The sequence below is a fragment of the Trichomycterus rosablanca genome, chromosome 19, assembly GCF_030014385.1.
Source record: "Trichomycterus rosablanca isolate fTriRos1 chromosome 19, fTriRos1.hap1, whole genome shotgun sequence".
NCBI classification, from domain to species: Eukaryota; Metazoa; Chordata; class Actinopteri; order Siluriformes; family Trichomycteridae; genus Trichomycterus; species Trichomycterus rosablanca.
Window position 1 is genome coordinate 19,340,976 of NC_086006.1, and position 288,358 is coordinate 19,629,333.

Genomic DNA, 288,358 nt, shown 5'->3' on the forward strand with positions numbered 1-288,358 from the left:
AGACCCTTGAGTTACGAACGGTTTACCATATGAACATTTCGGGTTACGAACGATCTTTTTCAACTTAAGGTATGAACAAATTTCAGATTACGAACAGAAATTCGTGTAACACGTGACGAACAAGTTGACGTATTGAATGTATTACGGTGTATGGTACAGCACTGTACTGAAATGTGGTGTGTGTTTTATGTACAGCACAGTACTACTGTGTATTGTTTATTATTGTTTATTACAGTATTATCTATTCTATAATTTAAGATTAAGGGAAAATATAGTTGTATTTATAAAAAATAAGACTATTTAAGACATTAGAAAGGTTAGGTAAGGCGGTGGTTTGGGAGGTCTGGCACGGATTAATTCTACTTACATTATTTCTTATGGGAAAAACAGGTTTAACTAACGAACATTTTGACTTAAGAACAGCCCCTTGGAACCAATTAAATTTGTAAATCAATGGTCTGCTGTAGTGTTTTTAGAACCAATTGCTAACTGAATTGCCGTAAGATTGCTAGGACACCTCATAGTGCAAATAGGGCACTTGAATACTATATGAATGAAAAATGTTCAATCGCTAAACACAAACCTTAAATTTTGAATAACAACTAATAATCAGAAATGAATTTTCACACTACATACTACAAACATTAATTTAAAGGAATGCTTTATTGATAAACATTGGCATTAACATAAATGATAAGTATTCCACTTGAAAGAAAACCAAACTTTTTGTCCTGTTAAGCTAGAAGCTCTAACTTAAAGCTGTATGGTGCTCGTTCTCTCTACAACAGCCGGTCCATTTATATATTATCATTTCTCTCTGAGGATGTGCTCAATATGATACATTTCTCTCCTGTATAACAGATATGGCCACCTGTTCTGTAAGTAAAATAAGCTGTATTTCGAAAGCCAACAACTCCTGCGGTGTATTACTGGCAACACAGATATAGTTATTTTATTATATAGTTATCAGACATGACGATTCCCTTACATTTAATTTCAGTCTAAAATAATGCTAGTACTACACTACTGAAATGACACGATGAAAAAGTAGGATGACAACTTCCCAATAAAGAGAAAAGACTAACTGTGCTACCAAAACAAACTACACAGATAACAAAAAGAACTTGACACCACTGGGTTCCTCAGTGTTTTGATGTTGGGGTAGTGCAGGTTAATATAAGAATATAAGAACCATTTTCAATAGTGACTAAAAGTATGGTAGTGTAAGTGTGAGCTGGTGAGATAGCTCTTTGTTTCAACAGCACAAGGTCTTTAACTGGCATCCAATAGCTGGCACAAAGCAAAATAAAGCAAAGCCCACCCTTCTGACACTTGACCTCAAAATAATTACAAGTGAATGGCAATAACAGAAAAAACTTAAGTGACATACTCTGACCAGCGAAATTAAGGGAAAGAAACGTAACGTGAAAGTGTAAGGCAGAGAATTAGACAATCATCGAGTGTACAGGAAAGCATTGCTTTACATTGTACTTTGAGTAAAAAAGGAGTTAAATTAAGGTAGCATAGAAAACTGCAGCAAGTTCCTCTTTCGGGAGCGGTTCTAACAATAACGCCCTCCCGTCTCATGTTTCAGTCGATTTTCTTCACATTTACTCTCACCATCTGATAAATGCTGCCTGGCAGTACAGTTTGAATATAGTTAATCTGTGTTTCTTTAGATTTCTATATTGTTATAAGTTACGTAAAAACATTATGCAAAGCAGTGTAAAATACTTTTGAATACAAAATGGTTTAACATTTTTCTTTTTTTTTTTTGTACAATCCTTCTTGGATGAGTTCATGTCACGAAGCTGTGGAGGGTGCACGCGAGTAGACAGGCGAGACGGGCACATGCAATCTTTGGGTAGCAGAGGGCGGGAGAAAAGAGAACAGAAAGGAGAGGCAGATACAGAGAGAAAAAACAGAACTAATGGCAGATGTAGAGGGTCAGGCATCGTTAAAGGATGAGATGAGTGTCCGATTTGGAGCGTAGGAGCTCAGAATGGAGCGTTGTCCTGCACGGGGTTTGATTCGCTGGGAGACTGAGGGTTCTCACCGTTGGCCTTTTCTCCAACCACCTTGGACTGGAACCAAAGGAAAAAAAACAAAAGGCACACAGGTGGGTTGTGAGGCAATGCACTAGGTACAGTAATCCTTCCCTCTTATTAAAGGGAGTGGTAGCTCAGCAGTTAGGCTTCTGGACTAAGAATTGGTAAATCACTGGTCAAGCACCACTACTGTTTGGTTGCTATTGTGGACCCTTCAGATATCTTCAGATAAATACACTGTTGAGTCCCATTACTATGACCACTAGCTAAAATCCAGAGTAACCGCCTAACCCTGTGGAGCACGTACAGCAGCTAGACAGGCTGGGAGTGACCTAGTCCTAAAGTCCTAGTAGGTTGTCACAGGTATCTGGAGCCATGTTGACTGCAGTGAGGGTTATTGGGGAAGGATCCATAGAGCAAACACGACGATCAAGGTGGTCCCACAGATGCTCAATTGAGTTCAAGTCTGGGGAATTAGGGAGTCAGGGTAGTACTTGGAAGTCTTGGTCATGATCTTTCAGCCAATGTTGGACATTTCTAGTCGTGTGACGTGTCACATTGTCTTTCTGGAAGATCCCATCCGCCCCGGGAAGACAATTTTACCCAAGAAACATGACTTCCTTCATGAGCCACGCACTGTCGCCGTTGTAAGTAGGAAGTAGTCATAATAATGTGACTCAACTGTGTAATAATCTTTTTTTAAATTATTTATTTATGCATTTTCTCCCCTTTGTCTCCCAATTTAGTGTCGTCAATCTGTCCGCTGCTGGGGATCCCTGATTGCATTTGAGGAGGGTATATTGTTGCTCACGCCTCCTCCGAGTGCCCATGCACTCTGCACAGGTGCCTCTATCTGCTAACCAGGGTCCTTACACAGCGTTTGAAGACCCCACCCACTTAATCTGGTCATCCCGCCCAGCAGACACAGCGGCCAATTGTTCCCGCTAGGTGGCGCCAAGATTAGAACCGGGGTGTTCAGAATCTCAGCGCTGGTGTGCTAGCGGAATATCCCGCAACCTGGGCGCCCTATAATTATTTTTTTAATGTTATTTCGTTAATGATTTCTTAATAAGGGACAGTCTTACCTTAATGTTTTCAACTTTGTCTTCAAACGTTTTGAAGGTTGGTGAGTTCCTATCAGGATAAATTATCCAAATGTTAATGCAAGTATAAACAGACATAGCTGAAGGAATAACATGCTTTGTAGTCCTAACTATTACAAATTAACATATATGGTCAACAGACCCTCACATGTCCAACATTTCCTCTTCAAAAATTGAGTTTTATACTGCATTATTAAATGTTGTAATATTGTAAACACGTTCAGCATTTCAGGTATTGATAGAGATAATTGTATTAACATGCACCAATCTATTCAATCTATTATACATCACTAGCACTTGGTACTAGGAAAACCATGAAGGTTTTGGGGGTTTTGGATACTAGAATCATCCTAAAATACTTTACCTCATGACTGGCATACTTATGGAATGACGAATGGAGTAGTTGCTACTTCGAAAGCGTTAAAAGGAAACAAGAGGTGCAAGTGTTAACGAGCGAGAAGGATTTTGTAATACAAAAAAAATGCAAAGCAAAGAATTACAGTTTAACCAGAACCCACATATTAAGTAAAAAGTTTACAGACACTTGTAAGGGACCTGTATGCCATGGCAGACTTGGGATTTGGCCATGTCCCCTCCAGTTGTGTGCAAACCTTTGACTTTAACTGTACTGTTAGTCCACAAAGTTGAATCAGTTCATCTGGACACAAGTTTGTTGTAGAGATATGTTGCAGAGATGTTTCGTCACTCACCCAAGTGACTTCTTCAGTCACTGAGAAACATACCTCTTACATACCTCTACAACAAACTTGTGTCCAAATGAACTGATTCAACTTTGTGTACCTGGATTATTGAGCATGCATCAAGACATGTACTGTGTTAGATGACAAAATTGATTCTTTCTGATCTCAAATGCTAACTTTAAGCAGTCTAATTAGCATAAATATAATCAGCACAGATCATTTACATTAAATCCACCATGCATAAGAGCAACTAAAAGAGTGAACATCAACTAAATAGAAACAAAATCGATTCAAACTAAATTGCCCAGCAATGCCTGTTGTGTGTCATGCTAGGGTATTTTTTTTGTCCGTGGGTTACGTTTTGCATACACTGTATTTATTAAAGCTAAAACATGCAATAGCAGCAAATCTAAGCTTCCTCTTCCTATGGTTAGTTTTTGCTTCCATTTTTCTGAGAGATTAAAGATAAATAAACCTCAGAGCTACTGAACATTTACAAAGCACAGAAAAATCCCACTTTACCCACTTAGCCACCGTGCCGCCCAAACAGTAGATGTTATCACTATTTAGGATGTTGTAAAAATAAGTTACTAGAACCTTGAGCAGGCTCTTTTTGAAGGTCACTGTGTAAATGTACATTTCTGAGCAAGAGGTGGCACAATGGTTGCTGTTTGTTTGATAATCTACTGCACATCCATGGGCTCCTAAGCAAGGCCCCTTAGCAGCTGTCAGCTTATTAAGATGCCTCTATGGATGATATATGTTTTGGCACCAAATGGTTTCATTTGCCATGGCACTTAAATAATCCCTTTAGGTTTAGATATTGGGTTTTAGGTTCATTTTAGACATTTGAATTCATTTGGAAAGAGCTTGAGACACAAGCAATGACGGGTGTAAATAATTAGCTGTCTTAGCTGTTCACTTAGGACTGGATCCCAGAGGAGCCATATTTATATTTACATTAGTGGCATTTAGCAGACGCTTTTTGACTGAATACAGTTCGAGGAATTAAGGGTTAAGGGTTTTGCTCAGGGGCCCAACAGTGGCAACTTGGTGGTGTTGAGGCTTAAACCTGCAATTCTCTGATTATGTTTGTACCACTCATGTTTACACCACGTCTAAATGGTGTACAAGTGATTTGGTAATTGGTGGTATGGTTTGGTGGGATTGTTGAACACCTAGGGTTATGTATGGCAGGAAAGGTTATAGTTTACCTCAGTTATGCGTATTACATTTGCTTTAAAGTCATTTTAAGTTATGCTGATTTAGTAACTGAATCTGATTTTGGAACGTAATGAGTTAGAAGGAGAATCCAAAACAAGCACAACCTATTTTATTGTTACATTTATACACTTTGTAACATCTACTTATTGTAACCATCTGTCTCTTACATTACCAGTTAAAGCTCTAATCTTAGTCTTACCCAAATGAGTTAGAGAAAGGCAGAGCTCTGTGGGCCAATCACACGCAGCAATAAAAAGGGAAAGGGAACACAAAACCAGTCAGGAAGAGCGTTAGGCATCAAGCAAAAAGGAAAACAAAACCAAAACAGCAGGGATATAAATATTGCACACTACTCAATCTCAGCGATAATAATTAAATGGTTTTACAGCAGGTTCATCATCACACATGCCCAAACAGTACAGGTATTATATATGTATTATATAGTAATACAAGACAATGTTGATGGAACATTTCACTGAATCATTTATCATAGCAGCGGATAGCAAAACAAATGTAGTATAACATGACGTGTGATGAGGCTTCACAATATACTGTTAATGGTTACCACTGCAGTACTGATTATTGCTAAAATCTGCAGTATACAAATACGCAGTCAGTTGGCAGCATGTTTTCAAAAGACAACCCCAAGTCGTATTATTACCAAATACACCCATCAGCCATAACATTACTGTACATTTTATCAGCTCCACTTACCATATAGAAGCATTTTGTAGTTCTACAATTACTGACTGTAGTCCATCTGTTTCTCTACATACTTTTTTAGCCTTCTTTCACCCTGTTCTTCAATGGTCAGGACCCCCACAGGACCACCACAGAGCAGGTATTATTTAGGTGGCGGATGATTCTCAGCACTGCAGTGACACTGACATGGTGGTGGTGTGTTAGTGTGTGTTGTGCTGGTATGAGTGGATCAGACACAGCAGCGCTGCTGGAGTTTTTAAATACAGTGTCCACTCACTGTCCACCCTATTAGACACTCCTACCTAGTTGGTCCACCTTGTAGATGTAAAGTCAGAGACGATCGCTCATCTATTGCTGTTGTTTGAGTTGGTCATCTTCTAGACCTTCATCAGTGGTCACAGGACGCTGCCCACATGGCGCTGTTGGCTGGATATTTTTGGTTGGTGGACTATTCTCAGTCCAGCAGTGACAATGAGGTGTTTAAAAACTCATACAGCAGTGCTGCTGTGTCTTATGCACTCATACCAGCACACCACACACTAACACACCACCACCAGTCAGTGTCACTGCAGTGCTAAGAATGATCCACCACCCAAATAATACCTGCTCTGTAGTGGTCCTGACCATTGAAGAACAGCATGAAAGGGGGCTAACAAAGCATGCAGAAAAACAGATGGTATACAGTCAGTAATTGTAGAACTACAAAGTGCTTCTATATGGTAAGTGGAGCTGATAAAATAGCCAGCAAGTGTAGAAACAAGGAGGTGGTTTAATGTTATGGCTGATCGGTGTACATTACCAACATTTGGTCTGTCCATATTTCTAAGGGTTTTATTACCATTATATTACCATTTAATAAACAAACAAAATAATAAATAAATAATTAATATACATCATGCAGGCTTACTTTGAGATTCAATACGGCTGCTATTTTGCCTCTTTCAATACAATTCTCTGTCCTAAAATAATATACTCTGTGCTTTTGATCTGATTATACACTCATTAGATTAGCTGTAGAGTGATGCCCTGAGATTGCCTGTGAGGACAACTGGATTTTCGTGGCTTTAACACTGTCATGTGGTCATGCAGAAATACCACGACCTGGCAACTGAGTGTAAAAGCTTAACAACTTTAAACCAGAGGCTGGTTGGATTTCACCTATCCAACATCCTGCTCTCATGTTGGCCTGTATTTGTATTATGGGTGCAGTTACTTGTGAGTGGGTATTCTAAAGCCTTAGATACATATTACATCTACAGTCAGTGACAGATTTAGGTCAACCATACCAACAACAGTTCAGAGAGCAATAAAATAGTGCTTAAAAACATTAGATTTAGACAACTGATGGTATGAAATCCTCTGAAAACAAATGCCAGTACAGCATAAAACAAAACAAAGCACGGAAGTGCCAAAGCCACAGAGACCTTGGCACTGTGCAGGGAGGAAGGCTGAGCACGTGAAAGAGGAAGCAGTTATGAACTATGGGAACATGCAGGGGTAGTCAGGAGTATTACATTTCTACACAGATAAGAGGAGCAAGACAGAACAAAATGATAAAGTTTTATAAACAGTAATAGGCAATAATAAAATGGAAATGGCTTCAAGACAGAAAATGCACATTACAATATGTAGTGTATGCAGCAGAGTTAATTCTGCAGAGTTATGATTCAGGAGATTAAAACAACACAATAAACCTAATAAAAATGCACATTTGAAAAAGTTTTTGGACATTTGATCATGTAGTCACAATAATAAACCAGTTTTAAACATTTAAATCCTAGGGTCACCATGACTTTTTTTCTTTCTAGAGCAGGGGTTTTCAACCCGTGGGGCTAGGTACAGGTACTGGGGCGCGAGTGCCTGACCAGGGGCCGTGGCATTACGAGATTTTTTTTTACTAAAGCAATTCATTTTTCACGCACAGGAGACACATTTGATTAGTCTTACTGACCACGCACGTTTAATGTTATCCAGTTCAGTCTGAAAAAAACCTTCGCAAACAGCGAAGATAAATGGGTGCCAAAAGCAATGACAGGTGGCATAGGACATGTGTGTGTGTGTGTGTCTTTAAGAGAGCTGCATCGTGGGAGATGCTCTGTTCACAGTATCGATATAAATGATTCAGGAGTCGATTCATAAATAGCAAAGTGTAAGTTTCTTTTCTTAGACATCTCTCCGTTTTTGCTGTTATTAATGATGTTGCAGTTTTAAATAAACACCAGCTACTACAGAACATTGTGTGTGACTCGCTTACCTTAAAAAGCTCAGGCTTCATTAAACTGGCTTTTACCACAGAGCCGTAGCCGAGTCTGTGGGTTCAGTAGGTTGATGATTTTGGTTTTCATCAAAAATTAAATGACCTGATGTCTGATTTAAATGTTCCACAATTTTCCTCAACTGGTCTCAGCAAGACCAAATTATTTAAATGTATTTAAATATTTTATTAGGATTTTATTTTAGCGTCAGGTTTTACAAACATTGGTTCATCAGTTCAAGTTTTCTTAATGTTAAACACAATATTGAACAATTTAGTGTCTCCAATTCACCTCACTAGTATGTTTTTGGACTGTGGGAGGAAACTGGAGCTCCTGAGGGAAACCACACGGACACGGGGAGAACATGCAAACTCCACACAGAAAGGACCCAGACCACTACACTTGGCAATCGAACCCAGGACCTTTTTGCTGTGAGGCGACAGTGCTACCCACCGAGCCACCGTGCTGCCCGTTAGAGCCCTTTCAAACCCATTAATTATTAAAAAAGATGTAAATATTCTCATTAAATGCACTAGAGCAGGTTATTAGTTGTAAGGTGTCTTCTTTTATTATTATTCATGTAAACATGGCTTGTTTAGTGGAGGAACTAATATGACAAATGGATACATGAATGGAATATTCTGTCATGGGTTACCTCATGTCTCCAAATTTCCTACTGATAGCAGAGCCCACGGTGGAGAAGGCTGCCGAGGTCTTCTGTCCTGCCTGAGACAGTGTTTCCTGAGTCTTCTTGTACCTATAAGAGAAGACGTCCACAGAGAAGACAGAGCAAAAAACAAATCAGAGCTTTTCACCCAGCAAAGCATTTTTTTTTTTTAACAAGCATGTAAGTTTGCAGATGCATTTAGCAGCAGGCTCAAATGAATTCGCTTCACAATGAGAAGAATCAACCCAACATTATAAAAGCTTCTACTACAGCTCCCCATCAGTCCGAGTCAGCACTCAACAAATCCCCAAACCTAACACAAAAGCATGACAGCATTACTACCCCTTACCTCAAGCTCCCGAGAGAACAGCATTTAACACAGGACAGCAACAAAGAAAAAGCAAGACAGAAGCATAAAGAAAAGAAAAGCAGATGAAAGGATGAAAACCAAAAACTCACACTTCAGAGTGGGTAATGTCATCCAGAGTGGCGGAGGCTGAAAGATATCTATAAACAGACAGGGGGGAACATGTTCATATCGCCACTCTCTTACATGCACAGATTAATCTGGGCTTACATGATTACACGATAACAGAATTGATGAGACAGATGGGAAACTGAGAGCTGCATGGACAGGGTTCCAAAGACATGCAAACGCAGACACACTCAAGAAGAAGAAGAAACATGTCTTTATTTGTCACATATACACATGTACAGTACAATGAATTCTTTTCCACATATACCAGCTTGTACGTTGATCCTGGAGCAGACAGGGTTAAGGGCCTTGCTCAAGGACCCAACAGTGGCTGCATAGCAGAGCCTGGATTCGAACCGACAAGAGCCCAAAGCTCTACCCACTAGGCTACCACTGTCCTATGTCCTATTTTATCGCCACATTCGAACCTGAACATCAAACGTGACAATAAAATAGGATGACCTGTGAGTGTGTATTGAGTGTAATAATGCAACCCTCCTTACTTCATCAAGGATTGGGACAAGCACTGAGAGCGAACTGACAAGTGCACCACCCAGTGTCTAGGCTGTTTGGCCACCAAGACAAGGCTATCGAATACAAAACAATTGCTGGGTACAAACTAAAATACAGATCTGCTTATCGGCTTCTAAAGATTCAAGAGTTTTACTGTCATGTGCACAGTAGAATCAGCAGTTACCTTGTAGAATGAAATTCTTACTAAAAAAACTACTAAACCTAAACTAAATTATGAGGGATCTTTAAAAATTGTCCACACTTTTTTAAACTCTATTAAACAAAACAAACAAAAACAAATGACATCACTTTATTACATAGTCATCTAAACATTTTACCCTTTGTTTTTACCATTTTGGAATCGAAATAGGGAATCAATAAGAACCGGAATTGATAAGCAGAATGAGAATCGGAATCAGAATTGCAAAAATACAAACGATACCCAACCCTAGTGGTAGTTCAGTTGTTAAGTTAAGCTACTAAATAGTTTGCTGGTTTAAACCCTTGACCTCAATTGCAAGTAACTTTGCATAAAAGCATCTGCTAAATGCCATAAATGTAAATGATTGTATAGCATGCAAGCTACAAAATGTTTACAAAAGAAAAATGTGAATGATAAGTGGCTATAGCTTAAAAGCATCATACGACTCCCAAAAGCTCAGTGTTTATGTTCTATTTCTAGCTTAATTTCTAGTCATGTTGCTATGATTCATGGTCAGACAGCCATGAGTACTGACCTTTATGCTTCTCTGTAATTAACTAAGGTGTCCATGCATTAAAAGAAAACTCATGGCTTACTGCAAACCATCTCTGGTAAACAGCAATGACTGGCTTTAGTTACAGTGTATCACAAAAGTGAGTACACCCCTCACATTTCTGCAGATATTTAAGTATATCTTTTCATGGGACAACACTGACAAAATGACACTTTGACACAATGAAAAGTAGTCTGTGTGCAGCTTATATAACAGTGTAAATTTATTCTTCCCTCAAAATAACTCAATATACAGCCATTAATGTCTAAACCACCGGCAACAAAAGTGAGTACACCCCTAAGTGAAAGTTCCTGAAGTGTCAATATTTTGTGTGACCACCATTATTTCCCAGAACTGCCTTAACTCTCCTGGGCATGGAGTTTACCAGAGCTTCACAGGTTGCCACTGGAATGCTTTTCCACTCCTCCATGACGACATCACGGAGCTGGCGGATATTCGAGACTTTGCGCTCCTCCACCTTCCGCTTGAGGATGCCCCAAAGATGTTCTATTGGGTTTAGGTCTGGAGACATGCTTGGCCAGTCCATCACCTTTACCCTCAGCCTCTTCAATAAAGCAGTGGTCGTCTTAGAGGTGTGTTTGGGGTCATTATCATGCTGGAACACTGCCCTGCGACCCAGTTTCCGGAGGGAGGGGATCATGCTCTGCTTCAGTATTTCACAATACATATTGGAGTTCATGTGTCCCTCAATGAAATGTAACTCCCCAACACCCGCTGCACTCATGCAGCCCCAGACCATGGCATTCCCACCACCATGCTTGACTGTAGGCATGACACACTTATCTTTGTACTCCTCACCTGATTGCCGCCACACATGCTTGAGACCATCTGAACCAAACAAATTAATCTTGGTCTCATCAGACCATAGGACATGGTTCCAGTAATCCATGTCCTTTGTTGACATGTCTTCAGCAAACTGTTTGGGGGCTTTCTTGTGTAGAGACTTCAGAAGAGGCTTCCTTCTGGGGTGACAGCCATGCAGACCAATTTGATGTAGTGTGCGGCGTATGGTCTGAGCACTGACAGGCTGACCCCCCACCTTTTCAATCTCTGCAGCAATGCTGACAGCACTCCTGCGCCTATCTTTCAAAGACAGCAGTTGGATGTGACGCTGAACACGTGCACTCAGCTTCTTTGGACGACCAACGTGAGGTCTGTTCTGAGTGGACCCTGCTCTTTTAAAACGCTGGATGATCTTGGCCACTGTGCTGCAGCTCAGTTTCAGGGTGTTGGCAATCTTCTTGTAGCCTTGGCCATCTTCATGTAGCGCAACAATTCGTCTTTTAAGATCCTCAGAGAGTTCTTTGCCATGAGGTGCCATGTTGGAGCTTTCAGTGACCAGTATGAGAGAGTGTGAGAGCTGTACTACTAAATTGAACACACCTGCTCCCTATGCACACCTGAGACCTAGTAACACTAACAAATCACATGACATTTTGGAGGGAAAATGACAAGCAGTGCTCAATTTGGACATTTAGGGGTGTAGTCTCTTAGGGGTGTACTCACTTTTGTTGCCGGTGGTTTAGACATTAATGGCTGTATATTGAGTTACTTTGAGGGAAGAATAAATTTACACTGTTATATAAGCTGCACACAGACTACTTTTCATTGTGTCAAAGTGTCATTTTGTCAGTGTTGTCCCATGAAAAGATATACTTAAATATCTGCAGAAATGTGAGGGGTGTACTCACTTTTGTGATACACTGTATATACAGATAAGCCAAAACATTAGGACCATCCATCTAATATGTTGTCAAAACAGCTCTGATCCACTGAGGATTAAACTCCATGAGACATGTGAAGTAGTCCTGTGATATTTGGTACCAGAATATTCTAGCAGGACCTTTAAATTCTGTATATTATTATGTTTTTAATAACATTTAATGTGTCCTTTGATTAACACAATAAGGTTTCATGAACCCAGTTAAAAAATTTTTATCTTCATGTCTCCAAATGACAACCACTGCCATAGAATTACTGTTTTAAAAAAGTTGGGACATTTTGTAAATGCAATAAAAAGAAGAATCTGTGATTTGAGAGATAAGATCTTAGTCAGTGTAGGGCAAAGCTAGGAAGCACTGTTGAATGTGCATGACCTTTGAGCTCTCAGACCGCACTGAACGAGATACCGTCATGCTACTTTGATAAACACGCCTCTGTCCAACTTCTTTGGAGTGTATCGCAGGCATCAAAGTCTAAACTTCCCGGTTCGAATCTGCACCATCTAGCAGACACAATTGGCAGACACAGATTGGCCATCGTGTCTGCTGGGTGGGAAAAATGACCGAACTAAGTGGGTGGGGTCTTCAAACGCTGTTTAAGGACCCTGGTTAGCAGACAGAGGCACCTGTGCAGAAATGCGGGCGTAAAAAAGGGGTCCCCTAGGACTGCGAGGAGCAATATACCGTCCTCAAACGCAATCAGGGATCCACAGCAGTGGAACTACGCTAAATCGGAAGAAAAGCGAGAAAATGCATAAATAAATAGGAAAGAAATTCCAAACATCTTCTTTCTAAAAAGTAGAAATATTTTCTCTCTACTTTAAATAAAGATTCAAGAGAATTCACAAATTACAGGTTTTTCTATTTTTTGCGTTTTACAAAACGTCCCAACTTTTCCGGAGATGAAGTTTGTGAAATACATTCCATACAAAACTGCATGTGAATGAACTGCAATACTGTCAGTCAATATAGTGTATCATTTTCAAGCTTGGCATTCAGTGGCACAGCCAGCAGAGAGCAGTTTTGCCTGTATTAGTTTTTTTGTTTATTTTCCACCTACTTTATTCCACATCTGAATATGTAATCTGTATTTTTTTTTAAAAACCCTCCTGTACAGCCTGCAGTTAACTTTTTAGCACAGCGTCAAGCCTGTTCTTGTTTAAGAACATCCGACATTCCACTAGAAACAACTTGTAATTTAAACCAGCAATCCAAAACTGAGCCAAAAAGACAAAGAATGATCTGGTGGCAAAAGACAACAACTGCTTTTTATTGCTGATGTGGCTGTTATTTTGTGTACCACTTACACACACCGATGGACGAGTTTCAAACCATGGAAAATTGTGAGCACACCCAAGTTCATTATTGCTGTGGGTGGCACGGTAGTGCGGCAGATGGTGTGGGTGCTGCACAGCCAGTATCCTGTATCAAAATCAGCAGCTTAAATATTGAAGTTTGTTGCTGATTACATCGCCAAAAGAAAAAATTCCCATGGCATTCTAAAGCCAGCTTGACTTTGGACAGTGCTAGCCATGTTCCACGTTCAAATTATGATTATTTAACACACATTAAACATTAATAATTAGAGTGGTACCTTATTACTTGACTTAACTCGCAATCTTTGAAACTCGATGCATTTCGTGGAGAAATCTGTTCCCCTAAACTCAACATGTTCAGCTTTTTAAAAAAAAAAATTTTTATTCAATGAACAGCCACTTTGTTCAGCGCTCTGCTTGAGCGGTGTGGTAATACGTCATCAAAGTGCGCATATGAGACGAATCTGCATTTATGCGGAATAACAGTCAAATCAAGTGAATACAAATTCAAATCTATCACATACACGTCCAGATGTAACCGCTTACAAATGTACAGCACGTACGAGCCATGAAGCCGTTTTCAAATCCATAACGCTGGAATTGCCCCAGAGCATTTCTAAGCGAGGACAAAAACAAAATTTACAAGGACGTAAATTGTTCGCCGTTTGTAAACCGATCATTTACTTAAATGAAGCAGAGGAGTGAAAGTATTTAAGGCAGGCAGAGTCATATTTCAGACACCCACTTGCAGAGTGACTAGAGCAAAGACGGGCACACTGAGCCTTTGTCTCACAGAAGCGAGCTGGGTTTCGTAATATGTGGCCCGTGCCATCAAGCTGAGAAGCAACTTTGGTTAGTATCCATGCTTACCACACACAAATATATCAAGGCAAGAAAAGAGCAAACAGGTTTTAGTCTACACAGATAAAATCAAAGCAATCCTAATGTAAGCCCTGTTTTTCCAACAGTTTCTATTTATACAATAGACGCTAACCTTGGCAAAAGAGCTAGCTTTTACAGCTGACCCTAACCTGGCCAACAGCGAGATATACAGGGGAATTTGGGCTGTTACAAATGCATCACAGTGGAAAACTACAGTGCAAGTAACCACTTGCCAGCATGCTTTTATTACCGCTGACTATTTCCTGAAAAAACCAAAGCACTAATGGGCTTCCAGCTCCAGATGAACAATCAAAACACCCTTGAGTTTAGTGAACACAGCGAACCAGACATGTCTGTTCCAGCGTGCTGTATCAGTGGTTACCCAGAGTTACCCAGTCACACAGTGCTGAGAGATCCTTGAGCAAACACACAGAAAACATGCCAACTCAGCCAACTCACAGTTCACATCCTGCAATCTTCTCATTCCACTGGCCCAGTTTCTCAGTCGCTGTCATGTAGCTATGAATACACAGAGTTACGAACTGTCTCACATGTACCCGGGAGAAACTGTACAATACAAGACGCTGAGTTTTTTTTTTTGGGTATCTCAAATGCCATGTGGGGACGTTAATAATTAGGGCCCTACTAATTCATGGAAAAATGTGCTTAGTTACATTAATAGTAAACCTAGAAAATCTAGCGACGGTGCAAGGCTTCATGTCTCTAATATGAAAATTCTCGTCCGTGTTTTGACCCCCCACCCCACCCCACATCCACAGAATTGGTTGGTAGTTTTCCCAAATTCAGTTACTTGAGTCATGTTTTTAGCTGCTTTAGACTACATCTTGGACATTATGACTAACCCATTGCTAACTCCTGAATTGCCATCCTGCTGTGCGGCTACATGAACAACGATTGGCTGTTGTTCACACAGGGTGGGAAAGGCGAACCAGGGTTCCGCATAACTGTTGCAATTAAGACCTCTGCTGGCTGTCGGGGGATAATGCTGATCAGGGTGTGGCTCTCCATACACAAAGCTGATCCGCATATGAACTCGTCTCGTGCAGGTGAAAAGATGCAGTCAGTACTGCACACGTGTCGTGTCAGTAGTGGAGGGTAGTATCAGTACAGAGGACGTGCAGTGCAATCAGGGTAATTGGATACAACTACAGTAGATTAGGGAGAAAATTGAGGGGAATTGCAAAAAAACTAATAAACTAATAAATAAAAATAAAAATCGAGGTCTGTAAAATTAAGCACATTTTCCTGTGAATTTAGTAAGACCCTAATCCTACAATAATAGCTACACTAATGTTGTCAGGGGAAGATTTATTAAACTGACTGCATCTTTCTTACCCGATTAGCATGATTATCATGAGTTTCCTTGTTTTAAACTAAATACGTTTCATACAAAACGGCAGTGAAGTGAATGTTAGTCAATACTGTCAGTAGTGTTTATTATTTCAAGCTTGGTGCAGCGGCACAACCAGCAGAAATCGATTTTGTAACGTGATAGGCATAAATGCCGCCGTCAGCCTTGTGGTGAGCGAAGCACAAAGCGCTTATTAGAGGCATTTTATACAATCCAATTTAATGCTAAACCTTTAGTAAAACTAACCCAGGTCAAACAGGCTTAATCCAGGTTTAACTCCTAGTGATTTGTGTCAAAAAGTCACCTGGAAACCTAACCCAGGACCTTCTTGCTGTGAGGCGATAGTGCTACCCTCCGAGCCACCGTACCGCCCGATTAGCTTCTAGAAGACCAAGGAGGATGACTATGCCTGCTGTGAAGTCCTCATCAGATGGCATCACCATCTCTAGACTATTAAACAAAAGCACAGAGAAAGAAAAGCTCTACTCACGCATTTGATGTCTGCACGTCCTGCCAGCCCTTGGTAATGTTCTGCTTGAGTTCAGACAGAGGACTGAGGCCCAGCTTACGCTTCAGTTCAGACGCGTGGCGCTCCTTGGCCACCAACACCTGCCGCAGGGTCTGAATCTCATCTTCTACCTGAGATCAGGATCAGAGAATAAAACCAAACACACACAGGGAATTTGTTTCAGTATTTTCAGTTGGACACCAACGAGCGCTGGTTGGTATGAGTTTAAGTTTTACCTTGATGAGTTCTGTTCTCAGTTCTTCAGCCTCCTCCTCGGTGAGGCCTGGAGGAAGTGTAGCAGGGCTCACAACAGAGGCTCCTTGTTCTGCTGGGATATCTGATACGGAGTCAGAGATCAGGCCTTTGTTTGGAGAGTTCAGATTGATGTCTGCATGAAAGTGAAATATACAGATTTTAATTATTTTATTGCATTAATTGAAAGAAAAATACATGCTTGTAAAATTTCACACAAGAAACTATTTTCATTTTAATATGATTTACTGTACTGCACTGGCAAATCTGTCAGCTACCAATAGCAGAGGAGCTATGCTAACTTCTGAAGCTGCAGTGTTTAAGATTTATACACACGATTCAATAAATATCAAGTGATTTGTTAAGATTAGTGAATGTATTAAAAGCCGTAGTAGTAAAAAGTATTATAAGCTGTAAATGTCTTTTATAGTGGCGCTTTTTTATTATTTATGGGGATAGCGTAAGCTCAGTTTGCTGATATAGCAATTTGGGCAAGCAAAACTGACTTCCGATTTAAAAACTTCCAAACTGCAGGTTAGCTGAAGGTACAGAAATGTGTCACAGCTCAAATCTCTTGACCGCAATGGAAGTGGAAGTTTTTCTGGTTAAGCATGAATTAGCCAATATGACCTCCAGTACCAGTATATATACGCTATCATAAGAAAATAATCAATAATGGGTGATGTAATGCATTCCAAAGCTGATTACACTAATCAGTCATAACATTAAAACCACCTCCTTGTTTCTACACTCACTGTCTATTTTATCAACTCCACTGGCCATACAGAAGCACCTTGTAGCTCTACAATTACTGACTGTAGTCCATCTGTTTCTCTACATACCTTTTTAACCTGCTTTTACCCTGTTCTTCAATGGTCAGGACTCTCCCAGGACCACCACAGAGCAGGTATTATTTGGGTGGTGGCTCATTCTCAGCACTGCAGTGACACTGACATGGTGGTGGTGTGTTAGTGTGTGTTGTGCTGGTATGAGTGGATCAGACACAGCAGCGCTGCTGGAGTTTTTAAATACCGTGTCCACTCGCTGTCCACTCTATTAGACACTCCTACCTAGTTGGTCCACCTCGTAGATGTAAAGTCAAAGACGATCGCTCATCTATTGCTGCTGTTTGAGTTGGTCATCTTCTAGACCCTCATCAGTGGTCACAAAATACTCCCCACGGGGCGCTGCTGGCTGGATATTTTTGGTTGGTGGACTATTCTCAGTCCAGGTGTTTAAAAACTCCATCAGCATTGCTGTGTCTTATCCACTCATACCAGCACAACACACACTAACTACTACTCTGTAGTTGTCCTGGGAGAGTCCTGACCATTGAAGAACAGCATGCAAGAGGGCTAACAAAGCATGCAAAGAAACAGATGGACTACAGTCAGTAATTGTAGAACTACAAAGTGCTTCTATATGGTAAGTGGAGCTGATAAAATGGACAGTGAATGTAGAAACAAGGAGGTGGTTTTAATGTTATGGCTGATCGGTGTATATTCCAATAAAAGTACAGGCAAACATGCTTTACTTCTTTTATACCACTGTGTGGTAGGCGGAGGTGTCTTACAGTGGTCAGTAGGTCAAAAAGAAATAAAAGCAACTGCCTGTATCTAACCTATTCCTAACGTCTCTCTTTCTCCCTGTGTGGTAGATGTTTAGTCTATGTTACAGTTAACAGAGCCATGAGCAACAACACCGGGCTGAAACTGGAAAGCTAAACAAGTGTTGTTTGGATAGCTGCCGATACATGAATCGTCTTCAACCACCAGTGGTGAGCCAAAAAGTAAACATTAAAAAAAGTGTAACGTCCCCTGATCCAACTCTGTCTTCCCTGCTTGAACTTGCTGCACTGCTAATACCCAAAATCAACTGCCATGTCCGCTCAGCCGAGCTGACCACCATGCAGCTATAATGCTAGCAGACTCCATTCTTATCTCCAGAATCACAGAGGCACCACCTTAGGATGTAGCCATCCTTTAGCACTTCTTGTTTCCAGTTTCATCTCAGCAAGAGTATCAGCACGATATCATTAGTATGTCATCAGTTCCAACGTGGTCTCTTTTCAAGATGACAAGACTAAGTCTGTTGTATCTCAAGGTGTCGAGAGACAAAGCCGAACTTAAAACTGGTGGCTTGTCTCTGGGGGAACAACACTGTCAGTGGAAGAGGGAGACTGGCCACTTAAATTAGCCCAAAGACAATAGTTGGTTACAGCAGAACCCCAAGAAATCAGAGAGGGTGGTGGAATAAGTTGCAACAGTGGCAACCTGGCAGTGGTGGGGCTAGAACAGCAACCTTTTTATTACTGGTCTAGTACCTTAACCACTAGGCTACAACTGGCCTAAAAACACAAACATTTCATTGTATTGTTTGTATTTGGCTGGTCACTGGGAAGTTTATATAAACATGTTTAGGTTTTAATGAAAAGGGAAAAAGAAAAAAAAAAACATTTAAACCTCACATTACATCCCACACTAAACCCACTTACTGGCTTCTATGGTAGTTAACGTGTGGTGGTAACTCAATTAGTGGCAGCGTAGGATCTAATGGTGATCTCACTGTATGTAGTTTTAAATACACAAGCCGTAGCCTAGTGGTTAGAGTACTGGACTAGTAATCAGAAGATCACTGTTTCAAGCCCCACCACTGCCAGGTTGCTGCTGTTGGGCCCTTGAGCAAGGCCCTTAACCCTCAATTGCTCAGATTGTATACTGTAACTGTACTGTAAGTCGCTTTGGATAAAGGCGTCTGCTAAATGCTGAAAATGTGAATGTAAATACAGATTAAATTGAATTCACCACTTCACCAGGGCAAATATGGCGTACTTTGACGTCTGTGCTCCATCATGACAAGAAAGCTGGTTTAACCAAAATCTACCACCACAACGTGTTTATTGAATAACACGTGTCTACACTGAATAACACATTTCCCAACAAACACTTGTACTACAGTGCCAAAATGATCTTAGGTTGCAGCTGAACTATAAGTAAATATTTAGTATTAGTAGAACCTAAAATTTAACATTGCCACACAAACTGTGAAAACTATTGCCAAAAAGCAATTGCCAAATCCCAATTCAGGAATTCAGGAATGTAGCATTTTGTCAATTCGCTGCATCTCTGTGTGTACGCAATCACCACAGCAACTCACAAATATTTTGGCAGGACAAATACGCTTCTCAAAGGTCCAATTAATCCCATGCTACTGCTACAAAAATGATACGTTTCAATACTCATTTATACACTACAAATGTGGATGAAAAATGTATTGAAAACAAAAGCATGTGTAATACTAACAAACTGATCATCTTTAAGATTCTAATAAAAAAAACCGCATTTTTAGAAGTACTTAAGGGGGGCAGGGGGATTGTAAGACCAAAAATTTGTATTCTGCCGGTTTCATAGTATATCACTGTATGTTTTTTTTGTTGTATTACTGGGACTTTTTATATGTCTGTGACTGATTTACTGTCATAAGTTAATAATAATTTCATTATGTATATAAAGAAGGTTTTGAGTACTATAAGCTTTGCTTGGTCCTACAAAATGACACAATATATGATGGAATCAGTACGCTTGAAATATATAAAATTTTTATTGTTTATTTAATATTTAAGTATTATACTATTACCCTAAGCTCTCCCTTTAACAAATAAAACGACGTTTGCAAACTCCACTGTACAACTTGACTGTTGGTCTGTTGTAGAAAAGTGGACGACTTTAAATATCTCTGCTTCCAGTTTGCTTATAACGTTGGTTTAGCAACTGACCTGAAGTATTTTCATCCCGTAATTATTGCTCTGAAAGCTTCTTTATCGACTGCCTATAGAGGAATCGTGTCCTTGCATATGTGGATTGTTACTGCATTTGTAATGTCGTTGTTTGCAACAGCAGTGGCTCTACAAACGGTACAGTATATAGTGTTTTAGTCTGCTGACATGCCTCATTTCTTTGGCAGGTTCATCCGGAGCATATTTGGTCGTCTTCTTTTTATCCTTCATCTGTTTTGGTTAATTATTTTTTAACCATATTGAGGAAGCCTCTCTTATCTGTATGTCATGCTAACTCTACCTGGCTAACTCGTAAGCTGTATCTAATCTGCACTGTGCTTTTAGCGGCGAACAATATTATATGATTTGCTGCCTACAGCTGTTGTATTTACTATGCTACGGTATGACGGTATTTGAAAAACCCATACCATATGAATCAAAGATGGTATACTGAATGTACCATCATACCACCCAGCCCTAGTACAATGTTTTTCAAATTTCATTTCAAATCAAGTATCAGTGTAACAATTTGAGTGAGAAGTTAAACTTTAAACAGCCTTGAATTTTACATGAATCTCAGAATTTCCTAGTATTTAGTATGGCCATATTTACAACAGGTAAACCGTGGCTTTTACCAACAACAAGCTTTTGAGAAGTAGATCAAATCCACTTGCTCAGTCATGTGAGCATGAACTTTAACAGAAAAGGAACCTTATACAAATGTAATAGTGAGAAATCCTGAAGTTCATGTTTTTTAGAGACTCAACTTAGTCAAATTGTTAAGATGATTGTAATGCAAAAACACTGTTCAACAAATTCAAGAAAAATGCAAAATAGAAGCATAATCACTAGTGGTCTCAGATATTCGTCCCCCAATTATAATTCATAAAAAAATATATTTGCTTACAGTTACAGTTTGCTACAGTTTATATTTTAAACTGGCTAGACCCATTTTTGCATTTTTTAATGATGAAAAGATTAGGAATCTTTTTAAGTGACGCGTTAATATTTAAACATAAATGATTTCACAGTTCCCCTCAAAAAATGGACCCATGTTCTTCAGCTGTGCACACAATGGTGCCATTCATCCTAACCAGAGCTGTGTACAAGTAAAGAATGGGTTAGTATATTAACAGTACAGTGTTTTTAAGAGTTCTGTGTGTGTCCATTCAGAAGCAGTGGGTGTTTAATGACAGACTTAAAGCTTTATTAAAGGTTTGGATATTCCTTAGCTTGTATGTGTTTCCTACATAAATATAAACACAAGAATCAATATGATCAATTTTCCTTCTATGAATTATTGAGCATTGTTATTGGTTTGTATGTCACTAGTTGTAGATAATTAGATAGAAAACAGTCAATCTTACAACTGAATTTTAATTTCAATTATAAATGAATAAATAAAGAAAGTATCCTCACATAAATAAATTTGATTAAAAAATCCCCTACCTGGCAACTTTGTGAAGTGCCGTCAACTAGGCGAGGTGAATAGCGCCAGTGCCCTCTGCTGTTTAAAATGAATAGCTGATTTGAATCGTGACACATGTGCACCGATTTTTAACTGTCTTGTGGTGCATCGTTACATCCCTACTTGGAAATGATACAAGTACAGCTGATGAATGAATGCCCACCTTTTCAGCAACCTTAGTTCCTAAATTTACATTTTAATTCTATTTCAAAACTTACATTTACACCACAGACTAACCAAGATGTAAAAAAATAAATAAATAAACAAACCAAATGAAGTGTTTAGAGCTCAAAACATCCAATTTTGATCTCTGGCAATTGTATTATGCATCCAAACAAATTCTAAGTGAAATAACTCTCCCTTTACTTTATTGTTTTTTTCTTTAAATACAGCTATTCTGTACATTATGTTTTATAACATTCTTGTTTATGTTCTTCATGTACAATTGGTTTAGCCTATTTAATCAGCTACATTCTCTTGCTAGTTAGCAAGTAGCTTGGTGTCACAGATATCCTTCCAAAACTAAGAATAAAAAGGTGGGAAGCATTATTCAGTTTTGTGTGGAAGACTTCAACTGCTTTAACACTAGCACTTTTGTTTCAGACCTGATCCCCAGGTTCAGTATGTTTGGGTATGTGTGAAAGCAGTTCATAAGCCAGAGTAGTGGCCACAGGAACCGGTCTGAAGATTGCTTCAAGTGAGCACTGTTTGGTAAGGGCGTAATCTGTTACCTAGGCTGTATACCAATCTGATAACATTATTACGTTTTACACATGAGGGTAATTGTTCAGGAAAATGTTTTTGTACATAAACAAGCTGTGACTGACTTACTATCATTTTGGTAGACATGTAGCAGCAGCATTTAATGTACTTCATCTATGTGACTCCCATTATGTCTGGGCATAAAAATGCAAACTAATCAGCCAAAATAAAAAAGTTATATTTGTCAACTGTATGTTTGGACAAAAAGGTGTTTGATTTATATGTGTATATAAGCTCCTTCAGATCATTCACTCCTAGCATGGTCGAATAAACCGTAAAGCCTACATTGGCTCCAGCCAGGGGCGATTCAACATCTGGCCAAGCATTCCACCTGCATTTATCAAATAATTTTGTGATTTATGGGTCTGGTAGGTGCCAGATTTAACATCAGGTTTTTCTGAACACAAAATGCCAAAACCTAAACAGTAAAAAGCTTGACGTATTCCACAAATGTCATATATCAAATGAACTTAACTGATCAATAATGAGTTCCAGTAAAATCACTAGTACATTGTGGCTGTTGGTGCATTGAGTCTAACAAGTTAGAATGTCTGACGCACATATTAAGTCCCGATTTGTTCAATAATCCTTTGTTATATGAAACACTGTTTTTACTAATACAACCAGAGGCAAACATGAAGACACGCTTGTTTTAGTGATTGAGGCAGACCAGTAAGTGACAAAGAAAGCTAATACAATTCATTTTTATTTAAATAATAAAGATCAACTGTATAAAACATTAAAATGATCTACACTCTGTAGGAAAGTGGATTTGTTATATGGCCGAGAGCCAGAAAATGATTTAATCTGATCCTGAAGCCTATATTTAGGCTTATATATTATGTATTTTGTTTATGCATTTTGTCCCCTTTTTCTCCAGACTTTTTAGCGCGTCCAATTTCCCGATTGCGCCATGCTTCCTCTCCACTAATGCCGACCGTGCTCTGATTTGAGAAGAACGAAGCTAACCCACGCCCCCTCTGACACGTGGGCAGCAGCCGTATGCATTTTGTCACACACACTAGGCGAGTGCATATATGCGAATCAGCTTTGTGTATGGAGAGACACACCCTGGTCCGCACTCTTTCCCCGCCTCTGTGCAGGCGCCATCAATCAGCCAGCAGAGGTCGTAGTACATCAGTTACGAGTAGTCCCTATCCGACTTAATACCCCACCCCTATATGAACAACAGGCCAATCGTTGTTCATGTGGCCGCTCAGCCCAGCCGGATGGCAGAGCTGAGATTCGATACGATGTATTCGAGGTCCAGCTCTGGTGTGCTACCGTGCATTCTTACCTGAGCGGCTCTGAAGCCTTATTATTAAGATAATATATCAAAATATACACTGACAAGCCAAAACATTACGATCACCCAACCAATATGCTGTCAAAACAGCTTTGACCAGCTGAGACATGGATTCCACAAGACTGCTATATCTAGTACCACAGACATTATTCCAGAAATTGTAAAGTGGATCATATTATGGTGGATCCTGGTGCCATTTCTTCAGCGGTCAAACAGTGCACACATGCCCAATCACATGATCCTGGAGAAAACTGGATTCATTGGACCGTCTTCCATTGCTCTACTGTGTATTTCCATGCCTGTGTACCCACTGTAAGTGCTTTCAATAACAAATAGAATTTGGCATTCACAGCATTTAGCAAACATTTTTAGCAAAAGCAAATTACACATGTGACGATATAAAATCCAAGAAACTGAAGGTGAAGGGCCTTGCTAAAGGGCCTGACAAAGGCAACCTGGCAAATGTAATACAACCATGTGAATCAGGTACCTTTACTAGTACCTTATCATTTACGTTTACATTTTCGGCATTTAGCAGATGCTCTTATCCAGAGCGACTTACAGAAGTGCTTCCATAGCAAACACCACCCCACTCTAGTCCAAGTAAACAATAGTCCAAGAACACAAATCCGCTAAAAGCCGTTAGAACCAAAGTTGTTGGTTTTGTTTTGTTTTTTTTGCAAGAAATGAACAAGAGCGTAAGTAAGCAAGTAAGTACAAGTGAGCCCAAGTGCTTAATACAGAGGTGGGTTTTTAATCGTTTTTTTAAAGAGACCAAGAGACTCAGATGTTCGGACAGACAGAGGAAGCTCGTTCCACCACTTGGGTGCCAGTACAGAGAAGAGCCTTGATGAGGTTTAATGGCCTTAACCCACCTTTTTACTAAGCACTTAAGCTGATTTGTACTTACTTATTAACACACTTCTCCATTTAAAAAAACAAAACAAAAAAACCCCACTTTGGTTCTAACAGGTTTTAGCAGATGTGTGTTCTTGGACTGTTGTCTACTTAAACTAGAGTAATGAAATGTTTACTATGGAAGCACTACTGTAAGTCGCTCTGGATAAGAGTGTCTGCCAAATGCCGAAAATGTAAATGTATCCCCATACACTGATGTAATATCTGTTGACACACTCACGTCATCACCAATATTAAAATTATCTGCAGACAATCTGCACCAATGAGTACTAGTCAGCCAACAAGCTGCCAGCATTTTGTATTTTGTCCCTTTTTACCCCACTGTTAATGTGTACCTGTGGGCACCCCTTGCTGTTTTGGGGATACATCAACCGAGTCGTCTGGTCATAACATTTTAGCCCTCATCACTCAGGTCTGCCCATATCTGCTGGATTCATCAAGCATATTCTGAGTGACTACCATCAGCCCAGCATCTGATTGACATGCCATGACATGCACGAATTATGAAACAGGCATCGCCTTGCATATTTCTGGGAGATCCTAGTGCTTCGGCTCATCTGGGTACATCATGACAATTAATTTAATGTCATTCAGAATCATTTACCAATATTTTACCAGGAAAATAATGTAGAGATTGGGGAAATTGAACAATTTAAAGGATTACTATGTTCTCAAATAAGTTACTTGTTACAGAGAGGATAGTAAAAGCACAGGTACCAGCTGTTAATACAGTATATCGCAATATCGGTTATATCACCCACCCCTGCTGGCAGGCTATTGATTATTCGCCACACCCTCAACAAATGCGATAAGCAAAGCAAAACAAGGTGGAAAAACCAAGCCACAGCTGAACTGTTACAGTACATAGACTATTGTATTAGATCTAACCAAATTTAACCACCTTGCTTTTAAATACATCAGTGGACATCGTAGGTATATGTCAATCAATATGCATGTTAAACAAACCATAACAGACTAAACAAAACCAATCACATACACATACATGTATTACCAAAGTGTTGCTCAACAGCTGATTCTGATTACTATTATTATTATTAACATTATTGCATGTTACATGCACATCATCTCCATGTTGGCAGGGTTTCACATGAGCCATTTTCCATGTTGTCTATATCTGTAGAGTAACCTGATATAGCTACACTACCCAGATTTCTCCTTCAACATCGGACACTGCATGCAAGAAGACAAAATAAACCCCAATGTAATAAGAAACAATGCTTAAATAAAAAGAAACAGTAAACAGCAGCAGTTCCAGCCTGTGTGACTCACTAACAATGTAGCATTAGCGCACTGACTCTTCTGGTTGTGTTTACCTTGACTAGCGGAATCCATGGCGTCGAACAAAAACACTGGAAATTGCTCTTAAAACGACTTTCACCAATAATTAAAGGTTAAATATGATGTAAAAATAGATTTTAAACTCAGAACACTACTATACGTGGGTGGACAACATCCAAACACAACGTCGCTGGAGAAAGTGAAGAGAAACAGAAGCCAGTACAGCCACCTCAACTCAACTCTCAGCTCTCACTGACGGCTGCTGCACCGAGGCCGCTGAGTGCACCTCTATTCCGGCGCACAGTAATGACGCTCACTGAGCTTTGTTTTGGACCAGAATTACAGTCAAAAATCGCTACAAATTTCTTATTTTCTCATAAAATTCCTTAAATTTATTACAATAAAAACAATCTATGTCTTACGTGTAATATAATTGTCACCTAGCAATTGCTAAATGTCATTTTTGTTGTTATTGTTTATGAATAAATATACTCTTCATTTAAGTGCTTTTTTTTATTTATAGCCCACTAAGTCAACTTTCAAGTCAACTTTATTTATATAGCGCTTTTTACAATAGACATTGTCTCAAAGCAACTTTACAAAATCCAGGACCAACAGATACAAAAAACCCCTGTTGAGCAAGCCGAGGGCGACTGTGGCAAGGAAAAACTCCCTGAAAATTACAGGAAGAAACCTTGAGAGGAACCAGACTCAGCAGGGCCCATCCTTCTTGGGTGGCCAGGAGGATACTTTAAATAAATACACGATTTACACAGAGCATACGAACACAGAATTAAATGATCTAAAAGTTATAACTGGTAATAAATAGATAAATAATAATAGAGTTGTTCTTCGGTGTAGTCTTCAATAATGTCTGTAGTGATTTCTTGTCATTCTTGGTGCAATTACTCCAGACCAGTCACATCCGGCAGGAGCAGCATAGTTGTCACGGCAGTCTCGACTTTAATCCTTAACCTCGGCGGGTGAACAGGTTTCCATCAGAACGCCTTTGGAGTAAAACAACAAAGAATGTAGTTAATAATGTACAATGCTAGTTGAGTAAAACAGTTTTACAGAGAGTTTTAGACTCCGGCAGCCCTAATTATTACAGCATAACTAAAAGGGAGAGCGAGCAGGTAACAAGGTCATGAAGGCTTTCACAGGACATCAGCGCCCACCTCTCCTACCCAAACCGGAGTGATTGGACAAGAGAGGCAGAACGACAGCAACCCAACATCCCACTACAGCACACCTATTTTTATTTCTGACCTAGCTTGCTGTTGTTGTGTGTATAATAGTGTGGATTTTGTCTAGACAATGCAGAGTAAAGTGCATTTTAAATAGCAAAACGGGACTCCAATTATATATCAAATGAAGTCCATGTCAAGTCAAGGTGTCTGAATACTTTCTGAATCCACTGTATATCAGAGAGGAACCATAAAGACCATGCGGTCTCCAACCTTTATTTGCACCAGGACCGGTTTCATATACGATATAATTTCCAAACTGACGGGGGCGGGAAGATTTAAAATTGCAGTGTTTTCTCTAGAATTTTTTTTAGCAGCAGTGGCAGGCATTCTCAACCCCCCACACACCCACCGCCCCCCATCCAGTGCAGCGCAATATTTAATAAAAAGTAAAGAAGAATACATACACTACACAATAAACTTTACACACTATTTATTTTCATATTTTATATACAGGGTTGGGGAGTAAGTGCTTTCATGTAACAGTTATGTGATTAAATACATATAAAATAAATGTAATTGTAATCTGTTACACTTTGAGAAAATCAAAATGTTGGTGATTACAAGGTTTACACTCAATCATATATATATTCCCCTAAAGAAAAAAGCTTAAAGTGTGGCTGTGAATGGATAAAAAAATAACTTAATTGCATAACTTATTGTGATTAATCACACTTTTCTTTCTTAAGACTGAAGCTTTTAAGAAATGGATCTTTAAATTTAAAATAAAAGAATCAATGTAAGAACAACACAATCAACACAACACAAATTATATTTATATTCAATGCTTTTATTAATTGCAACAATATTCTGTGATAAATTACAAGTTAAAATACTAGTAATTCTTTGTATGGGGAGGAATAAAACAAATACACGTGTAGTGTGGTATACATGACAAACTGGATAGAGGAATCTTTTTTCTTTATTATAATTATCTGTGTAGTTTGAAGTGCAGTGTAGTTTTGATGATTTCTGAATTAAAATATCTTAATTTACTAAATAAATGTTGGGGTCAAACTTGGTCATATGATTAATCCATGTTAAAAATGAACACATTAGCCTTGACAGCACTGTTTTAAAGCTTAGAATCTAAACAGGCTCCATTCATTAGGCAGTATGTGCCAAACCGAAAGTAACATTCTAAATGTTTTCAACTGTAAAACCTATCTAACTTAACGTTAGCTAGTTTAAGCTACCTTTCTTTCATTCCTCTCCTCTATTTCTGCCTTTCCTCTTTTTCTCCCTCTCTCGCTTGCTTGTCAGTCGTGTAGTCAATTATCCACTTCCTGTATTCCTCACTCCAAAATAAAAGCCCTCTGCTTTTGTAATTGCTGTTTCATGTAATTAATTATATAAATTCTGATGGAGCGGCAGCAATAATTAAGCAGCGGCGGGCCGCCACCGTAAAGTACGTGTAGCGGAAACACTGAATTGAATAACTATAGAATGGAAAATCGGTGTGAATCCTGAGCTTTTTTTCGCTGCAACGAGACGCTGCTCCCACCTAGTGGTGATAGGAGACAATAACACCCAAAGAGTGTTGGAAATTGAATTGCTCTTGTAGCGATCTCTAATTGTTTGTTTTTTTCTGTGCGACCTGGTAATAAATGACCCACGGACCGGTACCGGTCTGCGGCCCGCTGACTTAACATATTTAAAACAATTATAAAATATATACAATACTATAATGTAAAGACTGATTGGTTCTAATTTTATTTATCTGACCAAACTTGCTGTTATTTTGTGTATCATGGCTTGGATTTTGTCTTGACAATGCAGAGTAAAGTGCCTTTCCAAACAATGTCCTATCAATTCATATTGCAAAACGGGACTCCAATTGACTTCTAGACACTCACTCACTCACTCACTCATTTTCTTAACCGCTTATCCAATTAGGGTTGCAGGGCCTATCCCAGCTTTTCAATGGGTGCAAGGCACACAGTAACACCCTGGACGGGGCGCCGGTCCATCACAGGGCAGACACACACATACACACACACACACATACACACACCCATTCACCTATAGGGCAATTCAGTGTCTCCAGTTAACCTGACTGCATGTTTTTGGACTGTGGGAGGAAACCGGAGCTCCCGGAAGAAAACCCACGCAGACATGGGGAGAACATGCAAACTCCACACAGAAAGGACCCGGACCGCCCATCTGGGGATCGAACCCAGGACCTCCTTGCTGTGAGGCAACAGTGCTACCCACTAAGCCAATAAATAAAGCAAAATAAATAAAGCAAACAAAATGCACCATAATTTAGAGTGTCACAGCAAAAGGTCTGAATATATGTTTTCACTTCATTATTATGCATGATTAAATGAAGATGGCAAAATAGCAATTATATCAAATAAAGTACACGTCAAGGCGTCTGAAGTTTAAGTTTAAGTCACTGTTAATCTCAATTAACATGTAAACAAATACAAATGTAAGCAAATCAATTCTTTTTAGCTGCCTGTTCAATTTGTGTTGGAATGTGAAGGGTTAGATTCAAGAAGCCCTGGTGTCTCTGCTGTCAGAAGAAAAAATGTCGGTCAAGTTCAACTTTCAAATGACAGTTAAACTGACCAATCACATCTTCCCAGCTTTGAACATAGTGAGGTCACACATGGTAATTATGGCTGTTCTTATGTTCAGTGAATAAATATAAGGTAACCAAAGACAATTGCTTTAACCATCCATTCTGTTTATTTAAAAGTAAAATAGTATAAGAGAACAGGGTGAAACAATGTGCACAGTGTACTGTACACAGAACTTGTTTGGTAAAGTGATTATTTGAAAGGATGGTCTGCAATTTGCTTAAGAAAAGAGCTATTAGGCCGCTCAGGTGGCGCAGCGGTAAAACACACTAGCACACCAGAGCTGACATTTCGAACTCTGCCATCCGACTGGGCTGGGTGGCTACATAAACAACAATTGGCTGTTGTTCATACAGGGTGGGGAGCCCGATAGGGACCTCAAAATTGATGCAATTAAGACTTCTGCTGGCTGGTTGATGGCACCCGCACAGAGATAATGCGAGATAAGGGATAATGCGTTGATCAGGGTGTGGCTCTCTGTGCACAAAGCTAATCGGCATATGAACTTGTGCAGGTGAAAAGATTGCAGTCGGCTACTGCACACGTGTCGGAGGGGGTGTGTGTCAGTCTCCTCAATCAGAAGTGGAGATCAGCATCTGTAGAGAGGAAGCGTAATGCAATCCGATAATTGGATACAACTAGATTGGGAGGAGAATTGGGAAAAATGCCAACAAAAAAGAAGAAGAAATGAAGTATTATATTTAGGTGATATAACTTTTGCATCAACTCCATTTTTTGCAGACAACTCCATTGTCTATCGTATCACTACATATAAAACAACATACTGGCTTTTACAGACTGTGAAATGTACTATGAAGCCATCACAGTCACAAATATTCACCTTGGTCTGAGTCTAAACACTAAACACTCTCTAGCTTGAATAAGAATTGCTGTCATTTGACCAAAGTAAGAGCCAAATGCTTAATTCTTGTACTGCGTCTTCTAAGCCCATGGCAATGTAAAGCTAACCTGGTCATGTCACATGTATTCAAGACGCTTCTAATTTTTTATGCCAATTTTTCTGAATTACATTTGACCACATGAACCCATTTGCCATCAACATAAGACGGCAGTCTGTGTTTTTTTTTACTAACCTAGTCAAGGATACAATGTTCCATGTACTTTGTGCTTACATACAGTCATTTGTACAGATGATCTTTGGAGATGAAGTTGCTTAGAAATGGCAACAAGTAACATTGTTTAGATTTAAATGACATTATATAACTTTACTACACTACCAAATAAATCATCCAAGTTGTAGTATGTACATGCTTTATGGCCAAAGGTATGAGTTTATTGGACCATTTTATTGGACACTAACATGAGGTTGCCCTCTATTTTGCAGCTTAAGCATCCTCAGTTTTTCACATTCTGTGGGTTTGTGTCTTTTCAGTCAATAGAGCATATGTAAAGCCAAGTACTGATGTAAGAAAAGGTCCGTCTCGCAATCACCAATCCAATTCTATATCCAGAATTATCCAAGGTATACTGGGTTAAGGCTGTTCACATCACACTATCAAACTGTGTCTTTTATGGACTTTATTTGTGTGCACATGGGTACAGTCATGCTGGAACAGGAAAGGACTCGTCCTTCTCAAACCATTTCCACAATGCTGGAAGTCTTTTTACACATACCTGATCTACACCTATCACATATATAGTGCATTCAGACCTAGTTTAGACTAACATTACACACAACTACAACAGTAGTAGTAGCAGGGGCAGGCAAATGACTTCTGGGCTCGATGGCTTCTCATTGAGTTTGGCTATCAGTTCCTCTTGGTGAGTGGGTTCAGCCAGGAAAAGAATAAGCTGATCCAAGTAGACTGATTTGTTGCAGAAAGAGAGCTGGGTTCCTGCAACAAGCTGTCCGCAGTGGAAGTCTGTAGAGGATGATAAAGCACAGAATGCAGTATGGAATAAAATATATAGATAAAGTAAACAGCTGAGGACTTGGTGGTGATAGCTTTTATGGCTATATATACCTGTAGCTATGGAGTGGACAACAAATCACTACCTTGAATCTCCCCTCTACTTTATGGCTGCCTCTTTTTCCCTACCACAGGGGGGCATGAGAGTGGTTGTGAATATATCAGTGCACTGTTCCATCTCTCTGCTGCCCTGGGCTCCCATTGAGCAGGGTTTACCCTGGAAAACGAGAGAGGGAAGATACACTGATTACCTAAGCTTCCCCCATTAGTTTAAATCAAACAGCTGTACCTTGACTTTAAATATCCAGGTCACAACTTGATTTGGACATGAAATAGTAATTAATTAAACTTGAATTATAATTAAGTGAAAAAAGCATAAAAGACTGCAGTGCCACCCAAGTGCCCAGAGTGTTTCTCTGCAATTTTTATTTTTATTTTTTTAAGATACACAGGCCAAACAAACTGACAACAGTCTAAATCTACCACAAATTTAGAGTAATCAGTCCACCTTCTGCATGTTTTGGACAAGTGGGAGGAAACCATGTGGGCACTGAGAGAACATGCAAAAACTTATCACAGACAATGTCCAGGTAAGGACTGAAACAGGTCTGAAGAGCCTTTAAGCTGTACAGCACTTGAACTACCTGCTGGGGCAATCTGGCAACCAATTATTGGACAGTAAGCATAATTTGGCACAAAGAACCTCACAGATTTTACTCATGTATCATACAGATTCCAAAATTTATGTTGTGCAAATTCAGATTAGAATAACTAAGGTTAGGGAGCTCAGGTAGTGCAGCAGTAAAACACGCTAGCACACCAAAGCTGACATTTCAAACTCGTCGGTTCAAAACTCAGTTCTGCCATCCGGCTGGGCTGAGCGCCTACATGAACAAAAATTGGCTGTTGCTCATACATGGTGGGAGCTGGACAGGGAACTCCTCATAACTGAGGCAATTATGACCTCTGCTGGCTGATTGATGGCCCTGCACAGAGTCGGGGGATAATGCGTTGATCAGGGTGTGGCTCTCCATACACAAAGCTGATCTGTATATGAACTCGCCTCATGTTATTCTTCATATATAAAGAATAACAAGGGTTGAAAAGCAGGTAGCGATGTCTACACGCTTATAAATGGTCTTTAAATAAAGATTCTGTGGTTTTCAAATCAAAAGCAAAACATCCAATATCTACAGTTTGTTAGTACCTTTAGCACCATGCAACTGCTTCAATGTTTACAAATTGCTGCCAAAGATGCAGTAACTTAAATTACTATTGCTGTATTTAACGTAGGTTAATATACAGTATAGACACAAAATGCAGTGCTCCTAGGAGTGTCTAGGTGTTTTAGGCTAATACCTGAAAGCTGTAACTTTTCCAGCAGTGCTATATGCAAAAGAAGCAGTGAATGCTCCCCAACACCTTCTGGAGTATGACAAGAAAAGCCAGAACGTAAAGTATATGGATGATGGCCTGAGAAAAGATTGAGAGGCAGAGGGAGACAGCGATGAAATAATATATTAAAAGGAAGGACCTTTTTTGTTTCCCCATTAAATGTTAATTGTTCAGTGGAATGCTAGTGATAAGTATATACCTGCAAACAAAGAGAATATATTTTAGTTCTACATTATCACTTTTACAGAATTTTGTAAATATATGCTTATAATATAAATAACTCCTATACTGATGCCTGCAACACATGAAAAAGTTGATCGTATAGTGGGAACGCAGAGTATCTATTATTCTGAGCCTGAAGCACTGTTGGTGGCTACTGGAGCTGTGCTGGTGCATAACTTTGTATTAGAACTTGCAAAAATTAGGCATAAAATCACAGAGAAAGGGCGAGAACAAAGCGAGCCTCCTCACAAAATAAAGCCTATCACTTGTGAACAGAAAGACATGCGTCGGCTAGTGGATAGTTACTGAACTACTGGTCTTGGTATGCTTCTCGTGGGAAGTTTAAACAATTGGAATGGACATCTGATTTTCCAAAACCAAAATCCGTTAAAGGGAGGTTCGTTAATTCGAGGTTCCACTGTAGGTTGGCATGGTTCTTATTGACTATAGGTACAAGGCAGTCACTCATCCACATGGACTGGTATGGAGCTTGAACTGCAGGTTCCAACATGAGTTAGGGTGCTTGGCCAGGAACCTCTGAGGTGTCACTAAGTGTATCTTGGTTTTGGTTAAGCATGTGCAAGTTGGGTTTGTACCTGCTTCATCAGGGAAACACTGGCTTCCCAAGTCACTTGCATCATGTCTATCATACCCTAACTCTGTCAGTCCCTTGAAGAGGGTCTAAGGAACCCAATTTCAATAATATCAGCACTTTGTCTTGTTCCAAGAGAAACATGTTCCAAATCTTTAACAACAGAATTAATATAGACGGGACAAGATAGAAACCGCAATACCTGCTGTGTATTTAACCCTCCTTTCTCGCACAGAACTTCTTTCTTTGTTACTGCACACGCCTCTGATTGTGCCCTGGTTTGTATGTCTGCTGGAACATAAACTGGACTCTGCAACACTATGGATTCTGTTTGTGCCCGGGTATCCTCTCTCGTCTCAGAAAAAGCATTTTTTATCTCGCAGTTTGCTGACTTCAGTTCATGGTCTGGTACATGGCTGCCCAGCAGACTGTATGTTTCATCATGTTCAGGCTCAGTTTCAGGTTCTGGCCCCGGGTCTGGCTCAGATTGTGGTTCAGGTTCTGGTTCTAATGAAGTCTCTGCTGAAACTTCCTCTTCAGCTGCAGATTGATACAATATTATTCCTCATGTTTCTATGTGGACAGTTAATAGAATATAAACACTTCAATTCAAGGCTCACTTTTAATGAAATCAAGCTGGCAGAGAGCTCTCTCTTCTGCATTAAAATCAACTTTATAGTGGTCCATGTTTGCATATCCGGGCTGTAAGGTCTCCGTCAGGGTGCAGGTAGTTGCATTGCTGACTCTTTAAGGAAAAAGAAGGAATATTTACTGACATAAATTGCAAGTGTAGTTCAAAGAATTTAAAGTACAATTAAAAAATATCAAAAAATAACACATACTTTTCAATAATGTCTCCTGAGGTCTGAAAAAAGCAGAAATGAATGCTTATAAAGCATCAACCAATAAGGAATGTTATACCTGAAATTCACAGATTTTACACAATCAGAATTAGTGTATCATTACATTTAAATTTTTTTCTCCCTTTTAGTGCATACAATTGCCCGATTGCGTCACACTTCCTCTCCATCAATGCCGATCCCCGCTCTGATTGAGGAGAACAAAGCTAACCCACGCCCCCTCCGACATGTGGGCAGCAGCCGTATGCATTTTGTCACCTACACTTCCTCTCCACCAATGCCGATCCCCGCTCTGATTGAGGAGAACAAAGCTAACCCACGCCCCTTCCGACATGTAGGCAGCAGCCATATGCATTTTGTCACCTACACTTTGACAGGCAGAGCTGAGACTCGATACGATGTATTAGAGATCTCAGCTCTGGTTCCAGCGTGTGTTTTTACCGCTGCGCCACCTGAGCAGTCCTTCTCGGTCAGCAATGAATGCTGTGTATATGTTGTCTATTTTAATTGTTTAAATTTTTGTACACTTTTATTTCTTTTTTTTCTATTTTATTTATGCATTTTCTCCCATTTTACTCCCCAATTTAGTGTAGTCAATCTGTCTTCCGCTGCTGGGGGATCCCTGATTGCAGTTGAGGTGGGTATATTGCTGCTCAAGCCTCCTCCGACCCGCATGCAGCCCTTAGCGGAAACTTTTTTCACAGGCGCCTCTCTATCTGCCAATCAGGGTCCTTAAACAGCTTTTGAAGACCCCACCCACACAGTCCAGGTGGGGTCCCGCAGAGACGAGTCTGCTGCAGGCACTGCCAATTATGCCCGCTAGATGTCGACCAGTGGCAATGCCGAGTTTCGAACCGAGGAGTTCAGGATCTCGGCGCTGGTGTGCTAGCAGAATAACCCGCTTCCCACTTGGGTGCCATCTTTTTTTGCATTTCTAAAAAACATCTATTTTTGAGTCATTTTTTCTTTAATTACTACAGAAATTTGAGGATCCCTACAAAACTGCGTGAACAACAGTACCTGTACAAATGCAGCCATCTCTGGTTCCTCCATGGTGTTTAAAGCTGTTTGCACCAACTTCACGTTTGAATCAACATGCTCACTGTAAGTATGAACCAGATTCTGAACCTGGCTGGTCTTCTCATCCTGCTCACATGTGATTCGCTGTGACATGATCTTACGCCTCTCTTCCAGGATGCCGCACATCCGATCGAACTTCTCACACAGTATCTGCTTCTGGTTTCGGCTGTTCTCCTGCAGGTAGGTACACACATTTTAACATTAGTCTGCAAGTCTCATATAATGCACATTGACCTAATGTGCTGATATTTAAAATTCAGGCAAACCTCAATAGTTCTACAGATCTCCTCCAGGTCATTAATGTAGGCTTGAATGTGCTCATTTTTGGCGATCAGTGATCCAATCTCATCAGTGAGTTCAACCTAAAAATGAAGAAAGCTGCATACAGTGAATAAACAGGTGACTGATGAGTCTACAACTAATGAGGGCAGTTGTAGCCTAGTGGTTAAGGTACTGGACTAGTAATCAGAAGGTCGCTGGTTGAAGCCCCACCAATGCCAGGTTGCTGCTCTTGGGCCCTTGAGCAAGGTCCTTAACCCTCAATTGCTTAGACATTATACTGTCACAGTACTGTCAGTTACTTCAGATAAAAGCATCTGCTAAATGCCAAAAATGTAAATGGACATAAAATATCAGTTCACCAGTACACCATCAGTACATCAGAGCCGAGATTCTAAGCTCCCGGGTTTGAGTCTCAGCTCTGCTACCGGATGGCTGGGCGCCCTCTGGCGGGCACAATTGGCTAACGCCTGCAGCAGACAAAATTGGCTTCCAGTCTGCTGGGTGGGAAAGACCGGACTAAGGGGTTGGGTTATCAACACTGTGTAAGTACACCGAAGTATGGGTGATTAGGAAGGGATTGGTAGACTGCACACACATCCAACCCATGTGAAAAGATCTGGTAATACTGGATTTGTTGTACCTTTTGCTGCTGGCAGACCTCAGTGAGTGGGGCCACTTGGCAGGAGTTATGTGCCCCGAACACTTTACAGAGTGAACAGGTGGGAATCTGACAAGTGATGCAGTAAACATTCAGCTTCTCCCCTTCATGCTCCTCACAGGTAATTTGTGACTGGGGTTTTAGAGGAGGAGGCTTTAAGCTGGAGATACAGAATTCAGAATTATAAAAAAAAGTTTTATCTCCCTAAAAACAGATAGTTTGATTAACCAGCATTATTTAAACCCAGACCACCATAATACCAGTTGACCATAGTAGGAATTTGAATTGAACTCTGACTCATTGCTGACCTTGCAGATGCTTTCTTGTAGGCATCAATGATATTTTCCACCAGTAGGTTTCTCTGGAGCCCATAAACCCCATGGCGGTCCAGAACAACTTCATGCCGGCATGATGGGCAGCGAAAGCGTCCCCCAATTCCAACCTGAAACAGAGATGGCTGCAATCTTTTACTTAGTATGATGTATGATGTGTTATGATAAAAATGTGCTAATGCAATGCAGTGCATTACTGACTCATTCTTTCAGTCACTCTGTTTTTGGAGGAGAGAGGAAACTGGAGAACATAAAGAAACCAATATGGACATGGGAACTTACAGACTGTGATAAGGTTAGGAATTAAACCATAGTGTGCAGCACCCACTGCCTGTAGGGGTTTGCTGTTACAAAAGAAAGGAGGTTTATCCCCATCTGACCTTATTTTGCTCAGACATGGCCAGTTGTATATGTACAATGTAAAGCACCCAACAAATTCATAAGATGCATTTAATAGATAGATAGATAGATAGACGGACAGACAGACAGACAGATAGATAGACAGACGGATAGACAGACAGATAGATAGACTATATTGCCAAAAGTATTCGCTCGTCTACCTTCACACGCATATGAACTTGAGTGACTCCCATTCTTAATCCATAGGGTTTAATATTATGTTGGCCCACCATTTGCAGCTATAACAGCTTCAACTCTTCTGGGAAGGCTTTCCACAAGGTTTAAGAGTGTGTTTATGGGAATTTTGACCATTCTTCCAGAAGCGCTTTTGTGCGGTCAGACACTGATGTTGGACAAGAAGGCCTGGCTCGCAGTCTCCTCTCTAATTCATCCCAAAGGTGTTCTATCAGGTTGAGGTCAGGACTCTGTGCAGGCCAGTCAAGTTCTTTAACACCAAACTCGCTCATCCATGTCTTTATGGACCTTGCTTTGTGCACTGGTGCGCAGTCATGTTGGAACAGGAAGGGGCCATCCCCAAACTGTTCCCACAAAGTTGGGAGCATGAAATTGTCCCTCTCGCTGAAGCATTAAGAGTTCCTTTCACTGGAACTAAGGGGCCGAGCCCAACTCCTGAAAAACAACCCCAGTCAGACAAGTACCGTTCTCATGACAACCGCCAAACCCAGACTCGTCCATCGGATTGCCAGACGGAGAAGCGTGATTCGTCACTCCAGAGAACATGTCTCCACTGCTCTAGAGTCCAGTGGCGGCATGATTTACACCACTGCATCCGACACTTCGCATTGCGCTTGGTGATGTAAGGCTTGGATGCAGCTGCTCGGCCATGGAAACCCATTCCATGAAGCTCTCTACGCACTGTTCCTGAGCTAATCTGAAGGCCACATGAAGTTTGTAGGTCTGTAGCGATTGACTCTGCAGAAAGTTGGCGACCTCTGCGCACTATGCGCCTCAGCATCCGCTGACCCCGCGCTGTCATTTTACGTGGCACTTTGTGGCTGAGTTGCTGTCGTTCCCAATCGCTTCCACTTTGTTATAATACCACTGACAGTCGACTGGTATATTTTGTAGCGAGGAAATTTCACGAATACTTGCACTTGCACAGGTTGCACCTAAATTCAATGATTTGGATGGGTGAGTGAATACTTTTGGCAATATAGTGTAGATAGATAGATAGATAAATAGACAGACAGACAGACAGACAGACAGAAGATAGACAGATAGATAAACAGATAGATTTCAGTAGTATTACCACCTTAGTGAGGATGCATTTGTTATATCTTTGTATTTAAGTTTACTGAACTCATAATAAATAGATCTGGAACATTCTGAGATCCTATCATGGCTTTTACTGCTGCCTTGAGCATGAATCAATGTTAATCCCCCTTGATGCAGTTTACAACTTCATTATCCAGTGTATTGGTTGCCATGACTAATTTTAGCTTGAGCCTGTTTGTGAAAGTCATTTTCTCTTTAGAGAAATGTGGCCTTTGACCCATGACACAGTAATCTTACCCTTGACCACCAGTTGCTTTTGATGTAGACTCTGTTACTAAGCTAAGCACATGCAACCTTGTATAACAAATATGAAAATAAATAGAACCCCCGTGGAAGCAGTTGTGTTTAACTGGTGGCAGTATGAATTCCTGATTAAGGCAAATATCTTACCACTGCCCGATCTTTCCTTTGAGGTAAATGGTAGATGGGGACCATAGTGTGTAGGAAATGAGAGTTAGGAAGTGACATGGACGCAGCGTCGGTCCTGAAATAGTCACAGTCTTTAAAAGGCTTCAGCAGCTGAGACATATGGGTCAAATGGAAATCAGAAGCCCTGCTTTGAGCAGAGGTGCCCAGGGGCAGACCTGGACTAGTACTGCACAGTTTAGTATTCTCCCCAGTGCATGTGAATACTTGTTTACAGTTGTCTAACATTTCCAAGTAATTAGTCAGGGAGTTTAGGAATAGGAATAGTTGCATGGTAGCAACAGATGTGTGCATTATGGCAGTCCTGGGATTTTAATTACTTCTGCAACTACTCTTTTTCTGTGACTAACCATTAAAATGCATACATTTTGTCAAAAAAATTTTCACAAATTTTGGTTTCATTAATTGGTTGTGGATTTTCTAAAAAAAAAAAAAGACAATTATCTCGGACAAGAATATACAGTACACTTCGCATGCATAATATTTGGAGGAGTAAAGGAGTTCATAGATTCTAATTAGTATAGAGGGACAGTTTGGGCCAGGGCCGGCGCTAGGGGGGGGGCTGAGGGGGGCATTGCCCCCCCAAATTGTGTCTTTGCCCCCCCAAGCACAATGCAAGCAACGGCTATTTTTAAAATTATCTCTGAACCAATCACAAAAATGCATTTTGTTTTACAGTGTGAAGATATTTCCTTGCTTATTCCTGATTGGCTCTTTGAGTCATATAAAAATCGGCAGACTGCCCCAAACAGTTCAGTTCGGCAGTATATGTTCTGTTAGTGTGAGCGAGAGGCAGGTATACTGGTAAACACTTTTTTTTTACAGAATTAGTATTCTTTTGTTTTCTTTATATTTTAATTTCCCAATAATATAAATATTCTCACTCATTCCTATTTCCACGTTTGAATATTCTCAGTCTGTGTGTAGGTACATTTGTCAGCTTTGACTTAAATTTGTATTAAAGCCTTTCAAGAAATAGAGTTGTTCTATTAGTAATGGCAATTTAATTAAGGGGGCGTATTAAAATGAAATACAATTAGATGATAATCTTTTTTCTCCATTTACATAATCAACATGTATTTTTTAATCATTGGGTTTTAAGTTTAAGTTCGAAAACATGCATTTTTATTTCTTTACCTCATACATCACTTTAAGCCAGTATCAATAGCTTGGCTGTCATCATTCATGCACAAATCAAGCCTTGAATATATTTCTGGCTTCAAAAACATGACTATCAACATGCCCCCTCATTAGGTTTTACTGCCCCCCCCAAGCAAAGCATTCCAGAACCGGGGCTGGTTTGGGCAATCCTCCTGACCTTTCTTTGATCACTGTTCCATGTACTTTGTACTTATTGACAATTGTTTGTCCAGATGGTCTTGGGATGTTTGTTTGTTTGATTGGGATTTTAACATCATGTTTTACACTCTTTGGTTACATTCATGACAGGAACGGTAATTACTCATTACACAAGGTTTATCAGTTCACAAGGTTATATCGTACACATTCATGGACAATTTTGTATCTCCAATTCACCTCACTTGCATGTCTTTGGACTGTGGGAGGAAACCGGAGCACCCGGAGGAAACCCACGTAGACGGGGAGAACATGCAAACTCCACACAGAAAGGACCCAGACCACCCCATCTGGGGATCGAACCCAGGACCTTCTTGCTGTGAGTGGACAGTGCTACCCACTCAGCCACCGTGCCGCCCGTCTTGGGATGTAGAGTTGCTTAAAAATGGCTTCAAGTGACATTCCTAACTACATGGGTTCTCAACCTTTGGATAGTGGATCGATCTGGACCCATAATTGCTAATAAGGATTTAGAAGGCCATGCCAAAGTTAAATAACATCATAAAACATTCTGCATATAATTTAGATGCTATTGTGGATTGAATTGTCCATTTTCTTTTCACTGTAAAGGACTGTGACAAATACATGAAAATCACAAGTGTATGGTGACTGGAGGACTTTTGCACCCTGCGAACTGTAGTGTGCTCACTGAAGCATCACCATTTCCTGTAGCTTTCTAAAAAACAAAATGTCAAAGGTGACTTCATAATATTAAGATAAAGAGGGCATGAATACAGCAAAGGTCTAATCTCTGTGCCTCAGACAATTAACATTTATTCAATTGTGTCAAAGTCAATAATGGTGTGAGTATATACAGGGCACACACTATATTTATATGTTTATACATAGACACATTTAAACCATGCATAAACTCAGGCCTTTATAGTTCACACACCTACACACAATATATAACATTATATTAAAACAATATATAAGCAGAGAGTGGTAGTTGCTGTTGTGGAAGCAAGGAGGTAAGAGGCTACTAGGATTGTCCATCTAATCATAAACTAGAGGTCTGTATAAATAATCCAATTGTAAGAATAATAAGGAATCCAATGAGTTAATATACTGTATTTCTTTATATAGTTCTTGTCCTGACAATGCTTCCAGGCAGTTTGGAACTCATCTGAGGATGATTTTGGTGCTTCATCTTATTAAGAAGTAGGGTTTATTGTTTCTCAGCAGTTGTTACTCTTGGTTCCACATCAAAAAACAGCACTTGCAGTTCTGAAGCAGGGTTAGGAGGGTAGAAAATGAATAAACTACCTTGTTGAAAAGGTATAAGATACCTTTTTTTTACCACCACTTTATCCTGGTCCTTTCTCCTGAAGCACTGGGCGCAATGCAGTAACACACCCTGGAGAGGACTCCAGTCATCATGGGGCTTTTATCAATCATACGTTACCCCTAAAGGACACCTATTGACTGGATGTTATTTGGTGGGCTACTCTCAGCACCACACTGACACAAATGGTAATAACATAGTAGTGTGTGCTATACTTGTGCAGGTTTAGAAGGTGCATTAGTGTTGTTGGGATTTTTAAAAACCACAATGGTTCACCACTTAAACATCATCTGGTCATCTGGTCGACTAATTAACGGGGTAGATGGTAGACTGGGGTGGCAAAGTCTACAGAGCAACAGATAGGCTACAGTCAGTAATTGTATACTCATGAACATCATCTGTATGGTTGGTGCAGCTTATAAAACAGTCAATGTACTGTATGTACGTACCAGATAGGTGCACCCTTACAAAGTGATTAGTGTGTGCATTTTGTTGATAATTGATTAGTATAAACAATGAAACAATACTGTTTACTTTTTCATTATAACTCACTCTTTGATGGAAGGCTTACCTGGTAAAGTTCATTGGCACATTTACGACAAAGGTTGTGCTGGCATGGCAGAATGACCACAGGTTTGGTGAAGACCTCCAAGCAGATGGGGCAGATAAGCTGCTTCTCCAGAGAACCAAGTGAAGCATCCTTGTGAACAGAGTTGAAATCCATTCTTGGGTCCTATTGCCAATCCCAATCTATGCTATCTAATGAACCTGGCTTCTGTGAGTCCATACACTCTTATACCTACTCAGTGATCTGACCGAGTTTAATCATCTTGAGCTTTTATATATATTGTTGATTTTTGTTTTTCTGTTGCTCGACCCTGTTCCTCCGTTGTGCTGGTACAGATCAGTCCAGCGAGAATCGCTGAGCTCCGTGTATGTATGTGTTGATGTGTGCAGAGGTGTCTGGTTACAGCTTGCCAACCCCCCCTGACCTCCTTGTTGCCCAACCATGTCCAAATCGGGCACATAGAAAGGTGGCAATAAAAAAGATCAACATTATTTTTCTAGTTGTTCTTATTACTAAAGTGTACCTGGAATGTAAACCGGGGGCTCATAACATAAAAAATTTCCCTTGTGTGTTAAAACCGGGTCTAGTTTAGTATGTTTACACCAAGTCAGTGTACTTGAGTAGATACATATAAAAGAATTATGGTCTAGAAATGTCTTTCATCAGAGTATTGTTTTGTTTTTAAATGTAGGTTTAAATACAATGGATTTAGAAAGTATTCAGACCACTTGACCAATTTTTGCACACTTTGTGTTGCAGATTTCATTTTGTATGTATATAATATATAACATCATAACATAATCACCCATACAAGCGATGGCGAGCATCTACTAATTGTAATCTTTAGGTCTCTGGACAAATGTTTGATGTCTGGGCTTCGGCTGAGCCACTCAAAGACATTCATGTAGACTTATCCCAAAAACCGCTTAAGTGTTTTGGCCTTATGCTTTTAACTATCACCCAGTCTATGTTTGCATGTCTTCTTGAAGAGGTTCTTCAAGGATGTTGTTGTATTTGGTTGTAGCCATACATGCCCCAATACTTATCAGTCTTCCTGTCCCTGCTGCTAAAAAGCACTCTAATAGTGCCACTATGGTTGTCCATGAGGATGGTATTAGGCTAGACATAGTTCCAATTTTGTCTTATTATATTGGAGAATCCTATACATGATATTTAGTAAATTATAAGTGGGTTTTATATGGATTTTACTCAACAGCAGCTTCCATCCTGCCACTCTGCCATAATGGTCTGATTAATGGAGTGATACAAAAATTTACATCCATCCAATACAGTGTCTCTGCATTGAAAATTGGGTTTTTGTCTTACCTTCCAGACCATGGTCCTTCTTGTCTGGATGTCAGGTTTGGCCAGACATCCATTTCTTAAAAGGTTAAAGATTTAAGGCTGTGCCAAGTTTCTTCCATTTCAAATTATGCCTTTATTGGGACCACTAAGGTCCTGGGTACAACCAAAGCCTCAGATATTGTTTTAGATCCCTGTCCTGATCTATGCTTAGCAGTTTGTTAGAATTAGGTTGTCTCCTCTAAAGCCTTCATGTATTCTGGCATAAACGAGTCTCAGGTCCAACAACCTGTCAGCGGTTTGTGGCATTTCTATCCTCATAATTTCAAGGGGTATTACGACTTATTAGTCATTCAGGTCTAAATGCCTGATCACATTTGCTACAATAAACACGTTTACTTCAATTAACTCATATAAGCCCAAGTGACATGCACACACAAGTTTGTACATAATCACATGGTTAGACAAATTGACGGTTGTTGACCAGTGGCCGGCATTGAGCCTTGACCTGAACCCCAGGCCTTCTTATCCAACATAAGTACCTGACAGTGTAAACACTCTTGGACCCTGCTATAGCTGCAAGGGGTCTGCTGTTATACTGCTCACGGTGCTGGAATGGGATGTCCATGTACAGGGCAGTTGCAGCCTAGCGGTATATGTACTGGACTAGAAATTTAAAGGTCGCTGATTCAAGCCCCACCACTGCCAGGTTGTTGGGCCCTGGAACAAAACTCTTAACCCTCAACTGCTCAGACAACATACCGTCACAGTACTGTAAGTCGTATTGGATAAAAGCGTCTGCTAAATGCTTTTGGCCAAAATAATTTTGGCCATATAATGTCTCAAGACACACATTTACAGAAAAAAATAATGACAAATCACTTGCTTTTGAAACATTTATTATACAACAGTAAAATAACTGTCGTTTGTCTTGCCTACAGACCTTCATGCTACAACAGAAAAACTGCGACTTGACAAACTACACAGTGCAAACGATTCAGCTGTTCAGCTGAATGACCACATCCACATTACTTTAACTAAAATGTATTAAAAACATAGGAAAATAATTTAAGTAATTATGTCACCTTATCACTGCTGTCCCTATGATCTTTAGTATATCTGAAAGAATTTTGAGGTTATTTACTGATTGCTGTGACAAAGACCTTGGTCTTTTATCTAGTACATAAACCAAAACTAATCATAAAAACTATCTATATCTACAATATATAATAATAAGAAAAAAAGAGTGGGATCTGACCAGTGGGTCATTATATCTACGCTATGGGTGCTCTAGGAGTCGATATTGGTTGGCTTGGGTTTTAGAGACCACAGTAACTAAAATAACATGTTAGTAGAAAAACTAACATACGTTCATTCCCTTCATAGGCAGAAATAAGAAAAACTAGAGCACAAGTAAAAGTACACATGACTAAAATCTAAACATACACATTTGAACCTGCTCAGGTAGGTTCAGACTACAGACAGCAGGTTTTTATTCATTTGTGTATAAGACAGAACATGAGAACACAGACATTCAAGCAAAGGGAAACATTAAATTAACCTTTCATTACTTACGCAAGTAAAATCAACACTTCCACATTGTTGGAAATGTAATTTAGTGTAAAGGACATCTTAAATATGTTAAAAATAAATTTTCCTATCGAATCTCAGCTCTGCCTTCCGACTGGGCTGGGCGGCAGCATGAACAACCATTGGCTGTTGTTCAGGGTTAGGGGTAAAAAAGTCGGATCATAGGTCCTCATAACTGGTGCAACTGCGGCCCCTGCTGGCTGACTGATGGCGCCTGCACAGGGCTGAGGAATAATGCTGACGGGGGTGTGGTCCTCCGTACACAGTGCCCGTCGGTGTATGAACTCGACTCGTGCAGGTGAAAAATGAAGTCTGTACTGACTGTGTATGTGTATGTCTGTTGAGAGGCGTCCTCAGTCAGCGGTGAAGGGTCGAATCAGTATAGCGGACGCAAGCAGGGTAATTGGACACGACTAGATTAGGGAAGAAAATTGGGGGGAAAAATGTGGGAAAAATTTATATATATATAAACTTTTCCGTGGTATTTATAAAAGAGATTCGTCAGAAAGATGTCAGAAAGCACATGGAGTGTGAAATTAGAGTTCTGAAGCATGAAGACCATAGTAATGGAGTCATGATCATGTATCAAGTAGAATGTCTTTTGTCATATATACATATACACGTGTACAGTACAATGAAATTGCTTTTCCGCATATCTCGGCTTGTTTGGTAGCTGGGGTCAGAGCGCAAGATCAGCCATTGTACGGCGTCCCTGGAGCAGACAGTGTTAAGGGCCTTGCTCAAGGGCCCAACAGTGGCTGCATAGCAGAGCCCGGATTTGAATGGTCAATCTTCCGATTGATAGCCCAAAGTACAACCCACTAGGCTACCACTGTACGTATATTACTGAAATGCATTTCCACCAGTGCTCCAATGGGGGTGACTCACTGGTACACTGTATCTGCGCTTCTACTGTTTTCTGTTTGATGTATCATGACTTTTTCTTGCATATCGGCACTTCTCACAAGCCACTGTAGCTTTTTTGCCCTCTCTATAGACGGTTCTGAGCGATTCATAATGACTGAACAATTTCAGTCATGTGACAGAACAATTTATAGATGTCAAAATAATAAATGCCAATAAAACATTCGTCCCAAAACGGTTGGAATAATTCTAATAATCAGGATTTAATTATTAAGCAACATAATTGCACTAATCAGTCTTGCAGTCACATGCATAGATGTTCAAATTTAACGATTTGGAGACTATTCATCATAAATAAATAAACTCTATTAACACAAATACAGAACTAGGGCTGTGTGGGCAACTGTGTGTGATAAAAGTGGTGTAAAGAGATCACATCTACACTAACTTTAAAACTAAACGAGTTAAAAAGGCAAAAAAAAACCTATTTAAAACTTTGCTTCCGAGTCTGACCTTTCTGAACTTTCACATTTCAGAGACAAAGACATACAGAGTCCTGTCCACTCGTTCAGCCCTCGCTCTCTCCTCTTCACGTACTCAGCAGTCTTTGGGCAGAATAGGAGCTGCTCATTCTGCTGGTCAGGTGGTCCCAGAGAAGAGAAAGAGATGGAGCGTCGGACAGAACGCTAATCGGAGCCTGTGTCGGTCCTGTAGCTGGTGTGGCGACCGTCTGCGTTTAGCTGAGTGGTTTCTGTAGCTGAAAAGGGCTGCACTATGATCGGCTCACCGACTGTGGAGACAGGATGGCACAAAAACCACAGTTAACAATTCAAGTGACAGAAGTGCACAAATACCTACTCAGATAAAGTACAAATACTCATCCATATGAAACAGCTTTTAAATAAAGCAACTGTTTATATTTAAAAATAAAGCAATTGTCTATATTTATATATATATAAGGGATGTCCCGATCACGTTTTTTTGTTCCCGATCATTACTTCTGATCCTGATCCGATACCGAGTCTCAAACCGATACTTGTATTTTCTAGATATTGTCTAGATAAGAACTAGATAATACTGTTCACACAGTGCACACTTGAAGTACATTACAGTTATTCAAATTAATCCAATGTATATGTTTATCAACTGAATAGCTCTGCAGTGCTGTAGGAAAAAAATTTGCCTGCATCCAAGCTATTGCTTAATGTTCTTTTATTGTTACAAAATAAAAGTAAACAAACTTAGTGCAGCATTGTAGTACTGTAGTAAAACTGAAACACTCAAAATGTTGTGACAACGGTTTGATGGACGTTTCTACGCGAAGTGAGTGTGTTTTGACCCTTTGGGGCTTCCATAGTGCATGGAATAGCGTGCTTGGCTAACGCGATGACTCTAGCTGTCCGCTATTCGGTACCGTAACAGAAGAAGTTAATAAAGTGTTATGCTCCCGACAATTTATTAAGCAAGTGCATCACTACGTTGTTTTGTAAACCGGAGTGATCCTTGACTCACACACCATATAAATAGTAAAATTCTACAGTAATGAATGCAGCTCTGCTCCTACCGCCTCGTGAAACGCTCACATTGCAGACATTACACGTCGCTGTTGGACTTGTTTCACTTTCCAATTTAAAGTATTTCCACACAGCGGACATGCTGACGTAAAACAAAGGAGCAGATTAGGATCGGCCTTAGTAAAGCCGATACAGATCAGTTAAAAAATGCCTTGATCGGCCCCGAGATCGGATCGGGACATCCCTAATATATATATATATATATATATATATATATATACACAACTTATATATTATATTAACTTATATATATATATATACACACACATATACACACATAAAAATAAAGTAATTTTCCATATTATATAATAAAGCAATTGTCCACATATAAAAAATATATAAAATTTTCTATATATAAAAATTAAGCAATCGTCCATATACACCGATCAGGCATCGAGGTCGAGGCATGGACTCCACTAGACCCCTGAAAGACCCCTGAATGCCTAGTGTGTATATATATATATACATACATACAGTATATATAAGTATCTATATCCAATCTGTCAGTCTGTTTTGCAAAGTGCCTGCATAAAATTCATTCACATGCATTTATGTAAGTGAGCTGTCTATTTTGACAGACTAGCAATAATATTAGCCACCGTTGGATTTTACTGTAAATGTGACTGTAAAGTTTTGTTCTGGGTTTGGACCTTTTTCATCAGCCTGCATCTGAGCCTCCAGATCCTCAGGGGATACGTAAAATTCAGGGTCATGGTCCATAGGGGGTCGAGGTTTACACTTCCCGCAGCAGCAGTTACAGCAGCAGCACAGACAGCAGCAGCAGTAGCAGCCTGTAGCAATGCCGCAGAAGATGAACAGCGCCTGCAATGGAGAAAGTTTCAACAACGACGAAATGTATCATGAACTAATGCAAGGCATGTATGTTGTCTGTGTGTGTACACTTACCTTAGCCCACCAGCTAGACAGAACAAAGTACGTGTTGACGTTCTCCTCTCCGAACTGCTCAGCTACGTAGAGGCCGAGGGAGCCGTACTGGTCGTAGATGTTACGTTTTGTGGCATCGGTGAGGATGGTGTGTGCATTGTTGATCTCCTTAAACTTCTCTGCTGCTTCAGGGTTATCAGGGTTTTTATCCGGGTGGAACTTCAATGCTAGTTTTCTGTGTTCAGACAGGAAGATTGATATTCAGTAAAAGGAGTCAGATTGAACCATTTGGCCTCATCAAGTCACTGTACATCTGCCTTTGTGCTAAAAATCTTTTGATTAAAAGTCCAAAGCTCTACTCACTAGGTTACCACTGTCCCTACTGGACTGTTACAGGGTATGGTAGGTGTATATCAACTGTCTTAATATTCTATACAACACCAACGACTTGACACAGTGAGAAATGACATACCTGTAGCACTTTTTGATGTCCTCTGGCGTGGAGTTTTTTGTAACCCCCAAAACCTGGTACAGTGTTTCTCCTGATGTGGAGAGAGATCTCTGTCTTTGTGGGTCCATTATTTGCACACACACACCAATACACACATATGCACACGCACACTCCCTCACACACCCACGTCTGCCTCTGTTAGTAAAAGAAAGAGCGAGAGAGAGAGAGAGAGAGAGAGGGTGTGTGTTAAAAATGGTTGACCACCACAACAAAAAGTTAAAACTATAGCAAATACAACAGTCAGGTGATGTGCTCATAAGGATTTCATTTCTTCTTCCTGATGCTTCAGAGGAAGTTGCAAAGTGAGAGCAAAGTGAGTCACACTCACAAGGCAGAGAGGGGTGTGAAATTGAAAGTTCAGTTTGTGTTTTGTGTGCGTTTTCACAGTGACAGTAAGATACAATGTTAAACAGAGAAAAATTCACGATCGCGATATGACCAAAAGTATTTGGACACCTGACCATAAGCTTACTGGACATCTCATTTCAAAAACAAATGATATAAAAACATAGAGTGGCCTCTATGTGATCTTTTCAGCTATAACAAAAACCACTCTGTGGGAATTTGTGCCCATTCTGTCAAAAGAGCATTTGTATGGCTGGGTACTGATGTTGGTGAAAAAAGCCTCAGTTGATGTTCCAGTTCATTCCAAATCTCTAAAGTGGGGATGAGGTCAGGGCCCTTCCTAAACTGTTGCTCTAAAGTTGGAAGCATATAATTTCCTTTATATAATTGACTTATTACACCTGTTAGCAATTGTTGTGGCTGAAACACATTAATTCAATAATTATTTTATTATTTTACATACAGTGTATGTATTGTTAGGCCATCTAATAATTAGCCCCTAAAGGGGTGTTACTAACCTACAGTGACACGAGTTTGGACACATCCAAACAGGGTTATACCAAGATCAGTACTGTATATGAATCAGCACATTAGTGGGACTCAAGGGCAGTATCACTACAGGCCAAAGAAAGCACTGATCTCATAAAGTCATTCTTTTCTGTCAAGGTCTCGCGCAAAAATAATCAATAATCTACACTGAGTGGCAGGACTCGGTTTAGCAGTGACATTGCGTGATTTTTTTCCTTCGAAAACTAAAGCAATTAATTTTTCACCCACGGGAGACAGATTGAATTATTCTCACTGACCACGCTCACACACACGTTTAATCTTATTTAGTTCCGTTTGAAAAAAACCCCCTTCAAAATAGAGCTAACAGTGAAGATAACCGGTTACAAAAGCAGCGACCCCTGTTATAGGACGTGTTTGTGTCTTTAATACTCTGTTCACAGTGTCGATACAAGTGATTCAGGAGTCGACTCATTTTAAGCTTCTTTTCTCAGTCATCTCTCCGTGTTTACTGTTATAATAAATGTTGCGGTTGTAAATAAACACCAACTACTACAGAACATTTTGTGTGACTCGCTTACATTATAAAGCTCAGGCTTAATTATACTGGTTATTACCACAGAGCGGGAGCCGACTCAGAGTCGTTTACGATTTACCGAGGTGAACCACGAATGGATGTGCTGATAGAATCGGCTCAGATGGGATCGGACTGTATTATCCTTTTAAAGTAAATATTTCAATCAGCAGAATCGCATCGCATGTATGATGTGCACAACGTTAATTACGTGCGTTTTTTTTTTTTTTTTTACAATTAGTGATGGCAACCCAAGCAACTGTTCCACTGCACTATTTTACACTAAAAACTACACTATTCCATAATGCTCCAGATTGCATCATTCTAAATAGGTATCGGTATCGGCGAGTACAAAAATACATGTACTTGTACTCGGTTGGGAAAAAATGGTATCGATGCATCCCTAATAATAATAATCACTATAATAATAATAAAAGTATAATAATCTTCTCATTAGGATTATACACTGGTGAGTGAAACTGGCAAAATCTTAGTTTACACAACACTGTCCATGATAGATAATTAGGTACTCAAATAAAAAGGAAGTGTAATTGTTAATAATCAAGTAGGTCTGTTATATTTTTATTTGTTTTATTACAAAAAACGTCTGTGGTCCTTGTTTGCATATTGTTTACTCCATCTCGCCCCCAACAAGAAAAGTTTGGACACCCCTGCTCTAAAGAAACACCATCCATATGTTCACCAAGAGTCAGAATCAACTTGCAGGACTTGTAAAAAATGTAAAAAATAGGGATGTAACGATACACTCTACCCACGATGCGATATGATTCACGATACTGGGTTCACGATACGATTTTTTAAACAAAATAAAATTGAAGACAAATTATGAGAAAATTTCTTTTTATAATTCCTCTTAAAAAAATTAAATACTGTATTTCTGCTTATCTTCTTTTTATCTAAATAATGAATGCCCTTTTATTTCTGAGGTACGTACAAACTATGCCAAATAATGCTTATTGTGTAAAAAACTGAAATTAAATAATACAAATAAAGAAAGTATCCTCACATAAAACAAATTTGGCTGGAAAATCCCCTACCTGGCAACTTTGCGAAGTGCCATTAACCAGGCGAGGTGAATAGAACCAGTGCTCTCAGGTGTTTAAAGTAAATATTGATTCATCTTAAATGAATAACCAATTCGAATCTTGGCACATGTGCACCGATTTCTTGCGGTGCATCGTTATATCCCTAGTAAAAAATAATAATACCAACAATAATAAGAATTTCTGACTAAGCACAAACTAAGCTTGAGGTAAAAAAAAAGAAAGCTTATAGCAAAATGTGTTACCATCCACTTTAGATATCAAACATTGAGTAATATTCAATATGAGAAATTATGTAACATCATTAATTTCCTTCATGACATGTGATTATTTTGTGGTCTGTTCTCTACAAAACCAGGCACGTGAATGATACAAGCCTCAGAGTGTCATGCACATAACAATGCAATCATGTGCATTCCAAATATGTATTGCACAATAGGTCCAACAGGAAGTGTCAGGTTGGCTTAATGTCCTGACAACTGACAAGCAAAAAATCATGAGATGCAGATCTTGTTTACTGTTAACATCCTGAACTGTAGGTTGGTCGTATTGACTATTGAACTACAACGGGGATAAAAGCGACAACTGAATATTTACAGTAATCCCTCGCTATATCGCGCTTCGACTTTTGCGGCTTCACTCTATCGCGGATTTTATTTGCAAGCATGTCTAAATATAAACCGCGGATTTCTGCTAGTGATGGGTCGGTCGCGAACGATCCGGCTCTAAGAGTCGGCTCTTTAAAGCGAACGATGGGATTCGGCTCCTGGTTGGGAGCCGATTCGTTTTTGTTTTTTTTCGTTTTTTTTCTGTTAAAGCCGCACGTGATTGGTCAAGATGCATAGTGGCGTGCACAGACAGCGTGCACACGAACAGGAGAGAGAACTTGATAAAGTTCTGCAGACAAGGGGAATGTGTTCGAAAAGCTAGCTCTCTCTCTACATAGACGCATTTTACGTCATCCTGTGCGCGCTCCCGATAAGGAGGCTGTTCAAACATGGCTGACGGTGCGGACAAACGAATGGAGTTCTTTTCAAACGTAAATAAAATATTACTGATTTTTCACTTGTATAAACTTGTACCGAGTGTTTTTATTTGCAAGTTCGGGCTTGTCAGGAAATGTAACCGTTATCGTAACATGAAGGGAAATGTTATATTGACGTTAGCATGCTGTGCTACCTCAATCCATTGGTTTTAATGACAAGATGCTAAATACTAAAGCCGATGGAATCGGGTTATAAAAATAACCATCTAAACACATGGTTTTTACTTCGCGGATTTTCACCTTTCGCGGAGGGTTCTGGAACGCAACCCCCGCGATCGAGGAGGGATTACTGTACTTTCAACTTAGCGAATGAATCGGACCCATGGAGACCCTGACCAGGATAAAGCAGTGGTAAAACAGACAATGAGCAAATGAACGAATGAATGAAATGAATGAATGAAAATCTACACCTTATGGAGATGTTGTAGCCTAGTGGTTAAGGTACTAGACTAGTAATCAGAAGGTTGCTGGTTCAAGCCCCACCACGCCCAGGTTGCTGCTGTTGGGCCCCTGAGAAAGGCCGTTAACCCTCAATTGCTTAGACTGTATTAGGGCTGGGCGATTTTCACGATTAATTCGGTTAATTCGCATGAACGTTTTCACCCGATGTTAGAATGTGACAATCGCGATTGTTCACATACTTCATATCTTAATTAAAATACCAACATGTCACGAGGCAGAAACTGACCAGACGCTCGCGGAATATAAATCAGGGAAAGTTTAATATAAAAAGGGCAAAAACAGTGTACAAAATCAGGTAGAGTCCAAAACCAGAGGATAAACTAAACAGTAAACGGAAGACAGCAAGGATTATACACGGTAACGGTTCGATTCAGTAATAAGGAGCGCAAACATGATCGGCAAAACGAGACACAAACAGAAGAGTTTAATTAAGATTCACTGAATCAAACACAGCCAAACTGAATCAAAACTCCTGAGACGGTGAGCCCGATCAGGATTGGCTGACCGGGACATGTGACAGTCACGTGACAGTCCGTGAGAGCATGGGATTTGTAGTCCATATAGTTAGAAGCAGAACTGGCCCCCTCCATCCACCCCCCAATCACAAGAGGACAAAATCAAAGCTAAGCTGAGTGATTACTTGATGCCCCCCCAGTGTAGATACTGATACAGACTCACTCAGTGGTGGAAACAGTAAACAGGCTCGTGTTCCTTTTAAGAAACCTGTAAAGAACTTTTTGTAAGGTGGTTCTGCTGCACAATATTTAAAACGAGAGTTGTTTGTGAGCTATTCTTATAAAGCATATAGATAATTTAGATTTCTATTTTGTTTTAATTATTGTGATATCGTTATTGTTATAAAGTTTGAGTCCCTTACAAGGATAATTATAGGTGGTGCTGTTACTATTTTTGCACTTCTGCAGTCTTTTAAATTACAATGCAAAAAAAAGAAATTGGAGTCTTATTTCAATTGCATTATACAAAAAAAAAAAAAAAAAATCGAAATCGTAATCGACAATCGGTTATAATTTTTTGGGCAAAATCGCCCAGCCCTAGACTGTATGCTGTCACAGTACCATAAGTCGCTTTGGATAAAGGCGTCTGCTAAATCTGCAATTGGTCACCGATCAAACCTACATGTCTTGATACCCTGGCAACAAAATAACAAAAGAACAACTTCCAACAACTGATTTCCTGCATTATCTGGTCTGGTTAAAATGTTCTGGTCATTTGCATTTGACTATTTGAATGACGATCTGTACTCACTGTTCAGGATTGTCATGGCTGAGCAGCATCTCCAATGCCAAGCATTAAATGATGCGGTCTAAAGCACGTAACCATTGGACTCCAGAGCCAATGAAATCAAACAAAGAGCTACAAAGCCAACAAATGTGATTCCAAGATTAGGAAACTTGATATCTTAAATGCTAAAGTGAAATCAAACAGTTTAGGATTTTGTGATCCAGTGAGAAACACGTTCTCTCTGCCATATTTGTGCTTCGCATCTGTCCACGCCTCATTGGTGGTGCTTTAAAAAGATAAGCAGCAAACTGGGTTAATTATTTTGAACTTTGAGTGCAGCGACAAGCAGTAAAAATGAGCTTCAACACGGTAAGCTCAAAGTAGTGCAGCGACAAGGTTACAGATTAGCCGCGTATCACGTGAAAGCAGCCATTGGTGGAAATATTGGACTCAAGTGCCTTTTTTTCTATTTATTTATGCATTTTCTCCTGATTTAGCGTAGTCAATGTGTCTTCCGCTGCTGGGGATCCCCGATAGTGTTCGAGTAGGGTATATTTCCTGCTCACGCCTCCTCCGTACCCGTGCGCAGTCCTTAGGCCCAGGCACCTCTATCTGCTAATCAGGGTCCACAGTGTTTGAAGACCCCACCCACATAGTCCGGTCACACCGCCCAAGCAGACAAGTTAGCCAATTATAGTCTGCTGCAGGCACTGCCAATTATGCTCGCTAGATGCACCCAGCCGAGGAGTTCAGAATCTCGGCGCTGGTGTGATAGCGGAATATCCCTTTGTGCTTTTTGAGGATTCATAAATTACGAATTCTGGCCGCTCAGGTGGCGCAGCGGTAAAAAGACACGCTGCAACCAGAGCTGGATTCTGAGTACCTCGTATCGATTCCAGCTCCGCCTCACCGGTTCGAGGCCGAGTGGCTGTATGAGCAACGATTGGCCGGTTGCTCAGTTGGGGGGGTGGGACAAAGAACCGGATGTGGGTCTCTCTCTGTCAGAATGCGATTACGACCTCTGCCGGCTGATTCGAGGCGCCTGCACAGAGATGAGGAAGAGCGACCTTAGGGTGTGTCTCTCCGCATGCAACGCTGGGTGGCGCGGAACTCATCAATGTGCGGGTGGCAAAAATGCATCCGGCTGCTGCCCATGTTTCGGAGGGGATATGGGTTAGCTTCGATCTCCTCGGTCAGGGCAGGGTTCGGCATAGACAGAGAGGAAGCACGATGCGAATTGAACAATTGGATGTGCTAAAGGGGGAGAAAAAGGGGAAAAATTATAAAAATAAATAAATAAATTACGAATTCTGATGCTACGTCATACAATGACATTCTAGAGAAGCCAGTAGATGGATGCTCCCTGGTTATTCAGTCAGATTATTGCTTAGAATTAGAGCACCTGAGTAGGCAGCATTTTAAGGTATCTAAGAATTTAGACAGCCTTCTTCTCGAGACCTCATTAGGTTTTCACACAGACCCACACAGTGAGATTATTTAATCTATTTTAAACGGTACTAAATTGTGGGTTTACTTCTCTTTATACTAACCATTCCAATTGTATATAGCTTGTGGCTCTACCCAGTCTGTTTTTAACAAGAGCTTGCTAAGTGATGACGTGATTGCTTTCACCTTTATATTTTCTTGTATGGTGGTGTGAGCTGGTTCCTTGCTCTCTGTGAGGCTAATCAGGACTGTCAAAGAGCATTAGTGGATTAGCTTTAGTGGACAGGGTTATTTCTGTCCCCTTCAAACTCTGCCTGCCTTATTATACTGGGTACTGAGTGACGGAGAGAAAGAGAAAGGATCTGTGTAAAATGATGTGGATAGTGTGTGTCATGCTCCAGTACAATGGTAGAACCCTGCTTATCATCTTATTATAACAGCACTAATGTTGCCAGGAAGCTTTGATATGAGTGCCTCTTCACTCATCTCTCTTGATGACTCCCAGATCAAACCATCTGACAAGGCACAAAACCTGGATAACTAGCTCTCCTCATGTAGCCAACATGACAAGATCGTGCCGGTTCCTCCTGTACAGCATCAAGAACATTCGACCATTTCTCTCTATAAAAGCCAGTCAGGTTCTTGTCCAATCACTTGTAATCTCTCAGCTGGAGTACTGCATCTCCCTCCTGGCAGGCACTCCCAGGTCCACTGTTAAACCCCTGCAACTCATTCAAAATGCAGCTCTGCTGTTCAACCAAGCTAAACGCTGCCACATCACCCCACTGCGGTGTTCTCTTCACTGGCTTCCCGTAGCTGCACACGTTCAGTTTAAAACGACGACGCTCAAATACAAAGCCGAAAATGGACCAGCACCAAGCTACCTTAGAGAACTCATCACACCCTGCTCTGTACTACAAAACCTTCAAGGTCTCGCTCGCCCTGATCCTACACCCAGAACTCAAGGAAGACAAGCGTCAAGGCTCTTCTCTGTACTTGCACTCAAGTGGTGGAACGAACTTCACTTGTCTGTCCGAACATCTGAGTCTCTCGCCGTCTTCAAAAGATTAACATTTAAGCTAAGAACTAACATTTTTTGAAACAAGAGTTTCAGCAGATTTGTATCCTTGTACTTTTTTTTTTTAATGCATTTTCTCCGCATTTTCCTCCCAATTTAGCGCACTCAATTTTGTCTTCCGCTGCTGAGAGATACCAGATTGCATCCGAGGAGAGCACGTCGCTGTAAACGCCTCTTCCGACACGTGCACAGCCCTCCTCTTCTCTGCACAGGCGTCTCTTCCGCCAATCAGTGTCCTTACACAGCGTATGATGACTGACCCACCCACCCACACATAGTCCGGCCCCCACCCTGCAGATACGGTGGCCAATTAGTATCTGCTGCAGGCACTGCCGATTATGCCCGCTGGATGGCGCCCAGCCGACCGGTAACAACACCGAGTTTCGAACCAGGAAATTCAGAAACTCGGTGCTGGTGTGCAAGCGGCGCGAGTAGGGAGATGTTTACTATGGAAGCACTTCTGTAAGTCGGTCTGGATAAGAGCGTCTGCTAAACGCCGAAAATGCAAATAGTAAAAACATGCAACTAAATCAAGTACTGAATCTAACAGGGAGTCAACAACACATTGAGTAATTCACCAAATGACCAGGCAAACCTCAGATAGGGTCAGGATTAATATATGTTTTGTTCAACTCCTGATTAAGCCTAGTTCAAAGCACTGATGGCGGAAGTGTTATTGGCACAACATCAAAAATATAGTCCTAGTAAATGGAGATGGGACGATCGATCGGCTATGAATCGGTATCGGCCGATTTTTAATCAAAATATGCTATCGGCGATCGGCGATATTTCCTAAAAGTAGCCGATCCGATCGTGTGATATATAAAGACCACGTTAAGTTAACAGCTCAGTGGATTGATCCAGACTTTGAGCTACGACGCGCCAACCATCACATCACCATTCATCAACCATCGTACAGAAACCACAGTGAAAGCTCTTCATGACCTAAAATAACATCATTAACGTTGTGCATCATACATACGATGTAATTTTGCTGATTGTAATATTTACTTTAAAAAGATAATTCAACCCGGTCACATCTGAGTCGATTCTATCAGCACGTTATATAAACTCCTGGTTCACTTTGGTAAATCGTAAGCGGTTCTTACTTGTGATGTAGATGAGAACAGAAAACGTTACAGAGCCAATCCGAGGCAAAAGTTTATTCATTACCAAATTCGTTAGTTCAGGATCATCTGCTGAACTTTTAGCTCCTTAGACGGAACGAGTCTGACGGTCGGTTACAGATCTGTGGTAATAGCAGTTTAATAAAGCTTTTTAATGAAGCTTTTTAATGTAAGAGTCACACAAAATGTTCTGTAGTAGCTGGTGTTTATTTAAAACCACGACATTTAATTAATAACAGTAAACACGGAGAGATAACTGAGAAGAGAAACTTACGCTTCGCGAAAAATGACTCGTGAATCAATGAATCACTTATAGCGATACAGTGAACAAAGCGTATCTTCCAAAGGCGCACACACACACACACACGCGCGCGCTGCTCCGGTTTATCTTCACTGTGAGGCTCTTTTTAAGTTTATTTATTTTATTTACTGCTAACCCCCCCCCATCCCCAACCCCCCCCGATCGCAATCGGCTATCGGCCGATGTCCCTGAAAGGAGATCGGAGATCGGAATCGGTGCCAAAAACCCCGATCGTCCCATCTCTACTAGTAAATGAAGCCAAACCTTCATACAGATCACTGAAATATTTTAGGCTTTCCCAGTACACCTGCCAACATCGGTTCCATCAAAACACACACCACCCTCCCCCACTTTGTCCTTTCCGTGTTCTGAAAGATGAGAGCTGTGTGTTCATCTCTGCATTGTGTGTTTACTTTAATATGAGTGAAGCATCAGAGCAAACAATGTTGTTGGACAGTCACTCATCTCAGAACAAGCATGTACTCATGCACTGGAAATGTCATTAAAGACCAGTAGCCTTGCACCTTTTTTTCTTCATCTGAAAGAACAATGTGGTCTGACTTTTAACCACGTGTTTTATGATAGACATATTTAAATATGTTTTTGTTATTTAATATACACCGATCAGCCATAACATTCAAACCACCTCCTTGTTTCTACATTCACTGTCCATTTTATCAGCTCCACTTACCATATAGAAGCACTTTGTAGTTCTACAATTACTGAATGTAGTCCATCTGTTTCTCTGCATGCTTTGTTAGCCCCCGTTCATGCTGTTATTCAGTGGTCAGGACCCCCACAGGACCACCACAGAGCAGGTATTATTTGGGTGGTGGATCATTCTCAGCACTGCAGTGACACTGACGTGGTGATGGTGTGTTAGTGTGTGTTGTGCTGGTATGAGTGACCTCACTGTCACTGCTGGACTGAGAATAGTCCACCAACCAAAAATATCCATCCAACAGCGCCCTGTGACCACTGATGAAGGTCTAGAAAATGACCAACTCAAACAGCACCAATAGATGCGCGATCGTCTCTGACTTTACATCTACAAGGTGAACCGACTAGGTAGGCGTGTCTAATAGAGTGGACAGTGAGTGGACACGGTATTTAAAAACTCCAGCAGCGCTGCTGTGTCTGATCCACTCATACCAGCACAACACACACTAACACACCACCACCATGTCAGTGTCACTGCAGTGCTGAGAATGATCCACCGCCTAAATAATACCTGCTCTGTGGTGGTCCGGTGGTGGTCCTGACCCTTGAAAAACAGGGTGAAAACAGGCTAAAAAGATATGTAGAGAAACAGATGGACTACAGTCAGTAATTGTAGAACTACAAAATGCTTCTATATGGTAAGTGGAGCTGATAAAATGGACAGTGAGTGTAGAAACAAGGAGGTGATTTGAATGTTATGGCTGATCGGTGTAAAACCGCAAGTATTTGCATGTATTTGATATTCTTGGGATTTTTATAAGAAGCTATAAATTAAGCCACAGCTTATAAAATAAAGGCATGGCAAAACTGAATGTGTGTGTGGTGTCCAGCTAGAAATGTATTTAATAAATGTAGCCAGTGTTCATTTTTATAGTTGATTTACTCATGAGTGGCATAAGGGTTAGTCAATGGTAATAATAATAATTGCCTTTATGTGCACATTTGACTAAGTGTAAAAAAACCAACCATATTTAACATTTCTATATTTAGATACATTATTTAAATGACTACAGTAATATTGCTTTAAAAACAAAAATCGACCAAACAGACTGAAAACTAGCGTGCATTTCAAATGAATACTCCCAATCTGCCCCAAGCTTCCAACAGAGACGTTAATTTCCTGATATGCCACTAAATTCTCTTCTACAGAGGGGGATGTGTACCATTTATGATGCTTGTGTTCAGGAGAAAGACTCATGGCTCAGCACCAACACTTCTCCAGCTGTGCCCATGTTTCCTTCCTGAGAGCTTTGCCCTTCTGTGCTAAGCTTAGGAACGTCTGCCTGTCTTGCTCTCTTCTAGGAATGTCAAAAAACTGATTAACAAAGTGCTGTTCTGAGTTACACACCCTCAGTTTTTTGGGGTGGCGCCAGACTCCCTTTCCCTGATGAAGCAGTTAATTGAAATAAAATGTAATGTGATGTAGCCCCCCATATCTCACTTAATTCAATCATTACCAATTCCCCTATTGCAATTCTTCTTAACACAAGTACCACCCCACACTGACCAAGCAGGGCTGAGACTATCACTCGTCTTCTCCAACAGTCAGCAATTGCAACTCACAGAGAACCGTACCACGCACAGAGAGCTACGCTACTGCAGGTGCCACAAACAAGACAGCAGATGTCGCAACTATACAGCAGCAATGAAGTCTGTTTCACCTACCTTTCCCTCAGGGACAGACAACTGTGCCTGTCTGGATACCCAGCCAGGTCAAAATCACTAGCTGAGATTTAAACTCCAGAGCTCAAGATCTCAGTGGTGGTGGATAGGCGTATTAAACCACTCCAACACCCAAACCCACACTGAATTACAAACATGAATTGTATAATCGAGAAGCTTTAAAGGTACAAAATGCAAAATTCATTATGTGTATCCCCATACTTGGCCAATAAATCTGATTCTGATTAACAAGAGAGGTCAATTTAAGCATTTCCACTTCTGAGAGTGTGATTTAGGAGATGTAACGGCCAGCTCAAACATGATGTGGTGTGCGCTTTTAACTGTTTGTCCAGTCCTACAATCGATGATTAATATATGACTATATAACAAACCTAACAACTACAACCCATACACAGTCATAATAAGAAGTTTTAGAAAGACTTGAGAAATAGTAAAAAGCAGATCTAATTATTAGCAGGTTTTTTTCTACTAGGGTTTCCTGCATATATGTTTACTGACTACTCCCATTGCACTTATTAAGCTGTGAGTAAATTCAGAGATTTTTATTACAAAGGAGACGTGTTAAAATTATTGGCCGTGGTCATATGACATACAGTATCAATACCATAAAATGTGATTAGGCTTTCAATGCAATGTCACTTTGACAGATTTTGATTGTATAGATTTGGCATTAAATGATCAGATCGAAACTGAAAATGAAGTGCAAATGAAAGGGAATTAAAACGATTAGAGGTGAAATCAGTATAATTCGCACTATTGCTACACTTAGTTATTGAGTCAATGAAAGGAATAATAAAGTCAGGCCTTCAAACCCTAAATTAAACCATACAAACTGGAAAACACTAATGTACAGAAAATACATTATGTAACGCTTCCCTTTAACAAACAAGAAAATGACACAGTCTTTGTAATGAATAAATACTACTTAAATTACACTGTGTTGGGCTATAATGCTGAAACTCTGTGGAAAATGAATAAAAGAAAAGGTTATTTTATACATGTTTATCAACCAGCTGGATTTAGAAACCTTAAGCTCCCTATTCAACGAGAACATGCCGGCTGAATAACAAACGGCTCCGTGCTTCCTATAAAAGCGCACTTCATACAATACTGTAGAATAGCTTCTATACCCGATGTAGTGCACTACTTGTAAAAAAAACAGGCTCATTCGGATTAACCCGGCTAATGCTGGTTCTCTGGATATAGCAGTTTACTGACAGTGGTAATGCAGTCTAGAGCTATATAACAGGCAAGTCAATTTCTTACCTTTGTAGGGAGGTGTAAACTCGAATACTACAGGTTAGAATCCCGTCAGTAACACTTTTTATTACTTATTTTTAGTTTGTAGTAAATAATATTCGGACACTCAAACGCTACAAAGCCTCTCTGATTAACCTCGTTTGGAAGGACTCGTCCAGTGACGTCAGGGGCGGAGACACGAGCAGACTTTGGGATGCAAATGAGCAAAAGGAATGGGCTGTGTTCGAAATATCATTCTACTGCATACTGCCACAGGATATGGTGCATACTGCCCAAACATATACTGCATATTGCCCTAGGATATACTGCATACTGCCCCAGGATATACTGCATACTGCCCAAACATATACTGCATACTGCCCAAACATATACTGCATATTGCCCAAACATATACTGCATACTGCCCCAGGATATAGTGCATACTGCCCAAACATATACTGCATACTGCCCTAGGATATAGTGCATACTGCCCAAACATATACTGCATATTGCCCTAGGATATACTGCATACTGCCCCAGGATATAGTGCATACTGCCCAAACATATACTGCATGCTGCCCTAGGATATAGTGCATACTGCCCAAACATATACTGCATGCTGCCCTAGGATATAGTGCATACTGCCCAAACATATACTGCATACTGCCCCAGGATATAGTGCATACTGCCCAAACATATACTGCATATTGCCCTAGGATATACTGCATACTGCCCAAGCATATACTGCATACTGCCCCAGGATACAATGCACAGAGCCCCTGTAAATATCAAATCAAAATCAAATCAAATCACTTTATTGTCACGTCATATTAACACAGGTGTGAAAGGTGAGTAAAATGCTTAGGTACTAAGTCCCTCACAGTTGCGAAACACATTAATTACAAAAATATACACATTAACTTACATAAAAACTAGCACCATTTGTTCAATATATACAGGACTCTTTATGTGCAGATGTACACAATTATGAGTCAATGAATATAAATATATAAAATAAAGTTGTAATAATAAGTCCGAGATGTACTGTTATTGTGCAAGATATTAATTACACATGGTAAAGTGCAGAGTGCAGAATGGGTTGTGTGGGTTGTGTATGGTGGGGGTTCCTGTGGAGATCACTGTATTGATTATGAGTGGTGTGCCTGTCCATTGCTGTTCAGCAGTCTGATGGCTCGGGGGAAGAAGCTGTCTTGGACCTGACTGGTTCTGGTCCTGATGCTCCTGTACCTCCTGCCGCTCGGCAGCTGTAAAAACAGGCAGTGGCTCGGGTGGGTGGAGTCTTTTATAATCCTGAATACTGAAATACTGAATACTGATCAGTATATACTATATACTGGTTTTCTTCAAACTTCTTTTCAAGCGACCTACACTTTCTCCATGATTTTTTATGCGACAGAGGCAACAATGTATCTTACTCTCTCTACAAAATGTAACATAAAGCCTCCACTAAAGGCATTCGCGTACAAATTTATTTAATTATTATTATTTTTCTCTGCAACCCACTTTTTCAGCTTGCGACCTTAACCCTGGTATATACTACACACTACCCCATACTAATCATTACTTAATGTAGACTGCTCTAGTATATACTACCCCAGGAAATACTGCATATTGTTCCAATATATACTGCATACTGTTCCAGTATATACTGCATACTGCTCCAGGATACACTGAATACTGCTCAAGGATATACACTACATAATGATAAGTACGATGGTTCTTCAAAATGCTCCAAAAAGCTTCTTTGAGTGGAAATCAGATGGGGCTAAATCAGGACTATAAGCTCTCTCAGACACGACTAATTATTACTCCCGCCCTCACCGTTTCCAACTAAAAAAGTGCGAAAACTTTTTTAAGATCCCTCGTATATACTGAATACTGCCCCAGGACATAAACTACATACTGATCAGTACATACTGAATACTGTTCCAGGAAATACTGCACATTGCCCCAGTACATACACTATACAATAATTAGTTGATACTGTATGCATCAAAAATATACTGCATACAACCCTATGTAATCTCATTTATTTAATTGTTAAGAACATTAGGCAAATAAGCATAATCATTTTTATGCCTTTACCCACCTAAATGGGTTAATGTTAGGTATGAAGTACAGTATTATTGTACTTTGCATCCACAAGTGTCTTTAAGTTATGTGTGTATACGTATGTATGTATCTACACACATGTTATTCAATGTATAGATAATGTAAGGCCTTTAAATGTAATGAAGCAGTCAAATAGGAATATATATTTTTTAAAAATGCATAGCCCCTGTGGTACGGTGCGTTTTTAAATTTCTTATCCCAATTTTATTGTACCATTTTGAACGCAGCTATAAACACATCACGTGACTCGTACTCGTAAGTGCTCCACCCGTCGTTCCCTCGAATTCCTTATGTTGAAAAATACGAGTGGGAATCTGAACTACTTGGCAACACGTGAAATCACGTTTTTAACCAAATCTCGCGTGGTTACTTCATTTGCGGCCCTGCTCGCCTGCACTAGCAGCTGGTGTTTAGCTGTAATTCTATTCAGGTAAAATTTAATAATACACCTCTTATTAATGCATTTAATATGTTACAGGCATGACATTTCGATTAATTATCACTACTCCGGGTTATTAGTAGCTGTTAGTGTGTAATGGTTGGTGTTGCTGGTGAGAGAAGTGGTTTGTTTTGGTGTGCTTGGTGTTCAGGCTTCAATGTTATGGTAAGTTGAAGGCCTGAGTAAACACTGGTTAGCACTATGCTCAGTTTATCACTCATAGTCATAACCTTGTTTATTCTTTATCTCTAATGCATGAAAACTTCTGTTTTTCTGTCATTTATTCGATTTAATAAACTGCCAAAAATATGTCGGTGTAAAAAAAAAAGCATGAAAAAATGCAAATGAAGTCAAAAGTTTACATACACTTTCCATGTGTATGTAATTACCATGGAATAATAATTGATCCTAAATTGTGTGTGTATACAGTGGGGTTAAAAAAAACACTAGTAAAAATGCATCCCAAATTGATTACATGTTTGCACATCATCTAATCAGAGTAATTTAAATGACAAGTTAATTTAAAAAAATGGATATGAATATCAGACTTTTAAGTATTTGTTATGGCCATATTTACAGTAGGTGATTAATGACTGTAATGTATTAATTTAAACAAGTCTCTAACAAGTAGATCAAATCCACTTGCTCAAAGTATTTTGATTATGTGCTTCAAAGGAAAGATCTAATAAAAGCTGACCCTTTGCACAAAGTAATTGACATGATCACTTTAAATAAGCACTACCAAAAACTCAGACGTTTTATGGATTTAACTTGAATTGTTTGGCAGGTTATATGATTTGTAATGAAAAACATTACATTTAAAAGTAGATGCATGCTCACCTGTGGTCTCACTATATATACAGTGGGGTCAAAAAGTATTTAGTCAGCCACTGATTGTGCAAGTTCTCCTACTTAGAAAGTTGAGAGAGGTCTGTAATTTTCATCATAGGTACACTTCAACTATGAGAGACAAAATGAGAAAAAAATCCAGGAAATCACATTGTAGGATTTTTAAAGAATTTATTCGTAAATGATGGTGGAAAATAAGTATTTGGTCAATAACAAACAAGCAAGATTTCTGGCTCTCACAGACCTGTAACTTCTTCTTTAAGAAGCTCTTCTGTCCTCCACTCATTACCTGTATTAATGGCACCTGTTTGACCTCGTTATCTGTATAAAAGACACCTGTCCACAGCCTCAAACAGTCAGACTCAAAACTCAACCATGGCCAAGACCAAAGAGCTGTCGAAGGACACCAGGAAGAAAATTGTAGACCTGCACCAGGCTGGGAGGAGTGAATCTACAATAGGCAAGCAGGTTGGTGTGAATAAATCAACTGTAGGAGCAATTGTAAGAAAATGGAAGACATACAAGACCATTGATAATCCCCCTTGGGGTCAAGATCTCATCCTGTGGGGTCAAAATGATCATGAGAACGGTGAGCAAAAATCCCAGAACTACACGGAGGGACCTGATGAATGACCTGCAGAGAGCTGGGACCAAAGTAACAAAGGCTACCATCAGTATACACACTACGCCGAGAGGGACTCAAATCCTGCAGTGCCAGGCGTGTCCCCCTGCTTAAGCCAGTACATGTCCAGGCCCGTCTGAAGTTTGCCAGAGAGCATATGGATGATCCAGAAGAGGATTGGGAGAATATCATGTGGTCAGATGAAACCAAAATGGAACTTTTTGGTAAAAACTCAACTCGTCGTGTTTGGAGGAAGAAGAAAAACCCAAGAACACCATACCTACTGTGAAGCATGGGGGTGGAAACATCATGCTTTGGGGCTGTTTTTCTGCAAAGGGGACAGGACGACTGATCCGTGTTAAGGGAAGAATGAACGGGGCCATGTATCGTGAGATTTTAAGCCAAAACCGCCTTCCATCAGTGAGAGCATTGAAGATGGAACGTGGCTGGGTCTTCCAGCATGACAATGATCCCAAACACACCGCTCGGGCAACGAAGGAGTGGCTCCGTAAAAAGCATTTCAAGGTCCTGGAGTGGCCTAGCCAGTCTCCAGACCTCAACCCCATAGAAAATTTACATGGAGCCTAGTGTGGTTATCAGGTGATAAGAAGCGGACACAGACTTGACACATGTCGGATGACACGAATAGTAATCAGATCTGAGTCATAGCTGGGAATTGGAAATCATTACATCTGTAAACATAACTGGTACATGCACAGTTGGGTGGGTAAGCATGAGTCCTCCTGCATCTTGTACCACTTACAGATCTGTAGCTACGCTCTTCAGTAGCGCCAATCAAATACTGACTTCTTTGTCAGTCATCATTAGCATCCCTAATTTTATCATTAGTTTTTTTTTTTGTTGCAGTGACCAAGTTTAATCTAATATAGAAAATGGATGGTTGCTCCAACTAAAATAAATGGCTCAAATGGAATTTGCTTTAATATAGTGAAACTTCGATCACATCCAGTGTTATTATGTAAACATAGTAGTACATTATAAAAAAAAAACCAATAAACTGGCATGCAGATGGATTTGATATGCATTTATTTGTTTAGATCCTCCATGATGAGTTATGCTGAAAAGCCAGAGGACATAACTCGAGAGGAATGGATGGAGAAGCTCAACAACGTCCACATTCAGCGAGCAGACATGAACCGGCTCATCATGAACTATCTGGTGACAGGTACGCAGGTATCTATTAGCCAGTTGTCATGCCTTTCCAATAAAGAGTAAACTGGTCGTGCTAAAGTGCATTCTGAATGTTTTTTTCTGCAGAGGGGTTTAAAGAGGCAGCAGAGAAATTTAAGCAGGAATCAGGCATTGAGCCAAACGTGGACCTGGATTCACTGGACGAGAGGATAAAGATCAGAGAGATGATTCTGAAAGGCCAGATTCAGGAGGCTATTGCACTTATTAACAGTCTCCATCCTGAACTGCTGGATACTAATCGCTACCTCTACTTCCATCTACAGGTAGAAGCACATACAACCACTGGAATCACCACATTTAAAGGATTAGCTGTTGTACACTCACTCACTATCTTAACTACTTATCCAATTAGGGTCGCGGGTGGGGTACTGGAGCCTATCCCAGCTTTTCAATGCTGGGCAGACACACATACACACAAACACACATACACACACCCATTCACCTATAGGGCAATTCAGTGTCTCCAATTAACCTGACTGCATGGTTTTGGGCTGGGGGAGGAAACCAGAGCTCCTGGAGAAAACCCACGCAGACACGGGGAGAACATGCAAACTCTGCACAGAAAGGACCTGGTTCGAGCCCCGCCTGGGGATCGAACTCAGGACCTTCTTGCTGTGAGGCGACAGTGCTAGCCACCGTGCCACCCAGAGCTGTTGTACATTTTTTGCAAATAAACGAATCACTGAAATGACTCAAAACATTTTTAAAACATACCTTAAATTATTGAAATTATTTGAATTAATGGCACTGTGTGAAACTATAGAATCGCACAGTGCTAGGCTCGTTACCCAGCAATTTGCATTTCTAACACACATACCAACCCAAGTCTGAAAATGCAAATCTGTCTGCAGCTAAAGGCGAGTACAAGCTTACAGACCATAACAAGCTGTTGGACTTGGCTTATTAAATACGAGGGATCTTTAAAAAGTATCCACACTTTTTTATATTTTGGTTGGAAACTGTGAGGGTGTGAGGAGTAGTTACTGGCTGTGCCTGAGAGACTGAGAGAGAGCTTATAGTCAGGATTTACAGTGTATCACAAAAGTGAGTACACCCCTCACATTTCTGCAAATATTTCATTATATCTTTTCATGGGACAACACTATAGACATGAAACTTGGATATAACTTAGAGTAGTCAGTGTACAGCTTGTATAGCAGTGTAGATTTACTGTCTTCTGAAAATAACTCAACACACAGCCATTAATGTCTAAATAGCTGGCAAAATAAGTGAGTACACCCCACAGTGAACATGTCCAAATTGTGCCCAAATGTGTCGTTGTCCCTCCCTGGTGTCATGTGTCAAGGTCCCAAGTGTAAATGGGGAGCAGGGCTGTTAAATTTGGTGTTTTGGGTACAATTCTCTCATACTGGCCACTGGATATTCAACATGGCACCTCATGGCAAAGAACTCTCTGAGGATGTGAGAAATAGAATTGTTGCTCTCCACAAAGATGGCCTGGGCTATAAGAAGATTGCTAACACCCTGAAACTGAGCTACAGCATGGTGGCCAAGGTCATACAGCGGTTTTCCAGGACAGGTTCCACTCGGAACAGGCTTCGCCAGGGTCGACCAAAGAAGTTGAGTCCACGTGTTCGGCGTCATATCCAGAGGTTGGCTTTAAAAAATAGACACATGACTGCTGCCAGCATTGCTGCAGAGGCTGAAGACGTGGGAGGTCAGCCTGTCAGTGCTCAGACCATACACCGCACACTGCATCAACTCGGTCTGCATGGTCGTCATCCCAGAAGGAAGCTCGCAAACAGTTTGCTGAAGACAAGCAGTCCAAGAACATGGATTACTGGAATGCCCTGTGGTCTGAAGAGACCAAGATAAACTTGTTTGGCTCAGATGGTGTCCAGCATGTGTGGCGGCGCCCTGGTGAGAAGTACCAAGACAACTGTATCTTGCCTACAGTCAAGCATGGTGGTGGTAGCATCATGGTCTTGGGCTGCATGAGTGTTGCTGGCACTGGGGAGCTGCAGTTCATTGAGGGAAACATGAATTCCAACATGTACTGTGACATTCTGAAACAGAGCATGATTGTAAATGTAATACAGGCTTTTACTGCCAAACCAAAGTTTGAGTAATTCAAAGTAGTCAATTTACCTACTGACATGTTTTCAGAAGTTAAAAGAAACCTGAGAAAGCTCATGTAGAGATTTAGAGAAGATACCCAATCCCTCACAAACATTAATCATGAATAAATCAAGGTTGCCAGAGATTTGGTACTGTATGAAGAACGAATGCTGTTTTCCTTGAGCAGCAGCAGCACCTGATCGAGTTGATTCGTCTGCGGGAGACGGAAGCGGCACTGGATTTCGCGCAGACGCAGCTGGCCGAACAGGGTGAGGAAAGCAGAGAGTGTTTGACCGAGATGGAGCGCACACTGGCATTACTGGCCTTCGATAATCCAGAGGAGTCTCCTTTTGGAGATCTGCTGAACATGATGCAGAGACAGAAGGTGACTAAACATTTCAGCATTAGACTAAATGACATTGTTTACTTGAATGTTAGTCAGTGTCACTACTCACATTTACCATCTGCCCGTGTACTGATCACACGTCACACCAAGGTCTCATTGGGGTCAGACTTCTTAAAATGTATTTCATTTTTTACTACTGCTTTATCGTGGTCAGTTCGGTTTCTCCTAAATTGCTGGGCACAATGCATTAACACACTGGGCAGGATGCCAATTCATCATGGGTCCTCTCATCCTCTCCCTTAGACATAGCCAATCATGTCTGTATATAAACGCCCCACTAGCCAATAATATCACTGGGGACTCGAACACTGGATTCCAGGGTTAGTGGGTTCAGACAATCCATCGCTGTAGCACCAAAGCGCCCTGGGACAAGACATGCTCTCTAATAAGTCTAATGAAACTTGTGAACAGTTTGACTTTAAAGGTGGATTGGAACAAAGCCTTATTAAGAAGGAGCACACATTTTATCAATCTTTGCCTATTGAAGTTGTATAAGTAAGTCAAATGAGTGTATTATCAGTGGAATAGTTAAACACTGTTGCACATAGGCTGGTATTTGGGATGTGTGCTTTGTAAACAATGGCTAAAACCATTTTTGTGTGTCATTTTTAGTGCACAGAAAACACACTAAAGTTTATGCTAGTAAATAACTTAGGTCAACAGTAGTTAAGAATGTAAAGTAAAAAGGTACTCAAGTGCACTCAAAACAGCTGGAAGAACTGAATCAAACAATAAGCCTAACATTTAACAAATTTGGGTTGTTTATCAGAGTTTGAGATGTTTTGGTTGTAAACAGTGGGTGTGGGTGGGGTTGAAAAGCAGGTTGGTTTAGCAGTGCTACCTTTTATTTAAATGAATATCCAGATAAAATCTCTAGATCACATACTTGTGTGTTTTCAGGTATGGAGTGAAGTAAACCAAGCTGTGTTGGACTACGAGAACCGCGAGTCGACGCCCAAATTGGCAAAGCTCCTGAAACTTCTGCTCTGGGCTCAGAACGAACTGGACCAAAAGAAGGTCAAGTATCCTAAAATGACCGATCTCAGCAAGGGCACCATCGAGGATCCCAAGTAAAGAGGAACACGAGACGAGAGCTGCTCAGTGAAGACGTTCTGTGGGGAATGAGGACGATATCTTTTCTTAATTACTATTTATACTCTGACTGACTAATATTCTGTCCTGTACATTGTTTTGCTTATTGAAGAGGAGAAGTGCAAAGAGAAATGATCAGATTTTGCAGCTTGTGGTCAGAATGAAAACTCTTTTTAACACAGACGATTTTATCATTTTATTATCACTTTATTTCACTTGGTGAATTGAATTGAGTCTGGTTTGTTTTGCAGAGAATTACTGTTCTGTCTCTGCAGTCTCTGTCTCTGCATGTCGGCAAATGTTTTGCGACTGTATATTGGTGACAGGTTTGGATATGTTGCGCCATTTATACCAAGGGCGAAGTGGTCTTTTCAGGTTTTCCTAATGGACGAACCGTGTCTGAGGGTGAACGATTGTTTTCCTGATTATTTGCAGTGCAAAGGAACTGATTTTTTTATGTACCCGAGAGTGTTATGGAGGATCATCTTTATGCTTTGTGAATATTTGTTGCATGGTAATGTTTTGTTTTGTACTGTTGCCACTTTCCTTGCAAAACTGATGTAATTTATATAAATGATTTAGTAAGATTTCAAAGCCAGATGTTTAACAGAGGTATTAAATACTTTTTTCGAAGTTTTTGAACATTTCTCTTTATTACTATACATGCAGGATATAAGATCTGGAGGTTAATTATTGTCCTCAAGTGTTGTTCAATTGCTCTCATAACCTGGAAAATACCATTTGTCTGAACAGAACACTGCAATTCCATTGCAAATTTAATTGTAATTATCATTGGTGTATTACTTTTCACTTAAGTACCAATATACAGTAGTGTTCAAAAAAATAGCAGTGATTTTAAAAAAGCGAATAAAGCACAATCATTATAATAACTTTTATTTCCATAAATGCAAATGCACTGAAAATACTACACTTTCAATTCTAAATCAAAACATTAACAAAATTTAGCCAGTTTGTGTTCATCCTTTACAGAAAGTTAAGAAAAATGAATATTAGGCTGTTAAAAAATAGCAGTGCTAGCATTTTTCTTTAAAAACTCAAAAAAAGTATCTATAAACTGAAAAAAATGTTTGAGGTTTCACTTTACTTTAAATTACTGAACTAATATTTAGTGGCATAACGATTGTTTCCGAGATCTGTGTTGCATGGAGTCGACCAACTTCTGGCACCTCTGAACAGGTATTCCAGTCCAGGATGATTACACTACATTCCACAGTTCTTCTGCAATTTGGGGTTTTGCCTAAAAAAAAATGTGCTTCAGATATCAGCCCACAAGTTCTCTATGAGATTGAAGTCAGGGGATTGGGCTGGTCACTCTATTACCTCAATCTTGTTTGTCTGTAACCAAGATGTTTTGGGTCATTGTCATGTTAAAACACCCATTGTAAGGACATTTCTTCTTCGACATAGGGCAACATGATAATCTCAAGTATTTTTATATATATTTAAACTGATCCATGATCCCTCGTATGTGATAAATAGACGTAACACCATGGTATGAAAAACATCCCCATATCATCATTTTGTACCACCATGCTTTGCTGTCTTCACAGTGTACTTTGGCTTGAATTCAGTGCTCGAGGGTCCTCTGACATACTGTCTACGGCCACTAGACCCAAAAAGAACAATTTTGCTTTCACCAGTCCACAAAATGTTGAGCCATTTCTCTTTGGACCAGTCAATGTGTTCCTTGGCAAATTTGAACCCATTCAGGACACGTCTTTTTCTTAACAACGGGACTTTGCAAGAAGTTCTTGCTGGTAAATTGGCTTTACTTAATCATCTTCTGTACTCACTGGTAACTTCAGATGTTCCTTGATCTTTCTGGAGGTGATCACTGGCTGAACCTTTGCCATTTTGGCTATTCTTTGATCCATTCATACAGTAGTTCCACACTTCCTTCTGCATCTTTCAGGTGTTGGTTTTCACTTCAAGGCATTTGAGATCATTTTAGCTGAGCAGCCAATAATTTGCTGCACTTCTCTGTATGTTTTTTTCCCTCTACAATCAACTTTTTAATCAAAGTACGCTGTTCATCAGAACAATGTCTGGAACAACCCATTTTACCCAGTATTTCAGAAGGAAATGCGCTATGACCAACCTGTGCAACATTTGCCACCCTCCTACATTAAATAAGGGCCAAAATTGACACCAGTTCTTCTGCAGAATGAATGACTTCACCAATTGAACTCCTCACTGCTATTATTTTGAACAACCCCCTTTTAATCAATGCTTCAGTTACTCAGAATGAGCGGCATGCATGTCCTTACTGTTGGGTTTGTTTTGTTTTCATTACTCTACTACACTTTCAAGTAAATTATTTGCTATGTAGAAATAGCATTTCTACTAAAACAGTGATTTATCAGGTTAATGGTGTTGGACTGCTATTTTTTTGAACACCACTGTAAGTAGAGTATTCTTACATAAAGGCACCACCAGGCTAAATTATTATTAAGAATATATTCAATGGGGCACCAGTCCTATGGACAAAGTATCTAGGGATAAACGTGACTATAATGTAATCATGTATTTAGAAATTAGATTTCTCAAATGTAGTGAATCTTATTATTGTTATTCCTTTATTACAATTCCATTCTTGCTTGATACAAGACATAAGCTGCTCAACAGTCTGTGGTCGCGTCGCTTCATGATGTGCCATACATTTTTAATAGAAGAAAGATCTGGACTGCAGGCAGGCCAGTCAAGCACACACACACCATGTTGATCGAAAGAGACCTGGGTTCTGGTGAACCCCAACACCTTGACACAGGTTGCTGTTTACAGCCTTGGCACAGAGAACTTGACATCAGTTTTTCCTGAAAACAAGCTGCAATGTGGACTCATCTGACCACAGAACACATTTCCACTTTCTTTTGGTCCATCTGAGACCAACCTGGTGGCTTTTCTGTATATAGTTTATGTATGGCTTTGTTTTTGAGTTTCAGGTAGCATTTCTTGATGCGATGACGTACTGTGTTAATTAACAATTGGTAACAGGTTTGGATATGTTATGCCATGGACACCTTTTTTAATCTGTGTTATGATGGGTTTGGGATGTCAAGTCAAGTCAACTTTATTTATATAGTGCTTTTTACAATAGACATTGTCTCAAAGCAACTTTACAAAATCCAGGACCAACAGATACAAAAAAAAAACCCTGTTGAGCAAGCCGAGGGCGACAGTGGCAAGGAAAAACTCCCTGAAAATTACAGGAAGAAACCTTGAGAGGAACCAGACTCAGCAGGGCCCATCCTTCTTGGGTGGCCTGGAGGATACTTTAAATAAATAGGATTTACACAAATCATACAAACACAAAATTAAAATGAGCTGTGGGATGAAAAATGTGGCAACTTTTTTCTTTAAATCTTTGCCTGCCATTATATTACTGGAGAATTTGGTCAACCCAATGCTCAAACGTCTTCTAATCAATGGGTAAAAGTGAAGTTCACAACTGTTTGTAGTTGGCACGGTGGCTCAGCGGGTAGCACTGTTGCCTCGCAGCGAGAAGGTCCTGGGTTCGATCCCCATGAGGCGGTCCGGATCCTTTCTGAGCGGAGTTTGTATGTTCTTCCTGTGTCTGTGTGGGTTTCCTCCGGGAGGTCCGGTTTCCTCACACAGTCCAGAGACATGCAGCCAGGTTAACTGGAGATACTAAAGATCACATGGTGCAGATGAGCATCCTATTCTGGTCACTATAAGTGGGATAGGACAAACGGCTGGCTTACACAATGCCAAACATCCTTCAGACACGTGGACCAACACACAAGAACAAAGATGCCAACTCCAGCAGATGTTGACCTGTACAGATCTCTTTATGGAAGTCTTTAATAGCATGCAGCTTTGATTGCTGTATCTTTAAAGATGGATCAGTACGTATTGTTCTTGTTTTGGACTTGGTTAGGTTTAGATTGCGATGTTTAACGGGTGTGACAATGCATGTACGTAATGTGTATGAATAAGTGAATTTATATGTATAAATATATAAAAAAGATGATATGTTGTTATCAGATCTGTTGTATGTGCAACATTATCAGTGCGTTATTGGGTAAGATGCATTAACACGGTCAATATTCGTACTAAACGCGGGTGAAATTCAGATCTCGATTAGTTTGCATCAAAAAACATACTCGATCATGTTTAAAACTAAATTTGCAAAGATCGCGTATAGTAGGATATATTAATGCTGTGATCAGAAAGGGGCTGAGTCACCATACTTCCTGGTTTACATTGACTGGGGGCTGGAGTGACTGCGTGGCTTAAAACGAAGGAGGTAAAAAAATCACTGACACGTGGATTACAAGTAACCAGGAAAAACTCGTATCTGTAGTTTTGCCTCTTCAGGCGGTGAAACTGAACGGTCAGAGTGTCCTTTTAAAGGGACGATTCAATGCATGCTGAGTATTCATTCCCTGGAGATGTTAGTGCCACATAAGCACGACAGAACTACATTACTTTCCCTACTGTTTGTCTTCCTGCCTGCTCCAACCAACGTCGGAAACCAAGAGCGAGAGAAACAAATTAACTTCTCGTTGAATGGCAATTCTACAAAAACATGGCAAAAACTCCAGTCCAGACCAGTCCAGTGTTAAAGACAGTCCGACGGAAAATTTTGGAGCGGCTGGAGCTCAGAAAAAGTGGACGGAGTCGAATCAGAACTGGTCGAGGTAAGCGTCAATCAATCTATCTGGCTGAATATCAATTTGATGCATTTTTCCTATATAGGTATACTACACAGGATTTGTAACAATTAAACGTACGGACTATGTAGTGCAGTTTTTATCAAGAAGTGAGCCGTTTGGAATCAGACCAACTAAGTGATGCACGTTACCAGAGTTGGATACCAAAACTCCTCAAAATATGCGTTCACATGTATCCATGTAATGTGTCATATTATTACGTTTAGAAACACTATTGTCCAAGTAAATTTGTTATAGGTTTTCTGACCTAAAAATTCAGCATCTGTCTAATTTCTGACATTGTATTTACCCAAAGTTTTGATTTAGGTTTAATACTAGGCCTTAGCTTAGTAAACATGACAGCACTAGCTCCTTTTCTCTATTTACAGTAAAATAAAAAGTTTTTTCTGTAATATAAAAGTCTTTTATAACTTTATTCAGTTTAGTTTCACATTAAACATAAATATTTTAAGTATAAATAGGATTTTTCAGTGGTTGTGGTGATTAACCCAAACTATTCAGTGTAATTACATATAAACAATTCCAATACAGGGGTGACATTTACATTTTCAGCATTTAACAGACGCCTTTATCCAATGCGACTTACATTACAGTTACAGTATACAGTTTGAGCAATTGAGGGTTAAGGGCCTTGCTCAAGGGCCCAACAGCAACAACCTGGCAGTAGTGGGGCTTGAACCAGCAACCCTCTGATCACTGGTCCAGTACCTTAACCACTAGGCTACAGCTTGGTGACTTGAATTGAATACAGGTCTTTGGCCAAAAAAACACTAATTTGGGTGTTTGTGTTACCCATATTTCTTGGTTAAACTCAAAAATATTGGTAGATGGTTTAAAGAAAACAGACTTCCTAACTTGTATGTCAACTTGAAGCTAGCAGCTAAGCTAAGAGATGCAAAGAAATTGTTTCTTGGTAAGACCATTAAAAGGTTAATGGAACAGGTTTCTTTTTAACCCCTGCAAAAGACCACTGGTTCATGTAGTTATTAATGGGCACAGTTAAACTTGCCGTATTTGAATGACCGCAGAGAAGTCATCAACTATAGCCAGTCATAATCACTAGAGACAAAGTTAACTGACATTATAGAACTTTTAGTGGACTTTATATCTACACTAAATTTCTCTTTAGCCTCACAGATTGACATCAATCTATAATATAAGATAATGTACTGTACATTAAAACAGGTCAAGCTGTCAAGTGCCAACTATACTGCTCACTATATATCAAAATGAGGGATTCTTACTGTACGTTTTACCAAGTATTTGTGTGTGTGTGTGTGTGTGTGTGTGTGTGTGAGAGTGTGTGTGAAGGGGTGTTCTAATGTGTTCTACGCATTACATTCCTCACACAAGTACACCAGCAGCACCAGCCGAAGGAGGTTTTTGCAAAGCAGGTTGGGTCCATGGATTCATGCTGCCAATGGCAAATTCTTACCCTATCATTTGAAGGAATCAGACCAGGCAACATTTTTAACAGTCTATTTCTGGTTTACTTAATTAGATTTATATTTTTCTCATTGACTGAATGGTTGGTGTCTGATGTAGTCTGTCAGATGTTTTTTTTTTTGCTCACCACAGTTGTATAGAAAGGTCAAACCAGTTTGCTCATTCCTCTCTCAGGTCTTTTTTTTTTTTCACCATTTAGTGTATCCAAATTCAGATAAAATATTTGCATGTTTTAGCTACATTTATCAGCTTTCTAACAAAGTGAAACTGCCCTTTATCTTTTATTTGTTTATACTATGTCAGTGTGCACACAGTATGTAGAAAGTATATGGCTACCTTAATCAGATATGTGTCAGGTCACTTTCCCTTTTGTAATAAAAACATTAACAATCTTTGTAACAGCTTCATTGCCACTTGGCCTAGACAGTCTCTAAACAGTACTAAATGAATTTAACACTATTCCTGTTGAATATTGTCCCTTAACTGGTGTTTTGATGATAATGACTACAAGGATAGAAAGCGTTTTTAACACGTCAGCACTAAATCTCCTATCAGTATGTAATTTGATTGGGATCTGGTGACAGCAATTTTAAATTTTAAATGACTAATCTATTCTTTTTATTATTTTTGAGCTTTTGAATGAAAAAAGACCACAAATAAAATTTATTTTTATTGCTGACATTTAAGATAGTTTACTTACACAGGCATTTTGGTATGCTGATACTAGATACCTGTATCTTGTAGCTATCTTAAACCTGACCTAGCTATCTATATTATGTCTGTTGGAATATTTGTAATAGTCTTCAGGATTAAATATGGTCTAAACAAGTCAAGGCTACAGTCTCAGTTTAGTAAACACTGGTAGAATTTCACAATCACATGGCAAACTGATAAAACTGACAGTGCATTAGTAAAGATCTGGTGTCTGTACGTAGGGACAGAATATTATTTTATTCTTGAATGCAGGAAGATTTAGTAAAACTGAAACCTATAAGATCTTGTTTTAGATGCTGTTTTAGATATGCTGTGGGTGGGTGGGTAGAATACTGAAAAGGAAGCAGGTGATATTATCCAATTTCCGTATCAGTCGCTTCTGTATCGGTAGGCTTTACAGTTTTTTATGAAGCTCATAAATCTATTTTTAATTTCTAAACTGATTGTGATATCAAAGTTCTGACTATGAGACAATGGCGAGCTAATACTGAGACCCCCAACAGGGAAATTATGCAAAGCCTTTAAAGACACGATGATGGTGGGCTTTATGCCAGGCTGATTTGGTCAGAAAATGTCATAAATTCATAATTAATTTAACATATTAAGCCAATATCGGTCGTGATCGTGATACCTGGAATCAGATCTGAATTTAACAGAAGCTTTATTAAAACCTGCAATGGAAATGAGCTCTCTAACAACCCACAGTATTTGGAAATTATCTGCGGTTGCAAATGACCAGCCATAAATGTTCCACATAAGGTTCCTGTAGGTGTTTAATAAATTGTGCACCTTCAACAGTGTGCCCTTTTTCTCTGCATATAAATGCAGACCTATATATCTTGTTTGTAATAAAACCAGCCCTTGTTCATCAACGCATACAACTGATTCACAAAACGGTCTTATATAAGACATCAAAATGAGCTGTGGTTTAGGCTCAGTGGATAATACCAAGGTAAATGGAAACAAGGCACTCTGGCTTTTTTATAAAACATTTGCATCGGATGCATCCCATTCACATTTGCATGTACTTTACATTTGGTGAGGCAAAGGGAATACATTAGCAGGAAATGAACAAGAAAGGTGGAGTTAGTGTCTGGAGTTGCCACAGAGTGACATTTAAGAATACAGTTCAGATCCACCCCAACCTGACCATGATAGAAAACTTCATTAAGATGATTTATTGAATGAACCTTTGAAAACTTTAACACCTTGAAGGATTTACTTGTGGCTATACAACAATCAGCCATAACATTAAAACCACCTTGTATCAGCTCCACTTACCATATAAAAGCACTTTGTAGTTCTACAATTACTGACTGTAGTCCATCTGTTTCTCTACATACTTTTCTAGCCTGCTTTCACAATGATCTTTAATGGTCAGGACCCCCACAGAGCAGGTATTATTTAGGTGGTAGATCATTCTCATCACTGCAGTGACATGGTGGTGGTGTGTTAGTGTGTGTTGTGCTGGTATAAAGTGGATCAGACACAGCAGTGCTGCTGGAATTTTTAAATACCGTGTCCACTCACTGTCCACTCTATTAGACACTCCTACATAGTTGGTCCACCTTGTAGATGTAAAGTCAGAGACGATTGCTCATCTATTGCTGCTGTTTGAGTTGGTCATCTTCTAGACCTTCATCAGTAGTCACAGGATGGCTGTATATTTTTGGTTGGTGGACTATTCTCAGTCCAGCAGTGACCGTGAGGTGTTTAAAAACTCCATCAGTGCTGCTGTGTCTTATCCACTCATACCAGCACAACACACACTAACACACCACCACCATGTCAATGTCACTGCAGTGCTGAGAATGATCCACCACCCAAATAAGACCTACTCTGTAGGGGTCCTGAAAATTGAAGAACAGCTTGAAAGGCGGCTAACAAAGCATGCAGAGAAACACATGGACTACAGTCAGTAATTGTAGAACTACAAAGTGCTTCTATATGGTAAGTGGAGCAGATAAAATGGACAGTGAGTGTAGAAACAAGGAGGTGGTTTTAATGTTATGACTGATCAGTATACAAAGGTAGTTGTTCTAACATTTATGTGTGATGTTAATATTTGGTGTATTTAATATTGCAATAGAATTTTGATGCCATTTTAGTAGTAATGTATTTAGTATGACAACTGCCCAGACTTCCAATCCTCTCACTTTTTTTTCTACAGGCCGAAAGCACGAGTATGGACCATAGTTCTGCTGTTGGGGACATGCCTGCTGTACTGTGCCCGTGTAGCCATGCCCATCTGTGCGGTCAGCATGGCGGAGCGCTTTGGCTGGTCCAAGAGGGAGTCGGGCATGGTGCTGGGCAGCTTTTTCTGGGGATATTGCTTCACTCAGGTTCTTGGAGGATATGTCAGTGACAGGTCAGTGAAGTGGAAAAGAGTGTACCAAACCCATTTCTCATGCATTTTTAATGTCTGAAAAACAAATTGCACTGTGAGGTGATTGTGACATAGTGTGTCACCAAAGCGAGAATGGCATTAGCTCAAGGCGTAGGTGTATTCCCTAGCTGGCTTGACACAATCTTTAAACTTCTTTTGCATGTTCATGCAAAATAACATGGTGTCAAGAATCAACATACAGTAACTAGATAGATAGAATACCTTTATTTGTCATACACCGATCAGCCAAAACATTAAAACCACCTTCTAACCACATGACTAACAGATCTTATTAGATCTATAAATCAGTCTTGCTTAAAATTAGTTTTTAGGATGTAACTTATTACATTATGTAAATTAGGATGTATTTATTTCTCTTGTTCATTTTGCAATAGTGTGGGAGGAGAAAAGGTTCTCTTGCTGTCTGCTGCAGCGTGGGGAGCCATGACTGCATTCACTCCCATCCTGGCCCAGTTCTGCTCGCAGCCCATCCTCTCCATGACTGTGTCTCGTTTCCTCATGGGTCTACTGCAGGGTGAGTATGAGGGGTTAGGGTTCCAGTGAGACTCTGTATTCCACTTGCCACTGCTGCAGTTTGTAACACTGTAAATATTTTTTACCAGAAAGAGAAATGGCTTTTTAACGACTACTTAAGGAAGCAATTAGTTCGCCATGAAGTTGAGGTCAAAGGTTTACAATTACTCGTAAGGAACAGGCATGTCTTGGCAGTTTGAGGTTTTTAAACATCTACGCCTTCGTGCAAACAATCCACCAAAATATTCAAGTTCCTTTAAAAATTTTTGCATTTTTCAAAAGTGTTACAATATTAAGTTTTAAAAGTATTTTTTGTGTCCATGGTCAATAAACTGTCCAACATCTAATTAATTTTCTAATTAATGTAGTCGTTTCTCTCTCAGATGTTAATGTAGAGCTCTTACTTTCAGGCGTGCACTACCCATCTTTGGCCAGCTTATGCTCTCAGAAGGTGGTGGATAGTGAGCGGGGCTTCCTGATGAGCACTGTTGGGAGTGGCTCATACCTGGGGTGAGCATCAATTCTTTCTTGAGTTCAGCAAAGGTTTTAAATCTTTATTCTTATCTTGGAAAACTAATTTGAAAGATAAAGAAGAAACCAACAAATGTACAGTATAGAACACACACCATAAACACACACAGTAGACTTTTAGGTGCAGAAGGTGCCATATTTTTCAGTTAAAGTTGTTTAGCAATGTGATTGGCTCTTTACCCTTTTACTATAAAACTTGTATATGTTTACAATATTGAAGCTGTTTCTTAGCATCTGCTAAGACTAATCTAATGTATACTAATGTATACAGCCCATCTAATTCTTAACAGGTGTGTTTGATTCATCAGACCTGGCTTAATTTCTCCTAGCATCTGTATATGTGGGGTTTTTATTTTGACCTTTGAAAGTGGTGGAAATCTTAAGATTGGGAATCAGCGCACACATAATGTACGCTTGTAGTGAAGTACGGTACTGTGCAGCCTACACACTGTTGTTTTTAAAAGTCAAGAATTTATGTATTCATTTTTCAAATGTATTATATTAATTATTGTGAACATAGTATGTAAAGCATGCTGACATCATTGTATTTTACAATTGGCACTTAACACCGGTTCAAAAATCACTGCATTAAAGTTTGGTTTAAACACAGAGCTGGGATTTCAAATACATCATATTGAATCTCAGCTCTGCCATCCGGCTGGGCTGGGCGGCTATATGAACAAAGTTTGGCTGTTGTTCGTCCAGATAGGGAGCCGGATAGGGACCTCATAACTGATGCAATTACGACCTCTGCTGGCTGAACAGAGTTGAGGAATAATGCTGATCAGGGTGTGGCTCTCCGTGCACTAGGTTGATTGGCATGGGAACTCGTCTTGTGCAGGTGAAAAGATGCAGTCGGGTACTGCTCATGTGTCGGAGGGGCACCAGTAGAGAGGAAGCATAACACAGTCGATGTATAATTTAAAAGTAGTATTTTTCTCTATGAAATCTAGTAGATTTAATTTATTGGTATATTCTGGAAAAATAGAATCTAGATTTTTCTAGTCATTTTAAACCTATTGTATAAGAGGGTATCAAGTTAATGCTTTGTGCCAAGCAACATTGATTGCTCCAGTTTCTTACCTTTTTTGGGCATTCTCTGGCCTACAGGCATTTACATATCTACATAGCCACATCTATTAGACTAAAAATATACAAGCCTTCGGCCTCTTAAGGGGATAGAAAAATACAGTGTATATTGAATATTTTAAAATATCTTTCAAAAAAGGTATAAATAAAAGTGCAAGCAAAATATTCATACATATGTCAATGTAGCCTCTTATTTCACCACCCCCTGGCATCATTGCAACTCTCTACCCTCCTTTAAATTTGTGAAAAACACTGTAGTCATTAACTAAGTCGTGTACATTTTTAAATGTAGTTTAGGAAATCATATGACTTCTTATTATCTACAACCTGGGTGCAGCATGTTCCGGAAAAATAAGGGTGACCCACTTTTACCACTGTTTCACATCACCTTTTTTTTTTTTTTAATGCATTTTATCTTGTGATATCCAATTACCCGATTGCATTACGCTTCCTCTCTACTGATGCTGATCTCCACTTCTGATTAAGGAGAGCGAGACAATCACACGCCCCCTCCGACATGTGTGCAGTACTGACTGCATCTTTTCACCTGCACGAGGCGAGTTCATATGCGGATCAGCCTTGTGCATGGAGAGCCACACCCTGATCAGCATTATTCCTCAACTCTGCGCAGGCTCCATCAAACAGCCAGGAGAGGTTGTGACTGCATCAGTTATGAGGTCCCTATCCGGCTTCCCACCCTGTATGAACAACAGACAATCATTGTTCATGTAACCATCCAGCCCAGCCGGATGGCAGAGCTGAGTTTCGAACCGACAAGTTCCAAATGTTCCTCCAAATTAGGAGAAATGTATGAGCATTGTTTCACACAACACATTTTTTCCTTTTTAAAGGAAGTATTGTATTTTTACTCATTGCCTTGTGTGTATCAGTTGGTGGGGTGGCGCCCTAGGGCGCCTAGTAGACAAATGCCACTGGACAACAGGTTCAAAAAGGTTAAAAATCCCTGATGTGAGGACAGATCATGGTGTACTGAACATCCCACTGTTGTCATTACCACTAATGCTAGTGGATATTTTACAGTATGCCGCCAGATCCCCAGTCCTTTAAAGTTTGGAAGCACAATGAAAATCATTTAGCAATCGACATAGTTCTAAATATAAAAATAGAAATATAAAAAGCACTAAACACGTGTGACACTGTGTTTCCAGGACGCTGGTGATTGGCGCAGTGGGATCATTAATGTTGGATCTGTACGGCTGGGAGAGTGTGTTCTACACCTCAGGCATCCTGTCTGTGATTTGGTCCTACTGCTTGTGGAAATACCTCCTTAAGGGAGAGGGTGAGTTCTAAGCATTTTATTGTGTCTTCTTAAGTCCTGAACTGTAGCTACTATCTCTGTTTTCCAGTACACTGTTTTGAAATCATGTTTAAGCAACAGAGCAGAGAGTTATTGTAGTGTTGTGAAAAAATGGCTATGACACTTGTGATTATTGTGCAGCTGAAGAGAATAATGGCTGTGGGTGCTGGGTCTCGTCATCAAACAAACCTTGGCTTTATTGGCGGCATGTGTGTCAGTTTATTGTGCTGGATTACGAAGTGTCATTTTTCTTTATGACCCAAATACATGCTGTAAAACCGAGTTATTATGTACAATCTATCCATTATTTAGTGTTGAACTTATATACTGAATTATTAAATGGTTTGCCATTACTGTTACTAAGCAACTGGTGCATCAGCTTGAACATCTGATTGTGTGGTTGGACCATCACTGTGAAAAACTGTTTGTATGGTTTATCCAGTTCATTATCAGTACAGAAGATTCATGAAACTGCATGAAAAAACCCAATTGCTTTTCAATTGATAGGCAAAATCTCTGCCCACTAGGGATGTAACGATACACTCTACCCATGATACGATGCGATTCACGATACTGGGTTCACTATACGATTTTTTTCCCAATTTTTAAAAAAAACAAAATGAAATTGAAGACAAATTATGACAAAGTTTTCTTTTATAATTTCACTTTATTAAAAAAAAGAACATAAAATACTGTGTGCGCTTATCTTTTATTTATCTAAATAATGAATGTTCTTTTACTTCTGAGGTAGGTACAAACTATGCAAAACGATGCTGCACATTTCCCTTTTTGTGTAAACAAAAAACTGAAATGAAATTTTGAAGCAAATCTTACATTAAATAAATAAATAAATAAAGTATCCTCACATGAATAAATTTGGCTGGAAATTTCCGAACCTGGCAACCCTGTAGTGACGTCAACCAGACGAGGTGAATTTTAACTGTCTTGTAGTGCATCGTTACATCCCTACTGCCCACTGTCCCAATGTGAAGCTGTGTTAAGTTTTTTTTTTCAAATTCTATTTTCAGTCCTATACAATGGTTAACTTTGGATGCCTTTATATTTTTAGGTCCACCCATTACACTGGAGTCTTTGGGTAACACTGGAACCCAGTCCAAACTGTCTCGGAGAAACTGGCTTCGGCTCTTCAGGCAACCAGCTGTTTGGTGAGATAACAACCTGAACAATAGCTGTTTGTGTGTGGAAGAGGGTGGATTTAGGGTGTTTGTTTTATATCAGATTCATTTTACATTGGCAGTAATCCATCAGGAAAGAGCTTCAATATTTACACTGGTGTTTGTCAATGTGTGTGCGAGCGATGGAAGGATGTTCCTATCCGGGAGCACCTATGCCAAGGTGGACGTAATTATCACGATTTCAACTTTGCATTAGCCTGGCTTTAGTAGACTCTTAAACCTCGGCCCTCTGATTCTTAGTCTAATTTTACACAAAATACTAAAGCAATTAAATTAATTATTTAGGTAAATGTATTGTATACAGGGAAATTAAAGATCCTTTTGAAATGTATATGTCACAAGTGTCATGTATTGCATGCTTAGACATTCTTATAAGCAAAATGTAACAAATAATAACATGCTTTTGATTTTGTAAACATGGAACAAATTAAGGAATACATAAAAGAAATGTCACATATGTTGACCTTCATAAATCAAGCAATTGCTACAAAAAGCAGCTAGACACCTAAAATTGCCCCAGTTTAAACAACTAAAGATGTTATTGACCTACCTAAAAGAGGACCCAAGTTTATTTTACCCTCACTGACTTCTCACCATTTTTACTCCCGATTGAGCACTCAATTTGTCTTCCGCTGCTGAGGGATACCCGATTGCATCCGAGGAGAGCACGTCGCTGTACACGCCTCTTCTGACACGTGCACAGCCCTCCTCTTCTCGCCCCTGCATTCTGCACAGGCGTTTCCTTTGCCAATCAGGGTCCGACCGGTGGCAGCGGGAGGGCGCCATCACAGGACAATGTTGGCGCACTGTTCTTTTCCCAACAACATTGCTGCACCTGCTACACTTACACCATTTTATATAAGTCATTGCAGTGCTGAGAATGTCTATGTACATATTCTTCAGATATGTCCTTAAACTATGTAAAAACAAGATTTTAACCTTTCTTTGTCTGTCTTTTTTTCCTGTCTTTCTCATTTTTCCCTGTCTTGACTATCCATCAGTGCGGTCATTATTACACATCTGTGCACAGCTAGCACCTTCTTCACCCTGTTGTCATGGCTGCCGACATTTTTCAAGGACACCTTCCCTGATGCCAAGGTAAACAGTGTTGCCCACTGGGATGTCAATGTTTCATGTGTTCATGTGCTACACATTATTATCATGTGTTACATTATTGTCATGTGGTGTATCTGTAAATTTCAGCCCATCTAGTCAAGACAAGGTCAGGCACTTGCGTTGGATGAGAAAGCCTGGCTGAAAATCAACATTCCAATTTATTCTAAATGTCTTTCATGGAGTTTAGGACTTCTAATCTCACATGGTTGCAGTATTATTGTAACATTATTGTCCCCAAACTTAACCACAAAGTTGGAAGCATATTCATTTGAAATCATTGATTTATACACCTTTTAGCAATGGGTATGACTGAACTTTCTAGAGAATCCATCGATTTTGGCCATATAGTGGATTCTCATATTGTGTAGAGGGGATGATAAATGTCCGGACAGCTTGTTTAGACTTAGAGACCCACTTTAGGGAATGTAAATGTATAAATAGGTCTAGCCTGTTGAGCACTGGTATTGCCTCCAGGTCCTTAATTTCTATTAGATGCTGTGAAATGAATCAATTTAGCTGTAAATGATCAAGCAATATTTTCTACATTTACGCTACTTATGTACAGTATGTCAGCGTATGTCAGAAATAAGACTATTACATGTACTTGTGTTTTGTTTTCCTCAGGGTTGGGTGTTTAATGTGATCCCGTGGCTTGTGGCTATTCCTTCATCATTATTCAGCGGCTTCCTGTCCGATCACCTCATCAGTCAGGGTATTAAATTATGGACTCACACAAAAACACATACGCACCATAAACAAAGCACACAGACACACACAAAAACACCCTATAAAAAGAACTTTATTTAAAAGTGATTATGTTCCCATAATAGTTGCACAAACGTGTTGTATATACACTGTTGTACAATTGTGATGGTAGTTACTGCTCACGGTGGCTCACAGCAAGAAGGTCCTGGGTTCAATCCCCAGGTGGGGCGGTCCGGGTCCTTTCTGTGTGGAGTTTGCATGTTCTCGCCGTGTCTTTGTGGGTTGTCTTGGGAGCTCCGGTTGTGAACTGATGAATCTTGTGTGAAGTGTAACTACTGCTTCTGTCATGAATGTAATCAAAGTGTGTAAAACATGACGTTAAAATCCTAATAAATAAATAAATAAATTTGAGCAAACCAAATTGACACAATTAAGTCTGTATGCCACAGTATATAAAGCATTTAGATCCAACATCACTGTACCTACTGTCAAGCATGTAGCAACCTATAACCATGTACAACCTATAACTAAGGCCCTACCTAATTCACAGCCATCCTATAACCAATAGCAGGAAGGTTGGATGCAGTCTGGTTTTACCCAAAACACACATCAAAACTGATTTCTTATGCATGATCTAGGCGTGTTATATTGACACTTTTTTTACATGTGTGTTAAACAAACACGGTTACACGGGTGTGTTATTTGAACACTGTTGAACATTTGTATATGTGTACACTACATACATGCCTTCTTCTTTAAAATGATGTGTTTCTATTTAATAGTTTGTTGTAGAGGTTATATTCAATTTTCTTTTTCAAACAACTTTCAGAACTTCTTGCTTTTCTCTCTGTGCATCTTTAGGCTTTGATACAGCATCAGTGAGAAAGTTGATGCAGGTATGTCCCAAACCTTTCACTGTAATATTAGTATATTTAAATATTTGTAATATTCGTAATAATTGAATAGGTATTTTTCTTCTCAGTTTTTCTCAATGGGTGTATCCAGTGTGTTTACTCTGTTACTGTGTGGCACCACCACATTCCCCATGGCTGTGGCCTTTGTGTCAGCCACTATGGGCTTCACCACCTTCAGTCACAGGTAATAATGCTATTTACTCTAGAGGCTTATTAAGCAATGTTTAATAATAATAGGTTTGATTTTATTACTCCCTTATATTTTTAGGATAGAAACCAATAATAGACTTCTCCTAGAATGTTTAGGTCTCTTCAGTTCACTCCACATTGTTCAGCATGGTTTAGGTTAGGGGTGGAAATAGCCAAAGCTTGATTCTGTGGTCATCTGTTTCTTTTTTGTGGATTTAGACATAGACTGTGTTGGAAAAAAGTATGTAAACATCCTCCTAAATATTAAATGTGGCTAATTCAGGTGTATTAGCCACACCCATTGTTAACAGGTGTATAACCTCAACTGTTCTTTCTTTCTCTTTTCATTTAATTTTATTTTCATCAACCTCTTTATCCTAGTCAGGGTTGCGGAGGGTTCGTTTTCACCAAGAAACACTGGGTGTAAGGCATGAATACCCTAAACAGGGCGCCAATCCATCGCAGGTCTTCGGCCACTCACTTCAGACATGGGCGATCATGTCTGTGTACAAGGCTAGCCAGCCGATAGCACTGCTGAGATTCGAACCTGGATCCAGTGCTGGGCTAGACTGCAGCAATGAATTTGACCTCCCTCTCCCTCACTTTAGGCAAAACAAATACCTAAGTAAAAATGAATGTCTGACAGGGACTGTAGTGTCTCTTGGAAAAGTAAATAAATGACATGATTTCTTTTTGCCCTAACAGTGGTGTATCCCTGAACGTTCAGGATCTTGCACCATCATGTGCCGGAGCCCTGTTTGGTAGGTCACTCCCAGCTGTAAAGTTTCATAATAGACGATCAGTACAACCATGATGTTGAAATGTAGCTGTTCTGTAAGCAATGTTGACATTACATGTTTGTTTGTTTGTTTTATAGGTGTGATGAACACCTGTGGTGCATTTTCAGGTAAGATCTTATATATGGTGTTGAAGTGTTCTGTCATGTATATGAGGAATCTTCAAAAAGTTTCCGCACTTTTATATTTTGGTTGGAAACAGTGAGGGCGGGAGGAGTAGTAATTGGTCGTGTCTGAGAGACTGAGAGAGCTTATAGTCCGGATTTAGCACCATCTGATTTCCACCTTTTTGGACGCTCAAAGAAGCTTTAAGGGAAAAAAGATTCTCATGTGATGATTATGTGAAAGCAGCGGTGCATCAGTGGCATTTTTTTGCTGATGGCATTAAATAGTTGGTACGATGCTGGGAAAAATGCATTGGAACGTGAGTATATAGAAAAGTGATGTCATTAGTTTTTAAAATTCCTAATAAATAGAGTTCAAAAAAGTGCGAAAACTTTTTGAAGATCCCTCGTACAAATCTTCTAGAAGCAGCTGTGACCATTGTTACAGCATTTAGTGTGTTCACCGTACTTATAAGGTCACATGGCCAAAAGAATCTTTGATTCTAACAGGACATCCCAAACTGGCTGCATCCACTTACATATAGCGTGTAACGATACTATTGGTAATGCATCAACTAATTATTTTTTATTGTATTTTGTATAGGGTGGCACGGTGGCTTAGTGGGTAGCACTGTCCCCTCACAGCAAGAAGGTCCTGGGTTCGATCCCCAGGTGGGGTGGTCCGGGTCCTTTCTGTGTGGAGTTTGCATGTTCTCCCTGTTTCTGCTTGGGTTTCCTCCAGGAGCTCCAGTTTCCTCCCACAGTCCAAAAACATGCAGTCAGGTTAATTGGAGACACTAAATTGCCCTATAGGTGAATTGGTGTGTGTGTCCGCCCAGGGTGTTACTGTGTGCCTTGTGCCCATTGAAAAGCTGGGATAGGCTCCAGCACCCCCCTCATGACCCTGATTGGATAAACGAATAAGAAAATGAATGAAATGTATTTTGTATTGTTCCAGTGGTTTGTAACGCAGCCCATTTTAAACCATACATTTTATCCGAGTTTGCTTTTCCAACCCCACCCTAGTTTTTCCAGGCAATTCTGTCATGCTTTAGCATTGTTTCTTGTTGTATTTGTTCAGCTGTGTTGCATTGTATCATTAATGCTTTGTCTCTCTGTAGGGGTGATCATGGTGTATTTCTCTGGCTATCTGATCGAGACCACGGGTTCTTGGACGTCAGTCTATGGGCTCATCACTGTAGTGAACCTGCTGGGTTTGGCAGTGTTCCTGGCATTCGCAGAGGCACGCAGACTTGACATTGAAGCCACAAAGGGGCACTATCACAGCTTGCACATCTAAGTTAAGCCCGTGCAGAACCACTTTTTAATGGACATGTTCTGACTGGGAATTTGTACAGAATTTGAACAGATGACAATCTGATTGGGACCAGACGAATGGGATCTGGCAACACTGGCTTGGCTACAAAAGAGATCCAACGACGCCAGCAGTTTAGTATTACCTTTTGTTTTCTACTGCCATGTCGAGTGATGTGCTGGTGTAATGGGACCAGTTTCTTTATATGGGAGAATATAAAGATGTACAGCTCTGGTTGGAAGTTTAGTCAAAAGTCAACTGCTATGCATTGTGTTAGGTGTGAAGGATTTGTAGCCTACTCTTACACTGATCAGCCATACCATTAAACCACCTCCTTGTTTCTACACTCAGTGTCCATTTTATCAGCTCCACTTACCATATAGAAGCACTTTGTAGTTTTACAATTACTGACTGTAGTTCATCTGTTTCTTTACATACTTTTTAGCCTTCTTTCACCCTGTTCTTTAATGGTCAGGACCCCCACAGGACCACCACAGAGCAGGTATTATTTGGGTGGTGGATCATTCTCAGCACTGCAGTGACACTGACATGGTGGTGGTGTGTTAGTGTGTGTTGTGCTGGTATGAGTGGATCAAACACAGCAGCACTGCTGGACTTTTTAAATACCGTGTCCACTCACTGTCCACTCTATTAGACACTCCTACCTAGTTGGTCTACCTTGTAGATGTAAAGTAAGAGACGATCGCTCATCTATTGCTGCTGTTTGAGTTGGTCATCTTCTAGACCTTCATCAGTGGTCACAGGACGCTGCCCATGGGGCACTGTTGGCTGGATATTTTTAGTTGGTGGACTATTCTCAGTCCAGCAGTGACAGTGAGGTGTTTAAAAACTCCAGCAGCACTGCTGTGTCTTATCCACTCATACCAGCACAACACACACTAACACACCACCACCATGTCAGTGTCACTGCAGTGCTGAGAATTACCCACCACCCAAATAATACCTGCTCTGTAGTGGTCCTGGGAGAGTCCTGACCAATGAAGAACAGCAGGAAAGGAGGCTAACAAAGCATGCAGAGAAACAGATGGACTACAGTCAGTAATTGTAGAACTACAAAGTGCTTCTATATGGTAAGTGGAGCTGATAAAATGGACAGTGAATGTAGAAACAAGAAAGGGGGGTTTTAATGTTATGGCTGATCGGTGTATTGTCTCTTAATCATAATTGTGATAACAATCATTGTTACATTTTTTTGGAGCAGAAAGTCTGACTACTTGTAGTCTCATTATTATTTTTTTAAATACAAAAGACATAAACCAAGATAATCAATGTTTTCCAGTCATTTTGTGTTCTGTCTGTTGCATGGCCTCCAGAGTGGTCATTTTAAACACATAACCTCATGCTTTTTACTGTTTGTTCAGACAATACCAAAGCCTTTAATCACAAGTTGTGTTGGACAGTTGAAGTCAGCAACAGAGCACTTACAGATGAGGTTTGTTTCTGGAAAAACAGACTTTAACATTACAACAGGGAGTGGTGCTGTTTTGGTAGGACAAAATTCCTAATGAAAAGGTCATCAATGGAAATTGGCTGTTAACAGGTTTTTAAGTCAGTCGTTAATTTACATTTATTTATTAGCAGAAGCTGTTGTCCGAATCATGCAACGTAGTAGCACAATTTTGGCATTTAGCTGAGCATTTGTGGGCTAAATATCTTGCTTACAGGTCCAACCATATCTTTCTGAGCTACCAGAGCCCACTATCACTGTTTAATTTGCTTTACATTCTGTATTATAAGAACTGTGAAATATGACGAGCTACACGCTGGTGATACAGTTCGTAGTTTTAAAATTCTTTATGCTAAATATATTTTGAATGTATTCCAGCTGGATATATTTATCATGCAGGTGGTTAAGCAAAAATCTGTATTTTTTTATTTGTACCAGTGGGGTTAGGTATAGCCTAGAATTAAATACATTTTGTCCTACTATAATAATGTTGATATAATTATTTAAAATTGTGATATTCCAAACGAAATACTCTCAAAGATAGTGATGGTGATTCTACTTGATTGGACTTCCAGTTGTTGTAACATTGGAATTATATCAGATCATATTTAATCATTTTTTTGACACGTTTTCTCTCATAATGCATGACTCATTGACAATATAATAGCATGAGGGCTAGCACATGCTTTCTCTTAGACATAGTCGTGAAAAGCATTAGGGCACCTCATTAAATATTAGGTTTTCATTAAATATTAGGTTTTCATATCAATGTTCGATCTTCTTTCGAACAGTATTTATAGAAAAATGTGACATGCCACTCAGGTGGCGCAACGGTAAATATGCAAGCACACCAGAGCTGTGATTTCGAATACATCATATTGAATCTCGGCTGAGCAGCCACATGAACAACGATTGGCTGTTGTTCTCACAGGATGGGAGCCGATAGGGACCTCATAACTGATGCAATTACGACCTCTGCTGGATAAGTGATGGCTCAAGGAAAAAGCGAGGTCTAGGAATAATATGTTGATCAGGATGTGGCTCTCTGTACACGAAGCTGATCCACATATGAACTCTCCTTGTGTGGCTACTGCACACGTGTCAGAGGGGGCATGTGTCAGTCTCGCTCTCCTCAATCAGGAGTGGAGATCAGCATTAGTAGAGAGGCAGCGTAATGCAATCGGGTTATTGGACGCGCTAAAAAGTCAGGAGAAAATGCATAAACAAAAATATATATATTAAAAAATATGAATATGTGAATATAAAAAATATGTGATATTACTAAATACTAAATTACTAAATACTCTTCCAAAGATAGTTATGGTGATTCTACTTGATTGTTTTTTCAGTTTTACGGATGTTCCTATCCAATACTAAGAGTCTGTATTAAGTCCTACATTTGCCTAAAACTTTGGAATTATATCAGGTCATACTTTTTTTTGTGACAAATTTCTGTTCAGTTTTCCTCTCATAAAGCATAACCCATTGACAATCTAATAGCATGAGGGCTAGCACATGCTTCCTTTTAGACAAGGTGATGTAACAACAGTGGTAATCATGCCTGTCTCACCTTGAGTGTTGCAGGCATCAAATTCTAAATGTGTTTATATTTACAAAATATAATTATGCTGATCAGTGAAAACATTGGATTTTTTTCTTTCTACTTTTATCAGTTAAATAAAGATTCTTCTTTTTATTTCGTTTTACAAATTGTCCCAACTTTTCTGGAAATGTGGTGTGTAAATGTAGTGTTTAGATTAGAAAACGCAGCCTGACAGTGGCTGCTGAACAGGGAGAGGGACCATATCCATATCATCTTTCTGCATTTACATAAATTTCCTTATTTTCTTGCCTTGTCATAATTTATGTGCAACTTTCATCGCCGCTTTCCTCATTTACAGTTACTGTGAGCTAAAGTGCCAGACAAAGTTGATTAAAGTACAACGGAAACTAGACTGCAGCTTAACACTGTGCATTGTGAATGGCATCATGATTGTTGTGCACCTGTAAATGCAATTGTAGCTAATTTTCTAAATAGATTAGAAATATGCAAAGAAAGGTGTATAAATATACCTAGTATATACAGTACATAATGCTTTTATATTGCCAAATATTTATTGAATGCATATGTTTTTTTTTCATTTACTCTCACAGTCTGTTGCGTAATACCTTTGTGGTTGCCAGTTAATACAGTATTCACATTACACCCCTTTTAATATTTACAGTGTAACTTTCTGTAATTACTCATTGTCATATGACTGAATGTTATGACTTTATATGTTTGCTGGCGAAATATCATCAAGGAACCCAAACATAGTCCTAACTGTGGAGATTGTTTGCCCAATAAGCTGTTATATTGTTTACTACACTGTAATACATAATACATAAGATGTACTGCATATGACCCATAAACACTAGAAGAACAATTATTGTAATGTGATCCAGCAGTGTAATGATCATCACACATTCTTTTTTTCACATTCATTTATTCAGCTGCACTTTCTGTATTTTTAAAATCCTTCAAATGATTCCCCCCTTTATTTTTACAAAATATACTTTGTGTTTTACTCTATAATTCAGTCAGAAATGCAGTATACCCCTGCTTTAGAAAACCTGCTATTTTAAATCTATTTTGTTTGAAGAATAAAATTATATTTTATGACATTACGTTTGACTTTTTAACTTTCCTTTTTAACATTTTTAACATTTTCAGATATTTAGGGAATACAGTAATATATAAATTTTATATATATATATATATACTGTATATGTATATAATATTATGTCGGCCCACCCTTTGCAGCTACAACAGCTTCAACTCTTCTGGGAAGGCTTGCCACAAGGTTTAGGAGTGTGTTTATGGGAATTTTTTGACCATTCTTCCAGAAGCGCATTTGTGAGGTCAGACACTGTTGTTGGACGAGAAGGCCTGGCTCGCAGTCTCTGCTCTAATTCATCCCAAAGGTGTTCTATCGGGTTGAGGTCAGGACTCTGTGCTGGCCAGTCAAGTTCTTCAACACCAAACTCGCTCATCCATGTCTTTATGGACCTTGCTTTGTGCACTGGTGCGCAGTCATGTTGGAACAGGAAGAGGCCATCCCCAAACTGTTCCCACAAAGTTGGAAGCATGAAATTGTCCAAAATCTCTTGGTATGCTGAAGCATTAAGAGTTCCTTTCACTGGGACTAAGGGGCCGAGTCCAACTCCTAAAAAACAACCCCACACCATAATCCCCCCTCCACCAAACTTTACACTTGGCACAATGCAGTCAGACAGAGACAGAGAAGCGTGATTCGTCACTCCAGAGAACACGTCTCCACTGCTCTAGAGTCCAGTGGCGGTTTGCTTTACACCACTGCATCCGACGTTTGCATTGCGCTTGGTGATGTAAGGCTTGGATGCAGCTGCTCGGCCATAGAAACCCATTCCATGAAGCTCTCTACACACTGTTCTTGAGCTAATCTGAAGGCCACATGATGTTTGGAGGTCTGTAGCGACTGTCTCTGCAGAAAGTTGGCGACCTCTGCGCACTGTGCGCCTCAGCATCCGCTGACCCCGATCTGTCATTTTATGTGGCCTACCACTTCGTGGCTGAGTTGCTGTCATTCCCAATCACTTTCACTTTGTTATAATAGCACTGACAGTTGACTGGAATATTTAGCAGCGAGGAAATTTCACGACTGGACTTGTTGCACAGGTGGCATCCTATCACGGTACCACGCTGGAATTCACTGAACTCTTGAGAGTGACCCATTCTTTCACAAATGTTTGTAGAAGCAGTCTGCATGCCTAGGTGCTTGGTTTTGGCCATATAAGTGATTGGAACACCTGAATTAAATGATTAGGATGGGTGAGTGAATACTTTTGGCAATATAGTATATATTGCCGATCACGATCATTCAAGATTTTTTTCTGAACACATTCCTTCCTCGAAGATGATGTTTCCCCACTGTCCTTCCACTTTTTAATAATGCGTTGGACAGTACTTAACCCGATTTTAGTAGTTTCAGCAATCTCCTTACATGTTTTCTCTGCTTGATGCATGCCAATAATTTGACCCTTCTGAAACAGATTAACATCTTTTCCACGACCACAGGATGTGTCTTTCGACATGGTTGTTTAACAAATGAGAAGCTACTCACTGCATCAGTTAGGGTTAAATAACTTGTTGCCAGCTGAAACATAATCACCTATGCAGTCATTTTATATACAGTATAGTATATATATATAGGAGTCATTCTTTAATTTGGGGTACATTCCATGTCCAATGATAATAATTATATTTATTCTAACTATTTTCTTTAAAAATGTCATATTTTACCTATTAATGGAAAACATGTTGTAATATCACAAAAACATTATGTGCATTCTATGCTTAATTTAGCTTGAAATTTGTCATGATGATCCTAAATGAACAGTTTTTGCTGTGTCTGTTTTTTAAGTTGAGGGTGCCTTGGTTTCAAAATAATGAATAAAATCATTAAGGGCAACAACATCTATTTTTTATTTATTTCAAAAGTTTAAATACTAAAGAAAAATAATATTTTTTAAATTGAGTTTCTCTTTTAAATAATTTAAATATCTTTATTTATTAATGTCCGCAAAAGTTCTGTCAACTATGTTACTAACAGAACTCCACTCAGCAACTCAAAAATGGTTTGTTCTAAAACTATGTGACCAGCATTACATGATATCATTCATCTCTGTGGAGGGTATATTGAACACACTGTGGTGAATGTCCTCTTATTTTTAAAATATTTTATCTATAATAGAACATTGTCAATGAGTATATTAATTGACCGTCAACTATGTTACATACAGTACATTGTCATGGTTAAATTTTTTTTATCATTTTAATTCAAATGTATGTTCAAATTAGACATTATTCTGTTCATGAAATGACATGTGGTCAGCCAGGCAAGGTCTACCACTGAAGTTATGGGTCAAAATAGGGATATTGTCAACTATGTTACCTGTCAACTAAGTTACCTAGTAGTCTACATCTACTGTCCCTTTAATATAAAAAAAAAAAAAAAGCTTTGCAAATAGCGGATATGTTACACTAAAGGAATATATTAACTTGAACCACTGATTGTTGTATTGAGAGAGAACATTGTTTTTGTACTTTTTTGGTGATGTGAAATGTACCCCAAATTATAGAATAGATAGATAAGATAAGATAAGATAAGATAAGATAAGATAAGATAAGATAAGATAAGATAAGATAAGATAGAGTATAATAGTATAGGGATTATGGACATCCCTTTTAAATGCTGAGTCTCATAGCCTGTAGATTATTAATCTGCTCTATTGGTAATGACACTTAGTCCTGCTAGTCTGTACACATTCAAACAGAACGGTTCCGACTGAAGTAAGTTTTTAAAAATTACATTTTTAACACATAAATCAATAAACAAATACTTTTAGTAAATGTGCTTGAACACTAAAATGTACTTAGGCCTGAATGGCTTTATTAGAGGAGAACTGTATTAGAAGCTCCATTATTACGTCATAGACGGTTTGCTGACTAGTGCATTTGGCTTCGAATGTACAGATTACAGAACAGCGTCCTCGAGCTCAGTAGCTTTAGGCTAGCTCTTGTTTATTTTCTTTATATTTCTTACATTTTAAGCTCTTATACTTTACATTTGTGTAAACGTGAGTGAGTATGAAGAGTTAAACGGTAGTTATTACTGTTAATTAATAAGTTAATTGTTAATGCTTCGGTAACACCGTGGTGGAAGCGGAGAGCTGTAATCACCTCAGTAAACGTCGTCTCGTGAGGGAGTGGATTTTCACCTGAAGTACTCCTGCTCAACTCATCCTTATAAGTTTATATATTTTAAAATGTTTAAATATGTTAAAATACTGTTAAAAGGGCAGGTAAATTAAGTTAAAACAGGACCACATGATATAAAGAATTACTGTTAAAAAGATAAGTACAGTAACTGTATTTTTCATCACATCTTTTCATTTTTTCTATTGTAAAGAAATATATTATTAATGTCACTTAGACAGATTTAATGTAACACATGGAGTTTTATTGTCACAGTGATGTTTTACATCTGAATCTTCTGCATAAAATTTTAGTGCCATGCTTTTATTCAATTTAATAAGTACCTTCTAGGTTTCCCAATTGATAAACCTTGTTACATAAAGTTTCACATAGTTGGCTTGGTGGGTAGCACTGTTGCCCCACAGCGAGAAGGTCCTGTTTTCAATATAAAGATGGAGCGGTCCGGGTCCTTTCTGTTTGCAGTTTGGAGCATTTTCTTCCCATGTCTGTTTGGGATTACTTTAGGAGATCCAGTTTCCTCCCACAGTCCAAAGACATGTAAGTGAGGTGAATTGGTGATATAAAATTGACTGTGATGGTTTTTGACATTGAGCCTGAACTGATGAGTCATGTGTAACCTGTAACTTCTGCTTTTTGCCCAATGAATCAGACCCACCGAGACCCTGACCAGACAATGAATAAATAAAATTAGCATTTGTACCTTGTGTACATAGAAGTAGGTGAGCTTATTTGTTTTTGTGATTATTGTACTTTGAATTAATGTATACATTTTGGATTTCACTAAATGGTATCATTTCTCTCTAGGATTTATAAGCTTTTACACTTGATTTAAGAGAAACCTTGTAGATTTTTCATTTTAATCAGGGAAATGTCGCCTGTATGGACATTTAGATCAACTGCATTTTGACTACGACATGAAAGCAGGTAAACTGATTTTGTTTTATTATTTTCTCAGTTTTCATTGCTGTGTTTATTATTCCATAATTAAGCTTTTGTATTTAATTTTATCACCTTCTTGTAGGTTTTTCATTGACACTGAGAAACCATCAATTTTACATTTTCATTATAACGTTGGAAGCAGGTAAGATGTTGTTTTTAATTATTATTCATAATTACTTATAGATTAATGATTTTTCACCACAGTTATTTACATCCTTTTAGGTTTTTATTAACACTGTCACCTTCTTGCCACACAGTTGAGACTTCTGTATGCACTTTCAGCAGGTTTGTAGAGTTTTTCTGCTTGTTGTTTGAACAGTTTCCACCTATCAATGTTATTATTTAAATTCATTTTCTTTTAGGTTTTCTGATTTATTGGACGTCATAACATGGATTTTTTCACATTACTTTCACTCTCTAGTATTGAATGTAAGACTAAAGGCTGATTTTCATCCTAAATGAAGCATTTTAACCACTACATAGAAGCAGGTGAGAATTTTTCTGTTTATTATGTTTAATTTACTGATTTTTGATCTTTTGACTGAATTTGATTCACTTTTGATTGAGGAATTAGATTTTTTTTCTCTAGGTTTTCTGATTGAGTGAAAGTCATCATCACATGGAGCATCAATGTTGCTGTGACTGTATTATTTATTTATTTATTTATCATACAATTGGCATTTTTACTACTTCATGATAGCAGGTGAGCTGTTGTTTTAAAATATATATGTTATTCTTTTTATTAACAAGTTTTACAGAATGTGATTGTTTCGTTTTCTAGGTTTTCCAGTCAGTTGGATGTAATTACATGGAGGTTCAGTGTTACTGTGTAGATTTTCTTTATTCACACAGAATAAGAGTTTTACAGTTGAAATGTTGCTTTGATTAAGGTGAGTGTTTTTATCAACTGTAATTATTCTAGTAATAAATGTTAAATATTCCACTAATTCATATTTCTTTTCTTTTAGACTTTCTTATTGGACATCATAACATGGATGTTTTTACATTACTTTACTTTGTAGAACTGGATGCAAGATTCTGTATTTTACTTCAATATCACCTTGTGAAGCTTTTGTTTAACTTAGGAAAAGTAAACTAGAGACTTATTTACATTTTGAATTAAATATTTTTACCACTATGTAGAAGAAGGTGAGACATTTTAATTGTAGTTATTATATTTATTTTACTTAAATGTTTTTGACAGAATTTGATTTATTTTCTCTTGGTTTTGAGATCAAGTTCTTTTAAATAAACATACGTTTCTCCTTCTAGGCTTAATAATCGAAATGATGGATGTACTGAATGAGCAGATAATTTTACTACTGAATCTAAGCTTCTACATTTCAGTTTATTTTTATCTTGTAAGTTTTTCATTTAAACTTATTAACATTTCTGCTTATTAATTGTATTGATTAAAATTATGATTTTAAACTTTTCCTCGTTGATCACCTTGTAGGTTTTTATTAAAGGAAGTATCGACTACATGCTGATGTTTATCATCAATTTAGCATTTTTACCATCACATGGAAACAGGTGAGTCTTTTATTTTTGATAACTGTAATTGTGTTTCTTATTAAGATAATAATTTAATAACGTTTTTATTGAAGCTTCTGCATTCTTATGTTTTGTCTATCTGAATATTTTCAAATTTTAAATCCAGAACCATCATCAGCTCTGCATTTTAAATAGTGCAATAAAACCAGGTGAGTTTATTTTACTTTCTGTGGCTCTCTGATTCAGAGCAAGAAAAGATGAACTGTTTGCTAACATTTTTAAAACTGCATGAATGTAGGTGAGCCTTTTTTAAATAATTAGTTTGTTTTAATCAAGTTATTTTTCCTCTAGGTTTTCTGATTGAAAGTCATCACATGGAGCATCAATGTTGCTGTGACTGTATTATTTATTTATTTATCATTCATTTGGCATTTTTGCTACTTAATGAAAGCAGGTGAGCTGTCGTTTTTAAAAATATATATGTAATTATTCTAATAATAAAGTTAACAAGTTTTACAGAATGTGATTGTTTCCTTCTAGGTTTTCTAATCAGTGGAAATTTTGATCCTGAATGAAGCATTTTCACCACTACATAGTAGCAGGTAAGAATTTTTCTCTTTATTTATTATGTTTATTCTACTTATCTGAGGGTTTTTACTGAAATTTATTTATTTCTTTATGTTTTCAAAATCAAGTTTCTCCTTCTAGGCTTTACAGTCGATGTGATGGATGTACTGAATGAAGCAGAACATTTTACTACTGAATCTAAGCTTCTACATTTCAGTTTATTTTCATCTTGTAAGTTTTTCATTTAAACTTAGTAACATTTTTGATTATTGATTGTATTGATTAAAATTATGCATTTGTTTTTTTTTTTATGAATTTAATCTTTTCCTCCTTGATCACCTTGTAGGTTTTTCATTGAAGGAAGTATTGACTACATGCTGTTTCTTATCATAAATTTAGCATTTTTACCATCACATGGAAACAGGTGAGTCTTTTATTTTTGATAACTGTAATTGTCTTTCTTATTAACATTTTAACCTAATTAACTTTTTTTACTGAATTTTCCAAATTTTCTTTAGGTTTTTATTGAAGCTTCTGCATTCTTTTGTTCTACCAAGCTGCATATTTTAATCCAGAACCATCATCAGCTCTGCATTTTAAATAGTGACATAAAACCAGGTGAGTTTATTTGACTGTATGCAGTTCCTCTTGGTCAGAGCAAGAAAAGATTACCTGTATACTAACTTTACCATCAATTTAGCATTTTTAGAACTGCATGAATGTAGGTGAGAATTTTTTAAATAATTAGTTCGTTTTAATCAAGTTATTTTTTTCTCTAGGTTTTCTGAGTGAAAGTCATCACATGGAGCATCAATGTTGCTGTGACTATTATTTGTTTATAATTCATTTGGCATTTTTACTACTTAATGATAGCAGGTGAGCTGTCATTTTTTAAAATATATATGTAATTATTCTATTAATAAAGTTAATGAGTTTTACAGAATGTGATTGTTTCCTTCCAGGTTTTCTAGTCAGTTGGAATTTTGATCCTGAATTAAGTATTTTTACCACTACATAGTAGCAGGTGAGAATTTTTCTGTTCATTTATTATGTTTATTCTACTTATCTGAGGGTTTTTACTGAAATTGATTTATTTCTTTATGTTTTTAAAGTCAAGGTTCTTCATCTAGGGTTTACAATTGCTGTCATGGATGTACTGAATAAAGCAGAACATTTTACTACTGAATCTAAGCTTCTACATTTCAGTTTATTTTCATCTTGTAAGTTTTTCATTTAAACATATTAACATTTCTGATTATTGATTGTATTGATTAAAACTACGAATAAGTTTTTTTTTATAAATTAAATCTTCTTTTCTTGATCACCTTGTAGGTTTTTCATTAAAGGAAGTATCGACTACATGCTGTTTTTTATCATCAATTTAGCATTTTTACCATCATGGAAACAAGTGAGTCTTTTTATTTTTGATAACTGTAATTGTTGTGCTCATTAACACTATAATTTTCTTACTGAATTTTCCAATTTCTTTTTAGGTTTTTATTGAAGCTTCTGCATTATTCTGCATAATGTTTTCTCTACCTGAATATTTTTAAATGTTAAATCCAGAACCATCATCAGCTCTGCATTTTAAATAGTGACATAAAAGCAGGTGAGTTTATTTTACTTTCTGTGGCTCTCTGATTCAGAGCAAGAAAAGATGAACTGTATACTAACTTTACCATCAATTTAACATTATTAGAACTGCATGAATGTAGTGTGAGAATGTTTTAATTAATTAGTTTATTGAAATCAAGTTTTTTCCCTCTAGGTTTTCTGATTGAAAGTCATCACATGGAGCATCAACATTGCTGTGACTTATTCATTTATTTATTTATCATAAATTTGGCATTTTTACTACTTTATGATAGCAGGTGAGCTGTCATTTTAAAAATATTTATGTAATTATTCTATTAATAAAGTTTAGAAGTTTAACAGAATGTGATTGTTTCCTTCTAGGTTTTCCAGTCAGTTGAATGTAATTACATGGAGATTTAGTGTTACTGTGTAGATTTTCTGTATTCACACAGAATAAGAATCAGTTTTACAGTTGAAATGTTGCTTGGATGCAGGTGAGGGTTTTGTATTAACTGTAATTATTTTAGGTCATAAATGTACAATATTTTACTAAGATGTTTTTTTTTTAGGTTTTCTGATTTATTGGACATCATAATATGGGATTTTTCTCATTACTTTCACTTTGAAAGGTTTTTCATTTGGATCAAGGAAATGTCGCCTGTATGGACATTTAGATCAACTGCATTTTTACTACGACATGAAAGCAGGTAAACTGATTTTGTTTTATTATTTTCTCAGTTTTCATTGCTGTGTTGTTTATTTTTTCATATTTAAGCTTCTGTATTTCATTTTATCACCTTCTTGTAGGTTTTACATTGACACTGAGAAACCAACCTCTGTCCCAGTCTCCTGGTTCCCTCGCTGTACCTCCCAAGTATTCCTGTCGTGAGTATTTCAGTTTATCTCCTGGATCCCGTTTTATGCTACCCTCCTCCTCTCCAGTCTTCAGTGTTCTCGCCGGGTCCACCTGCCTCGATCCCAGCCTCCTGGTTCCCTCGCTGTACCTTCCAAGTATTCTTGTCTTGAGTATTTTGGTTTTGTTATCTCCTGGATCCCCTGTTTTATGCCACCTTTCCTCCTCTCCAGTCTCCAGTGTTCCTGCCGGATTCACCTGCCCCTTTCCCAGCCTCCTTGTTCCATTGTTGCACCTTCCAAGTATTCCTGCCTTGAGTTTTTCGGTTTTGTCGTTACCTCCTGGATCCCCTGTTCCACGCTACCTTTCTCCTCTCCAGTCCCCAGTGTTCCTGTTGGTTCTGCCTGCCCCTGTTCCAGTTTCCAGCCCCCCTTGCAGCTCTCCTAGTAATACCTGTCCTGAGTCTATCTGTTTTGTTGTTCTCAAGAAACCTATTGTAATCTGCCACGGAGTCCTTGGTGTGGTGTTTGCCTTATTCCAAGTTCACACTACACGACTTTCCAAGTTGTTCAGATTGCTGTACAGTTCACTCTACACGACAGGATCTCTTGTAATCGGGAGTCTTTCAAGTCGGTGTGGCTTTCACACTACACGACTGATCGGCGATAGTGGGTTTCACACTACACCATCTATAACAAACTGGAATCGCAGGCGAGCTTCTTTGGTCTCCCGATTGCTGAGCAAACACAGAGTTGCTCCCAAGCCGGCAAATCTAGCGCCGACCAGTCACCGAGCGAAAATCAGGGCAAAAATTGTGTAGAGTGAACTAGGCATTAGGGTTTCAAAAACCTCTGGGTGGTTTAACAGTTTATTTTGGTTGATGAAACGCTCGATTATCATTTACAAAAAAGCAGGGCAAGTTGAGCAACACACTTACTCATCTGACACGTTACTGGAAGGTGGGAAAGAAACCAAAAACTTGGATGAAACATAGAAAGGATTTCAAATTATAAAAAAAACAAGTGACAGGATCTCAGGAAATAAACCTGGATATTAAAACTGTAAGGCACCAACACTTAAACTTTTTATAACGTGGCCTTATGAACAATTCAGTTGTTTTCAGTTTTGACCACAATGTGGCAGCAAAGGGCTAAAATGATAGTTTCTACGCTCTCAGCTGGTAGAGAAGGTGCTGCACAGCATGGTTTAATGTTTAAACTGTCTGTAAAAAGTTTCCCATGATCCTTCATGTTTACGTAGTTTTCCTTCAGTTACTCTGCTCCCCTTTTACCTCTCAAAAAAATGTGTAACTATATTGAACCACTGTCCAGGGTGTAAATCTGCTTTGCCTTCCCAAAGTTCTAGGTGGTGCGTGACCCACTGTGACTAATCTGGATGAATTGATTTGTAAAATTAAATAATATCTAAATAATATACGGATTTACATTTATGTAATCATGATAAATTATCTGGTGCCATGACTGACACTGCCCTCCAATCTGCCCAGTCTGTGATGCCACTTCATCCAAATCTACTTAGTTATATATCAGAGTGGTTACACATCCAGGTCTCCCTCTCACATTTTATACTCTCTATACATATAAGATAGCACCATATGGCAAACTGCTGTGTGCCGTGCTGGTGAGCTGGCAGTGGAAGCTTGTGCCACAGGCCAGGCGTCAGTCACCCCTCCCATGGGACTTGCTCAGGTTAGCATGGAGACAGATGGCCATGCCTGTTACCGTAACGTTGTGCATGGGGAGGAGAGATCAGAAGCCCAGGGTTGAGTGGCCAAACATGTCATAACCTGAGAGTTTCATTTTCATCAACCGATTTATCTTGGCCAGGGTCGTGGCATGCCTGGGTTTACGGAGAAACACTGGGCACAAGACAGGAATACCCTGGATCTTTGGCTATCCCCCACAGACATAGTTGATTTTGTCTGTGTGGATGCCTAGCCGGCCGATAGCACAGGTGAGGTTTGAATCCAGATGAAATCTCAGCTGTGGTAGGCTTGTGCAAGTATCAGTACAGATCACTCTATTGTTATCCTAATCAGGGTTGTGGGGGGTGCTGGAGCCTATCACAGCTCTCAATGGGTGCAAGGCACACAGAAACTCCCTGGACAGGGTACCAGTCTATCACAGATAGACACACACACACACATATACACGCATCTAAGGGCAATTTTAGTATCTCCAATTAACCTGACTGCATGTCTTTGGACTGTGGGAGGAAACCGGAGCTCCTGGAGGAGACCACCTGGACACAGGGAAAGCATGCAAACTACACACAGAAAGGACCCTGATTGCTCCACCTGGTATTCGAACCCATGTCCTTCTTGCTGTGAGGTGACAGTGCTACCCACAGAGTCACGTTTTTTTTATAATTGGTTTAGAGAAAGAAAGGTCATCTTAACATCCAAACCAATGTATTTAGAATTAGATAATCCACAAGCACATATCAGCTTTAGAATTCTTAGAACCATTGTTAAAGAAGTTATAAGAAATAGCTTTGGCGCTCAGGTGGCGCATCGGTAAAACACGCTAGCACACCAGAGCTGACATTTCGAACTTGTCAGTTCTAAACTCAGCTCTGCCATCTGGACTCTCACTGTCCATTTTATCAGCTACACTTAGCATATAGAAGCACTTTGTAGTTCCACAATCACTGACTGTAGTCCATCTGTTTCTCTACATACTGTTTTAGCCTTCTTTCACCCTGTTCTTCAATGGTCAGGACCCCCACAGGACCACCACAGAGCAGGTATTATTTAGGTGGTGGATGATTCTCAGCACTGCAGTGACACTGACATGGTGGTGGTGTGTTAGTGTGTTGTGCTGGTATGAGTGGATCAGACAGAGCAACACTGCTGGAGTTTTTAAATACCGTGTCCACTCACTGTCCACTCTATTACACACACCTACCTAGTTGGTCCACCTTGTAGATGTAAAGTCAGAGACGATCGCTCATCTATTGCTGCTGTTTGAGTTGGTCATCTTCTAGACCTTCATCAGTGGTCACAGGACGCTGCCCATGGGGCGCTGTTGGCTGGATATTTTTAGTTGGTGGACTATTCTCAGTCCAGCAGGGACAGTGAGGTGTTTAAAAACTCCATCAGCATTGCTGTGTCTTATCCACTCATACCAGCACAACACACACTAACACACCACCACCATGTCAGTGTCACTGCAGTGCTGAAAATGACACACCATCCAAATAATACCTGCTCTGTAGTGGTCCTGTGGGGGTCCTGACCACAGGACCACAAAGTGCTTCTACTGTATATGGTAAGTGAAGCTGATAAAATGGACAGTGAGTGTAGAAACAAGGAGGTGGTCATAATGTTATGCCTTATCAGTGTATATACGTATATATAATACAAATACAAGAAATCTAGTAATTCTAAGGAACTAAAATCTACCTAAAACCATTATATAAAATTTATTCACATCACATGACCCATAACCTGCCCCCAACACCCCCCCAGACCTATGATAATATTTTAAAACAGGAGGTCAAGTATTAAGATGAGAATCTCTAAAAATAAATCAGTAGGTGAGACAGAGCAGGAGGAAGACAGGAGGATGAAAGGATGGCGGAGAGTTAGAGGAAGATCTTCAGCTGCCCTGAAGGCTAACAAGCTGTTATACACCACGAACATGTGAAACAGCACACACTCTCACACTCACCACGCCAGCCTTCTCTTAAGTTGATGTTATCGGATTAGCTGTGGTTGAGAACTTCCTCAGGCCTTTCTGGTCTCATAGTGTTAATGTCCAAACAGTTTGACAGACAGGTGACAATATCCAGACCCCTTCTGACACAGGTGTGTGTGTGTGTGTGTGTACAAGAAGGAAAATCACATTCCTGAACCAGTTCGGAGTTCAAGCAGATATTACACAGCCAAAAGTATGTGGACAGCAGTTCTTATTTGTTGGTTCATCAAATTCAGTCACACCCATTGCTAAAAAGAACATAAAGCAAATATCTACACAGACAACGCATAACATTATGACCACTGACAAGTGAAGTGAATAACACTTATTATCTCTTCATCACGGCACCTGTTAGTGGGTGGGATATATTAGGCAGCAAGTGAACATTTATCCTCAAAGTTGATGTTAGAAGCAGGAAAAATGGGTAAGCGTAAGGGCCAAATTGTGATGGCTAGACGACTGGGTCAGAGCATCTCCAAAACTGCAGCTCTTGTGGGGTGTTCCCGGTCTGCAGTGATCAGTATCTATCAAAAGTGGTCCAAGCAAAGAACAGTGGTAAACCGGCGACAGGGGCATGGGCGGCCAAGGCTCATTGATGCACGTGGGGAGCGAAGGCTGGCCCGTGTGGTCCGATCCAACAGATGAGCTACTGTTAATGCTGGTGCTGATAGAAAGGTGTCAGGATACACAGTGCATCACAGTTGCAGGGCTGTTTTGGCAGCAAAAGGGGGACCAACACAATATTAGGAAGGTGGTCATAATGTTATAGGTATAAAGCACCATGTCTCTGGACTCTAAAGCAGCAAAGGAATGACCACCTTCATATAAGTGTTCATGGATTTATAATGCAACAAGCACATATACAGTAGGAGCCAAAAGTCTAAGACCACTACTGAAAATTCTATTGTGCATGTTCCTATTCAGGGTCACGGCTGGGTCCAATTCACTGGGAAAAAGGTAGGAAACACCCCAGACAGGTTGCCAGTCCATCACAGGGCAGGAAACTGAAGCGCCAGGAGGAAACCCACACAGACATTGGAAAAACATGCAAGTTCTACACAGAAAAGACCCGGACCGCTCCACCTAGGGATCGAGCCCAGGTTTGGTGGATAGCACTGTCACCTCACAGCAAGAAGGACTTCTTAGTATCTGGTATGTCAGCCTTGATGTAATAGCACAATACACTTAAGGTGGCATGAAGTTACTCAATTCTCGGCTTTCACTGTCTGAAGTGTCCTCATAAATGCTTGATGGGATTTAGGTCGGGTGACTGTGAAGGAAAGTCAATGATAGTCAGCACTGTTGATCTTCTTTGATCCATAAGTTGTTGTAAGATACATAAACCATTATAAAAATCATAAATAATAACAATGTCCTGCAACATTTGCAAGCATTCCGGTTAAAAGGTGCAGTATGACTGATTCAGTTCATGTCTGGTGTGGACATGCTCGATGTTCCCATTCGTCAGACCAGCCCACACTTCTGTCACACACTATTTATACCAACATTCATTCTATAAACACTGCCTGGAGCTGAGAGTCTTCTTTGTTAAAAGGATTTTGGTTTTTATGTGTAGATATTTGCACATTATTGCAGTTTTGCACATTATTCTTAATATCTCTGCTGCTAGATATAACTTACACTGTTAATTGGATATCAGAATATGTTTTTATTTTACTTATCATTTACTCAGTACCATGTACTGACCAACACTGCACTTGTCTTTGGTCCCATCCCCTTCAATGACTTGTAGATTAGAAATGTCTTGTGTATTTATTGTACTGTTTAATTTGCACTGTGTATACTGTATTCTGTGTTGCACCCTGGTCATGTAGGAACATTGTTTGGCTTCAATATGTACTTGTACATAGCTGAAATGACAATATAGCCTCTATTGACTCTTGACTTGACTCTATTTTTAATAGTTTTAATGACGCTGGAGCCTATCCCAGCTTTTCAATGAGCGCAAGGCACACAGTAACACCCTGGACGGGGCGCCAGTCCATAGCAGGGCAGACACACATACACACACCCATTCACCTATAGGGCAATTCAGTGTCTCCAATTAACCTGACTGCATGTTTTTGGACTGTGGGGGGAAACCGGAGCTCCCGGAGGAAACCCAGGGAGAACATGCGACCTCCGCACAGAAAGGACCCGGACCGCTCCCGCCTGGGGAACAAACCCAGGACCTTCTTGCTATGAGGCAACAGTGCTACCCACTCAGCCACCGTGCCGCCGACTTATGAACAGTTCCATTAATAGTAAAATTAAACAAATGGCGTTTAAAAAAATATAATCTGTTTCATATAATCTGTATCATGTCATATCTTTGCCTACTAAAGGAAAGTGACATGTGACTGTAAATGCTAATGCCTTGAACGTGTTACTCAAAAAAAACCTGGCAACCTCAAGGGTGATATTCCAAATAGGGTGGCCATGAAACGGATTTATGCAGCTCTTCATAAGATGAGCTACTGTTTTAATAGGTCCTGTCTTTTCATTTAAAGTGTAATTGCTGACATAATTTTTTAACTCTAAATACTGTCCACAGAGTAAAACTTAGGAATACAAACCAGAAAAGCCAGTCCCCGGTGTTATTCTGTGCACTAATAAGTACATTTTTCCAATGATGGAGGTGTGACTGTCTTGCAAAGCCCAAAAACAGGTTTGTATTTGTTTAGGATTGTTTCAATATCAGAACCACGTTCAGATTTGTACCAAAATACAGTAGACCCTTGACTTACGAATTTAATTGGTTCCGAAGGGCTGTTCTTAATGTTCAAATTAGTCAAATGTTCGTTAGTTAAACCTATTTTTCCCATAAGAAATAATGTAAATAGAATTAATCCGTGTCAGACCTCCCAAACCACCCCCTTACCTAACCTTTCTAATGTCTTAAATTGTCTTTTTGGTTATAAATACAAGTATATTTCCCCTTAAATCTTAAATTATAGAATAGACATTACTGTAATAAACAATAATAAACAATACACAGTAGTACTGTACTGTACATAAAAAACACACATCACATTTCAGTACATGTGCTGTACCATACACCATAATACATTTCATTCTTTTTTATAAAATGTATCTATCAGAAACGACAATAACTCTCCTATTTCACTATTATGTCCTTCTTTATTTCAATATTGTTGTATTTTGTAGGTGTAATTGCACGAAAGAAAGACTACTTTACTCCGAGTTCCTTCTTCTCTCTCACTCACTCACTGTCCCCTCTGTCTGATACACCATGACACCTACTGGCAGGAGTAATTATACAACACAACAACGCTTTCTCTGCAGCTTCTTTTTTGCCCATTTTAATATAGAATTTTACAAAATATAAAGAAAACACCGAAAAAACACCGTCCGCTGTCCAAATGTTTGCTCACTGTATATATATATATATATATATATATATATATATATATATATATATATATATATATATATATATATACAGTGTATCACAAAAGTGAGTACACCCCTCACATTTCTGCAGATATTTAAGTATATCTTTTCATGGGACAACACTGACAAAATGACACTTTGACACAATGAAAAGTAGTCTGTGTGCAGCTTATATAACAGTGTAAATTTATTCTTCCCTCAAAATAACTCAATATACAGCCATTAATGTCTAAACCACCGGCAACAAAAGTGAGTACACCCCTTAGTGAAAGTTCCTGAAGTGTCAATATTTTGTGTGGCCATCATTATTTCCCAGAACTGCCTTAACTCTCCTGGGCATGGAGTTTACCAGAGCTTCACAGGTTGCCACTGGAATGCTTTTCCACTCCTCCATGACGACATCACGGAGCTGGCGGATATTCGAGACTTTGCGCTCCTCCACCTTCCGCTTGAGGATGCCCCAAAGATGTTCTATTGGGTTTAGGTCTGGAGACATGCTTGGCCAGTCCATCACCTTTACCCTCAGCCTCTTCAATAAAGCAGTGGTCATCTTAGAGGTGTGTTTGGGGTCATTATCATGCTGGAACACTGCCCTGCGACCCAGTTTCCGGAGGGAGGGGATCATGCTCTGCTTCAGTATTTCACAGTACATATTGGAGTTCATGTGTCCCTCAATGAAATGTAACTCCCCAACACCTGCTGCACTCATGCAGCCCCAGACCATGGCATTCCCACCACCATGCTTGACTGTAGGCATGACACACTTATCTTTGTACTCCTCACCTGATTGCCGCCACACATGCTTGAGACCATCTGAACCAAACAAATTAATCTTGGTCTCATCAGACCATAGGACATGGTTCCAGTAATCCATGTCCTTTGTTGACATGTCTTCAGCAAACTGTTTGCAGGCTTTCTTGTGTAGAGACTTCAGAAGAGGCTTCCTTCTGAGGTGACAGCCATGCAGACCAATTTGATGTAGTGTGCGGCGTATGGTCTGAGCACTGACAGGCTGACCCCCCACCTTTTCAATCTCTGCAGCAATGCTGACAGCACTCCTGCGCCTATCTTTCAAAGACAGCAGTTGGATGTGACGCTGAGCACGTGCACTCAGCTTCTTTGGACGACCAACGCGAGGTCTGTTCTGAGTGGACCCTGCTCTTTTAAAACGCTGGATGATCTTGGCCACTGTGCTGCAGCCCATTTTCAGGGTGTTGGCAATCTTCTTGTAGCCTTGGCCATCTTCATGTAGCTCAACAATTCGTCTTTTAGGATCCTCAGAGAGTTCTTTGCCATGAGGTGCCATGTTGGAACTTTCAGTGACCAGTATGAGAGAGTGTGAGAGCTGTACTACTAAATTGAACACACCTGCTCCCTATGCACACCTGAGACCTAGTAACACTAACAAATCACATGACATTTTGGAGGGAAAATGACAAGCAGTGCTCAATTTGGACATTTAGGGGTGTAGTCTCTTAGGGGTGTACTCACTTTTGTTGCCGGTGGTTTAGACATTAATGGCTGTATATTGAGTTATTTTGAGGGAAGAATAAATTTACACTGTTATATAAGCTGCACACAGACTACTTTTCATTGTGTCAAAGTGTCATTTTGTCAGTGTTGTCCCATGTAAAGATATACTTAAATATCTGCAGAAATGTCAGGGGTGTACTCACTTTTGTGATACACTGTATATATATATATACACAGTATATATATATATATATATACAGTGTATCACAAAAGTGAGTACACCCCTCACATTTCTGCAAATATTTCATTATATCTTTTCATGGGACAACACTATAGACATGAAACTTGGATATAACTTAGAGTAGTCAGTGTTCAGCTTGTATAGCAGTGTAGATTTACTGTCTTCTGAAAATAACTCAACACACAGCCATTAATGTCTAAATAGCTGGCAACATAAGTGAGTACACCCCACAGTGAACATGTCCAAATTGTGCCCAAATGTGTCGTTGTCCCTCCCTGGTGTCATGTGTCAAGGTCCCAGGTGTAAATGGGGAGCAGGGCTGTTAAATTTGGTGTTTTGGGTACAATTCTCTCATACTGGCCACTGGATATTCAACATGGCACCTCATGGCAAAGAACTCTCTGTGGATGGGAGAAATAGAATTGTTGCTCTCCACAAAGATGTCCTGGGCTATAAGAAGATTGCTAACACCCTGAAACTGAGCTACAGCATGGTGGCCAAGGTCATACAGCGGTTTTCCAGGACAGGTTCCACTCGGAACAGGCTTCGCCAGGGTCGACCAAAGAAGTTGAGCCCACGTGTTCGGCGTCATATCCAGAGGTTGGCTTTAAAAAATAGACACATGAGTGCTGCCAGCATTGCTGCAGAGGTTGAAGACGTGGGAGGTCAGCCTGTCAGTGCTCAGACCATACGCTGCACACTGCATCAACTCGGTCTGCATGGTCGTCATCCCAGAAGGAAGCTGACGCACAAGAAAGCCAGCAAACAGTTTGCTCAAGACAAGCAGTCCAAGAACATGGATAACTGGAATGCCCTGTGGTCTGACGAGACCAAGATAAACTTGTTTGGCTCAGATGGTGTCCAGCATGTGTGGCGGCGCCCTGGTGAGAAGTACCAAGACAACTGTATCTTGCCTACAGTCAAGCATGGTGGTGGTAGCATCATGGTCTTGGGCTGCATGAGTGTTGCTGGCACTGGGGAGCTGCAGTTCATTGAGGGAAACATGAATTCCAACATGTACTGTGACATTCTGAAACAGAGCATGATCCCCTCCCTTCGAAAACTGGGCCTCATGGCAGTTTTCCAACAGGATAACGACCCCAAACACAACCTCCAAGATGACAACTGCCTTGCTGAGGAAGCTGAAGGTAAAGGTGATGGACTAAACCCAATTGAGCACCTGTGGCGCATCCTCAAGTGGAAGGTGGAGGAGTTCAAGGTGTCTAACATCCACCAGCTCCGTGATGTCATCATGGAGGAGTGGAAGAGGATTCCAGTAGCAACCTGTGCAGCTCTGGTGAATTCCATGCCCAGGAGGGTTAAGGCAGTGCTGGATAATAATGGTGGTCACACAAAATATTGACACTTTGGGCACAATTTGGACATGTTCACTGTGGGGTGTACTCACTTATGTTGCCAGCCATTTAGACATTAATGGCTGTGTGTTGAGTTATTTTCAGAAGACAGTAAATCTACACTGCTATACAAGTTGTACACTGACTACTCTAAGTTATATCCAAGTTTTATTTCTATAGTGTTGTCCCATGAAAAGATATAATAAAATATTTGCAGAAATGTGAGGGGTGTACTCACTTTTGTGATACACTGTATATATATATAGAGAGAGAGAGAGAGAGAGAAGGTCGGAGTCAACTTCACGTCACGTGTTTCGCGAATTTCAGTTCGTAATCCGAAATTTGTTCGTACGTTTGTTCGTAAGTTGAAAAACATGGTTTGTAACCCGAAATGTTCATATGGTAAACCGTTCGTAACTCCAGGGTCGACTGTCCCCTTAAATGATCTAAAGTAATAATAAAACACTTAATTAGTAATCTGAATAGAAACATAACTCCCTTCTCATATTACTGGTATCCCGTTAGAAGAAGCAGTAAAGAGCCTGTTAAAAGAATGGGAGAGAAACAGCCCCATTAATTACTAATTAACATCAAGCTAATGACAATGTCACTGTGTCACCACCGTCTCGGTGTACGTCCTCGCCACGTTTCGGAGCCCCCCTTGTGCAGACTGAGCTGAATACTAATTGACCAATCATGTGCAGCATTATGGGCTCGTTGGCAAAAATTCCTTTCATGTCATTGAAACATTTTCTCTACAGTGCAGGGATTTAAATTCAGAATATCCTTTACAAACATCATAAAATATTCATGAGGTTGCAGAAATAAACCAGACAACAGCTTAGTCTCAACAAATCACCCATTATTATGTATAGAATGCACTTAGTGTCGTTTTTTCTTTAAAGTTTCTTTAAACGGGAAATTTTGAACTATTAAAGAAATCAATACACAGGCACACTAACACCTCAAATACTAGGACTGAAAATATTTATAGATTCATAGAATTTGGGAGCATTTACCATGCCCTTCTGTCACCCCTTAATAACAGGCTGGCAGCCAGTTATACAGAATGAAAGCAGAGCTAACAACTAATGAACTATCATAGTTTGCATTTGTATCAGTTAGTCAAAAGTGAACTGTGAAACCTTGGCCTTCTGACTCCCTGGCCCTATCTAAAAAAAAAACAGCCTAGACACTATGATGCCATTTTAGGGCTACTAATAATTATTATTATTTATTAATTTTTTGCTTTTGCCTTAAAGTCAAAGTTATGTGTCAGCATTCTTATACCAAATTATTTAACAAAATGATGCTGCTGTGCCACTACCGAGTATTATGAAAGTATAACTTTATCCTCAGCATTCCTCATTTTAACACAAGGATAATTGTTAAAATAATTGTTGATTTTTAACAGTGGAACTAAAACTCCAAAGTACTGCAAAAGTTAATAAATAAAAATTACATATATATATATATATATATATATATATATATATATATATATATATATATATATATATATATATTAGGGCTGTCAAACGATAAATTTTTTTAATCGCGATTAATCTCAGAATTTCATATAGTTAATCGCGATTAATCGCATTAAAAAAAATCTGTGTAAATGTTATAGAAAACAAGGATTTTTAAGTGAAATGTTACAGTTACAATGGTGAACACATTTTATGCTAAATGTACTGATGTTAAAAACTGCTGGGACAAGAGAAAACTGTTTTATTCACTCACATACTAGGCAGTAATACTATCCAGTGGTTTAATGGACGTTTCTACACGAACTGAGTGTGTTTAGACTAGGGTGGCCAGATTCATAGTAACAAAAAGGAGGACATAACACCCCAAAAAGCCGGACATCATATTAGGAACAGGGGGACATGCTACTGCAACACAGAATGAATCCAGAACCCATATAACAGAGTTTTTGACCAATTTAAGCAAGAATTATATAACAAATGACTGTTTTACTCACTAAATGTTGTGTCTTTTCATATTTAGGTCCGTTCATCGCTGCCTCAAAAGTTTACTTTTTGGCATTTTCACCGCGTTCCTGATCATGAGAGCTGAGTGATTGACTCAGGTAGCGGTGTTTACAAAACAGAGAGGGCGGGCGAAATTCAACCACCCAATCACAGACTAGCATTTAGAGGGCGGACCTTCTCCGATTGGCCAGTGGTAGCGCTGTAAGCAGTGAAATGAGGCTGTTAAACCAATGAAATACAAAGCATTTGTTTTGACATGTACCTGAGCCAATGGTAAATAATATTGATCAAAAATGAAACCAGTTCACTCCAAAAGGAGGATTTTTAAGTGTCCGTCCTAGCGTTACGTGAATGGAGGACTGGCAGCTTCTTTATTATGCAAGTGCATTACTACGACACTACGACGCTCGGTAACATTATGTTAACAAACTGCAAATGAAAAACGGTGGCAAGTCCGACATTCAAACGTTTGTTCTACCAGTCAAGTCTCAACATGAACTAGAATTTGCGTTAACGGCACTAATTTTTATAATCGCGTTAAATTGAGATTGCGTTAATGCGTTATTATCGCGTTAACTTCGACAGCCCTAATATATATATATTACACCGATCAGCCATAACATTAAAACAACCTCCTTGTTTCTACACACACTGTCCATTTTATCAGCTCCACTTACCGTATACAAGCACTTTGTAGTTCTACAATTACTGACTGTAGTCCATCTGTTTCTCTGCATGCTTTGTTAGCCTACTTTAATGCTGTTCTTCAATGGTCAGGACCCCCACAGGACCACTACAGAGCAGGTATTATTTAGGTGGTGGATGATTCTCAGCACTGCAGTGACACTGACATGGTGGTGGTGTGTTAGTGTGTGTTGTGCTGGTATGAGTGGATCAGACACAGCAGCACTGCTGGAGTTTATAAATATCGTGTCCACTCACTGTCCACTCTATTAGACACTCCTACCTAGTTGGTCCACCTTGTAGATGTAAAGTCAGATCGCTCATCTATTGCTGCTGTTTGAGTTGGACCTTCATCAGTGGTCACAGGACGCTATAGTGCTCCTATATGGACAATGTGTGTAGAAACAAGGAGGTGATTGGAGTATATACCCATAAAGTTCATCTGAATGACAGGTCTAGTTTATAAAGTAATGAATGAATGTAACAGATAGGTGTACCTAATAAAGTGCTCAGTGAGTGTCAGTGCTGTCTTATGTTAACAAGTTGATAAAAAGGGCTACACCTTTACTAAGCAGACTGATCTTTGCTGTGGTCTTTGGGGGCGGATGCGAGGTAGAAATATCCCACAATGTTCAAGAATCAACTTTTAAACTTGCAACTTGGAATTAATATACTTACAAATAATTTAATTGAACAGTAGTCAAAGTTTAATTAGTATTCATCAAAACACTGCCTTTCCATAAATTAAACAATTGGCACTATGGACACAGGGGCTAAGGAGGCAGGTCTTCTTCACATATGCCTGTTGATTGGAGCTTCATATGGACTTAATTGGTGCAGCATTACATACATTTCTGCCAAAATTTGTGTTTCTGTTTTTTATGATTATAGGTTGAAAATCATTCCTACTGGTGTCCCCTTGTTTGAGAAGTGCCTGTGGATACTGTCTACTAATCACCAATCATTTGCTGCCCTGTCCTTACACACACACACACACACACACACACACAGTGCCAGATATGTTGATTTCCGTCAATTAAACTCAGTCAGCTGCTGGCCTCCTGCTAAGCATATGGCCAGTGTTAAAGATAAAGTCCTGTGGCTCAGGCAGAGAGCGGGGCACCATTTTAATGGACCCCTTCGGGACAGGACCTCACACCTGCACACACCGTATACTAAAACACTGTCTGCAGAGTACATTTACACAAAGCTAGTATACACAGCTAGGTAACAAACCAAAATGAATGAAACTTAGTTAAAGTCAGATTGAGTTTGCCATTATACATATTTATTTATTTATTTAAATATTGGGGAGGCTTTCTTATATGGTGGTCAAACTGCTAACAAGAGTGCTGCACAGACACATGGGTACTAAGGGCTATAATTCATGCCTCTGGTCACTGTTTGTAAGGTGTTTTGTTCTACTTGTGTCCCAAACGTAGTTGTTGAATCGGCTACCAGCCTCATATGTTGACAGATAGCTCTGACCTACAGTGCTGAAGTATTGAGCACTAGAATATTACCAGCAAGTCCTTCAACTTCTTTATGTTATGAAGTGGATCGTCCTATGGTGCATCCTCGTGGCATCTTTTCTAAGGCTAAATGATATAGTCATAGAAAACAGAATCCGTCACACCATTCAAACTTTCTTTTATTTCTCAGATGTCTAGTTCTAACGTCTGCATAACTAGTGTTGGTGCTTTTGAAGGTGGACATGAGTTTGCATTAGATTAGCTGGCATGAAATGATTCGTTTTTAGATGAGTGTTCATCGTTGGGGCACTAATGTCACAAACTGCCTAGTCCAAAGTGACACTGGCATTTCTGTAGAACCATGGGAAAGACATCAGGAAACTGAAAGACATTGACAATTGTGTTTGAAAATCATGTTTAGTGGTTGGATTTAGCGTCACTGGTTCAAAAATGTAGGCACCAGTCTACAGAGAGGTGTAAAAAAAATCTATATACCTTTTGTGATTTTTTTTCTATTTATTTATGCATTTTCTCCCATTTTTCTCCTGAAAACCCTCCGACCAGTGCGCAGTCCTTAGCAGACCCCTTCTTTTTTTACAACCATGCATTCTGCACAGGCACCTCTATCTGCTAATCATGGTACTTGCACAGTGTTAGAAGACCCCACCCACATAGTCCGGTCATTCCACCCTAGCAGAAACTATAGCCAATTAGAGTCTGCTACAGGCACTGCCAATTATGTCCGCTAGATGGTGCCCGGCTGACCCGTAGCAACACCGAGCTTTGAACCGAGGAGTTGGTGTGCTAGTGGAATATCCCGCAGTGCCACCTGGGCGCCATGTTTTTTTTTTTATTAACTTTTGAGTGCCTGTGTGGTAATTAAAAGTAACAACAATGGTAAACACTCCAAAATATAATTAAGTCGATCAGTTAAAACATCTTAAAATATTTTTCTTAAGCTTTTATTAGTTAAATAATGTTTTACTGCATTTTACAAAGTGTCCCAACTTTTTAGAAATGGGTTTTTTGTTTGACCACTGTTCTGTATGTCCCCGTAAAAAGGAGATTAAAGCATCAAGCAAGTAACACAGGGTTGTAAATAATTACCAGTCTGAAAAGAATATTTTATTACACTGCTTAAAACAGATTAAATCGAACTAGAAGTTGAAGACTATATTAGAGGTTATGAGTAGCTTTCTGCAACACCAGTAAGTTAATTAAATGTGTAGCTTAAATGTTTTTCCAAGTATTATTGTTCAGTTGAATAAATACTGCCCTCGTACCCCATCACTTCAATATCGCTGTAATACTAGAACTGTTTTTACAAATTGATTAATTGATTGATTGATTAATCCCTGTTACAGCAGCAATTTACCATTATCACAAGCATCACACAACGATATGTCAATGTAGTACAGAAAAGAATATTTAATTAAAAGTAATCTAATGCAAAAATAAGATACAATATAAGAATATAAGATATCTAACACAGAACAAAAAACTAAATGGGGTAAGCCTAAAAGGTGCAGTTATAGACATTATGTGTGCAACTATAAGCTAAGCAAATAAAACAGTACCATGTGCAAATTTGCAAATCAAATATTACTATTTAGTACCATTTACTACCATTTGCAAGGTGCAAATAATAATTCTGTTATTTGTAATTGTGCAATTCCCACACATATGCACTTTTTATATACACCGACTAGGCATAACATTATGACCACTGACAGGTGAATTGAATAACACTGATTATCTCTTCATCACCGCACCTGTTAGTGGGTGGGATATATTAGGCAGCAAGTGATCATTTTATCCTCAAAGTTGATGTTAGAAGCAGGAAAAATGGGCGAGCGTAAAGATTTGAGCCAGTTTGACAAAGGCCAAATTGTGATGGCTAGACGACTGGGTCAGAGCATCTCCAAAACTGCAGCTCTTGTGGGGTGTTCCCGGTCTGCAGTGGTCAGTATCTATCAAAAGTGGTCCAAGGAAGGAACAGTGTTAAACCGGCGACAGGGTCGTGGGCGGCCAAGGCTCATTGATGCACGTGGGGAGCGAAGGCTGGCCCGTGTGGTTCGATCCAACAGACTGTAGCTCAAACTGCTGAAGAAGTTAATGCTGGTTCTGATGGGAGGAAAGGTGTCAGAATACACAGTGCATCACAGTTTGTTGCATATTGAGCAGCAAAAGAGGGAACAACACAATATTAGGAAGGTGGTCATAATTTTATGCCTAATGGGTGTATAAGCTGTGCAAATAAAACAGTACCATGTGCAAATTTGCAAACCAAATATCATTTTCAAGGTGCTATAATTGTGCTATACTTTTGTTATTTGTAGATGTGCAATACCTCTACTGTAGAAAATGCGACACCTATAGCACATATGCATTTTTATATACATATTATATATTATATACTTTGTATACTTTAGATCTTAATATTTAAGGACTTAATTGTTGTGTGTATTTTACCGTTAAAGTGTGTACATGTATGCAACAGTATAGTTTTGTTTTTCCAATGAGTTGCATAGAAAATGGCATTAATTTCATTGTATTTTATATACAATGACAATAAAGGCATTAATTAATTAATTCACTCATTCATTCAAAGTGAATACAGCTCATGGTTGCTGTCATGATGTAGATTATACTGTAAATTACCAAACATTATTTCACATTCAGAACAAGAGCTCACAAATAGTTCACAAATCCATCCATCCATCCATCCACCAGCCTCTCCCTTTTTCTCTCTCTAAAAGTTTGGCTGTCAATCAGCTCTACCCCTCGGGCTACGGGCACTGATTAAAAGGCCCTGGAGATAAGGAGACCTAAATTAGATTTCAACAAGGACAATGAATATTCATAACGGAAAAACATCTAAAGGTAAACGCTTTTTGATCTGAGCTCACAAATATCACTTGTGTGCATTCCCAGGTCCTTTCACACTGCTTCCAAGTGTCGCAGGGCTGAATAAACCAGCCTGCCATTAACAGCGGCTTCTACCAAAGGGACTCGATAGAAAGGGCACCCACACTAAGCATTTGTTAATTAGTATTTAGAAGAAGTTGATCGGGTGAAAAAAGGGTAAGGGGAAAGGCAAAGATGACTAACATGCGATGGGCAACAGAGCTGAGGATCGTGTCAAAGCAATAAATGATTAAAAATAAAAGAACAAAAATATGAAGCTTTGTGTAACTCTGAATTGAAATGAGCTTCATGTCTGCCACCAGCTTGTTTGTTTTATTTCCACTACATTTTCCCTTTTTAATGGAAATGTCATATGCAGTGTGTGTAAACAGCTCATATCCACTTCTACTAATTATGTAGCCATAAACCCCAGCACTCGTAAAACACCTCATTTGTGAAATATGCCTCTGTTTGATGTCACCTTTACCCACAATTATTTAATGTCAACCACTTATGGGTGTTGCACAAAATCATGGGCTTTTAAGGTGATGCAGTGACCAAGCTGGATAAGGGGCTGCGACACAGCAACATGTTTTCAGGGTGCCATTGTTTTATTCTGCTTACAGCCACTGCAAGAACCTTTGCCTTGCATGTCTGATGTATTTTCTTTTTAATTTCTCCAAATTCATCCAACTGATTAGAAAAAAAATACAGAAAGTTGACTGACTGCCTTTACTTGCCCATAAGTGTGAATGCACAGGTCTGTCTGGAAGCCTAATGAGCTGCCTTGCTGCCTAATGCCTACCTAAGTAGCTGTCTAAGTACATAGGATTCTAATAAGGCATCAAACTCATAAGGCAGGTTATTTAGACGCACAACTTAGTGATTACAGTAATTGTAGCAGTTTTCGCTTACTAAGCTACTAAGCTAACACAGTCGCATTCGTCTGGCTGATTTGTAATTTTTTGTGCCGCACTGAATGCTGGGATTGCCTTTACCACTAAGGAAGCATCGAATGCTCCCTTGTCATTCAGTCAGTGTATAGCTTTGAAATAAGGCACCTCAGTAGGCATGAGAATTTAGACAGCCTTCCTGTATGGAGCGGGTAGGATGATGTAAAATGCTGTTTATGTAAGCTGACAAGGTTTTCAGACAGACCCTAAATGTATAAGTTAAGCTGTGATGGACTGGCACCCTGTGCATGGTTTGGCACTCTGTTCCCATAGTGGATCCACTACAGGGATCCGCTATGACCCTGACCAGAATAAAGTGGTTTGAAAAAAAAGTATAATCTGCACTGTTTAGTAATATGATATAAAATTTTCCATTCCAGACGGCTTCACTAGATCGTCATAAAAAACACATTTATGCTTTTAAATGTGGAAGCACCTTGTTTGTTCATACAATGTTTTCTGAGTAATAATAATGAATAGAGTACAAATCCCATATCCAAATGTTTGGACATGTTTGCAGTAAAAACAAGAGTCTTTGGTTTGTTAATTCTCTTAATCTTTTATTTAACTGACAAACATGTAAAGAAAAAAAATCCAATGTTTTTACTGAACTATCTTTTTATTAGGTTGCACGCTGGCTCAGTGAGTAGCAATGTTGCCTTACAGCAACAAGGTCCTGGCTTCGATTTCCAGGTGTAATGGTCCAGGTTCTTTCTGTGTGAAGTTTGCATGTTCTCCCAGTGTCCATGTGGGTTTGTTTTGGGAGCTTTGGTTTCCTCTCACAGTCCAAAGACATGCAGTCAGGTTTGCTGGAAATACAAAATTGCCATTAGATGTGTGTGTGTGTGTGTGTTTGCCCTGTGATGGACTGGCGACCTGTCCGGAGAGTTTCCTGCCTTTTGCCCAATGAATCGGACCCTCTGTGACTTTAAGTAGGATAAAGCGTTGTTAAAACAGACAATGAAAGAATGAATGAATGAATAAATGCAAACTTGCGAGTTTGAATCTCAGCTCTTCTACTGGCAGGCCACGCCCTGTGTGGAAAATGATTGGCTCAGCCAAGGGACTTGGCTCATGCAATTACGACCTCTGCTGGCTGACTGATGCTACCTTCGCAGAGACGGGGGAGAATGGGGATTGGTGTGTGACTCTCGGTCTTTCTCAGTGTGATATGGATTCCAGGTGACAAGAAGTGGTCGGCTACTGCACACGTGTTAGTAACGGCTCTCTTCGGTCAGGAGTGGAGATCCACAGCGGTAAAGGTGGTGAAATATGATTGGGTAATTGGATACGACTAGATTAGGATGAAAGTTTTTCCTATACATTTACTGTAATTACTTTTATAACACGAGTTTTACTACTTAAATGTGTATGACTCATTAAAAAAATTACAACAATTGAAGCTTTAAAACAGTAACTCTGAGTTTTACCTGCAATACATCCTGCTCTTTGAAGAAATTAGTATATTAATTAAAATATATATGTATGTTTAAGGCTTGGGAAGCCAGACTGCCTTAAAACTGCTTTTTCTCTTATTTTACTCTCTTTCTCTCTCTCTCCAACTCTCGCTTTTTCTCCAACGCCAAATGATGGCCATTCGGTTGCCAGGCAATCTGCTGTCAGATTCACACTTGCTTTTACCCCCAGCTTTTTCTCTCTATTTGTACTGTTTGCTTTTAGGAGGACAGTCAGAAATGCACTAACACCTTCTGGTAATGTATCGTGTACTAGCTGCTATGGTTTGACTTACGAGCAGTATGTGGATATGTGCATCTGTATCTGTTCGTATTCAACCTGGAGGGATGAAACAGCTCAACACAGGTCATATCTAGAGCAGTGAGGACAGCCAAGCAGAGCTTGACCTACAACCTTAGAAGCAATAATTATACAGCTTATACTGTATAGAGGTAGCTTAACTGACAAGTGTGTGTGTGTGTGTGTGTGTGTGTGTGTGTGTGTAAAACAAAGATGTGTGTGTGTGTGTATAATATTACATAGACAGGTGGTAGATTACAGAACTAAAGCCAAGTATATGTTTTGTCCATTTCACACATGCAGTGTTACCCAGTTCTCTCAGTTAATTCATCCAACATCAGTGCTTATCCTCATAAATGCTTTTTTTTTTTTTTTTTACTAAATGGGCACAGATTCTCACAGTTACATTCCAAAATTGTGTTAAAAGCCACCCATTTGATTGGTAGCTGCAAAGAGGGAGGCAACTTCATATTTATGCACATGGTTTTGAAATGGGTTGCACAGCAATTTCATGCTCAGGTGTCCACATATTTTTGAACATATAAAAGATATGCTTTTACTATACTGTAAGGCAGGGTTTTTTGAGCCAAAAAATATGGGTCACAGAGAAAAATTATAATAATTAAATCAACGAATTTTAACGGGCATATAGACACGCATTTAACTTGTCCATGTACACCCCCATGTGGAGGCTTTATGTTACATCTTGTAAACCACAGTGGGACCAGATTACCACTATTTTGATTAATTTGGTATATTTTGTTTTGATGCTTTGTTTGTGTTGCCTTGCGGTAAAAAAGTTTGAAAAACCCTGCTATAAGTTTAAGGTCTAAAATAAATAATATAATACTAAGTAAAAGACAGTACAAACAGCGCCCCTATTCTTTAATTTACATAATCAGCTTTTTTCAAAGCAATTTACAGTACTATGACAGCATATTGTCGAAGCAATTGTGGGTTGAGGGCCTTGCTCAAGGGCCCAACAGTGACAACCTGGCAGCGATGGGGCTTGAACCAGTGACATTTTGACTCCTAGTCCAGTACCTTAACCACTAGGCTACAACTGCCTCTGGTAACATGCCTAAGAATTTGACACAACTTTAACATTTGGTGCCTGCAACACACTTAAAGTTGGGACAGATACTTGTTTAGCACTGGGCCACTTTACTTTTTCTAGTAATTATGCTTGATACAACACTGTCCAACAGTCTGCAGTTTTTGTGGTTTGCTTCTCAACTGTCTGATGCTTCATAAATTCTCAACAGGAGACAGATATAGACTGCAGGCAGACCAGTCAAGCACATGCACTCTGTGTTTACAAAGCCACAGTTTTGGAGACTTTAAATTTCATGCACATTCAGCAGTTGATTTCTCCAGATTCCATGAATCTTTTCACAATATTATGTACAGTAGATGGTGAATGACCTAATTATTTGCAATCTTGCATTAAGGCTTTAAGTGGTAAGCTACAAACCACCCTTGCTTTCAAAGCCTGAATCTTTGGTAGACCCTCCATTCATACCCAAAATTATGAAATTCTTACCTGTTGCCGATTTACCTGCTTATTAATGAATGCATTTTGCCTCTGACCAACAGGCATCAAATTCAAAATTTGTTTAAAATACAATTAAATTAGTGCAAATCAACTTTTTTGTCAGTTAAATAAAGGCTCCAGAAAATAACAAACAAAAGTGTGATTTTATTGCATTGATTGTTTAATTGTTTAATCACAGATTGACTCTTCTAATATTTAATTATGCCAACTGTACATGTAAAATTAATCCTGTACAGATTTCCAACCTAAATTCTACAAGATTATTTGGATTTGAGATACTTGTTATACTTTGTCACATCCCCTGTATCCAGTCGTGTCTAAAAGGGTGCTTCTAAGGGATCTGCCTTAAAATACCATATAAAGTAGGCATGTATGAATACAAAAAGCTGTGTCATTACCAGATAAGGTAACTCATATTGAGTTTTGAGTGTAAAATAGAATTTTGTATGCACGCTCCTTTGGTTGTGTGTGGGTGTGTGTGTGGGGGGGTGTTTGTGTGCAGAGGTGATTGTGGCAGACATACCTGTCTTTCTCATAGCTGCCTCTAAAGCTGCAGGGGTCCACAGCCATGGCACCTCACATCTTCGTAAAGAGCCTTGAAGACACACACACACATACACGGTGTGCTCACCCTTAAAACATACACCCAGAGATAAGCTTCTCCCACATTCTCTAACAAAAAAGCAGACTGTCAGTATTGTAAGTTCAGAGTAAACACACAGAGACCTAACAGTATACACATACTGTACATCAATTCTGAATAGAAATAAAGCAATCAATTAAGTCAGCAATGTGAAAATTGTAATAATAAGTGTTTAATATGCTAAGAATTAATATCATACACTTTGCTAAAGTGAGACTCTGGCTTTGGAGTAAAACCCTCAGTCCAGATGTCTATTCATCCTACCTCTGTTTAATTCTCCTCTAATTCTGCCTCTAGTTTAAATAATCACTTACAGCACCGCTGTTGCTCATATTACAGTATAAATGCTGTAATATGCTTAATCAGACATGCATCAGAAAGCAGCCCAAACTAACTAGCTTTTATGGTTTAACACAAAGATAGGAGGTCTTAGCAGTCCATCAAGCAAAGGAGAGGATGTTTTTCTTAAATGACTGACTCTAAGTGGTCAGCTAACAGTGTGTTTTGCCTCTGTCCCAACTTCAAAAATGCAAACTTTGAATAAAATAATAGTATTTGGTTTAAAATACTACTAATCTCTCATTGTCTGTAAATAAAAAGCACAACATGGCTCATTATACTAAAATCACAAGCTACGAAAAGCTTATGCCAAGTTCACACTACACAACTTTTAAGATGTTCAGATCGCTGTACAGTTCACACAACACAACTCGATCTCTTGTAATCAGGAGTCTTAAGTCATTGTGGTTTTCACACTACATGATTGATCAGCAGTAGGGGGTCACACACTACACCATCTATCACCAGGAGGAATATCAGAGTCTGTCTGGTCTCCCAAAGTACGTTTACAAGAAGTGACAGGGGTTTAATGATACCACAACCAAAAATGCACACCAGCAAGAAGCAAGCGATCAAAGTTGTTTGTGTGCTGATATGCAACGTAAAAGCAAGTAGAAAAATGAATGAATCTGGGTGAAGGAGTGGATTTGGCTACGTGACCAGCAGGGATCATCTGTTCTGCAGAGAGAGTTTGGCGTGGACATCACAAATATTGTAAAGCTTGTGTGTGCCGATGTATTTTGATAGAAACTATATTATGCCCCTGTTCCACATATTTACACTCCTTCCCCAGGGTTTCCCTTCTGTATCTTGTATTTATAACAATTACAACCTGATCACAACACCTTTCACACTACATGATTTTGAGTCACCGACAAGTCCAGATATTTACATTTACATTTTCAGCATTTAGCAGACGCTTTTATCCAAAGCGACTTACACAATTATCTGAACACGATGAGCAATTGAGGGTTAAGGGTCTTGCTCAGGGACCCAACAGTGGCAACTTGGTGGTTGCGGGGCTTGAACTGGCCTGTTTACTAGTCCAGTACCTTAACCACTAAGCTATAACATGCTAGATATTTTTCTTGAGTCTGTGAGCGTTGCCTCCGAGCTGCCGCATCTGTCGGCGAGTGAAAATCAGGGCAAAAATCTTGTAGTGTGAACTAGGCATTAATCAATTATTTCAAATGTGATTTATCAGTATTGTGTAACTGCACTATGTTTTAACTGAAGTAATATAATACATTGGTTTTTAAATAGGATCTTTAACACTAGTCAATGATTAATAGTTATTTAATAGTTATTTACCATGTGCAACCACGGTAGACTGAGTTAAAAGAGGGATGAGACAGTAGTGATTTGTCAGTGACAGAAGTGAACTAATCACATTTAATATACTAATTACTTTTATTTAACTAATTACATTCACTCATTATTTTAATCACTCTTTATTAATCATTAAATAATTTGTCTCGTCTTAAAGAGAACCCAGTCTTTTTCTTCTCTCAGAGTCTATCACATGCACAGGAAGACTCAGTTTGTGATCCCTCAATAAAGCTTTGGATCAGCTTGAAACTCTGGATCTGAGGGATTGCTGTGTCTCCTGACGTCAGTTTACCTGAATCTATTCACTGGGGTACGAGTCCACTGGGGTTTTTACTTCCGAAGATCCTGTCAGTCATCTACTGACCACTGTTTCTGAATTATGCTGGAAGAAAACCCACCTTCAAGTATCAATATGGCTGCATAAACACAGATGTTAATTCTTATTAGTAGAAAGCCAGTCCAAGAATGTAGTTAAGTAATTTCCTACTTTAGTAAAGACACTGGTCAAATTGTTACTGTTACTTTTACATACTCACTCACTTTCTTAACCGCTTATTCAATTGGGGGGGGGACTGTTGGAGGACACCGGAGCTCCCAGAGGAAACCCACACAGACATGGAAGAACATGCAAACTTCGCTCAGAAAGGACCCAGGACTTCCTTGCTGTGATGCGACAGTGCTACCCACCGAGCCACCGTGCCTTCTACATATTAGTAGCTGTTATTTACAATTCACCAAAAAAACTAAATTGTTTACAAAAATTACATTTACAGATGTGCAGTAAACACTAGTATACAAAATGCATTGTGTATTACTTGCTGCATCCTGTGGGTCACAGTGTGTCTGGCGGCAATTGAAACACTGCACACAGGGAAGTAATACACTCTAGACAGGCAACCAACATGTTGCAGGGCATCACACTCTTTCACAATTACTCACTCACACCAAGGGCCAAATAAGATTGAAAGATAGGAGTGCAAGATATTACACACAGACATGAAAATAATGCAAACCTCCTTACAGAGAGGTACTAGATGTGATATTCAAACCCATGTCTCTGTGTGGCACACTCTCTACCAGCTGTGCCATGGTGCAGCCATGTACATGTTGGTTATAATGAATAAGTCAATTATGGAATCAATGCCAATTAGGTGCTGATTGACTACAATTAAACTACCATGCCTCACTGACCCTACTTAGTAACTAATTAATGTGTGTGTGTGTGTGTGTGTGTGTGTGCGTGCAGTCTTTAGGTAAAACACAATACCAGGTGCCATCAGGTGTCTGGCTGCATCTTGCTTCATTTGTCAGATCGGAAACCAATCAATCAAACATGACAGCTGGCCTTGCTGAACAAACTATTCATGCAGGATCAGAAGAAGAAAAATGAGAATGATAAAGAGAACAGAGTGAAAACAATGCTTTTGCCAAGTTGGTTCCCTCTTGATGGAATTGCATAATCATTAACCTGCTTAGATGTATGACACATTACAGTTATGATATACTGAGATATTGTTACAGGTGAGTCAACTGGTGATGGAAAAATTTCTTATTGGGCGGCACGGTGGCTTGGTGGGTAGTACTGTCCTGTAAGGTCCTGGGTTCGATCCCCAGGCAGGGCGGTCCGGGTCCTTTCTGTGTGAAGTTTGCATGTTCTCCACGTGTCTGTGGGGATTCCTCCTACAGTCCAAAACATGCAGTCAGGTTAATTGGAGACACTGAATTGCCCTATAGGTGAATGGATGTGTGGATGTGTGTTTACCCTGCGATGTCCAGGGTGTTACTGTGTGCCTTGCACCCATTGAAAAGCTGGGGTAGGCTCCCCCGTGACCCTGATTTGATAAGCGGTTAAGAAAGTGAGTGAGTGAGTGAATAACTTCATATTAATTGCCATAAGACAATATAACTAACACAATCATATAATCATACAATGGGGATCAATAATGGAATCTTATTTATATAAGAAAACCATACAGAGGATCATTTACAATCCCCCCACCTACATTCAACATGGAACATTTTCAAAATGGTGCAGTCTAAGGACTTCAAATACCATCAACCCTCAGTGCTTGGGTCCTTTAGTCTCCCAGCACAGCTGCATGCATGCCTGATGAAAACCTGTAAGTACAATTACTTTAACCAAACTTTTTATAAAAGTTACCATTCCACTTCTTAAAATCATTCAATCCTTAAGTTGGCCACCCTGACTACTGTTGGATAATCCCAGTTTGTATTGTTTACCAAGGTGTTTGTACACTGCAGCAGTCAAACAATAGTGTAGGGGCATGTTCATACTGTGAAATGGACATTAGCGTAGCGTAACGTAACAACAGTCAATGGACCTCCACAGAGTAGGTATTATTTAGGTGGTGGATCATTCTTAGCACTGCAGTGACAATGACATGGTGGTGGTGTTTTAGTGTGTGTTGTGCTGGTATGAGTGGATCTCTCCTTCTCCTTCGTAGTTGGTCCACCTTCGTAGTTGGTCGCTCATCTATTGCTGCTGTTTGAGTTGGTCATCTTCTAGACCTTCATTAGTGGTCACAGGGCGCTGCCCATGGGGCGCTGTTGGCTGGATATTTTTGGTTGGTGGACTATACTCAGTCCAGCAGTGACAGCGAGGTGTTTAAAAATCCATACCAGCACAACACACACTAACACACCATCACCATGTCCGTGTCACTGCAGTGCTGAGAATGATCCACCACCTAAATAATACCTACTCTGTAGTGGTCCTGGAAAAGTCCTGACCATTGAAGAACAGCATGGAAGGGGGTTAACAAAGCATGCAGAGAAATAGATGGACTACAGTCAGTAATTATATAACTACAAAGTCCTTCTATATGGTAAGTGGAAATGATAAAATGGACAATGTGGTAGAAACAAGGAGGTGGTTTTAATGTTATGGCTGATCGGTGTATGACCCAAAGTATAAATCATTGGTGGTACCCAACCAGGATACCCTTACCTGTTACCAGTTTACCTGCTTATAGTGAAACATGTCCCAACATTTCCAGTAGTGGGAATTTTAATAATAATAAGCAACTAGTATTAAATATTATTATTTCACCACTGCTCTATCTGATCTAGGGTGTTGGTGGGTACAATTCACTGGGCAAAATACAGGTTGCCAGTCCATCACAGGGCAAACACACATGCATGTCTTTGGACCATGGGAGGAAACCCACACGGACACAGGGAGAACATGCAAACTCCACACAGATTGGACCCGGACCGCTCCATCTGGGAATCAAACCCAGGCCACCGTGCCAGTATTATTATTATTATTATTATTATTTTTTTTTTTTTTATAATTATTATAGCATACCTTCACACATTTACACATACAGTCTGACTAATTCAACCTCAACCACAACTCTCTAAATCAGGATCCTCCTGTGGCAACTTCATTCTTCATTCCTGATAACCCATCTCCAAACATTTCAACTCAACATCATTCTGTCTCCTCTCTCATTCTGTTCTTTTATTTTCCTACACACACACTCTTGCACATATACACGCTCACTTTCTATCACTTTTTTTTTCCTAGTTGCATGGTGAGGCCAGATGTCCAGGTTGACATAGCGCTTAAGGCGTTTGACTTGATAAAAAAAGCGGCCGGGCCGCGGGTAAAGGGGGATTAAAACAGGGCCTGAGGCACTGCTGCTAGATTGAAAACATCCTGGCCTGCTTTGTATGGAGATTTGCATACATCGGCTCCACACAGCGCCGGCCCATCTGCTGGAGTGCATTGTCCCCGAACAACAAAGTGTGTTTAAATATTTCACATCTCCATCTACAGGGAGGGAGAGAGGCACACACAGCGAGCGAGAGGATAAGAAGAAAGGCTGGATGATTTGGCATGTCTTTGAATGCGAATGGATCCCAAATGGGCATCGATGCTTCAGTAAACAGAGCAAGCCAAGTTGAGGGAGAACATCAGAGTGTTCAGATTCTTCGCTTTTGTATTTTTCTTTAGTGTAAGAAGAGATGAATGACAGAAACAGGTAGCGGGAGAAAAAAAAAGAACATTATTGAACAATTTACATTAAAATGAACAGGTATTCAACAAGTATTCAACAATTAATGTAGCAATATTTTAATGTTCATAACAAATGTTTAATTGTAAATAGTTGTAAGTAGTCTTTTGAAAGCCAAGCAAGTAATAGGTCTGTTATGACAAATCCAAATTACCTTCTCTCTCCAGAGATGTTCACAAGTCACAAAATATGAGTCCGAGTCAAGTCACAAGTCTTTAGACTAGAGTCGGAGTCAAGTCACGAGTCAATATAATATACACAAAACATATAAGTTCAGATAAAAAACAACAACAGATTAGCAACTGTCTTTTGCCGTTTTACTTAGTGCTTTTACTTTCCTAGTCATTGTGCAAATGAATGTAATTTCCGTAACAGGAAGGTACCAGTTAAAAGCTTAAACTGATACGTTTTGTTTTCATCTCAAAACAAAAGCGTGCGATAAATCACGGCACAGCGGCCAAAATCCAAAACACAGCAAAGAAAATCATAACCACTGCTTACCTTAGCTTTTGTTCTTCCAGATGCTATTACATTTATAACCGTGTGTCCCATTAGGAGTATCCGTTATTTTGTAAATGTGCTTATACTTAAAAACCTCCAAACTTTTCCCGGTTGTGAAGTAAAACACTAACTCATTAGAAAGTCAATCAAGCGTTTAATTGACACATCATCTGTGTGACGCAAACTGAATAAATGCAAATAACAGCATTTCTTACTAAAAAATAAAATCAGAAGGACTGATTGGTTCAGAAAGCTAATGGTCTTTCAACCATTAGTGCCAATTCTTTAGGAGTGTTCCATTCACCCCAGTTGTTCCTATAAAGTGCACTAAGTAGGGTATTCCACCATTTTAAGTCAGATTCCAATCCAAAGGTAACAAAAATGTTTAAATGAAGTGAACTACAAACTGTGTAGGGAGTAGGGAGCGACGCTTCATCACTACGCTGGAAGCTGGCTGTAACATTTACCCATTGCGTGTGTTGCGGGTATATATATATATAATTGTCACACTTAACTAATGTTAACACATGCTGATGCTAGGGACTCTTGTTGTTTACGAGTCATTTTTTTGTGAGTTATGAGTCGAGTCTGAGTCATTTGAAACGAGTCCGAGTCGAGTCTTCTAGGTGTTACAAGCTTTTAGTACTTCCAGTGCTGGTATATGGAGATTAGCAAGGCTATATATTGTTTCTTTTATGCCCCTAAAATGCTTTAAATAGCTCATCACACTTGTTATGGTGTTTACATACTTTGGAGATGTACTGTATATCATCAGTGTATTGAAACATATAATGTGTTCCAGTAACAGTTTTAAAATTCACCGCACTGGCATTGCTGAACTCATACTGTAAGTCTCACAAGTCCTGCTAATGTCTTGTACTTGCTAAAGATATTCATTTTCTTACTAGGATTGGATTTGACATTTAAAGACATTGTAAAACATGATCATTACTTCCGTGTACTCATCATTAGCCCCTAAGCTAAAGACATAAAACTTAACAGATTAAAAGAGGGAGATAGAGAGCACAGGGAGGAGGACGTGGAGGAGCGGGAGGGTCAGATATTAACAAATGGTCTTTAACATGATCTGATGACAACCTGTATGTAATTGAAAGTGACCTTGTCTTGTCTGTAGTAATAGTGAAGCGAGCGATGAGAAGCTCCATTTATTTAATAAGACTTCTCTCTCTCTCTCTCTCTCTGTCTCTTCCTTTGGCTCCCTTAGTCAAAGCCTTTAAAGTTAAACACTTTAAAGCACTTTAATTATAATCCAAAAATACTAAACATGACCGTGAGACATCTCTCTTTCTTACCCATACACATTTTAAGGCAATTTCAAGATGCCTCATGTCCTCTTACTATCATTTATTGTAGAACAGCTAACTTACTACTAGCTAAATACATTAGCCATTTATGATTGTAGTATCACTAAGCCAAGTGTTAAGTATTTAAGTCCTCAGGAATAAATAACTCTACCACTATGCTGCCACTATACTGTGCCACTACCAATGGTGTTGTTAGAATTTTGACTGTATGTATTATTCAGGCAGCACGGTGGCTCGGTTTGTAGCACTGTCGCCTCCCAGCAAGAAGGGTTCGATCCCCAGGCGGGGCGGTCCGGGTCTTTTCTGTGCATGTTTGGATTTTGTAAAAACCATGTTCACTCACTGTCCACTCTTTCAGACACTCCTACCTAGTTGGTCCACCTTGTAGACGTAAAGTCAGAGATGATCGCTCATCTACTGGTGCTGTTTGAGTCGGTCATCTTCTAGATCTTCATCAGTGGTCACAGGATGCTGCCCATGGGGCGCTGTTGGCTGGATATTTTTGGTTGGTGGACTATTCTCAGTCCAGCAGTGACAGTGAGGTGTTTCAAAACTCCATCAGCATTGCTGTGTCTTATCCACTCATACCAGCACAACACACACTAACACACCACCACCATGTCAGTGTCACTGCAGTGATGAGAATGATCCACCACCTAAATAATACCTGCTCTGTAGTGGTCCTGTGGAGGTCCTGACCACTGAAGAACAGCATAAAAGGGGGCTAAGAAAGCATGCAGAGAAACAGATGGACTACAGTCAGTAATTGTAGAACTACGAAGTGCTTCTATATGGTAAGTGGAGCTGATAAAATGGACAGTGTGTGTAGAAACAAGGAGGTGGTTTTAATGTTATGGCTGATCAGTATATATATATATATATATCAGGACAATCTAGCTTTTTAAACATAATTTTTAATAAATTATAATAAATTTATATAATTAATTAATATTAATTAATATTTGTTGATATTATGCAGCACTGACAGCAGCAGCAACCCTACTTAAGGTACAATCAGTGATGGACGAGTGGGCTGACAGCCTGGCACTGTACCCATGCCGATCTCACACCAAATGCGCACACAAGTACAGCGGAGATGGACGTTGGGAAAGTGTGGACTGCACGGGGGTGGATTTTTGGAACACAAAGCCTGGTCAAGCTGTCTGCTCAATCAGAAATCCAAGAACACAGAAATGATGAAAAATCTAAACCGCCATCGTGAGAAAGTAGGATCTACGCGATACAGGCTTAAACATCACATTCTATTGTTTGCTTATAAAAGAAATGTTTCTTTTTAATGATTTGTAAGACAGGCCTTATCCTAAATCTATAACCCCCTCCTTCAGCTTAAGAGATACTATATATATATATATATATATATACAGTGTGTATATATATATATATATATATATATATATATATATATATATATATATATATATATATATATATACAGTGGGGCCAAAAAGTATTTAGTCAGCCACTGATTGTGCAAGTTCTCCTACTTAGAAAGATGAGAGAGGTCTGTAATTTTCATCATAGGTACACTTCATGGGGGTGGAAACATCATGCTTTGGGGCTGTTTTTCTGCAAAGGGGACAGGACGACTGATCTGTGTTAAGGGAAGAATGAACGGGGCCATGTATCGTGAGATTTTAAGCCAAAACCGCCTTCCATCAGTGAGAGCATTGAAGATGGAACGTGGCTGGGTCTTAAGCATGACAATGATCCCAAACACACTGCTCGGGCAATGAAGGAGTGGCTCCGTAAAAAGCATTTCAAGGTCCTGGAGTGGCCTAGCCAGACCAGACCTCAACCCCATAGACCTCGACCTCATCTCCAGACCTCAACCCCATAGAAAATTTGTGGAGTCCGTGTTGCCCAGCGACAGCCCCAAAACATCACTGCTCTAGAGGAGATCTGCATGGAGGAATGGGCCAAAATACCAGCTACAGTGTGTATATATATATATATACGTATATAGATGGGGGTGGATGAAGAGAGGGGTATATTCAAGTAAACTGAATCTGGATTGTCCAAATACACTTCCACAATCAGACTAATGGTATCCATTAGCTATGTGACCTAACACTCAGTGTCTGAATTTTAAGATCCTAAAAAATGAACATGGCAAACAGTAATAAAACCTCCCTCTTTAAATCACTGAACATTGGTGAGGATCCAAAATCGTTTTATGTTCTGTTAAATGTCACTTTGCAAATTAAATCAAATTACATTAAATTGGCTTACTGCTTGTTTGTACGTATGCATTCATGGCTTTATGTCTGTGTAATAATTTAGCATTAACACACACATGTGTAGGTAGTTCAGCAGGCACCACACACACACACACAGAGTGCTTAAACAGGACACTAAAGGCTGTCAGTAGGAGGCCTGAGCTGATGGACATTCTGGTTATGCAACATAGTGATCACAGCCATGAGAGACAGGTGGCCCACCACACTGTGTGTAGGTGTACTTGAAAGAGTAAGGGGGGCAGAAAGAGAGAGTAGATAGAAATTAGGGTGGAATAATAGTTTAAAGGAATGTGTATCCTTAGACAAAAGAGACATATGGATTAATAAGCATGTCATTAAATTAAAACTATAAATACAATATAAGGAGAGTATGTGGTCACATTGCAAACAGGTGTATAAAATTAATTATATATAATAAAATATATACTTCCAACTTTTTGTCCTATTTTATTTAAGCATTTTCTTCCATTTTCTCCCAATTTAGTGTAGTCAATCTGTCTTCCGCTGCTGGAGGATCACTGATTGCAGTCAAGGTGGGTATATTGCTGCTCACGCCTCCTCCGACCCTTTCGCCTATGCACTCTGCACAGGCGCCGCTCTATCTGCCAGTAAGGGTTCTTACACAGCGTTTGAAGACCCCACCCACATAGTCCCATCATCCCGCCCTAGCAGAACCATATCTGCTGCAGGCACTGCCAATTATGCCCCCTAGATGACGCCCAGCTGACTGGTGGCAATGCCGAATTTCGAACCGAGGAGTTCAAAATCTCGGCGCTGGTGTGCTAGCAGAATATCTCGCTGCGCTACCTGGGTGCCTACTTCCATCTTTTTGACCCTTTATTATTCCAGCATGGCTGTGCCCGTATGCACAAACTGAGGTCCATACAGATGTGGTTTGACAAGTTTAGGCTGCACAGACTCCTTTGAGACAAACAAGAACACTGACAGGAGCTAGACCTCAACATATGTGCTCATTTCATAGTTACAAATTCCCACAGACTGTCTTTAAAATGTAGTTTCTAACAACCTCAACCCCTTTCAACACCTTCATTATAACATGGTATGTTCACAGTAAGCCAGATTTTAAACTCCAACATCTATGACTGGCATCAATATGTTATGGAAATGACATGAACATGTTCCAAAATATAGTAAAATACCTTCCAAGAAGAGTGAAGTCTGGCTTAAAAGCCAAGAGACATGGATGGATGAATGGATGGATAGATAGATAGATAGATAGATAGATAGATAGATAGATAGATAGATAGATAGATAGATAGATAGACAGACAGACAGACAGACAGACAGACAGACAGACAGACAGACAGACAGATAGATAGATAGATGCCAGCATTACCTCATTAAATCACTGAACATTGGTAAGGATCCAAAATCTTCAGGTCTAGCTCCTGTCAGTAAAATACCCTCCAAGAAGAGTGAAGTCTGGCTTAAAAGCCAAGAGACATTAACTCTGTATCAGTGTGCATAAATTAATATGTAAAATGTAAGTGTCCATAAACTTTTGTGCCCCTAAAAGTAACACATGCAAGAACATCCCCTCGTCAACCCTTCAGCAGGTTATTACTAGCTTATAAGACTTCCTGTAAACCCACTGAAAATGTGTCTTGAGCCTCCAGTTTGGACATCGCGAGATGAGAATCTGGCACTGTCCATTTTTCATGATTAAGAGGTGCGACTCAGCTTCACATATCTGACATTAAAAACAAGGGGGAGGTGGAAAGACCAAAATTGAATTCTCCAGATTTGTTTAAACTGTGACTCAAACGCCATGTGCTCAGATTAGCGATTCTGGCCTGGAGTGTTTGTAATGTTCTGAAATGGTCTTTTTGGCACCAGGACACTGCAGAGACAAAGTTAGTGCAGGAAACTTTTGTTTTGGAGGAAGTGATTCTAACGGTTGTAACAGAATATAACAGAATATACTTAATAATGCTTATATTGCATATTGAGGTTAAAAAAATACCTTTATAAGGATAAACAACTGGTCCAAGCAAACACATTCGGCTATTTTTATATTAGAAAAAGCAGACTAATACCAGGACTTAAAAAAAACAAAAAAACATTATATATATTATATACACCGATCAGGCATAACATTCAAACCACCTCCTTGTTTCTACACACATTGTCCATTTTATCAGCTCCACTTACCATATAGAAGCACTTTGTAGTTCTACAATTACTGACTGTAGTCCATCTGTTTCTTTGCATGCTTTGTTAGCCCCCGTGCATGCTGTTCTTTAATGGTCAGGACTCTCCCAGGACCACTACAGAGTAGGTATTGTTTGGGTGGTGGATCATTCTCAGCACTGCAGTGACACTGACATGGTGGTGGTGTGTTAGTGTGTGTTGTGCTGGTATGAGTGGATCAGACACAGCAGCGCTGATGGATTTTTTCAACACCTCACTGTCACTGCTGGACTGAGAATAGTCCACCAACCAAAAATATATCCAGCCAACAGCGCCCTGTGGGCAGCGTCCTGTGACCACTGTTGAAGGTCTAGAAGATGACCAACTCAAACAGCAGCAATAGATGAGCGATCATTTCTGACTTTACATCTACAAGGTGGACCAACTAGGTAGGCGTGTCTAATAGAGTGGACAGTGAGTGGACACGGTATTTAAAAACTCCAGCAGCACTGCTGTGTCTGATCCACTCATACCAGCACAACACACGCTAACACACCACCACCATGTCAGTGTCACTGCAGTGCTGAGAATGATCCACCACCTAAATAATACCCGCTCTATAGTGGTCCTGTGGGGGTCCTGACCATTGAAGAACAGGGTGAAAGCAGGCTAAAAAGGTATGTAGAGAAATAGGTAGACTACAGTCAGTAATTGTAGAACTACAAAGTGATTGTATATGGTAAGTGGAGCTGATAAAATGGACAGTGAGTGTAGAAACAAGGAGGTTTTAATGTTATGGCTGATCTGTGTATATTCCACTTGTATTCTTCTTCCATGTTTATTCTACTTACTTAAAATGTAATTTTAGTGGGAAAGAGAGAAAACAATTCAAATAAGAAAAAAGTGTGATGACCCTCAAAATAGCTACTCACCTCACCACAGTTCCAATCTACATCTTCCAATCAACTGGATCTGTGACAAACTTGCTTGGATGAGGACCCACATTTTGTTTGCCCCCAGGCACAGAATTTCTTTGGCAAACAATTCCCCAAGGATCACTGTTGGAGAGTTACAGACAAAAATAACAAAACTGCTTCTTGGGTCCAACAAGTCTCCAAAACTACCATGAGATGCCACCTCCATGCCAACAGATTGTTTGGATTGTTTTGGCCAGCTCTGTAGATGACAAATCATCTTCATCTCAAAGTTGTTAAGTGTGAAAAGAGTACAAAGTCATTTCTAAGACTTCAGTTCTCTACCAACACTCAAATCTAAATTATATTGGCTTGACAAAAGAACTGAGAATGTTTAATGAAAGCCAAATCAGATTGATGTCAAAATTGTTATCGTGTCTGGCAAAAAGCAAAAACTGCATTATATAGTAGCTAATATTATAGCATCAGTTAAACATGCAGTGATTGTGTACAGGTGTGTTATTGCACCAGGACTTTTATGACTGTCAAAATTATGCAAACAGTACATTTGTCACGAATCCAGCCCCTGTGTGCTCTCATGTGCACATGTGTCACGCCCCTCTCTCCAGGAGCACATGCTGAAGCCAACGCCCCTCACTATGATTGGTCCCCTCCTGCTATTTACCCTCAGCTGCACCTTGTTTTAGGTGTAATGGTAGGACAAGAAGGCAGTTGTGGACCAGTCATTGGAGACTATTTTGAATTTGACGTTGGTTTGGTTTGGTTTGGTATGGTGTGGTGTGCTATGCTATGCTATGCTCTTGTCTGTTAGTCCATACTCTTGTCTGTTAGTCCATACTCTTGTTTATACTCTTGTCCATGTTTAGAAGTTTGGTTTAGTGTTTAGTCTAGTTCATGTCTTGTGTTAATCAGGTTACATGTGTTAGCTTAGCTTTGGGTTTAGGTTCTTGTTTCTTGTATTTAGCATTAGCATTTAGCATTATCATAGGGTCGTGTGTCTTGTCTTTTGCAAACCTGTATTGTCTTGTTTTTTTTTTTATTATTAAATATCTTTTGTTATACATCTCTGCGGGTTTGACTCATAGGTGGAGTGGTCCGGGTCCTTGCTGTGTGGAGTGTGCATGTTCTCCCAGTGTCTGTGTGTGTGTGTATGTGTTTGCCCTGTGATGGACAGGTGACCTGTCCAGGTTGTTTTCTACTTTTCGCCCAGTAAATTGGACCCACCGCGACCCTGAATGAATGAATGAATAATAATAATAATATTGGGCGGCACGGTGGCTTGGTGGTTAGCACTGTCGCCTCACAGCAAGAAGGGTCCTAGGTTTCATTCCTAGATAAACCGGTCCAGGTCCTTTCTGTTTGCATGTTCTCCCTGTGTCTGTGTGGGTTTCCTCCAGGTGCTCCGGTTTCCTCCCACAGTCCAAAAACATGTAGTCAGGTTAATTGGAGATACAAAATTATTAACTATTAAATTATAGGTATAAATGTGTGTCTGTGTGTGATGGACTGGCGACCTGTCCAGGGTCTTATGAAATATTATTATTTTAAAAGCTACTAGACAAATATTAAAATACTGCAAATACAAAAAGTGCCGGTACTAAAATATACACCAGACCCATTTTATGAGCAGGTATAAGCAGATTAAGAATAATTATAATTACAATTTAACATTTTTTTCACCAGTGCGCCTGTATTTAACCGTGCCAGCTGTCAGCCGTGTTTGAAAGCAAAGTAAAATATAAGCGGTAAACATTTGTATGGACAGATGTGGATTAATGTTCATCTTTTCCTCATGCAGGAGATTAAAGCTGATTTCCTGTTAGGCTTTTATGATTACATACAAGGACAAGGGTCGAAACAAAAGAGTAAAAAGTGAATTAGAAATAATAAATGCATCAAATCTACCTTCCATGTGCTATTATGGGATTGTAGTGTACCACAGGGGGAACTGAGAAACGGGTCTGCGAGTGGGCTATTCTGTGGCAGACAAAAGGTGGAAGGCATCGCTGGTGTAAATGTGTGTGTGTGCTTCTATGTAAGGGGTGTGATGGTGCTACAGGAGCTTGGCTGCATTTTCAGTTGATAACGAACATTTAATGCAAGTCTGGAAAATTGAATACGGTCACCATCTGCTCTGTGCCTGACTGCCTTCTGAGGATAATTCTACAGCCAAGCAGACTCGCTGCAGAAGGAGAAGAGATTTTGAGATTGATTATCATCTCGGGATCATTGCAGCCAGCCTTGATGGCCTTATTTTTTCTCGTTTATCAGAGTGCTAATTTGGCCTTCTTAACAATTAATTTAACAAATAGAACCATTTCCATATTGACAAATTTACCGTGCTACGAAAAATAATTAAGCATCTCATTTATTTGCAAGTCAAATGTATATAATATAATTATTTGATATTCAGTAACTGCTTTATTAAACTTTCGTCTAGAAAAGCGGTCCCCAACCTTTTTTGCACCACGGACCGGTTTCATATAAGATATAATTTCACGGACCTGCAGGAGCATGGGGGGAGGGGGGGAGATAACTATAGAATGGAAAATCAGTGTGAATCCTGAGCATTTTTTCACACTCTTGGACGAGCCAAATGTGTCCATATAAGCACCCGGTCTGAGATTTCAGCTCTGGTTCATGTAGTAATAAACAAAGGAACTTAACCCTTTTAAATAATAAAAATGACAATTTATGAGAATTATTTAGGTAAAAGAATATTGATAAATGACATTTTTCAGTTAAAATGCTAAACCTCTTAAAATGCAACACCACAAAGTGCTCCACAGTTTTCACCTGGCCACAAAATCTGCCCTGCCCCACACGTGTGCCACATGACTATCTGTAGCTATCTCTCCATGAATAATCCTCTATTTCTGACAGACGTCTGCTTCTCTATAGGAGTCTTACACAGAGGAATTTCCACCTGTCTCTCAGAGAGCGGTCTAACCCAAACATATCTAGCCACCTTGACCTTCTCAGACATTTCAAAGAAAGTTTGGTTAGATGATTTCTCACACAGTAGTTTTAAATCTGCTTAAAAGCTGCTTAGCTCAGGGGGAAGTCTACATGTTGTCCTCTTACTGTTTTCCTAATAATGGTATTACCTACTTATAGTTTTAAGTCTTACTCACACAGTCTGGAAGAGCAATTATTTAACTACAGTTGTACCTTGTAACTCAACGTCAAAAAAAAAGAAATTTGTACCCTTAAACTCAATGTTTCCCTTAAACTCAACGCTGCTTTGCTCAGCGCTCTGCGAATACGAGACAAATCTGCATTTGTGTGGTATAACCATCAAGTCTACACTGAAAGCTCCACATGGACCTGTGTTTGTCTGGATTTTCCTCCTGTTTCACTTTTAAACTTGTGTTACAGCTCGAGGTTCTGAGAAATCAGCTTTTCTGACAGAGTATAAAATGCTTATCATTAAAAAAACCTCTCTTAAATATTACTGCTCATATGATCTCTCCTCTATTTAAGAAGCATAAGGAAACAATGAAGAAGTAAAGGTAAAATTGAAACAAGTCTGCTAAGAAAAAGAAGAACCACAATCCTGAAAAAAGCAAATTCTCGAACTTGAAGCTGTAAATGCCAATAACTTTGCATATGTTTAATTGAGGTATCAAAATAACTCACTTACAAACCTTACAAACAGCTGAAATTAGGTGAATATTTGATTAACCTTACAGTTATTGCGTCTCATAATTTTTTCAATCTAAAATATTCAATGTTTAGTGTGAGATGTGTGTGCTAATGAACCATAAATAAATGTTATACATTTATTACCTATCCTTACCAGGTTGCTCTTGCATGAACTTTCTCTTGCACTTACAGACAACATGAGTAAAATCACTTCTGCTCATGATCCCCTGTTAAATCCTTGCCATTTTAATTTGATAGAGATTTATTATGGATCAACCTTGGGTTTAGAGTCTACCATACCTAATGTAGAGTAGGACATAAGAGAGAGAGAGAATAAAACAGCTGCGTAACATTACATTTATCAGTGTTAATCTGGGCCTCTGTGACCTGATATCAGTAGTAATCACACACTCAGACGCGTATTAAATATGAAGCGTGTATCAGCAGCTATGATAGCGGGAGGGAGGGAGGAGGATGCATTCGGAGGCACGGCAGATAAATTGACTCGTTTGGAGGAGGACCAATTTTCTATTTTACATGCTAGGATCATAGTTACAGTGGACGTGGAACTCCAATTAAATAATTTTATTACAATCAATCCTTCCTTTCAAACGCACAAAAGCATCCACAGGGAATTAAGTGTTGTTGGCATTCTGTTTAGATTTTTTGTCGTCTTTTGATTGTAGATTAAATTTTAATCGCTAAATGCTTTCTGTGTGTATTTTTTTATTATTATTTTTTTGTTGTATAAACAACTTGCCAATGTATTATATAAAACACACGAATAAATACACTAGTGGCATCTAGAATGCCTAAATATTAAAATGTAATCAAAATACAATCAAAACACACCAAGAAATCTAAACAAAATGCCAACAACACTTTATTCCCTGTGGATGCTTTTGTGAGTTTGAAAGGAAGAACTTAATGTAATAAAATGACTTAATTGGAGTTTCACATTCACTAACTGGTTTGGTGGGTAGCACTGTCGCCTCACAGCAAGAAGGTCCTGGGTTTGATTCCCAGATAGAGCGGTCCGGGTACTTTCTGTATGGAGTTTGCATGTTTGCAATGTAGCTGTGTGGGTTTCCTCCGGGAGATCTGGTTTCCTCCCATAAGTCCAAAGTCAGGTTAATTGGAGATACAAAATTGCACTAGGTGTGAGTGTCTGGACTGTCTGGGGTGTTTCTTACATTTAACCTGTACCCACTGTGACCCTGAATAGGATAAAACGGTGGTAAAACAGACAATAAATTATTGGAAATTTGGCATCATACGTTTTTAAAAAATGACTACTTCATATTGCTTTTAAAAGGAAATCAAAATGCACACCACAAGGCCAAAAGTAGGAGTGTAAAATATACAGTAACATTAGGGTGGGTCAGCTTAATATATTAGCTAACCAACAATTCGCCAGAACTGTTGTTTTTACCTATTTTTGGGGGGGTCCAAGTATTAATTATGAGGGTCAGACCCCCCTTATACCCTCCGTAATTATAACCATGATGAGTACTACACATTTGAAATAACTAGCTAAAATGAGTCTGTGTACCTTACTATAAGGACATGAACACCATGATTGAAATGATCCAATTGCATTATGCTTCCTCTCTACTGATGCCGATCCCCACCCTGACTGAAGAGATCGAGACTGACACACGCCCCCTCCGACACGTGTGCAGTAGCCGACTGCATCTTTTCACCTGCAAGTTCATATGCGGATCAGCTTTGTGTACGGAGAGCCACACCCTGATCAGTGCATTATTCCTTGACTCTATGCAGGTGCCATCAATTAGCCAGCAGAGGTCGTAATTGTCTCTGTTATGAGGAGTCCCTATCCGGTTCCCATCCTGTATGAACAACAGCCAATCATTGTTCATGTAGGCGCCCAGCCCAGCCGGATGGCAGAGCTGAGTTTCGAAGTTCAAAATGTCAGCTTTGGTGTGCAAGCGTGTTTTACCGCTGCGCCACCTGAGCACCCACAATTATTCATTTTAAGTGTTTTAGCCATAACCATTGCTATAATCAATTTTATGTATAAATGTTTCAGCATGACTGTGGACACAATTACACAAGATCCATAAAGACATGGTCTGCTAAAGTGTACAGGAACTCCAGTGGCCTGTACAGAGACTTTGACCCCTTTGCAAGTCAGGCCTTAGTTCATCCAGTGTCAGTACCTGACCTCACAAATGGTATTTCTACTAAATTGGCACAACAAATCCTGCAGGCACACTCCAAACTCTTGCAGAAGCCTTCCCAGAAGAGTGTAGACCAAGCGGGGGTGGTCAAATCCCTATTAATGCCTATGGTTTTGGAATAGGATGTTCAACAAGCTCATGGTCAAGCTCATGTCAATTGTTGGGGCTAAATTGTCCACAAATATTCGGTTTTGGACAGAGTAGAATAACTGACAGTATATTTTCTCTGTTTGCCAGTATATGTGCCGAGGGGAAGAAATTGGCCTCAGTCGGGATAAGTCAGGCTGTCACTCTGTGCTGGATTATGGCTGAGCATTAAACGTAGACCACAAAAAACCCTATAAATCGAATGTAAATAATGACTGCAATGCAGGACGGAATACACAAAGAAACTGAATACAGAATACTCACACAAAATAAGCAGTGGATCAGATCGGCCTGTTCCTGTAGCACAGCCAAATTTCTAAACTATTTTTGTGTGTGTGTGTGTATATATACTGTATATAGCTTATATATATATAGCTTAAAAGATCATGTAGAAGTCAAGGTCACTCTATTTTAATACCATCTGTTTTATAAATAGGTGGGCGGCACAGTGGCTAAATGGGTAGCACTGTCGCCTCACAGCAAGAAGGTCCTGGGTCCGATCCCCAGGTGGGGCGGTCCGGGTCCTTTCTGTGTGGAGTTTGCATGTTCTCCCCGTGTCCGCGTTGGTTTCGTCTGGGGGCTGCGGTTTCCTCCCACAGTCTAAAGACATGCGAGGTGAATTGGAGACACTAGATTGTCCATGACTGTGTTCAATATAACCTTGAGAAGTGATGAATCTTGTGTAATGAGTAACTACCGTTCCTGTCATGAATGTAACCAATGTGTAAAACATGACGTTAAAATCCTAATAAAATAAAAATAAATAAATCAATTATAAATAGGATGTCCAACAAGCTCATGGCCAGGTGTCCAAATATTTTTGGCCATATTTTTTTTTCTTTAGCTGCTCTCATTTAATTGAATTGAATGTGTTACCACAGTGTATCACTCATTACAGATCATATCAGCATAACACACACTTCAATATTTGGTAGCCATGGTACAAGAGGTTAGGTTAGATTTCCTTGAGTTGTATTCTTTCCATTGCACATGCTCAGACTTGCTAAACTTTGAGTAAGTAGATGATTTGATTGTTGACCAAATATTAAGAAATTCTAACTTTAAATAAATTGTGCTGATTAGATGATTTTTAATTATTTGAAATGTCAGACTTTTGCCCCCCACTGAACATTTCCTCAACCATTCAAATGCTGACCTGCAAAGCGATTCAACCTCTCACATAAAGCCCTTTATAAAGCACACTATTCTTATCCTTAATCAACCTTTACACCCTGACCTTTTCACATTCTTTATTTCCACCACCCGCCAACAGTGGTCTACCCTAAACCCAGGACTTATGCTGGTTTAACTGCATGTAAGTGCTGCTTTTGCACTGAAACATGATTAAATCACACAATCTACTGTCACAAATCCTCTTACTATAGAATATTACATATCTGTCTAACAAAAGAGTCTCATTCAGAACAATCAAAACCCACTCTGGGTCCCGGATTATCTGATCTCATTGTCGTGATTAAAAAGAAAGAGTCAGGGACATCATGGTAAATCCCCTGTTCATAGTATTAGAGATATTTGGTTGAGATGGGATAATAATACAAATGTATCCTTGTTAAGTTCAGGATTTGAATAATTTGTTCATTCATTTGATTCGGATCTGCGTGGCCTCAGCACCTAAAATAACATGAAGAAAGTGACTACTCAGTTTCTTAGTGAGTAAGCAAATGTGCTGCCTTGCAATGGATTGGCGCCATGTGCGGCGTCTATACTTGTTTTGTGCCCAGTTTTTCCAGGTGGTGTCAGACTCAATATTACCCCATCTGTGATGGTAAAAATGGATATAATACATTTATTTCAAAGGTGAATTATATGTAGTTCTTGTGTTTACTTCCCTACTGCTGGCTGATTACTGTGTTAAATGATCAGTGTTGTGTGGTCACTCATTACTTTATTCATTGCTCTTTTAGAACTAGGGGCAATTTAGAGTAGCTAATCTATGTTCTGCATGTACTTGGAAGGTATGAGCAGATCCTGCATTAACTGCTGCACCAAAACGTTACCCACTGTTACCTACTGGCCATTAATTTCCAATTAATTTCCAAGGAGTAGCACCTTGACATAGTGCTACTCCAGGTCATCATTTACTTATTTATAATAGAAGTGGCAATTAAAAGTAGCCTGTCAACATTCTGCATCTTGAACAGAAGTCAGAGACAATTGGAGCACCAGGGACACATCAAAAACACAAAACGGTCCCTTAATAATGTGACCAGGGGTAAAGATCAAACTCAAGCCCTCACGCTGCTGTGTGACACTCACTCTACCAGCTGTGCCACCTGATGTGGCTCAGTAATTGATATATAGTGAGGCATTGGAATGGGAATTAACTGGAAGTTAATGGCTTGTAGGTAACAGTGGGCACTGTGGTGGGGCAGCAGTTCATGCAGAAGGTAGATTAGCTACTCTAAATTGCCCCGAGGTCTGAGTAAGCAATGAATGAAGTAATGAGTGACCACACAACACTGATCATTTAACTCAGAAGTCTGCCAGGTATAGGGAAGTAAACACAAGAACCTCATATAATTCACCTTTGAAATAAATGTATTATATCCATTTTACCATCACAGACGGGGTCATATTGAGTCTGGCACCACCTGGAAAAACTGGGCGCAAGACAATAGACGCTGCACATGGCGCCAATCCATCGCAGGGCAACAAATACTCACACATTTGCTTACTCACTACGAAATTGAGTAGTCAGTTTGAGTAGTCACTTTCTTCATGTTGTTTGGGAGGTGGGGGGAAAGTATTGGCAGGAAATGTACCTGGCAAGGACATTAAAAATACCTGACAGGATCAAACAGGCTGTTCTATTGTGTTGCCCCATTCAAACAGAATGTTTCATTATGATATCTGCACCTTATTTGATATAGTAAGAACAATACAATGACCTTTAACTTAAGACATAATGTGGGAAACAATGCAGCCAACCAATAAAGGCTTAAATAAAACCAAATATACAGTATTCTAGATCTACTATATAATAGTGAATACACACCTTATTAGCAAAAAACAATTGTACAGCTTGTCTGTGTGTGTCTGCGTTTGCCAGGACTGCTGTACTCTCGACAGGGTGCAAGGATTATCTGAGGAAGTACAGTGAAGTGGCAGTAATAGGAAGATCTTCTCGAAAGCATATGCACACCCAGGTTCAGAAGTACTCACTGTAAATCTGCATGTGTGTCCAAACTGTAAAATTATAAATGGCACCTTTGAAGTGCCACAGAAGCCAGGCTAAATGTACTTATAATTTGTGTGGGACAATGCACATGAACACGGTTTAGTATTAATTGGTCCCATCGACAGATTGCAGGAAGAAGAATGATAGCGTTGTCCTCTCACACATAATCAGTGTGTCTCCTTCGCTGTCACCTGCCCTCCTCTATCTCTCTCAAAGTCATTTCCACCATTATGCTGCCAGGGTAATTAAGAATTAGAATGGCACCTCACCAACCCCCTCAATGGACCAGCCCTGCTCTGCATGATGGACGAAGGGGCTGTCACATCAACCTGGACAGGACAGGGTTGAGAAGTCGGTCATATCAGTCATGTTTCTGCATATTTCTCAATTTTATATATAAAAAAACCTAAAGGAATTATGAAATTCAATTTACATGATCATTAACTTAATATTGTTGTTTGGAAAATAAATGATAGACTAACCAACAATAAATAAAATAATCATTTGTTTGCTCATAAATACTTAAGCTATTGGAGGGACCAAGCAAGCAAACACATGGAGTTCTTTTTTTCAATATGCTTTTATTAAACATAACAAAATAATTTAGGAAGGTATGCAAAATACACAACCAAAGCAGTGGGCACCAAAAAAACTAAACTATATAAAAACTATAAAACTATAATTATACTGTCATCAACTAAGGCCATTGGAGCACCTAAATAATAGCTTTCACATAGGAGGTTAAGACTGAGACAATAAACCATCATCTGCTTTACAAACAACAACACAGATAAATCAGTAACTCGCTAGGTGACCATATTCCCAAATAAAAATAGGAAAAGTATCAAAATCTAACACATATCAGAAAGAAATAATCTCTATAACTACCTACAAATATCCCTCCTCCCCCATAGCATGGCAGGCACTTGGTATAGTCCAATTAACCACTTTCTGGATTTAGCAGGTCTGGTTCCTCAGTCTCATCTTTTGCTTCACCCTGGTAAGGAGTCTCTAGCAAGTAGCAGTCACACCTCAATATCAGTAACTCAAAAGAAATTAGAAAAAAGAAGTTAGGATAATCTTTGAGTAATTTACCTTAACGAATATTTGTACAGTAGTTAGCGAGCTGTGTGTGCTACATTTAGCAACTAATGTACTGCCAAAGTAATATTAATGTATTGAACAATGGGTTTGCTGGTTTCAATACGTATATTGTGTGCACATGTTTCCATCACAAAGGGCCACATTAACAGGTTCAAGACAATAAAAGCAGACAAAACAAAATGATAGAGGAGACCATTGCACATATCTTTGAGAAACACGTCTTAGTTGGAAACATGTTTGCTAATAGTCTCTGATCTTGCCCCTCACAGTGGCTCCTCTCAGAAGTTAATGTATAAAAATGTTTCCTTTATGGAACAAAATTCCTCCATGTGCCAAATGTTGCAAGTAGTCCACAGGTCACAATTTAGGAACAAGAAAGGTAATATGTTGAAGGAATAATATATTCATCCATGTCATTGTATAAAAAACATTTCTATTTCCATTTCTAATGGTGTAAAAATACACCATTTTCCCTCTGCCTTAGTAAGTGAAAACAATAGGGTTCTTTAATATTCCAAGCAATCTGAGTCTAAAATAAATGACCTAAAACACACAATCCATTCTCTTTTTCAAATTATTTGAAAAGCATTTTCTTTCATAGTTATATCCAATTTATTCTGGTTAATCCTTCAAAGAGTGGCTCATATTAGCTCACTCTCAAAGAAATCATTAGAGGCTCCAGTAGAAATGAAGATTTTGTATTGTTCATTTCCCTTTCAAATTCCAACAAATGATTTTACATACATTAATTTAATGGTCTAAAATGGCCGTACATTTAAAAAATATAAGAACCTGGGTTTTATTTGGGTATGGCATGGATCTGCAGAAGGTAGTGTTGGTACCTTACAGCTCCAGGGTCCTGGGGATTTAAAGTTTGTCATGTTCTGCCAAAAGGGGAGTCATTAGCTCCAAATGAAGGAAACATGAAGCAGTGGCAAACATACTCAGAAGGGGACTGCAAAATTTTTTTCAAGAGCTCAAGTCAAACTAAACAATCTGGAAATTTGTGCCCATTTTTTCCCAAATAGCATTTGTAAGGTTAGATACTTATGTTGGACCAAAGCACCAGTTTTTCCCAATTGAGTCCAGTTGTGAAGATGCAGAGCTCAGCGGAGTTTCTCTGCATCAAACATGTAAGACTGTGTTGTCATGGACCAACAGATATGGGCTTTCTCCAAACATTTGCCGCAATTGGGTCATTGTCCTTCTGAAAGACCCAAATGCACCCAAGAGTCAAGAATTTGAGGTAATCCTTATTGAATACTGATCATTTACCAAGATGTAGCATGATAGAAAGAAAATATATCATAATGACATAAAATGCTGTCTATATAGTGAGATTACTAGATTTTTAGACAGACCCAGTGTGTTAAACATAATTTAATTCTTTTATGTGAGAAGGTGAGACATTACCCTTATAAAAAATAATTGCTTATTTAATTGCTAGGTTCTCATCAATCTGACAGAATTTCAATCTGACTACCTTAAATTAAACACACTGCCTGTTCATGCTCTAGTCTTTCTAAAGCATCACTAATGGGTTCTACCTAGTGTCTTGTCCACTCCAAAACTTTTATTCTGTTAAGTTTCAGTGATTTACATCTTCTGTCTAACTAATTTACACCCTTAGATTCAGCTCAATGACAGATCAGTTACCCTACCATGTTAAATACATTAATTCTCCTTAAGAACTCTGATAAAGTGTGTTTTTTTTTTCTTCATTTAATAATGGTTAGTCATCCAGACCTTGATACAGGAGAAAAGCACCCTCATGCCATCACAATACTAGTGCCATGTTCTATTTTTGGCATATTACATAAAACAATAAAATGATGTTTGATTTTGTCCAGACATAATAAGACCCTTGTTGACAAAAAACTGTTTGATCTGTCTGTTATTGTGAAATGTATAATATATACTGTATAAACAGATAAGTAGTCTAAGCAACTGTGGAATCCCAAACGCTTCAAAAAGTAACAGACGTTGTAGTACCAATACAGTGGACCCTTGAGTTAGGAACGGTTTACCATACGAACATTTCGGGTTACGAATGATCTTTTTCAACTTAACGTACAAACAAATTTCGGATTACGAACAGAAATTCGCAAAACACGTGAGGTCACGAACAAGTTCACTCCAACCGTCTCGCTCTCTCTCTCTCTCTCTCTCTCTCTCTCTCTCTCTCTATATATATATATATATATATATATATACAGTGAGCAAACATTTGGACAGCGGACAGTGTTTCTCTGGTGTTTTCTTTATATTTTGTAAAATTCTATATTAAAATGGCCCCAAAGAAGGTGCAGAGGAAGCGCAGTGCTGAGAAAATGAACAAATCTATTACATTTGTTGTATAATTACTCCTACCAGTAGCTGTCACTGTGTATCAGACAGAGGGGACAGTGAGTGAGAGAGAAGAAGGAATTCGGCTCAGTAAAGTATTCTTTCTTTCGTGCAATTACACCTACAAAATACAACACTATTGAAATAAAGAAGGAAATAATAGAGAAATATGAGAGTAATTGTTGTTTCTGGTAGATACATTTTATATAAAAATAAGGAAATGTATTATGGTGTATGGTACAGCACATGTACTGTACTGAATGTGTGTGTTTTATATACAGTACTACTGTGTATTGTTGTTTATTATTGTTTATTACAGGAATATCTATTCTATAATTTAAGATTTAAGGGAAAATATACTTGTAATTATAACAAAAAAAAACATTTAAGACATTAGAAAGGTTAGGTAAGGGGGTGGTTTGGGAGGTCTGGCACAGATTAATTCTGTTTACATGATTTCTTACGGGAAAAATAGGTTTAACTAACAAACATTTTGACTTAAGAACAGCCCTTCGGAGCCACTTAAATTCGTAAGTCAAGGGTCCACTGTAGTGTAGTATGGATATACAGACAGAATCTGTTTGCATGGAGCATCACAATTTACGCATTATTTGAGACAATCATACAATAATGTAGAGCTAAGGAGCTGTAAATTAGCCTGGAAACACAAAAAGTGGCATCATTCACACACAAAATAAACTATTAGTCAATTCCCCTTAAATATAAAGCCTGCCGCTGTTTTTACTTAGCCGATCACACAGATTAGTGTGTCGTTGGAGAGATTAGTAACTCTGTATGGACACTAAAAGGCGGAGGGAATCATTAAGTCATGTTAGTGTGGGTGACCGTTCACCGCTCTGCTCTCATGTCAGAAATGCTACACTGGCAGTACATCACCAGTCAGCCTGTACTACACAGCGAGGGCGTCCAAATGACACAAAGAGTTATTCAGGTCGTAATGAAGTAGCTTAATGAAACCAGTGCCCTTGAAAGTACTTTATCAACCCCCTCTCCCCCTTAATGCCCTCTTTTCTTTGCTCCTTCTCCCTGTCTGTCCTGTCAGAGGAACCACGTGCCAATTCTATATTAATTAAACCCAGCGTTTTCTAAAGCACTTAAGTGAGACGCTCTTGTTGATAATGAGCAGGCTTAAAAGAGCGCCGTCCCTCCAAAATGACTTTTTAAACCAGTCTTATTAAGCAGAAAATTACACCCAAATCAGCCTACAAGGTCCTCATTAAAAGCCACTGATCCTTAGCTGGCCGCTGGCTCGTCCGCTTTTAATTAGGAGCGTCGAGTCTCAACGCCGTGCAGAGAGCCATTAATCTTTCCTTTCATTGTGCAGAACATAAACCCTGCCCCTTATGGTGCACAGGTCCCGCCTACTCATGTTAGATTGGCATCGCCCACTTGCTCTGCCAGCGCTGAAAGTTATCCGCTATGATGTACACTATGTTTATACGGGTACATACACGATTTTTGAGTGTGTCTATGGAAATTTGTGCAAAAAAAAAAGACGAATGAAGGTCCTGGCTTTGTATAGGCAAGTGCAGCATAGTCAAACTTTGTATTTATGGACCTTGATTTGTGCAGGTGCAAGCATATCATTCATATATTTATTGCATTTTTCCTGCAATCTAGTAATTTCTTTTTACCTGCAAGCAGTGGATTCTCATAGAGAATGTATACTGTGACAAGGATAATTTATTTTGTATAACGATTTAATTCATCTGTTAATAATAGCTGTGGCTACAACACCTTAATAATTAGGAGGGGTGTCCACATATTGTTGACCATATATTGTATGTTCGTTTGCAAAATCTTCTGACATTTAAATGATTATTTAATTATTATTAATGCATACCAATTAATAGACTATGGTTGTTTGGATTTAATTTGTATTCATACTTCATCAATAGATTGCAAGGCCATAATCACAGTTTACATGGGGGTTGAGTGTGTTTTTCTCTGGTTTGTCACAGTTTATCATTTTTAATTATTTCCTTTCATTTTTATCAACCTCTTTATACTAGTCATGATCGTGGCAGGGTCAGTTCCACGGGGAAACACTAGGTGCAAGGCACATAGCCCAGACATAGCCTATCATATCTGTGTGAATGTCAGCTGGCTGATAGCACTGCTGAAATAGTAAGAAGCCCTGGTACTAGACCACTTTGCCATCTTAATGTAAATCTTGCCAAGCTACTTTGCTAGTTTTTGCAGAGACGGGGAATAATGGATATCAGTGTGTGACTCTCTGTGTGTGATACAGATCTCTATAAAAGTTAGCCTCATAAAGGTGATATAGAAGCGAAGGGCTGCAGCACACATGTCGGAAGAGGCATGTGTTGGTGTGACCCTAGTTGATCAGGTAGCGAAATAAAATCAGGGAACTGGATATGACTAGATTAGGAAGAAAATGCAAAAACCTTCTTATTCATTTTTTGTGTTCATTTTTGCTAATACAGTCTAATACATTCTTTCCTACATCCAAGTAAAATCTGGAGTAGCCAGATATCCCTTGTGAAAGGAAACCAAAAAATCTGGAGGAAACTTATAAAACACACACACACACACACACACACACAGACACACACACACACACACACACACACATTGTGGATCAGGTGCATTACAGATTAATATGGTGGGTTTATCAGGCGTTACAACGGTGTCCACCTCTGTCTGTCAGAATCCTCTGTGCTTGAATGATTATAGATGCGCAACTACATTGCTTTTGGCATTAATTAATGATGTTAATGATCTCTCCCTGCTCTCTACAAAAGGCTTTCCTCTTAGCTGCTTCAGAAAACATGATCAAGGCGGAGAGGGCTCACACAGCAGGGGAGTGAGCGAGTCTGGGTTATGTGTCAAACTAAACAAATTTTATGTGTGTGCATGTCTGTATTTTTATGAACACAGGTCATGTAACTGTGTGTGTGTGTGTGTGTGTGTGTGTGTGTGTTTTCATTATGATTATCTAAAAGCATTGATCTTGATTTATGAACATGAACGCCTGAGGTGAAAAGAGGAAAGGAAACTGGACTGAACTGGTGTGCGTCTCATTTTAGTGGCCTTGTTCCTCTGTCGTTCCCAAAGTTGACCACCAGTTTGGCATCTGAAGGCCATTACAGAGATTAGGCTGTGGAATCGGACTGGCTGCCTGGTGTGTCATCTTGAATCCAGGATCTAAACAAGACATAGCCATTGTGCTCTCATGCACTATTTTTTTTTTTTTTTTTTTGTGCCCTATTTTGAGGATACATGTATGTGGACACGTATTCTGGGAAGTACGTTTTATGTATCCCTATTATGGGGGGAATCGTTGAAACAAGTCAGTTTGTAAAAATTCTGCATGGAGCATTGCTTAAATGTAAGTGTTAGTGTGAAGATACAGCTGTATTCCAGTGTTTACATAAAGGTTTAAAGTGGGTTTTCTGAAAATGTACTTGGTCAAAAATATTCAGACAGCAACTTAAATTAACATCTCAGTGGTGTTAAAAGTTCTATAATCTCATTTAACTTTCTGGCATGATCTTCAAATACCCTGCTTGTGATTTTGAATGCTATAGCTGTTGGCTATAAGATCAAAAGTATTGGAACACACCTAATTTTGAAATGTGTTTGAGGCACAACAGCCCCCCGCCCCCCATTTTCTCCCCCTGGTTGCGTTATGCTTCACCTCTACCAGTAGAACCCTCTAATGCTGACTGAGGAGCTCATGGTCAGGTGTCCAAATACTTTTGGCCATATAGTATACATAGTGATGGTTTAAGTGCAGTTATTAAAGGTTCAGCTTATGAAAGTCTGTCAAGATAGTCAAACCTTATTTACAGTCTAATAATGTGAAGGTTGCTGGTTCATGCCCTACTGCTGTCAAATTCCTACCTAGTTGGTTCCCCTTGTAGATGTAAAGTCAGAGACGATCGCTCATCTATTGCTGCTGTTTGAGTTGGTTGTCTTCTAGACCTTTATCAGGATATTTTTGGTTGGTGGACTATTGTCAGTCCAGCAGTGACAGTGAGGTGTTTAAAAACTCCATCAGCATTGCTGTGTCTTATCATACCAGCACAACACACACTAACACACCACCACCATGTCAGTGTCACTACAGTGCTTAGAATGATCCGCCACCCAAATAATACCTGCTCTGTGGTGGTCCTGTGGGGGTCCTGACCATTGAAGAACAGCATGAAAGGGTGCTAACAAAGCATGCAGAGAAACAGATGGACTACAGTCAGTAATTGTAGAACTACAAAGTGCTTCTATATGGTCAGTGGAGCTGATAAAATGGACAATGTGTGCAGAAACAAAGAGGTGGTTTTAATGTTAGGGCTGATTGGTTTATATATAATATTAAAAAATAATAATACTCATCTTTATTTGTTTATAGCGTCCTTCATACAGGGCAGAAAATGGCACAAATACAACAGTTCAAATACAAGAATAAAAAGGAAAAATCTAATTAAATTAAATAAAAATGAATACATTATAAGTCACTGATGCCCAAGGATTTTAAGCTAATCATGCTGTTTTGGAAAATGTCTCCATTCTGGTGGAAACAGGACTTTTACATAGGCACAGAAGAGTGTGCTTGACTGGCCTGCCTGCAGTTCAGATTTGTTTCCTTTTGGAAATGTGTATCAAGGAGAGACAAACTGTAGAGCAGCTGAAGTCATGCATCATGAAAGAATAAGCAAAGATTCCACTTGCAAATCTGCAATTGTTAGTATCATTAGTTAAGTGTAATTAATAGAAACATGATATGGTGGTAAACATGCCTTTGTGTCAACTTTTTAAATGTGTTGCATGAATCAAATTCTAAATTACATCTTATTTACTTAAAACATTTAAGCTGGCCTGTAAAAACTTTAGACATTAACAAACCACAGATACTAAAAAGCATTCATTTAAACTTCCAGGACTGTAAAAAAAAAAGTGTTACTGAACACTCACACACACAAGCGCCCCCTCCCAGTGCTTCACATGACGTGCCCCAGAGCTCATCTGCCTTCCAAAGTGAACACACAACCTGAACACCGCTTCAGCAACCCGCCCCCATCTTTCCAATGGTTCTCGCGGCCTGTTTGCGCTCCCGAGGCCTGCAGTAAACTAGTGCGCGTATAACAAGCGCCAGTTCTGAGCTGCAAGACCCTAATGACTCTCAGCAGCACTGTCAGAAACAGTCGGCACAGTTTGCCACTTTAGGGCATATGTTTTTCCTCTCTGCACCAGTTGCCTGTGAAGAGCAACAACAGAGGCTTCCAGCTACGGTAATGAAATCAGTCCTGTGCAACAGGAAGCATAAATGGTCTGAGACATGTGACTGGGTGATGGTGAAATAATCATACAATTTGCAAAGTGACTGAGTTGCTGGTGCTTTTGATGTCCTCATGGTGCTTTGTGTGAATGTGTTCAAATAGTTAAGAAATCACTTACAGCGAGGCCAAAAGTTTAAAACCACTAGTAAAAAAAATGTCAGATTTCATTGAGTCATACTCTATTCACTAAAGCAAAACAAGTGGAGTTGATCCACTCATTACAGCCATTGTACAGCAATTATATTATAGTATTTTATACAATTTTTAATAAATGCATTTAAATACAATAGCAACTAGTACTCTCAGACTTTTGGCACCCACTGTATATAAATGGTCTCTTACGCATTTGAATTAACTCAGACTTGTTTAGTTTACAGCGTCTACCTATTTTGCATTGATTATAAACTTTAACTAATGGCCTTTATAGCCCTAAACAGTTTTTTTTTAACTTCTTACTCATCTCATTAAGCAGTATAGCCCATCCTGAATACTTTGCCAAGCTGATCCAGTGAATCCCAAGTATAACACATTTTTTATTGCTCCTGGGCTAGCAATGTAGGATTTATACAAATAAAAAAAAACATATTTTCAGCCATGCAGTCATAATTTAGAATTTTCCATAATGCTCATAATCTTTATTATAAATTATCCAAATTTTTTTATCATGTAAAGCAATGTAAGATGTTTGACTAAATATAAAGGCCTGCATAAATAAAAAATGTTATATAATGATTATTATTATTTTAATTAAATGCTTCATACTGGTCATACAGTTCCATGGGAAAACACTGGGTGCAACAAAGGTATACCCTGGACAGGGAGCCAATCCATTGCAGGGCTTTGCCTATCCCCTCCTCCCTCTGACATAGCCAATTTTGTCTGCGTAGATGCCTGGCCATCTGATAGTACCACTGAGATTCAAACCCAGATCTCAGCAGTGGTGGGCTAGCATAATAGATTGCTGTGCCAACTGAATGCCCTATATTATTATTATTATTATTATTATTATTATTATTATTATTATTGCAAACTGCAAACTTAATAGCAGCTATGTTGTTGCCACAAAGCTCAAGGGACCTGGGTTCAATCCTCACCTGTAGTTTCTGTTTGCATGGTATGTTTTCCTACCTTTCAAAAACATGCCAGTAAGTAATTAGGCTCTTATTCACAGTGAACACATTTCTGCATCACACACTAGCAACTGTGAGCAGTTGTAAGGTTACTGAAGATTAATGAATGAATTGATAAATACATACTTTCATGAATGAATTATTTTAAATAGCATACAGCTTTTTCTGCTATTTAACAATACTGTGCTTGTTTAAATAGTATGACTGTTTAAAGTACATTCATGCTGATTTGACATTAGGTTAAATGGTGATCATACACATTTATTATATTGTAAATATTTTAGCCTTACACTTCTAGTGCAAAACTTAAAAAAGCAATGTTTTAGTGCATTTGAGGTTTTTAACAAGGCAAATAATGTAAAATATTGTAATTTGTCAGTTCTGTCAGATATATGGCCCCAGAATGTTACAGTAATAAGCTTAAATGTTTAAAAACTAACAATTTAATTTATGCACATAAAGAAGCAGCTTTTCCTATTTGCAGTCATGCAATTACGCATTTAATGAATTTCTGTAATTTTTCTTTCATTTACACAATTAAAAACAAATGGAACACACATCAATTCTATAAATACATTGTTGTAAATTATTAATATTATATTACAGGTTTTAAACTCATTTGTGTTTGACCCATGACAGAATGCTTTTAATTATATAATTAGGGTTATTAAGAGTTTTTGAATATCTAAGTGAATTTAAAAGGCTTTTTCTCTGTGTAACATTTGCTTTGGTATCCAAATCTATACATTTGATAAATTATATAGTGTGCTGTGAGAGCATATTTAAATTTTACAACCAACATAAAATTCCTTTAATACTCCTATTCCTATTGCTTCTTTTAAATACCTTTAAAGGTTCTTCAAATGGTGGCAGAAAAAAAAGGTTTAAACAAGGACCCTGGGACCCTCATGCAGTGTTACACACTCCCTGAAACAAATACACTGTGACCTTAATAAATTATTCCTGTGTATGTTATGTTAATTCTTCCTTTTTTCATTTAATTTCCATCAACTGCTGTATTTTGGTCAAGGTCATGGTGGATTCAGTTCCATCATGGTGGAGTCATTCCATCCTGGTCTATTTAAGTTCACAATTCTAACTTTCCACGTTAAAACCAATGCTGTTTTAAAACTCAATTTTAAGGTGTAAATGAAAGTGTTCTGTTTTGTAATATTAGATCTAAACTATCCCACTCCTTTTAACCAGAACCAACATTTATTTTGTAAAATAAATAAATAAAATAACATAAGACATAACGTAAGATATACAGGTATTACAGCCTACCTGTGGATCAACACGTCTGCATATGTGGCAGGGCAAGCGGTCTTGTTAGAGCCAGTTATAAATGACCCAATTAATAGAATTAGGACTAAACTGCAAACTATTTATGTAGGAAATGCTTTAATCTGATATGTCGGTAGCATCCATTGGGTTCATTTAGGTTGTCTGATTAAACTTGCTGGTTTTAATAATTGGGAATTTCTTCCACTTGTGCTCCCCTTTAAACCAAAGCATCTACAGTACATTGTATTACACGAGGTTTAGGCCCATGGGTACATCGTGTTTGTTTACCTTTTCTATCTGCATTTACGTTCATTTATTCATTTTCTCTACCCGTTGTATGGTCAACTTTACTAAATTAAATTCTAATAATAAAAATATAAAAACATCATTAACACTCAAGTGATAAACATAAATTATATAGTAAAAACAAAGGTAAATGTAGAGTATTTGTATTTATTTTAGTGCAGCAGCATTGTGTCCCCAATTAATGCGCAAAACCTCGTGTTTCATAGAACTTGCGTAATAAAGAGAGACGATGGCTTTTCAAAATCCCCTTGGATATAGTCCACCTATGGGCTTAACATGACAGGTCAGCAGCATATAACTGCCCAGAGCAAAGATCAGCTGAACATAATGGATTCAGATAATTCAGATACGTGCTTAAGATCAATTCAAATGTATAGACATAACTCGGATTATGGCGTATAATTGGCTTACTTATTAAACAAGCATTTGTACAAAAATACACAAAAATAATAATTTTCTTTTATTTATACTGTGAAATAGTTTTACCAACTTTTTATTAGTCTTATCACGCAATAATATTGTCTAAATATTTACTCTTGTTTGTCATTGTGACGCACAATGCTTTAAATTAGACTTATTATGCAATAATTATGCACAAAACCTAATTTTAGTTGTTTTGCTGACTTTTTTAGCCTTATTATGCATATACAAATTTGTACAGAAACAGTAAAACCAGTTTGTTTAATCCATAGTGGTATAAAGTTAGTATAAAGCTTACTTTTTTTAATTTGCGTAATTACGCATTTTTTCTGCACATGCACTAAGAGCAAATTGTTGAAATCAATACTGTAATAGTAACAAACTATGTCTCTACTGATATCTTTTAACATATACCTCAGGATACATATCATAATAATTATTATTATATACTTAATACTGCAGATTATTAATAATGTAGGCTATTTGACAAAACAGCACAGATGCGCAAAAGTTCCTTGAACCCATATGCAAACACCAACCACACCCGCACAGGCACTGTAATACAAATCTGGGACCCACTTATCACTGCAAGTCAGCCAAATCAAGCCATAAAAAGGGTCGTTTGTTTATTGCAGAGGTCTATGCATTTATTCTACACATATCAGAAAACACCCTTTTGGGATAAATATAACAGTAAATAATTCTGAGTAATAAAACCTCTCCAGACATCACTGATTATAGATATGTTTTAATTATAAAGACGTATAAACAATATATGAAACTTATATCGCAACAAGACCAAATGCTTTCCAGTTAGGTTAGGCATCATCAGTTCTTCACAGTTACAATACTACAATACAATCAAATGAATATGCGCAACAACATATCCATCACCTTAGGTCAGCAGTTTTGAAATGCATTACACAGCGTTTTCTCCACAAAGCACTGACAGATTAGGAAGAAGGGAGGCAAAATGTATTATTTGTGGATATGTGTATATAACTTACCAATCATTAACTAACTAAATGGGCATAGTTGGGAAAACTTTAAATGTTAGCATTGCTTTGTGTTTTATTTTTTATGTCCAATTTCTTTATTTAGTTTATAAGGCTAACTAAACATGCATTTTTTCATGTTAAAAAATAACAGTGTACATAATTAAGGGGAAAGCAGCACGTTGTGTTGCGCACAAATATAGTCCATTGCCTGGTAAATCTGGATGATATATTTTTGAACCTGCAGTGTGAAACACTATTAGTATATATTTTTAAATCCCTCCAATCAAAAGTTACATACTAACGAAAAAACTCAGATAATGGTGATGGCAGGAAAAGTTCAAGAATGCGCCAATGTGCGTAAATCAAGGCTTATCACTGCAATGCTTGAAGAGACTGGATGGCGCACCGGAGTACGAGCACTTCTCCACGCAGGCGGCCAGCGCCGTTCCTGAGAACGGGTACACGGTGGCAGCGTTCTGTCCGAACGGTGCTAGTGCGCTCGGTACGGCCGAGGTGAGCGTCTGGCCCTGGTTCAGGTACGACACTAGCCTGCGCATCTCCTCGAGCGCCTGCGCCTGCATGAGGATGTAGTTCTTGGCGAGGAGCAGGGTGGCGATTTTGGACAGTTTGCGCACGGACGGGCTGTGTGCGTATGGGATGACGGCTCGCAGGCCGTCCAGTGCGTCGTTCAGGTCGTGCATGCGCCGGCGCTCTCGGGCGTTGATGCTTAAGCGCAGGGAGCGTTGCTCTTTGGGTTTCTTGGAGAGCGCGGATGGGTGTTTGGGGTCCTCTCCGAAGGCCGGGCTCCTTTTGTGCGCGTCCACGTCAAACGCATCGTCGTCGTCGCTCGTGTGCTCGCCTCCGCTTTCACCGGATTTCGCCGTCTGAGCAGATAAGTAATCGGCTGCGGCGGAGGATGTGAGCGGGTAACAAGAGGGGCTGGGGGTGCCATGACCCGGACCGAAACCGAGCGCAGACTGACCGTAGCGCTGCGTCAAGTCCAGCAGAGTGTCATTACTGATCGACTTTAGCAGGTTCTCCTCCCGAGCATTCATTCTAAACGAAAAAGAAAGAAAAACCTAAAAAAAAAAGTGGGGAAACTTATCCACAAGGTTCCTCGGACTGGGTCGCTTCGCCTTGTGCGCGTTTCCTCTTTTCTCTCTAAAGTCCGCAGCACACGCACGGAAGTTAATCAGCAGTCGGGATATCCGGCTCTTCGTTCCTCCTCGCAAGTCTTGCACTGATCACCTTAAACGCTCGCGTGCATTTAAAACGCGTGCACTTCTGCGCACAGCTCTTTGCGCACTTTGCACTGCTCGTGGTGAAGTTGTGCGCGTGTCCTCGCCGCCTCCTCGCCCCGGGCACACTGCAGCTCGCGCTCCGTCCTACTTCAGCGCGAGTGAGAGCGCGAGGCCCCGCGGGATTACCGTCCTGTCCAATCAGCGAAGCAGATTCATTAAAATGATTAAAAAAACCTGCTGTGTCTTAATTTCATCCACCACGATCACAACTGCCCGACAGACCAACAGAACAGCACAGCAGTGTCTATCATACAGGAACATCACAACATGACCTTCATGACCTAATTAGGAGTGGGACAGAATTAGACATGGGAGGGGGGCAACATGTGTTTTGTTTATCTGTTTATCTGCTCATTAAATGGTATGTATGATTTACATTTACATTCACAGAAACAAGAATAACGTGTAAAATCAATTTCCATCAATAAGGGTTATTTACTGGGGGAGGATGAGGAGGGGCACAAAGCCCCTTGTAATATTGGGGGTAACACGTGATTTGAATTGTTCTTGATGACAGTTATAATATTCATTTACATTTACATTTTCGACATTTAGCAGACGCTCTTATCCAGAGCGGCTTACAGAAGTGCTTCCATAGTAAACATTTAATTACTCTAGATTAAGTAAACAACAGTCCGAGAACACAAATCTGCTAAAACCTGTTAGAACCAGCAGTTAGAAGTTTTTTTTTTTTTTAAGAAATGGAAAAGAATGTAAGTAAGTAAGTACAAGTCAGCTTAAGTGTTTAGTAAAGAGGTGGTGATGGTTTTTAATCGTCTTTTAAAGACAGTGAGAGACTCAGATGTTCGGACAGACAGAGGAAGTTCGTTCCACTACTTGGGTGCCAGTACAGATAAAAGCCTTGATGCATGTCTTCCTCTAGTCCTGGGTGGAGGATCAAGTCGAGCGAGACTAGTGGCTCGGAGGTTCTGTGGTACAGAGCGGGGTTTGATTAGACCACAAAGGTAGCTTGGGGCTGGTCCATTTTTGTTATTGAATATTCAGAATTTGTTATTTCAAAGTTGCTTTTAGTCACTGTTTATTTGTGCATAGAGTTTCTTTGGGTGTTTTTGGGAGTTGGGGATTTTCACCCACCCCTGAAATTACTGCACTAACATCCCAAATGATAAAAATGAATAATTAACTTCATAGGTTCGATCCCCGGGTGGAGTTTCCTCCAGAAGCTCCGGTTTCCTCCCACAGTCCAAAGACATACAAGTGAGGTGAATTGGAGATACAAAATTGTCCATGACTGTGTTTAACATTAAACTTGTGAACTAGATAGATAGATAGATAGATAGATAGATAGATAGATAGATAGATAGATAGATGATAGATGATAGATAGATAGATAGATAGATAGATAGATAGATAGATAGATAGATAGATAGATAGATAGATAGATTCAACTTTATTGTCATTGCTCAGTACAGGTACAAGGCAACGAAATGTAGTTAGCATCTACCAGAAGTGCAAATAGTAGCATTGTGCAAAGAAAAACAGAGAATATCAGTAACATATGTCTATGATTAATATGAATATAAAGTTATAACTATAGCTATTTACATATATGGAATTATATATGTACATAGTACTATATACATAATAGCAATAATAACAATAAGCATATGAATAAAAATGGGTATGTATTATAATAATAACAGTAATAATAATAAAGATTAGTTAGGTATACATTATAATAATAACAGTAATAATAATAAAGATTAGTTAGGTAATATATTAGTAATAACAGTAATAATAATAAAATATGTGTAAATAATAACTATACAGCTGTAACTATAACTATATAAGGATGGTGAAAAATAACTATAACTATACATATATATGTATGACGGTATATAACCAATAAATCTTGTGTAAGGAGTAACTACCCCTCCTGTCATAAATGTAACCAAAGTGTGTAAAACATGATGTTAAAATCCTAATAAATACATAAATTAACTTCATATAATGAAATTAAATACAGCAACTGGATTTTAGTGAAGACAACTGTAAGTAAATATACTGAATTTATGTTCAAAAACTAGATGTTTAAAGTAAAATCTTAAATATCTGAATTTCTTTCTTTTGCATTTAGCATAAAATGATATATACAGCATTTGGCAGACTTTTTTTATCCACAGCCAATTACAATTGTGACTGAATACAGTGAATGAGGGTGAGTAAGGGTTAAGGGTTTTGCTCAGGGGTGGGGCTTGAACCAGCAACCTTTAGATTCTAGTACCATAAACGCTGAGCTACCACTCCCTACAAATTAAATGTCCAAAAAACTGTCAAGCATTCTTTAATAGAAGAAGAAGATATACTTTATTTGTCATGTACACGTGTACAGTACAATGAAATTCTTTCTTCGCATATCCCAGCTTGTTTGGAAGCTGAGGTCAGAGTGCAGGGTCAGCCATCGTACGGCGCCCCTGGAGCAGACAGGGTTAAGGGCCTTGCTCAAGGACCCAACAGTGGCTGCATAGCAGAGCCTGGAGCCACTGTTGGGTCCTTGAGCAAGGACAGTCAAGCATTCTTTAATATTTTAACATTTAGCATTATAGCAAATAAGTAGAGCCGTTTGGCAAAGTAGTTAACACTTTCGCAAAGGTGCCAAAACTGCAGTATATTTAAGTATTTAAAAAGGTATTTAGGGGGAAGCCATGGGCAGTTGGAATCTGTTCATGTTCATGTTCTGCATTTGGCCTTCTAGATTGGACACATGCTATACCATGTTTACTTGAGCTTAACTGGACTAGCTCTGTGGGCGTTCACTTGACATATTTATGTTTCCCTGTGTGGATAATCTTAAAGAAAACTGATAACTGCAGTAGCCAGGTGAAGCATGAAGAAGGAGTAACAGGAGTGTAAAGTGCACCCTCGGCATGACTCTCCTAATCTCCTCACCTGGACCGAACCCAAACCGAAGCTTATACACGGATAGCCTGAGGTGGACAGTCTGCTATACTGGAGCAATAAGCAGCGGGTCTGAGAATGAGCAGTCAGTGTGTAGACAGATTTAAACACATTGCTGAAAAACTCACAATTATACATATGGTCTGTAATTGGGACAGTAAAAAAGGAGCAGGGTGTATGCCTCAGCATGGATTTAAGATGCTTAGGACAGCGACTGCCATCATGTGTTCATATTCTGACATTACATTATGGATTCATGTTCTCAACCTTTATTTTCCCATGATAAAAAAAAAAACCTGCAACCTTCTAGACACAGGTTATGATATTCTTATACTGTCAGCGAGGATGACAAAAGGTATTATTATCTTGCTCATGGGAAATTAGATATCTTGGTATTTTATGATTTCAGTTTATGTGGTTTATTTATTTTCTTAGGATTATTACATCATGTTTTACACACTTCGGTTACATTTATGACAGAACAGGTAGTTACTGGTTACACAAGATTCATCAGTTCAACTTTAATGTCAAACACAGTCATGGACAATTTTGTATCTTGGCCTGAGGTGTACTGGAAATTAGTATATTATGTTTGTATACTGTGTATCATACATTATACCAAATAGGATTTGTACATGCCCAGGATGTTATTTTAATCATAAACAATGACCACTGCCTTGTGGCCTGTGGTCACCATGTACAAACCCTATTTCCTATTAGACATTTTGTAAAATTTAATTTTAAAAGAATCTTCGATTGTTAATTCAACCTAAGAACCTTTACTTAACTGATAATAGTTTATAGAAAAGCATTCCAGTGTTTTCTCTTCTAACTTTGATTGTGTTCTTTACACATAACTAAATTAGAACTTGATGCCTGCAACACAGTCAAAAACTCTAGACAAGGGCAAAGTTAGATTGAAAAATACATAGATTATTCAAGTCACACCATTTTGAAACATTACACAATAAGCAGGTGAATAGGTAACATGTCAGGGTGTCATGATTGTGAATAAAAAAAAGGATCAATCAAAAGCTCAGTCTTTGCAAGCAATGATGGGTTTGTGGCTTACCAATATGTGCCAAACATCACAAAAGAATTGTCAATAATACTACCGGTCATAATATTGTGAAAAGATTCAGGAAATCCATTAAAAATCCACTGCTGGCAACTACTGTTGAAAGTGTGTTACCTTAAAGCTCAAACAGAATTGCGTGAAACACAGTCATACTGTTGTGACAAATATAGCCATGTTAGGAGTGCTTTAGAAATATATTGTCACTTAACCCAGTTCACCGCTGTATCAATAAGTGCAGTCTGAAACTCTAATACACAAAGAGAAAGCCAAATATCAATTCTGAGCCCCAGCTCATCTCAGATGGTTAAAATCTTTTCTTTATACTTTTACTCAGAACAAATCACAGATTCTTGTTTTTAATGCATTTAACAAAAAGTTCCAACTTTTCCAGAAATGGGGTTTGCATTCTGACATTTGCATGTCAGGTTATTTCTGGAAGAGAAAACCAAATAGGGCTCGTTTCATCTCCTGAAAAGCAGGTTGTAGTCAGACTTTAGGCTGGATATTGTTGCTGGACCTGGCAACAATGATTGCCAAAACACAACAATTCTTCACACATGCGTAGGGTGACTATATTTTGGTTTTCAAAAAAGAGGACACTTGGCAGGATGGCAATATGGGCCCGTGGGGGTGGTCTTGGGTTGGACTGGCAAAGTAATTGGCAATGTGTATAGGGGGTTTAACTATTTGACAAATGCATCAAAATCCAGGCAACTATGTTATTGAACTTTAATAAATAAACAGCTCAATTCAGTGTTTGGCCCTAAACAACAAATACAATAGTTTATCAGTAGAGCTATTTCGACAGATGGCGCTATCACAGCATTGACAATAGCCTCTATCTTAGTACGCGCATTTGGAAATGCTTACGCTTTTTTGTGTTTTTCTGAACTGACACCTTAATTTAACACTGTCATGTACAGTATGTGTCATCTTTGCAGGTCATGCATTCTGCTTCCCAAGGGCCACTTTAAAGAAAAATATTTTTTTAAGTTTCGTTTTTGAGAATAAAGTTAAAATATTATGAGAATAAAGTCGAAATATTACGAGATTAAAATCTAAATAATTATGAGATTAAAGTCAAAATATTATGGCCATAGCAACTTCCTTGTGTTAAATGAGTGATGTTCATGATTTGTTATACTTTCATATTGGTTTCACAAATAAAGAAATCCCCAATCTCCTGCACATCACCAACAGTTTGTTATTAGTATAAGGACAATAAAATGGCTTTAAACTGGGTTTATTTAGAAGAACGCGCGCCACCGGTGCGCTCGGCGTCTGCGTCGTTGCCAGTACTTCAACCAAGCCTTATGGACTCCACAAGCCTACGACGGCTGCACACTCTTTGGCTATAATATTTCGACTTTATTTTCATAATAATTTTGACTTTATTCTCAAAATAATTTCGACTTCATTCTCATAATATTTTGACTTTATTCTCATTATCATTTTGACTTTAATCTCGAAATAATTTCGACTTTATTCTCATAATATTTTGACTTTATTCTCAAAATATTTTGAGTTTAATCCAGAAATCGAAACTTATGCGACTTTATTCTCAGAATCAAAACTTAAAAATATTTTTTACAGTGGCCGTAACACGCCGTTGTATAATATTGAGACAAAAACACGTATTTCTGTTAATTCTGAATTTTTATTTGTACTTGGGCGTTTTGAAGAGAAGTACGAGAAGGCGGCACCCAAAGAAAAAGGTGAAATCTGTGCAAAAACACACAAAAAATAGCATGTACAGACTGTAATAACATTTTTGGCCCTTTAGAAAACCGGCAGGATGCATTTTTAGGTCCAAAAAACAGGACATGTCCGGGATGTAGCTACACATCCGGGACCAACTTGGTTAAGTGAACTGCTAAACCTGTTTGTAGCTAGCTGCTCTTAGCACAGGTAAAACTGTTTACACCTTTAATTTAGATTAGTTTTATTTAGTTAACTAAGTCTACCAGCATGGATAGGTGGCTCTGGAGCCCCCCAAAAAACCTATTTAGGAAAATAAATATTTTTGTTGTTGAACAACCGAATAATTCAAACGCCCACCCAAAAAATACACATTCTCACTGAGCGCAGCCGTGTCTACGTATTTTAAACAGCAGGGGGCGCCATTTTACAATATATTACCTGCTTGTTACAAGCTAGCAAATCCCCCAAACAAAACCGCTTACAAACGGTCCCGACTGCTTTATATTGTACAATCTTAACTGCTCAGCCACCTGACTAGCTATTTTAACCTTTACTATCTTGAGGCATTTTACATTAGCTAGTTAAAGCCATGAAACGTACAGTTACAAAATAGCTTTAACTAAATACAAAATGGCTTCCTATATGACTTCCAAGAATGTGTTAGCTCATGTCTTACTAGCACAGGAAGGTACGTTAGCTACTGTTTTATATTACAGGCCTAATAACAAGTGAATTTAAATAACTAAACCTTCAACATAAGGCCAGCTAAACCAGGCGGTAATAGCTTAGCATTTAAGGTACTTAACTAGTAATCAGAGGATTACTGATTTAAACCCACTGCCAGGTGCCACTGTTGGGCCCTTAAACAAGGTCATTAATCCTCAATTGCTGAGATTGTACACTGTCACAATCATAAGTTGCTTTGCTGAGTGTCCTAAATATACAACCCTAAATCAGAAAAAGTTGGGACAGTGTGGACAATGCAAATAAAATAAAAACACAGTGTTCCTTACATTTACAGACAGTTTGAACCCTCAACTTCATTTAATTTATTAATAAACATCCATTCCTGCATTTCAGGCCTGCAACACATTCCAAAAAAAGTTGGGACGGGGGCTATTTTGGGCTAGTAATGAGTAATGGTGATGTCAACAGGTGATTGTAATCATGGTTTGGTACAAAAGCAGCATCCAGGAAAGGTTGAACAAAGATGATCAGAGGATCTCCAGTTTGTCAACAAATGTGTGAGAAAATTATTGAAATGTTTAAAAACAGTGTACCTCAAAGAAAGATTGGAAGGGATTTGCATATTTCTCCCTCTACAGTGCATAATATTATTAAACAATTCAAGGAATCGGGAGGAATTTCAATCTGTAAAGGCCAAGGGCGCAAGTTTAAGCTAAACGCTCATGATCTTCGATCCCTCAGACGGCACTGCATCAAGAACCGCCACTCAATAATAGCTGATATAACCACATGGGTGAGGGATTACTTCAGCAAACCTTTGTCAAGCACTACAGTACAGAGTTACATGCACAAATGCCACTTAAAACTTTACTGTGCAAAAAAGAAGCCTTATGTTAACCATGTCCAGAAGCGGCATCGACTTCTTGGGGCTTGGAGGCATTTATGATGGACCATCACACAGTGGAAATGTATATTGTGGTCAGATGAATCAGCATTCCAGGTCTTTTTTGGAAAAAATGGACACCGTGTGCTCTGGACCAAAGATGAAAAGGACCATCCAGACTGTTATCAGCAACAAGTCCAAAAACCAGGGTCTGTTATGGTATGTGGGTGTGTCAGTGCCCTTGGCAAAGATAATTTACACTTCTGTGATGGCAGCATTAATGCAGAAAAGTACATTGTGATCATATGCTAAATATGCTCAGAATCTTTACTTATCATTGTATTTTGGTCAGTACAGAATGTGCAGTGAGGTATTAAAACTGAATTATATAGGCAAAAGAATGTAGACACCTGACCATGAATTTGTTGGACATCCCATTTCAAAGACATTAATATGACAATATAGACATTGATATGGAATTTCCCTCCTTGCAGCTATAACAGCCTTCACTCCTTTGGAAAGAGATTTAACAAAAAACATTTGGTTAAATCTATAGAAGGCCTAGATGGGGTTAAGTTCAAATATCTGTGCAGATCGTCACACCAAACTTGTTAAACATTTTAGCTGAAAAACCTGAACTGTGAGTCAGAAAAATGGACCTCTGTAGCCTTGCCCATTGCTTTAGGAAATGTTGATCAAGTTTCACAACAAGGTCATTTTACTTATCTAAAATATTGGTTACCATGACAACCATTTGGGTTTCCGCTCAACAGCAGCATAAAACAATATTGTAACACCAGATCAATATTAAGATCAAGATTAATGCAAGTTCAAGAACTGGGGCTCAGCCAAGAGGACAAACCTCAGACCCATCGGTCAAGACGTCAAATATCTAGGGAAACTGGACTTAGCCAATCGTAAGTCTGAATTATTTATCCTGATCTGGCACGGCAACAGTAAAATAATTAATAAAATTGATCAAAGTTGGCCAAAGGTAAAATCAAATATAATGAGGCCCCTTTTTGACTCACAGTGTTTATATTATCTACAGGGGTTGGACAAAATAACTGAAACACCTGTCATTTTAGTGTGGTAGGTTTCATGGCTAAATTGGACCAGTCTGGTGGCCAATCTTCATTAATTGCACATTGCACCAGTAAGAGCAGAGTGTGAAGGTTCAATTAGCAGGGTAAGAGCACAGTTTTGCTCAAAATATTGCAATGCACACAACATTATGGGTGACATACCAGAGTTCAAAAGAGGACAAATTGTTGGTGCACGTCTTGCTGGCGCATCTGTGACCAAGACAGCAAGTCTTTGTGATGTATCAAGAGCCACGGTATCCAGGGTAATGTCAGCATACCACCAAGAAGGACAAACCACATCCAACAGGATTAACTGTGGACGCAAGAGGAAGCTGTCTGAAAGGGATGTTCGGGTGCTAACCCGGATTGTTTCCAAAAAACATAAAACCACGGCTGCCCAAATCACGGCAGAATTAAATGTGCACCTCAACTCTCCTGTTTCCACCAGAACTGTCCGTCGGGAGCTCCACAGGGTCAATATACACGGCCGGGCTGCTATAGCCAAACCTTTGGTCACTCGTGCCAACGCCAAACGTCGGTTTCAATGGTGCAAGGAGCGCAAATCTTGGGCTGTGGACAATGTGAAACATGTATTGTTCTCTGATGAGTCCACCTTTACTGTTTTCCCCACATCCGGGAGAGTTACGGTGTGGAGAAGCCCCAAAGAAGCGTACCACCCAGACTGTTGCATGCCCAGAGTGAAGCATGGGGGTGGATCAGTAATGGTTTGGGCTGCCATATCATGGCATTCCCTTGGCCCAATACTTGTGCTAGATGGGCGCGTCACTGCCAAGGACTACCGAACCATTCTGGAGGACCATGTGCATCCAATGGCGGTGCCGTGTATCAGGATGACAATGCACCAATACACACAGCAAGACTGGTGAAAGATTGGTTTGATGAACATGAAAGTGAAGTTGAACATCTCCCATGGCCTGCACAGTCACCAGATCTAAATATTATTGAGCCACTTTGGGGTGTTTTGGAGAAGCGAGTCAGGAAACGTTTTCCTCCACCAGCATCACGTAGTGACCTGGCCACTATCCTGCAAGAAGAATGGCTTAAAATCCCTCTGACCACTGTGCAGGCCTTGTATATGTCATTTCCAAGACGAATTGACGCTGTATTGGCCGCAAAAGGAGGCCCTACACCATACTAATAAATTATTGTGCTCTAAAACCAGGTGTTTCAGTTATTTTGTCCAACCCCTGTATGTAGTACATTATTTTTTATTAGTTGTTATGTTAAGAAACATTAAATATGACCTAAAATATTAAAGACAACTGGAAATGTATTTAACTACCTGGTACAAGGATACAACCCAGAAAATACTTTTCCTTACTTAAACTCCTTTACTTTTACCATTTCGTAAATCGTATGGGCTAACTCTTCTAGGATGTCCTATGTTTAGTCAGCTACAGGCTAAGTCCATAAGTTAAAGATTCACTAACAATGATGGATCATCCTCAGGACATTTGAACACCCAAGTACAACACACCCCAAAGGCTTAAAACAATTCCATTCAGAAAATGGAATGGACAGAAATATCATGCAACTAAAAAAAAACATCATGATCAACCCACTGTGATTACCACAACATAGTCAACTTTAACATCATTTTCTTTATGTTTAATGTTTCATAAATACACACATTTAAGAACGTTTTACACTTTATACCAACATTTGTAATTATACAACCCAATCTGCTGCAACCACAAGTGAACACTCCTCTAATGGAGAAAATGTCCAAAACATTGCTTGAGAATTTAAGAATTCGCACCATAGGATTCTGGTTTGTTTTTGTCCAGAAACGGGTGCATCTCAGCATTTAGCAGACATGAAGGACTTCTTATCTCACCTTAGATGGGTTGTTCAACTGTTAAACAGTTTAAACTAGGGATGTAACGATGCACCACAAGACAGTTTAAAATCGATTCAAATCGGTTTACATGTATAATGAATCGATATTCACTTTAAACAGCAGACGGCACTGGCGCTATTCACCTCGCCTGGTTGACGTCACTACAGGGTTGCCAGGTTCGGAATTCTCCAGCCAAATTTATCTACAGTGTATCACAAAAGTGAGTACACCCCTCACATTTCTGCAGATATTTAAGTATATCTTTTCATGGGACAACACTGACAAAATGACACTTTGACACAATGAAAAGTAGTCTGTGTGCAGCTTATATAACAGTGTAAATTTATTCTTCCCTCAAAATAACTCAATATACAGCCATTAATGTCTAAACCACCGGCAACAAAAATGAGTACACCCCTAAGAGACTACACCCCTAAATGTCCAAATTGAGCACTGCTTGTCATTTTCCCTCCAAAATGTCATGTGATTTGTTAGTGTTACTAGGTCTCAGGTGTGCATAGGGAGCAGGTGTGTTCAATTTAGTAGTACAGCTCTCACACTCTCTCATACTGGTCACTGAAAGTTCCAACATGGCACCTCATGGCAAAGAACTCTCTGAGGATCTTAAAAGACGAATTGTTGCACTACATGAAGATGGCCAAGGCTACAAGAAGATTGCCAACACCCTGAAACTGAGCTGCAGCACAGTGGCCAAGATCATCCAGCGTTTTAAAAGAGCAGGGTCCACTCAGAACAGACCTCGCGTTGGTCGTCCAAAGAAGCTGAGTGCACGTGCTCAGCGTCACATCCAACTGCTGTCTTTGAAAGATAGGCGCAGGAGTGCTGTCAGCATTGCTGCAGAGATTGAAAAGGTGGGGGGTCAGCCTGTCAGTGCTCAGACCATACGCCGCACACTACATCAAATTGGTCTGCATGGCTGTCACCCCAGAAGGAAGCCTCTTCTGAAGCCTCTACACAAGAAAGCCCGCAAACAGTTTGCTGAAGACATGTCAACAAAGGACATGGATTACTGGAACCATGTCCTATGGTCTGATGAGACCAAGATTAATTTGTTTGGTTCAGATGGTCTCAAGCATGTGTGGCGGCAATCAGGTGAGGAGTACAAAGATAAGTGTGTCATGCCTACAGTCAAGCATGGTGGTGGGAATGCCATGGTCTGGGGCTGCATGAGTGCAGCAGGTGTTGGGGAGTTACATTTCATTGAGGGACACATGAACTCCTATATGTACTGTGAAATACTGAAGCAGAGCATGATCCCCTCCCTCCGGAAACTGGGTTGCAGGGCAGTGTTCCAGCATGATAATGACCCCAAACACACCTCTAAGACGACCACTGCTTTATTGAAGAGGCTGAGGGTAAAGGTGATGTACTGGCCAAGCATGTCTCCAGACCTAAACCCAATAGAACATCTTTGGGGCATCCTCAAGCGGAAGGTGGAGGAGCGCAAAGTCTCGAATATCCGCCAGCTCCGTGATGTCGTCATGGAGGAGTGGAAAAGCATTCCAGTGGCAACCTGTGAAGCTCTGGTAAACTCCATGCCCAGGAGAGTTAAGGCAGTTCTGGGAAATAATGGTGGCCACACAAAATATTGACACTTCAGGAACTTTCACTAAGGGGTGTACTCACTTTTGTTGCCGGTGGTTTAGACATTAATGGCTGTATATTGAGTTATTTTGAGGGAAGAATAAATTTACACTGTTATATAAGCTGCACACAGACTACTTTTCATTGTGTCAAAGTGTCATTTTGTCAGTGTTGTCCCATGAAAAGATATCCTTAAATATCTGCAGAAATGTGAGGGGTGTACTCACTTTTGTGATACACTGTATGTGAGGATACTTTCTTTATTTGTATTATTCATTTATTTATTTAATGTGGGATTTATGTCATTTCATTTTTTTTTTACACAAAAAGGGGAATGTGCAGCATTGTTTTGCATAGTTTGTACCTACCTCAGAAATAAAAGGGCATTCATTATTTAGATAAATAAAAGATAAGCACAAATACAGTATTTTATTTTGTTTTTGTTTTTAGAGAGAAAACTGTCATAATTTGTCTTCAATTTAATTTTGTTTAAAAAAATCAGGAAAAAATCGTAGCATGAGGCCACTCAGGTGGCGCAGCGGTAAAAAAACACGCTGGAACCAGAGCTGGGATCTCGAATACATCGTATCGAATCTCAGCTCTGCCTGCCGGCTAAGGCTGAGCGGCCACATGAACAACAATTGGACTGTTGTTCAGATATGGGCGGGACTAAGCCGGATGGGGTCTCTGTCTCATGACTGGTGCAATTACGACCTCTGCTGGCTGACTGATGGCGCCTGCACAGAGATGAGAAAAGAAGTGCTCAGGGTGTGTCTCTCCGTACACAACGCTGAGCTGCACTGCACTCGTCAAAGTGCAGGCGACATGCTGCCCACGTGACGGAGGGGGCGTGGGTTAGCTTTGTTCTCCTCAATCAGAGCGGGGATCTGCATTGGTGGAGAGGAAGCATGATGCAATCGGGCAATTGGACGTGCGAAAAGGGGAGAAAAAGGGAAGAAAATGCATAAACAAAATAATAATAATATAAAAATCGTATCGTGAGCCCAGTATCGTGAATCGCATTGCATCATGGGTAGAGTGTATCGTTACATACCTACTTTAAACCGAACAAGAATACAGATCTCTACAACGCTGCTAAAATGCTTAACCAGCTCAAGTTAAGATGGTTGACCAGCATTTAGCACATTTTCACTGTAGTGTTTGTACACTTGGGCAGCACAATGGCGCAGCTATTAGAGAGGATATCGCATAGTAACATGGCGGCTGGAAACATGGCTTACATTTCTGCCTCCTTTCACCACCTGTGAGGATTTTACATGTTCTCCAAGTTTCCTTCAGGTCCTCTGGTTTCCTCCTTCATCCCAAAAGATTCAGTTTAATTGGCAAATCTAAATAGTTCTTAGGTGTGTGTGAGCAAATGAATGATTGGCACCATGTCCAGACTTTATTTCCAGCTTGTGCACTGGGTTTCCATAGAAGCCTGACCCACCACAACCCTGATCAGGATAAACTCTTAGTAAATTGTAAGTTATATTAAATAAATGAATGACTTTGTTATAAAGTGCTCAATAACACTCACTTAGTTTTAATTAGAAACTTGGACTCTCTGGTGTAACGAGTAATTTTACCCAAAATTAACTGGCCTTTTAATGTTTATATGATCAAAGACATTCATCCCACAGCGGTTAATCATCTTAAAGGTTATTTGTTTAAATTCTGTTTGTTGGGGTCTGTATTTGTAACTCTCATGTCTTATTTTCCCGCATATGACACTGCAAATCAGTAACGAAAAAGCATTTTTGGTGACTAAAAATGTGGGTGAGATGGACAGATTTGGAAAACAAGGTCCTGGATAGACTGTAAAAGAAAACAACAAAAAAAAGTGACTTTTTTATGATGATTTTTTCTCTTTAAGTCGTTGTTTGTATTCCTCCTGTGATCAACCTTAAGTATTAGCTTTAAAGCAGGGCGAGTCTTATCATTCAGTGTTCGCTATCAGACTTGGTGACCCTCGGGCCAGACATCCAACCATCCTGCAGCTTCCAGCTTCTGCATTCTATAATACACCATGAAATTACGCTGCTCCCCCAGCATTGTGATCAAAATGGCTCATTTCACACCATTTGTTCTGTGTCCTCAAACCACTTTCCTTATCAAAAAGTGGTCATTGTCAGGAGTCTCTGTTTGTGTACATCTAAATTGCTGGGCATTTATGGGCTTGTGTGTGTGTGTTTATCTCTAAATGTAATCACTAAGATTTCTGCTACATACTGTAAATAACATATTCAAAATAGATTTAGAATTGTATTTTAAAGGGGTTCATAGAACACACGTAAATCATTAATTCACAGGATTATTGGTTGGGTTATTGTTTGTTGGGGTCAGCAGTGGTGGAAGGTTTAGGGTGGGTTGACCTTGCCCTTATGTCAATGAATTTGGGCTAAAAATAGTCCATATTGCTATAGACTTTGCAATAAATAAAAACAATGTAATCTGTTATTATGTGTACACAAGTGTGCATTAATGGTGTACATTAACAATGATAAGAAAATGGGTGATTGGGTGGCACTGCAGTCTAATATGCTAGCCCACTGTGGATATGGGTTTGCTGTCACAAGTGGCAGAGGAATATAGAGAGTATAGTGTGGCCCTCTGTATTATTTAAAGCTGCCTGCAGGACTTTGCCCTTGGCTGATTGGGCCTAAACCAAAGACCTTTTGATTACTAGTAGTCCAGTATCTTAAACAACATATTGGAGCACGTTGTAGTTCTACAATTACTGACTGTAGTCCATCTATTTCTCTACATACCTTTTTTGCCTGCTTTCACCCTGTTCTTCAATGGTCAGGACCCCCACAGGACTGCAGTCAGCACTGCAGTGACAATGGCATGGTGGTGGTGTGTTAGTGTGTGTTGTGCAGGTATGAGGGGATCAGACACAGAAGCGCTGCTGGAGTTTTTAAATACCGTGTCCACTCACTGTCCACTCTATTAGACACTCCTACCTAGTTGGTCCACCTTGTAGATGTAAAGTCAGAGACGATCGCTCATCTATTGCTGCTGTTTGAGTTGGTCATCTTCTAGACCTTCATCAGTGGTCACAGGACGCTGCCCACGGGGCAGTCCAGCAACTATTCTCAGTCCAGCAGAGACAGTGATGCTGTGTCTTATCCACTCATACCAGCACAACACACACTAACACACCACCACCATGTAATTGTCACGGCAGTGCTGACAATGACCCACCACCCAAATAACACCTGCTCTGTGGTGGTCCTGGGAGAGTCCTGACCATTGAAGAACAGCATGAAAGGGGCTAACAAAGCATGCAGAGACACAGCTGGACTACAGTCAGTAACTGTAGAACTACAAAGTGCTTCTATATGGTAAGTGGAGCTGATAATATGGACAATGTGTGTAGAAACAAGGAGGTGGTTTTAATGTTATGGCTGATCGGTGTATATAAAACTTATTATTATTATTATTACAACTTTCTAGGTAAAAAAAGACAGAAAACATCTACCCAATTATTGTACTAAAGGATTTTTAGGTCTTTATTCTCTTTTAAAGTCAAGATTTCCAAATGATTTTCTTTAGATGTCTTTCTGTACTGTCATAATACTTTAATGCTATTTCCAGTGTAATTAAAAATCCAGAATATGTTTAATGCATATCTTGCTTTCTGTCTATTTTTTCCTTCTATCTCAACACATTTCAGGTAAAAGAATGTACGATCATGTGAGGAGTTTAATGTGCTAGCGGAAAGAAGAAAGACAAGACAATGAAGGCAATCTGTGAAGGCGATTATCACATGGCTATTAGTAAGTGTAATCATTTCAAGGTCACCTTTCTCTTCACTGTTCCTGTATTTCTAGCAAAGGCGAGAGTGCGTGTTTAGGCGCCGCCTATAGAGAACGATTCGATGGCAACCTGTAATCATCTGACTGCATTCTCTGCTCAAGAGCACATGCAATACACATGCACACCAAGAACAGGTTATAGCTGCATGTTCTCCATGTTATTTGGTTGTTGCTAGGTGACCGTGAATCTATAGTTAAATACAAAGACTACCCTGTACCCCCCGATTACCCTGTGCAAAAAAAGCAATTAGACAAACACAGACACTGAGGCGTTTTTAAATGCATTGTTTAAGGAACAACAAGCGCAATAACCCGGTGACCGTCAGGAGAAAAATAGCACAAACATGTAAAAACAAAGCAAGGCCGGAGTGTGTAATGGCACGCATGCCGAGCCACTGATTAGCGACTCCCTGTTGCCACAGCAACAGAGGGCTTGTCAGCTCCAAGGTGACAAGCCAGTTAGTGCCCCAGAATGCCGCGAAGGCCGCGAGGGAGCAGCAGCCACTGTTCAGACGATACGCCGTGAACCGTGCATTGTAGTAGGTGTCCGTACACGACGCCTGACAGTCCAGGCAATTGTTCCTGATGGCCCTGATAACTGTCTGTGCATTATGGTTCCAAAATGACATGGAAAAATGGCATGGTAACGAAAGTTGGGACTAAAAAAGTGACAAAATCACCATGCTGAGATTATCTTATCTGTTCCTCATGCAGGAATGAGCGAGAGACATACATCAAGCTAGAGAGATAATAAGAGCTGATATTCAACGTGAATGCTTGACAAAGTTTGACTGACAGCTATAAATCTTGATTTATAATCTTAAAATGATTGCTTCTACAGTTACTAGCTTAGCACTCTGCTATCTCTATTTTGCCCAGACATTTTGCTCTCATCCCCTTTTTCATTTTCACCGTGACTGCTGACTGCTAGACTCTTTGTCCACTTTTTGTCCTAAGAGGTTGTCTGTGTAAAAACACATGAAACACACCAAAAAGTACAGTACAAGCTGCTTAAATAATGAGCTAAAGAGGCAGCATACACCGATCAGCCATAACATTAAAACCACCTCCTTGTTTCTACACTCACTGTCCACAGAAGCACTTTGTAATTCTACAATTACTTACTGTAGTCCATCTGTTTCTCTGCATGCTTTGTTAGCCCCCTTTCATGCTGTTCTTCAACATGGTGGTAGTGACATGGTGGTAGTGTGTTAGTGTGTGTTGTGCTGGTATGAGTGGATCAGACACAGCAGCACTAATGGAGTTTTTAAACACCTCACTGTCACTGCAGGACTGAAAATAGTCCACCAACCAAAAATATCCAGCCAACAGCGCCACATGGGCAGCGTCCTGTAACCACTGACCAACTCAAACAGCAGCAATAGAGAGCGATCGTCTCTGACTTTACATCTACAAGGTGGACCAACTAGGTAGGAGTGTCTAATAGAGTGGACTGTGTCTGATCCACTCATACCAGCACAACACACACTAACACACCACCACCATGTCAGTGTCACTGCAGTGCTGAGAATGACCCACCACCTAAATAATACCTGCTCTGTGGTGGTCCTGTAGGGGTCCTGACCATTGAAGAACAGGGTGAAAGCAGGCTAAAAAGGTATGCAGAGAAATAGACGGACTACAGTCAGTAATGGTAGAACTACAAAGTGCTTTGATATGGTAAGTGGAGCTGATAAAATGGACAGTGAGTGTAGAAACAAGGAGGTGGTTTTAACGTTATGGCTGATCGGTGTATTTAATTAAACATAGACACATGTTATGCCCTCATTGAGAACCAGCAGCCTGATACATTAGGCATAAACACTTTGTTCACTGCTTGCAGACTGTATGTTAAAATTAACAATGCTGTAGAGAGATATAAACTGATACACAGCTTGCACAATGACTGCTGTTACCATAGTGACTTGAAGACTGAGAGAAAGGAACATACGTAACATCAGAACGGGCAAAATTTGTCAACCATAGAGGTCAAAAACTACAGCTCCTGCATCTTATATAAATGGATTTAGTTATTTTCCAGCTGTTGACTAAATATTGGCTTTCCAATTTTTTAATCTATGTACTTCATCAGGAACAACATAATGGCTTCTAGACAGCTTCTTAGGTAGCACACCCGAGGTGACCGGTTTTGAAGTACAGTAGACCCTTGACTTACGAATTTAATTGGTTCCGAAGGGCTGTTCTTAAGTCAAAATGTTTGTTAGTTAAACCTATTTTTCCCATAAGAAATCATGTAAATAGAATTAATCCGTGCCAGACCTCCCAAACCACCGCCTTACCTAACCTTTCTAATGTCTTAAAAGGTCTTTTTTGTTATAAATACAAGTATGTTTTCCCTAAAACTTAAATTATAGAATAGACATTCCTGTAATAAACAATAATAAACAATACACAGTAGTACTGTGCATAAAACACATCACATTTCAGTACAGTACGTGTGCTGTACCATACACCATAATACATTTCATTCGTTTTTATAAAATGTATCTACCAGAAACAACAATAACTCTCCTATTTCTCTTTTATTTCCTTCTTTATTTCAATAGTGTTGTATTTTGTAGGTGTAATTGCATAAAAGAAAGAATACTTTACTCCAAGTTCCTTCTTCTCTCTCACTCACTGTCCCTTCTGTCTGATACACCGTGACACCTACTGGCAGGAGTAATTATACTACACAACAACGCATTCTCTGCAGCTTCTTTTTTGCCATTTTAATATAGAACTTTACAAAATATAAAGAAAAACACAGTCCGCTGTCTGAATGTTTGCTAACTGTATATATACATATAGAGAGATGATTGGAGTGAACTTGTTTGTGACGTCACGTGTTTCGCGAATTTCTGTTCGTAATCCAAAATTTGTTTGTACGTTAAGTTGAAAAAGATTGTTCGTAACCCGAAATGTTTGTATGCTAAACCGTTCGTAACTCAAGGGTCCACTGTACGATCCATCCATATCACTTTTCACTGATGTTTGCTGAAACACTTTAACACAATAGTAACAATTGAGCTAAACAGCAGGACCACATACCCTGTCGAAATCTGACATTTAATTTAATTTCCTGCAAGTTGTCAGTCTGAGAGATGTTTAAACGTATAAAATGTATGATTTGGCACTACATTATTTGTCATCCCGAATGCTCATATTACCAAAAGAGGTCTATTTTAGCCTGGAAGGTATTTGGAGTGTCTGTAGATGGGTGAGATTGGAAGAAGGAGCGCACGTACACGCATCCCACAAATACACTTGATCAAAGGCAAACTCCCTCACTTCGCAGAATCACACTCGAGGGATTTGCTTTTCATTTCCATACCAGCGCACCAACCTCATCTCATCCTCTCTCTCTTCCTATCTCTCGCTTTCTCACATGAGCACACACATACACACACAGACCGGAGGGAGGGGTGGACGTAGTTCAAAGCCTTTTTTTCCCCTCTGCAAGCGTGGCACGGCTCGCTTTGATCTCGCTCCGACTAATTTAAAAACGTCGAGGTTTGGGCCCGAGAGCCTCCCGTGCGCTGCGACGCTCTTCAGTTCACTCGAGCACTAATCGCCTGCTTAGTTGCTCGCTAGCACATTCCTGCGAGTGCATGCGTTGGGAATGCTAACATGTTGGTATCATAGTGACTAACGAGGGACGAGATGGGTCAACAATCTCTCCGAAGGTTTGGTCGACAGAAATAAATCTAACACGATATCCACCCACGACCATCCTGATACTAGAAGTGACAATTAGCGCAGACCAATAGGAGACTCCTCCAGATTCCTGGTTGACATACTAATGACTAGATGATCACTAACCTGTGGTTTGTTACACCACCATTTCATCAGATCTTTATCAGATAAAGCAAGGAGTCATTCCTTCTTTTTTGATCCTCATGAGCAACAGAGGACCATGTAAATTTTAAAGCGAGAAGGAGGAAGAGGAGGGAGAGAAGGAGATGGTGGTGCATGAATAATTGTTGAAGATATTTTTACCGTGACCCACTTTAAAGTCGAATTCATAGCTCTTAAAGGGGCCGCGTTTCGGAGCATGTCAGCATCTGTACTGCACAGTGCTGCAGGGATTCTGTACACATAGCCATACATGCAAATTATATTTGTTATATCTTTTTTAATTTCAGTGTATTCTGCACACATCTAGAGTTTAGAGGTTGCCATGCCAGTAAAAAACCCTGATTTTGCTTTTTCTTTGTCTACTTTTTTTTGCTACTAGCCTATAAGCCTATCATGATATCAGGCTTCCTTGACTGTGGCCTGTTTTTGTGGTAGTTGGAACACATCTGACTATACAAATAGAATACCCAGGCATAACATTATGACCACTAACAGGTGAAGTAAATAACACTGATTATCTCTTCATCACGGCACCTGTTAGTGGGTGGGACATATTAGGCAGCAAGTGAAAATTTTATCCTCAAAGTTGATGTGTTAGAAGCAGGAAAAATGGGCAAGCGTAAAGAATTGAGCGAGTTTGACAAGGACCAGATTGTGATGGCTAGACAACTGGGTCGGAGCATCTCCAAAACTGCAGCTCTTGTGGGGTGTTACCGGTCTGCAGTGGTCAGTATCTATCAAAAGTGGTCCAAGAAAGGAACTGTGGTAAACCGGCGACAGGGTCATGAGCGGCCAAGGTTCATTGATGGCCCGTGTGGCCCAATCCAACAGACGAGCTACTGTAGCTCAAATTGCTGAAGAAGTTAATGCTGGTTCTGATAGAAAGGAGTCAGTGGGCAACAGTGGGCCACGGAGCCACGGAGCAATGGAAGAAGGTGGCCTGGTCTGATGAATCACGTTTTCTTTTACATCACGTGGATGGCCGGGTGCGTGTGCGTCACTTACCTGGGGAACACATGGCACCAGGATGCACTATGGGAAGGCAAGCCGGCGGAGGCAGTATGATGCTTTGGGCAATGTTCTTCTGGGAAACCTTGGGAAACCTTGGGTCCTGCCATCCATGTGGATGTTATTTTGACACGTACCACCTACCTAAGCATTGTTGCAGACCACGTACACCCTTTCTTGGAAACGGTATTCCCTGATGACTGTGGCCTCTTTCAGCAGGATAATGCACCCTGCCACAAAGCAAAAATGCTTCAGGAATGGTTTGAGTAGCACAACAACGAGTTTGAGGTGTTGACTTGGCCTCCAAATTCCCCAGATCTCAATCCAATCGAGCATCTGTGGGATGTGCTGGACAAACAAGTCCGATCCATGAAGGCCCCACCTCACAACTTACAGGAGTTAAAGGATCTGCTGCTAACATCTTGGTGCCAGATACCACAGCACACCTTCAGGGGTCTAGTAGAGTCTATGCCTCGATAGGTCAGGGCTGTTTTGGCAGCAAAAGTGGGACCAACACAATATTAGGAAGGTGGTCATAATGTTATGCCTCATCCGTGTATATACAATCACTCATAGAAGTAGCCACACAGTCTTCATTGATTGTATTGTTGAGAAAACCATTTTATTGCTCCTCAATCATGCACAGTCAAACAAGATCTGTCGACACGGACAGTTAAAGGTCACAGAGTTTATTAATGTGAAATAAATTCCTCATCTCTGGAAATATTTAGTAAACAGAGCAGCAGCACATGGCATTGTGGGAGAAATACTAAAAGACTAAATACTAAAAAGATTTTTAGTGTTTTAACTGTCCAGTTTAATGTGTATTCTGTAAAAACAACCTGTTTTTTATTTGATGACATTAAAAATGTTGGTGATTTGCCATGTTTACCACTTTGTTACATCCCTCTTCCCATTACAAAACTTCAGCTAGTCTGTGGGACAGAATGAGGCCTGGCATTGTCTTGCCAAAATAACCATAAACTTCCCAGACCTTGATGGCCTTGAATACGCCCCTGCATCATTGGTACCCTCACACATATGCAAGTCACCCATGCTTTTGGCACTGATACACCCCCATACTGTGATCTCATCTGGATGGTTCTTTTCATCTTCTGCATTGATAACTCAACGTCCATTTTTTTCCAAACAACAAGCTGAAACATGTACTCGCCTGCATTTCTTATTGATTTTGGTCCATCTGAAATGAGTTTAGCCCAGATAACTTGGTGTAGTGTGTAGTGTGTAAAATAGTCTCAGGTTGCATTTCTTGATGCAGCAGTGGACCTCTTTAAGTGACAATGGTTTTCCAAGTACTCCAAAGCCTGAATGGCTATATTTATAACAGTAGCGTTTTGGTTTTGACTCTTTTCATATTATTGTGTAAAGAAATTGGTCTTGCATTAAGTAAATGCTGTTTTTAAACACATACCCATCTTTACTTCCAAAGGCTGATCCTTTTGTGGAACCTCTTTTATACCCAACCATAATACCCTCACCTGTCTTTTCAAATATTGTGGTCACTGACACACCTCCATACCATGACAGTCACTGGCTTTTGGACTTGTTACTGTTAACAGTCTGGATGGTCCTTTTCTTTTCATCTTTGATTTTTGTTTTCATTCAGAGTGCATCCTGGATACAGTATGTGAACCTCGGCCAAGCCATGTTTTAATAATAGGCGGCACGGTGGCTTGGTGGGTAGCATTCAAGCAAGAAGGTCCTGGGTTCGATCCCCAGGCGGCGTGGTCCGGGTCCTTTCTGTGTGGAGTTTGCATGTTCTCCCCGTGTCTGTGTGGGTTTCCTCCGGGAGCTCCGGTTTCCTCCAACAGTTCAAAAACATGCAGTCAGGTTAATTGGAGACACTGAATTTGCCTATAGGTGAATGGGTGTATGTGTATGTGTGTGTGTGTGTATGTGTATGTGTGTCTGCCCTGTGATGGCCTGGTGCCCCGTCCAGGGTGTTACTGTGTGCCTTGCGCCCATTGAAAAGCTGGGATAGGCTCCAGCATGTCAGCATGTGTTAACATTAGTCAAGTGTGACAATTATATATATATATCTAATTATTATTATTATTATAAATATTCTGCTCTCTAATAACGCTCCGGCCGTCTTAACTCGCAACACACGCAATGGGTAAATGTTACAGCCAGCTTCCGGCATAGTGATGAAGTTCACTTCATTTGAACATTTTCGTTACCTTTGGATTGGAATCTCACTTAAAATGGTGGAATACCCTACGTAATGCACTGGTTGAATGGAATGCTCCTACAGAATTGGCACTAATGGTTGAAAGACCGCTTTCTGAACCAATCAGACCTTCTGATTTTATTTTTTAGTAAGAAATGCTGTTATTTGCATTTTTTCAGTTTGCGTCACACAGATGATGTGTCAATGAAATGCTTGATTGGCTTTCTAACGAGTTAGTGTGTTACTTCACAACCGAGAAAAGTTTGGAGGGTTTTAATTATAAGCACATTTACAAAATAACGGATTATATTCCTAATGGGACAACATATGGTTATAAATGTAATAGCATCTAGAAGAACAAAAGCTAAGGTAAGCAGTGGTTATGATTTTTTTTTGCTGTGTTTTGGATTTTGGTCACTGTGCCGTGATTTATCGTGTGCTTTTGTTTTGCACTTTTAAGCTTTTAACTGGTACTTTCTTCTTACGGAAATTACATTCATTTGCACAATGACTAGGAAAGTAAAGGCACTAAGTAAAATGGCAAAATACAGTTGCTAATCTGTTGTTGTTTTTTATCTGAACTTACATATTATTTGTTTATTTCTACGCTACATTTCCAATATATGTTTTTTAAGTATATTATATTGACTCGTGACTTGACTCGGACTCCAGCCTAAAGACTTGTGACTTGACTCAGACTCTAGCCTAAAGACTTGTGACTTGACTTGGACTCTAGCCTAAAGACTCATGACTTGACTCGGACTCTAGCCTAAAGACTTGTGACTTGATTGGACTCTAGCCTAAAGACTTGTGACTTGACTCGGACTCTAGCCTAAAGACTTGTGACTTGACTCGGACTCGTATTTTGTGACTTGTGAACATCTCTGTGTGCTACTACCTGAAGAAAACAGGTTTATGAGCAAAAAATACCAAATAATCATCTTGGATTATAAATTATTAAACACAAATTCCCACAGACACTCCAAAAGCCTTTCCAGAATTTTTATTTGAAATGGTATTACAATCAGGTGTCCACATATCTTTGGCCAAAGAACTTGAATTAAATTTTGATGTATTTTGCTCCCTTTATAGAGTAAATGCACAGATTCCCACCACTGTTATTGGTTTGTGTTTTTAGGTTTACCTAATTACTTCTTCCATCTCGAAATTTAGCAAAGAAGCCCCCAGAACACTGAATACACACACACACGCCACACACACACACACACACACAAACAGGTCAATATTTAATGAAGTGACCCTTGTTAAAATGCTCTGCCCAACACTGAAGGATGGTTAGGCTTTTTATTAATTCATTTGGCCACACAACACCCCCCCACCCCTTCATCCCCCTAAAATGCTCTGTGGTTAAGAGCATCCTGGTAGTGTGGGCCTGTTATCTCCCTGAGGGAAACCAGTACGTCATATCACATTAGCTTCCATCAGACGCACTGCTCCCAGTCACATGCACACGTGTAGCCCAACCTTCACCCTCCCTCTCTCACAATACTGCCTCAGACACAAGCACAGCTGTACAGTCATGCAGAAATTATTTTCTCATCGCCTGTAATGTTGCATATTCTTCACCCAAAATGAACTTGAGTAAGCACACAAAGTGTTTCATAAAATAAGATTGATTTTTTAAGGAACAAAGTTATTGCAACCAGCTGCAATGATGGGGAACTCTAAATTTATAGGGCGGCACGGTGGCTCAGTGGGTAGCGCTGTCGCCTCACAGCAAGAAGGTCCTGGGTTAGATCCCCAGCCGGGGCGGTCTGGGTCCTTTCTGTGCGGAGTTTGCATGTTCTCCCCGTGTCTGTGTGGGTTTCCTTCGGGAGCTCCTGCTATCCTCCCACAGTCCAAAAACATACAGTCTGGTTAATTGGAGACACTGAATTGCCCTATAGGAGAATGGATGTGTGTGTGTGTGTGTGTGTAGGTGTGTCTGCCCTGCGATGAACTGGCACCCCCTTCCAGGGTATTACTGTGTGCCTTGCGCCCGTTGAAAAGCTGAGTTGTCCTCCAGCACCCACTCCCCATATATACTGTATATACTGTATATATATACTGTATATATAGGGCCAAAACAGCCCTGACCTCTTGAGGCATGGACTCCACTAGACCCCTGAAGGTGTGCTGTGTTATCTGGCACCAAGATGTTAGCAGCAGGTCCTTTAACTCCTGTAAGTTGTGAGGTGGGGCCTCTACGCATCGGACTACTTTGACCATTGGATTGGATTGAGATCTAAGGAACTGTCAAAGTAACATCCACATGAAAACGTGACTCATCAGACCAGGCCACTTTCTTCCATTGCTCCATGGTCCAGTTCCGATGATCACTTGCCCATTGTTGGCGCTTTCGGTGGTGGGCAGGAGTCAGCATGGGCACCCTGACTGGTCTGCGGCTATGCAGCCGTATACACAACAAATTGTGATGCACTGTGTATTCTGACACCTTTCTATCAGAACCAGCATTAACTTCTTCAGCTATTTGAGCGACAGTAGCTCGTCTGTTGGATCGGACCACACGGGCCAGCCTTCGCTCCCCACGTGCATCAATGAGCCTTGGCCGCCCACGACCCTGTCGCCGGTTTACCACTGTTCCTTCCTTGGACCACTTTTGATAGATACTAACGACTGCAGACTGGGAACACCCCACAAGAGCTGCAGTTCTGGAGATACTCTGACCCAGTCATCTAGCCATCACAATTTGGCCCTTGTCAAACTCGCTCAAATCCATCCATCCATCCAATTTTTCAACTGTAGGGTCTAAACAGGTTGTAGTTAATATGGGAACAACAGATCATTCATCACCTAAAGTCAGTACACAAAGAATGATAAAACAATAATCTAACATTCACAACAACAGAATAGTTTACAAAGAATGTTCAGATATAGCTAAAAAGAATAATGTAAAATAGCCAAATCAAAGACCAGACTTTAGCCCAAGAAAGCTGTGGAATACTGTTTCCTGAACTATATTTTATCAATGCCCTAGAACCCATGGCATGTAAAGACTTTGAAGTTGTTAGAGAAGTCTTCTGTCATTATTCTAGAGGAGTGCTGTGTACCAACCTAGATCAGAGCTTACAGCAACTAAACCCAACACGAAGGTCTTCAAAACACCCAGCACATCAATATTACCACACAGTGCACAAACATAAAACATCTAGAGCAGAATTGTAATGTTAAGTCAGCTTTTCCAATAACAATTAATTAAACATCACTGCACGGATCTGAAGGACTTAATCAGATATTTATGCTGGTTATACTAAAACATGAAGTAGAGAAATACTAAATGTGGAATTTGGTAGCATTATAAAGCCAGTGTGTGTATCTATTTAAGTACACTGATCAGCCATAACATTAAAACCACCTCCTTGTTTCTACACACATTGTCCATTTTATCGGCTTCACTTACCATATAGAAGCACTTTGTAGTTCTACAATTACTATCTGTTTCTCTGCATGCTTTGTTAGCCCCCTTTGATGCTGTTCGTCAATGGTCAGGACTCTCCCAGGACCACTACAGAGTGGGTATTATTTGGGTGGTGGATCATTCTCAGCACTGCAGTGACACTGACATGGTGGTGGTGTGTTAGTGTGTGTTGTGCTGGTATGAGTGAATAAGACACAGCAGTGCTGATGGAGTTTTTAAACACTTCACTGTCACTGCTAGACTGAGAATAGTCCACCAACCAAAAATATATCCAGCCAACTGTGACGACTGATGAAGGTCTAGAAGATGACCAACTCAAACAGCAGCAATAGATCTGTGATTGTCTCTGACTTTAAATCGGAGTGTCTAATAGAGTGGACAGTGAGTGAACACGGTATTTAAAAACTTCAGCAGTGCTGCTGTGTCTGATCCACTCATACCAGCACAACACACACTAACACACCACCACCATGTCATTGTCACTGCAGTGCTGACTGCAGTCCTGTGGGGGTCCTGACCATTGAAGAACAGGGTGAAAGCAGCCTTAAAAGGTAAACAGAGAAACAGATGGACTACAGTCAGTAATTGTAGAACTACAAAGTGCTTCTATATGGTAAGTGGAGCTGATAAAATGGACAGTAAGTGTAGAAACAAGGATGTGGTTTTAATGTTATGGCTGATCAGTGTGTGTATGTATGTATGTGGAACCCCGAATCAGAAAAAGTTTGGACTGTATAGTGTTTCCTGCATTTATTTTGGCTTTTTTAATTGCAGACAGTTTAACCCCAAGATTTTGTCTGGTTAATTTCATTTCGATTGTTAATATAATTCTGCACGCTGTTAATAGGCTAGTAACTGAATCATTTCCCCTATGAAAAATGTACTTCATTTTTTTATCATAAAAATGAAAGACTTAGATTTGAATCATATTTTTTCTGTTCTGGCTTCTGTGGCATCAAACAAGGTTTTAAATGGATTTTGCGCTACGTTCCGGCCATAAAAATGGGTTCATTCATCTGTTAAATTTCAACCTCTGCTGATGAACTGCATGCATTAGACCTTCCGAATCAGCATCTCCAGACACAGAGCAAGGCTAAGAGGGAGCAGAGAAAAGAAAGAGAAAAATCATTTGTGCAGGCAGAAACGGAGACCGAATGAGAGCTTCTATTCAGGCTCTATTTCTTGGTGTGTTATTGCTAATGTGCTCTCGTTCACACATTCACGATCGCATTTGGAAACACACACACACATACACACACATTTTCATACGAGTTCTTGAAGTGATTTCATTTTGCTTAGAGCTAACAGTACAATAAAGAGAAAACACACTCATTAGCATAGAGACAGGTTTAATCAAATCAAGAGGTGAGTACAAATTAGCCAGTGAGAGCGTAATGAGTTGGGAATTAATTAAGAACATAATGAGAATATGAAAATTGGAAAAGTCTTGCATCTGCCCATTACGGCATTATAGTCGCTGGACTCCCGAAAGGCCCTTGACGACCGACAGTCTTGTTCCTTTCTCTTTATTATTCTTATTTCTCTCTGTATTTGTTCTCTTCATTGTATTTATTTAGTATGTTTTTGAGGGCGGCACGGTCGCCTCACAGCAAGAAGGTCCTGGTTTTGATCCCCAGGCGGGGCGGTCCGGGTCCTTTCTGTGCGGAGTTTGCATTTTCTCCCTGTGTCTGCGTGGGTTTCCTCTGGGAGCTCCGGTTTCCTCCCACAGTCCAAAAACATGCAGTCAGGTTAATTGGAGACACTGAATTGCCCTTTATCCAGGGTATTACTGTGTGCCTTGCGCCCATTGAAAAGCTGGGATAGGCTCCAGCAAGTTTGTTTTTGTGTGCTGGGAGCTTTTTTGTGACCCTAGACGACCCTTCAGGAAGGAGTACACATTAAATTGTGAATGATCTATTAGTGGGACACTGGTAGCCTAGTGGGTAGAGCTTTGAGCTGTCAATCAAGAGGTTGTGGGTTTGAATCCAATCTGTCATGCAGCCACTGTTGGACCCCTAAGCAAGGCCCTTAATTCTTATGTTTATATGACATATTTATTTATTAGAATTTTAACGTCATGTTTTACACACTAGATTGCATTCATGACAGAAACGGTAGTTACTCATTAAACAAGATTCAAATATGGAAACCGGAGCTCCCAGAGGAAACCCACACAGACACGGACATGCAAACTCCACACAGAAAGGACCCGCGCCACCCCACCTGGGGATCGAACCCAGGACCTTCTTGCTGCAAGGCGACTGGTACCTACCGAGCCACTGTGCCTCCCATATGACAAATAAAGGCTTTCTTCTTCTAGTGACAGATCGATTTTTGAAAACCTGATCTTTTATAGGGTTATATAAAATAAATGTGTACAGTGGTACCTTGTAACTCAACATCCCCTTAACTCAAAATCTTTGAAACTCAACGCCCTTCGTCGAGAAATGTGTACCCTTAAACTCAACGTTTCCCTGAAACTCAACGTCTTCAGTTTGTTTTTTATTTAATTTCAAATTAACAATGAACAGTCGCTTTGCTCAGTGCTTGGCTTGAGCAGTGCGGTAATACGTCAGTGCACATGTAAGACGAAACTGCATTTGTTTGGAATAACCATCAGATTCTCTCTGAAAGCATCCAGATATATCTATGTTTAGCTGGATTTTCCTTACTGTTTCACTTTTAAACTTGTGTTATAGCTCTGGGATCTGATGAATTGTGAGAATCAGCTTTTTATTTCAGTGCTCTATATTATATTTGTGTTATTTTCAGTGTGTAAGTGTCAAAAACAACCCCATTATTTTACATAAGCCAAAAAAATATATGCAAGTCCACGGGACCATGGAACACATTAACAGGTTTTCCATACATCCTTATGGGAAAAAATACCTTGAAACTCAACTAAACTCAACGCCAGTCTGAGAACCAATTGACGTTGAGTTTAAAGGTACCACTGTATTTGAGTATTAGTACTTTTAAGTATATGTACAATTTACATCGAAGGTTTATTAAATATTTGTAAGGAATTGGTTTATGGGTTTAAATATAAACATACACTGAATCAAACAGCAAAATTAGATTATTCATTTGGCAGTGTATATATTACAGTTCTATAATAATCTATTATAATGTTCTGCTAATGTCTTGTTAGCAGAATGTGTATATGTAATAAACTTATAAAGGTTTTATTTGATTCACTGATTCAGTTGCGGGAATCATATGCTGGAATCATTGAAATCAAACAGCCATGATGACTTCACTTTAAATAAATTTATCTACATCTGCAGGAAACATCTGTAAACAATGTGCAATGACATGTCCTGTATTTCATCACCGCTGGGATCCAGGGTTCGAATCCCCAGTGGTCCTGTGTTTGTGTGGGTTTTCTCTGGGAGCTTCGGTTTCCTCACACAGTTCAAAAACATGCAGTCAGGTCAACTAGAGACAATAAATTACTCTAGTTGTGTGTGTGTGTCCTGTGACAGACTGAACAAGGCAATGGCACAAGCTAAGCTGAAGCCCAATGGCTTGTTAATTATATTAATGAGAATACATGATATCAGCTAGTAAAGTCAAGTCAAATTTATATGTACGCGCTTTTTTTACAGTAGACATTGTTTCAAAGCAACTTTACAGAATCCAGGACTGACAAACCAAAACCCCCCTGTTGAGCAAGCCGAGGGCGACAGCAGCAAGGAAAAACTCACTTAAAATTACAGGAAGGAACCTTGAGAGGAACCAGACTCAGCAGGTACCTCAATCCTCCTAGGGAGGCCTGGAGGATAATTTGAATGAATTAAATTTAAACAAAAATTAAGAAAAAAAGAATTTGAGTTCTTCATTATGCAGTCCAGTCTGTGGTAAAGTCTCGTGGTAAAGTGACTTCTGAATAGTTTGATTACAGACTCTGCAGATTCTCACTGTACTGTACTCAACTGAACTTGAGAGTTCGAATCTCAGTTCTGCTGAGCGTCTATACAGACAGTGGTTGGCTCGTCTGTCGGGTTGGATGCCGGAGAAAATTCCTCATAACTGATGCAGTTATGAACTCTGGCTGATCGATGGTGCCTGCAAAGAGACGTGGTATAATGGAGATCAGTGTGTCTGTTCGAAAACCTAGTGAGCTACCTTGCTGTTTACTGCCTATTTTTTATTTGTATAAAGGTGTACAAGTGTCATTTACACCGATCAGGAATAACATTATGACCACATCCTTGTTTCTACACTCACTGTCCATTTTATCAGCTCCACTTACCATATAGAAGCACTTTGTAGTTCTACAATTACTGACTGTATAGTCCATCTGTTTCTCTGCATACTTTTTTAGCCCCCTTTCACCCTGTTCTTCAATGGTCAGGACCCCCACAGGACCACCACAGAGCAGGCATTATTGAGGTGGTGGATCATTCTCAGCATTGCAGTGACACTGACATGGTGGTGGTGTGTTAGTGTGTGTTGTGCTGGTATGAGTGGATTAGACACAGCAGCGCTGTGAGCAACACCTCACTATTACTGCTGGACTGAGAATAGTCCACCAACCAAAAATATATCCAGCCAACAGCGCCCCGTGGGCAGCGTCCTGTGACCACTGATGAAGGTCTAGAAGATGACCTACTTAAACAGCAACAACAGATAAGCGATCGTCTCTGACTTTACATCTACAGGGCGAACCAACTAGGTAGGAGTGTCTAATAGAGTGGACAGTGAGTGGACACGGTATTTAAAAGCTCCAGCAGCGCTGCTGTGTCTGATCCACTCATACCAGCACAACACACACTAACACACCACCACCATGTCAGTGTCACTGCAGTGCTGAGAATGATCCACCACCTAAATAATACCTGCTCTGTGGTGGTCCTGTGGGGGTCCTGACCATTAAAGAACAGCATGAAAGAGGGCTAACAAAGCATGCAGAGAAACAGATGGACTACAGTCAGTGATTGTAGAACTACAAAGTGCTTCTGTATGGTAAGTGGAGAAACAAGGAGGTGGTTTTAATGTTATGGCTGATTGGTGTATTTGCTAATTCAGGCTTGTCTGTGAGAATTTAACCATTTTCAGTACATGGAGGGAGATGTTAGCTGGCATGCTAGCTGGTTGTGGTGCCTCAGTCCTATCGGTTTGAATGGCCTGAGGCTAACTGTGTTAGCTTATCACTGTCTCAGTAGTGCATCTAAATAATCTGCCTTCAATTATCTGAGTTTGATGTCTTATTAGAATCCTCTCTAATGAGGCAGCTGCCTAGGTAGGCAGTAGGCAGCAAGGCAGCTCACTAGGTTTTCAGACAGACCCATTGTTTGTTAAAAAGTATTATGCTTAATGTTTTGATTTTAATTTAATTTAAATTACCAGCAAGTTTTCCTTCTGTTATTGAATACAAAAGATGTGCAAAAATATTTGCCAATCATGCCAGAAATACAGTGAGAAACACAAAGCGTTTGCAGCCAATTATTTCGAGATGTGTGCACGGGCGCGTGGATCTGTGAGTCTATGGGTATGTGTGTGCATGTGTGTGATTTTCAGCCACAGCTCCACCCTGCTTATAGGAGCTGATTTGGTTATTCAGCCAGAGCTATTTTGGCTGCGTATTTAGTGCCGGCCGAGTTATTCAGGCGTGTGAAAGCCGGCCAGCCTGCTCTGCACTGATAACTTCAGAACCCCGCACTCCAGCTCCCTCCTTCAGCGCTGCTATAATTAATAACGGAGATGGAGGAGGGAACGTGGACATTAATTGGACCCACTGTCCTTCAAAGTGGTTGAGGGAAAGTGTATAATCATTTTCCACAGTAGTAGCTTGCTAAATTATTAATACAATCGCGCAGCGAAACACAGGGACGAGCAGCAGCGAAAACACTCATTTAGATCCAGAGAGGGATGCTGCTGGACCCCGACCAAACACCGTCCTCAGAATGAGAGAGATAATACCCCAGAACTGGCTGCATGGTCGGAGAGAAAGAGAGAGAAGGAGAGAGATGGGTCTCCAGAGAATAGGTGCATCCTGGCACGTTCCAGACGGCCGCATCAAAGTGGTTTGGGATAAGTGGGCTATGATGTTCAGCGGGAAAGCAGAGTGTGATGTGCATGAACAACCCACTGAGTTTCTCAAAGGGTTTCTTATAAGGAATAGTTGCAGTCTGATTTTTGATGCATCTTGATCACAGGCAGAACTGAGTAAAATACAGATGTGCAGGATATTTAATCTAGCCTTAAGTTTGATGGCTTAAATAATGACCTTCTGTCTCCTTCTGTTTTAGTCTCACTATCATCCGTGACCCTGATGTGATTTTCATGAACTAATTTATCATCTGGACATCTCCAGTGACACCTACACTCATCAGCCATAGCATTAAAACCACCTCCTTGTTTCTACACTCACCGTCTATTTTATCAGCTCCACTTACCATACTGGAGCACTTTGTAGTTCAATTACTGACTGTAGTCCATCTGTTTCCCTGCATGCATTGTTAGCCCACTTTCATGCTTCATACCTACAGAGTAGTTATTATTTGGATGGTGGATCATTCTCAGCACTGCAGTGACACTGACATGGTGGTGGTGTCTTGGTGTGTGTTGTGCTGGTATGAGTGAATCAGACACAGCAGTGCTGCTGGAGTTTTTAAATACCGTGTCCACTCACTGTCCACGCTATTAGACACTCCTACCTAGTTGGTCCACCTTGTAGATGTAAAGTCAGAGATGATCGCTCATCTATTGCTGCTGTTTGAGTTGGTCATCTTCTAGACCTTCATCAGTGGTCACAGGACGCTGCCCACGGGGCGCTGTTGGACTATTCTATCCACTCAAATTGCAACTGCTCATTATGGATCGTTGTTCCTAAATGGTTGGATTATTTATAGCATGTGGCAAGATTTAACGTATCCTTGCTCATACGGAGTGCCTGTTTTATACCAGGTTTGATTGCATCACCTGATTTTTTTTTTTTTCCACAATGTGTACTCTTAGATTTAAACCGTCTCTGTCTAGCCTGCTCCTAAATTACCACTGTCTCAATGAATTTCAAACACATTGCATGCATCAACTATATTTTCAAAATCAATTAGCTGAGGTAAAGCAATACATATACTGTCTTCATGTGGGTTTGTTTATGGGGTACCATTATTAAAAAAAGAGGAATGTATTGAAAACTCTGTATGTCCTTCTGATTTCCAAAACATCCTGCAGTCAGAGAGCTTAAAATAATAGCATTCATTATTTTGGCTGTGTTGAAAACTATTACAATTTTACTACAATATTATGGTGTTAACATTAGCACATAGTTAACATGCCAGCGGCTGAATACTAGATAACATACAACTAATACACATAGATTATAAAAGGGAGCTCATTATAAATTTGATCTTGGAGTATTATATTAATGATAGGGGAAAATGTGCAGCTTAAATACGGTTGCTCTTAGGTTAGAACATTATAGCCACAAATGATTATTTAGGGACAGTGGTAGCCTAGAGGGTAGAGCTTTGGGCTATCAAACGTAAAATTGTCAGTTTGAATCCAGGCTCTGCTATGCAGCCACTGTTGGGCCCTTAAGCAAGGCCCTTATCCCTGTCTGTTCCAGGGGCGCCGTACAAAGGCTGGCCCAGCGTTCTGACCCCAGCTTCCAAACGAGCCGTGATACACTGAAAAAGAATTTTATTGTAGAGTATTTTGTGTATACTGTATGTATATATGACAAATAATAAAGACATGATAGATGGTATTATGTCTATATACATAGTACTATATACATAATAGTAATAATAATAATAAGCATATGAATAAAAATGGGATTAGTTAGGTATCTATTATAATAATAACAGTAATAATAATATTCTTATTATTACTGTACAGTATAATAATAATTTGGTAATCTGTCTATCCAACTGTCTGTCTGTCCGTCCGTCCGTCCGTCCGTCTATTATCTGTCTATCTAGCTACCTATCCATCCATTCATCCATCCATCCAACCCATTCACCCATCGACCCACCCATCCATCTATTGTATAATTACAATTATTATATTTTTTGTACACCTTTGCTCCATAGAATAATTCTGAATCCCAGTCATGCTCCTAAAAAGGAACAGCAGCAACGTATGTGCAGCCTAATAATAATATTTAGTCAGTTTGCAGCATATTCTATTAAAGTATGAATACATTTCTCAGACTATAATATATGTATGTATATATGTGAGTTTACAGTTTTCCGTGCAGTGTATTGTTTCACGTTTCAGTGTGAATGCTGTAGCGTGCAGTGCTGTCGTGATAGGCCAAGCTCATTATAATGCAGACAACCCGAAACAAAAGCACATACACACTCAATGCTGCATGTTCCTCAGCGATAACCAGCACCGCCTCTCAGAATTAACCTGCTTATTCACTCGCTCACACGCCCTCATCGTCTTTTTCACACCGATACACACACACACACACACACACACAGTCATGCACAAATATATGCTTACAGACACACTCACAAAATTTTAAATCAGCTCACTAATCTAAATAAACACAAGAACACACTCCTGAATGAATCTCATTTCATTTCTCTCCTCTGCTCTAATTCACTCTGTGGCGCCTTTGATGGAAATGAAAAATAAGCCGTATGGCATGATCAGTGCTATTTTCTCTTTCTCTTCAAAACCGACATGCACACGGTTTGCATAAAGCGTGACCTAAATTCGTCTCGTCACGCTATCACTACTGCTCTTACCGTACAACATCCGAACTGCCCTTTCATACACAAAACCACCCACAAAGACGGAACACGTGCACGTGGTGTAGTGAATGCTATAAACATGCATACACACTGAACAAAGGTGTGTAATGTAGAACTTTAGTTGTTAGAGAGTGAACTTCAGGAGCAGATAAGATTTTTCCTGAAACTGTAGCACCATACAGTGCTTGTTAGCTGTAAAGATTGTGGTGGTGGTGGTGGGAATTCTGGGCTTTATTTTGATGCATTGACCTCTTGCTTCACACCAACTTGACGACAACTTGTCACATATTTTTTTCCAATGTGCGTGCGCACACACACACACACACACACAAACATATATACATATATATATATACAGGGGTTGGACAAAATAACTGAAACACCTGGTTTTAGACCACAATAATTTATTAGTATGGTGTAGGGCCTCCTTTTGCGGCCAATACAGCGTCAATTCGTCTTGGAAATGACATATACAAGTCCTGCACAGTGGTCAGAGGGATTTTAAGCCATTCTTCTTGCAGGATAGTGGCCAGGTCACTACGTGATGCTGGTGGAGGAAAACGTTTCCTGACTCGCTTCTCCAAAACACCCCAAAGTGGCTCAATAATATTTAGATCTGGTGACTGTGCAGGCCATGGGAGATGTTCAACTTCACTTTCATGTTCATCAAACCAATCTTTCACCAGTCTTGCTGTGTGTATTGGTGCATTGTCATCCTGATACACGGCACCGCCATTGGATGCACATGGTCCTCCAGAATGGTTCGGTAGTCCTTGGCAGTGACGCGCCCATCTAGCACAAGTATTGGGCCAAGGGAATGCCATGATATGGCAGCCCAAACCATCACTGATCCACCCCCATGCTTCACTCTGGGCATGCAACAGTCTGGGTGGTACGCTTCTTTGGGGCTTCTCCACACCGTAACTCTCCCGGATGGGGGGAAAACAGTATAGGTGGACTCATCAGAGAACAATACATGTTTCACATTGTCCACAGCCCAAGAGTTGCGCTCCTTGCACCATTGAAACCGACGTTTGGCATTGGCACGAGTGACCAAAGGTTTGGCTATAGCAGCCCGGCCGTGTATATTGACCCTGTGGAGCTCCCGACGGACAGTTCTGGTGGAAACAGGAGAGTCGAGGTGCACATTTAATTCTGCCGTGATTTGGGCAGCCGTGGTTTTATGTTTTTTGGATACAATCCGGGTTAGCACCCGAACATCCCTTTCAGACAGCTTCCTCTTGCGTCCACAGTTAATCCTGTTGGATGTGGTTTGTCCTTCTTGGTGGTATGCTGACATTACCCTGGATACCGTGGCTCTTGATACATCACAAAGACTTGCTGTCTTGGTCACAGATGCGCCAGCAAGACGTGCACCAACAATTTGTCCTCTTTTGAACTCTGGTATGTCACCCATAATGTTGTGTGCATTGCAATATTTTGAGCAAAACTGTGCTCTTACCCTGCTAATTGAACCTTCACACTCTGCTCTTACTGGTGCAATGTGCAATTAATGAAGATTGGCCACCAGACTGGTCCAATTTAGCCATGAAACCTCCCACACTAAAATGACAGGTGTTTCAGTTATTTTGTCCAACCCCTGTATATATATACTGATCAGCCATAACATTAAAACCACCTGAGAATGGTCCACCACCTAAATAATACCTGCTCTGTAGTGTAGAACAGCATGAAATGGGGCTAACAAAGCATGTAGAGAAATAGATGGACTACAGTCAGTAATTGTGGAACTACAAAGTGCTTCTATATGGTAAGTGGAGCTGATAAAATGGACAGTGTGTAGAAACAAGGAGGTGGTTTTAATGTTATGGCTGATCTGTATATATATACTGTATATATATATATATATATATATATATATATATAGGATTACAAGTGATTTAGTGTTTCAGCTTTTATTTTGTCTCATTCTTCCTGCAAACACATCTTAAGATGTGCAACAGTACGGGGTCATCATTGTCACATTTTTCCTTTCAAAATTCTCCACATACCCTCTATTAGGGACAGGTCAGGGGTGCAGGCAGGCCAGTCCAGTACCCGTACCCTCTTCTTCCGCAGCCATGCCTTTGTAATGTGTGCAGCATGTGGTTTTGCATTGTCTTGTTAAAAATGCATGGACGTCCCTGGAAAAGACGACGTCTTGAAGACAGCATGTTGCTCTAAGATCTTAATGTACTTTTCTGCATTAATGCTGCCATCACAGAAATGTAAATGACCTTTGCCAAGGGCACTGACACAGCCCCATACCATGTCAGACCCTGGCTTTTGGACTTGTTGCTGATAACAGTCTGGATGGTCCTTTTCGTCTTTGGTCCAAAAAGACCTGGAATGCTGATTCATCTGACCACAATACAGTTTCCACTGTGTGCTGGTCCATCTTAGGTGCCTCCGAGCCCAGAGAAGTCGACGCCGCTTCTGGACATGGTTAACATAAGGCTTCTTTTTTTGCACAATAAAGTTTTAAGTGGCATTTGTGCATGTAACTCTGTATTGTAGTGCTAGACAAAGGTTTGCCAAAGTAATTCCTCACCCATGTGGTTATATCAGCTATTGTTGAGTGGCGGTTCTTGATGCAGTGCCGTCTGAGGGATCGAAGATCACAGGTGTTCAGCTTAAGCTTGCACCCTTGGCCTTTATGCACTGAAATTCCTCCTCATTCCTTGAATGTTTTAATGATATTATGCACTGTAGAGGGAGAAATATGCAAATCCCTTCCAGTCTTTCTTTGAGGTACATTTCAATCATTTTCTCACGCATTTGTTGACAAACTGGAGATCCTCTAGTTATCTTTGCTTATCAAAGACTCAGCCTTTCCTGGATGCTGTTTTTGTACCAAACCATGATTACAATCACCTGTTGGCATCACCTGTTTGGAATCACTATTTAGTTTTCTCATTACCAGCTCTAAATTGCCCCCGCCCCAACCTTTTTTGGAGCAGGAATGAAGATAAATTAACAAATGAAATGAATTGTTCCTGTGGACTATCAACAACATGATCAGAGGTGTCCAAACTTTTGCATTAGACCTATTAGCTTTGAAGAAATAGCAATAAATAAATAAAAAAGAGAGAAAGGAAGCTTGTCTTTCTTTTTTTTAAGGGAATCTGAAAAGGGATGCAGTGAATGGCATTTGTGTCTACGAGTAAGTACGTTTATTAAGTAGTTTGTACTATCCAGAATCACATTGTGTTTTATTGTACGCTAGACATCGTGTACGGCCTCTGACGGGGAGAGGTCATCTCCATAGTGATGAATGTGCGATGCTAGCGGAACCACTCCTCAAGGACGCGTTGGCCTGATTGGCCACCTCTGGGACAGGAAATCGAAAAAGGAGCCGAGAGGAAGAAAAGGTGTGATTTCACAAGCTAAATTACCCACGGGACTGATAGGAGGTTGCACAATTGCTGTTGGAAGCACCGCGTCAAAATTCGCACAGCAATCTGAGCAATTACGTTACGTCTACAACACAGCCCGCGATTAGAGAGGACTAAGGGGTCAGTTTTAGTCTTTGACTCTGCAAAGTGCTGTTTATGCTGAACAGAGAAAACGCCATTGACTCTGGGATAGGACATGACAGCTGAAAGGTGCTCTACGCTACCTGTAATACTGCAAATTCATTCAACTCCTTTTTAACCTCCGTCCCCTTCACCCCCCTCCCCCAATTTCATGCTTTCACACTCTCCTTGCTGCTGTCACTCCAAATATTTCTCTCTAATCTCAGCGTATCTCTGGGATCTGCCTGCACACTGATAAATGATAGAAGGCTCTGTTCAGGGAGATAAGACTTTCATCTCTCGCCCTCACTCTATTTCTCGCTGAATCTTAAATTTTGTTTCTATCCTGAATGCCTTATAGCTCTCATTTCTGAAAATCTAACCTTACCGACATGATTTGTTTCTATATTTTGTTGTGCAGAGTGTTAAAAACTGTTATTTGCTGATTTTTAGTCATGCAAAGTGCTGCAACAAGCAGCAGAAGCAATGTTGTAGGATAAACAAATGAAGCTCCAGCCCCAACCTTTAGCCCGTATAAGTCAAGTCAAGTCAAATTTATTTATATAGTGCTTTTTACAATGGACATTGTTTCAAAGCAACTTTACAGAATCCAGGACCAACAGACAAAAAAACTCTATTGAGCAAGCCGAGGGCGACAGTGGCAAGGAAAAACTCAAACTTAAAATTACAGGAAGAAACCATGAGAGGAATCAGACTCAGCAGGGACACCATCCTCCTGGGGTAGCCTGGGGGATACTTTAAATAAATAGGATTTACACAAATCATACAAACACAAAATTAAATTGAACTGAAAGTTATAACTAGCAAAAAAATAAGTGGAGTTCTTCATTGTTCAGTCCAGTCTGTGATAAAGTCCGTTGTAAGTTCTAGACATTTTGGTGCAAACACACCAGGTTCCCGTCACATCTAGTAGGAGCAGAATTGTTGGCACTGCAATCTCGACTTGCACACTTTAACCTCGAGAGGGTAAACAGGTATCTGTCAGAACCACCTCAAGGTAAAACAACAGAAGATGTACTGTAGTTACAATGTAAAATTGTTAAGAGTAAAATGACAGTTTTACATTGAGTAGCTTTAGACTCCGGCACCACTAATTATTACAGCATAACTAAAAGGGAGAGTGAGCAGGTAACAAGTTCATGAACCCCCAAGCTCTGCGCCTTTTTCTATATATGGGGTGGGCAGCTCCGGACAAACATAAGAGCACCAGACTGCCCAGACCCAAGATGTCCAGGACCGGAGCCACACACCCCTTGTTTGAAAAGAATCAAAAGCCTGAGTAAATAAATATGTTTTCAATCTAGACTTGAACATTGAGACTGTGATATAAGAGGACATTCAATTCCTTAGCCCGTTAATCAATATCGAAAGTAGTTTTTTTACTTTTTAAAACTTATCTGCCATGGAAAACTTTAAACACAGTAGCAAAATATTTTTAAAACAAACTCCAAACCACCTTAAGTCGGTTTAGTTATGCTGCATGGTTACAGCTAAATATTAGACAGCTACATGGGACTGTGCACCCCGACTATAGACAAAGGCACAGTGACGTTTGCTAACCCCTGCCCAATGAGTTCTCCAACGGGAGTAAAAATAACATGGAGCCGAGAACAACGACTAAATCTGGACTGGACTTGACTGGAAAATGCCGACCGCCCCGCGTCTAATTGTACATCACTCACCTTCTCGCTTGATCCCTGTGTTTCTGTATTTATGCCCCATTTAGTCTGATTCTAACACTGCTTTTCATATGTAAATCTAAGCGAGAACAATACGCACTGAGCGCTGATGCTAGCTTGCTAGATCATCAGTTCAGCCATGGCAGAGAGCGGCTTGTATTATTTCACCTAATTAGATCCTTTCTGTTTCCTATCAGTTAACAGAGTAATTAAAACCATTCCTGCCTGATTATCGGCTAAGTGCTGATTCAGGGGCAGAGATGAAACACCCATATTTAATACTGTCATACCGTCAACATCAGAAACACATTAATATTTATGTCAGCTCAGGCTGAATGAAGAAATGATTACTAATATGACATGTCTAGTCTTTATTTCTCTTTGACTTGCTGCTTTGGCAACCCGAACACTTCAGATGTTAATAAAAACATTAGTGCTTTTATGGGAATCTAATTATTTTATCAGCCTCTATTTTTTTCATGTGTCCTCAAAAGCCAAGTCCGAAACCCACAAGTAAACTGCTAGGAATTGTTTAGTTGTCGGCCACCTTGTTTCTTATTTTACCCAGTGCAGCCTTAAACACCTTATGACTTCAACAAATATACAGTTAAAGTCATACGTTTACACACAGCCACATTTATTCAACTCATTATTACTTATTATAACTCCTAACATTTAATCCTGGTATAAATTCCCTCTCTTAGGTCATTTAGGACAGCTAGTAAGTATTAAGAATGTAAAAGGTAAGACTAATTCTAGTTGAAATGATTTATTTCAGCTTTTAGTTCTATCATCACATTCCCAGTGGTTCAGAAGTTTAAATACACCGATCAGCCATAACATTAAAACCACCTCCTTGTTTCTACACTTACTGTCCATTTCATTAGCTCCAATAACCATATGGAAGCACTTAGTAGTTCTACAATTACTGACTGTAGTCCATCTGTTTCTCCGCATGCTTTGTTAGCCCCCTTTCATGCTGTTCTTCAGTAGTCAGGACTCTCCTAGGGCCACTACAGAGTAGGTATTATTTGGGTGGTGGGTCATTCTCAGCACTGCATTGGTGGTGGTGTGTTAGTGTGTGTTGTGCTGGTATGAGTGGATCAGACACAGCAGCGCTGCTGGAGTTTTTTAATACCGTGTCCACTCATTGTCCACTCTATTAGACACGCCTACCTAGTTGGTCCACCTTGTAGATGTAAAGTCAGAGACGATCGCTCATCTATTGCTGCTGTTTTAGTTGATCATCTTCTAGACCTTCATCAGTGGTCACAGGACGCTGCCCACGGGGCGCTGTTGGCTGGATGTTTTTGGTTGGTGGACTATTCTCAGTCCAGCAGTGACGGTGAGGTGTTTAAAAACTCCATCAGCGCTGCTGTGTCTGATCTACTCATACCAGCACAACACACACTAACGCACCACCACCATGTCAGTGTCACTGCAGTGCTGAGAATGATTCACCACCTCAATAATGCCTGCTCTGTGGTCCTGGGAGAGTCCTGACCATTGAAGAACAGCATGAAAGGGGGTTAACAAAGCATGCTGATAAGTGGAGCTGATAAAATGGACAGTGAGTGTAGAAACAAGGAGGTGGTTTTAATGTTATGGCTGATTGGTGTACAATTCAAACAATTGAGGGTTAAAGGCCTTTCTCAGGGTCCTAACAGTGGCAGCTTTGCAATGGTGGTGCTTGAACTGGCAATCTTTCAATGACGAGTCTAGTATCTTAAGCACTGAGCTATTATTTGTCCTTGTGGCAAGTATTTGGTAGCATTTGGCGATCATTCCAAACTCTGCTCTGACAGTGATTAGTAATTTAAGGTAAGGATTGAAACTAGCTCTGTGGAGCTGTATGTCAAGCAACACTACCTACATCACTGTGTTGGTAATTTCATTTCAGCTTTTGTTGGATGGATGTACCACCTAAAATGCAAAAATGCCAAAGATATGATTCTAAACCTTTGCCAAGGTTTTAGTAGCATGAAGTGGGTAACACGGAGCATGTGTACTGTGAACCTGGGTTTAATTCTCGCCTCGTTCTCTGACTCTTACCTCCCAAAAATCTTCAGAATGTGGACTGGCTGCTGTAAATTCTCCCTATTTGTGAGTGAGTAAGGAGAATAGTAGGTGTTTAGAACCCTGGGATGAACTGGTACCCCCTCTAGGATGCAATCCTGTGTTGTGCCAGGTGTTTCCAGGAGGCACCAGCCAGTACAGCCCTGACCAGGATGAAGCAGCTAGTGAAAATGAATAAATAAAGTGGATGCCTTATAAATGCAATGTGTGTGTGAGAGAGAGAGAGTGAGAGAGAGTTTGTGAGAAAGAAAACCTTCAGCAAACACATTTGATAAGACCCATTTTCACTCGTTCACACCAATCACAGCTAGAGAAAATATAGCTCTGGTATGTGTGCACTGGGGAGGCATGGTGATGCACTGGGTAGCATTGTCACCTCACAGGAAGAAGGTCCTAAGTTTGATTCCCAGCCATTTTGGTGTTTGCATGTTCTCCATGTGTCCAAGTGGGTGTCCTTTGGGTGCTCCATTTTCCTCCTACATGTCTAAATATGTGCAGTCAGACCAACTGCAGCTACTAGTTTCTGCAATATGATGGACTGGCAACCTGTCCAGGGTGTCTCCTACCTTTCGCTCAATGAATCAGACCCACCGCAACGCTGATCAGGATAGAGCTTTGGTAAAACAGACTTTTTTTTATTATTGTTATGATTTATACTGCTGTTGTTATTTGAAGTATACTTATAGTAAAACAGTACGGTCATCAGAAGAAGCAGAAACGTGTCTGCTGAAGGCACAGCTAAATATGCCCTCTAGATGGCGCCCAGCCGACCGGTGGCAATGCCGAGTTTCGAACCGAGGAGTTCAGAATCTCAGCACTCATGTGCTAGCGGAATATCCTGCTGCGCCACCTGGGCGCCTCACATATTTTTTAATACTGGTGATGAGGTGAATGTTTCACAACACACAGTGCATCAAACCCTTCTGTTCTGTGCATGCAGGGATCAGAACTGGACATTGGCGCAGTTGACTAGTCAGATGAATCCTGCATTATTCAAGATCAGGTGGACGACCTGGTATGTTTGCATCATTTACTTTTGTGTGAACGATCCACCTTGCAATTTCCAGAAGTTGACGGACACAATAATGCCCGGGTACCAGGTACCACAGGAGTCCTTTAGACCAGTGGTCGCCAACCACAGGGCCATTTATTACCAGGCTGCACAGAAAGAATAAATAATTAGAGATTGCTACAAAAGCAATGAAACACTGCCTCGATTTTCAACATCCTGTTTTTGTAAAGCAAGATTTTCTGCAGTTACGGCAACCAAAACAAAGTTACGGAGTAGACTGGACATAAGGAACACACTTCGGGTGTTATTGTCTCCTATCACTCCTGGGTGGGAGCGTCTCGTTGCAGCGAAAAAAGCTCAAGGTTCCCACTTATTTTCCGTCATTGGTGAGAAGTACAGTAGACCCTTGACTTACGAACCGTTTACCATACAAACATTTTGGGTTATGGGCGTTTATTTTAAACTTAACGTACGAACAAATTTCGGATTACGAACCAAGTTGACGTCATGAACAAGTTGACTCCGACCTTCTCTCTCTCTCTTTCTATATATATATACTGTATATATATATACTGTATATATACGTATATATACAGCAAGCAAACATTCGGACAGCGGACGGTGTTTTTTCGATTATTTCTTTATATTTTGTAAAATTCAATATCAAAATGGCCCCAAAAAAGGTGCAGAGAAAGCATAGTGGTGAGAAAATTAAAAAAATCTATTACTATTGAAAAAAAGAAGGAAATTTATTATGATGTATGGTAAAGCACACGTACTGTACTGAAATGTGTGTGTTTTTATGTACAGTACAGTACTACTGTGTATTGTTGTTTATTATTGTTTATTACAGTAATGTCTATTCTATAATTTAAGATTTAAGGGAAACTATACTTGTATTTATAACCAAAAGGACCATTTAAGACATTAGAAAGGTTAGGTAAGGCGGTGGTTTGGGAGGTCTGGCACAGATTAATTCTATTTACATTATTTCTTATGGGAAAAATAGGTTTAAGAACAGCCCTTCGGAACCAATTAAATTCATAAGTCAAGGGTCTACTTTATTGTTATGCACTTTGTGTTTTTTTATTATGCTCATCATATAATTTTATTTTACAAATCCTCCCGCCCCTGCCAGTTCGTGAAATTATATATTATATAAAACCGGTCTGTGGTGCAAAAAAGGCTGGGGACCTCTGCTTTAGACGTTTTGTTGAGTCCATGTCTTGGTGGGTCTAATGTTTTAGCTCATCGGTGTATATAATTGCGTTAAAAGGTTAGACAAGGATTTCTTTTCATAGCCACTGAAAGATTGACTCCCGCTGTCTGGTCGCGGCACCAGAGCAAGCAATGAAGGTACACTTAAAGCCTAGCATGCTCCAATTGCGGCATGGTGTGTGACTGGTGAAATAGAAGCGATCAGGAGAGAAGGGAGGGGTGCGAGTAGCAGAAGAATTGTATAAAGGAATTGGAAAAGAAAAAATGGGTAGGAAATGGAAAATATAATAGAAAACGCGAGGAAAAATGTTGTAATCGAAATGTAGCAACAAGAACAAAGTGCTGCACTCTGCACACAGGGTTATTTGGGAAAGTTTAAAGAAGAAATAAAATTAAGTGATATATTTCAGTGTGTGTGTGTGTGTGTGTGTGTGTGTGTGTGGTAAAGACATTTTTTACTTATATAAGCCATAGTGCAGGACATACATAAAGCCCTGCTTTAATAATCAGAGATTCCCGCCATTACTTAAATTAATCTACATTCACATTGTCACACAGTGAGCGGACAGTGAAAAAAATTGCTTAATTTATCCCGAACTATCAGATTAAATATAGCGCAGGACACTGATATTAAATTTATTTAGTCTTAATTGGAGAAAACACAACCTGTAACAAGAATGAAAAAGAGCATTCTGTGGTGAAGACACCCTATATCATGTAGTTTCCATGGCTACCAGACATATTGCCTTGGGATCATAATGCCGTGCAGTAGACTGTATTGACAGAGACGTGCAAACACGTGTGTGTGTGTGTGTGTGTGGAATCATAATACACCAGCTATTCCTTCTAGTACAAATCCACAGTATGCAAAATATGCAAATTAGCATTTTTTTCTTAATGCGACATAATTTAGCTTTAGGGATGATTAAAAAATACTGTTCATCAAGATACATTTTGATACACGATGCTAAATTGCATTAATGATATGGGATCAATAATAAATATTATCAGAATAAACACATTTACAATTAAAATACATTATTAAAATAGGTATGCATTTACATTGAGCTTTAATAGCTTTTAAAAATAGTGTATTTGGCAACCCGGAAACAGGTGGCACAAATACACCTTAATAAAAATATTACATTTTAATCCTTCTTAACACAAACTTTATTTATATTATTTTATTAGGATTTAAACGTCATGTTTTACACACTTTGGTTACATTCATGACAAGACAGGTAGTGACTGGTTACACAAGATTCATCAGTTCAAGTCTTTAATGTCAAACACAGTCACAGACAATTTAATATCTCCAATTCACCTCACTTGCATGTCTTTGGACTGTGGTAGAAAACCGAAGCTCCCAGAGGAAACCAATGCAGAACAGTGCATGTAGGTGCATGTTTGTCTGTGCATGTACACTGATCAGCCATAACATTAAAACCACCTCCTTGTTTGTACACTCACTGTCCATTTTATCAGCTCCACTTACCATATAGAAGCACTTTGTAGTTCTACAATTACTGACTGTAGTCCATCTGTTTCTCTGCATGCTTTATTAGCCCCCTTTCATGCTGTTCTTCAATGGTCAGGACTCTCTCAGGACCACCACAGAGCAGGTATTATTTAGGTGGTGGGTCATTCTCAGCACTGCAGTGACACTGACATGGTGGTGGTGTGTTAGTGTGTGTTGTGCTGGTATGAGTGGATCAGACACAGCAGCGCTGCTGGAGTTTTTAAATACCGTGTCCACTCACTGTCCACTCTATTAGACCCTCCTACCTAGTTGGTTCACCCTGTAGATGTAAAGTGAGAGACGATCGCTCATCTATTGCTGCTGTTTGAGTTGGTCATCTTCTAGACCTTCATCAGTGGTCACAGGACGCTGCCCATAGGGCACTGTTGGCTGGATATTTTTGGTTGGTGGACTATTCTCAGTCCTGCAGTGACAGCGAGGTGTTTAAAAACTCCAGCAGCATTGCTGTGTCTGATCCACTGATACCAGCACAACACACACTAACACACCACCATCATGTCAGTGTCACTGCAGTGCTGAGAGTGATCCACCACCTAAATAATACCTGCTCTGTGGTGGTCCTGGGAGAGTCCTGACCATTGAAGAACAGCATGAAAGGGGGCTAACAAAACATGCAGAGAAACAGATGGACTATAGGTTTGTGATGTGTAGAGTTCTATCTGTCTGTCTGCCTGTCTGCCTGTCTGTCTGTCTGTCTGTCTGTCTGTCTGTCTGTCTATCTATCTATCTATCTATCTATCTATCTATCTATCTATCTATCTATCTATCTATCTATCTATCTAGCTACGTTCAGGGTGGTCACATGCTTTGGAAAATCCTTAAGAAACCAGCAGCTGAAATATTAGATCTAATCACTGTAATGTTGTACCTGCATTTCAAGCCCAGGATCCCCTTGACACAAACTGAAAACCAGTCTAACATTGATACTGTTAGCAGGAATTCACTCAGCACCTTAATATATCTCCTCCGCAGTTTTTTCTTTCTATAGTATTTACTCACATTACCTAGACAAATGCATGCAAATTCCTGCTTAAATGCCGAAGAACGCAAAGAATGCACCTGTAGCGGTATTCATTTGTTTCATTGGGCAGGAAATGAAAAATAATAAATCAATTCTATGATAAAGGTCAGCTGTATGAAACGCTAAGGGGGTTTTAGCTTTGTGCACAATACTGTGACCTTCTGATACTAAATTGTGTCAAATAGTTAGCTATTTTTTATTTCTAAAGTATTACTACACCTCAAATGTACTCCTTAACCTTGCTTACCATGTTTTAAAGATAGTTGTTGGTGGGTGGTTCACATAGCTATGAGAAATCTTCAAAAACTTTTATATTTTGGTTGGAAACGATGAGGGTGGAGGAGTAGTGATTGGTCGAGTCTGGGAGATCTGATTTCCACCTTTTTGGACGCTCAAAGAAGCTTTAAGGGGAAGAAGATTTTCATGTGAGGATGATGTGAAAGCAGTGGTGCATCAGTGGCTACACACACAACCAAACACATTTTTTGCTGATGGCATTAAAAAGTTGGTACGATGCTGGAAAAAATGCATCGGAAGGTGATTATGTAGAAGAACTGTGCATGTATCGAAGATGGCGTGATAGGCTGCCAGAACAGAGGTGGTGCAAGCAAGTGGAGCTACAATGGAGAATTGGAAATGACTATATTGGGTAAAAGAAGGATTAAAAAAAATTAAGAAATGTACTGCCTGTCTGAGCGTATTCTATCTAATAGCAAAGTACCTCATATAATTGAGTCAAAGTTCCATTTAGAACAGCAGCCTCGCCCTATAAAAAGCGTAATGGGAATTTTCAGTCTCTGTGTAATAATTCCTTATCTTTTATTGCAGAATTCCCTCGCCCAACACTTGAAGCAATTTTCCTCTAACGATGAAAATTTGATTTTGTGTGGTGAAACAAAATTGTGAAAGTGAGAGTTTTTTGGGGAGCGCAGCAGGGAGGAGGAAGAAACTTTTTAGAGCGAGGCGAGGTATCTGCGTTGTCCTCTCGAGGGCTCTTCTCTCCCAACCTCCAGCACAGCTGATGAACGGCTTGGTGCTGGAGTGCGTTGACGCACGGCTGTTTCATTATGCTTAGTCGCATTCGCCCGCGCGTTGGTCTCGCCGTTTCGGGGTTAAAATAGAACAGGACAGCCTCTGAGAGGGGACGTATCACAGCGAGGAGGGAAAGAAAAGGTCCTGAGTTGAATTCCCTCTGGAGTTTAATGTGTGCTTCACACCAGAGTGTGTGAATACGAAGTGTGCGTCTGATTAAAGCCGTGTGTGTGTGTAATCCCAAAGTGGCCTGAGGGGCTGGGGGAGGGAATAAGATTCAGCAGCAGACAGTTGGCACGTGCCTTACACGAGCACACGCAAACACACACACACACCCTCATACACAATAAATCTGGTAAGCAGCAGTCATTGTAAGGTTTGTGGAGGATGGGAAGGGGCAGGTGGAAGGAATATGGCTCACCCTCCCCCAACATTTTTCCCCCAAACCAGCATCTTCAGCGCCATGTTAACCTCATGGTGAACAAAACACCATCAGCCTCTTACTCTTCCCAACATCGCTGTCTCGCCAGCTTTACTGCACCAGACTATATAATGTCTGGAAGTAGATGGATTTGCAAGCATTACAGTCCAAACAATGAATTTATTTAAGCTGATGTCTATTAACCTTTAACTGTCTATTGATTGTCACATGACCCCAGCTCCAGTACATCCAAAATCCATCCTTAGCCAACAGACACTTATAAACAGTTCACCTTCCTCTAAAACCTCACTCTTTCAAGCTTAGTGTCTATTCCAACGAACTGGTTCTTCTTATAACATGTCCAAAACAATATGGATTCAATTTGGTTATCTGGGCTTTGATTAAGAGGTGAGGGTCTGATTGTTTATCGTATTTGCCATCCAAGGTACTCTCAAAAGGCACCCAGGTAGTGCAGCAGGCCATTCCAATAGCACACCAGCACTAGGATTCTGAATTCTCCGTTCTCAGTTCTGCTATTGGTCAGCTGGGTGACTCCTAGCAAGCACAACTGGCAGTGCCTGGCTACTAGTCTGCTGTGTGAGAAAAGACCAGACTAAAAATGGGGTGGGGTCTTACATGCTGTGTAACAGAAGTGGAAGGTGTGGAGATCAGTGTGTGACTCTACCTGTGCAAGACTGGCCTCACACAGAATCCAGCAAAGTATGGGCGAATAAGAGGGGTGGGTGGACTGCATATGTGTCAGAGGAAAATATACCCTGTGTCAGGCAAATATACCCTTCTTGGACGTGATTGTGGTCCCCAGTAGCGTACCAGTATCAATTAGGAAAACAAAGTCATCTCATTTGGATTTTGTCAATGGTTTCTATTCACATTTTGGTTAGACTTTATGTAAATCCTTCATTGAGACACAGATATAAGGTAGGTAGGTAGGTAGGTAGGTAGATAGGTAGACAGATAGATAGATAGATAGATAGATAGATAGATAGATAGATAGATAGATAGATAGATAGATAGACAGACAGACAGACAGACAGACAGACAGACAGACAGACAGACAGATAGCTTTATTAATCCCATAAGGGAAAGTCAGTTATTACAGCAGCCCAAAATACATTAAAGCAAAAAGTATTGGAGTACACAAACATTAAAGTACACAAGTAATGGTGTACACACTATGTAATTAAATAAATAGAAAAAAAATTTAGTATGTAATATAAAAAAATTTATCCTGGCAGTAAATATTGTTAGATGAGATATGTAATACGTAATATACTAAACTGTATAGTACAGTAAGGCAGATATATACTGTTATATACTGTCATGAGTGGTCATAATGTTTAATAATCTAATAAATAAGCCCTTCTACTACCCTGATCAAGTCGATTAGCATCTTTGCCATCCTAAGGGAACTTGTTAAATGATTTGCCCACCTACTTGCATTTTTTGGAAGGAACCTGAGAAGGAACCTCACACAAACAGGCAGACAACATGGTGACCAGAGGTAAAAATGAAACCCATGTCCCCGAGCAATAGTATTGAGGAATCAAGGGCAGGAAATACAAAGATGAAACTGATGAAATAGAACACACCCTATGTTATCTGTCTTCTTTATAATGGAATATATTCGAATATTCAAACATTGCTTCTTAAATTGAGGAAGATTCACATGCTTCAAACATAATACAATCCAGTATATTTTATTTAGAATGAATTAAAATGACCTGTTTTTAGTGTTTAACCCAGTGTATAGTGTGTACAATTGCATCATCAGACTTTTTTCCATGTTTTTAATACAACCCCAAATCAGAAAAAGTTGGTACAGTATAGAAAATGCAAATAAAATAAAAATGCAGTGTTCCTTACGTTTACTTTGACTTTTATTTGATTGCAGTTTGAACCCGAGACCTGGGTTTGTTTCCCAGGTGTGGCGGTCCGTATCCTTTCTGTGTGGTTTGCATGTTCTCCCCGTGTCTGTGTGGGTTTCCTCCGGGAGCTCCGGTTTCCTCCCACAGTCCAAAGACATGCAAGTGAGGTGAATTGGAGATACAAAATTGTCCAGGACTGTGTTTTCGATATAACCTTGTGTAAGGAGTAACTACCATTCCTGTCATGAATGTAACCAAAGTGTAAAACATAACGTTAAAATCCTAATAAACAAACAAACAAAGGCATGGCTGTGGAGGAAGAGGGTACGGGTACTGGACTGGTCTGCATGCAGTCCTGACCTGTCCCCAAAAGAGAATGTGTGGAGAATTTTGAAGCGAAAAATGCGACAACGACGACCCCGCACTGTTGCACATCTTAAGACGTGTTTGCAGGAAGAACGAGACAAAATAAAACCTGATACACTAAATCACTTGGTCTCCTCGGTGCCAAAACGTCTTGTAAGTGTGGTGAAAAGGAATGGCAACATTACAAAGTGGTAAATGCTTTACTGTCACAACTTTTTTTGGAATGTGTTGCAGGACTGAAATGCAGGAATGGATGTTTATTAATAAATGAAATGAAATGAGCAGATAAACCATGAAATATCTCAGGTTCATCCTGTCTGCAATCAAATAAAAGTCAAAGTAAATGTAAGAAACTCTGTGTTTTTTTATTATTTGCATTTTCTATGCTGTCCCAACTTTTTCTGATTTGGGGTTGTAATATTAAAGGGTGTTAGAACAATGCCAATAATGCTAGCTGAGAACTTTTAGCCAGCACCACAATAGCAGGATGACCTTTTAATATTGTGTTACCAGTAAATGTGTAGCACAATGGTTACTTAATGGTGATTAATTATTTGGTTTCCACACAGGTACAATTTGTACCACTGCAGATTATGAAGATAAAATGTGGATGGGTAGTATTTTACCATAGTGCTTTTAAATATCTGTGTATTCGTGTGAACGTGGCCTCTCCCTCTGTCTTTTTGTGTGTTGAAACTGCATGTCGGGGTTAAAAAACATAAAAAAAACCCTAAGCACTGGGGCACCATTGAATAGGTATGCAGATAAGCATACGCATAGCGCGTCATGTACACATGGCCTGTGTGTTCGCTAAGCGTCGGGGCCTCAGACTGTCGTGTCTACCTCCACCAGCCGGCCTGGGGGAGGGAATCAAGGTCATACAGGTCACATCCCAATGAGACTAACACAGCACCTTCATTCATTCACACACAAACACACACGCACATGCTCAAAAACATGCTGCTGTTATTGACCTTCAACTCCAAGCAACCTTGACCCCAACAGACGGGAGGCAACCAAACGGCGCATACACACACACACACACGCAAAGCAGTGCAGAGTACACCCCAATGAAGCTGAGCGACAGCCACCATTTTTCAACAGCCTTGGCTGCATAAGTACCACATTCATTATCTTCATCCACATTGCAAGATGTTTATGAGTAAAATGTTGAACTATGTGAGCATAGTAGGAAGAATCAAGACCTAAAAGCAAAATGATGCAAAAATATTTAAAATGTAAAAATACACTGATCAGCCATAACATTAAAACCACCTCCTTGTTTCTACACTCACTGTCCATTTTATCTGCTCCACTTACCATTTAGAAGCACTTTGTAGTTCTACAATTACTGACTGTAGTCCATCTACATTCTTTTTTAGCTTGCTTTCACCCTGTTCTTCAATGGTCAGGACCCCCACAGGACCACCACAGAGTAGATATCCTTTAGGTGGTGGATCATTCTCAGCACTGCAGTGACACTGACTGTGTCTTGTGCTGGTATGAGTGGATCACTCACTGTCCACTCTATTAGACACTCCTACCTAGTTGGTCCACCTTGTAGATGTAAAGTCAGAGACGATCGCTCATCTATTGCTGCTGTTTGAGTTGGTCATCTTCTAGACCTTCATCAGTGGTCATAGGGCGCTGCCCACAGGGCGCTGTTGGCTGGATATATTTGTGGTTGGTGGACTATTCTCAGTCCAGCAGTGACAGTGAGGTGTTTAAAAACTCCATCAGCGCTGCTGTGTCTGATCCACTCATACCAGCACAACACACACTAACACACCACCACCATGTCAGTGTCACTGCAGTGCTGAGAATGACCCACCACCCAAATAATACCTACTCTGTAGTGGTCCTGGGAGAGTCCTGACCATTGAAGAACAGCATGAAAGGCAGTGTTGTGCGTGAACGAGTTCAAAAGAACGCGTTCATTGAACACGCTCATTTTTTCGTGAACGTTGAACTGAACGCAACACATTTTTAATAAAGAACTTGAACGTGAATTAGTTCACATTATGTGTCATGAACGGCAGACATCACTGTAAATGAACGTTGGAATTTGTTTTCCATTGAAAACTGAGTGACATCTGTTTTCTCTTTTGAAACGCAACGAGAGAAAGTTCCTCCCTCCTGTATTCTCGCTGGTGCCGCTTAAATCATGTATCACCAGACAGAAATGGTTTTGACATTGTGTGCGCAATGCATCGCAGTTTCCTTAAAAATAAAGTTTTTTGTGCCTTTGAGTTTTGCCTTCATTACCTTCATTCAAGAGTTTCATTTCATACACACACATACAGTGTATCACGAAAGTGAGTACACCCCTCACATTTCTGCAAATATTTCATTATATCTTTTCATGGGACAACACTATAGACATGAAACTTGGATATAACTTAGAGTAGTCAGTGTACAGCTTGTATAGCAGTGTAGATTTACTGTCTTCTGAAAATAACTCAACACACAGCCATTAATGTCTAAATAGCTGGCAACATAAGTGAGTACACCCCACAGTGAACATGTCCAAATTGTGCCCAAATGTGTCGTTGTCCCTCCCTGGTGTCATGTGTCAAGGTCCCAGGTGTAAATGGGGAGCAGGGCTGTTAAATTTGGTGTTTTGGGTACAATTCTCTCATACTGGCCACTGGATATTCAACATGGCACCTCATGGCAAAGAACTCTCTGAGGATGTGAGAAATAGAATTGTTGCTCTCCACAAAGATGGCCTGGGCTATAAGAAGATTGCTAACACCCTGAAACTGAGCTACAGCATGGTGGCCAAGGTCATACAGCGGTTTTCCAGGACAGGTTCCACTCGGAACAGGCTTCGCCAGGGTCGACCAAAGAAGTTGAGTCCACGTGTTCGGCGTCATATCCAGAGGTTGGCTTTAAAAAATAGACACATGAGTGCTGCCAGCATTGCTGCAGAGGTTGAAGACGTGGGAGGTCAGCCTGTCAGTGCTCAGACCATACACCGCATACTGCATCAACTCGGTCTGCATGGTCGTCATCCCAGAAGGAAGCTGACGCACAAGAAAGCCCGCAAACAGTTTGCTGAAGACAAGCAGTCCAAGAACATGGATTACTGGAATGCCCTGTGGTCTGACGAGACCAAGATAAACTTGTTTGGCTCAGATGGTGTCCAGCATGTGTGGCGGCGCCCTGGTGAGAAGTACCAAGACAACTGTATCTTGCCTACAGTCAAGCATGGTGGTGGTAGCATCATGGTCTTGGGCTGCATGAGTGTTGCTGGCACTGGGGAGCTGCAGTTCATTGAGGGAAACATGAATTCCAACATGTACTGTGACATTCTGAAACAGAGCATGATCCCCTCCCTTCGAAAACTGGGCCTCATGGCAGTTTTCCAACAGGATAACGACCCCAAACACAACCTCCAAGATGACAACTGCCTTGCTGAGGAAGCTGAAGGTAAAGGTGATGGACTAAACCCAATTGAGCACCTGTGGCGCATCCTCAAGTGGAAGGTGGAGGAGTTTAAGGTGTCTAACATCCACCAGCTCCGTGATGTCATCACGGAGGAGTGGAAGAGGATTCCAGTAGCAACCTGTGCAGCTCTGGTGAATTCCATGCCCAGGAGGGTTAAGGCAGTGATAATAATGGTGGTCACACAAAATATTGACACTTTAGGCACAATTTGGACATGTTCACTGTGGGGTGTACTCACTTATGTTGCCAGCTATTTAGACATTAATGGCTGTGTGTTGAGTTATTTTCAGAAGACAGTAAATCTACACTGCTATACAAGTTGTACACTGACTACTCTTAGTTATATCCAAGTTTCATGTCTATAGTGTTGTCCCATGAAAAGATATAATGAAATATTTGCAGAAATGTGAGGGGTGTACTCACTTTCGTGATACACTGTATGTATATATAATATCATATATATCAAATAATATATACATATTTCATATTATATATTCTTTTTTTAATTAAATGCTGGTAGATTTCATTGCACTAAGTATAGAACTGGTCTACCTTGTCTGTACTGCTGCAAGTTTCATCACCTGGTAAGAAACCCACAATTGCAGTGTCATGAGCAAATGTCTACAATGAGCAGTTTCAAAGAACGTATAGTGATTTCTAGCTTGTAGTGTGAAAAAAAGTATTTATTTGAATATCTCACGAAAAAAGTAAAATGAACTGAACTTTGAACTAGTTCAGAATTAAAATTGTGAACTTTGAACGTGAACTGTTCACTTTGAGCATGTATGAACTGAACTTGAACTAGTTCAGAAAAGCTGTGAACTGGCACAACACTGATGAAAGGGGACTAACAAAGCATGCAAAAAAACAGATGGACTGCAGTCAGTAATTGTAGAACTACAAAGTGCTTCTATATGGTAAGTGGAGCTGACCGGTGTATACAGCGTCTTTCTTTTATGTAGTTGTTTATGATGAGAGGTTTCTAAATGTGTGTGTTTTGTCTGTGGTCTGTGTTATTGGACTTTCAACAAACATGGCGATTGCAGAACAAAATGTGTACGACAGATGGCCACAGATTTTGGCGCAGTGGCAGAGTGTTTGTGTCTGTGTGTGTGTGTGTGTGTGTGTGTGTGTGCCAGTGTCGCAGTGTGTACTTGCAACACTGACTCTATCCATCAGTGCACTGCATTTTCTCCTATCAAATGTATTGTAATAAACATGTCTCGTCTCCACCTGTACTCGTCTTTAATACTCTTCAGGACTTTGCACAGAAACATGAACTCAGGTATAAAACGTTGGGTATAAAAATCTCTGGCGTAATCTACGGCATGTTCTTCCTGTGATTGTGTTTTTTCTTCCATGTACTCTGGTTTCCATCTCCCAAAAATATACAGGTGTATAGGCTCCTGTAGACTGGGACAGTGGTAGCCTAATGGGTAGGGCTTTGAGCTATTAACTAAAAGGTTGAGAGTTCAAATTCTAGCTCTGCCTTGCAGCCACTGTTGGGCCCTTGAGCTAGGCCCTTAACCCTCTCTGCTCCAGGGGCGCCATACAATGACTGACCCTGCGCTCTGATCGCAGCTTTTCAAACAAGATTGGTTACAGTCAGGAGTTGTATACCCACAAAATGTATTTGTGAGGTGTAACTTGGATAAATGTATTGGAATTATATATATATACAGTGTATCACAAAAGTGAGTACACCCCTCACATTTTTGCAAATATTTCATTATATCTTTTCATGGGACAACACTATAGACATGAAACTTGGATATAACTTAGAGTAGTCAGTGTACAACTTGTATAGCAGTGTAGATTTACTGTCTTCTGAAAATAACTCAACACACAGCCATTAATGTCTAAATAGCTGGCAACATAAGTGAGTACACCCCACAGTGAACATGTCCAAATTGTGCCCAAATGTGTCAATATTTTGTGTGACCACCATTATTATCACTGCCTTAACCCTCCTGGGCATGGAATTCACCAGAGCTGCACAGGTTGCTACTGGAATCCTCTTCCACTCCTCCATGATGACATCACGGAGCTGGTGGATGTTAGACACCTTGAACTCCTCCACCTTCCACTTGAGGATGCGCCACAGGTGCTCAATTGGGTTTAGTCCATCACCTTTACCTTCAGCTTCCTCAGCAATGCAGTTGTCATCTTGGAGGTTGTGTTTGGGGTCGTTATCCTGTTGGAAAACTGCCATGAGGCCCAGTTTTCGAAGGGAGGGGATCATGCTCTGTTTCAGAATGTCACAGTACATGTTGGAATTCATGTTTCCCTCAATGAACTGCAGCTCCCCAGTGCCAGCAACACTCATGCAGCCCAAGACCATGATGCTACCACCACCATGCTTGACTGTAGGCAAGATACAGTTGTCTTGGTACTTCTCACCAGGGCACCGCCACACATGCTGGACACCATCTGAGCCAAACAAGTTTATCTTGGTCTCGTCAGACCACAGGGCATTCCAGTAATCCATGTTCTTGGACTGCTTGTCTTCAGCAAACTGTTTGTGGGTTTTCTTGTGCGTCAGCTTCCTTCTGGGATGACGACCATGCAGACCGAGTTGATGCAGTGTGCGGCGTATGGTCTGAGCACTGACAGGCTGACCTCCCACGTCTTCAACCTCTGCAGCAATGCTGGCAGCACTCATGTGTCTATTTTTTAAAGCCAACCTCTGGATATGACGCCGAACACGTGGACTTAACTTCTTTGGTCGACCCTGGCGAAGCCTGTTCCGAGTGGAACCTGTCCTGGAAAACCGCTGTATGACCTTGGCCACCATGCTGTAGCTCAGTTTCAGGGTGTTAGCAATCTTCTTATAGCCCAGGCCATCTTTGTGGAGAGCAACAATTCTATTTCTCACATCCTCAGAGAGTTCTTTGCCATGAGGTGCCATGTTGAATATCCAGTGGCCAGTATGAGAGAATTGTACCCAAAACACCAAATTTAACAGCCCTGCTCCCCATTTACACCTGGGACCTTGACACATGACACCAGGGAGGGACAACGACACATTTGGGCACAATTTGGACATGTTCACTGTGGGGTGTACTCACTTATGTTGCCAGCTATTTAGACATTAATGGCTGTGTGTTGAGTTATTTTCAGAAGACAGTAAATCTACACTGCTATACAAGTTGTACACTGACTACTCTAAGTTATATCCAAGTTTCATGTCTATAGTGTTGTCCCATGAAAAGATATAATGAAATATTTGCAGAAATGTGAGGGGTGTACTCACTTTTGTGATACACTGTATATATATATATATATATATATATAGTATATATATATATATATATATATATATATATATATATATATATATATATTACTTAACCCCTTTTATTTCTGTAGTTTATATACAGTATATATATAATATATATATATATATATATATATATATATATATATATATATATATATTATATAGTATAGTATTATATAGTACTACATATATACAGTATATATTATGTAGTATATTATATATATATATATATATATATTAGGGATGTCCCGATCATGTTTTTTTGTTTCCGATACAGATCCCGATTATTAATTTTGATCCCGATCCGATACCGATTCTCAAACCGATACTTGTATTTTCTAGATATTGTCTAGATAAGAACTAAATAATACTGTTCACACAGTGCAAACTTCAAGTACATAACAGTTATTCAAAATAATCCAGTGTATATGTTTAACAACTAAATAGCTCTGCAGTGCTGAAGGGAAAAATGCTGCATCCAAGCTATTGCTTAATGTTTTTGTATTTTTACAAAATCAATCAAAATGAGTGAGATAATTAGTTTTACTTTAAACTTTACATTCAAAGAAAAAAAATGTTTAATGCAGTGATACACTAAAAATGAACAGAAATCTGTGTAGCAGCATAACTTGAATATAAGAAAAGAAGTTACTTAAAAGCAAAAATGAAGGAAAGCCAGTTCTTAAAGTGCTTGTATTGTGACAATGGTTTGATGGACGTTTGTACACGAAGTGAGTGTGTTTTGACCCTTTAGGCCTTCCATAGAACATGAAATAGCGTGCTTGACTCAACTGTCGGCTATTCGGTACCGTAACAGAAGAAGTTAATAAAGTGTTCTGCTCCCGACAATATGTGAATATACTGTGCATTTATTTCTTTATTAAACGAGTGCATCACTACGTTGTTTTGTAAACCGGTGTGATCCTTAACTCACACACACTCTCACACATGAACGCAGCTCTGCTCCCACCGCCTCGTGAAACGCTCACACTGCAGACGTTACACTTCACTGTTGGACTTGTTTTACTTTTCAATTTAAAGTATTTCCACACAGCGGACATGCTGACGTAACACAAAAGATCGGGATTAAGATCGGGTTTAGTAAAGCCGATTCCGATCAATTAAAAAATGCCTTGCTCGGCCCCGATCCCGATCTTTGAGATATATATATATATTATATTATTATTATATATTATATATATATATATATATATATATATATATATATATATATATATATATATATAAACTACAGAAATAAAAGGGGTTAAGTAATTAATTACTACCACATCTGGTCCAAGGCAACTGCATACATGACCTATGCCTAGCTTGACCACTTATACTTCAACCCGTCCTATTTAACCACAATAGATCAATCCTTTATCTTTTTAATTTTCTTTTTAATGTACTCTGGTTTCCATCTCCCAAAAACATACAGGTATATAGGCTCCTGTAGATTGGGACAGTGGTAGCCTAATGGGCAGGGCTTTCAGCTCTTCCATGCAGCCACTGTTGGGCCCTTGAGCAAGGCCCTTAACCCTCTCTGCTCCAGCGGCGCCATACAATAGCTGACCCTGCGCTCTGATCCCAGCTTTCAAACAAGCTGGGATATGAAAAAGAAAGAATTTCATGTACTGTACATCTGTGTCTGTTTATATAACATAAAAAGGCATTCTATTGTTTCTAGGTTTCACCCTTGTCAGTGCTGTGATGGGTCCTGTGATTTTCTTTTTTATGTGTTCATTTTACTCAGTGAGCACTTTTTTGATCACAGAAAGTGCTGTTGGCTTTATTTTATTCTCTTCCCAGTATTGATAGTAACCTGTTGAAAACTACCAACAACATTGCTGCACCTAATACTACACAGTACTCCTCATACAGTGTTACTGCCATGTAGTGACATCACAGGGTTGAAAATGGTCCACCACCTAAAATAACACCTGGGTCCCTTTTGGTAGACCATTTACAGAGCAACAGATTGGTTACAGTCAGTAGTTGTATACCCACAAAATGTATCTGTGAGGTTTAGATTGGATAAATGTACTGGAATTATATAAAAAAGTAATTAATTACTACCACATCAGGTCCCAGGTGACTGCATAAATTACCTATGCTAGGCTTGACCCCTTATACTTCAACCTCTCCAAGTTTCCTGGAATTGATCAATCTTTTACACTTTCCCTATTAGCTTTATCTTTTTAATTCTCTATCCTGTTTCACCTATTTTAGGCTTTGTCTTTGACTTTCCTGTTTATTTGCCTCCCATTTGTATTACCTGACCTCATACTTTTGAATGTATTCACCACAGATCTCTCTCTCTCTTCTATCTCGAGTTATTTAATTCACTTTGCCATCACTGTCTGACTTGTTTGCTTGGATATAGTGTCTTCATTCTTCTGTTCCATTTCTTCCATTTCTTTTGAAGCATGAGTCTGAATAGTGGCTGTGAGACACCACTGAGTCAACAATCTGAATCGACAGGAACTCTGGAGACAGTCATCTGGTGCGACATTGAGTCATCAGTGCCGCTCACTGTTTCTGGAGCCGCTAAATTCTTTATATCTCTTCTGCCGCTTGGTCAGAAACATTTGAAAAGGATAATGTTTTGTAAGCTGCTGAAAATAAACCCATTCTGAGCATTTGTGTAATGATGGTAAATAGAAAATACCCTACATGCTATAAATAACTGAGGAAGTGACTCACATATCTTTGAGCATTTCTATGAACAGATATAAAAAATAAAAACACCCTATGACTTTTCACAGCTGTAAAAATTTAGAGTGCTTAATGTATTTAGAATTACCTGTGTATTAGCTTATGGTATTCTTAGTTTCTTAGACTGGGCGCCCCCTAGCAGGCACATTCGGCAATGCCTGCAGCAGACAAAATTGGCCACTAGCCTGCTGGGTGTGAAAAGACCAGACTTGAAAGGGGGTGTATTCGGTGCTGTTAGCAGGACCCTGGTTAGCAGACTGAAGCACCTGTACAGAAGTGGAGGAACGCTGAGATCGGTGCGTGACTCTCCATGTGCAAGACTGGCCTCCCACATGAATCCATTGAAGTATGGTAGAATAAGAAAGGGATGGATGACTGCAGACACGTTGGAGGGAGCATGTGTCATGCAAATACACACTCCTCAAATGCAATATGGGTCCCCAGCAGTGGAAGACTAATTGGCTACACCAAATTGGGAGAAAAAGGGAGAAAATTCACAAATAAATTTATAATAATAGACAAAAATCTGTGTGAAATAATATATATTTATGTATGTAAAAACTTCCGTTAGCAGCAGCTCCTTGTAACACCATTCGTATCTTTCATTGACAGCTCGCTTCAACTTATACCACCGCATTTTTACTACAGTAATATCTGGGGTCTGACTTTAGCCTTCCAAAACACCTTTATTTTATTGGGGTTATTGTTTAATGTATCGCCTAACTCTCATAAAGCTTCAGGCGACCATCAACCCTAACATTTTCAGATAAATGTCAGATATTTGTGGTTAAAAGCCCCAAATGCTTTACAGTTGAGTTGGGATGAATTAACGTGCTTTGCCTCTTTTTGACACCTAAAGTAATTTTTTTAAAAATATGTCCACAGGACAAAGCGCTGAGGGGACATCAGGAAAGTGTTTTGCAAGCTTGATGTACAGACATTATGTATTACTTATGTATTTTTTCTTCATGTGATGTGTTTATAGTGCAGAGCTTTTCTACAAACCACACTTTTAATCTTGTCTGATTGATGTTTATAAGCTCAGATGTTTTTGTAATGTATTCAGGTCGAACTAAAACGTATTAATCAGTACTATAACAATAATAAAAAATATACATCGATCAGGCATAACATTATGACCACCTTCCTAATATTGTGTTGGTCCCCTTTTTGCTGCCAAAACAGCCCTGACTCGTCGAGCCATGGAGTCTGACACCTTTCTATCAGAACCAGCATTAACCTCTTCAGCAATTTGAGCTACAGTAGCTCGTCTGTTGGATCAGACCACACAGGCCAGCCTTCACTCCCCACGTGCATCAATGAGCCTTGGCCTCCCATGACCCTGTCGCTGGTTGACCACTGTTCCTTCCTTGGACTACTTTTGATAGACACTGACCACTGCAGACCAGGAACACCCCACAAGAGCTGCAGTTTTGGAGATGCTCTGACCCAGTCGTCTAGCCATCACAATTTGGTCCATGTCAAATTTGCTCAAATCCCCATTTTTCCTGCTTCTAACACATTATTTTGAGGGTAAAATGTTCACTTGCTGCCTAATATATCCCACCCACTAACAGATGCCGTGATGTAGAGATAGTCAATGTTATTTACTTCAACTGTCAGTGGTCATAATGTTATGCCTCGTCAGTGTATAATAATAATAATAATAATAATAATAATAATAATAATAATAATAATAAGATATAATATGATAACATATGAAGGAAAATGACAGTGTTCCAGCAGCTTACATACACATAACACAAGTACAAATAGTATATGACTATAATAATAATTATTTTTATTATTACTAATAATTCATAGAAATAAAAATTATAATAATTCTTAATATTATTAATATCATTGTGAAAGTAATAACAATAATAATAATAATAATAATAATAGTAATAATAATAATAATTTTAAATATTAATATTTTTGTGATACTATTACTACTACTACTACTACTACTAATAATAATAATAGTGATAATAATAATAATAATAAGATATGATAACATATATAGGGAAATGACAGTGTTCTAGCAGCTTACATACTCATAACACAAGTACAAATAGTATATGACTGTAATAATTTTTTTTTATTTTATTATTGCTAATAATTAATAGAAATAAAAATAATAATAATTCTTAACTTTATTAATGTAATTGTGATACTCCAACTACTACTACTAATAATAATAATTGTAAATATTATATTATTAATATTTTGTGATACTATTACTACTACTACTACTACTAATTATAATAATAATAATAATAAAATATGATATGATAACATATGAAAGGAAAATGTGTTCCAGCAGCTTAAAAACACATAACACAAGTACAAATAGTATATGACTGTAATAATAATAATTATTATTTTATTATTACTAATAATTAACACAAATAAAAAAATAATAATTTCTAATATTATAATATGATTGTGAGAATAATAATAATAATAATTGTAAATATTGTTAAAATTATTGAATATGAATTATACCAATACTACTGCTACTACTACTACTACTACTACTAATAATAATAATAATAATAATAATAATAATAATAATAATAATAATAAAAATAATACATTCTTTAAAACTACAAACCCAATTCCATTAAGATTTTTTTAATGTATATAAAAAACAGCAAAGTTTCGCAAATTACTTTTTAAAAGTAAAATTACAAGCTGTTTCATGTTTAAACTACCTAATTTTATTGCTTGTTTTGTTGTGGGTTTTTTATAGTACATTTACATACCCTACTTTTAAATCTGTTGTCTGCAACACGTTCTTAAAAAGTTAGAACAGTTTTGGGATGTTCACTACTCTTCTCGTAACTCTACTCTTCCTGTGACAGTGGTAGCCTAGTGGGTAGAGCTTTGGTCTTTCAATCGGAAGATTGTCGGTTCAAATCCAGCCTCTGCTATGCAGCCACTGTCTGCTTGCTCCAGGGGCGCCATACAATGACTCTGCGCTCTGACCCCAGTTTCCAAAACAAGCTGGGATAGGTGAAAAAAACTGTATATGTATATGACAAATAAAGGTGTTCTTCTTCTTCTTCTTCTGTAATTATTGAAGATAATTGAATAATTGCAACTGGTACTAACACACTTCATACAATGACTGATAATGACAATGACTTTCATAGTTTTATTGGTAACCAGGTTTACTGGCGACCACTTCTGGCCCAACAGTGTGTATACTGTTTAAGATTAAACTAAACAATAATAATAATAATAAGGTTTTTAGGAATTGAATAAAATAGAAGCAGAAATAGTCTTTCAAACTTTTTTAATTACATTTACATTTTCAGCATTTAGCAGACGCTTTTATCCAAAGCGACTTACACAGTGAGCAATTGAGGGTTAAGGGCCTTGCTCAGGGACCCAACAGTGGCAACTTGGTGGTGGCGGGGCTTGAACCGGCAACCTTCTGTTTACTAGTCCAGTATACCTTAACCACTGAGCTATCACTGGCCCTATTTAATTAGTAAATAAAACTAGTAAAGAAGGAGACGTGGTATTGCTATCTGCTCTGTCTCTAACCCTCTCTCTCTCTCTCTGCCTTGAGTCAGATATCATATGCATTTTGAAAGTTTGCTAAGATAGAACTTTGAAGATCTCAGCTGCATTAGCTAAAAACTGAGTGAGTGAGTGTGAGATTTGAGCTTTCACACTTCTAAAAATCTGTCAGAAAATATTTAAAGCTTTCAGTTACGGCACTTAGATTTTCTATATCTTAAAAAAGAATAACAGAGAATCCAATTATCCAAGAAAGTCCCAGAGTACTAGCGAATTCTCTTTAGAGAGACACCAAAAACACCACTTGAGTGACACATAGCAGAACAGCAAAGCCGTTTGATAAATTGCTTGGGCATTTCCACCTTCGACTATGATAATTATGTGCTGCGCTGTGCTGTGGATTAGAAATGCACTAACATGCCAGTGATGCTTTGTTTTCATGCTTGGCTTGGGGCATCTTCTACTGCTTATTAGGAAAAAAAGGCTTGATACATTTTATTTGTACATTTGTCAGTTAAATAAAGGTTTGAAAAATGCCAAAACACATTTTTCAACTTTTCCAGAAATGGGGTTAAGGCATAATAATTGTTATTTTTGTTATTTTTGCCTCTGTTATTGTACATTTGTCACACTAAATAACTTCAGATTTTGCCTTGTGATGGTTCGGCTCCTTGTCCAGGGTGCATTCCTGCCTTGTGTTCAGTTCAAGTGGGATCAGACCCACCACAACCCTGACCACTATGAAGTCATCAATGACAAGGAAAAATGGACAACATAATGACACTTATTAAACTAAAATCTTATAATCAACATAGAACAAGAATAGAACCCAGGACTTTAGGATCCATGTTGCTATTCAGCACCCACTTTATTAGCTGTACCCCAGTGCCACCCCACTCACAACCTTCGCTGCATATGACATTATTGCAATAATATATACAGTCTGACTTCTTACATACTGTGTTCATAGCCCTGAATATTTTTTGTGTGTTTTTGTGTGTGTGTGTGTATGTGTGTGTGTGTGTGTGTGTGTATGTGTGTGTGTGTGTGTGTGTGTGTGTGTGTGTGGGCAGGTATATGCACTGAACCAGGTGACAGGATAGGCTTCGGCTTTTAGACTCAGTGAGCCAACACGCACCGCCCCTCTGTATTCCCACAGACTAGAATCTACACACACACATACACACATATACACTGATCAGCCATAACATTAAAACCACCTCCTTGATTCTACACATACACTTTGTAGTTCTACAATTACTGACTGTAGTCCATCAGTTTCTCTACATACCTTTTTAGCCTGGCTTTACCCTGTTCTTCAGTGGTCAGGACTCCCACAAGACCACTACAGAGCAGGTATTATTTGGGTGGTGGATCATTCTCAGCACTGCAGTGACACTGACATGGGGGTGGTGTGTTAGTGTGTGTTGTGCTGGTATGAGTGGAGAAGACACAGCAGCACTGATGGAGTTCTCAGTGACCTCACTGTCACTGCTGGACTGAGAATAGTCCACCAACCAAAAACATCCAGCCAACAGTGCCCTGTGGGCAGCGTCCTGTGACCACTGATGAAGGTCTATATATATATATATATATGTGTGTGTGTGTGTGTGTGCGTGCGTGCGTGCGTGCGTGCGTGCGTGCGTGCGTGCGTGTACATACTTATTGTTCTCCTGGGTGGGAAAAGACCAGACTACAAAGGGGGCAGGTCTTGGATGCTGGCCTCACACACGAATCCACTGAAGTATGGGCGAATAAGAAGGGTTTGGTGGACTACGCATGTGTCAGAGGGAGTGTGTGTCAGGCAAATATACCCTCCTTGGATGTGATCATGGTCTCCTGCAGCGGAACACTGATTGGCAACACTAATTTGGGATAAAATGGGAGAAGATGCATAAATAAAATAGCAAATTTGTATTGACTTTAAATATAGTATTAAATGTATAATAAAATAAACACATTTGGTTTTTTTCCCAACAACACTTCATACAGTGTTGCCAGCTGCCTTGTTTTCCAGTAAAACTGAAACAGCAATTTCTGAACTGCAGCAGCCATGTAGTTTTAGAACAATATATGCAATATAAGGCCAGGTAGGTGTGCGTTAAAATAATGATTTAAGCAAATTAATTAATTACTTTTTGTTTATTAGACACAAACACCTTCTCTCCTCAGCTTTCCCCTGTTTTCTACACACACTACGTTTACTTAATATACACAACAAGGACACAACTATGTATTCATCCTAATGAAGCTGCTAAAAATAATCAAGGCTACAAACATCTCACCCTGAAGGTCATGCCGCCTAATGAACGCGCGACTAAAATTAGCCTCTCAGCACGTGACCCACTTCAAAGCTGGAAGGGGAAATCTCTACACCAGTGTTTTTTGGCAAATAAGCGTTCTGGGTCGGTTCAGTCAGAATGGGAAATGAGGGCAGAAAGAGGGGGGTTTATACAGTTCCCTCTAACCGCATTACAATGAAAAGAACGCGAGGCGGAGAGCCACGCTGTCGTTAACCTTTGCCGCGAGGATAAATCAGAGCACGCTTACGTGAATTAGTCCAATTCCGCACACGCTCTCTGAGTCCTTGCGCCGCCAAGGGATAAATGACGAAAGAGGGCGTGAATAGGCCCAGAATGCGCCTTTAAATGCCATTCACACCTTAGATTATTATTAATTTGTATCCTTTTTATTCTGGGTTTACTTAAATGTGCCCTCCTTAAATTCACCTTATCAGTTTTGTGGACCATTTGTGTTGGGACAACCATTTTTGAAATGCTTAGGGATTATAATAATCATAAAAAGACAGAAATCAATGAAGCATTTAATTTTTTTGGTGCAAAAGAAGAACATTTCACTATTATATAGAATTATATCAGATTAGGGTGTAACATATGGCCTGGGATGGCAAAATGGGGGGCAGGGGTATATAATTCCATGGGCCCTAAGTAAACAGGGGACCCAAACTGTTCATGGGGGAGGGTGGTGTTTAGGGGGGGTCCTCCATCTGGCAACTATTCTTACCCTTAAGGTAGCACAATAAGACCACAGCTTCTGTTAAAAGCATAGTTTTAGCACCCATTCTTAACATGTGTATACATATTTATTTTTGTATAATAACAGTTTTGGACATGACTGTATCCCAAATGATTTTCGATACGGAGGAACTCCAGTGGCCTGCACAGAGCCCTGACCTCAACACAAATGAACACATTGGGATGAATTGGAACGTTGATTTTGAGCTAGTCCTTGTGTCTGACCTCACAGACGCTCTTCTCCAGAAGTGTGGAGGCTGTTATAGCTACAGCAGGGATTCCTATATGAAAGCCATGGATTAAGAATAACATGTCCACAAATACATGGTTGCATGTGTGGAAGTTTGGTGTGGAGAAATTCCAGTGGCCTGCACAGAGATGCAGTGTACAGCAGGCTCACAGTCAGGTGTCCACATACTTGTGGACACACAATGGATTCATCAGTTTATCCACATCCATTTATTCATGTCTGTTTTACCACCACTTTATTCTAGTCGGGGTTGTGGTGGGTACGATTCAGTGGGTAAAATCTAGGACAAGTTGCCAGTTCAGCACAGGGCAAACACACACACATTCACACCTAGGGTAATTTAAGTAGCTTCAATTAACCTGACTGCATGTCTTTGGACTGTAGGAGGAAACCCACATGGACATGGGGAGAACATGCAAACTCCACACAGACCTGGACTACTACTTGGGAATCGGACCCAGGACCTTCTTGCTATGAGGCGACAGTGCTACCCACCGAGCCACCAAGCCACAGGTAAATAAACTCAACTATACAGCCGTGTAATTTTTAGAAAAATGTGAGTCATTGCAATTGGAAAGCTAACTGTAAGCCAGACCGACTTTACTAATAAGGCTAAATGGAAGTAAATCCCTGCACTGATGTTACAAAATCTAGTGAAACACTTTCCAAAAGTGGTTGAGGTGTACACATATACACCGATCAGCCATAACATTAACACCACCTCATGGTTTCTACACACACTGTCCATTTTATCAGCTCCACTTACCATATAGAAGCACTTTGTAGTTCCACAATTACTGACTGTAGTCCATCTGTTTCTCTATATACTGTTTTAGCCTGCTGTCACCTTGTTCTTCAATGGTCAACAGGACCACCACAGAGCAGGTATTATTTAGGTGGTGGATCATTCTCAGCACTGCAGTGACACTGACATGGTGGTGGTGTGTTAGTGTGTGTTGTGCTGGTATGAGTGGATCAGACACAGCAGTGCTGCTGGAGTTTTTAAATACCATGTCCACTAACTGTTCACTCTATTAGACACTCCTACCTAGTTGGTTCACCCTGTAGATGTAAAGTCAGAGACAATCGCTCATCTATTGCTGCTGTTTGAGTTGGTCATCTTCTAGACCAGGGGTGTCAAACTCACGGCCCGCGGGCCAGATCCGGCCCGCCACGTCATTTTATGTGGCCCGCGAGAGCTTAAACGACTGTACGATTGTTGTGATGGTTCGAGTCGTTACAGAGACGCGCTTATAATTTAATGCGCTCCTGCGCCTTTAAGAGACAACGTGACATCGTAGTCATGGCAACTAACTTTAACGTTTCTCAATCCTCAGACGCCATGTGACTTTTACTGCAAAAGAACGCGGGGTAGCGTAGTTAGTAACGTAAACAATAATAAATAAATACAAATAATTATATTGCAATATAATACAGAAGCATCGTCTGTAAGTAGTGGCGTTTATATTCTCAGTTGTTAGTAAATGTTTAGTGAGTATATCACAGCGTTTTAGTTACAAATTTACCGTCATTAAATACAGCTGTTACCGTTACTATAGCAATTAGTATCTTTACACACAATTTTAACTCGTTATTTTACGTTTGGTTAAATCTCATATTGTACCAGATGTAACACTTGACTACAGCTGTGTGCTTTTTACTGTATTAAGTTCTTTATTGTTTTTATTGTTTGTATTTTTACTCTATTTTGATGCACACAGTGTATCACACAGCTGGGAAGCAAATAAACCGACTGTATTCTGAAGAGAGCTGTCTGTCTGTCTGTCTGTCTGTCTAGCTGAGAAAGGGGGATAAACTATTAGTGAGGGTGAAAACTATTAATAGTGAAAACTATTAATGAAAGTGAAAACAAGTTTGTGCTTCAGGAAGAAAAACCGGTGCGTCTCTTGTGTTATGAGGCCGTGTCTGTGGTAAAGTAGAACAATATAAATGCAGAATTCAGCCTCCAAGAAAAACAACAGACTAAAATCACAGCAGGATACGTTACAATCGGCCCTTTGAGGGCCACCATAATGCCGATGTGGCCCTCGGTGAAAATGAGTTTGACACCCCTGTTCTAGACCTTCATCAGTGGTCACAGGACGCTGCCCATAGGGCACTGTTGGCTGGATGTTTTTGCTTGGTGGACTATTCTCAGTCCAGCAGTGATAGTGAGGTGTTTAAAAACTCCATCAGCATTGCTGTGTCTGATCCACTCATACCAGCACAACACACACTAACACACCACCACCAGTCAGTGTCACTGCAGTGCTGAGAATGACCCACCACCTAAATAATACCTGCTCTGTGGTGGTCCTGTGGGGGTCCTGACCATTGAAGAACTGTGTAAAAGCAGGTTAAAAAAGTATGTAGAGAAATAGATGGACTACAGTCAGTAATTGTAGAACTACAAAGTGCTTCTATATGGTAAGTGGAGCTGATAAAATGGACAGTGAGTGTAGAAACAAAGATAATGTTATGCCTGATCGGTGTAAATATAGTAATTTATATAAAACTGATAGAAAACTATGAGGATTTTTAAAGAGAATTCAAAGTGTGTTTATTGTTCATATCTTTGTTAGGCAAAAGTTGGCAAAATGAAGATAAAATATCAGCTTGTTTGTTATTAACCATGGCTGAGCAGAACTGCATTAAAATGCATGAAGTTCTTTAGTTTGGTGCAAAAATCTGGTTATCTTATATTAAAAACACAGCACTTTTATTGGTTTTGTGTTGTTTAATTGTGTTTTAAGCATTTCCTTCTAAGCATTACAAGTTTCTGCACAGTTTTTCACACCGACAAAGTGCAAAGAGGGTCCAATCGTTAACAATTTATTAAAGCTACTCGCAGACCTGAAAATCATCTGCGCTATATCAAAATTATGCTTATGCTGCAGAAAGGACAAATAAATCTGAAAGACACATTTGCTCGAGATAAACCGACTCGCTTGACCTTCTGCTGTCTCCGCGCGTGGTCAGGAGGCACGGCGACATATTGCACGTCACACCGGAAGGTAACAAATGGAGCCCGGGACGGCTCCAGCCATCTGTCAGTACTGTGCCCTGCTGTCATAGGCCGATCTGCCCTTGCCTGGTCTGCAGGAGCGAGGCACATTCCAAATTTCCACACGAACATGCATGAGAACGGTGCACATGCTCAGTGCAGATCGGATGCACATAAAAAGAAGCCAGAAGTGTTTCTTTCCAGCTAATCTGTTTCCAGTTTAAAGGACTGATATACCATGGTACATTCATTTTTTGATAATGGTATTCATAGTCAAGTCAAGTCAATGTATTTGTATATCGCTTTTTATAATGAACATTGTCTCAAAGCAACTTTACAGAATCCAGGACCTACAGACCAAAAACCCCTGTATTCATGGAAAATATTAGCAGGATAGTGACATAGTATCATGTGTTGCACTGTTTTGATTGTATTAGGTGCAGTGTTGTTGGGATTTTCAAACACCTCATTGTCAATGGAAGGAGAATAGTGCTCTAACCAAAAATATAAAACCAGTGGTATCATGCGATCAGAAAGTCCACTAATAAAAGACCAGATGATGTTCAACACACATTGTGCATGAAAAACAAAACAGCTCTAGTCTTATCATCTAGGCAGTGGGAAGGTAGCGGGTGTGCTAGGGTGTGCAGATGATTGACAAAGTGTACAGAGCAACACATGGGCTACAGCCAGTAACTGTATACACTGTATGGTAGGTGTAGCTTATAAAATAGTCAATCAATGTACGTATGTACCAAATAGGTGTACCTAATAAAGTGCTTAGTGAGTGTACACCACAAACTCAAGTGTATGATGCTCACACATGATGCCTGCACATTTAAGATGTTATTTTTGATGTCCGAGTGAAGGTTTTGTCACAATCAGTGATTGAGTACTTATAAGAACCATTATTTATATATACAGTATATATATACAGTGTATCACAAAAATGAGTACACCCCTCACATTTCTGCAGATATTTAAGTATATCTTTTCATGGGACAACACTGACAAAATGATACTTTGACACAGTGAAAAGTAGTCTGTGTGCAGCTTATATAACAGTGTAAATTTATTCTTTCCTCAAAATAACTCAATATACAGCCATTAATGTCTAAACCACCGGCAACAAAAGTGAGTACACCCCTTAGTGAAAGTTCCTGAAGTGTCAATATTTTGTGTGGCCACCATTATTTACCAGAACTGCCTTAACTCTCCTGGGCATGGAGTTTACCAGAGCTTCACAGGTTGCCACTGGAATGCTTTTCCACTCCTCCATGACGACATCACGGAGCTGGCGGATATTCGAGACTTTGCGCTCCTCCACCTTCCGCTTGAGGATGCCCCAAAGATGTTCTATTGGGTTTAGGTCTGGAGACATGCTTGGCCAGTCCATCACCTTTACCCTCAGCCTCTTCAATAAAGCAGTGGTCGTCTTAGGTGTGTGTTTGGGGTCATTATCATGCTGGAACACTGCCCTGCGACCCAGTTTCCGGAGGGAGGGGATCATGCTCTGCTTCAGTATTTCACAGTACATATTGTTCATGTGTCCCTCAATGAAATGTAACTCCCCAACACCTGCTGCACTCATGCAGCCCCAGACCATGGCATTCCCACCACCATGCTTGACTGTAGGCATGACACACTTATCTTTGTACTCCTCACCTGATTGCCGCCACACATGCTTGAGACCGTCTGAACCAAACAAATGAATCTTGGTCTCATCAGACCATAGGACATGGTTCCAGTAATCCATGTCCTTTGTTGACATGTCTTCAGCAAACTGTTTGCGGGCTTTCTTGTGTAGAGACTTCAGAAGAGGCTTCCTTCTGGGGTGACAGCCATGCAGACCAATTTGATGTAGTGTGCGGCGTATGGTCTGAGCACTGACAGGCTGACCCCCCACCTTTTCAATCTCTGCAGCAATGCTGACAGCACTCCTGCGCCTATCTTTCAAAGACAGCAGTTGGATGTGACGCTGAGCACGTGCACTCAGCTTCTTTGGACGACCAACGCGAGTCTGTTCTGAGTGGACCCTGCTCTTTTAAAACGCTGGATGATTTTGGCCACTGTGCTGCAGCTCAGTTTCAGGGTGTTGGCAATCTTCTTGTAGCCTTGGCCATCTTCATGTAGCACAACAATTCGTCTTTTAAGATCCTCAGAGAGTTCTTTGCCATGAGGTGCCATGTTGGAACTTTCAGTGACCAGTATGAGAGAGTGTGAGAGCTGTACTACTAAATTGAACACACCTGCTCCCTATGCACACCTGAGACCTAGTAAGACTAACAAATCACATGACATTTTGGAGGGAAAATGACAAGCAGTGCTCAATTTGGACATTTAGTGGTGTAGTCTCTTAGGGGTGTACTCACTTTTGTTGCCGGTGGTTTAGACATTAATGGCTGTATATTGAGTTATTTTGAGGGAAGAATAAATTTACACTGTTATATAAGCTGCACACAGACTACTTTTCATTGTGTCAAAGTGTCATTTTGTCAGTGTTGTCCCATGAAAAGATATACTTAAATATCTGCAGAAATGTGAGGGGTGTACTCACTTTTGTGATACACTGTATATATATATATATATATATATATATATATATATTAAATCCACCAGCTCCTGCAATGTTATGACATGTAAAATCAATATATGTATTTATCTTTTTCATCTATTTCTTTAAAATTTCTTTATTTAGGAATTTAGATGCTTTTTTGTGCTTAGAATTAAATACAATTACAGTTAAATACAATAAATTAAATACAAGTTTTAGTTAACATAAAGACTGACCAAGTACTTCAGAGAAGATTTGAAAAGTGGAACATATCATTTTAAGAGTTAGGTCTCTTTATAAGCTCAAACTAATAAATAATAAGCCATGTAGTTTATTAGCAGTTTGTTAGACAGCCTTCTTGCTACTGGACTGTTAGCTTTGTGTTTACATTAACTGCATTATTATAACCTAGTTTTTCATTGTGTCTGCCATAAATAAACCGTTATATAAATATAATAATGTGACTAATCACATTTAATGTGAGTTTGTTTGACAACAGTTAGCAGATGCAGCTAAAAACAGTTAGCAGAGCCTGCTAACTAGGCTGAGGTAAAGTAAAAGCTGCATGCTGAATCACATTTGTGTTTTATATAGTGATATAGTGTATAGTCAGTCAGATAGTGAACTTATTTGACATCCTGCAGTAGTAAGAGGTTTAGGAGGTTGTGAAAATGGAAATGTTGTGCTATATTTCAAACACTTTTGTTGCTCTGGATAAGACTGGCTTAATTCCATACATTTAAACGTATAAATACTGCAATTAATTACATTGTTATATGATAATGCAAGTTCAGACTGATACTGCAATTCAATCAGTCTTTTTCTTTGGACAATTCTCAGCTGTGTATTTAAAAATCTTTATATATTTATACCTAAAAACACTGGGCATGCTTGCAACAACAAAGGATGGTTGGACCCATAAATCATCATGCTTTCAATGATACCCTTCCCCCACTGTTCAAACATGTAAAAATTTAAGAATTGGGGGGTTAGTTAGCATTACCCTTTGTTTACTTCAGTAAGGTTTGGTTAATGGCTCAGTGTAACCCAGGTTTAACTTAATTAAACCCTCTAATGAAGCTTAATGTCTTTGTTTGCTTCAACATGTAGCCTAGTAGTGAAGAAGGTCATTAGACACTTGACCATACTCTTGGCTGAATTTTATACTGTAGCATGAATAACACAAAAATTCTTTTTGTGGCTTTATGAATTCACATATGAGTCTCAAACATTAGATTTTTGTTTGAAATCTTCAGTGTTTATATCCCAAAACGACGATCAATACCATCCAGTGTGAGGACCAGTGTGCTGTTTAAATGTCAAGGTATGTTCAAAACACGACCACAACATACTATACATTTTTCTTCCCACTTTCCTGCCTTTTTGGCACCCGCTTTGAGAAGTTTAGTGCTTCTTTATTCTTAATCCAAAATGGCTGGTACAGTGGGTCGATTTTCAATTATAGACCTGGATAATAAAGATAAACCCATGTGTCGATAAAAACCTCTTTTATTTTAAAAAACCCAAAACCTCTCTCTGGCTTTATTTTTCTCTCACCTTACCTGTTCTAAAGAAAAACATCCTCTTCTAGCTTTTAATCATTCTATTTCCATTCATGTCTCTGGTAGAGAATATTAAAAAATGGATAGAAAAGGAAGGTCAAACACCTGTCAGTGTTGGGATATAGAGAGCTGGATGGAGAAAAACAATCAATACTGAAATATTGTTTTGCTCCTGCAGTAGCTGTTAAATGCCATCTGTATGTTTCTGTATCATAAAACAGACCTGTATAAAATATGAATTTTATATAAAGTTAAAAGCAATATATATTATATTACAATGTCTGTATATTATTGTTTTTATTTGGACCCAGTCATGGTGTGTATCAGATTATGGAGTATACTGTAATCCTTGAATTATTTTGCTGTGTGTAGAGACAGTAAAGCTTTAGTTTAAAAAGCTCGCAGATGTACAGCTATAAAATCCCTAAAAAGAAACACAAATCCAGATTAATTCATACACTTGAAACTTTCAGTGGTGTATAAAGTACCTGAAGTCCATACTTGATTAAAAGTACAAGTATCTTACCAGAAATGTACTTTGATAGAAGTAAAAGTCACCTTTTAAAATATTACTTGAGTAAAAGTCTAAAAGTATCTGATGTTTAATGTACCTAAGTATTAAAAGTATCTGATATTAAATGTACTTAAGTATTAAAAGTAGAAGTAAAAGTAAATGCTGTTAGTATAAACTGAAGTGGTCAGAATTTTGAAAAATATGAAGAAAATCCAGGTCTTCACAACATAAGAATTTATAGAATTAAATACATTTTATTCCTTTATCTGAACATGATTTGTGCCAAATTATGATTATAATCAGCTGTTGACATCACCTGTTTGAAAACACATAATTATTATTATTTTTTTAACCTTATTACTAGCCCTAAATTGCCCTGTTCCAACTTTTTTGGAATGTCTTGTAGCTTAAAATGTATGTTTATGTATGTTAAGAGTTTAAATGAAGTTAACCAGACAAAACATGAAATATTTTGGGTTACGATGGAATAAGAGTCGATGTACAGTAAATGTAAGAAACACTGCATTCATTTCATTTGCATTTTCTATACTGTCCCATTTTTTTTTTTATTTGAGTAGTATAGTACATTCAAGTCATAGATATATATTAACTCAAAAGTTTAACAAAACGTGTGGCATTTTTAACCCTTTAATGTTCTGCTCAACTATTAGTTTAAATCGAAATATTTGGGTAAAAATGAGCTGTATTTAAATCATCTTGTTTGGGTCGTATCTACTCCCTGATTGGAATGTTTTAAACTAAAAAATATTGGTATTCTTATTTTAAGAAAACATCGTTTCTAACTTTAAGCAGCAGCTGAAAAATCATCCATGAAAAGTTGGAAACGTTGAAAACTAGGAAAAGCAAAGAAATATATATTTCTTAACATAATTTTCTTGTTGAGACATTAAAGGGTTAAAGACGTGCATTTTCCTCAACACCATGAATGTTTCCTCTGCCGGTGTAATACAGAAATTAGATGAAGAAATATTAGTCGGCAGGTGAGTTTTTATAAATGGACATTTCTTCATGAGTTTTGCACTGAATTAATTCCAAACAAATTTAGTGAAACGTTATATCTGTGATTCAAATGTAATCAAAAATGTAAGCTAGATATCTGAACAATGTTAATGTTAATATAATGAAATAAAAAAACAATGGTGCAGGGAATTTACTTTGTTAATCGTTAACTTACATCAGCGTGTTAATTAAACGGGGAGCTTCTGATACGCCGATATTTTCGTATCTTTGGGTGAACGACGCGCAGCTGTCTTTGTTTGTACATGCGCATTAATGTGTGTAACCGCCGAACTAACTTTCAAACGCAGATTCGCCAAACCTGCTGCAGTCTGTCACACATCTCACATGATTTAGCTTATTTATTATTATCATTTTGTAGTAACGAGTAACGAATATGCATACGTCAAATGTATCGGAGTAAAAGTACACAATTTCTTTAGAAAATGTAGTGGAGTAAAAGTAAAAGTTGCCAAAAAATGTTATACTCCAGTAAAGTACAGATACTCCACAAAACTACTTAAGTACTGTAACGAAGTATTATTACTTCGTTACTATACACCACTGGAAACTTTATAGTGCAAAGCATGTAGTTCTGACTATTTAGGTTTGTTATTCACTATTCCATATGTAGGAAAAGGTCACTTCTGAAGGGAATTCTTTGTTCCATGATTATCATCAACCAAAATGTCATGGACTTACTTATTTAATTACAGCTTATATAAATCTAGTGTAACCACCTTACTTTCTTAATATTTGTGCATAGTATGATGTGCATTCTTAGTATTTGTGCATAGTATGATGTGCATTCTTAGTATTTGTGCATAGTATAATGTGCATTCTTAGTATTTATACATAGTATGATGTGCATTCTTGGTATTTGTGCATAGTATGATGTGCATTTTTAGTATTTGTGCATAGTATGATGTGCATTTTTAGTATTTGTGCATAGTATAATGTGCATTCTTAGTATTTATACATAGTATGATGTGCATTCTTGGTATTTGTGCATAGTATGATGTGCATTTTTAGTATTTGTGCATAGTATGATGTGCATTTTTAGTATTTGTGCATAGTATAATGTGCATTCTTAGTATTTATACATAGTATGATGTGCATTCTTGGTATTTGTGCATAGTATGATGTGCATTTTTAGTATTTGTGCATAGTATAATGTGCATTCTTAGTATTTATGTGCATTTTTAGTATTTGTGCATAGTATGATGTGCATTCTTAGTATTTATACATAGTATGATGTGCATTTTAGTATTTGTGCATAGTATGATGTGCATTCTTAGTATTTATACATAGTATAGATAGATAGATAGATAGATAGATAGATAGATAGATAGATAGATAGATAGATAGATAGATAGATAGATAGATAGATAGATAGATAGATACTTTATTTATCCCGAAGGAAATTCTTGATGTGCATTCTTAGTATTTGTGCATAGTATGATGTGCATTTTTAGTATTTGTGCATAGTATAATGTGCATTCTTAGTATTTATGTGCATTTTTAGTATTTGTGCATAGTATGATGTGCATTATTAGTATTTATATACAGTGTATCACAAAAGTGAGTACACCCCTCACATTTCTGCAGATATTTAAGTATATCTTTTCATGGGACAACACTGACAAAATGACACTTTGACACAATGAAAAGTAGTCTGTGTGCAGCTTATATAACAGTGTAAATTTATTCTTCCCTCAAAATAACTCAATATACAGCCATTAATGTCTAAACCACCGGCAACAAAAGTGAGTACACCCCTAAGAGACTACACCCCTAAATGTCCAAATTGAGCACTGCTTGTCATTTTTCCTCCAAAATGTCATGTGATTTGTTAGTGTTACTAGGTCTCAGGTGTGCATAGGGAGCAGGTGTGTTCAATTTAGTAGTACAGCTCTCACACTCTCTCATACTGGTCACTGAAAGTTCCAACATGGCACCTCATGGCAAAGAACTCTCTGAGGATCTTAAAAGACGAATTGTTGCGCTACATGAAGATGGCCAAGGCTACAAGAAGATTGCCAACACCCTGAAACTGAGCTGCAGCACAGTGGCCAAGATCATCCAGCGTTTTAAAAGAGCAGGGTCCACTCAGAACAGACCTCGCGTTGGTCGTCCAAAGAAGCTGAGTGCACGTGCTCAGCGTCACATCCAACTGCTGTCTTTAAAAGATAGGCGCAGGAGTGCTGTCAGCATTGCTGCAGAGATTGAAAAGGTGGGGGGTCAGCCTGTCAGTGCTCAGACCATACGCCGCACACTACATCAAATTGGTCTGCATGGCTGTCACCCCAGAAGGAAGCCTCTTCTGAAGTCTCTATACAAGAAAGCCCGCAAACAGTTTGCTGAAGACATGTCAACAAAGGACATGGATTACTGGAACCATGTCCTATGGTCTGATGAGACCAAGATTAATTTGTTTGGTTCAGATGGTCTCAAGCATGTGTGGCGGCAATCAGGTGAGGAGTACAAAGATAAGTGTGTCATGCCTACAGTCAAGCATGGTGGTGGGAATGCCATGGTCTGGGGCTGCATGAGTGCAGCAGGTGTTGGGGAGTTACATTTCATTGAGGGACACATGAACTCCAATATGTACTGTGAAATACTGAAGCAGAGCATGATCCCCTCCCTCCGGAAACTTGGTCGCAGGGCAGTGTTCCAGCATGATAATGACCCCAAACACACCTCTAAGACGACCACTGCTTTATTGAAGAGGCTGAGGGTAAAGGTGATGGACTGGCCAAGCATGTCTCCAGACCTAAACCCAATAGAACATCTTTGGGGCATCCTCAAGCGGAAGGTGGAGGAGCGCAAAGTCTCGAATATCCGCCAGCTCCGTGATGTCGTCATGGAGGAGTGGAAAAGCATTCCAGTGGCAACCTGTGAAGCTCTGGTAAACTCCATGCCCAGGAGAGTTAAGGCAGTTCTGGGAAATAATGGTGGCCACACAAAATATTGACACTTCAGGAACTTTCACTAAGGGGTGTACTCACTTTTGTTGCTGGTGGTTTAGACATTAATGGCTGTATATTGAGTTATTTTGAGGGAAGAATAAATTTACACTGTTATATAAGCTGCACACAGACTACTTTTCATTGTGTCAAAGTGTCATTTTGTCAGTGTTGTCCCATGAAAATATATACTTAAATAGCTGCAGAAATGTGAGGGGTGTACTCACTTTTGTGATACACTGTATATTATGATGTGCATTTTAGTATTTGTGCGTAGTATGATGTGCATTCTTAGTATTTATACATAGTATGATGTGCATTCTTAGTATTTATACATAGTATGATGTGCATTCTTAGTATTTGTGCATAGTATAATGTGCATTCTTAGTATTTCTGCATAGTATAATGTGCATTCTTAGTATTTATACATAGTATGATGTGCATTCTTAGTAGCATAGTATGATGTGTATACTATTTTACCATTTGTTAAATATATTTAACAGAATAAAGACACAAAGGTCAAGCTGCTGCTGGACAATGACTGTGACCGCAGAACCAACATGTTAAAATAATCAATTTTATCAAACATTAGAACTAGAACTGGAAAAAATAAGTGATCTAAGTTACTTTGACCTTGGCATGATGGTTGGTGCCAGATGGGCTGGTTTGCATATGTCCTGGAATTTCTAACCACAACAGCCTCCTGGGTTTACTCAGAATTGTGCAACAATGCCCAGTTCTTCCGGCAGAAGCACCTTGTTGATGAAAAAGAGAAATAAGGAAAATAGACAGACTAGTTTACGTTGACTTGAAGGGTACAGTAATTAAACTTACCAGTCCAGTACACAAGCCTCTCACACTCCATGATGGATGACAAAATTAATAGGACACCATGAGAATGACAGATGAAAGCAAGGACATGACATTTGACCACTCAGTCCTGTTGGGCAAATAACTGTAACAGCTTGTGTCTAGGTTATCCAATCAGGAAGATTACCCCCTTGTGTGTGAGATAAGGTGAGAAGAGGGTGCGGTACATTTTCCATTAACACATATCAATAATTCTAAGAGCAGTTATTCAGAGTTATACTGACCAGAGTAGCTCCTGAATTACTGGTGTAGAAGTACAATAATTGTACATTTTATGGTATTATATAATATGTATAATAAGCAGAACTATCATAATAATACACCAATGAGGCATAACAGTATGACCACCATCCTAATATTTTGTTGGTCTCCCTTTTGGACTCCACTAGACCCCTGAAGGTGTGCTGTGGTATCTGGCACCAAGATGTTAGCAGCAGATCCTTTAACTCCTGTAATTTGTGAGGTAGGGATTCCATGGATTGGATTGAGATCTGGGGAATTTGGAGGCCAAGTCAACACCTCAAACTCGTTGTTGTGCTCCTCAAACCATTCCTGAACTGTCAGTCAGTAATTGTAGAACTACAAAGTGCCTCTACATGGTAATTGGAGCTGATAAAATGAACAATGTGTGTAGAAACCAGGAGGTGGTTTTAATGTTATGGCTGATCGGTGTATAATAATACAGCATACTTTACATATCAAATATAAATGCTTGAGAGTTAGCAGCAAGTGTTAAATCCTTGTGTACATATCTTAAGTGTCAAAAACCACTTTCGCTTCTAAATCCAAATTAAAGCATTAAAAAGTGTGTCCGTATGTATGTGTGTTTGTGTGTGTGTGCGTGCGTGTGCGTGCACTCTGCCAGATTAAACAGGAGTATATGTCCTCACAATAACCCGTGTGTGCTCTCCAGCTGCCGCCAAGTGCCACTCAAGGCTTCATTGTATTTTGTGCAAATCCGGTGTGTTTTGGTATTTAGTGCAGTATGTGTTGCACTGTGCTCGCTGTAATGGCCCCTAACAGCGCCACATTAAGCCCAGCGGCTCGGACAGCTCTCACTCTGAGGTGAGATGTGCTCTCTGTACTTTATTTGGTGAAGCGCTCATGTTTATTCATGTTCTTAAGAGCACTCCTGTTCAATTTAGTTAAACAGGCCTTTTCTGTTTTCACTTGTTCACTGTGCCACTTTTCAGGCACATTCATATGGAAATGACCACCTACTTACCTGTTCTGCTTCTGCGTCCATAAAGCTCTGGATTTTAAACTCTGTTTTTCAGTAAGAACTACAGTTATTGAGTCGAGGATGTTGAGCTTCAAGATCTTCTTTGTCTCACTTGTTCTTATTGTCTTCAGGACGGTTCAGTCATTTAATAAACATGACTCTACTTATTGTAAGGCACACGTGCCTTATGTGTGCAATATGTGTAGATTGCTTAAATAAGTTCAAGTAATGACTGTAGTAGATCAGTGTGCAATAATGTCCCAATATACAGTGGAGAGAAGATATATAGTGAGATCGCTGTTACAGCAGTACAGTACATCTATTTAGGTGGTTGCCAAATGACAACATGGGCTACGTCCAGAATCGCACACTTAAACAGTACCTACTAAATTGGAGACAGTGTGCACTGCTCGGCCGGTAAAGCAGTATGCTCTCTTAGTACGCAACCTCAGACGTACGTGCAATATGTGTAGATTGCTTAAATAAGTTCAAGTAATGACTGTAGTAGATCAGTGTGCAATAATGTCCCAACACAGTGGAGAGGAGATATAGTGTGTTCGAAAACCTAGGGAAATGCCTTGCTGTCTTACTGCCTACATAGGCAGCTGCCTGAGTAGAGAGGATTCTAATAAGTCAATGACTTTTAAGTCAGGTTATTCGAACGCGCTACTTAGACAGCGATTCCATCGAGTTTCGCATTTAGCATCTTGTCATTCAAACCAATGGGATGGAGTGGCACAGCACGCTAGCATGTCAACTAACATCTCCCTATCTCCCTTCGTGTACCGCAAATAAAAACACTTGTACAAGTTTATACAAATTAAAAATCAGTAATAATTTATTTACGTTTGAAAATAACTCGTTCGTTTCTCCGCCCCGTCAGCCATGTTTTTATTATTTTTCTGTGAGAGAAGAGCTGCCGCACTGAATGCTGGGATTGCCTTGATCACTAAGGACGCTTCCGATGCTCACTCGTTCTTGAGCCAAAATAACATTGAAATGTTAAGATGCCTTAGTAGTGAGGATATTAAGGCATCTAGGATTTTGAACAGCCGCCTTCTTGGGAGCACGCATAAGATGACGTAAAGTGCTGTCTATGTAGAGAGCTCCCTAGCTTTTCCAACACACCCATACAGTGAGATCGCTGTTGGAAACATTTTGTTACAGCAGTACAGTACATCTATTTAGGTGGTTGCCACATGACAACATGGGCTGCATCCAAAATCACACACGTACACAGTACGTACTAAATTGGATACTATGAGATTATGAATTTTTCTCCCCATTTTTCCTCCCGATTTAACGCATCCCATTTGTTTTCCACTGACGACAGACACCAGATTTGCATCCAAGGAGAGCACGCCACTGCACGGGCGTCTCTCCTGCCAATCAGGGTCCTTACACAGCGTATGAAGACCCACCCACTGGGTTACGGGTCCTTTCTGTGTGGAGTTTGCATGTTCTCCCCGTGTCTGCATGGGTTTACTCCGGGTGCTCCAATTTCCTCCCACAGTTCAAAGACATGCAAGTGAAGTGAATTGGAGACACAAAATTGTCCATGACTGTGTTTGATATAACCTTGTGTGAACTGAACTGATGAAGCTTGTGTAATGAGTAACTACCGTTCCTGTCATGAATCTAATCAAAGTTTAAAACATGACGTTAAAATCCTAATAAACAAACATTGTACTTGTCTTTATTTAATGCACAATGAAGCAGTTGAATACTCAGCTGAATGGCTAAGATAACAGCTTCTTGTTATTACAGATCAGTGTTTTTAATAGTGGGATGCCATAGTGATATTCCAGGAGTGCTGTCAGTCTATATTTGATCAAGTTAATTTGTTACTTCAATCTACAAACCACAAAAAAATCCCCCAAACTTGGTACATTTTATAAAATGCATGAAAAAGAAACGTTCAATTTTCTGAAACTTTATTTAAATGACAAGACGTCCAAAGTAAAGAATTTCAGTGTTTTCACTGACCCACTTTGTAATTATAAACTCTTTTATACTCTGCTAGTACCCTAATGATTCTTCCTGGTGGTTATTTTGAGACTTATTGCAACTCTAAGAAGATAAATAGATTGTTTTAATCATATCCTGAATTAGATTGAATTACTCATTCGAACTGACAAAGATCTTTGCATGCTAACACAGCCACCGTGATTGCATCTCAGTCTCGATAACATGAACCTACACTCACAAAACACAATGCCGAAGACTTTAGAAACATGGCCTGTTGTACCAGAGGATAATTTCCGCCCTCTTTATAGTAATGCAGATAACGTACAAAAGGACTCACATCTAAAGGAATTCTTATTCGTGTTTTACCACTCTCTCCATCACTCTGGCTCCTCATTTCTCCCTCTATCTCTCTCCATCCATCGTTCTCTCTCCCGCCTGTGGAGAGCATTGGCTGGGACTCAGGGACATGGGCACGGTTGCTAGGTAACCGGTTGTGGTTGCCATGGTAATTTTAAGTGGAACAGCTGGTCCAATCAGCATAAACTGCAGGCAGGCAAAGGTAGAGAGAGAGTGAGAGAGAGCTGCTGAAGCATGCAGGATGGATAGAATGATGGAAGAAAAGGAAAGATGAGTGAGAGGGCTGAAAAGTGCAAAAAGAAACAAGTGGAATGGATGTAGGGGAAAGAAAAGTGAGCACCCATGTTGAAGCGGAAGAGATGAGAATGCGGGGAGAGAAGAGGATGGATAGTGTAGGAGGTTGAAAATTCCCATTCCACATAAATAGAGTAGAGAGGAAAAGCACATCTTTAATGTACAGCTAACATCTATAGTATAAATTCAGTTATTCAGACGTGTACGTATCCAACCCAGCATAACTGAAACAGCTTGTCTATTATGGCATCCATATAACCCATTTACAGCCCTTGTAGCCCTTTTATTCCAGTAATCTCATCCCCATTTATATGTCTTATCCCCATCCTCATTTATAAGTCTGCTCTATTTCTATAATAGAGGACACAGTGTACAGTGTAAGTGATAGTCTTGATGACAGGGAATATAACGATGACCTTTAACTAATGTTATACGCTTTATAAATCTTATTCCATTCACTGTATATGTGTATTTCCCACAAAAAAAGCAAAGAACCAGGCCAGCCTGTACACATGTTAATATTTGCTTAAATTTTTTTATTAAATGGCATAAAGAGTATAGCTCAAAACACAAATGGAGAGGACGAATGACACATTTTATTCAAATGACAAGTGTCTCCTTAACATTTGTTAAATTGCTATTTATTTAATTATTAGGTTTATTAGGTTTACTTTGGTTACATTCATGACAGAAATGGTAATTACTTGTTACACAAGATTAATCAGTTCACAAGTTCAATGTCAAACACAGTCATGGACAATTTTGTATCTCCAGTTCACCTCACTTGCATGTCTTTGGACTGTGGAAGGAAACCGGAGCTTCTAAAGGAAACCCACGCAGACGGGGGAGAACATGCAAACTCCACACATAAAGGATCCGGACTACTCCACCAGGGAATCGAATCCAGGACCTTCTTGCTGTGGTTCTGTTGTGTCCTGCTGTGGACAGTGCTACTCACTGAGCCACCATGCCGCCCTCCTTTATGATGCTACAATCAATAATATATGTTTAGGAAAGTAGTACTTTAGTGATTAAGGCTCTGGGCTATCTAGTGAGAAGCTGAAGGTTCGAATCCTGGCTCTGACAAGCATCCTCTGTATTTTTTTTTTAGCAAAAGAACATTAAAGAACCACGTTTAATGACAGACTCTGCATTCTAATGCCAGCCTTCAAACAAGTTGGAATATGTGAGAAAGGAAAAAATAATTTATTGGACTGTGCACATGTATATACACTGATCAGCCATAACATTAAAACCACCTCCTTTTTTCTACACACATTGTCCATTTTATCGGCTCCACTTACCATATAGAAGCACTTTGTAGTTCTACAATTACAGACTGTAGTCCATCTGTTTCTCTGTGTGCTTTGTTAGACCCCTTTCATGCTGTTCTTCAATTGTCAGGATTCTCCCAGGACCACTACAGAGCAGGTATTATTTGGGCGGTGGGTCATTCTCAGTGTGTGTTGTGCTGGTATGAGTGGATAAGACACAGCAATGCTGATGGAGTTTTTAAACACATCACTGTCACAGCTGGACTGAGAATAGTCCACCAACCAAAAATATCCAGCCAACAGCGCCCCGTGGGCAGTGTCCTGTGACCACTGATGAAGGTCTAGAGGGGGTGGTTTTAATGTTATGGCTGATCAGTATATGACAGTAGAGTCATTCTTCTTTGGAGTGTAATGAATTCAGTGACTCAAACTTCAGTGGCAGCTGTTACATTTTGTCTAACACAGAACTTGTGATGGCATATCCAACATTAAAAAATAAGAAAAAAAAAAACCTTAACACATTTGTTAAGAGATGTGGGTTTTTTTGCAAATGGTGTTGTAGTATCCGGCTCCAGATACAATTCAGTACAGTTCCCACCCCTCCAAAGAAGGTTTTATAACTCTCAGCTTTTCTGCAGAGCTAGATTTACATTAAATGAAGTTGTTATCAGTTGAATGATGCAGCAAATGAACAAAAAAACAGTAAATGATGTAGTATTCAAGAGTGGCAGAATATTTTGTTAATACTGCTATGAAATATTTGCCCTAAATAATATTGCTCAACTTAGACCAACTTCTAGTCTGAATGACCTAAAGTTGGGTTACGTCATGATTAAATCATTGAGAACTCAATAACCATCCTAAATGTATTCAGCTGTGATATTACTGTGTTATATAAACACCATCCAGAGATTTAAGTATTCAAGGCGTGTTGCTGCAACCATGGTGAAAACTGAGTAGCCTTCACATAACCTTCACTGAGAGAGGAAATCATTTCTTTGCACCAGAAGGGCAGTGAGTATTAAATGATTTCCAAGACCTTGAACATTCCTAGGGAAACCACTGGGAGTTCCTTACTTATAGTGCAGCAGCAAACCTGCCAGACCTATGACCAGAAGAACAGTATTCCCAGGGTCAAGTTTGGTTGTGGGTCAATGATGATATGGGGATGCTCAAAGAAAAAATACAGAGGCATTTTCAGAACAAATAATATGCCATTTTTAGTAAAACTGAACCTTGGTGATAATTGGACTTTCCAGCAAGACATTAATCCAAATCACATTTCCAATTTTTGAATGCAGATGCAGCATGAAAACCATCAAACATCAATGAGCTGGAAGCTTTTGAATAAGAAGAATGGGTGAAAACTTATTATCAAGGTAAAAGGATGTTTCACCAAGTATTGAGGATGAGGATTGAGAACTAGATGTTTTTTATTTAATTTTTCTGTTTACTGAGACTTATTGTTGCTTATTTTTTTATTTAGTTATATGCACATCACTGTAATACCTTTGAAAGTAAGAAGGTTAAATGTTCTTGATTATGGCAAGTGTTTGTTTCAATGTTTTAGTCCTTGGATTACATTTGACCTTCTAGGTCACATTTCCTCTCATTACAAGACTCCACTTTGGGTTTTTTTGCGACCTTGGTGAAGAGACAATGGTCAATGTACTGTACTTTGTATGTACATACTTAGTAGTTACAAATGCATCACGTTTTTGTACAATTGTTTATGTATACGATCTTGGGAAGATCCATGTGAAGTTGCCTAGAAATGGTTTTACAGAGCTTCCCAGACTTTCCCACTGTAATGTATGTTGTGTCCAAGCCTGATGGTTTCAGTTAAACTGGTGCTGTTTATACAAGCACAGAAGTCACAACTCAAGTCTATCAGAAGCTTACTCACTCACTTTCTAAGCCGCTTATCCTAATCAGGGTTGCGGGGGGTACTGGAACCTTTCCCAGCTCTCAGTGTGTGCAAGAAACACCCTGGACAGGGTGCTAATTTTAGTATCTCCAAATAATCTGAAAGACTTCTTCAGACTGTGAGAGGAAACCGGAGCTCCCGGAGGAAACCCACACGGACATGGGGAGACCATGCAACCTCCATACAGAAAGGGCCCAGACTGCTCCACCTGGGAATTAAACCCAGGACCTTCTTGCTGTAAGGTGATGGTGCTGCCATATCAGAAACTCTGACAATGAATTAGGAGGCCATGCCACAGTTATATCATTATAGAACTTTCAGTTACTGTCTCTTGATTTTGAACCCATAAAATGCTCTCTTATTTTCTGAAAATAAGTAAAATACAAGTATGTTTAAAATTAAAAATGTGTCAGTAAGTTACAAAAAAAAAGAAGGCATGTTCATTACAAATATATCTAAACGTTAAACGTTAAAAATTAAAGTGTGTCATTAAAGTGAAGACCATCACCTACGTATATAAAGCCAACTTCACACCTTTTAGGTTTTTTAGGCTCTTGCATACATAAAATGCAAGAAAATATTTGCTGTCTTGACAAATGACTACGGTGTCTGGATAAGATTTATCTGCCTAGCCTGATGTTTGTTATACCAAACACTAATAAAATAAACATATTACTATATCTCACTTCTTTATTTGTTGTGCAGTGACATATTGCATAATAGCTCAGATTTTCACTGTAATATTACTGTGCTTACGTACACAGTTTTGTGTCTTTGCTTACAGTCTTTATTTAATTTGTGTAGCTTGGATCTGTGTATTGAGAAGGCACACAGTCTCTTGGAGTAGGTGCTTAGATTTAGTTTGTTTAAGCTTTTCAACCACTGATTTTGTAACAAGAATCAGTTCAGCTAATGTATATGTTCACAAATCAAACAGTGTTATTGGTTATTTGTCCAGTACAAGAGGATATGTCTCTATTTTTTATGTTCTATGGACAATCTCTATTATTCTATTAGAATTTTAAAGAGAATGGTTATTCATTTTACAAAAGCAAGCAAATGTACAGTACAGTTTGTTTGTTTATTAGGATTTTAACGTCATGTTTGACACTTTGGTTACATTCATGACAGGAACGGTAGTTACTCGATATACAAGACTCATCAGGTCACACAAGGTTATATCAAACACAGTCATGGACAATTTAGTATCTCCAATTCACCTCACTTGCATGTCTTCGGACTGTGGGAGTAAACCAGAGAACCCGGAGTAAACCCACGCAGACACGGGGAGAACATGCAAACTCCACACAGAAAGGACCCAGACCGCCCCACCTGGGGATCGAACCCAGGACCTTCTTGCTGTGAGGCAACAGTGCTACCCAGTACAGTAACTGATTAAAACATAATGAGCATAACTCATACATTTAAGTGCTGATTATTAACAAAGTGTAAATAACAATTTTTAACTATTACAATTTATTGACCATCGAAATAAAAATACCTTACCATATTTAAAAAATGTGATCTGAGACAATGAATTATCAAGGCAATATAAATCCCTGTGTGCATTACAGAAATGCATTAAAAGTTTGGACTTCTTTGGATTTCCAAAGTCAAATGGCAAAAAAATAAGATTCTTCAAACGCATCACTTCAAACTTTTTCTCTGTAATCATTTTCTGTATCTCACTATTCACCTGTGATATTGGACATGTATTAAATTGAGACTAGAAAGTTGAACCTGTGTGTGTGTGTGTGTGTGTGTGTGTGTGTGTGTGTGTGTGTGTGTGTGTGTGTGTGTGTGTAAAAAAGAGGAAGAGTGAGAGAGAGAGAGCGAGAGATCATCAACCAAAGTCAAAAAGCAGCAAATACTTGTAAAACACGTGTATTTTTATGACAGGCTTGGAATTCTTATTATTTCTTCAACTGTCTCTACAAATGAAACATATTTCTCTATTCCATATATATATATATATATATATATATATATATATATATATATATATATATATATATATATATATATATATATATATATATATATATATATATATATATATATAGTATATACGTATATATATATATATATAGTATATATATATATATATATATAGTATATATATATATATACAGTGTATCACAAAAGTGAGTACACCCCTCACATTTCTGCAGATATTTAAGTATATCTTTTCATGGGACAACACTGACAAAATGACACTTTGACACAATGAAAAGTAGTCTGTGTGCAGCTTATATAACAGTGTAAATTTATTCTTCCCTCAAAATAACTCAATATACAGCCATTAATGTCTAAACCACCGGAAACAGAAGTGAGTACACCCCTTAGTGAAAGTTCCTGAAGTGTGAATATTTTGTGTGGCCACCATTATTTCCCAGAACTGCCTTAACTCTCCTGGGCATGGAGTTTACCAGAGCTTCACAGGTTGCCACTGGAATGCTTTTCCACTCCTCCATGACGACATCACGGAGCTGGCAGATATTCGAGACTTTGCGCTCCTCCACCTTCCGCTTGAGGATGCCCCAAAGATGTTCTATTGGGTTTAGGTCTGGAGACATGCTTGGCCAGTCCATCACCTTTACCCTCAGCCTCTTCAATAAAGCAGTGGTCGTCTTAGAGGTGTGTTTGGGGTCATTATCATGCTGGAACACTGCCCTGCGACCCAGTTTCCGGAAGGAGGGGATCATGCTCTGCTTCAGTATTTCACAGTACATATTGGAGTTAATGTGTCCCTCAATGAAATGTAACTCCCCAACACCTGCTGCACTCATGCAGCCCCAGACCATGGCATTCCCACCACCATGCTTGACTGTAGGCATGACACACTTATCTTTGTACTCCTCACCTGATTGCCGCCACACATGCTTGAGACCATCTGAACCAAACAAATTATTCTTGGTCTCATCAGACCATAGGACATGGTTCCAGTAATCCATGTCCTTTGTTGACATGTCTTCAGCAAACTGTTTGCGGGCTTTCTTGTGTAGAGACTTCAGAAGAGGCTTCCTTCTGGGGTGACGGCCATGCAGACCAATTTGATGTAGTGTGCGGCGTATGGTCTGAGCACTGACAGGCTGACCCCCCACCTTTTCAATCTCTGCAGCAATGCTGACAGCACTCCTGCGCCTATCTTTCAAAGACAGCAGTTGGCTGTGACGCTGAGCACGTGCACTCAGCTTCTTTGGACGACCAACGCGAGGTCTGTTCTGAGTGGACCCTGCTCTTTTAAAACGCTGGATGATCTTGGCCACTGTGCTGCAGCTCAGTTTCAGGGTGTTGGCAATCTTCTTGTAGCCTTGGCCATCTTCATGTAGCGCAACAATTCGTCTTTTAAGATCCTCAGAGAGTTCTTTGCCATGAGGTGCCATGTTGGAACTTTCAGTGACCAGTATGAGAGAGTGTGAGAACTGTACTACTAAATTGAACACACCTGCTCCCTATGCACACCTGAGACCTAGTAACACTAACAAATCACATGACATTTTGGAGGGAAAATGACAAGCAGTGCTCAATTTGGACATTTAGGGGTGTAGTCTCTTAGGGGTGTACTCACTTTTGTTGCCGGTGGTTTAGACATTAATGGCTGTATATTGAGTTATTTTGAGGGAAGAATAAATTTACACTGTTATATAAGCTGCACACAGACTACTTTTCATTGTGTCAAAGTGTCATTTTTTCAGTGTTGTCCCATGAAAAGATATACTTAAATATCTGCAGAAATGTGAGGGGTGTACTCACTTTTGTGATACACTGTATATATAGTATATATATATATAGTGCCACTCACTGTCCACTCTATTAGACACTTTTACCTAATTGGTCCACCTTGTAGATGTAAAGTCAGAGACGATCGCTCATCCATTGATGCTGTTTGAGTTGGTCATCTTCTAGACCTTCATCAGTGGTCACAGGACGCTGCCCATTGGGCGATGTTGGCTGGATGTTTTTGGTTGGTGGACTATTCTCAGTCCAGCAGTGACAGTGAGGTGTTTAAAAACTCCATCAGCATTGCTGTGTCTTATCCACTCATACCAGCACAACACACACTAACACACCACCATGTCAGTGTCACAGCAGTTCTGAGAATGCCACCACCCAAATAATACCTGCTCTGTAGTGGTCCAGGGAGAGTCCTGACCATTGAAAAACAGAATGAAAGGGGGCTAACAAAGCATGCAGAGAAACAGATGGACTACAGTCAGTAATTGTAGAACTACAAAGTGCTTCTGTATGGTAAGTGGAGCTGATAAAATGGACAGTGAGTGTAGAAACAAGGAGGTGGTTTTAATGTTATGGCTGATCGGTGTATATACATAAGGTACAGATACATTTATATGGATAAAGGTGTCTGCTAAATGCTGAATATGGATATATCTCTTTACCATGATGCTACCTGCACCATATTTTACTGCGGTGTGGTTTACCTTGTTGTGATTTTTAAAAATTTCTTGTTGGTCTTAAAGTCATCATAAAGGCATCAGTTTGATTGGTGGATTGCTTCTGATTGGCTTCAGATTTTTTTTTTTACATACAAATGTAAACCAATCATGCATGGACTGGGTGCAAGAGCCTTACATATATTTACATTTTCTTTGTCAAGTGTGCCAGTAACTCTGTACAGTAAACTGCACATTTAAGCCTCAATACAGAGCCGAGGGTCAAACATGAAGCTTAGATATTAGTGTTATTCAGCATTGTACTGCAAGAATCAGCGGTTTCCGTGGAGACGAACATGCCGCCGCCGCCGCGAGCAACAACAAGCAGGGGTAATGGAGGCATCCATTGGAATGGCTGAGAGCGGTTGAGAATGAAAGGCCACCTAAACTTGTTTCGCTAACCACTGCTCCCCGCGCCAGCGCTTTAATAGGCTTGCAATAGAATAATGGACACTTTATGTGCACTTTAAACACCCGACTAGGATTCACTCCAAAACTAACAAAGCTAACAGACCTTAGTGGCAGCAGGGCCACGGCCAAAAAACCTCCCCTACATCTCCTCCCCCTTTTTTTCCTTATCCCCACACCCCTCTGATGGAGTGCCAGGCAGTGAGATGGTCTGTACTGGTGTTCTTTGTGTTTGGCTACTGAAGCACGCGAATGGCAGTTTATAGCACAATAAAAAAGCATACGGACACTTTCATTGGGTATAATGCCTGGAAATCATTCTGACCATTTCACACCTATTCGCAGAGACAGGGGAGTGCGAAATTGTTTATCCTTTTTGTTTTATTTTTTGCCAACCATCACAGTGTTTCTGGCTTTCTACGTCGCACATGCACGGAACAAATACACACAATCATCCTCTTGGCAGTGAATTTAGGCCTTTTTATTCCCAGAGTGGACAGGAAGAAGAGGATGAGAGCGGGTGGGGGAAATCGAATGGAAGTGCCTTTCATGGCGGGCCGGTGGTACAATGAGTTTTACAGATGCTCGCGTGGCGCAGTGTCACTATTACACCGTTTCATTTACTGAGAACATGGCTGCCATGGCATTTGGCTCTACCAGCCAAAACCATCCGAGAGAATCGACCAACCAAACTAAGTGGGTGATGACTTTAACAACACCACGGTTATTAGGCTGGTCACACATATTACTAATTATTTTATTTTATTTTATGACACATTTCTGTTCTAAATGCCAAAATAAAAAAATAAAAAAACAATAGTTGGTCTAAATGGCATATCTGCTTTTATACTATTAAATTAATCATGCATGTCTGCATAGTTTTGAGCTGGTTAGTTCAAAAAATCTTGTATAGTGAGTTGAAATATCAGCAGTTTAAATTCATTTATCCTTTTTGCATTTGATGTGGCATCTATTACAGCAATGTTTTGAGAGCTCTCTGAAGTATGCACTATTTATTTTTAATGAATTGTGTTTACACTACTAGACTCTGCAGCTAAAATCAACCCTGTACCATAATGCTACCACCACCATATTTTACAGAGGGTGTGGTTTAGCTGTCTTGTTGGTCTTAAAGTTGCCTTAAAGGCAGATTACCTCTGATGCTTTTGGCTGATAAAACCAAATGCCATGACAGCCAAGTTCTAAGGTAATGAAATGGTGTTACCCTATGTTCAGACTGGCAGCAATGCAACGTGACTGTAACTGTAAACAGGAGGCTAATCCTAATTCTAATTTTGCTGAATTATTTTAAGACAATATAGTCATACAATTGTAGGAAGTATAAATTCATAATCTGAAATAATGAAATATAAAATGTTTTAGGGGCCTGAAAACATATTCACAGCACAGTATGCTCTATTTTCTTCTGTTAAGTGCTTTTATTTGTTTTTAAAGCGCTTAATGGTCAAGCCCCGGCTTATCTCAGTGGTATGCTTTCTCCCGCAACCACACAGCGATCTTTAAGATCAGCCACTCAGAATTTGTTGACTGTTCCTAGGGCTCGTTTGAAGCTAAAAGGTGATCGTGCATTTGCAGTTTATGCTCCGAGGCTATGGAACACTCTACCTCCTACTATTCGACAAGCACCTTCGGCCGCTGTTTCTAAATCACTCCTAAAAACATACCTTTATAAGCTGGCATTTGAACAGTGAGGAGCCGTGGTAATTATAATTGTTTAGTATATTTTTATCTGTTTTATTTTGTCTCTTACTCTGTATTTTTATTTGGTTTTACTTTTTTAACATAATGTTGTGTTATGTATGCTTGTTCGATGTACATCACTTTGGTCAACGTAAGTTGTTTTAAGAGTGCTTTATAAATAAAATTTACTTACTTACTTACTTACTTAATATATGTATAAAACTGTTTATATCTATATATTTTTGAAAGCTGCTGTAACGTTACAAATTTCCCCCTGTGGAATAATAAAAGGCTATCTTAAAATATTCTTAAAAATGTCAATGAAGCCAATATCAATTGAAAGATAAATGTGTCTCTACAGACACTAAACTAAACTAGAAATAGCTAAATGAGCTAATCGCTATGGCTAAAAAATTTCCCAATAAATCTTCTTGATCTAATGTTGAATGCCGACCTTTGGGTAGAAATAAATAAAATAAAAATAAAAGAATAGGCAAGTAAAAAAATACAATTGTCATTTTTCAATTTACTAAAAGTAGTTTTATATAGGGGCGTCACAGTGGCTCGGTGGGTAGCACTGTCGCCTCACAGCAAGAAGGTCCTGGGTTCGATCCCCAGACGGGGTGGTCCGGGTCCTTTCTGTGCGCAGTTTGCATGTTCTCCCCGTGTCTGCGTGGGTTTCCTCCGGGAGCTCCGGTTTCCTCCCACAGTCCAAAAACATGCAGTCAGGTTAATTGGAGACACTGAGGTTAATTGCCCTAAAGGTGAATGTGTGTGTGTATATATGTGTGTGTGTGTGTGTGTGTGTGTGTGTCTGCCCTGCGACGGACTGGTGCCCCGTCCAGGGTTTTGCTGTGTGCTTTGAGCCCATTGAAAAGCTGGGATAGGCTCCAGCACCCGCCCGCGACCCTAATTAAATGAGCTGTTAAGAAAGTGAGTAAGTGAGTAATTTTATATACTAGAAAAAAAAACATATTGAACTATAAACAGTGAAATAATGTATTTTATAATAATTGGTAAAATTTATATATTTATTGTTTTAAAGGAAACAGCCTTAATATTTATGAACGTGTAGGCAAACATAGACAAACAGCATCAGCAAAGAGATACAGTTGCACAAAAGCATCAATTATTCATGCTTAAATTGGTGTAAAGAACCCAAACCCTGGACACTGAGCAATAAAAAGTCATGTTGTGTAATAAATTAACTGTGACCACATTTTCTGTGGGTGCTTGTGTGGAGCAGTGGTAAATTACACTTGCCCACTGTGACTGGGATCCAGGATTTGAATCCCAAGTGGTGCTAGTGGCCGTTCGGACGTCTCCATACTGATGTGATTGTATAAGTCTGATAGAAAAGGGGGCCAAGGCCTTGTTATTGATTGGTGTCCTGTCCATGGTGTGTTTATGGAGAAACTGAGCCAAAACTGGGTCTATATTGTGTGCTGCTTTATGGTGGGAGATACATAATAGTTATGCACCATTCAAAAGCAAATCTTTAGGTCTAGTGATAGTTTTGCATTGTTGTATAACATATATAACACACTTTTACTAAACCCATTTTCCAGGTGATGGACCTGTGTTTTAGGATAATTTAGCACCCATTTATATTGTTTTCAGTGTTTTAAGTGGTTTAATAAACACCAACAGTGGGGGGATGAACATCAAGATGAAATCAATACTGAGATGACCTCTCCAGTCACCAGATTTAAACACACACATAAAAAATAATCATTTGGAAAGCACTGGAGCACAGACTGCACTGTCCACTATATGCTCAAAGCATGCGGACATTTGATCAAGAGCGTGTTGAACATCCCATTCCAAAGCCATTGACGTTAATGCCTGCGTAAGATGCCTTCATATTAATCAAATAGATCTGCTGTCAATGGATCTGAGACTAGTCCTGTCCTTCTGGAGTACAAGCTGTTGGTTTAATAAGTCAAATTGTTTGGGTTGTTTGAAAGTAAGCAATATTTTGCTAGATGGTAGCAAAAATATGCTATATTAATAAATGTATAGTTTCATACTTAAAACTGAGCTGAACTGAAAACAAATAGTGCTGTTTGGGCAAAACTGAAGTCTTTATTTTATGATGCAACACAATGCTAGTGATGTTTCTTTGCAAACTACAAGCCTAGCACATTTCCCTCAACTTTTCAATTTAATTAGATGATCATTCCTTAGCTTCTTAAGCGGCACAGGCTGGTGTCAAATCTTTACAGTTCACAAAGTGAATAGAGTAGAATGCCTTTATTTGTCATATACACGTATGCACATGTACAGTACAATGAAATACTAAAATGACAGAGCTGGGATTCAAACTTTCAACCTTTTAATTGATAGTCCAAAGCCACCCACTAGGCTACCACTGTCTCATCAATCAATGACAAGAGATCAAATTGAATCAGTGAAGTGATCTTACAGAACATTCGCCCCATTCAAAAGTAAAAAGTGAAATCCAGACTCATTTCTACAAAATGTTCATGTTGTAACTAAAATCACAAAAAAAGTATTCACACTTTTCTATCAGAGGATTGAAACCATTATAGAAGACCCATCCTGCTCTTCTCTCTTTAGTTCTTGTGAAAAAGGGCAAGTCCTTTATTGAATTGACTTTGTTGGTTCTTTATTGTCATGTTAGATTCATATCTAGCCATCCCTCAGTTTGTTCCAGTGCTCTATAGCCGTGGTGGAAAACAGCCCCGCAGAGGACTGATAAATACTAAAGAGGCAGTCAATAAAACCAATCAGAGCGCTAAGACCAATCACTTCTAATAAAGCCAATCACTTTTAATCTGCTTACCCAACCTGACGTCACTCATCTCAGCCTGAGCAAACAGTGGCTGTTACTACAGAATCACACAGGCCATCTCAGAACTGCAGACTGACCAAATGTACACACACAAATAGTAAAGAAAAACCTAAAATGAGCAGTTTGTTACATTTAAGATGCATTTAACCTGTTTTTTAATTACAAATTAATAAATAAAACTATTTAAAAACTGGTCTTTTGTTACAAAACACAAAACTTAAATATGTGCATTATTTTATGTTCAAAAGCATTATGATATATAGTTTTAAAACAGTTACATTGACAGTTCCAGTGACATATATAATATTAGTCTATAATGCTGTTTTGTTGTTGTTTTCTTCATCATGGGTTTCTCTTCATTGCATGCACCATGTCACAACACACAGCACATGTCATCACAAACCGGTTCCATAAATATAACAAGTTCTCTCAGTAACCAGATCTAGTAAAGCCAGCTGAAGAATCTGCAGGAATTACTAGATGCAATCACATCTACACCCACCAAAATCTTAAAGAAATGTTATTAATGTCTCAGCACAGGACAAATACATTACGGCTGTTCTGAGAGCAAAGGGGGATCCCTGTTAGAATGAAGTTCCCAATAAAATGGCCTGTAAAAGTTTATTTATATATTTATCAGTTGTTTTTATTTGTGATTATGTCCCCTGACATTTTCTGGTTAATAGAGTTGATGAACCAGTCTAAAACATTTTAAAAATGGCCCAGGTTAGAATAATTTGAAAACTTAATGCTAAGTCGAATATAAATACATTCAGCATGTGAGTCAGAGATACTTCCAACCATGGTTAATAATGTAAACAAGATTTATGAGTCATAATCTGAATTATTATTATCATTAATAATAATATTAATAATAATAATAATAATAATAATTAATAATAAGCTTGTACTTACTATCGCTCTTATTCATTTCTTGCAAAAAAAAAAAAAAAAAACCTTTGGTTCTAACAGGGTTTCAGCAGATTTGTGTTTTTTGACGGTTGTCTACTTAAACTAGAGTATGGTAATGTTTACTATGGAAGCACTTCTGTAAGTCGCTCTGTATAAGATGCCGAAAATGTAAATGTAAATTATTATTATTAGTAGTAGTAGTGGTAGTAGTGGTATTATAATTACTATTATTATTGCTGTTGTTATTATTATTATTATTATCAGTAGTAGTAGTGGTATTATTATTGTTGTTATTGTTATTGTTTTTATATTATTATTAATAGTAGTAGTAGTATTGTTATTATTGTTGTTGTTGTTATTATATTATTTTTGTTGTTGTTATTGTTATTATATTGTTATTATATTGTTATTGTTGTTGTTATTATTGTTATTATATTAGTATTGTTGTTGTTATTGTTATTGTTATTTTATTGTTGTTGTTGTTATTATATTGTTATTATATTATTGTTGTTTTGTTATTGTTATTATATTGTTATATTATTATTGTTGTTGTTATTGTTGTTGTTTTTGCTGTTGTTATTATTTTTGCTATTGTTATTATTAGAAGTAGTGGTAGTGCTTTAATTATTATTATTATTATTGTTGTTATTATACTATTATTATTAGTAGTAGAAGTAGTAGTAATAGTAGTATTGTTATTATTATTATTATTGCTGTTGTTATTATTTTTGTTATTGTATTATTATTAATACTAGTGGTAGTGGTTGTCTTATTATTGTTGTTGTTGTTATTGTTATTACTGTTATTTTACTATTATTATTATTATTATAATTAAGAATAGTAGTAGTATTGTTATCATTATTAGTAGCAGTAGTAGTAGTGGTAGTAGTGGTAGTAGTAGTATTGTTATTATTATTATTATTAGTAGTAGTAGTAGTGGTAGTAGTGGTAGTAGTAGTATTGTTATTATTATTATTATTATTATTATTGCTGCTGTTATTGTTATTGTTATTGTTATTACTGTTATTTTACTATTATTATTGTTATTAGGAATACTAGTAGTATTGTTATTATTATTATTAGTAGTAGTAGTAGTAGTGGTAGTAGTGGTAGTAGTAGTATTGTTATTATTATTATTATTATTGCTGTTGTTATTGTTATTGTTATTACTGTTATTTTACTATTATTATTGTTATTAGGAACACTAGTAGTATTGTTATTATTAGTAGTAGTAGTCGTAGTAGTAGTGGTAGTAGTGGTAGTAGTAGTATTGTTATTATTATTATTATTGTTGTTGTTGTTATTGTTATTACTGTTATTTTACTATTATTATTGTTATTAGGAATACTAGTAGTATTGTTATTATTATTATTATTATTATTATTGTTGTTGTTGTTATTGTTATTACTGTTATTTTACTATTATTATTGTTATTAGGAATACTAGTAGTATTGTTATTATTAGTAGTAGTAGTCGTAGTAGTAGTGGTAGTAGTGGTAGTAGTAGTATTGTTATTATTATTATTATTGTTGTTGTTGTTATTGTTATTACTGTTATTTTACTATTATTAGTATTATTAGGAATAGTAGTAGTATTGTTATTATTATTATTATTATTAGTAGTGGTGGTAGTAGTAGTATTGTTGTTGTTATTATTATTATTATTATTATTATTATTATTATTATTATTATTGCTGTTGTTAGTGTTATTACTGTTATTTTACTATTATTATTATTAGGAATAGTAGTAGTATTGTTATTATTATTATTAGTAGTAGTAGTAGTAGTAGTAGTAGTAGTAGTAGTGATAGTAGTATTATTATTATTAATATTATTATTATTATTATTATTAATATTATTGCTGTTGTTATTATTTTATTGTATTATTATTATTAGTAGTAGTGGTAGTAGTAGTATTGTTATTATTATTATTATTATTATTATTATTATTGTTGTTGTTATTGTTATTACTGTTATTTTACTATTATTATTATTATTATTAGGAATAGTAGTAGTATTGTTATTATTATTAGTAGTAGTAGTAGTATTGTTGTTGTTATTATTATTATTATTATTATTATTATTATTATTATTATTGCTGTTCTTATTGTTATTACTGTTATTTTACTAATATTATTATTATTAGGAATAGTAGTAGTATTGTTATTATTATTATTATTATTATTATTATTATTATTATTATTGCTGTTGTTATTATTTTTGTTATTGTATTATTATTAGTAGTAGTAGTGGTAGTGGTGGTATTATTATTGTTGTTGTTGTTGTTTTGCTATTAATTATTATTATTATTATTGCTGTTATTGTTATTACTGTTATTTTACTATTATTATTATTATTAGGAATAGTAGTAGTATTGTTATTATTATTAGTAGTAGTAGTAGTAGTAGTGATAGTATTATTATTATTATTATTATTATTATTATTATTATTGCTGTTGTTATTATTTTTGTTATTGTATTATTATTAGTAGTAGTAGTGGTAGTGGTGGTATTATTGTTGTTGTTGTTGTTGTTTTGCTATTAATTATTATTATTAATGGTAGTAGTAGTAATAGTAGTAGTGATATAATTATTGTTATTATAAATTTTATTATTATTGCTGTTGTGGTTATTATTATTATTATTGTTATTGTTATTGTTATTGTTATTATTATTAATTATTATTAGTAGTAGTAGTGGTAATAGTAGTGTTATAGATTTTGGAATATACTCACTTTAACACCCACCAACCCTCACTGCCTCACAAAAACTCTCTCCTGCAGCTTATTTAAACTACAGGACTATTATAAAAAGCACTTTATTACCTAAAACACCATAAAATCACAACAGTAGTCATGAATCAGAAAAGCAATACAAGATTAACAAAGCAAAGTCAAAATAAATACAATTCTTAATCCCGTCTTATTGAGTTTTATGTGGAACCTCAAAGATACTTTTTTAAATTATCTGATCTATAATGAGACATCACAAAAAGCTGTTATTTATTCTTTAAAAATGTTGACACTTTACTTGTCAGCAGTCCATATGAGCTATCAAGCAAATCTGTACTAGAAAATAAAAAATAGCAGCACAATCTAATTTAACATTTTGTCATTACATTGTAAAAGAAGCTCAAATTGAAGTTATTAAATGACGTTCTAGTTTCACTACAGCTGCATGTATTTTGACTTGAGGAACTTATAATCGCTACAACCTATTATTGTTTTTAAGGCACATTGCATAAAAGAAAATAAAACTATATTAAATATGTATGTCTTATTTTTAGATCTGCATCCCAAACTACGTTCCTGTAATATCCAAGAACATCACCCAATAAGAAATAAATACAAAACATTTTGTTAATGGTAAAATATTTTGTAATGCAATTTTCAATGTAAGATTATGCCAGTTACCAATGAGTATATATTTCCTAAACCTATTTTACTAATTTTTCCAAGAGCACCATCACATGCTGAGCATTTATAAACTACAGACCCTCTAGCTTTCACCTTACACATGTCAGTCACAGCTTTGATAAAGTGTTTGAAAAAAGGTCCAACCTACAAAGGAAGAGCAAGGGAACTGACCTGGAAAGAGACAGCATCCCAAGAGCTGACCTTTCTAAAAATGTCTGTTTTCATCCTGTCATCTCTCCCCACCTCCTCTCTCCTCAGCCTTTTTTTCACAGCCACGTGACCAATGGGATTAAAAATACTTTTCTACCTATTGTAATAAGCAAATGAATCATATTTTTATATAAAACAAAAGATCTGGAGAAATATATTTTACATATAAATGAATGAGGTGCTGTATTAAAGCTTGGCATCCATTTAATCTTTGATATTATTCACAATTTAAATGTTTTTTAATTTAAATATTTTTATATATTATAGCTGGGAGTAACAATATCATTTTAAAAATATTTCTTTTTACATACATTCTCAGAATTTTGTGTCTCTTTACACTTTAAAAATGATCAATTCAAATGTGGAATAAATAAAACAATACATTTATATTTTGCCAGTATTTTTTCTAAATAGATTGTAAAATTGATTGATTAATGGATGACCGAGCACTGGGGCTCAAGGAATCTTTTATCATCACTTTGAATAATGAGTTAAATGCAACAAGAACGCAGATCTGTCTACATTTTTAACTTCATAAAGCGGCTAGATTTTTGTTCTTTTTTTTATATTTAGGGGTATAATACAATATAATGTAATACAATACATTTTAATTTTTTATATTTATTAATTATTACAATATTTTTTTCTTTATTTCTAAATGCAGGTACAGGGATAAAATGTAAAAATGATATTTAGTGTTCAAGAGTTAAAAACCAGGGTTATAATAATAATTTGGGAGAACTACTGAAGGTCTGTGATCAGTATAGCATTATAAAGCTTTCTCTATACCTGCCTGACAGCTTCTCTTTCTCACAGTTCATCTAATTCATAATTTATTGCTGCGCAAACAGAAAGGTGACCTTTCATTTTCCAATTCAAGCTTTGACACCCATCAGCATGTGTTACATTTGCCACTGTACATGTCGAGTATGGCGCTCACTCACACACACACACACACACCAGTCAGAAGATAGTGTCCCCATGCTGAGTCCTATACATACATACATTAGAATGGAAGGTGCAGATTGGGGGGCAGAAGACACAGAAGACAGAAGGAAAGGGGACGCTCAAACAGCTGTATGCTAAACCCTTTAAACTGCTTCTCGCAAAGAGCAGCGTGGAGGGGGATGGGAAGCCTGAAAAATGTTTTGTCATTGTCTGAGGGGTTCAGACCCTAAGTTTATAGTAAAATAGCCTTTTCATATATGATTAAATCAATGTATGTGGTGTATGTACAGTTCCAGAAACTAACTGCTGGGATTTTACCTCCTTTAAATGATATTTATAATATACAGCACACTGGAAATATATAGTACAATGGTTTTGTGAAGCAAAAAAAGATAGATAGATAAGATAGATAGATAGATAGATAGATAGATAGATAGATAGATAGATAGATAGATAGATAGATAGATAGATAGATAGATAGATAGATAGATAGATAGATAGATAGATAGATAGATAGATAGAATACAAACAAATAAACAGTTCTTGACCTTTAAAAACCTTTTAAATAATAACATATTGCAAATATGGCAGCTTCAAAATATTTCATCAAATTTAATTAAGAAAAAACATGTTTTTGGTGTTAAACATCTTTATACTGTTTTAATAGATGTGACATAACATAAGAATTGCCTAATATTTTAAATGACCCTTACTTAAAACGTGTTTGCCTTTGACCCCGGGTGATGTCATCAAAACTAAAAGTAACAATGTCCCAAACTTGTGGAAAAAAAAATCTGGTTTTCCACTTAGTATTGTTACCTGAAGAATGGTCATACCCATTTCACAAGAGGTCAGCAGATATTTCAGCTTTTGCACAGGATTCACAGCAGGACCAGTGGCAGAGCTCAACCTCCCCCGTACTTGTCTTTCCTTATCCTCCCTTCATCCTTGTCTTTGTGTGGAATGCATTGAACTGGCAGTGTGAGAGAACTGGAATTTAAAAAGCAAGTCAACACAGAAGGTAAATTATTCACTAAAGGGTTTTTTTTGCCATTCCTGGTGCATTGTGTGTGGAGCTGACTGGGTGCAGGTCTTGGTGCAAGGCAAGACAGCAGGGAGTCACACTCAGAGTGAGAGGTTATTGTTCCACCTTATTTTGAAAAATCAGTGAGTTTACTTGCAATAAATCCTACAATGGTTGTTATATAAAACAGAAACTGTAAGTGCTGGTTGATGTCATTTGTTATAGATTTACAAACAGTTTATGAAATAAATGAGGTCTAATGGGAAAGTAAAGGTATATTTTCGTACATTGTAAATTTACAAAACATTTGCAGACCCAGAGCCTTATTAAATTTAAAATGCAAAAAAGAATAACAGCCATATTATATTATATTATATTATATTATATTATATTATATTATATTATATTATATTATATTATATTAATTATATTATATTATATTATTTTATATTATATTATATTATATTATATTATATTATTTTATATTATTTTATATTATATTATATTATTTTTTTATATTATATTATTTTACATTATATTATATTATATTATATTATATTACTTTATATTATATTATATTATATTATATTATTTTATACTGTATTATACTATATTACATTATATTATATTATTTTATATTATATTATATTATATTATATTATATTATATTATATTATACTATATTATATTATATTATATTATATTATATTATATTATATTATATTATATTATATTATATTATATTATATTATATTATATTATATTATATTATATTATATTATATTATATTATATTATATTATATATACAGCATTTATTTATTACTAGGTTTACTTGCAGACTTGTTGTTTACCAAGAGGTAAGGATCTTGGGGGGCTGCCATCTTTGCTTCATAGGGATCTTACCTCCACAGATTCAAGTTGTGCTTTTGTGCTTTACAAATGTAATGTGACTTGCTTCCAAATGTGTCAAAACATGTTTCAATGGGGTTTACGTGTTGGTTCACTGTTCACCAGAAAGTATGGGTCTAGGGTGCTGCCATCTTATCTGCAAATATCATGTGACACATCTACTGAAGTTGTTATTATTAAAACCTGTTGATTTTAACAGGAAGTATGGGTCCTGGTTGGTAACATTTGTGGTTTATGGAGGCTTTACTTTTTTTTAGAGAACACAATGTAAATAAGTAACATGAGGCACAAATGGTATTTGACTCATCCTTGGAGGTGTTATAGAAACCCTGAGGAAGAGCTGATTATTTGTTTGGTAGTGGGTAAAAGTAAGTAGGTTGCTAGTTCAAGTCCCACCCTTGCCTATCTTCTACTGTTGGGATTGGATTCTGATCTGTGCCGCTGATATAAGTCTTATAAGTCAAATGTTATGTGACTCACTCATTGAGGTATTTAAAGAGCCTGAGAGTGGATATCATTATCTCTTATAAATTGTATTTGTGCACTGCCTACCAGGGTATATTGTATCAGGATGTTATCTTTAGCTCATGGAGGTTTACCTCTACTGAACATAATATGAACAAGGGATATGAGTCATTAATATCATTTGATTAACCCGTGTAGGTGTAATGGGAATGTGCACAAGTGGTTAGCATTAGCCCCTGTTCATTAAGAGGGTTTAAGGCTTACCACTCTTGCTAACACCATACTATACCAATACCATACAAATGCTGCATGTTGGGGTCATTATCATTTTCTAAAATAAATGATAGATCAAGTGTGAGTTTGTTTGCAATTTGGAGGTGGTCCTCTAAGATGCTCCTGTATTGGGCTGATCCAATGTGTCTCCCAATTTGTACCAGTTTCTCTGTCCCTGCAGACATGCTGTAGAAATGGTTGTCTATCCAATAGTTCCTTGGATGGATAGATGGATGGATGGATGGATGGATGGATAGAAGATTCTCTCTTACCTTCTTTTCCTAACCAAGGACCTTCTTACCTGAATTCACAATTTAGTAAATGGCAAACTTGAACTTACCAAATAGGAAGGCTCAAGGTAGTGCTAAGCTTCTTCCATTGACTGACTTTACATCTACAAGGTGGACCAACTAGATAGGAGTGTCTAATAGAGTGGACAGTAAGTGGACACGGTATGGATCAGACACGGCTGCTGTGTCTGATCCACTCATACCAGCACAACACACACTAACACACCACCACCATGTCAGTGTCACTGCAGTGCTGAGAATGACCCACCACCCAAATAATACCTACTCTGTAGAGGTCCTGGAAGAGTTCTGACCATTGAAGAACAGCATGAAAGGGGGCTAACAAAGCATGCAGAGAAATAGATAGACTACAGTCGGTAATTGTAGAACTTCAAAGTGCTTCTATATGGTAAGTGGAGCTGATAAAATGGACAATGAGTGTAGAAACAAGGAGGTGGTTTTAATGTTATGGCTGATCAGTGTATGTAAATAGTAATCATGTGGACTTTTGTTGAAAGGTTAGTTTGCAGAAAAAAAGCTAAATCAATCAACCAAATTGGAACAGAAAGGTGGCCAATGTTCTCATTTGGATGACATGACCCTGATTAAGAGAGCTACGCTTCTGATCCTTTATAACATGTTAGAAGCACCATACATAAAAAGAAACATACCAACTCATGAATACCTGACTGGTGTTTTGTCCCATCAGTGGTGCAAACAGATCGATGATTGCTGATGCTGACATTTATTAGGCCATGTCAATGCCTCTGCATTGCTATTGACACTGGGATGCATCAGCCACATAGCTCAAGAGACAAAGCATCAATAACCATGGAGAATAATGTGATTGGCTTTAGCAACTGTACGCTGCAAAATAAGTGTCTCGGTCCGTTCGTCGATATGAGTCTGCTGACTCCATGCGCATTATTACACTGTACTGCATCCAGTGGATCCAGAGTACAAAATATTCTCCTGTCACTTTTGATTACATTCAAGGTGCAGAGCATAACTCTTCTGTTCAGGTGGCAGCATACACCCCCTGGCCATTTCATTAGGAACACTATACTAACACAGTTAAGACTTGCCTATTTTTTCAGAACAGCTTCAATTCTGTCCACACATTTTGAGAATCTTTTTTCTCTGTGCTTCAAATTTCCCGATCTTGTTGGATTCAAATGACTAGAGGGACCATTAAAGTGGGGAAACATCACTGCCATGTTCAAGACAGCCGAAGACAGTTTAAGATGACTTGTGCTTTGTGACATGGTGAATTATTTTAAATAAAGTGGCAATTATTAGATAATTGTAAATGGAAAATAAGACTTCAGCAAACATAATCAACACTATTTAGACATTCTGTGACTTGTAACATGTAATTGATAAATGATGGATGCCAAGAAAACATTTTCCACATCATTACACTTGTATCATTATTATAAACATTTGGTACAATGCAGTTTGAGTCCATAGTCCATTTATTTATTTATTTTTGTAATTTATTTATGTATTTTTTATTATTATTTTTTGTTATTTGTATTTTTTCAGAGTTTAAATAATTTTTTGTGATTTTTTTAGTGGTACTATTTTTCTCTGCTGCTACTACCTCTATTGGAGAGATGCCACACAAAATTTAATTGTACCTATGTATAGTGACAATAAAAAATCTATTCTATTCTAGTTATGCTATTTATGCCAAAATATGACCATACTGTCTGCATGCTGCAGAAGGAGTCTTCAAGCAGTGGTAGCTCTGCAGTCTGGGCACTGAACTAATAATCACATGTTTGCTGGTTTAAACCTTATTGCTACCAAGTTGCCACTCTTGGGCCCCTTAATTATTCATGTTGCTTTTGCTGTAAATGTAATATTTTAATCTGTCTACTTATAGTGAACCTGTGCCCACTGTAGTCTTAGATCTCTGATTTTGGCTGACAGGTGTGGAACCATATGTTATCTCCTGTTGTAGCCCTGGCTATTTGAATGATTGTAACCTTCCTGTCAGCTTAAACAAGTCTGGCTATTCTGGTCACTTAATAAAGTGTTGTTTTTTAAATCATTGTGTGTAAATGCCAGAAGATCATTACACAGGGACAGTGGTAGCTCAGTGGTTAAGGTTCTGAACTAGTAATCAGAAGGTTGCTGGTTCAGGCCCCAGCACAGCCCTTAACCCTCGATTGCACAATGAACGTGTCTGGTAAATGCCACACATGTAAATTCATCAATTTCTGAATTACATGAAGACACTTAGATCACATTACATCTATTATCATGCTGAATGTGAACATGGACTGAATCTCTTGACCTGTGTCTGTGTCATTGTATGTATTGCTTTTAAGCTACACGCCTGACTGGTAATTACACAAGGTGCAGTTGTACAGGTGGTCCTAATAAAATGGGAGATAAATACATACGGTTATTTTAGCATCCTTTTATGTACATGTAGAGTTGCTAAAGCAGTTGTGGTGTACTTACTGTGTGGGTGGGTGTGTATGGATGCTAAAAATGAGAGTAAAAAATATTTACTACTGCCCTCCTAATTACATGATGTACTAAATAAAAACATTGTGAATTACTCATTTTACTAATTTACTTTTATGATATAATATAATGTTAATATGTAAATATATAAACATAACATTATATCATCTTTAGTAACCAATTCATCCACTTCAGGGTCACAGAATCTCCAGCGTAACCCAGAAACGCTCAGCTCAAGGCAAGGATACACCCTGAACAGTGCACCAATCCACTACTACACACACACTGCTTCGCTTACACATAGCATGGACTTATGGCATGGGCAGCCAGTTTTATGACCAATAATAATGTTAATTATAACAACAAAAATGCTATTTAAAAACAAAAACAGTCAGTAATGCACTGTTAATACTATACAGTTTATATAAACATATTAATGTCATACAATTTTTGTTACATAAATGCACTTTGTTGTTTATGACTGAGTGTTAACCAATGAAAATATCTGTAAAAGATGCAGTGACGCGACTTCACTCTATCATCTTTCATCAAGCACTTATTAAGCTGAAATGATGGTAAACTAAGTACTGTGTGTGAGTGTGTATGTGTGTGCAGATATACAATCTGAGATGTGCTGTTCTCGGCTGATCCTCCAGCTCTTGTCGCGTTCATCATCGGCCACCATGTTGATTGTGGCGGACAGCATACGAGGCCCCTCAAATTGTTCTCTCCTAACAATGGCTTTCTTTTGTGAGCGTGTCCATCTTTATTTTCTCCAACAATACTCGAGGACCCTTCTGCTCCTGCTCTCGGGAAAAGTTTGCAAAGTTATACCTTTATGCGTGACTCTCCAAATGACTAGACGTGAATGTTTCTTTCTGTGAAGTGTTGCTAACTGAACTCCTGCTAACTGTAACATTATAAAGAAATACAAATATTAATTAATTTAACTTGTAAATCTACTTTTTATTTTAAAATGTCTTCCCGCTGCTGTTTGACTGTTTCCTTTGTATTGATTCACATTACACTGAACATGCTGAGGGATATTTCAGATACTGAGCTACTGAGCATTAGTCGCCAATATAGGTCAATGACATCATGTGCTTTTTTTTATGAAGTCAATTTTATTGCTATTATGTATCATATATCCACATTTTATAATATTTAATATTGTATATTATGTATATAACGTTACCATTTTATCTTACCATTATTTGTGAACATATTTTTAATTTATTACTACTTGTGCATCCCAAGGTCCACCAATGTTAGGTTCAGCAGCAGTGTTTCCTGCACATTAAGTAACAAGTAATGTATTGTTAATTTGCTTAAATTTTACACTGTTTAACACTGTGCAAGCCAACATTTTACAGAATGGTAATATTTTGGTATCAGATTGTTGTTTATATTTCATGTTTTATATTTACTATTTATCCTTCACAATAAGCAGATTACCTGTGAATTGTTAATTAGACATTAGGCATCCCAAAGTCCACCAATGTTAGGTTCAGCAGCAATGTTTCCTGCACATGAAGTAACTAACTAAATGTATTTTAAACATTCTATATATACATATAAACTGCTTTGGCATTGTTTTATGTACACTTTTATGTAAAAAATCTTTTAGCAATTTCCACTGTTTTTCTTGTTTATATTGCTTATACTGACATGCTGTTGTTAGCTGTAAAAGTAAAAAAAAAAAAAAACACATTGTTAGGTATGATTTTTTAAAGAAGTGCTACTACTCTGCATTTATCATGTGGAGAATATAAAAATCTATTTGAAATGTATTGTTAATAGTCCTTAAGTCGTATTATTGTAATAATCTGTTTCAGAAATGTATTGCTTGTTTAAAATTTAGTAGCTTAAAAATGAATCATGAAATATACTTGAATTTTTTACACAAATACATAAAATACTTGCATGATATAAATTTCTTACTTAATCAATGTAACTGTTACACTGATTTTTGTCAGCTACTGAATCTGGTTTATTATTATTATTATTATTATTATTATTTCCTTTTTTATTTATTATTTAATATTATTTTATTTAATTTTTTAACTTAACCCATGTCTGTTGTTGCCTTAGAAATGGGCTTTTAATTTGCTTAAATTTGTTTTCCATTGTTTAACACTGTGCAAGCCAACATTTACAGAATGGTAATATTTTGGTATCAGACTCTTGTTTATGTTTCATGTTTTATATTTACTATTTATCTTTCATAATAAGCAGATTACTTGTGAATAGCTAATTAGACAACTTCATCAAGGGTTTGTTGTCTGGAGTTATTTTATAATGATAAATTAGTATGCTAAGATGACAGACACAGATATTGTCATAAAAGATATTTATGTTAATCGTTCTAAATACGTTTGATGAGTTTGTTGTTTTAAGTAAGACAAGTATATTATTTGTGTGTTTTGTTTTGGTAATTTTAGGCTTGAAACCAAGTGGATTTTACTGAACTGTATTTTAATCAAATGCAAATTGGTGTCAATCATTTTTAAAATACATTCAATATGGGGTTTTGTGTGTTTGTTTTAAACATTCTGCTTAATAAACTCCATAAAAATAGTTATTTAAACTTTTGATTAATTGGATTCTGTAAGATGCAAAAAATGACTTAGAAATATTAAAAATATCTTTATCATCAGGTAACTTGGACATGTGTAACACCACTGACACATATTACGAGGAAACAAAAGCCAATGCTTAAGCAATATTTATCAGAACTATAGAGATATCACACATGCAGGTGACAGTTGCTTCTGTTTTATGTGAGCTGATTAAAACCTTTATTTTACATGAACAACATGACTGATACAGATCATCACTGGCAGGTAAAGCAATCAGAATTTCAGTCCTTATCAGAGTTGCTATTTCTTTATGAAAGCTATGGGAATTTGTGTTTTTAAAGCACCACTATCTGCATTTATTACATTACCAACATAGTAGTGCTATCAAAAAACAATCACATATACAGGTTATATTTTTTAAGCTGTATGGAACAAAAACATGCAGAAATTAACCACATCCATTCACTTTAACAGAATGCACATCACACGTACCTCCCATATTTTCCCTTATCCAGTCAATGCACCTTATTGACTTAATAATCTTTATCACACATTTTTACTTGAAGTTTGTCAGTGTACTGCACTTGCACACTGATGCTGTACTGTTTATGTCGCTGTTGTATTGTTTATTCTGTGTTTATATATATTGTTCCTTTTTCTACTATTTAATTTGATGTATATATGTTGACACCTGCACCAAGAGAAATTCCTTGTACTCTAGTACTCTACTATGGCAATCTGGATTCCATGCATCATAATAAAAAAAGAAACAAGTTGTTTTCTGTTTCTGATAGATTTTTCTTTTTTTGCATCAAAGTAATGGGACGCACTTATTGCAGCCGCAGTGGTAAAAAGTCGCAACTTTGCTTTACACGAACCACAGGTCATTTCCAGAAGGATTACAAAACCAGCCCCAGTTAGACTTGCTTTAATATTCTTCTTCTTTTTAATAAGAAATGCAAGTTATGCTTTTTGAGATTAAATCCAAATTCCCATGTAAGAAGGTTGCGCTCCTGCTGCTGCTGCTGCCGCTGACTCTCTTCACTGAAGAGCATTTTTTCTCACCCGGGTTCAGCGGGCTACGCAGCACTGGGGGCCCCATTCTCCTCGCCCTTTGTTGGCCCTATTGTAGTGAGTGTGTGTTGGGATCGGGGGCGTAATGAGAGGGCTGCGACCCCCCGATGGGGTGGATTTGCTGTCCAAAGACCGTTAGACAGCGGTAGAATGAATGGGAAAGTGAATGTCATTGTAATGCAGCGGGACTGCTCCTCCTTTGCGCTGTTAGGACCGAGAGGCCGCACTGCTCACAAACCCAGTGCGCAACGAGAGCGAACACCGGCTGCTATCCGCACACCAACTCTCTTTCTTTTTAAATAGTTTTATCATGTTTACTGCTATTTCTGTGGTGTTTCCTCTCTGTGGAGAGACAAGTGATGTTATAGCCACATTTCGGATTGTTTTTAGAGGATCTTCAGAGCTCCAGGACGCATGTGGCACCATACCTTACACTGACAGGAACAGCTGAGTAAGAATGTCGACAGTTTTGTTTTTTATTAATTTAATCATTTATAGATTAAACAGCTCACTAACCCGACTTTAACCTATTTAAACCTCTTGTTTTATTCATTTTTAGCTTTCACAATGTGATGTAAATATCCAAACCAACAAGCTGCTCGTATTTTAGGCCTATAAATTCAAATGCAACTGTTCAGAGTAAAAAAAAAATCATAAAGCTGTAGCTAGTAAGGTATATTGCTGAATTTTCAACTGGTTTATAAGCCTGGATGCTAGTGCAGGAATCCGTTAACGATGCATATTAAATATTTGGACGCTTTCCAATTTTCATCTGCGCCTTTTGTTCCGTTAACCGTGGGTGGCAGCTTTAGAGGGAAAAAAACACTCTTAAAAATAGCCATTCACTTCCGGCCACAGAAATTGATACGATGACACTTTTTATTCTGTGCTAAACAACTATAGTTTTACGTTTTTAATCAACTCTTGAATCTTTTTAAACAAAGAAAGGAATATATCAGTTATTATTATTATTTTATAGGACTACTGGCTAAATAAATGGTGAATAACACTGGTTAAAACAAACAAAAATGCAACTATGTATAAAAAAACAATTACAGCACAAGAAAGCAAATGAAACTGTTTTGGGGACGATTTTTTTTTAAAGTTAAGCTGGCTAGTATCGAACAAAATGTGCACCAACCTGATGTATTCAATGAGCCTATAGGTAAACAAAAAAAAACACAAACATGTTGTGTAGATGAACATGCCTTCTTTAAAATGTACTGCATTAAATTAAGGATTTTTTATCAAAAAGTGCTTATAAATACATCAAAAGGTGTCTTATAATAAATAATACATATAAATATATAGTTTTATTTTATATTAACAACGAATAATATATGTTTTTGTAGATGCATTGAACTACATTGTAATTTAAAACACCCTAAGTCATAAAGCCCCAGATGTGCGTTTATTGTCCCGTTAGGTGACAATACAGCTTCATCCCTAGCCAGTCAAGCTTACCAGTATATTTACCCCCGATACAAACATTTAATAACTCAACCAAGCTTTATACATTCACACACAGTACAGATTTCCACAAGCTCTCCAATACATGTACCAACAATAACTGTTTTTTTAAAAATCCAAACAAATAGTGTCAAACATCACACTATTGTCTCTACCCAGTTAAGCTTTTTATTTTTATTTTAACCACAGTACAGAAATCTTAATGGGCAGGCAAGTTTTTAAGATTTTAGCAACAATACATTTTTACGTCACTTATGGCCAGCCAATGTTTAAAGTGCATTTTAAAAAAAGAAAAAGAAAGAAAAACTAATACACAATTCTTTATACAGTAATGCTATACATGCTTAAAAATATCTAGAGATAATTTAATGATATCAATTTTTAATAAAATGCCACAAACTGTTATGTCCCCAACGATATTTAAGACATCCTTGTGTTTGCTTGTTTGTTTGGGCCTGACCCACAAATAATGGTTAGTGAACATTAATTCTAAATGGTTTCACATGCCATAAACCACGCACCTCCCTTTCTATTGGTGCTTATTGAAGGCTGTTTCCCTGCAGTGCCACAGACTGGACGTGTGCACAAAAGGTAGTCCATTAAATAATGTGACATTTAAATGCATCAAATACGAATCATCTCAACCGAAAAGCTCAGATGAATTAAATACAGATTACTGTGTGAAAACAACGAGGTGTGTTCCTACAACATAGATTAGTTTAAAATTGTATACTTTGAAGCAATAACAGTGGTTTCTTTTTAGTGTTTTGCCCTGGAAGCATTGCATATTAATATTAAGATAGTTTGTTTAGATATGATTTATCACAGATTCATCACCCACACCTGCATTGTAAACATTAAAATGTGCCAGAAATTGTTCTCCAGATTAAAACGTGTTAAAGTATTGTTTTTTTAGGCATTTTCTTGGTGCTACAATACAATGAGATTTTTTTGTGAGTGTAGCTGTTTACATTATGTAGACTGATCTTTGTGCTGGGATTTTGTGTGTGGATTATGAGTTTACAAAACATATAGATTAAAACAGATTAAAATAAGAATGCCAACAAGGTTTCTATAAAGATGACATAAAAGAAGAACCATGTTTGGTTTACTGCTTGTGAGCTGGTCACTTTATTGTCCTCATACTAATAAAATATAAATGCAAATGTGTGTATATGTGGAGGCATACATGGTTTATCTTTGGCATCACTAAAATATTCTAGGAAATGACTACTACATGAATGTGTAATGCAACTATTAGATTAATCTGCGCCACACAGCTGACGTTGCACAATGTTTATTTGCGCATTGTGTGGATGAACCTGTTTCTCTCAAACAAGTCTTCAAATCCATAAAAGCCCAGAGGTTACATACTGAAGCTTTATTTTAATACCATGCACTTTATACAGGTCTAACATCGAACTCATATCTGCAGAATGTCTCTTTCAAGGACACGTCGCTGATGAGGCTTTGCCTAACTGGGGAGAGCGAGGGCCCCGCTACGTGACGTCACAATGTCCCCATGTAATCCTTTAGCGTTGAGCCCAATCAGCAGAAGGCTGCGCGTGTCTGGGCCAGCAAGAGAGAAGCTCTAATCCGAGAGACCGGATCAGAAAGGCTGAGAGGGAGAAAAAAAAACACCCACCTAAGGCTGGAGCGAAAAAATTGCTGCCTAGGACGGGCGAGATTAAAAAGGGAAGGATGGGAGAGGACGCTGCACAGTGCTGCATGGTGGGGGTCGGCGGAGCGCTTCGATACAATACAATGCAACACAATACAACATGGGAGATGAATCTAAGCGAGGATGCCGACAAGGAGATTTTAGCTGCATGGAAGGAAAGGCAATTCCTTGCCGATCAGAAAAGAGAAAAATAGGCTATAGTTGGTGAAAATAAAACCTCGGTGAGATGAGATACGGTGCGATGCGCGTTTTTTATTTGTTTCGCCTTCTGCAGGAACGCGTCCGTCAAACTGAAGTGGAGCGCAAGTGTGCGCAGGAGTGCGCATTTGCATAGACAAGTGGAGAGACACGGACAAGCAACACTGTTCTAGCCAATGGAGAGTGTTTTAGTACCACGTTTTGCGATATCCTAGCGTATTTGAAACCGACTCTTTCTTACTTACTTTTTTTTTTTTTAATGGACAAAGGAAAACCATCGAGAAGATTTAATCATGGAAAGAGAAACCAAGCCCTGGAACATCGCAATGCTGAGCGTTGGAGAGCGTCTCTCCTCATAGGCTATCGACTGACCAGTATTTAAAGCTGCACTGCGTTACTTTTTAAGTTAATCCATTAAAATGCAGTGTGTTGCCTGGAAGGTCTAAATATCAATTCATAGTCGAAATGTGTCAGGTCCGATTTACAAAAAACTTTGGTCACTATGCTATCAAAATCTTTGAGGAGTGTTTTACAGTAATGTCATAAAAGAACCATGTTTGATTTCACAGTTTTGTATTTTGAGCGTCTTCAAGAACATTTAATGCTATTAATGATTTACTTCTTTGGATACGATAAATAATTTATCAGATTGTTTTGTAAGAGACCGTTTAAGGTTCTTTATAGAGAACCTATTTTGGCACCTTTATTTATTAAGAGTATACCTGACTGTTATATAATTTATACTGACTTGCAGTTTAATTGCTTGCAAACATCTTTCTGCTATAGAGGTCTCCAAATCATTTAATGTGCAAAGGTAACACTACAGCTTTAATGGATAATCCGTTGCGATGTCTTTAAACTGTGGCTATGGAGTTGAAGCAAGTATTGTAAACATAATATAATATAACAACATGTACGTTGGGGTTATTTCACTGTAATCTAGCGTTGTTTTCTATTTCGGTTACGGGGGGGTGGGGGGGTGGGGGGGGTTTACTGATATTGATGTCCCAGTCGGTTTGCGTCACATCTGCTTGTGCATTCAGACCAGAGTAAAAGACATAGTATGGGAGGGGGAGATTTTAAGGAGGGGTAGATAGAGTGCACTGGTGTCCGTCCAAAACACGCGCAAAGTGGGCTACAATAGAGGCGCTGCTGCAACTTCGAGTGCCAAGCTTCGAATCGTGGTCGCAGGTAAATGGACACCATGGTCGGGTTCTCGCTCTGCGTGTTCACAGCGGACCTTGATTTAATGTCCATACAATTAAGGCACGCGGTGAATGCCAAGAGGGGAATCTCATAATCCTCACCATTGCGCCATGCTGCTCTCTTTAATGCCAGATGACATAATTAATGCGCAGTATGGATGTGATAGTCATCAGCCGTTCATTTGGTGCTTCTGATATTGTATAATGCCGAGGAATGATAACAGGACATCTGGTTTATTACTGCGATGCCTTCAATAACAGATGAATAATGACCATAAAGGTTACTGGCCCCTCACGGCCTTTATTTGTATTTTGGATTGCGCAGCGCTTTCTTGACAACGTTTTATGTAATGGAGCATTTTTTTCAAAGTAAGATCTAGCAAACAACCAACCAGCCTATACTAGCCTAAAAATAAAGTACCAAAAGGATTATTTATGGCAGTAACCTAAAAGTTTGTTAAAAGAACCTTTAACTTTATAGTCTTTTTTTTTTCATTTTTGGTACATTGCCTAAATTAATTCACCTTAACCACCCTTATTATAAAAATATTACTAAAATATTACTGAAAATTTTACTAATTTGTTCAAATAAATTAAAGACCATAAACTGAATGTTTTATAGAAGCAAACATTGTTTATCTGTGAAATTGCTATAAAATATTCTGGCTTATTTTTTTCTTAGAAGTATAAGCATACTAAATCACTAGGTTTTAGTAATGTAATGACTGGGACTTATATGCAAATTTTAGGCCCCTGAAAGTTTTGTTCTACTGGACAAATTTCTGTTCCCTGGGGTTTTGCCCCTCTCCGCTGACAAAACTTAGAATCACCCACCACTTTTCTCCCCCACTTTGCATTACCCCTGCTTAAGGCCACTAAATTCAACTGAGAACATATAATGCAAATCATATGCATACACAGGGGTAATCAGTGTGAGCAATAATTCCAAGGATCATAAGTATACCCAATGGGATACCAGGAGAAAAAAATGCTCAGTATTGGAAAATTGTCTGAGCTGTGGTAACCACACTGGTCCCTTCTTTTGTCCAGACAATTTTCCTTCAAGAGCAGACAACATTGGCACTCACACTGACATAGGTCCAAATTATTTTTTAGCCATAAGATTTTAAATGCACTTAGTGCATTTGTTTCATATTAAGGTCCAAAATAACCTGAGAATATTCGTATGCAGGAATATGCAGGAGTACTGTTGAGATGTGTAGGATTAAGATGATCGTACAGGCCCTGACTAGACACAAGGGAAGTCTTGGCAACTAAATAAAATAACGAACACTGGCCAAAAAATTGCATTGGCACCCCTGATGCAAAGTCTACAGAAATGTATAAATAATAAGAATTTTATGTGTCTGTTTGAGAACACATTATGCAAAGCATAGGTGTACACAAGCGTAACTCGAGGTATGAGTTGAAGGTATATGATCCCAAAGGCCCTAAGTAGACCAAATATCCACTTTTTATGTAGGCTAAAATTTGTGTTTTCAGACATATTTCTCAACCATGAGATTTGAGCATGTTTGCAATCTTCAGTCAGCATTAAGTTGGTTTTCGCACATTGAGGTGTTGCCTCAGACTGCATATCTGTTAGTAAGCTGGGCAACGTTACAACACTACCACACTGGTCTAGGTTTATAAAAGGACATAGTGGTTGTAGTTGGAAAAAGATTGCAATCGATATCAGATTTATCCAAGGCATAATCAATCAAAAATTTGCATATTGTGCAGTTTAATCTTTTGCTGAAAAAGTGCGCCACCTACTATATAGTCGAATTGTTTACAGTAAACAACAGTTCTTAAGCAATCAAATAGTTAATAAGTTAAAATGTTTTGCTTTAGTAAAATGTAAATGATTAAATTGTATATATTGCATTTGTCAGCAGAAATGCCATTACTTTGGCATTACAATGTTGGCGTTTAGAAATATTCTTAAAATGGTTTAAACAATTTGAAATTTGTGTCTTACTGTTTTATGTAAGGCATTCAGCGTTATACACAGATTTGTAGAAATATTCGTTTTGTTATTTATGCCTGTTTCCCTTAAACTCCTCTTCTTGTCCTACATGGTACAGTCTGTTCCTAACAGCTTTGCTGAAGAACAGACTGTACCAGCCAAATGCTGCTCCAGGTGGTGCAGTGACAAACATGTTAGAGGCAAGTAATAGGCCAAACATAAAGCAGGCATTCGGTTTAAAGCAAGAAAATGTGATTAGAAATACTAGAAAATAGGTTAAACGTGGAAAAGTTATAATTTATTATCACATGTAAGCGTATAAGCATAAACAACGAGGTAAGTACTGTAAATATCAAAACTTGTAAACTTGTAAATGTGTATGTAATTATTTTATGTTGCATTTAATTAATTGCAAATAAATGTCATCTTGATTACAATCTTTGTGGTTTCATGTTCTTCTTTTCTGGATTATTACACACCGCGCTATTTGACCGGACTACAATTAAGTGGATTATTTATATTGAACTCTTCATATTGTTTTTTTTAGCAGTACAAATATAAGCCTTCCAATGCTATTATGTCGTATATTACTTAAGCTGGAAAAACTCAGCACTAAGTCTGTCGAATGAGACGTTACTGTTGGGCATAAACAGTGTAAAAAAACAAACAAAAAAATGTACTATATTTGTCATATTTTAGAGTTAAATAAGCAAGTTTAGTTCGGTTAATACTGATTCAGCCCTACCGATCAATTTTTAATTCTATAATAAATAAATAAATAATAAATGACACGCAGGTCACTTTTATAATAATTGAAACCAATTGATGATCACGGTTTTTTTTTATTATTCTTTAAAGTTTGAGTTTTATATATATTTATGCATATATCGAAACATGAAGGGGTTTACTTTCATTTAATAAAATAATTTATTAGAAATTAAATGTAAAAAATATATATGATTCAGTTCCTTTTTGTTTTATAGGCACAATCTTTTTAGCATTAATCTTTTTATTATTTTTATTAGTTTTTTTGTTTAGTTTTAGTTTTAATTAATACCTCCTGTCTTTACCTTTCTATTATTTTTGTGCTCTCAGTTTGGTCTAGCATAACAAATGTTGTATTATATTCATGTATAGATATTTGTCAAATTGTGGTTTTGTTTTAAACTTATCGGACAAACAAGGCAGTTTGGCATTGCCCAAAAACGCACACATGCATGCAGTTCGAAAACCACCAAAATAAAAATGGTCTTAAACACTGTATTGAATGTCAACTCAGTATAAATTTGTTTCATTGAAATGTATTTCTCAGATAGGAATTTCTAGGAAGAGAGTAATCTAATCTTAGAGAACATGCAAATGATTTAGTTTTCTAGAGATTTTTTAATGCTTAAAATACAGGTCTACTTTAACTACTGTATTACACTATGTACAGTCTACCACCTATGCCATCTTTGCAAATCAAAAATAAGGTTTTAAAAATATGCATGTATATTTTTGTATCTTACATGTAGTTTGTGTATATTCATCATATTGAACAGTACAAAAAAATACAAACTACATTTTATAAACAATATGATTTTTTATCATGTATTGTTTCCTATAAATATATCAGAATTTATAGCCTATTTTCGATGCCGAGCTCACCAACAGAGCACGAATATAAAACTGCGATCAGCACCTTGGACAGCACAAACAAAATCCTCCACTTGCATGGCAGCACAAACAAGACTTAAGAACCTCATTTAAACAAACACCGAGATAACTGTGTTCATTAATTAGATTTTTCAAAAGGATTTACTATTCTTAGGCATCAAATATATAAATATGATTGCAATAACAAATTAGTTCATCCAGTCTTTAAACAAAAAAGCTCAGGATGTGAGGTTAAGTAAAGGCGCAGGAAGGTGTACAGCGCCACCCTGCGGTTAAGAGTGCTATTTACTTTCTCACTTTATTAGCACTGCAGAGCACAGTGCATGATACAGATATATATGAAATTACACATAAGTGCATCTGATACTCTAAATTATTTGAGAAAATCTTTAATTAGTGTTAATATAATAATAGCTAATATTGCTTTCAATGCCGAGATTGCACACATTTAAAAAAATTGCGGTCAGCACCTTGGACAGCTTTTTCTAAAACCATGTTTCACCATGGCACTAAATAAAAAGCAAAATGGCCTAAATATAAAAAAAATTTGACTGTATAATTACTACATATATTTTTTTAATGCATAATGAGTAAATCAAAATATACTAAACATAATAATTTGACATATCTATAGTTTTCGATTACACACACTAAAATGCTGAGTTTTCAAGTTGCTGGGTTCAACTTACTGGGTCAGTTGGTTGAGTTGACGCTTCCAAAATTGGGTTTGGGATGAGTTTGTTTCATTATGTGAAGCAGTGGAATCAGCAAGAGTTCCAAGTCAAAACGGCCTGACTGTATTGATTAAAAATGTTTTATTAATAAAAAAAGGCTGACTAAGGCTGGGTTTCTGAATGTTTGACTGTAATAATATATTCGAAAAGGCTGTAATAATAATAAAAAAACAATGTAAATGAATGTAAAAATGAATTAAATCAATAAATAATAACACTAATAATTACTATTATTATTATCATCATTATTATTATAATATTCTCGCTGATTATTATTTAATTATACGTTTACTACCACCACCAACACCAATACCACCATTACTACCACTTCTACTACTGTTGATATATTTTTTTGTTGTACTGTGATTTGTTGATCAGCCACAAGAGGTCACTACTTTTAAAACAACGCCACATGCTTTATAATACATTGAAACACAGTTCACTTCTTGTTTTAACAAACCCAAATCATTACTACTAAGTTTAATATAAACTCATCAACAGATACATCACATCAGGAGGTGTACATTATTTGCATGTCATTGATAATCAGGCTAGACAGTTTCAACTCATGAGATTAAGTTAGATTCAGTAATTCCTGATTCAAAATTCAGCAAAATGAGATAATACAATTTATGATTTACATGCAAGTACTTTGCATATGCAATATGTATATGTCTTATCTAAAACATAGATCATAAAAAAACAAAGGTTTGGTGAGTCACACTCCTACATAGAAATATTTTTAAATTGGACTTGATAGAACTTGATAGCAGCTTAAGTTTAAGCTAAAATTAAACCCCTACCTTTTTGGGGTTTGTATTAGTAAAAGAAATAGAATACTGTCTCATATGCAAACAATTCGACAAGAGGCAAAACATTTTGACCTTTTATCTATTTGATCAATACAGTATTTAGTTTGTAGTGAAATTATTCATCCTACTGAGAAGAAAAAATCTCCATATTTGACAGTTGTTATCATTTTAACATGGCATCTCTGATTAATGATAATTTATTTTTACTATGCACAGTCAATAAAGATGTATTATAAAACAGTTTATTTGCAGTATTATCTTTATTGGTAATTTGGTGAATTCATTTATTTGCTTAATAAACTGGAAGTTGTGTTAACATACTTTTGCTTTTATTTTGTATCAAATATAGCATATTAAGTACAAATATGATTAAAAACACAGAATGAAAGTAGTACATTTGTGCAGACATTCAGTTTGTGTCCATTGCTGACCGACACACGCACACATTTACTCACACTCAAAACAGCCAATCCATCACCTGCGTGCTTTGGGTGGTGAAAAGAAATTTAAAGCCTGAAGAAAACTCAAAACATTTGAAGAACATGGTTGAACTGGAAGAACCCACTTTGCCTCCTTTAGGCTGCTCAGGAAGGCTGGATCCCTGTTGAGTCTGGTTCCCCTTACTATTTGTTATTTATAAAGTTTGGAAGAGTTTCTTTGGGTCATTCTGAGTTTTGGACCTGTAATGTAAAAAACTGAAAATACAATGCATATTACAAGAAGCACTATACAATGAATTAAAATTAACATTAGCCATATAAGGTCATGGATTCATGATTCTGAGCCTGTACAACAAAATCCAGAATAACAGTTTAAGGCAAGCCTGTCCCCATTTATCATGCAATTGTCAAATACATTCAGATCCATTTTTTTTTCTTATTAAAATGTTTAAATTTAAAAATTTCAAAGGCTCTTCTTCAAGTTGCAGCCATGTAGCTGCTTGGGTAATTTCATAAATGAGAAAAAAAGAATTACTACGAAAAGCATTTGGGTGGCACAGCAGGAATTTACACAAGTGGACTACCACTGCGGTCGGGTGTTTACATTCAGACACGATTGGCTATGTCTGCAGAGGGGGTCTTGGGTGATAGATTGACATCTTGTCTGGGGTGTGTTACTGTATTGCGCCCAAATATTCCAAGAAAACCGGACCCACCACAACCCTGACCAGTATAAACTAGTGATATCAGGTGAGGATGTAAATTACAGTATTAATGTATTTATAAATAGTTTTATATAATTTACAGTACTTCTTTTATTGGGATGAGACCCTGTTTAGGAAGGTGAGTAGTGTGAGAAGTCTGTGTGCTCATGGTTTACTGAAAAGAGCTCCCCAACTGAGATGTGAATTCACTGTTTCCTGTAGTTTAGGACTATGGAAGATTAGACCATCTGTCCCTGGCTGAGTCTGGCCAGTGCACAAATACTCTTACACAACTGTTCCTATGCACCCACACATACTTGCATTCAGACCCACATACATTTCCTTTCTAAATGAGCTATTCCTGTCATTGTAATAATTATGAGTATGATATAAGGCAGTAAACAGAAATAAGAAGATCATGATCAGGAAGGGGGTTACAGGGAATAGCTAGCTAGAAAAATGAATTATACATGTAGATAGCCAACTCTTCCCAAGGACTTAGACAAAAATATGTTGGAAAATGACTTGAATGTTCCTTTTAGTATGTTATAAGTAACTTCACTTCATGTTCTTTATTTTAAGACTGTTACCAGTAATGTAACTATGATCTAATGGGCACAACATTTGTTAATCTTCTTTTAATCTTTTATCAGTGGACACTGTGATCACAGATTACTGTTGGCTTTATATTTTTTGTCTTCCCAGCACTGACACTGAGGTCTTTGAAAATTCCAACACTATTGCACTATTCTTCCTGTAAACACATCTGCCATCACAAAAGTGTAAAGTAATAGATAGATAGATAGATAGATAGATAGATAGATAGATAGATAGATAGATAGATAGATAGATAGATGGATGGATGGATGGATGGATGGATGGATGGATGGATGGATGGATGGATGGATGGATGGATGGATGGATGGATGGATGGATAGATAGATAGATAGATAGATAGATAGATAGATAGATAGATAGATAGATAGATAGATAGATAGAAGATAGATAGATAGATAGATAGATAGATAGATAGATAGATAGATAGATAGATAGATAGATAGATAGATAGATAGATAGATAGAACACTGATATATATGGAATAAAACAGACACACACACATATATATACTGTATATACATTTGTTGAGGGGGGCCATGAGCTCCTAGTTACGCTACTGCCTTACAGCAAGAATGTCTTGGGTTCGATCCCCAGGTGGGGTGCTCTGGGTCCTTTCTTTGTGGAGTTTGCATGTTTCTTCCAGGAGTTTCAGTTTCCTCCCACAGTCTAAAAACATGCAAGTGAGGTGAACTGAAGATACAAAATTGTCCATGACTGTGTTTGACTTTAAACTTGTGAACTGATGAATCTTGTGTAACGAGTAACTACCTGTTCTGTCATGAATGTAACTAAAGTGTGTAAAACATGACGTTAAAATGTCTTTAGTCCGGAGTTCTTTCTATGGTGGGTTTTAAAATCATAATTTTAATCACAGTTTTGAGTCATTAGTTGAAGCGAATGTTGTCACTAACACAATCGTGCCATGGAGTGGTCTACATCTCGGGGGCGGGGCCACTACGGCGCGCGCAGTGATAAGCAGCGCTGATTGGATGGCTTGGTTGCATAAATAACTGCAATTGTCTGACTACGCAGACAGCCAACGGCTTTCACTCAGATAAGCTGCTGCTGCTGCCATGAAACACCGGACTTACAGTAAAACGTGAATGTAAACAAAAAATTAAAGAGTCGTTTTATTTTTCTACATCATTTTGTTTTGTTCAAAATGAAGGAGAGAAGAATTAGTGAAGCTTCGGCTGTGCGCTGTAAACTGGTGTTAGTAGGAGACGTGCAGTGCGGTAAAACAGCTATGTTACAGGTGCTCGCGAAGGACTCTTACCCTGAGGTAAAATTACACTTAGTTATTAAAGTTACTGGTACATTCTCAAAGAGTTTTATGTAAAAACATTATAATTTAACACGACAACATGTTATTAATGTGCTTTAATTTTTTATTTATTATGTAGCACATGTGAATATATGTGTATATATCCATAAACATAAGCAATATCCAGTCATGTCTGTGTATATATGCTTTTTTTCTCTTTCCTGTTTTATTCAAGATTTTAAAAATCAGTTTTCAAATGTATTATAATTCCTAATATTGTTTCTAACAATAAATGAAAGAATCATTATTGTGATTATTGTGCATAAATGCATACCTATAATAAGTACCTGTAATATACACTGATCAGCCATAACATTAAAACCACCTCCTTGTTTCTACACTCACTGTCCATTTTATCAGCTCCACTTACTATATAGGAGCACTTTGTAGTTCTACAATTACTGACTGTAGTCTATCTGTTTCTCTGCATGCTTTGTTAGCTCCTTTCATGCTGTTCTTCAATGGTCAGGACTCTCCCAGGACCACTACAGAGTAGGTATTATTTGGGTTGTGGTTCATTCTAAGCACTGCAGTGACACTGACATGGTGTTGCGTGTTGTGCTGGTATGAGGTACTGTCACTGCTGGACTGAGAATAGTCCACCAACCAAAAACATCCAGCCAACAGCGCCCTGTGGGCAGCATCCTGTGACCACTGATGAAGGTCTACAAGATGACCAACTCAAACAGCAGCAATAGATGAGCGATCGTCTCTGACTTTACATCTACAAGGTGGACCAACTAGGTAGGAGTGTGTAATAGAGTGGACAGTGAGTGGACAAGGTATTTAAAGCACATCCACTTATACCAGCACAACACACACTAACACACCACCACCATGTCAGTGTCACTGCAGTGCTGAGAATGACCCACCGCCTAAATAATACCTGCTCTGTGGTGGTTCTGTGGGGGTCCTGACCATTGAAGAACATTCAAATCAGGCTAAAAAAGTATGCAGAGAACCAGATGGACTACAGTCAGTAATTGTAGAACTTCAAAGTGCTTCTGTATGGTAAGTGGAGCTGATAAAATGGACAGTGAGTGTAGAAACAAGGAGGTGGTTTTAATGTTATGGCTGATCAGTGTATGTATATATATTAGCCCTTTAAAGGTACATATTGCACTCTTGTACTATATATGACTTGTATATACTTTCCCATGAGAAAGATGGCCACACATCATTGAGGGTACCATCCCAGTGGCAAGGTAATTTATTCAGTGGCATGATTTCGGGACGTGGGAGGATGTCTGACAACCCAAGTGTAACACACTAGTGTAAACAGAGCCTAGGACTGACCCCAAGTCTCCATGATTGTAAAGTTTCCCAACTAATATCCTTTACAAGATGACTAAAACTAGCTACAAATCAGAGACGTATTTGTCCCATACTGGAGATATTTTATCAGGACTGATACTGGCATAAAAAGCTGGCTTGGTATCTCCAGCAATACCATTCAGTCTACCTTGGTTGTAGAGAATTGGCTTTGTTACTGTAAGGATAGTACTATAATGAGTATTTGCGCTTTGAAATTGTTATCCGATAAAAACAGAGAGAGAGAGAGAGAGAGAGAGAGTTACTGCTTTTTTGACAGTTGGTACAATTTTAAACAGAATGTTTGCATTTGGCCACTGTGGCACCAGGTAGAGCCCCACACTTATGATTATTCCAGTTTGCAGGATGCTTAACCAAAGTTAACAAACAAACACATAAACCTCTGCATCCCACAACAAAGAAAGTTGGTAGAAAAGGGATAGCACAGAAATAAAACTGCTTGCAATATGGCAAGCTTCTCCACCTGCTGGTGATAACCAAATTCTCTGAAAAAAAGGAAAGAAAATACAATCCAGAACAAGCCAGGGACAGTAATGCATCCTACTTTACCAGCTGGTGCAGCATGTGCCCAGTGTGGGTCCAAACATGTGGCTTGCTCCGAAAAAGGGCCGTCATGGTGTCTTTGGGGCAGCACAGGTTGGTTGCACTGTGATTCTTGAGAAGGGCCACAACATTATTAAGTGCCCAGAAAGACACAAAGCTTATAGCTTGTTTTGGCAGATCATGGACTAGAGGATAGAAGTTTTGATAAAGACTGAACTAATCATGGCATGTTATTGTAATTGTCCACAGACATACATCCCAACAGTGTTTGAAAACTACACAGCTGGCCTGGACATAGACGATCAGCACATAGAGCTTAGTCTATGGGACACATCAGGTAAGAAATCGGCCTTATGACAATGCAATGTTCTATTGTCTACATGCCAGTAAGAAGTTCTTAAATACCCAGTGAAATAAGACATATAATATATTTAGGATCATGATTTAAATACTTTTTGTTGATTAAAATAGTGACATGATTGTGGTAAATATTTTATAGGCCTTGTTTATTGCAATTCTAAGTTAACAGTAATTTTCTGCATGAGATAACGCTAATTAACAATAAATATGTTTTTATTACACCTTTTTTATTACACTAGGTGCCAATAATTTTATAGCTGACTGTTTAGTGGTGCATAATATCTAATGTATTTCTGCTAGTTTAATATTTGGAGCACAACCATAATAAATTTAATTTCATTTTTTCACTGTTATTTGTGGTGTTTCTCCTGTAGGTTCACCGTATTATGATAATGTCAGGCCACTCTGCTATAGCGATTCAGATGCTGTGCTTCTGTGTTTCGACATCAGCCGGCCAGACACTGTCGACAGCTCTCTGAAAAAGGTAAATACATTTATATAGTGTTATATTTCATTCCATGGCAAACTTTATGTAGACACCTGAGTATTACATCCATACTGTGTGCTTGTTGAGCATTTTACTCCAAAATGTATCACTACAGAATTGCTATGATAGCTTTGACTATTTTGGGTAGGATTTGCACTAGAATTTGGAACATTCTGTCCAGCCTTAAGATTTTCCTTTACTAGAATTAAGTAGCCAAGCCTGAACTATGAAAACAAATCCAATTTGTTTTTTCACACTTGCAGTTCTGTTTTTTTTTTATTTGGGCAGAAATTCGTCCTTCAGAGTGAAAGATGGTAAAGCTTGAGTCATCATGTCAAAGAATACTGCTACTAAGTCCAATGGTGTTGTACTTTAATTCAGTGTTTCTCAACCTTTTTTCAGTCACGGCACCCTTTGAAAGTATGCAAAATGTCAAGTCACCCCAGTCTAAAATGTATTAAAAAACTTACACTCTGCATCCCTCGGACTGCTAACACACACGCACACACACCATGAGGTGTCATTTAGGGAGGGAGGGGTAAACGTGACTTAATTTTAATGGGAAAACTGAGCCTGGGATGATGCACACAATCGCCCTATTCTGGCAGGGATGGAGGAGAGGCAGACACGGAGCTCCTGGTACAGAGCCCTCAGTCGCTCCCTGTACTTGTTCGTGATGTAAGTTAGGCTCGAAAAGCTCAGTTCGCGCCATGAACGAATCAGATTTAACATAATTAAATGAGTTTATAGTTTATTTCTCAGTTATTTGTCATTATACTAAGAGCACTGCTTCTTTTCTGCATGTTCTCTCTGTAGCTCGGTTATGGCTCTCTCAACTCAAAAGCTTTATTGGCATGACAAATAAGGACATTCGTATTGCCAAAGCAAGTTAGAGAAAAATTATAAAAAATAACAAGAAAGAACAAATATATACAGAACAGTTACATGTGCAAAAATATAAAATAGAATAAAATATTAATAAAAACAGTGCAAAATAATAACAATAAAAATTATAATATTTACATTATTGAGGTAGTAATAACGATCAGTTTGTGTGTGTGTGCGTCTCTCTCTCTTTTTTTGTGTGTGTGTTTTATATATTAATAATTTAAATATTAAATTATTAATATTTTATTCTATTTTATTCTATTTTTTGCACATGTTTTGTATATATTTGTTCTTTCTTATTGTTATTTTTTATTATTTCTCTGTAACTTGCTTTGGAAATACGAATGTCTTTATTTGTCATGCCAATAAAGCTTCTTTTGAGTTTGAGTGTCTCTCTCTC

General features: G+C 38.8%; 8 protein-coding genes and 2 long non-coding RNA genes across 19 annotated transcripts in view; 6 read left to right on the forward strand and 4 right to left on the reverse strand.

The window, feature by feature from the left end:
- Positions 1 to 644: 644 nt before the first annotated feature.
- Positions 645 to 26,281, reverse strand: tpd52l2b (tpd52 like 2b). Of its 2 annotated transcripts, XM_063015139.1 has the most exons (7): positions 26,079 to 26,281; positions 16,500 to 16,651; positions 16,246 to 16,394; positions 9,160 to 9,207; positions 8,689 to 8,790; positions 3,134 to 3,182; positions 645 to 2,084 (listed from the first exon to the last, which is right to left on the reverse strand). In XM_063015139.1, exons 1-7 carry the CDS (start codon positions 26,095 to 26,097, stop codon positions 1,998 to 2,000), a joined length of 606 nt encoding a protein of 201 aa, XP_062871209.1. In that variant the 5' UTR covers positions 26,098 to 26,281; the 3' UTR covers positions 645 to 1,997. The 2 variants fall into 2 exon arrangements, with proteins under 2 accessions (XP_062871209.1, XP_062871210.1); XM_063015140.1 differs by lacking the exon at positions 9,160 to 9,207.
- A 4,952-nt stretch (positions 26,282 to 31,233) lies between these two features.
- Positions 31,234 to 42,887, reverse strand: trim101 (tripartite motif containing 101). Of its 3 annotated transcripts, none has more exons than XR_010015363.1 (11): positions 42,561 to 42,887; positions 37,204 to 37,352; positions 36,878 to 37,055; positions 36,222 to 36,317; positions 35,896 to 36,129; positions 34,858 to 34,880; positions 34,636 to 34,760; positions 34,218 to 34,555; positions 33,166 to 33,279; positions 31,861 to 32,023; positions 31,234 to 31,758 (listed from the first exon to the last, which is right to left on the reverse strand). XR_010015363.1 is itself a non-coding variant. In XM_063015129.1 (10 exons), exons 1-9 carry the CDS (start codon positions 42,711 to 42,713, stop codon positions 33,193 to 33,195), a joined length of 1,383 nt encoding a protein of 460 aa, XP_062871199.1. In that variant the 5' UTR covers positions 42,714 to 42,886; the 3' UTR covers positions 31,234 to 31,758; positions 33,166 to 33,192. The 3 variants fall into 3 exon arrangements, 1 of the variants encoding a protein (XP_062871199.1); XR_010015364.1 differs by having other exon boundaries at positions 37,204 to 37,337; positions 42,561 to 42,886; XM_063015129.1 differs by lacking the exon at positions 31,861 to 32,023 and having other exon boundaries at positions 42,561 to 42,886.
- A 1,854-nt stretch (positions 42,888 to 44,741) lies between these two features.
- On the reverse strand, positions 44,742 to 62,269 carry dnajc5ab (DnaJ (Hsp40) homolog, subfamily C, member 5ab). The gene is made up of 5 exons (XM_063015130.1): positions 62,144 to 62,269; positions 49,245 to 49,418; positions 48,794 to 49,007; positions 48,538 to 48,709; positions 44,742 to 47,103 (listed from the first exon to the last, which is right to left on the reverse strand). Exons 2-5 carry the CDS (start codon positions 49,349 to 49,351, stop codon positions 47,000 to 47,002), a joined length of 597 nt encoding a protein of 198 aa, XP_062871200.1. The 5' UTR covers positions 49,352 to 49,418; positions 62,144 to 62,269; the 3' UTR covers positions 44,742 to 46,999.
- Positions 62,270 to 64,620: 2,351 nt separating this feature from the next.
- gid8b (GID complex subunit 8 homolog b (S. cerevisiae)) lies at positions 64,621 to 71,581 on the forward strand. Its single transcript, XM_063015303.1, has 5 exons — positions 64,621 to 64,679; positions 67,218 to 67,345; positions 67,438 to 67,634; positions 69,638 to 69,835; positions 70,757 to 71,581. Exons 2-5 carry the CDS (start codon positions 67,225 to 67,227, stop codon positions 70,928 to 70,930), a joined length of 690 nt encoding a protein of 229 aa, XP_062871373.1. The 5' UTR covers positions 64,621 to 64,679; positions 67,218 to 67,224; the 3' UTR covers positions 70,931 to 71,581.
- Positions 71,582 to 75,418: 3,837 nt separating this feature from the next.
- Positions 75,419 to 90,382, forward strand: slc17a9b (solute carrier family 17 member 9b). The gene is made up of 13 exons (XM_063015913.1): positions 75,419 to 75,630; positions 79,994 to 80,191; positions 80,605 to 80,744; positions 81,154 to 81,253; positions 83,533 to 83,663; positions 84,751 to 84,847; positions 85,879 to 85,975; positions 86,618 to 86,705; positions 87,560 to 87,594; positions 87,681 to 87,796; positions 88,507 to 88,562; positions 88,679 to 88,708; positions 89,824 to 90,382. Exons 1-13 carry the CDS (start codon positions 75,500 to 75,502, stop codon positions 90,000 to 90,002), a joined length of 1,398 nt encoding a protein of 465 aa, XP_062871983.1. The 5' UTR covers positions 75,419 to 75,499; the 3' UTR covers positions 90,003 to 90,382.
- An 8,061-nt stretch (positions 90,383 to 98,443) lies between these two features.
- On the forward strand, positions 98,444 to 98,918 carry LOC134333970 (uncharacterized). Its single transcript, XR_010015433.1, has 3 exons — positions 98,444 to 98,506; positions 98,584 to 98,710; positions 98,811 to 98,918. It is a non-coding gene; the product is annotated as an uncharacterized LOC134333970 (long non-coding RNA).
- Positions 98,919 to 102,262: 3,344 nt separating this feature from the next.
- LOC134333766 (uncharacterized) lies at positions 102,263 to 108,332 on the forward strand. Of its 6 annotated transcripts, none has more exons than XM_063015919.1 (4): positions 102,263 to 102,351; positions 102,427 to 102,564; positions 102,665 to 102,742; positions 107,354 to 108,332. In XM_063015919.1, the coding sequence occupies exons 2-4, from the start codon at positions 102,555 to 102,557 to the stop codon at positions 107,599 to 107,601; spliced, it is 336 nt and encodes a 111-aa protein (XP_062871989.1). In that variant the 5' UTR covers positions 102,263 to 102,351; positions 102,427 to 102,554; the 3' UTR covers positions 107,602 to 108,332. The 6 variants fall into 6 exon arrangements, with proteins under 6 accessions (XP_062871989.1, XP_062871986.1, XP_062871987.1 ...); XM_063015916.1 differs by lacking the exon at positions 107,354 to 108,332 and adding an exon at positions 102,944 to 103,778 and having other exon boundaries at positions 102,665 to 102,868; XM_063015917.1 differs by lacking the exon at positions 107,354 to 108,332 and adding an exon at positions 102,944 to 103,778.
- A 51,884-nt stretch (positions 108,333 to 160,216) lies between these two features.
- Positions 160,217 to 160,909, reverse strand: bhlhe23 (basic helix-loop-helix family, member e23). Its single transcript, XM_063015966.1, has one exon. The coding sequence runs from the start codon at positions 160,907 to 160,909 to the stop codon at positions 160,217 to 160,219; it is 693 nt and encodes a 230-aa protein (XP_062872036.1).
- Positions 160,910 to 176,706: 15,797 nt separating this feature from the next.
- Positions 176,707 to 234,940, forward strand: LOC134333111 (uncharacterized). 2 transcript variants are annotated; one of them, XR_010015340.1, is made up of 4 exons: positions 176,728 to 176,756; positions 204,237 to 204,311; positions 228,438 to 228,566; positions 234,868 to 234,940. It is a non-coding gene; the product is annotated as an uncharacterized LOC134333111 (long non-coding RNA). The 2 variants fall into 2 exon arrangements; XR_010015341.1 differs by lacking the exon at positions 204,237 to 204,311 and having other exon boundaries at positions 176,707 to 176,756.
- Positions 234,941 to 284,186: 49,246 nt separating this feature from the next.
- The window catches only part of rnd1a (Rho family GTPase 1a), a 6,157-nt gene continuing 1,985 nt past the window's right edge, over positions 284,187 to 288,358 (forward strand). The window contains exons 1-3 of the mRNA XM_063014976.1: positions 284,187 to 284,306; positions 286,473 to 286,560; positions 286,958 to 287,067. Coding sequence (XP_062871046.1) covers positions 284,187 to 284,306; positions 286,473 to 286,560; positions 286,958 to 287,067 — 318 coding nt within the window. The remainder of the gene's footprint in view (positions 284,307 to 286,472; positions 286,561 to 286,957; positions 287,068 to 288,358) is intronic.

Excerpts from the sequence above, each read along its gene's own strand:
- bhlhe23 (XM_063015966.1), bottom strand. The coding sequence starts at position 160,909 with ATGAATGCTCGGGAGGAGAACCTGCTAAAGTCGATCAGTAATGACACT.
- dnajc5ab (XM_063015130.1), bottom strand. The coding sequence starts at position 49,351 with ATGGACCCACAAAGACAGAGATCTCTCTCCACATCAGGAGAAACACTG. Across the intron at positions 49,008-49,244 it reads GACATCAAAAAGTGCTACAG|AAAACTAGCATTGAAGTTCC; the intron begins GTATGTCATTTC and ends GTCTGAACACAG. Across the intron at positions 48,710-48,793 it reads TGTCTAGCTGGTGGGCTAAG|GCGCTGTTCATCTTCTGCGG; the intron begins GTAAGTGTACAC and ends TCTCCATTGCAG.
- tpd52l2b (XM_063015139.1), bottom strand. Across the intron at positions 16,395-16,499 it reads TGAGAACAGAACTCATCAAG|GTAGAAGATGAGATTCAGAC; the intron begins GTAAAACTTAAA and ends TCCTGATCTCAG. Across the intron at positions 9,208-16,245 it reads GACGTGCAGACATCAAATGC|ATATCTTTCAGCCTCCGCCA; the intron begins GTGAGTAGAGCT and ends GTCTGTTTATAG.
- trim101 (XM_063015129.1), bottom strand. The coding sequence starts at position 42,713 with ATGGATTTCAACTCTGTTCACAAGGATGCTTCACTTGGTTCTCTGGAG. Across the intron at positions 36,130-36,221 it reads AGATCTGTAGAACTATTGAG|GAGAACAGCCGAAACCAGAA; the intron begins GTTTGCCTGAAT and ends ACCTACCTGCAG. Across the intron at positions 34,761-34,857 it reads TCAGGAGACATTATTGAAAA|AGTCAGCAATGCAACTACCT; the intron begins GTATGTGTTATT and ends TTTTCCTTAAAG.
- slc17a9b (XM_063015913.1), top strand. The coding sequence starts at position 75,500 with ATGGCAATTCTACAAAAACATGGCAAAAACTCCAGTCCAGACCAGTCC. Across the intron at positions 81,254-83,532 it reads GGGAGTGGCTCATACCTGGG|GACGCTGGTGATTGGCGCAG; the intron begins GTGAGCATCAAT and ends CTGTGTTTCCAG. Across the intron at positions 84,848-85,878 it reads TTCAGGCAACCAGCTGTTTG|TGCGGTCATTATTACACATC; the intron begins GTGAGATAACAA and ends ACTATCCATCAG.
- gid8b (XM_063015303.1), top strand. The coding sequence starts at position 67,225 with ATGATGAGTTATGCTGAAAAGCCAGAGGACATAACTCGAGAGGAATGG. Across the intron at positions 67,346-67,437 it reads CATGAACTATCTGGTGACAG|AGGGGTTTAAAGAGGCAGCA; the intron begins GTACGCAGGTAT and ends TTTTTTCTGCAG. Across the intron at positions 67,635-69,637 it reads ACCTCTACTTCCATCTACAG|CAGCAGCACCTGATCGAGTT; the intron begins GTAGAAGCACAT and ends TTCCTTGAGCAG.